The sequence below is a fragment of the Poecilia reticulata genome, chromosome 8 (assembly GCF_904066995.2).
Source record: "Poecilia reticulata chromosome 8, P_reticulata-male-v2, whole genome shotgun sequence".
NCBI classification, from domain to species: domain Eukaryota; kingdom Metazoa; phylum Chordata; class Actinopteri; order Cyprinodontiformes; family Poeciliidae; genus Poecilia; species Poecilia reticulata.
In genome coordinates, this window is record NC_088837.1 from 20,330,202 (window position 1) to 20,570,428 (window position 240,227).

At 40.0% G+C, this 240,227-nt stretch overlaps 12 protein-coding genes and 1 long non-coding RNA gene across 27 annotated transcripts; 9 read left to right on the forward strand and 4 right to left on the reverse strand.

Annotated features, from left to right (window-relative positions):
* Positions 1-3,674: 3,674 nt before the first annotated feature.
* znf385c (zinc finger protein 385C) lies at positions 3,675-143,143 on the forward strand. 4 transcript variants are annotated; one of them, XM_008417065.3, is made up of 11 exons: positions 3,675-4,099; positions 41,657-41,986; positions 57,516-57,605; positions 116,652-116,794; positions 122,473-122,583; positions 126,048-126,303; positions 133,625-134,011; positions 134,166-134,353; positions 135,639-135,737; positions 136,252-136,341; positions 138,381-143,143. In XM_008417065.3, the coding sequence occupies exons 2-11, from the start codon at positions 41,659-41,661 to the stop codon at positions 138,609-138,611; spliced, it is 1,923 nt and encodes a 640-aa protein (XP_008415287.1). In that variant the 5' UTR covers positions 3,675-4,099; positions 41,657-41,658; the 3' UTR covers positions 138,612-143,143. The 4 variants fall into 4 exon arrangements, with proteins under 4 accessions (XP_008415287.1, XP_008415286.1, XP_081466304.1 ...); XM_008417064.3 differs by lacking the exon at positions 3,675-4,099 and adding an exon at positions 4,129-4,150; XM_081610178.1 differs by lacking the exon at positions 3,675-4,099 and adding an exon at positions 28,667-29,044.
* On the reverse strand, positions 102,251-102,858 carry LOC145552598 (uncharacterized). Its single transcript, XR_014088696.1, has 3 exons — positions 102,687-102,858; positions 102,412-102,616; positions 102,251-102,340 (listed from the first exon to the last, which is right to left on the reverse strand). It is a non-coding gene; the product is annotated as an uncharacterized LOC145552598 (long non-coding RNA).
* A 1,122-nt stretch (positions 143,144-144,265) lies between the features above and the next one.
* Positions 144,266-150,684, reverse strand: nkiras2 (NFKB inhibitor interacting Ras-like 2). 4 transcript variants are annotated; one of them, XM_008403556.3, is made up of 5 exons: positions 150,581-150,684; positions 149,992-150,061; positions 149,500-149,622; positions 149,118-149,359; positions 144,266-148,839 (listed from the first exon to the last, which is right to left on the reverse strand). In XM_008403556.3, exons 3-5 carry the CDS (start codon positions 149,591-149,593, stop codon positions 148,597-148,599), a joined length of 579 nt encoding a protein of 192 aa, XP_008401778.1. In that variant the 5' UTR covers positions 149,594-149,622; positions 149,992-150,061; positions 150,581-150,684; the 3' UTR covers positions 144,266-148,596. The 4 variants fall into 4 exon arrangements, with proteins under 4 accessions (XP_008401778.1, XP_081466308.1, XP_008401777.1 ...); XM_081610182.1 differs by having other exon boundaries at positions 149,500-149,626; XM_008403555.3 differs by lacking the exon at positions 149,992-150,061 and having other exon boundaries at positions 150,581-150,669.
* On the forward strand, positions 150,626-157,590 carry dnajc7 (DnaJ (Hsp40) homolog, subfamily C, member 7). The gene is made up of 14 exons (XM_081610180.1): positions 150,626-150,751; positions 152,504-152,592; positions 152,763-152,887; positions 153,136-153,249; positions 153,517-153,591; positions 154,053-154,171; positions 154,337-154,490; positions 154,643-154,807; positions 155,236-155,327; positions 155,462-155,535; positions 155,649-155,795; positions 155,886-156,038; positions 156,159-156,221; positions 156,321-157,590. The coding sequence occupies exons 1-14, from the start codon at positions 150,678-150,680 to the stop codon at positions 156,356-156,358; spliced, it is 1,482 nt and encodes a 493-aa protein (XP_081466306.1). The 5' UTR covers positions 150,626-150,677; the 3' UTR covers positions 156,359-157,590.
* A 154-nt stretch (positions 157,591-157,744) lies between these two features.
* odad4 (outer dynein arm docking complex subunit 4) lies at positions 157,745-161,647 on the forward strand. The gene is made up of 11 exons (XM_008417069.3): positions 157,745-157,933; positions 158,018-158,149; positions 158,257-158,410; positions 158,513-158,574; positions 159,572-159,716; positions 159,899-160,108; positions 160,202-160,409; positions 160,507-160,593; positions 160,677-160,873; positions 161,039-161,139; positions 161,229-161,647. Exons 1-11 carry the CDS (start codon positions 157,805-157,807, stop codon positions 161,367-161,369), a joined length of 1,566 nt encoding a protein of 521 aa, XP_008415291.2. The 5' UTR covers positions 157,745-157,804; the 3' UTR covers positions 161,370-161,647.
* Positions 161,648-163,705: 2,058 nt separating this feature from the next.
* Positions 163,706-168,018, forward strand: cnp (2'',3''-cyclic nucleotide 3'' phosphodiesterase). The gene is made up of 4 exons (XM_008417071.3): positions 163,706-163,860; positions 165,028-166,416; positions 166,509-166,636; positions 166,725-168,018. The coding sequence occupies exons 2-4, from the start codon at positions 165,054-165,056 to the stop codon at positions 167,187-167,189; spliced, it is 1,956 nt and encodes a 651-aa protein (XP_008415293.2). The 5' UTR covers positions 163,706-163,860; positions 165,028-165,053; the 3' UTR covers positions 167,190-168,018.
* A 1,254-nt stretch (positions 168,019-169,272) lies between these two features.
* aclya (ATP citrate lyase a) lies at positions 169,273-187,776 on the forward strand. Of its 2 annotated transcripts, none has more exons than XM_081610176.1 (28): positions 169,273-169,473; positions 172,677-172,856; positions 174,195-174,317; positions 175,325-175,387; positions 175,640-175,830; positions 177,326-177,405; positions 178,082-178,212; positions 179,197-179,315; positions 179,788-179,924; positions 180,009-180,070; positions 180,764-180,881; positions 180,990-181,144; positions 181,833-181,923; positions 182,212-182,353; positions 182,445-182,613; positions 182,694-182,798; positions 182,871-183,067; positions 183,959-184,040; positions 184,281-184,391; positions 184,491-184,618; positions 184,871-184,964; positions 185,067-185,221; positions 185,319-185,469; positions 185,582-185,725; positions 185,837-185,950; positions 186,037-186,119; positions 186,203-186,279; positions 186,877-187,776. In XM_081610176.1, the coding sequence occupies exons 2-28, from the start codon at positions 172,698-172,700 to the stop codon at positions 186,969-186,971; spliced, it is 3,276 nt and encodes a 1,091-aa protein (XP_081466302.1). In that variant the 5' UTR covers positions 169,273-169,473; positions 172,677-172,697; the 3' UTR covers positions 186,972-187,776. The 2 variants fall into 2 exon arrangements, with proteins under 2 accessions (XP_081466302.1, XP_081466303.1); XM_081610177.1 differs by lacking the exon at positions 169,273-169,473 and adding an exon at positions 169,878-171,401.
* Positions 187,777-188,857: 1,081 nt separating this feature from the next.
* On the forward strand, positions 188,858-193,792 carry LOC103469415 (kelch-like protein 11). The gene is made up of 2 exons (XM_008417073.2): positions 188,858-189,430; positions 190,707-193,792. Exons 1-2 carry the CDS (start codon positions 188,871-188,873, stop codon positions 192,289-192,291), a joined length of 2,145 nt encoding a protein of 714 aa, XP_008415295.2. The 5' UTR covers positions 188,858-188,870; the 3' UTR covers positions 192,292-193,792.
* A 1,135-nt stretch (positions 193,793-194,927) lies between these two features.
* On the forward strand, positions 194,928-198,243 carry LOC103469432 (cytosolic 5'-nucleotidase 3). Of its 2 annotated transcripts, none has more exons than XM_081610186.1 (9): positions 194,928-194,974; positions 195,593-195,691; positions 195,780-195,849; positions 196,203-196,249; positions 196,475-196,560; positions 196,644-196,733; positions 196,814-196,976; positions 197,067-197,267; positions 197,346-198,243. In XM_081610186.1, exons 2-9 carry the CDS (start codon positions 195,623-195,625, stop codon positions 197,454-197,456), a joined length of 837 nt encoding a protein of 278 aa, XP_081466312.1. In that variant the 5' UTR covers positions 194,928-194,974; positions 195,593-195,622; the 3' UTR covers positions 197,457-198,243. The 2 variants fall into 2 exon arrangements, with proteins under 2 accessions (XP_081466312.1, XP_008415319.2); XM_008417097.2 differs by lacking the exon at positions 194,928-194,974 and adding an exon at positions 195,127-195,236.
* fkbp10a (FKBP prolyl isomerase 10a) lies at positions 198,242-204,002 on the reverse strand. 2 transcript variants are annotated; one of them, XM_081610185.1, is made up of 10 exons: positions 203,881-204,002; positions 200,939-201,084; positions 200,648-200,837; positions 200,416-200,561; positions 200,081-200,270; positions 199,858-200,003; positions 199,570-199,759; positions 199,214-199,356; positions 198,958-199,121; positions 198,242-198,858 (listed from the first exon to the last, which is right to left on the reverse strand). In XM_081610185.1, exons 2-10 carry the CDS (start codon positions 201,024-201,026, stop codon positions 198,673-198,675), a joined length of 1,443 nt encoding a protein of 480 aa, XP_081466311.1. In that variant the 5' UTR covers positions 201,027-201,084; positions 203,881-204,002; the 3' UTR covers positions 198,242-198,672. The 2 variants fall into 2 exon arrangements, with proteins under 2 accessions (XP_081466311.1, XP_008415296.2); XM_008417074.3 differs by lacking the exon at positions 203,881-204,002 and adding an exon at positions 202,084-202,494.
* p3h4 (prolyl 3-hydroxylase family member 4 (inactive)) lies at positions 203,955-209,712 on the forward strand. The gene is made up of 7 exons (XM_008417075.3): positions 203,955-204,404; positions 206,286-206,435; positions 206,524-206,695; positions 206,774-206,902; positions 206,981-207,126; positions 207,492-207,575; positions 209,133-209,712. The coding sequence occupies exons 1-7, from the start codon at positions 203,955-203,957 to the stop codon at positions 209,280-209,282; spliced, it is 1,281 nt and encodes a 426-aa protein (XP_008415297.1). The 3' UTR covers positions 209,283-209,712.
* A 750-nt stretch (positions 209,713-210,462) lies between these two features.
* Positions 210,463-231,321, reverse strand: LOC103469419 (disintegrin and metalloproteinase domain-containing protein 11-like). 6 transcript variants are annotated; one of them, XM_017306326.2, is made up of 26 exons: positions 230,659-231,321; positions 229,968-230,134; positions 226,034-226,110; positions 225,629-225,695; positions 223,381-223,463; positions 223,209-223,272; positions 222,620-222,680; positions 221,890-222,071; positions 221,430-221,501; positions 221,138-221,304; positions 220,959-221,043; positions 220,551-220,641; positions 219,997-220,048; positions 219,491-219,590; positions 219,277-219,348; positions 219,069-219,161; positions 217,882-217,962; positions 217,749-217,799; positions 217,606-217,669; positions 217,408-217,513; positions 217,194-217,313; positions 216,902-217,070; positions 215,750-215,861; positions 214,883-214,973; positions 213,308-213,325; positions 212,930-213,092 (listed from the first exon to the last, which is right to left on the reverse strand). In XM_017306326.2, the coding sequence occupies exons 1-26, from the start codon at positions 230,858-230,860 to the stop codon at positions 213,077-213,079; spliced, it is 2,463 nt and encodes an 820-aa protein (XP_017161815.2). In that variant the 5' UTR covers positions 230,861-231,321; the 3' UTR covers positions 212,930-213,076. The 6 variants fall into 6 exon arrangements, with proteins under 6 accessions (XP_017161813.2, XP_081466309.1, XP_017161814.2 ...); XM_017306324.2 differs by lacking the exon at positions 214,883-214,973 and having other exon boundaries at positions 210,463-213,092; positions 221,890-222,062; XM_081610183.1 differs by lacking the exon at positions 214,883-214,973 and having other exon boundaries at positions 210,463-213,092.
* Positions 231,322-234,072: 2,751 nt separating this feature from the next.
* On the forward strand, positions 234,073-236,265 carry 42sp43 (P43 5S RNA-binding protein). Its single transcript, XM_008417076.3, has 9 exons — positions 234,073-234,261; positions 234,337-234,437; positions 234,500-234,596; positions 234,704-234,792; positions 234,907-234,980; positions 235,066-235,146; positions 235,422-235,651; positions 235,743-235,796; positions 235,861-236,265. Exons 1-9 carry the CDS (start codon positions 234,142-234,144, stop codon positions 236,119-236,121), a joined length of 1,107 nt encoding a protein of 368 aa, XP_008415298.1. The 5' UTR covers positions 234,073-234,141; the 3' UTR covers positions 236,122-236,265.
* Positions 236,266-240,227: the final 3,962 nt, after the last annotated feature.

Consider the following 240,227-nt stretch of genomic DNA (forward strand, 5'->3'; position numbering starts at 1 on the left):
TTATATTTCATAAAGCCAACAGTCAAGAAAACCACACAGGTTTGTTGTCTGTCCACTGAATGAATTCCTGACACATAGAAAGGCATCTTAGGGTTTTAATATCACACGACCATTATAACATTTGGAAAGCCATATATATATATATGAGCCGATGTAAAATGCATGGTGAACAGACAAAATCCATGTGACTGCCGTAGCACCTGTTGAAATGCGCACATTTTGAAAAGTTTTATGTGCTATTCTGAACCAAATCTATGTGACCGTGTAGCCACAGGAGATTTGATTATATCATCAGATGAAGCAAATAGACTCTGATTATGTCCAACTTCATTTCCTTCAAATTACTCTTGTAGAACCATAAGGGGTGCTGGAATATTATTTTTTCCTCTCGTGCATACTGTTTTTTTGACAGAATAACAATGTCACCATAATGAGAAACTCAGTAAGGCTCTTCACCTTATCTATGAATTTTCTTTCTGATGCATCAGCGGCACTATAATTATGTGAAGGCGCAAGTTCATGATCTTGCCTTTCATATTTAAATATAAAAAGATATGCTGATATGAGTAAGAATTGGACGAGTGTGCTCTGAGTTAAGCCTTTATTAGTTTTATTCATTCCTCGCATAACATTTGAGAATAATTCGCTTTCCAGACTGTCTAAGCAGGTAATCATTTTTATCACATTTGGAGTTTTGTTTGCCTAATCTAGGCCTGAAATATTAATCCAATCTCTCAAGTGCATCATATTTTTGAGCAGCTATAGATTTCATTAAGAAGCACCTCTTTCTGAAAATCAAAAACTCAAGAGAGATAATTAAGATCCAGTAGGCTTAGGAGAGGAAAAACAAGGTTTTTTGATTCATTTATTTGTTTTCTGCACTTCAAATGCAGGGTTTATCTCTGGCTTTATTAAACTGCATTTCATATTTATATGTAATATTTATTATTCACCAACCCTTAGTATCTCAAGCTGTTTTCTTCACAGCAGAATTTGAGCTCCTTCATACTGACAACGGTCCAACTCAGGAGCATGCCACTCCAGTGGAAAAAAAGATGTGCGCACAGATACCGTCTCTACTTATTAATATGTATAGCTTTTCTTCGGTGGGCTCCCTGTGGAATAAGAATCTGATAGAGTGTGTTGGGAAGAGCTGGGAGGCTTTGCTCCTCAGTCGTGGCCGTGCGTCTCTCGTGGGAAAAAAAAAAAAAAACGCTCTGAAAGTCACCGCCACCACCGGAGGTTAATTGCCACATTGTAAATCACTCAAGACAGTTTGGGAGCTGCTGGCATACGACTGCAGTTAAAGGATTCGGCGAACGGCCGCTGTCGACGGCTGAGCTTTTGTCATTCGCCAACACGTTATTAATGTGTCTTCCTTTCGCTCATATTGCAGGTGAGCTGAAATAATTGAAATACAAATATTGAGTCCTTTGAGTCATTTTAATCACAATGAGACCTCATTTTGATAACAAACAGTTCATTGTGTGCCTGCGAATCCAATCAAGGCACATTTTGATCAGGCTTCAGAGATTTAATCAGGGGTTCCCTGTGGCACCTGAGACAAAGGGAGCTTTATGGCAATTTAATTGTAATGCTTGAGAAAATGAAACAAAAATGTTGCTAATACATGTGAGTGGGATATCAACTTGCTGGTAATTCTTAGTAATCGGTGACCTTTCACCTGTCGTCATCGGTACGAGTTTCCTGCAGATACACAAAGACACTGTGACTGTTTCGGCCATATCTTTAATCGTGGCGTTAAATTTGCTATAATGTAATGCTGTATTGAAAAATGTGTGTCTAATAAATATAAATAAAATATAAAACAATGCAATTTATTCTGGCTTGTTGTTTCTGACATCCTCATACCAGGAAATGCTTTGCTCTCTAAATAAGGGGAAAACTCCTCCAGTGGCGCTTCATCATCATATTAACTTGTGGGATCTAACCTTGAGAAATGTACCAGTTCCTCAGGTTAGTGTTACCCTTTCAGCTGTTCTGTATCAGTCAATTAAATCACCAGGTATCAGTCCAGTAATCACACAGGAAATGTTCCTTAGTTTCATTAGGAAACCTAAGGATGATGTCAGATCATCCTGCTGCACAGCGCTGCAGTGGGGTGATTTCCCTCTCTGGCGGTTTCCCCAGTGCCTCTGCCGACCTTATCTTCTGCAATTATTTTTAAGTTCACATATATCAAGTGTGAATTGGATAGGAGTTTTTCTTTTTTGCTCATACATTCAAAATAGGTCGGAGAACTCGTGCGTATGACTGCAAACAGTAACCAAACTTGGCACCAAGCTGTCGCTGATTTAATAGTTCTGGATTCCTTTTAACTGCCGGTATGGATCATATTTATCATATTTCCCAATTGCACATCTTTTTCTATCTCGGGCATGGATTCTGTTTGCTAACCATCAGTCAAATCCAAATCTGTCCTGCTGCTGACATCTTGAAAATTGACAGAGTGAAGATGGACTTCCAAAGTCTGACTGACAGTGTGTTTGAAGTAAACTTTACCCATTTTCTCTTTAAAAGGGTCAGATATTTTGGTTGCAATTAATTTCTTTCTTCCTATATTTCGACATGCTTTTGTCAAATTGAAAACAATTTTAAATCTCTTTCCTGAACATAAAGATATGTAATGTCATGTCAAATTACCACTTAAGATCAGCAAAAGTAATTTAGATTTACAGCCGTTTTACATTCGTTTATTCAGATGGACAGATGGCAGCTCAAACTGTCTCATAATTACACAGAGCTGTAGTGTACTGCAATTACTTTATTTAAGAATAAGATGTCATTTGGATGTATACTTTTTAAGTGCTAGCCAAACAGTTTATATCCTTCAAAGAAATTAATTGAGCAAAGAACACTGTGTATTCTGAACACAAATATTCAGAATAAATATTCTGCTTGTCTCTTTCTCAGAAGCATTTCTCCTTATTCTTTTGTTTTCCCTTTTATACATTTATACTCCGTCTGCATTTTACTGATGTTAATCAACAGCCTGAAGGGTTTTCATTTCTTCTGTTACCCTCATATTGTCTTGCTCGTTGTCCATTACGGCTGGCTTTTTAAGATGGGCTTTAAAGTTCACTTTGGATGAACACATCTTACCACTTTTGTTGCTGGGGAAACCATGGGCAAATTGTTGAGAGCCGCCTGAGTGGGAGTTTGAGAGGCTGCAGAGACATGTCAAGTTTAAAGGACATTATTCTACAGCTACAAAGCATTTCAGTCGTTTATCCACATTTAAAGTAAAAAAAAAAAATACAGTATGCTTGGGAGCAAATACAGAGACAAATATTTAAAAAAAAAGGTCAGATCACAGCCATTACAGAATTAACATTTCTGCCCCTTTTTTTCCACTTTGGTATTGCTGTTCAGGTCATGAAACAGTCAGGCAAGAAGATTCTCACTTCTATATGATGAGAGAAAAATATGAGATAGACACAAAACTAAAACACAAATATATGAAAGGGGAAAATAGATAAATAAATAAACAAATAAACAAATACAATGCAACAATAGCCAAATGTTAATTTTCTGTGGCATCTGGCCACAATTTAAGGGTTTGTATATTATTATTATTATTATTATTATTATTATTATTATTATTATTATTATTATTATTATTATTATTATTATTATATTTTTTGACGAGCCAAATCAAAGTCTGAGAATCTGTAAAGCGTTGTTGCGCTCTGGTCAGTTTGTCAGAGTAAAATGAGTCTTGAAAAGAGCAAGTACATCTAGTTTTCCATTTCAAAATAAAACTCACCATGAATTCTGACCAGATGATGAACTAATGTTTCGATGCACAAAGCTGAGGTGTATTAATCATTTGTTATGTAGAGATGTGGCTGCAATGCCTCACATTTAATCGTTAAAATATCCTGGTTACATGCGGACCCTGGGCTCAGATGGGGATTTTATTGTGAAAAGATTTCTGCCATCGTGCAGTTTTGCACTGTGTTTAACTTAGCAACACCGCTTCCCCGGACAGGTTCGCTCTGTGCGTTGGCTGCCAGTCTTTATCCATCTGTTTCATCCCTGGACGCGCATTGTGGAGCTCGGAAACGGAACGGAGCCGGTGAGCCAAAGAGCCTTTTCTCTGACCGCTGTAGAAACAGACACATGTGTGGTATGTTGTCTGTGCTAAAAGTTTGGATTTGGGCGACATGGTTTTTGGTCCAGAATGTTTTAGGCGCACCTACTGCTGTGCTGACAGTGGAGGGAACGATACCTGTTCTTTGGAAAGTTTTAATTTCATAGATGGAAGACGAAGAGTGCTCATGGTTTGGTTTAACTTTTGGAGCCTGTGCGTAATTGCGCATACATGCATTTTTTTTTTTTTTTTACGCTTGTTGCTGTTAATTAAGTCCACGTTCACACATATCTCGAATAAACTAAGTATTAGGGATAAATGAGGTGTGAAATTAGAATACTGTTATCGTCTTTCATTGAACAGAGATGTTTTAAATTCGCACAAGTTAGACTTAAATGATACAACAGAAATTATATGTAAAAAATAAATATTCTCTAAGTTTGTTTGTGCATGTGTTTGAACTCACAATGCATATTAGTACAAAGTCCTGTTTCTTTGATATTATTTTTTTTAGTTTAGTTTTGTTTTCACAGCCTATTAATTAATTTCATATTATGTTAAGTACAATTACTTTTAATCTCTAGGGACATTATTACTGCAACATAAAGGATTAACACTCAATTTACCCTGTAGGCTTGTATTTTTAGAGTGAAATCATTGTAGTTTGTTCTTTAGCTATTCAGTCATAAGTTTAAAAGTAATATATAGCCTAATCCAACTAAAGCCCATCTTTAGTTTGATCTGGATTGGTTTTGAGATCTCTGCTGCTGTTGTAACAAATAAGAGGTCCAGTAATTCAAGTGAAAACAAACTGCAGCTATTATTTTGAGAAACTGAAATAGTGCTGCAACTTTATGGATGTTTTAAATATGACTGTAACTCCTGTTGAATGACCTTGTGCTGAATGTGTCTGCCTGTCCTGCTGCTGTGACAAAGTGTGCAATATTTTCTTCGACTTATTTGTATCTATTTTTTATTTTATTTAGATTTTTCTCTTTTTTTTTACTGTTGAAAAATAAATGTTGGCACTTTAGCCTTTCTTTCAAGAAAACAAACTACAATATACTACAATCAATTTAGTATATTTTTGGTTTATAGTACAATAATTACATATATGTTGACATGCATAACAATTTCAGCATGGCAATTTCGCTTAAGAAAAGCTTAGTCTTTTGTCGGCACTTACTTAAACCTCATTTCATAGAGCAAACCACATCATCATGGTGAACACAAATTAGAGGGGACTGTCACAATTAAAAAAATAAAGCCTTTATTTCATTTGACTTTTTCTGTTAGATAGTATTTTTGTGGGCATGCCAGGGACGTATCATCTCTGGATCATCAGTTTATGGTGTCTTTATTATCCCAAGAGGCAATTAGGTTTACATCTTAAAATAGGAGATGGTACAAAAACACAGTGACATTTTAAAATTCTATTAGTGGTGGACTTGCTTCTGTGCTTTGGATCGTTGTCCTACATAACAAAAATGTGTTTGAGTTGTAGGTCACAAATTCATGGGCATACATTGTCCTTGAAGATTTTTTTTTTTTGGTAGTAAGCAGAATTCAATTACATCAAGTTGTCAAAGTCCTGAAGCTGCAATGCATCCTAAGATCATTAAACTACTAGCTCATCCCAACTTTACTCGGTCATAAGGGTTTCCAATAGTAATGATTAAGTACCAGTTCAGTTTTTTAGAACCTACTTCACTGGGGATCCAAACATGGGAGCTGAAAATGCCACATCAGAAGACTGTCAGTCACTGATTTCGTCACAAGAGCAATTCCTCTACAATAATCTGACTTGCTATTTGTAAAAACTCACATCACCGACTGAGTGCAACAATGCCCTCCATTGTTGTGTTGTGTTTGTATCGCGTACAGTTTGCATCAAGCTGCTTTTTTCACTCTGGGATTGCCCAGCTACATGACAACCCCAATCACTAGAGATACTAAACAACCTGGACCGTGGAAAGTTGAGCCAAGTCGAGGCCTTCTGCTAAGGAGCTAGTGGAAAAGGGCTGGTTTGTGACTTTTACGTCTGGTGTAACAGGATGCAAAACTTCTTCTTTAGTCTTTTCAGTTCAAAGAATATTTTTCCAAAGGTCCTGGAGATCATAAAGATATTTTCAGGCATGTAGATGGGCTTTTGTGTTCTTTTTGGTCAGCAGAGATGTTTTTGGTTTCCCATGGATGCCATTTTTGTCCTGGCTTGTTCGTTGAATCATTTCCACAGATCTGTACAGCAGAAAGTAAAGTCCACAGTTATTTAGAAATTGTTCTGAGCTCTTTTTTGACCTAAAGTATTTTGTAGACCAGATCAGCATTTCCTGCATATATTTACCACTGTTTCATGTCTTCTTCACATAGTGTCCTGTAAGTGGTCATGTGGCATTAATTTATGTCTTATAAGAAACAGTGCAGATGATGTAAGAATTAAAACAGTTGAATGACATTAGATCAGAAGTTATTGAAAAGATTAGGAGGGAAGTCTGGAATAACGAATGCCCAGTCTTTCGAGCTGGCAGTGGATTGTTTCTAATGCGTCTAACTGCAGTACACTGTTCTTATATCATTTGTAATGGAATTTTTTTCCCCCCATTGCTTCTTAGTTTTTCTTTTGCCCTTTTTCTCAAATACTGATGCTGCTCACTTTGTAATTTAGGTTTCGGATTTTGCACTTTCCTGTCTTCTGGTGTTTTGGATTGACCTTCTTCTTACCCCCTTTTTTGCTGCTATTATCTGCACAATAATAACCTGCTGGGGAAAGCAAACCCCCCTCATCACGCTGAGAAAAGCACGCAGCAAGAGCCAGAAGGCCCAGAAAAATTGAATGTATACACTTTTGGATCGTTTATTGACCTCTCCGATCTCGCCTTTTCTGTATTCCTGCTGCACTTGATTCAGTAGCAGGATGCTGGAACTACAGAGAAAAGCCCAATGACCTTCAGTAAAATTCTCTGAAAAGATCTGTGCTAAGATTGTGACATACTCTCTGGTTGCTGCTGTCTGCCGTGCCAAAACAAATACACAGTTAATTCCCTTTTAGCTGAAGGGGAGCTTGGCATTGGTGGACGCTACCATTCCACCATTGCAAAGCAGAGCATTGCTGTTGTGTTTAACATTCTCTTCACACGCAGATAACTAACAAAGTACTGTAGTTTATTGTGCTCTTCATGCCTCAGACATACCAAGTTAGGTGCAGTTTGCTTTCTTGCTGTATCATTCATCAATGTTACAAATGTTGAAACTTGTTTTACGAAAACGGCAAAATAAATAAATGCTGACATTAATTTACAGTGATATCCCTGTATTATAATATGTATGATAACCCCAAAATTTTGTGTCACATGACTTAAATACTTTTATTTAAAAGAGAAAAGCGCAAATGACTCCACTCCCCAAAGGATATTAAATGTTGTCATAACTCATGTCATCCAAATGTCTTCAGAGTCCCTGTGGATGGTGATGCTGTGGGAAGGAATGATCTCTGGTAACGGTCCATCTTGCAACAAATCTGAAATATAGGAATTTCAAGGGAATACCAAAGGAAAATAGATCAAAACAATTTAAATTTAACCCATCCTTTCAAGTATTGTTGATGAGGTTGGAGGAGCGCTGTAACAATACTTTTTTAAATAACAGTCACTCGTCATATGCTTTTTTTTTCACAAAGTAACTCAGAGAATCTAACAAGTTGATAACTGGCTAATTATCCAGGCTACCTTCTCACACAACACGTAACAGACAGGCAACCGTCTATTAAAGTGCGTCAATGACAGTAGTAGTTGATCCGCCATTAGTTTCAGTGCAGCGACTTTCCAAATATTCAAATCTTTCTTGTGCAAAACAGAACTATGAAGGAGCGAGCAGCTGTGTTCCTAAACAAGTAAGGGAGGATTTTAAGCTGCTGAGATAGTGTGATGAATTATTTTAGAAGGTTGGAAATGTTTTAGAACCTTGGTATGTCTTGATACCAGTAAATGCTCCTTGCCGGTTGCTTCAAGCTGTGTTTCGACCAAGCTGGTATCCTAAACTAGTACAAGATGTGCAGGACTTTGGATGACAGGTGCAATCAAAGTGTGACTTCTATAATAAAAGGCACAAAATGTTGCCCTTCAAGACGGGCGATTCCGTTCCTGCGCCCCTCGGCCGTTGGCTGGCCCGCGGCGGTTGTTGCCCTACGTGAGGCCGGAGGTGGCAGACTTGGCAAGGGGTCAGAGATTTTGACAGCAGTACAGAGCCCATCTCAGGGCAAGCAGGCTTTTCTTTCTCCACGACCCTCCGCGTGGTTGACTGGCAGTACCGACCGGAGGTGATGGAGAAGACTTGGCGGAGGGCCGCCTGCGTCTCAGTCTGGAGAAACAGGGAGACCCGGTTTCATCTCCACATCATCGCCTCCTCTGTAAGCCCGGAGCCTAAACGAGAACAGAGCAGGCAGCGAAAAGTAAAACAAAATTGGGCGAGTCTGTGTTTGCACCTACAATAACATCAGGAGGTAAATTGCATCAGTACATTTCAACCATTATTCAATCTAATTTTAATTTGTTACGAAATGATTTTCCTCATTAACAGAAGGCAGCAGAAGGCAGCCTAACTGCACCATGCGTACACACACTTTCACACGCACTTGTAATGACTCACAGTAGCGCCAGTGTTGCAACGGTACATTCACTAACGCAAACACACGCGTGTACACAACGGTGCATTTATGGCATCAGGCAGCCAGTAAATGACGCTGCTCTGAGGCTGAACACTGGCTGAGTGTTTCCAGCCGTACACCTTCCCAAGCCCGCCACGTAAAAACAACAAAAACTAAATAGACTGCTTGTTTGGATCCAGCGGAACTCCACAGGAAGGGCAGTGGCCGAATTACTTGATCAAAAGCATGCTTTTATAGACAGCTTCCCAGAGTATATATATCTGTTTGTGTTTTGAATTGATATTTTTTTTCATTTAAATGTTTCCTGTGAGCTCTACTCTCACACCTGGTGACTGCCAAAGGCCTCCACTGGACGTTGTGCGGGTTACTCACCTCGCTAAAGTGTGTAACAGCCATCATAGCAACAGACGTGAGAGTGTTACTCACTTACTTGCTGCGTGTCAAAACTGATTAGGTGTGAGATGACTAGTTCTCAGACTGATCCTGTGAACGTGTCAGTCCAGTTCCTGTCGTTTTCCTGGCTTTCCACTGTTAGGATTATAGAAATGATATTCAGATTAGAGTGTCCCCTTAAATTAATAATAAAACTAATAATCTCAGAGGATATTATATCAAATATTTCTCTTTCAGAGCTAGATATGCTCCAACTGCCCTCTTAAAAAGTGCTTAATCCTACATAAGTCATTCAAAAAAAGTGCATTGTTTATAAAAGATTTGCTTGAAATGTTCGAAGTGCTTCTTGTAGAATGCTCCATATATTGCACCAAAACATCTTAACATCGAAAGAGATCCAGGGTCGGTTATGAAGCATTTCTGTTTTGTTTTTCTTAACAAATGCTCTTTATCCAGTCTGAGGGAGCTTTAGCCACTTTGTGAACAACGTGGTCACACTTGTCTGTAGATGTGCAGAGATTGTAGAAAGAGAATCCCCCAAATATATACCTGTAATAGCAGTGAAAGTTTGTTTTAAAATGCTTAGACTGGGAAAGATAAATACAGACACAAGTGTTATGTCCTGAGTTGTTTTTAGTTATTTTTGAGGTTTGGGTTCTCCGTATTCCTTAGTCTCGTTCTTTGATTAGATCAGTCTTGTTTCAGTTTTACTTGAGTTCACCCCTTCTTAGTGTCTATGTTTATTTCTTCTCTCTAGTTAGTACTTGTTACCCTCATTAATTATATTTCCTAGCTCTAATCATTTTTTAGTGTTAGATTCATTTCACAGTCTCTTCTGTACTCTCCCTCGCCCTTTCTTCCATTGTCTTTCTCTCTCTCTCTTCAGCCTCCCTTCTGCTCTTTCCCCTCACACCTGCAACTCGTTAACTCATCAGCCCCGTCTATTTTTTAATTTTTTATTTTTTTTCCCCCCAGCATTCATGCTCACTGTATTTAAACCCCTCTCCTGCTCACACTCCTAGCTGGCTCCTCCCATTATACTCTGTTAGTTCCCCACTCCAGCTCATGTTCTCCTCATATCTTCTTGCTGGTTTTTGTCATAAGAGGATTTATGGTGTGTGTTTTGCCCTGGTTCCCTGTGATTTTTGTAAGTCTTTTTTGTTCATCATTGTTTATCAAATATGCCTAATCTACAAGCTGCCTCTCCCTCTCTGCATTTAAGTCCACCAATAACCAATACACACCATGACAACAAACCACACTTTTCAGATTTTTTTAATTATTTGTAAGCCATGCATAATTTTCCTGCCACTTCACACTTGTGCACCACTTTGCGTTTCCAGTGTATGAAGTGTGCTTCACTAACGAATTCTTAATCTGTTGCTATTGGAAGGAGATGATGGTGGAAAGTTTGATGCAATCCCTGGAAGGCATAAATAGATAACTGTGTGTTTCCACGGCTATTGGTTCCTCATGTTGAACCTGCATGTCAAGTAAAAAGATCGCAGCAGATGTCAGGTATCACCTTTGCTGTAGGACATTTGATTAAGACAGTCGAAAAATGTCTAAAAATTTGAAGGCGAGGCAGCCATTTTATAAAAGGATGATGTGAAACAGAGTTTTTTTTTGTTGTTTTTTTTTTTGGTGGATGGTGTCATATTTTTAGCCAGGACTTTCAGTTATGTTTTCAGACTGACAGTCTATGTGAATGAGACATTTCCATTTCCCTTTTACTCTTCCCCTGCTTCTGAATGCTAAAGATAACTAGCAGCCTCAGATACCTTCTGGTTAGTTCAACGGAGCAAATGGTTGAGTTTGCAACACAACCTGCGCCAAAGGAGGTCGCACCAAAACATTTACAAACATTTACATCTAGTTTAGTGACTTACAAACACACAATGGCTGTCCAGACAGGAAGTTAATGTTGGCTCAGGTCAATGCTGAAGATAGGTTTGTGATGCCATCGCTGACGTAGCTGCTGACTAAGAATTGCTTATGTCAGATGGCTGTACTCTTTTATCCATTTTTGCCGTCTCCTTCCAGCAAACCAGGACTTAGCAAACTGAACTGCGGTGGCCTGGCCTTTGATTAAAAGTCAGATTAGTCCCCTCTTACAATATGTGGGCTAAGCAGCTTTTGGAAAGTGAGATTGTTTATTCTTCCCGCATCAGCTTTCACACTGTTCAGCTTGTGTGCTTTTTCCAGCGTTATCTTCCACGGTCCATTTTCTCATTTAAAGTCGAGGTGTTTTTCATTTTTCTGTTTCGCGAGTGTGTGGGTGATGTGCGTTTGCACGCTGTTTGAGGCCTCTTATCATCGGTGTCAAACTGGTGGGCTGAGAGTGGACGAGGCCAGCTCTGTGCTCTCCAAGATCGCACATTAACTCCACTTCCTCCAGTTTAAAAATCCCTCTTAGCCCTTCAGAATACAGCTGACGCACACATTGACTCACTGATCCAGCGAGTCCGTTCTGCTAACTGCTTTGATTCACCGTGTCTCTCCCCGTTTCTTAGCTGATCGGGGACTTGCAGATTCTCCAGCCCATTCATCGTTTCCTGAGCGGTGTTGAAAGGACTGTCATGTATTTTCTTAAAGACGAAATTGAACTTCGCTGTACGAGAGGGTGAACCCCACTTCGACTGCATTAGTTATCAGCTTGACTTTGTCTCTCCCAGCAGCCCAGTTCAAGTCATCACAGTCTCATGCCAGCCTGACAAGCCCTATAATTGAACCATATATTTTTCCACAATCACAGAAGGGGGACGTTTCTCAGTGCGCCGCTTTAGAAAACATTTCTGTTGACAAGCCATAGGCCACCGGGCTGGGTTAACGTTCACAACAAAGCTGCTGTCATAGAAGGGGTGTGATGAAAAATAGGGAGGACGAAGGAACGGATGGCTCCAGCAGAGACGTCTGAGCTTTTTCCACCAAACGAGGAAGAGGACAGACATTAAGAGCTTTCCTTAAGTGTACTTGACCTGCATGTCATCCCTTTAAACGGTATTTCCAAGACTCTCAGTCTTGAATATTTTTGCCTTTTATCGAGAAAGTTAAGAAAAACATTCATTTTCAAACAAAAAAATATTTGCGTCTTTATCTTTACTATACAAAGGAGCTAACGTGGGTTTTATTATTGTGATTACACAATTTAGTACCTAATCTAATATCTATTAATCAATTTTTCAGCAAATAGAATAGAAATGTCCTTCATTGTCCCTTTGAGGGGAAATTCACAGAGAGGTATTTTTCCTTTATGGGACAAATTCCCGGAGAATTTGTCACAAAAGTTTGTTTTTCTTTAAAATAATTTCATATCAGAAACCCATAAAACAGACTAATGCATCTTAATATGGGCCTTTAACCCAGTATGCATTTTCTTTTTTGTTTTTCTTGTACTTTTATTTTTGTAGCTATAATTTGGCTTCAATTCAAGATGAAAGAGATCAACTTTGTTGGGACTTCTGTTACGTGGGTCATCTCCTAGCTTCGTAGAGTATATAATGAGACTCCTCCATCATGGTGAACTTTTTGAGGTAGGTCCACACCGCTTTTCCTGAGCTTGTGTTCACATCCAGCCCCAGAAGCATTCCTTTGAAATCTGCTTTGAGGTAGACGGATTCCTCACAGATGGCACCTTGTTCTCCTGGTTGCTCAAGGTTGGATACACTGGGGCCTTCAGAAGGAAAGCGGCACAGGGGCTGGATCAGTAGAAGGACACACATTGGAGCTCTGTATTTTAGTATTTACCTTCCTCCTCCCACCTCAGGTGCCTTCCTGTGCTCTGCCATGTTTTCGCTGTCTCTATATGCGAGGCTTTTAAGACACATAATACTAGTGTAGTGCGCTTTCTTCTAATTTCCTTGTCCAAGATTTGATTTTCTACAGCCAGATGTTAATTTAACCAGAGCTCCTGTCTTTCTATCAAAGAGAGAAAAACAAATGTTGTAAAAATGAGAAAGAGCTTTTTTGGAAAAAAAAAAAAAGTTTTTCAATCTGTTGGTACTGCTCAGGGTTTTATCTAAACCTGCTTAGCGCTCGGCTTTCAGTATGGCAAAATAGGTGTTACATAAATGACAGAATATCCTTGACAGCCACTTTGTGCATGCTAAAAGCCTTCTCCTGGGTTAGTGTTGATATTAATGATCCCACTCAGTGTTTTTTGAAGTGCTTGGATGTTGAGCTGCGAATCTAGGAACGAAGGAGTGGCTCTGACCTTGTCCCACTTCATGGATTTGCTCTGGTTTCTGGCTAATAGAGTACGCCCTATTCTTTCTCCCACAACATGCACTCAAAATAACTTTGGCATGCCCCATTAGGCAGTATCGTAATTGTTAACATCGCATACTTTGTCCTTGGCACATATTACCTCCTTCATTTAAATGTCAATCCCAATTAAACAAGGGGGCTGAGAAGATAATTGTTTTAGCTGAGAACAAGTGTGGCGTTTCAGCTTCAATTGACTTTATCAGGGTTTTTGGGAACTTGCTTGCTGACTGAAATGGAACCGAGACCAACTAAACTACTTGGATTTATAGTCAATGTAAAAGATATGTGATGTGTCCATTAGTAGTAATTCCGGATATTTTTAAATAATAGCCTTTCATGCAGATTGAGAGATGGCAGACATTGATACTAGGTCTAAAATTAGACTAGAGTTTCTCACATTTGTTGTACTTCATTAAGGGATATCAGAGTGAAGGGGGTTGGATACAAATGCAATTCTGCACTTTTATGATAAATATTTGAAAAGTATGTTTCTCCTTTCATGTTTGAACTATGGTTTACTCTGTGTTGGTCCAAATCCCAATAAAGTGATCCTGTAGTTATTGCATGCTAAAGTGCACAGCCTTGCTATTATCTCTCCTTAGTTTTCAAACAAGCCTTAGTGGTTGTTTGGCTTCTAAAACTGCTGCTGGTCTTGTTGTTCCTGATGCAGTGACAGAATGTGACAGATGTTTAATTCCTCCTACATTGCACCAGGCCTAACCAAGAGTTTCCAAATTTTTCTCCTCTTTCATCTGTTCTTGGGTTAACAGTCGTTGTTTCTCTCAGTGTATCCCACACCTAGAATCATGTTCAACTGTGAGGGAACCCCATCCCTCTATTGCTCTAGAAAGCAACAGCGCAACCATGAGGTTCTGCACAGAGTGGTGCCAGCCTGGGGGTTTGGCATGTCGTGGCCTACCGCTGCACACAGGGACATGCATATGCTAAATCCATTCCCAGCAGTGCAGTGCAAAGAGGAATGCTTCCAGGTTTAAACCACTTTTCGCAGCTGGATGATAGGACTTCCGGCAGTGGAAGGTCAAGGCAAACGGGGACTGGCATCCATTTCCTCTTTGGTGTTGGAACACTTAAATAAGGTATTTTCAGAGGACGATGTTCACGCTTTGTTGTTTGGGTGGTACATATTATGTGATATTCTAGTCGCTTTCTCGTTGACAATGTGCAAAGCATCAGCGGCCGCATCTAATTGCAGGTGGAGGTGCTCCTATTGGCAAGCAATAGCGGTGTTGTCATGGGGATGATGTGTGGACCTCTTTTCCTGCACTGGAGTGAGTCAGTAGGTAGTGCTTGACTGCCCACCAACCAAAATGTGCAGAAGCTCTCTCTCTTGCTTTCTCGCAGACACACACACACACGCGCACATGCACGCGCGCGCACACACACACACACACACACACACACCCACGCACGCACGCACACATGGCTTCTTATGTAGAACATGGCATTATAGCAGAGAGGATGAATCAGTGCACTCTTGAGCATCTCGACGTGGAGGAGGTGCTGGAAGATAGGGTTGTCTTGGTTGATCTAGTCACTTAGCGCAGGCAAGAATGAATCAGTGTTACCTGCTTTTTAAATTAGCACTCAAAGGCCACAAGTGACTCACATCATTTGCATTGCTGCTTTCTATTTTCATACTAATGTGCTGTGTGCTGAACACCAGCCTGCTCGTGTAGATTTGATAATTTTGTCTAACTTTTTATAGCATCTGTCATTCTCCATCTGTGTTTGTCTTGCTTTTCTTCACCCTTCCATCTCAACCCACCTGTCTCTTATACCACCGATCTTACAGCCTCTACTGCGTTGCTCTCATGTCTCCCATCAGGACAACAGATGAGGTGAGGTACCAATAGAAATATCTCGGGGCCCCTTACCGGCCACCCAGAGAAGCAGCACAGAGGGAAGAGGTGTAGGAGGGAAGGGATTAGATAATAATATGCACATGAAATGCTTACAAAATGGAGAAAGAAGGTACGAAGGTACTGCATTGTGAAGACAAGACTTCATGATCATGCTGAAAGCTTTTTCCAGCACATAAACCTAAGCACTCGCTGCATCACTTCTCCTGCTTTCCATCCTTCTTTTTTGTGGTGCAGTTGTCCCATCATTCAGCCTGCCATGCTTTTTCAGCAGTTCTGAGAGGCCATTCCTTTTCTCTGCCTCCTGCCTGGTCTATAGCTCTTACGATTGTTTTGTAGATTACATAATAAAGTGTTCTGCACTGGTGTTGAAAGCAGTTGGGTGTTTGTATCTGATTCAGTTTAGTTACTTTCTGCATTCACATGTAAAATAATTCTGAGAATGTTGTAGTGGTATCAAGTGTTTTTCTGCCAATGCTGTAATTACAACACAGCTTCCAGACCCTGCTAAAAGTCTGATTTCATTGATAAACAACCTAATGTGCTACCACCAGAAGGTGCACTTTTAACAGTTTTTCAAAATGTTTAAATTCTTGCTCATTAGGGCTTACATGTTTTCTGCAGGATTATGGAAATTAGGAGCATCATTGCTGTGGCACACATGTCCACAACACATATTCTCAGCTATAGTACCCCAAGCTAAAATGGATTTAAACTGGGCATGCACATTCTACTTTCAAACCACTTATATATGTATATATATATATATATATATATATATATATATATATATATATATATATATATATATATATATATATATATATATATATTTTTTTTTTGTCTAAGTAAGACATGTTGTAAAACACAACAAAATAAATCTGATCTTCTGCCACTAAAAGGGTTCTTCATTTGTGTCCTTTTTTTCCCTTTTGGAAGAGAGTGAAGGATTGAGCCACCTAAAGAGTGGCTCAACTCTGCCATGTTGTTATCATGTCTAAAAAATAAGGCCGGGGTTGAGGGAATCTTGTTTCAAGTTTTCTTCAGTCAATAAAGAAACAATGTACTTTTATGCGAAGACATTTGTCCAAGCCCTAGTGTGCCTCGAGCATGACGGTTTGGCTTTAATTACATGGAGTGTCCAATGATTTGAGGAAAGCACAGTGGAATCCTAATGACTGTAACGATTATCTCTGTGGCCAGAGGAGCCATTTGCCCGACTGGACTGTGGTGCCTGTTTTCTGCAGTTCATCCTGAAGGTAGCTGTAGCTTTTATCTAGACTAAAGCTGAAAAGCACAAGGCTTTTACTTTTGTTATTTATGTGAGTCTTCATTTATGGGTTCACACTGAAATATATACAATGGTTTACCTGCTAGATTCAAGGTTCTTCAGCTCCATCACTGTTTTGTAAAATACTACTCCAAAAAATATGTTAAAGGCTTTTCCTTATCTGAATGTAGGGGTAATTCTGTTTTTAGTAACAACACATGTGTATTTTAATTTAGACCTTTAGTTTGTATTTGTATTATGGCTTGTGATGGTTTTGTTCATAAATAAGCTTGATTAAAAAAAATAAAATCTGTTGCTAATGGAAAACAAAAAATATTGTGATATACAGATTTGTGACTGATGTCAAAACTTAAAATTACAATAACATATGTAAATATATCTTTCTTGCCTTCCTGATGAGAGTGGTAATTGTTTGTGTTTGGAATGGAGGTGGACAATCTGAAAGAGCAAATATTCTTCAGTGTTTAATCAAAACGATTAAATGATTTGGAGTTCCAAAATTACCATCCGATCTAAAAGAGTCTACAAGGGACAGGAACCAGTTTCTGGTGTCTGATGGATTAGGTACTTCATCTATTTCTGTGCATGCACATAAAAATAGACTGAAATTCAGCAGTTTATATTGTTTATGAAAAAATGATAAGTGATAGAAATCCCTCCATGTTAAGTAGCCTTTAAAAATCTCTCCTTAGAAATGTGACAGTTTTTTCTTTCCAAATGTTCGTCCTTCTCCGTTCAAGTGCCAGGCAGCATGGATAAATTAGGACCAAGCTTATTAAACAAGTGAGCCTCTAAATTACAACAGACTGGTCTTCCATGCATGGTTGACTGTCAGGGTCCATTCCCCTCCACCCTCAGAGAAAAAACAAACACAACAGGGAGGGGCTGTGCGGCACTTTCAGAAAGTGACCTTAACTAACACCAATATTTTTAGAGCACGATTTAACATGTTGATGAGCTGTAAGGACGTTCTAACATTATGTTGATCCCAACTGGAAACTCAATTTTTGCAACCTTTTACCTATTGTGACCAAACGAGCAAATCAATTAAATTTATGTTGTCAATAGAAAGTTTTTGCAGACATACAGTTGAAATCAAATGTTTACATACGCTGCATAAAAAGGTCCATAACCTTTTCCTCTGTCTGACATTCAGTGAAAATAAGCTAAGCATTTTGTAGATGCCAGAGCAGTTTAAAGGTTTAATAATCACGGAGAATATAAACTTATGAATTGAAAGAAAGTAACAAATTCCTTAAAGTATAATGCCTCTTATTCTGGCATTTACCTAATTGAAGCAAATGTTCAGTTCTTTAGAATTTTGATGCAGCGGGTCGTTTTACCACTTTAGATGCTTAAATCTTCTGTTCTTCTTAGTGTTCTAGCATGGATTTGGTTTATTTCCAGTAGGATGTGACTTCAACTTGCCCCAAGTTTCTTTGCCAGTTTACTTGCACATTTTGCATTGAGGCATTACTAGCTGGTCCTTATTATCCTATCAAAGGTCTGAGGTGAAGAGCATAAAAATGCTAACTTACAAGGTAGCCATCGAAAGATATGCTCAGAACACCAACACGTTCTAACACATGTAGGACTGGTATCCTACATGTGCTAATAAGGCCATTCGAGTGTTTGAATCAGCTGTGTTGGAGCAGAAAAATATCTAAACCATGCAGGACACTATAGTTTAAGGACTGAGTGGGCACACTGGTCTATAACGAGAGAGTGACAAAATGTGACCCTGCTTCCTGTCCTACTCCTCCCATGCTATCTCAAGCTAACTTTTCAATTTAAGTTTTATTTTATAACCTTGTAGCTGTTCAGTGACTGACTCATTGCAATGTGACATCACAATTTTATACTTAAGGGCAAGAAATATCAAACACTCTGCCCACTAACTCACTACATATCTTTTTTTTTCTTTCCATTCCTGAATAAGGCTAAGCATCAGTCACATCAGTTCTCTGGCCTGTGGTGTGCGTGACGCATCAAGCTGCTCTCATCTCTGCTAAGGAAGAAAAAAAAATAATGTGAGACAGCAACAAATATGCTGGCCAGCTATCAACTAAAAAGGCTGTCTGTATGAATCAGATATTTTTTTCCAGGCATGGTCCTTGGCAGCCCGTGTTTAGACTTGTTTGGATTTTACTTTACATTAAGACAGATTGATCAACATTCTGTGTGTGTAAGCTTTAAATTATTTGGGTAGACTACGTCACATCACTTCTGTCCAGGCTGGTAACCGATTGACAAATGTACACATTAATTATGTGTGCTATTTTTTTATATAAACAATGAAGTATACCAAAAAGGTTTTGTGTTTCGACGTATCACATTTGAGAAGCAATTTAGCTTGAACCGTAAGAATAAGAAGCTTCGACCAAGTTCTTGGAGAGTTTGTCTTGTGAGAAAGATTATCCCTACGTCTGCTGGCATGTAAATATAGATTATTTATTTTTACTTGCAAAAATCAAAGAGCTATTTTAAGAAATAGTCTTGTTTATCCAAGTCTATCTGCAGGCTCTCAGAGCCAGACATTATGCCTTAATTTGATCTCATGCAGCCACATACACAGACTGTAATTCCCATGAAAAATAATTTGAGTGACACAATCCTTGCTTAATCCTTTGTGGTTGTGTGTGACTGTGTGCATCTCCTGCATGTGTATAAACTTAAGCTAAACTAATCCTCTAAAATGCTTGAGATTAGGGATTTTTTTTGACAATGTGGAAGAGTTGAGTATCCATGACTCACAGATGACTTCTGGATGAAGGTGGGAAAAGAGTCTGAATTACAGTGACGGCCATACTTATCGGTACCCCAGATTTGTAAAAAGAAAAACAATTAGCGTTTTTTGAGCATCATTTCAAACTGAAAATAATAAAAAAAAACAAAAAAAAACTTTAAGTACATTTATACACTTTGCTAATTCTTTATCTATTTGTGAATAGTCAGCACTTAAAGCATATTGGTACCCTATCAATCCATCCATCCATACTTAAAACTAACAAAACAAAACAAATATTATCTCGTCCTACCATTTCAAAGTTGAACTTGTTGGAATGAAACACTCCCATATTTCTTTGGCATAAATATGCACATGTTTAAACAGGTGGTAAAGGATTTGTTCTGCTGTGGGCCAGTTTTGCTTCCAGCACTTTTGAAATGTCGTTGGCATGTGTAAGATCACAATTTTTGTTTATTTAAAGTAAATGCAAATCGCCTTCACTCTTCAAAAAGACTCAGAATAGGTCTTCATTTGATCTTATATCCAAAAAATATGGCCAGATCAATAGAGAAATGTCTTGCCAGACCCAAAATCTGAACTCTTCTATGACCGTCCCAGACTCCAAATCTAAGAAGTGTCCTGAAGAGACGAGAGAACAAGAGAGGAACCAAGACTCTACATTAAATCTAGAGGGATTGTACCAAAAGAAGAATGGTTAAACATCCCTGGTATGAAGTTGTTCAGTCAGATTTACTAATAATTCTTCCCATGACTAAAAAGATGGGTTTTTGAAGAAACACTCTTTGTAAAATTGTTACTGCAAAGGAGATAAGATTAGGTTTTTTCTCATTCATCTGTACCCGATAAATATGGCAGGCACTGTAAGTGCTCAGTGTTTTTCTCACTCCTGACTGATTATAGATTATTGTGATCTTTGTCACATTTTAATTCTCTAATGCAACATGTCGTTCCACGTAAATGAGGAAGTAAAAACCTCTGGAGCTGAAACGATACATAATCCATACAATCCCTATCAATTATACCTGCATGTCTCAGGTATTTTATCTCTCACACTAAACAACAGGTGCTCTATCTTTTGCCTGATGAGTTAATTAGGACAACTAGTGACAAGAGATGAGGTGGAAAATGGTTTGAATTGCATACAAAGCCTTTATAGGCCTGTAAGCCACTGACCTTTACTTGGAAGGTCACCCACAGTATAAAGTGTGTGCTCTTTATCGTTTGGAAGCCTGCGTCGTTGTGTGTGCCTGACGTTATATCCACCCATTAACAAATCCACAATTACCTTAAATCTCTCGCAAGCAAATATGATATTAGCTTCAAAGTCTCACAGTGAGTTCATCTGTTTACTCAGGATGACGAGACATGTTAGCACTGCAACATAAGCGCAAGAATAGAAAGAACAATATAAGAGGGAGAAGATGGAAACAAGGATGTCCTGAGAGAGTCAAGCTATGTGCAGGCTGTTTTTTTGAGTGATGTCTAATCAGCGCATCTCTGCCCTCTGAGCCAAAGATGTACTGGATGAGAAAAGCAATAGATCAGTATCTTAAGGACATTTTGCCCCCACACTCACCACAGGCTCATCACAGGCTCTGACTTTTAAGTTTTCACCCTTTTCCCGTCGTTCACTTTTCACATCCCTTCTCGGCCCATTTCCTTCACATCTATCCTCTGACCCCTTTCTCCCTTGCCGTCAATGGCGTCCAGGCCAGGTGGTCGAGGTTACATTATCCTCATGATTAACAGATGGTAAATAATCTACCCTGTGAGGACTTGAGGATGAGGGAAAAGGTGAAATATTTGCAGTCTAGCACAGTTTAAAATCTGTGCCTCTACCTCACAATGTGTTTAAATGCATTTTTTCTGCCTCAATAGTTGCCCGCGAAGCACCTCAAGACCTGCTCATCAGCTCAGTACTTTGTACTTGTTAGTTTTTGCACAATATTCACAAAAATGAACTTCAAGTTTAGGAAGAATTTGATTTAAAATTACAAGAATACATGTTGACATGTCTGATATGTGTAGAGATGAGAAATTCTGACCAAAAGGTTTTAAAGGGAATGGGTACCATAGCTGTAAAACATCCTGAAAAAAACAATGGAAAGGTCAAAGATATCACACTTTTAAGGGGAAAATCTTGGAATAAAACTATCATGAAGATTAGAGCATTTCTGATGGACCTACAAACTATTTCTTATCAGCCGGTGTTTTAATTAAGTGGGTGTTGAAATCTTTACTACGAAATGTCTTAGACACAACATAAGTGGGATATAAGTTTGCAAAAACCAAACAAGCTCACTTGAGAAAGAAGCTCTAATATTGACCCTAACTATAACAAGCAACTTTTGTGACTATATTGTTGGCCATAATGCAAAAATTAACAGTGAAATCACCCTTGTTACCTCTTTTTGCTTTTATTTTTTTGTTTGTTTTTTACTCCTGGATACCAAAACTGCTAAAATAGAGAAGATCGCATTCTGACTTGATAAGGTTTCACAAAACTGACCTCTGAACAGATTTATAGTAATGTTTTAATAAAGCTTTCTCTGCCTTTTGCCATCTGTAAACAAGAATCCAAGCTACATACAATTTAAATTATTAAAATTTACTATTGGCATAATGAATTTAGTTTGGTTTTTTAAACAAAGACTTCTACAAACATGTAGAAACATAGAGAAAAAAACCCTCAAATGACCCTACAATCTTCTCATAAGTCAAACGAATAAGCGTAGCCCATGTGACGAGTGGAGCGACTGTCCTTTGCGGAGGAGAGGGGGCGATTCTCTTTCACGCATCATTAGCCCTCCTCATCCTCTTGTGTGCATATGTGTTCGCCATCTGCTGCAGCCAATCAGAGCAGCCTGGACCACTCCAACTCCACTTGCTGTGTGATGGCATCTCATTGCTATCCCATCTCTGAGCATGAACCACACATGTTTTTTTTCACCCATTATGTTCTTCTTCCTTCCTCCATATTTCCTTTTCTTTCTTTGACGGAGCGGTACAATCAAAGTCCCTCGTGTTTCGAAGAGGTGGTCCATTTGGTTTTGGAAAAGTGATTTCATTTCTCCTCTCCCACTCAACAACCTCTGCTCCTGTTATCATTTGTGGCACAAAATAGGTTGTAATGGCCAGGCCATTGCTTTCTCCCAATGGACGATTGTAACTGAATGAGTTTGTGAGTAATGGGGTGATAATGGCGTAATAGGTAGAAGAATTAATGTGTGCTTCCTGTCAATGGACAGATCATTTGTGAGCTGGGTAGTTATGGTGAACAGGCGGAAATCTTTTCACTTTCATTTTGGAAGTAAAGAGAACCTTTTATTTCTCTGCCTTTTTATCTACCGTGACATTTTCAGTGATTACCTTGACAGCGTCAACCATCATAATTATTGTGCTTGTTTTGCATCAGTAATCCAACGTTTCTTTTCTTTCTTTTTTTTTTTCTCTGACCTGGTTGATGTAATGATGGATGTGAATAAATTGTACTTAAAATAGACCTTCCTGTAATGGCTGTGAGTGAGCTCGAGCTGAAAGACTCTCCCAAATTTAGATAAAATGATAATTGCTGTGAGCAGAATGAGCATATGGGCAACATATGTGTAGCTCACACTGCAGAAGAGTGTTAAATGTTAAAAAATATCACACTTTGCTTTTCTCTAATGAAGATTCACAACTAACAAACTGCACTCTGTAAATTCAATATGCAACTAATAAATAGCAGTTACCCAAGTGTTTCAGTGTCATTAAATCAATGACAAGCATTATGGTTTAAGGAGTAACCTGAGGAGTTATGTGAAACTGGGACCTGCTTTAAAAACTTTAGGATTGGCCAATGCTCTTTTGTAAATTATTTTTTGTAAATTTCTTACTTGTGTGCTTTCTGAACAAAACAATGTCAAAATGACAATCGGCAACTATTGTGTAATCACAGCAAAAATGAAGTATATTTTCTATCAGTGCTGTGTTTTTAAACCAGTAATTGATCTTTTGTTTCCATGTGTTACTAAAACTTCAGTTACAATAACAACACGCAGATTCATTAGTACTAAATACAAAACACAAAACTATGTTAAAAACACTGAAAATCACTGATATGCACAAAATATGCTAAACCTTAGAATATGACACAGGGTGTACTTTCTTTTTTATGGATTATTGGCTTTATCTGGTGTACCATAGATGTGGACTTTGTTAATTTAGGTGCAAGAATTAAGGTAGAATATCTTCTAGTAAATAGAAACACACAGTGACTTGGAGCTTAAATCTGATCACTGGTTTGGAAATTATAACACAATATGATACCAGTTACTGAAAAAAGTGATCATATTGTAAACATTTTTTACATTTTTGCCTTGCATTGTTGTTTTACATCATCACTTGGTTTCTCACCAGAATAGCCAATCTAGTGAGAAATTGGTTGGCAGTAAATACCTTTTTTGCTATTGTCCCTATAATAACAAAACAGCTTAATTTTTTCAAAATTAAGCTGTTTTTTATTATTCATTTTCAACTACTTTTACAGCAGGAACAGCACTTCAAAACAACCACAGAATAAATAAACCAACCCCAAGCCAGATTCAGCCAGAAGGTAGTGGCATTTGTATATTTAGGAGTCTCGATGTTCCTGAATGGAACAGATTCAGAAAGGATCACTGGGTGCTGTGGTTCGGCACGTGAGCCGACAACCATAAGCTGCCAGTGCGTACTACTACATAGAAAATATTAGGGAGTATATTTTGATGCTGCCAGTGCCTGCAGCCCTCAAATGTATTATAGAGGAACTTGGTATAACGTTTTCTTCTGTCTGTGATCGTATTCTTTTACCTCACATTTTGGGTAGGGTAGCAATGTTTATTGCTGTTTTTTCAGATATCTGTGATTGCATTTTCTGTTATTATTATGATTAATGTGGCTGCTCTATCCAAACATCTTTCAAAGAAATTTAATGATTTCTTTGAAATCATTAAATAGTTGATTCCTTAATCAGGATTAGCGGCGGGTGGAGGATGTTGTCTCACTCATAATGATTTTTTTAACAGCTGGAGGGCTGAAAGACTCGGGCCAGATTTGATTTTTGACAGCTATTAAAAAGTCAACAAAATGATCAGCCCACACACTGGTTGATAAGATGTCAGATTTCTCTTGACAGGATACTTGTGGGACGGATGAAGTGGGCATTATGACTAACTAATCTCATCCCTAATTAGAGCAAAGATGGACAGCTCCAGACTTATTTGGGTTTTCAATTCTCTCCCTGTACTAAGCATGATCTGAACAATCCTTGGCTTTTCCAAATAATGTGGCCTGAGAAGCATGTCCTTGAGGGTTCATTGAATTTTTTTGGTCTCAGGTAAAGATTGACTTCAGACTCCAAGGATATGTTTAGTAATTTATTTTTCTGTCTCCATTTCCCTATGCAAGAACCCAAAGTTATTTTACTAGGTTATCCAAATATTGATCAAAGTCTCATAAACTGGAAGATCAAGCTCTTTGCAAACAGAGTTTGCAAAGAGTTTTTGCAAACTCTTTGCAAAAACTCTTTAATTATTTTTTAAGGTGATTGAAACTGTAACATCTCAGGAAGGAGCAGTGAGCCGCAGACGTCGTTCAGAGTGACTGTAAAGTAAAGCTTTCTATCCTGTAGTATCTATGTTTAGTACTGTTGCTGCAACCACTGACATTCTCATTTGTCACCACCACTAAGCCATCGCACTATTCTAAGAGCGCAGACTGTACAGAAGCTGATCTGGTCTAACAACTCTGCACTGAAGACTTCAATGGGTCGGTCTCATACTGACCCATTGATGTGTTTAACTGCTTGTTTCCAGCCAGATCGACTATAAATGTTTATTGCATTGAAACCTATTGCTACTTGTTTGTGGTGTTACACTTCCACAGGTAAAACATAAGTTAGTAACATTAGTTCTTAATATAAATGTTTTACACCATAAGAATATTGTGAACATGTCATGGTGTATTTATTATTATGTGTAATTTTAAGTATAAGTCTATATTGATTTTTGGAAGGCATGGTTTGTGGCATGATGTGTGTTTTGATACACTCTAGTCAATCCTCAACTGTGATTAACATCAAATTAAAGTTTTAATTTGACATAAACCGGTTTTATCCAGTGCTAAGTGACAAGTTTTAAATTAAAAAAACAGTTATTTCTTTAAAAAGATTTGCATTGCCATGAACTTTAATGTAATAGCTCATGTCTGACATACAGCATTTATTTAATCACATGCTACAAACCAACCTGGACCTGAATATGAAAAAGTAATTGGTTGCTAAACCTAATATCTTTGTCATGAACAACTGGTAATGGGTTTTTAATGTTGGTGTGGGGAAACTTTGACCCACTCTCCTTTGCATGATTGATTTAATTCAACTACCGCAAACGTTTCATGGTAGTTGAATTATAACCGAAATACACTCACAGATTGATGGTTGGACAGTTTTCCTTATGAATTTTGCTCACCATCAGGAAATCCTAATTTTTTTGTGTTTCCGGTGTGTGGGCCTCATTTTTGAAATCACGATTTGACACAAGTGTCAATTATTGTTTCACATGGGGTCAAGTAAATTAAATCCTCAATTAAAATTTGTTAGATGACATGAAACGTGTAAGTGTGACAAAAACAAGCAAAAATAAAAATAAATCTGTAAGGAGGGAATTACTTTTTCACAGTCCCATAGCTGTCAGCATTTTTATTCCTTCAAGTGATTAATGAACACCAGTCGGCTCTGTTGCTACCTTCAAGGCAGTGATGGAGAGGCCCCTTAATCCCAGGTCTTATCCCAAAATACAGATGGAAACAGATAGGCTATATTACCACAGCGCGGTGTGTCTGTGCAATCATAAAGAACGTGCCAATTCTGTTTATTGCCTCATGATGAATAATTGATATGGTGATATAATTATGTTCCTCAGATGTTTTGGCTGTTTAGAGGATGGCAGCAGAGAATTTTGTCATTAATAGCCCTTTAATTATGTGCGTGAACCTGATTGATTCACTAAACTTCCTGTGAGAGCAATTGACAAGACGTACATATAATTGCACATAACACTCCTTCTGACAATTGTGCCTTCTCTCACATCCGCACACACTTTCCCAGTGCTTAAATCGTCTGCTTCCTAATTAGCCTAGTTTAACTGTGTTAACAGGTTCCTTCGGGTCTTTCAACTGATAGAAATGAGAAAGACAGGAGGGGTAAGAGGTGTGCGTTGCTTCATGTCTGCATGTAGAAAACATCTGGTACTTTTAGCACCACATCATGTCACCACACACATACACACTGCAAAGGTTTTCCTCATGAGTCTATTCGAACCTCAGCCTTAGCAGTCGCCTTTGACCTTCTCATGTCAAATATGAAATTAGCCACATGCTTGAAGGCACACCGTGCAGATCCCAGTATGTCTTGATGGTGCTTGCTGTGCCAAGTAGCACGCTCATGAGGTAGATCTCATTCTGAACGAATGTTTAATGTCTTTTTTTTTTTTTTTTTCCACTGAGTTCATGGGTTAAACTTTAATAATGGCTTTGTCAGTGCGGTTTTCTGTAGGGATCACCATGTGGACTTGAAAAATACGTGTGCATGTGTGTGTTCACGCACCGCTCCTTGTATACTGCTGTAATTGCACTCTATCAATCAAATCGCTACCACAGTGTCTCCCCACCATGTTTCTCTGCTCTAAAAGATTGCGTGTGACCCAGATACCACAGAGAGGTAACAGAGTGATGATTTATGGCCTTGGATGTGTCTGTCCGATTCCATGTTTCGCCATGCATGCTCAGTTGGCCTCATCTGTCGATGTTACACCGATAGGCATCCCATCGCTGAATACGTACACAAGGCATGCTGCAGGTGCCTGAGGGTTAAGAAAGCCATAAGCACATCCTCATCAAAGGCATGGCATGCATATTGTTCACGTTACAGAAGTGTGTCTGTTACCATTCGCCTCCCATCAGCACCCCTCCTGCTGCTCTCACTCTTTGCCTCTGCTTTTGCAGTCTCTGCCGGCACAGGGCGGAAAAGCCTTTCTCAGATTGCTCTGATTTCGTGATAAGAGCAAGAGTGACACAGCATGAGAACAGTCTTGAAAACTTGCTCACATGCTCCTGATTATAATTTCGCTTATACTCATGTGGCATGTGAGCAAGTCCACATTTGCAGCTTCAGACACGTCTGGCACAAATTGTAGTGCTTTTTGAATAAATGTTCATGTACAGTAGTTGAAAAGTTGCACAAAACTTTTTTTTTTTATTGAGCTGTTCCCTTCCATGGAAAGCAAGAAGTTTAATCCTTTCAAACTTTTCGACCAATGCATAATTCACTCCAATCAAGTCCATGATGTGACAACAGCAAGACTTTCATTTATACCTAAGCCATGACATTGTTGAAATAATATTGATGGAGCAAAGACTGCCTAGAGTATTTTTTATGCTGTATTGTTATTTAAAGTGGGCTAAAGAGAACACAACAATGAGAGAACAAGAGTGAGAACAAGAGCTGAGGGAAACCATTTCAAAATGGATGTATCATGTGGAAAACACATCAAACCACCACATTCACAGATGTGGAGATACTGTAGTTGGAAGAATCAGATTTTATATTTTGTATTAAAGATGCAAAAAAAGTTAAAACCATATTTGACAATAAATCATTTAGATCTGAATCACATGCATATGTTATGGAGTTGTGTGGAACTAAATCCTGTCTAGGATTTGTTTAGTTATTGATGAAATACTGAATTATTCAAATCCCCACACATGTCAAGCTATGTATTTAAGATAGTTTGCCTGTTATGTGCATACTAATGATCAGCACCCAGTCAAAAACGGTTTAGTTAGAGGTTAGAAACCAGTGACGTGCGGTCAGGAAAATAATATATAATAATAAAATCATTTATGTTACTATTTTCACTCTATGGTTTGTAATATAAAGTACCTATTTTTTACTTAGCTTAGTCAATTCTGATTATTTTTTTCTTCAAAATCGCTGGATTTTCCCATTCAAATGCTCAGAAGCGAAGCCGGTGAGGCAGCAGCGAGCTGAGCCTCACTTGGGATTGCGCAACCTCTCGCTAACCGCACTGGCTGCCATTATATGACAGCATGTTCATCCTGTATGTACGCCGGCAATAAAATGGCTAAAAAACATTTAATATATGGACTGATTTTCCATAATTTAGTTTATGTCTAAAATGTACAGTGTTTTTTGTCACCAACTGTGTGTGTATCGTGTTTTGTGTGCGGAGGAGCGATAAGAAAGAGAACAGACTCGAGGTGAAGCAGGCAGTTGTCTTGCCTCACCGCTGGGGGCGCTCATGATCCCAGATATTGTGACTCCACAACTGCAGAGTAAGACACAGTGAGCTAGCCATGGAGCTAGCCACACAGTAAATAAGTAAAGTACAGCGATATATTTGTTTTCTTCTCTCTTCCGACGTCAACATAAAAGACTACATTTCTACACTTCAACAGTTTTCTAAAGTGGATTTTCAATTGAAGCAGGAGATAATAACTAAAGGAAGACCAACACCGGAGCTGAACGTTTTACTTGGAGACAGTTTGATGATTCGGAGTAGAAAAGACATGCCGAGGATAGACTTGGCTTTGGATGAACGGATATTTTTGTGCAGAATTAGGGGTGAATGGATTTCATTGATAAGTAAAGGTAAGACAGGAATAAGATGGTTTTATTTAGTTTTTTAATGAAATGAGCGTTTTGTGGGCTACAGTTTGTATGTCTAAATAATTCAGTAAAGTAGAAGCGGTAGCGAATCTACCACAGCAATTATTTATTAATAAAACATTAAGCCTAAAACGTACTACCCGTGTGCAAAATTCTTGAATGTTTTTTGGTGTTAAATCCTAAAACATGAAGCGGCATTGTTGTCAGTTGCTATGGCAACGAGTCTGCGTGTAGCTTGGCTGAAGCGCTTTCTCGCTCTTTCCCTTTGCTGTGGATCATAGCACGAAATTAATACCCACATTTCTAAGTTTCACTGAGTTAACGCGGCTATGGATGACGTGTAAAAGATTAATCTTTTTGCCCCCCAGCGTTGTGTGCCTGAGCGAAATTTCCGTACGTCCAATAACATGCATGGTGCCTTTATAAGTCGTAAATCAGTGCCTCACCAGCAATGAACCTCACCGCACGTCACTGTTAGAAACCCATTAGCAACAACTGGCTTCAGATGGACACAGAATGGATAGTGATTCTAGGGGATGTTATGACTATGGATAAACCTGGTTATGACCCATCATGAGGTGCTGACAGATATACAGTAACATAGCAGTCCAAACATTTCTCAGGGATCACAGTCACACCTCAAACTTGGCATCATCTTCGTCTTCCTCTAGTTAAGGTTTGGCGATGGAAGCTATAATATCTTGCACGTTATTTCTTTATTTAGACATCTTTCTCATCCAAACTGTACCAGTGTAGCAGAAGTGATAATAAGTCCGTGTTTCTGTTTGTTTGTTTTTACCTGATTAAATCACTCTGAAATAGATCTTCTGTCATTTCAATTCTGATAAATCTTAATCTGACAATGATACAGGATTTACTCTATGTGAAGAAATGAATTGGATTTGAAGGTGAGGTTAATTTAGTCAGAATTTTGATGCATTAGTAGTTAAATTTTCATATTGGTTAATATAATGTATTATTTTATGTATTAAAATTCATATAAGGTTCAGTAAACTGAAAAATGTTCCTAAAGTTTCAGCAAATCATCGAGATGTTTTCCTTCTGAGCTCACAAGTTTCACCATTTGTTGCTTTATGTAAATCCCTGACTCAGTAATAATAAGATGGAGGATGTTTTGCAGCAGGATATCTTATAGCAAATTCCTCTTTCTCCAAATTATAGCATTTTATGACTTATTCTCTGTGATTTTGCTTATTACTGTGCTTTAAGGGTTATTTTGCACTCATCAGATTTCTTCCTGTTGGCTTTGTGTGATGGATAAACATCAAAAAGTGCCAGAAACCTTTTGACATTGCTGCTTGTATCAAACCAAATAATCTCCATTCTTTCACTGTGTGTCCCCTTGCGTAGCATGGCAACATAAATAATGAGCACGTTCAGTTCTAGGTAGGTAATCCTTCCTCTAATCGGAGTTGGCACTAGGAGTGCAGCAGGCACTGATAGATGCAGGGGCAGCTTATTGGCAAGGACAGCTTGCATGCCAGCATCAACACCATCACTGATCTGTGGATAATGCAGCTGGATTCTCACTTTTAGATACAACAACATGCATCCAGACACACAACTGAACTAAACCCGCTCTGACACAGCACTTCAGCAATCTCTTCATCTCCCTTTATTGATATTCCTGTTTTTTACTCTGTCTCTAGGGCTCACTCCAAGCACCAGTGTAAAGTGTGTCCATACATTTGCATGAGTGTTTATCTGAAAATACAGAATCTGATTGATGACATAATGCTTCAGATGGTTTAAGTTCTAATCGGACTGTTTGATTTCCTCCGCTTCAACAGCTGTTAGTGGTGTTCTCTGATCCATACTGCTTATTGTTTTTTCTTTTTTTTTTTTAACTTAAGCTATTTAACAATATAAAATATCAAAGGCCGTTTTCCTCTGAACTTCTTTAAAGCAGAGGGAGCTGTCAGTTTCCTCAATGATGTGTGTTGTGAGCGCACCATTATGAGCACCGTTAAATAATTTTATTGTAATGGCTACATACTGAAAGCATTTTCAGCGATAGATTAGTCCAAATTCTGTTCCTATTGCAGGGACTGGGCTTCTTTTTTTTTTTAAATGATCTCAAATCTCAAATTAATTTTCAAACTGGTTGTATTCTCTTAAAGAAAACTTGAAAAAAAAAAGTTTTGAATCTATTAAGATGCATATGTCCCTTTCTTCCCCTAAAAATCTGACAACATTCTTTCTATTAATTTTTATTTCTTAAAATTTCACATTCTTAGCTTGTTGTATATTTGGTATAGGTCATCTTTGGCTATTTACAATGTCAATCAGCCAGATGCTTTATGTGGTTACAGAAGATCAGGAGATAAAACTTAAAAATAAATATTTATCATTCAAAATTCAGGTTTAAGTTATTGTTGTTATTTTTCTCCACTCTTTTATGGTCTAATTGTCAGACATTGGTCACTTTAATTCACTTTTTGGGTTGAGAAAATGAACTCGATGTCTTGAGCCAAATGTATAATCCAAACTTGTGGTACATCAGCCCAGGCCTGGATCGGTCTATATTTGACACAGGGCTGGGAACAATATTTAGGGCAACATGCCCTAAATTTGGTTGGTTTTCACCCCACAGTTTTTAGAGTGTACTCTATTTTCCCCAACATAGTTAGATTAATTGGTGATTTTAACTTTCCGTCTTTCATGTCTCTGCTCTGGTGTTGAAGTAGTGTCCTGTTTCAACTGTACTCTGCTTTTCGTTCCCTCTCAGGGCTGTGCATTTATTAAGCAAATGTAGAAAATGGACAAATGGGTGGATTTTGGAAACATTTCTCTTAAACAAACTATATGTTGACATTTTTAGCACTTTCTTTTAGTGTAAAGAAACAATGTTTCAACCTCTCAAGCCTGCACACTGAGAATGTCCCCTAGAATATCTACAGAAGCATCACGTTGGCAGCAACTGAATCAACAGGGACAGATTCAAAGCGACTTCCAACATGTGTGGTGATGTGTTGCTGAAAAGACCAACATGATTGTTTTAATGTCACGCCAGCGGGGCCCTAACTGTCTCGTTCTTTTGCTGCAATCTGAGGAGTCTGAATCCGTTTAGGTCACCCTTGTCTAACGTGTGTGTCGTCAAAAGAACACGTTTTCTGTGTTTTACATGGTTATGAGAAGCAGTATGAGAGAATGTCTGCTACACTTCCCAAACAGACCAAACAGACCAGGAGCTATTCCTGTACTCCAACGCCTGCTGATTCACCATACTCTTTTTTTCTTTAAAGACTTACAATTATCTTCCCACTTGAAAAAACATCTTAGTGGGATAACGTGTTTACTTGGATTGTGTGTGTTTGTGCATTTGTTTTTATGCACAGGCGCATGAGGTTTCTTTGGAGCCACGTTCAACATTTAATCATCACATCAGAAAATAAGCAAAACATGCACGTTTTTTCTGAATGCTGACCTCTTCATCTGTCCTAAGGTAACCTGTTTCATCTCACATTTAACTACCATGCTGCTTAGCCATGATTTGCCTCTTATTGGTATCTGTGTCATGGATGCTTTGTGTGAAAATCACATTGTTCATTACACGAAGAATGTGACTTTATTTCTAAGTCATATGAGACAATGTTTGCGTTGGTGTTTGGAAAGGCATGCAGGTACCTCATTCTGACCTGGCCTGATTTCTCATCTATACAAGCTGGCAGGATTAAAGTCTCTTATCTCGAGGAGAAAATTTTTAATAACCTCATGGACAAAACCTTTGTCCAGTCAGCTCCGACTGACTTAATCTTGTTCTCCAGAGCACACATCAGCATCAGCAGTTAATGCTATAGCATGGCTGCTTGCATGCTATAAAAATGTCTGTGCTTACTTACTTAAAAAGGAATTTTAAAAATATAGTCAGGGAATATTCTTGGGTTTATTTGGAAGCTTTTTTATGACCTAGCTACAACAAAAGAGCATAAAAAATGAAGCCAAAACTTATCACTACTAATAATTCTGACTGATTTTCTTAGACATGCAGGTTCAAACCAGGGAATGGCAAATGTTTTTTTTTTATTTTTATTTTTTTATTTCTGAATCTGGGTATTGGAAATTTTATGCCCACATCAAACACCACTCACATAGTTCTTTATAATTACACTTTTTCCGTTAAAGTTTAACGCAATGTCAGCAGACTTCTTACAAAATGCCTTGCAAATGTACATGTAGCCATTGAATATGTTCACATTTCACATCTTGCAATGACAAGCTTCAGTGTATTTCACTGAGCTGTTATAAAATCTCAACAAAATGACAGTGAAGTTTGTTTTTTATACGACAAAATATGAAAAAATGTGCTATGAATAATGTAAAGAAACCCTGTTATTAAGAAATGTTTTTAGGGTTATGACACGTTTCATTGGTTCACCCTCCAAACACTGCTGCTTCTTTAACTGTACCTCATAACATTCACTAGACTGTGTTATTTAGCTGTTAGAGATTGTGTTAGGTCTAATGCTCTGGCCAATGCTGGTTGTAAAATAAACACACTTTTGCTGCTGGCTGAGTGCTAGACATCCTTTCATTCAGGAAAATGAAGATCTGTTTCTTCATTTGTGTGTTTTTTATCTGAGCCGCTGTTTGAGCAGCGTGCGGTTGAGCCTTGAGGTTTCTTCGTGTCTAAGTATATCTGGTGTTTTATGGAACATTTCTCAGTGTCTGTGGTTACTCCTATTGGGCAGTTCCCCAGTTGAGCTGTGGTTAAAAATGTGAACAAGGGATATATGGGTCTGTTTTCTTGCTTTGGCTAACTTTAGCTTGGTTGAGGCAGACAGATGTTTGAGTAGTAGAGCAAAACTGGACCGCTCTGTTTTCTTTGTGGTCAGAAGTATGAAGGGCCACACTGGTTGAAGCTGACTTACTCAGTGCACTGGTTTTCTGTCATTTTAAAATTGCATAACCAGTCTCTCCCACTGGATTTGACTGGGTGTGTGACTCTGAGGCCAAATAAAAAAAAATCTGTCAAATTACATTAAATAATAATCAGAGCATACACGAGAGAAAGAGAGGGGTCGGAAAAAGGACCACAAGAGAAAAATTAGCTTTTAGTAAAAAATATTTATTAGTCAGTCTCATAAAAGACACTTCTGTTAAATATATTGTGCTACTTTATGTCTTTTTTGAATTATGAAGAAGTGTGAGGACAATTATTAGCTGCTTGAACAGATGCTTTTATTTCCCTTCAATGATTAATGCACCGCCTAATTATATTTACAGTTGCAAACATATTTCTCCATATTACAAATGACAAATTTGACGTACTTATTAAACTATACAATAAATGTAAGTGCTTCCCCCCGTATGCAGTCTGTTTTGTTGTTGTTTTGTTTTGTTTTACAGCACACACAATTTATGCTTAGAGTAACAGTGCACCTGTTTTAGACTTTGCAGAATTGATCACAGCACCAGAGAGGTTGCAATGTGTTTTGGCCATCAAGTTTCATTTAAGTGTGCAGTTCTTAACTGTGTTGTTGGAAATTCATACAAGAACATGGAAATGCATACATGACATTTTCTCGCCACAGGCCTCCATGCACATGCAGCTCCCACACATTTGCATGCATTTCCATCTCTCACGCAGTTTCAGACTATTCGGCAGACATTAATTGCTGCTCCCTGGGGGCTGCGTGTTGAAGAAGTGGGAACATATTCATCAGAGAACAAAAAAAGGCGAGAGCAAAGAGGAGGAATGCTTTGTGTTCCTGTGCAAAGAGGGCTTTTAAACAGTGAAAGATGCAGAGAGAATGATGGAGCCAGGTGTTGGTCAGTTAACCTCTAATGAAGTGGAGAGTCAAGCTCGTCAAATCAATCCTAATTATTCTCCTGCTTTGTTTCTTAAACTGAATTGAAACCTTTCCTCTTTGTCTCTTTCTGCTTAATGTATTACTGCGAGAGAGGAGAAACAAATCTTCACTTCAGCTTAACAAGAGCGCCTCAGCTGCTTCCTGACAGCAGCACTGGGCATCGTGTCTCCTGGGTCAGTGATTCTGTTCAACCCAGATCGAATTTGGATGGACTGGCTGAGCAAGATCCCCTGGAAACTTAACATACAAATCACCATTGGCTCTTTGTTAATTATGCGGCTTCTCCCATAAAGAACTACTAAATCACTGCAAGCAGTAGTGACTCTGGTATTATACAGTACGTATCAGCGTTTTGCAGGGTCAGAAAAAAAGAATGACTTTATGACGGACACTAACAAGCTGTAATGTTGTTTAAAGATTTTAGACAAAACAGAATTTCAGAATTCAAACCCTTGCAAACTGAAAGTAAGAACCAAGGACTGCTTGCTACTTACTTTCAGATGATACTGTCAGGGTTGTGTGTTCAGAGAGTGGTACAATATTCGTTTTATGACACACTTTGTTTTTATTTTCAACCCAATCACCTTCTTTGACATATTTTCTCTGTCGTCCATATGGCTTGAAAACTTCCTACGGCTTTCATTTAACAATCTTCTTGGCACTGCTTCATCAAAGGCAGATTTATGAACTGTGCAGCTATTAGCTGTTCTGTGTCAAATTCTCTCACTTGTCCGAGATCATTTTATGGATATAATGTCATAAAGATGGCTCCACATTGGGTTGTTGGTTGTTTCTTTGCAGATCCTTCAGAGTCCTCACGGTCTTTATGGCTCCATCTTTGAGCCTTAGTCTTGTCATTTTTAGACAATAAATGCGGCAGAGCTCCAAGAGATGTCCAAAACGTAAGATTATGTTTTACATCCAAACCCTGCTTTGAACTTCTCCTCAACTTTCACAATGACTTATGTAATGGGTTCCTTATTCTTCTTAATGCAGTTTGTTCGCTCTTGTTTGCATCAGTTGGGATACTTTACTGTCTTTACATAGGAATTGTAAAGAACAAGCTAAGAATGTTTCAAAATGTTCTCAAATACTGTAATACTTCACAAATGCCAATTTTTTTTTACTGTTGTCTTGATATAGGTGTTGGATTTGAATTATAGCCCAGTGCCTTTCTGTTGGAGTTTTAATGTTCTCCCACTGGCATGTTTGGGTTCTCTCTGGGTATTCTGATTACATTCTACAGTCTAGAAGCATGACTGTAGAAATAGTTGTTTGTCTCTGTGTTGCCCCGTGAAGGACTGATAAACTGTCCAGGGTGCACCCTGCCTCTTGCTCTGTGATTACTGGAGACAGGCACAAGCCCCCCTGCCGCTCTACAAGGACCAGCAGTTATAGAAGATGGATGGATGAAATTCCCCACAGGGATATGTTTAATGCCTTAATACTGCTTTAAACTGAGTGAACTGTATTATTTTTAAACACTAGCTTAAAATAATACATTCATCATTTTCTTCTTTGCAGGAAACCTCGTACTCAGCTTTTCTAACAATTCAGTTTCAGAATGAGATTGAGTATACCCACTGCAAACACGTTTTAAGCAAGGACACGATGATGATGATGATGATGATGATGATGATGATGATGATGATGATGACAATGAACCAGTGTAAAAGTAAACACTGCGCCAATGGATTTGCTCGCTCTCTTTTTCTCTCTCTCTCACAAAACAGACACCCAAAGATACCTGAGACAAATGGACTCTCTGTGCACTGCCAAAGAAGTACAACAAACAAAGATTAGAGAAAATACATCAATTTATCCGCCTCTGTTCTTTATTTACTCCTAAGCTCAGCCTGGGGTGATGGGGACTGCAAACACTCGCGTCTAACTTGCCAACTATTTCCACTATTGCTGATGCTTCCTTTTCAGTGAACACCCCACCGATTCTTCTATAATTACACTAATTGGAGGATCTTATAGTCTGGACATTTTACAGTCCGCTCGGATGCCCTGGACACAGACACGTAGAGTTTCAAGTCCAAGTTGTAGTTACAGTGATGACAATTCATTTGTGGTGACAGTAATAACACTTTGATGATGCCAATTATGCAACAGCCTTTGTTCGTCCCTCACCAGTCTCTCAATCTGACTCTTTCTGCCTCTCTTCTCTTTTCCAACCTGATTCTCTGGGCTATTGTAGATTTTCAGGATTTTTTGAAATCTTTATCTGTATCAGAAGGAAAGAAAATCCCACCTACAAGGATACTGTTAGACTAATTAGCGTTACTATGAGTCAGTCCATTATCTGCTGTTTTACTGATGCACAAGTATTGGATCTCTAATTGCATTACATTTTAAATACATAGGCTTTAATACGGTGTTCACCCATGATTTGCAACTACCAGCTTTAACTTTGCAAGGAATGGTTAAGAAATTGGGGATAATTAACTATTTGTTCAGAAAAGTCTTTGTGAGATCAGACAGTGATGTTGGACAAGGAAATCAAGCTCGTACTCTCCACTGTTATTCACTCAAAAGATGAACTATTGAGTTCAGGCCCTGTGAAAGCTGTTAAATATCCTCTGTTTCAAACTTATCCATGCCCTAATTGACTTTGTCTTTTTGCAAAGACATGTTAGAACTTCAGTCTTGAAAGTGCACAATGCAGTCAGGTAAATATTGTTCTTCTGGCACACCTAACAATGAGGAAATGTCAAGACTGGACTTCTAAACAAGAGGAATGTGACTTTTACTGTTTCTTTATACTCCTGGGGTAAGTCATGATTTCAGTCCTTGTGCCCTAATCGGTGAATGATACTCAGCCGAGCTTTTAATTGTTCAGTTTTGTTTGTAGTTTTTCACGTTTGCTGAATCGCTTGCTGATTGTTTACAGCGTTGAAGGGCATCCTATGTTTGCGGTTGTACTTGTAATTCATGCGGTTGTGTCCGCTGGCAGCTCATGCTACACGATGCGTGACCTGCATGACTTTCACTCATAGGTGGTCTCATCTCATCAGTTTGATTTCGAAGCTGCTAACATGCCTGCCATGTTAACATTGATACATCTGCAGGCCAGTCTGTGTCCTACTCAGGAGGAACCAACGCCCCCGTGCCCACAGTGGCCACAGTGGATGGGTGGGGGGGTGAACTCACAGGTGGGCCTGTGGTTTGAACTGCTCTGAGCTGCGAAAGTGATACAGTATTTCATGTGCGTGCAACAGACAAAAAAATGATAAATAGAGGTTTTGTTGGTGAGCTGCTATGCTGGGTGGTGCTCTCTGGTCTTTCTTTTGTCTTCTGATTGATGGCTCCCATATATTAAGGGAGGAGGTGTACAGTGTGCGGGTGTATCTGAAAGTGAAAATAGCACCCCCGCCCCTCTTCCCACAGGGTGTCCCTCTGACAATCTCCTGTCCTGTCTCAGCCTACAGAACTCTGTGTGTGAACTCTGCACTGCTTCAGTCTCACACAGTTTCTACATTGAGCAGGAGGTCTGCTTACAGTATCTGTAAGCCGTATAGTGCAAACACATTCACAGATGAAAGATGTAGACTCCTTTTGGTCCTAGTGAGCCTCTGTCAAGTAGGTGGATTCAAAGCTCCATGTACATGAAAGTAGCTTGACCCTGTTTCTCAACTGTCAAAGGATTCTGACCCTAAAGACAGCAGAAGTACAAGGTGTAAGAAAAATACACAGACAACCAGCTCTGCTCCTTGTTAAAAAAAAGTTTCAGCAACATCCCACTTTTCAGCTTCACTAGATAAAGATGTCAAAAATAGTATAAAGATCTCAGCCAAAACGTCTGAGAAAAATTGATCTTGAATAAGAATCTACTCACAATTTTACACCCATTGTAAAAATTAGTTACATTAAATTTGCTTTCTTTTTTTTTGCATTACATAAATAAATGCATTTTTTTAATTCGCAATTGGATTCAAAACTGAATTCCTTTCTGATTTTAGTTCTATTTTAGTGTCATGCTGCATGCATGAAGGTTTGCACGAAAGGACAGATCACTGTAGAGTCCAAGACAAGCTATTTACTATTTTAATCAGATCTATTCAGCTACATGTACATGTCTACCTATGGTGAAACTAAAAAATAATACTCAGGGATCCACGCCATCTTAGCAGGCAAGAGCAGAGCAAAGTGTAGATAAACCATGGCTTTCAGACCAACGAAAAGAAAATATATCGACACTCTTTACCAGTGTACGAGAGAACTATCCATCCATCCATTTTCTTGCACCCTTGTTCCTTAATGGGGTCAGGAGGGTTGCTGGTGCCTATCTCCAGCTAACGTTTCGGGCAAGAGGCGGGATACACCCTGGACAGGTCGCCAGTCTGTCGTAGGGCAACACAGAGACACACAGGACACACAACCATTCACACACACATTCATACCTAGGGGCAATTTGGAGAGGCCAATTAACCTGGACTGTGGGAGGAAACCGGAGTACCTGGAGAAAACCCACGCATGCACAGGGAGAACATGCAAACTCCATGCAGAAAGACCCCAGGCCGGGATTTGAACCCAGAACCTTCTTGCTGCAAGGCAACAGCTCTACCAACTGCGCCACTGTGCAGCCCGAGAGAAATATATATCAATAAAATCGATGCTGTCGGAATCGACTGGTACAAACAGAAAATGAAAACATATCAGAATATGTGTTCAAGCTGCCTCCATCTCTTAACGTAGTCCAATACTCAATGAACAGGAAGAATGCCAGTGTTTAAACGGCTTTGTAAAGGACGTACGAACTCTTCCTTTCAAGGTTCTGGTGACTGGCAGAGTAAGTACATGTAATATACACGTATGCTACCTGTCCGTGTTAGCTTGCAGATAAAAGCTACCTCAGCTAAGCCAAATTTGCTAGCTCGGCAGTACGACAATAAATATTATTTATCTTGATGTGGGTAGGGTACTCAAGAATTGTAATAATAACAATAGTCGTAATGTACTTATGCTGTTTATAAATTAGGTGGGAAGCTCCGCTTGTGGCTTTTTTATTGTTGTCATAGCAACTCCTTAGCAGCCAAGGGCGTAAATCCCATGTCATTATTGGGCGGGACCATAAACAGGAATATTTCTTAAGACCAATTTTGGGGGGGGTCGCCAAAGTTGCAGTGAAATGTAACACAAAATGTGGTTTAAAAAGTTTTTAAACCACTACAACGGCAAGCTGCAGGACCAAAATGACTATATACACATCAAACATGTTTTTCTCAGTAAGCAACCTGCTGAGAAGTAAAACTAAAATTCGGATGTTGCTTAGATATGAGTTTTGTTCAGTCTCACTGATTTAATCTCTGCTACACCTTTACAAAACTTTAAGGTTCTAAATAAAAGAGCTTTAATGAGTAAAATTCCTCATAAACATTGATCAACCTCTTTTTTTTCCATTCAGAAGTTTTCAAGAACTGCTAAGAAATTCCATCAGCTTGTTTTTTAAACATGAATCCCATATCTGTGTAGAAACTTTTCTTGATTATTGCTTGTCTTAGAGAATAGAGAGGCATAATTTGCTGTACATATTACACTGCAAGCTTTCATTTTGGGTTTTGTTTTCACAACCATGCTAATTGGCAGCAACTAGTTGCTTGGCTGGAGTGTAAGGGGATTCCTGGGTGAAGACTGCAGTTTTTTTTTTTTTTTGGTTGTTTTTTTTTAGTGCCAGAGACCAGCATTACTTAAAGCTCTTTAGAAAACATCTGATGGAGTCTCTTGAGTGCTCCCAGATTGGCAACGTGAATTGCAGCTTTCATGGAGCGGCTTGCTCTAATGTATTTTTGAGAACCGTATGCTGTGTGTCTGTGTTTACTTGTGTGTGCGCGTGTGTGTCAAAGTGGGTTTCTTACATGCTTGTCAGCATATATGGGTTAAAGACTTGGCTTCACTTTGTTTTCGTGTGCCTGTGCAGTTGTGGCTGAAAAGGTAAATAATTTGAAGCAAAGGCAGAAAATCAGCCACATAAAAACAGATGGGTGTATTTCGGGGATTTTTTTTTCCAAAGTGATGTCTCAATCCTTTGCAAAGCTACTGTAGGCTCACATTTCCACTTATTTATGTACAGATAGTGGCGTATACAGCAAAAATTTTATCGTGCTTACTTTTTTAAGTGTGTTTACCCCATGGTTTTGTACTTTTACAGCTGTGTGATATAATTCTACTATGTAAATGTTTAGGTTTGAAATACAATCTTTTCACAATTCTGCTGTCCTCATTTGAGAGTTAGGGCAGAGTATTTTTTTTTTTCAAACAGCGCTGAGACATTTTGCTGTTTGCCTATAGTAAATAGAGGTTCATGTTGAAGTTTGGCTTGCAAGAGCAAAAAATAGGCATGAAGTTATCACTTCTAAAAGAGCTTTGAACAGTGGTTTTACTGTTCCTCAGAGAAACGGTGCTGCAGCACTCTGTCTCCCCCATGTGGAGCCTTGTTGGATCCTGTGATTAAGTACAAGTGCTTTTCCTGTCGGTGGTCTAATATGGTCATTGATGTGGAGAGAAGATATGTCAGTGTTTTTGTAGACAAGGATTAATTTACACGAAATCCAAAGATGATAAAAAAAATCACAGTTTCCTATAAGCTTTGCATCTTTCTCTTTTGGAACTATCCCCTCTGGGAAGATGAATTTGTATAAGAGTGACACTAAATTGGATCGAGCTATGTTAAAAAAAAAAGAGGAAATCATTAAGTTTGTGGTGCTTTATGTTGTATTTAATATCTTTTGTCATCTCCCCTCTTATTCTCTTGCAGGCATGAAACGTCCTTTCAGCCCGTCGTCTTTTCCATTTCCTGACCTGGAAAGGAGCGGTGTTGGCAGGGAACAACTTATTCAGATGGATAGCGAATCTTGCTTTGAGATCCAGGATGAAGGCGAAAAACTACATGACACATCACATGGGGGCACTCGGCACTCTCCACCCTGCAGACCCAAAAGAGAGCGGAAGCAGCGGACCTACACTCTGTGTGAGGTCTGCAACATCCAGCTGAACTCAGCTGCCCAGGCCCAGATTCACTACAACGGCAAATCACACCAAAAGAGGCTGAAGCAAATCAGCAGTGGCAAAATGCCAGGAAACACAGGTAGGCCCCCAGGAGCTGCTTGGCTGACCACTTCTTTAGCTGCAGAATGAGGCCTAACTCAATTTTTTAGCTCTGCCCAGCACAATAGAGCCATGCAGATTAACAGAATCCCACACAGTGATCACAGTGCAGAGTCACGAGCCTCCGTGCACGCATACCCATTACTGCATACAACAGAAGTTAAACAAATTGGATCCTGTTTGCAGAAATGTGTTCAGACAGAGCCTTGGGGTGAGGAAACAAACCCACAAACACACTGCAATGCAATTGGAGCAAAGCAAAGTCAGCAACTGAGGAACTAATTAGGAGCTCAATGTGTTGATGTTTCTAGGAGTAGAGCTCCTAGAAATGTCTCACTTTAAGAGTAAAGTGAGACGTGTTATTTTTCATTCTCTGCAGTGTCATTTACAGGTCTGCTGAACATAACAGTTGAATCTATTACCTTATATTTTTGTTTGGAATAATTAACAAATCAAAAGTGTATCAAAACCTGGAAGCACTGATAAACGTTGTTGTTACCAATAACTCTGAGAGAGAGGTGGAAACATCGTGCAATAGAAAAGAGTAAGGAACAAGTTTGCCACCGCACTGTTATATCAATATTTAACAATATATAGAAAGCATAATTTCTAAGTGTTGTTCTAAGTGTTTCATGCAACTTTAACCACAGGTTGACAAAATTTGAAGAAAAAAAAAATTACAGATGTAAAATTGTGGTACTTTTAAACATGTGAATGTTTCACTGTTTGATATGAAACGTGTTGCATTACTTACCTTTGATCATTTGTTTATGATGTCATTTGTTTATCCAAATGTTGAGATTTGCAAGAATGAAGTCAGCTTGCTCAAGTCGAGAGAACAAATTTTCCAGAACTTTGTCAGACACTAAGCCCATGTGTTGCGGTCTAAATTCCCTGTTTTGGTACACTGCTGCAGGGGATGCAGAGTGCATATAAAAAGATGTGTTTTTTTTATGTTGGGGTGTGTATAAGAGGACATGCTGCAGTTGTGGTTCGCAGATTCTCTCTGACACACAGTCACAATCATGCAGCCTTATCTCTGCTCACCTTCTGCTGACTCCCTCAGGCTGCCGGCTCTTCGGTGTCCTCGACTCCACCACATCTCCTGTGCTCTGGATGTGTGCCTGTGTATACGTGTGCATCCTGCACGCCTGCCTCTGATATTTTTAGAATTTCTAAATGCTACAGAGTTAGTAGTTTGTGCTAGGGAAATAGAAATACATGCCTCAGTGCGTCCATGTCTATGTCAGCCTTCATGTCATTTGTAAAGGTGGTTTCTGTGGCTGGTATAGATGCTAACATGGTGAGAGATCACAGGGCTTTAAGAGCAACCAAGAAAATGTAAATTAGTTTATGGTGTATATGTAGCATGCAACGTGTGCGTGCTACTCCCAGCACATTGTTTCATGTCAGCTCATGTTTGCCTTTCTCTCTGCTTCGCTGAGCTGACAGTGGGTCCAGGCTCTTCTCTCTTTCCCTTTTCCCTCTCTCCCTCTGGCATGGATACCAGACATGTGGAGCAGCCATTCCTTCGGAAAGATGAAAGTCTGAATGTCTCGGCGATTAAAAGATTTCATTCAGTCATTACGGAGAATATGCTGGGAAGCTCACTGACAAATCTGATTGGCGATAACTTCGCCAGATGTTAAAATTAGAGTCATGTTTTATGATGAAGAAACATGGCTTTGCTAAATGCTAGATTTCATAGTGAATGCTAAGCTTGTTTGTGGGCTGAAGATGGTTAACATGAAGCAAATCCTAAGACATCACATTTTTGAAAAAGTTTTGTTAAAAGTTCATTCTGTTAATAATGATCTTGTCACATTATTGTGCATCTGCCTTTTGCTTCAGTGGGGAAGGGACACCCGAGAGCAAAGAAAGATAAGTCTGTGCCAACACCTGAGTATGCATTGCACACTGCAGAAAAGACAATTGGATCTCTAGATAATAGGTAGCCAAGGATTTTTGGGATGTGTGCTGCAGAATAAAACAATTGGGACACAATTATTTCAACTATAACCCAATAATAATATAGATCTATCTGATGCTATTCCATGCTCTATGCACCGATGAAGATATATTCAGCTCTGCTGTCAGGTGTTTAAATCTAAAATCAAAACTGACTCTTTGACCTGCTGTGTTTTCTTTTAATCTGGCAAAAAATATCTGATCACTTGGGGAAGTTAATGGAGCACTGACATTTAATTTTATGATGGTCAGTTGATCCTTAAATATGAAAAGAAAACAAGATGGTGAGTGGACCACAAAAATACTGCTCCCTGTCTTGACCCCGTGGCACATGCATTCTTCAAAGACATGACAGAACTTAATGTTCCACAGACTCAATTTTCTCACACTTAGACCCCTGTAGCCAGGGCTTTTCAATATGCCTGCATGCATTGCATGATAGAAAATAGTCTTCTAGAGGCTTAAAAGAAAATCTATTACAAGAAATTCATTAATTCACGAGTGACCTTATTTACAAAATGACATGCGCTACGGGTGCAATGAGTTACAGTATAGAGTTTACAGTTCCTTTATGAGTGCAAGAGTGGCAGAGCTTTGCGATAAAAATTGCTTCCTCATCTTGTTTGTTGGTTCAAATTATGTTCGGAAATAGCAGCACCCGTTTAAATGCTGTTGGTCTTGCTCCTTAGCTTACTGGTGTTTATAGTGTTAATGTACACAATTATATATACTACACATCAATGAGCTGTGAGCTCCAGTCCAGTGATACGCTGTGTTGCTTTCACCACTGCGCAGAATGTCATGTTCAGCGTCCGTGTCGATAGCACAACACAAGAGGAGAGGGACATTGGGCTGACCTGAATTCATAATTCTAACATTCTGACATTTTTTGGTCATGTGTCTTTGCTTCTGTTGTGTTAATCTTCAATAAGTATGAATGTTTTCTTTATGAGTGGAAACAGATTTTGCTTTGATTTTGTTGTGCTCTTTTATTGTTTAATTCTCCTGATTTATTCACATTTATCGTGGTGTGAATAAATGCTAATCTAGGTAGTTTGTCTTTTTTAGTGTTCTGTTCTGTGACTAACTGTGGCTTTTTCTGTTTTACTAAAGCATGAGAAACTGGATTGAAGCCAAGGATTTTGTGCATGAGTGCATTTGAACATCTGCATTTATGTTTGTGTTGCCTTGCGATTTCCCTATTTTTCTGAAATGTTCTGTTTAAATGCCTTTGAACACAGATGTGCTTCCATAGACTTTGTAGTGTATATATTAGAAGTTCAGTGTGAGTATTCCTGGATATTCTATTAATGAAAAGCCTAATCATAAATGTAAATGTGGATGTACCCTGTTTGTAGTTTCACTGGGCTGCCTTTTCCATGTGGATGTCACGATTTCTTGAAATTCGACGTGGCTTTGAAGTCATGTGCTTTTGTTGCCATTTCCTCACCTCCGGTCCCCTCTCCTCACTGTCCTTCCCTCGCTCTTCCTCACTTTGCCCCAGGGTGCAGCCCCGCTTTGTAGCAGCAGCTCAGACTCTGAGAAAAGGTCGCCAGGCAAGCCGGGCCGACACGCAGAGCTCTGTGTAGCAAAAAAAACATGAGGTCTGGCATCTATAAGGCCACCAAGAGGGGGCATATCTCTCAAACGCCATACAATGTTTGTGTTTATGTGGGTTCTTGCAGGTCAGCTTCATGTGTTTGTGGAGAAGGCCATTTGACTCTAACTATCAGCCCTCATCTGTTTTTTCTGATACATAAACCTTTGCTGCCATCGCTCCTGCAGACATATCTGCTAAATGAATTGAACTGTTGGTGAGTTTACTAAATGTCAGAAAATATCAGGCCGTTTATTCAGCATCTTGTCAGCTTGGTCACCATCTTGTTTGGTGACCAAGGGGTCATGCCTGAAAAAGGCATGACCCCTTTTTCAGTCAATTTTAACTGTTTATCTCAAAGTCTGGATATAACGGAACACATTTGTCATTTCCCCGGGTTTGCAGGAAGTGTGTGGATATTTACACCAGCTACAACTCAGTGCATTTGGACATCTATTCACGGTGAAGATGTTTTTATGAAGTTTCCCTTGAGCATCAGGATAGCGGCAAAAGTGATCAAAGTAACTTTGAATGTATTTTGCTGTTGATGACAGATGGGTTCACTTAAATATTTCAGCAACTGCTGATTGGAGTTTTACACACAATCGTCTATTGGGTTTACCAAGAATAATCAAAAAAAGAAAAGAGACAACAGCAAGCGAACTGCAGTATGTTTGCAAACTTACCTTGTAATTAGAGGTCAGAATGAGCAGACTCGTTTAAGATGATAGAAAAGTAATCGTAGCCCAAGCAACTGCTAATTAAGACAAAACATTCTCTGAGTCCACGACACATTAAACCTTAAGTCAGATAAAGGAGACCACACTCAGTTTGTAGACCCTGCCATTTTTGGCCCATTTTGGGTGAATTTTCAACTTGTGACAGTTTTTCGGATGGGGCTAAATGTTGGCTTAATTGTGTGTTGTGCACTGTGGAGTAAACAATGGGTAATGAGAAGCGATTAACACCTTAAAACCAGATCCCAATCAGCAAGCATATGGTCGCTTGAAAATCAAACCTGTTTGAAATTCTGGTCGCCACTCATGAGGGTATAACACTGTTGAAGTATCACCAAGAGGCAAATTTACCTGAATCTCTCACACTGTGGGTGTGCCAACATAAGAGCAGGAGTGAAAAAGGAGCTTTTCTGCACTTTTGTCTACACAGAACAGCAAGGATTGTCAGAGAAGCGTGTTTGTTTTTACTGAACATTGTCTCATTCTAGAGTGACCATCTGCTCACTTCCAGGTTTTTCTTCTTCCTCTTCTTTGTAGTTTCGGATTCAAGAGTCTGACGTGTCGTGTTCCCACATGCAGTGTGAGCAGTCAGGTCGTATCAGAGCATAAGTTGTACTGTGTGAGAACATGATTCGTGGGTTGTGAATGTTTGAGCTTACACGTTAAGCAGGAGCTGAATAAAACTACTGAAAATACTGTACAGTGTATACGTAAAACAGACGTTTGGTTTGACAAAGTTGTACTAAAACAGAAGGGAAAAACATTGCTGCTCTGCTCTTCTAAAATTGAGCTGTAGCATTTAAAAGCTAGGGTGAAAACGACATTAAGACATGGCTCTACCTTGCTTTTTTATCAATAGTTTAGGTTCCTGGCTGGTTTTGACACTGCAGCCGACCTGAGTAGGTATCACATGATCATCCTTCGGTAGTATCCTCAGTCACCAGATCTCATTTGAATAGAACTGAGGGTAAATTCACATATTTACAGCAACAAACCAAGAGCAACTTTGTGATGTTTCATCCATCCATCCATTTTCTTCCGCTTATCCGGGGTCGGGTTGCGGGGGCAGCAGCTTCAGAAGGGAGGCCCAGACTTCCCTCTCCCCAGCCACTTCTTCCAGCTCCTCCGGAGGAATCCCAAGGCGTTCCCAGGCCAGCCGAGAGACATAGTCCCTCCAGCGTGTCCTGGGTCTTCCCCGAGGCCTCCTCCCGGTGGGACGTGCCCGGAACACCTCACCAGGGAGGCGTCCAGGAGGCATCCTGACCAGATGCCCGAGCCACCTCAACTGGCTCCTCTCGACGTGGAGGAGCAGCGGCTCTACTCTGAGTCCCTCCCGGATGACCGAGCTTCTCACCCTATCTCTAAGGGAGAGCCCAGCCACCCTGCGGAGGAAACCCATTTCGGCCGCTTGTACCCGTGATCTCGTTCTTTCGGTCATGACCCAAAGCTCATGACCATAGATGAGGGTGGGAACGTAGATCGGCCGGTAAATCGAGAGCTTCGCTTTTTGGCTCAGCTCTCTCTTCACCACGACGGACCAGTACAACGCCCGCTTCACGGCAGACGCTGCCCCAATCCGCCTGTTGATCTCCCGCTCCCTTCTTCCCTCATTCGTGAACAAGATCCCCAGATACTTAAACTCCTCCACTTGAGGCAGGACGACCCCCCTGACCCGGAGAAGGCACTCTACCCTTTTCCGGCTCAAGACCATGGCCTCGGATTTGGAGGCACTGAGCCTCATCCCGGCCGCTTCACTCTCGGCTGCGAACCGCTCCAGTGAGAGCTGCAGATCACGTTCCGATGGAGCCAACAGGACCACATCATCCGCAAAAAGCAGAGATGCGATCCTAAGGCCACCAAAACGGATCCCCTCAACATCTCGGCTGCGCCTAGAAATTCTGTCCATGAAAGTAATGAACGGAATCGGTGACAAAGGGCAGCCTTGGCGGAGTCCAACTCTCACCAGAAACGAGCCCGACTTACAGCCGGCAATGCGGACCAGACTCTGACACCGGTCATACAGGGACCTGACAGCCCGTATCCAAGGGCCCGGTACCCCATACTCCCGGAGTACCCCCCACAAGGCCTCCCGAGGGACACTGTCGAAGTCCACAAAACACATGTAGACTGGTTGGGCGAACTCCCATGCACCCTCCAGGACCCTGCTGAGGGTGCATGGGTGATGTTATTATGTCAATACATACCAAAATACAAACACAAAGGCACGTTGGGAAAACAAAATGTTGAGCTTTTTACCAAACTGATTAAATAACAAAACGGGATTGCTGAGAGACTAGCAACACTGAAGGAGCTGGAGATATTTCTGGCAAATAATGGTGGTTGTCTACATTTAATAACAATTTCCTATATTTTCTTTCTGGTGTTTGAAGTAGACAGAAATAAACTAGGCATCATCCTAAAAAAAAACAATACCCAGAGTTGAACATGGTGGTGGTGGCACCATGTTCTGCGATTGATGGTGTGAATTTGAACAGAATTGTGAAATATTCCAAATTTAATGATTTATTTCATGTTTCAGGATCACAAGATGTTCAAGCCTATATTCAAATTAATTGAGTGATATCTTCACTAGAATAACACCTGAGTCCTGCAAAATTAGAATATCTGTGTAGGATGATTTGAAGATGTTTTTGCAGTTTTGACAAAGTTGGACAAGTTTTGCAATTATGAGCCAAGGAGACTGAAACTGTAATCATTTTAGATTTTCTTATTGTGATTCTAGTGCAGGGGTGAGCAATCCTGGTCTTCGAGGGCTGGTGTCCTGTAACTCTTAGATGTCTCTCTGGTCCAACACACTTGAATCCAACAGCTGAATCACCTCCTAAGTGCAGTCAGGTTCTCCAATAACAACCTCATTATTTGACTCAGGTGTGTTGAAGCAGAAGAGATCTAAAAGTTGCAGGAGACAGGCCCTTGAAGCCTGGAGTTGCCCACCCCTGTTCTAGTGTGTGTCATACTTTGGTTTTGTGTTATTTGTTTTATTTGGGGATTTGTAATATAAATTTCTTATGGTGGCTCGTGGGTTGGTATATTTTTATGGCTTCCGTTTTCTTGCCTACCAATTTCCCAGTGTATTCTATCAGCCATTTTCTCTAATTTTCTTCTTCTTTTGTGCAAGTTACTGGCAACTGACAAACAACTTCCCATTGTCCTACTTGACATTGAGTTACTTGCCTTCCCTCAGAGTTGCACCCTGTTACTAATCAACCACCTGCTCCTCATTCAGTAATTACCTCCTGTTGCTCAGATCCTCCACCAGCCTGCGGTGGTCATGTCATCCTGTGATTGTTTTGGCTTTTCCCTGGACTCTTTTTTTTTTTTTTACATATAAGCTTCAGATTTTCCTAATTTTTAGTTCAAACTGTTTACCACCTGTCCTCCTGTCTTCTCTTTGCTTTAGGGTGCTCTGACTCAACATCACATGACAGTTAAACTTGGGTAGTGATTGTGTCCACCATGTAAATAGGGTTGGGTTGTTCATCAAATCCTTACACACAAACACTACAATGGCCATTGCAACCTGATTAAAATCCATTCTGCACAAGCACCGCTTGAATTAGGTTAAGAACCACATAATAAAGTAAGCAACAAGTGAAGAAAAATCAAAAGGAAAAGACAGATGGCCACATCTGTCCCAACTTACTTAAGTGTATATTGAAATATCTGACAGCTGTAGGCCCAACACTTCTGTTGTCCTGCACCAATGTAAAACTAATTGCTTCATTTCTGAACTGATGTATTGAAAATGATTCTCAAGCGCGAGATAGCATGACGAATTAAGTTTGTTTAAATAACTACTGCAAATCTTTAAATATCAGACTAACGCTTGAACTGAATGTGATTCAAGGTTTAAAAAGAAAAATTGACATCTTGCCTGATTTGACTGAAGAGAAGAATGAGACTTCAGTGATCTCATAGTGAGTCAGATGGTATAATAAGCTACCTCATTTCTCCTTCCAAAATAGTCCTCGGAAGGTGAATCACAGCAAGTTCAAGAGATGATGCTTTGTACTAGTCAGCTAAGTTCTGGTAAAATCAACCTAATTCTTTTCATATTACAATAATGTATTCAATATTTTATTCTTTTTGGTATTTGAAATATTGATTTTAAAATGTCTTTGACGTAATAAAGTCTACAGCTGATGAGCTTCTCTTTTTTTGCCCTAAAGTCCCTTCCATTTTGCAAAGTTTTATCCATTTCACCCAGCGGCTGCCTCCATAAAACCTCATGAAAGGCTTTCTTTCCAGCCAGAGAAAAGGCCCTGCAACCCCTCTCATCTCACCTCCACCTTAGCCTTTCTCTGATCCCCATCATTACAGGCCTTTGGAAGGTCTAAATTACAGCAGAGTGACTTATTACCAACCGCATCTAAGGGCAGAAATGGAAGTAAGAGAGGGAGAAGAGGTAGAATAGAAGGGAGATAGAGGAGGATAAAGTGGATGGGGAGAGATGCATGAGCAACACAGAGAAGGGCTAAAGATTGGTGAAGGCTCTTAGAGACCAGTCTGAGCAGAGAGAGTGGGTGGTGTCAGATGTTGAGGGGCAGACAGAGACAAACGCTGTCTTTTGCCTTGCATGCTGGTGCAGTCTGATAATACACACATGATGTATGGCGTTAAAAAGGTTTGCCATACCACGTAGTTCCCAAAGTTCACACGTATCCTCCATCCTTTGCATTCTTTTCAACACAAGGGATGAGCTATTGCTGCAGAGAGTCACAGAGTGTCTTTGTGGGCATCAAGAGTAGCATCCTCTCAACGTTTAAACTGATCTCACCAGAGCTATTGTGTAACAGCCAGTGAGCAGAATAGGCTGCAAACAGTTGGAGCGTTTATTGTGTGCAGCTCGGTAGACCTCCAGAGACCCTTGCTGTGTTGTACACGTAACTAAAGTCGACAAGCGTTGGTAAACAGATGTAATCTTGGCTGAATGAGATGAGGATGAGTGTGGTGGTGCACGTGGGGTATGCTAACAAAGCCAGAAGCAGACATCTCACAGGGGTAGGTGACATGTTGGCTTTTGCTTGGCATATATTCGAATGTTCCAGTCTTGTGCTGTGTGGGTGTTACACAGAGACATGTATTAATTGTATTCATTTGTGCTATTTTCTTTTTTTTTTTATCTTATTCTTATATAATGCAGCATAAAATGCAAATGGACAGTGATGTGAAAAAAATATCCACTACTTACAGATTTATTTGAGTTTTGTAATCAATTAATGAGTTTATTAGCAGATCCTGACTTCATGCTGAGGGGCTATTTTGGACACCGGCCCTAGAGCATTGCACTACCATCACCATGCTTTCTTTTGAAATCCTAGTTCTGATGACATCCAAACCGTCCACAAAGTTCTAGGTTTTGCTCGTTTGTACGTAGGGGACTTTACAAAAAGACTTGCAAGTCGTAAAGTTGTTTGAAAAATGTGAGACAATCCTTTGTGTTCTTTTTTTGGTCATCACTTGTTTTTGCCTGAAACTCTTCAGTGGATACCATATTTATATCTCTTATTGTTGAATCATAACTGAGCCAAGTGCTGCCTAGAGTGCTTTTACATTAATGTTGTCTTATTGTGTGACTGTTTGAGACCACAGTGTGCTGCTGGGAAAGTTTTTGGCACATTGGTTGTACCAGTAAAGGCTCATCACTGTTTCACCATGTGATAAACAACTCAAAGTGTTTCAGTGGAGTTCGGAAGCCTTGGAAATGACTTTGTAAGCCTTTCCAGATTAATAGACGTTTGTGACATTTTCACAGCACAGCTGATAAAATTTAGAAATGGAAAACTTTAACTTTGAATTAAATGTTTGTGTTCAAATTAACTAAACTTTATGAGTCTTGAGATTAAATTTTCCATTGTTTAATATGAGAGACTGAATCATTTAAGAATAAATTTTAAAAAACTGTATTCATAACACTTGCACCGTTTGACTTGGGCTAGTTCTATAGATTTTATGCAAATCAGACTATATATAGCACCCTTTGGTTTTTACATTCCTCTGCTTCCTACACACATGCACACACACAATTCCATTTAAAGATTGGGGGAGGAAACTCATGGATGATTTTCATTGTTATTCATGTATTAATTTATTCACTCATAGCTGACGTGAAGCGGGGCTGTAATATGCAGATGTGTGTTCTGTTTCTCAATGGGAATTTTCCGGTCTACTGCCTTTAGCTGCCACTAATAATAAAGACAGGCAAGAGAGGTTGGGGGGAGGAGAAAAGGAGAGGGGGGAAATAATAGTTAGAGAGGGAAGGTTGGAGTTGTCAGGATGCCTCCAGTCATCAGCTAGCTCTCAGATCCTCTGCTGGCTTTTCTGCACACACGGAAACACCCAGACACAGAGAGAGACAGACACAGACCTGGTGAGATCATCCTGTGAATGATGTCGTCCTTGGCACGAAGGTGAGCCTGTAGGGGTGTCCTCCGTGTTGTTGACAGGACTCCTGAGCTGCATTGTCACACTGTTCCATCCAAGATTTTAAACTATCATGCAATAGGATCAAAAATATGAGACCAAACTTTTTTGTAGCCTACTACACAAAAAAAAAAAAAAAAAAAAGCTGCAGCTCAATATTTGCCAACAAGGATACTTAAAACACTCCAGTAAACTACTTCCTTACTTTTCTCTTTACAAGTTTATTTCTCGGCTCGTAAAGTAGCCGATAAAAAGCTAATGTGTTTTATTTGCTGCTTTGTTGGAATTCCTCCTAAGAGTCTCTTCAAGAAAACAAACAGCTGAACAAAGTGACTTTATCACTTCCTGAGACAAAAATAGACATAAAATACCCTTTGGGTAATTGCCTGTAAGACACCTTGTTTTCTCTGCGTGTATTGCTGTAGTGTTGAACCCACGTTGGTTCCTGTGGGAGGGTCACAGGAGCAGAACGTTGACAAGCTGGAGGAGTAATGATGTCAAGGACAAGATGCTAACAGGCAGTGAAGGATTTAGTCTATTTTCTCTCAGCTGCTGCATCTTTAGGAGATATTAACCCCATCCTGTCTGAGTGATGAAACCGTGCAGTGGTCGCTAGAAGCAAGGCTCTGGGAGAATTCATTTAGTCACGTTACTGATACAGTGGCATATACTGTGCCACCCAAAGATATTTGTACACCTTCTTACATTTAGTGGCTTTTACCACTACAAACTTCAGTGCATTTAATTGGTATTTTATGTGGCCCAACATAAAGTGATGCATTCTGAAGCCAAACGGATTATAGTTTTTAGAACATTTTGGGGTTGATGGCACCACATCGCATTGCACCTAGAGCTGCAGTTTATTTTGGATCTTTCCCAAAAAAAAAAAAAAAAAAGGCCTTAGGGGGAAATGCATGCATAAAGCGCTCTGTCAGATCTTCAGAGCCTCAGATCTTGCTTTATGCTTTACCCTTTGAACTTCTACAAAACTGTACAGCTGACCTGTCTAATTTATCTCTCAGGTCTTCATGCTAATCTTTGTTCTCCAACAAACCTTCGAGCATTGGTAGCAAGCAGTAAGTCATGGTCATTATTACCTACGAGTAATTTTAGGCATTTTAATCTTCACAAATCCCTTAAGTTTTAGTTTTAATTGTCCATTTTAGACCACAATAAGCTCTGAATACTAAAATGTGAAGCAGAAGTGTAATATATAGATGTGCTTAATCAAATTAATCTAGAAAATATACTTGTAGATATTTAATAGTTTAGGACAATACTGTAAGGATCACCACTGTGAAGGCTCCTCCGAGAGACCACATGCTGTTTGTAGACATAAGCATGCATCGCTTACTACTTATAATTATAATGAAGTCCAAAAAAAATAAAGACAACACAGAAAATTTGTTTCTTGGCTCAACTACATCTTAGTTGCAACAACAGATACAATAAGTCAATCTGGGCTACGATGGTGGCTGGGGTCTCGGCTGCTCAGTCAGCTCAATTTTATTATTGTAGCACATACGTGTACAGCTAAAACCCTTCATAAGGCCTGACAGAAATATTCTGGGAGCAAATTCTCTTCTTTCCTCCCAGTCAGTCTTAGTGTTATTTCTGGCTTTATCTCTTCCATTAGCTTGTCATGTTGACATCCAGAGCTGTCCTATGCTGAAAGTCTTTCTCTCTCAGCAGTAATGTTTGTCAATTCTTTGTCCATTTCCATATCTGTGGCAACTTTTGTTTTTCATAAAAAATAGGGTCTTTAAAAAGCCTCTCTGATTATTCTGGACATTGTAAACTTAAAAAACTTTGGTAATCCTAACTGACCTATAGGAAAGATTGGGTCAGTTAAGCTGACCTAAATGTAAACCTAAAGACATTCATTGGGAAAAAAAAACTCTCTCTCTCTGTTACTCATCTGTAACATTTGGTGAAAAAAAAAAACAGCTCCACACCTAAATTGGCAACACAGAAAGAGGCCCTGCGCTTACTCGCAAATGTACCTTTCATCTCTCACCTGAATGGATCAAATTTTACCGATATAATAAACATTTGAAAACTGATGTTTATTATATCAGCATCGAATTACGGTTATACACACACTGATTTAGTAAGTTGGTTCATCTTCACATTTATGCTCCATATTGTAAATACTGTAGAAAAAACACACGTATGAGACAAAAATAGTCAGAGGTAAAACAAAAAGAAAAAAAAGACTTTCGTCTGGTATTTGTGTCAAGCAACACAAACACAGAATTTTTTTGTTGCCAGAAAAAAGAAAACATTTAATATTATTGTTTTAATCATAAAAGAAGTTGAACTCAGTTCTGTTCCACTGCTACAAATCCTCAAATCAAGCCTGCCGATGTCTTGTTCTATTCTGACTTTTTAAACACACACGCCTGGGTATCTTCAGCTGAGGCCCACAGGCATGCGCTCAGCAGAGTCTTCACCAGGGGCCAAATCTGCAGCATATAATTAGCTTTTAATCAGCACCCTTATTCAGGCAAGCAGTAAAGATTAGCTCAGCTTGGGCTCTGCCTAAAATAAGCATTCATAAATGTGTGTGAAAGCCTCTGACCCATCGCATCCAATCATTCACAGACAATACCGCGCTTCCTCCCTGCAGTCCTTATCCCCCACCACCCCCTAATTTAGCCTTGAGAACCCAGATTTACTTTCTCCCTTCTCTCTCCCTCTCTCTGCTGGCCTGTTTCTTCCCAGAACATGTTGAAAAATTTCCGAGGATGTTGGGTTAATTCTTGCAGTAAATGCATAGCAACCTCTGCAGTGAAAATCCACTCAGCGTCTTTACCTCTGTTCAAGGGCACAGAGAGACACAAACCTGTACGTTACCATAACAAGCCTGACCTCAATGACACCTTCTTGCGCTGGAGGGTCTGTTTAGATAATCCAATATTGAGAATTTAAAACGAGCGTCTTTATTAAAAAAAACAAAAAACAGCCGGGGTTCAAGAGCGTAACATTTCAGATGAGCTCGTCTCATCTAATCCGTGCCTCTCTCTGGGGTGAGCCGTGGCGTTTATGCCTGTAATGAAGTGCACTGAGATGAAAGCCTTTTTAATGGGATTTAGTTAAACTGGGACACAAACCAGAAAGTCTGGGAAAGGGAAAGGAACGATTCCCCATCATCACCGGAAACGCCACTGTTACTTCGCCACTCCTGGATGGCTCACTTACAGACGTGTAATCACCTAATGATCACATGTGCCACTTACTGACTGGGTCTGGAAAATTTCTATCTCAGAACTGGTTTTAATTCTCTGCTGTATGCTTTTGTTTAATTTTACCAATAAGCTCAGGGATTTTTTTCCTCCTCGCATCATTCTCTGTTTCGTAAAAAAAAAAAAAAAAAAAAATCATAACGGTTGAGTCATCATTGTATCTGTGGGTGTTTAGCTTGTTTGCAGGTGGCACACTGTGGAGCTTGCAGTTATCAATTTACTTTAACAACCATTTTTACAAATTCTGTCCTGGATTATTTATGTTGCACAAACTGCATGTGAGTTACTATAGATGACTTGAAAGTGGGATTCCTACAAACACCAAACCTAAAAAGCAATACATAACCACAGAACCCTCTACAAGATGGCTTATTCACCAGAATTCAAGTGAAGGGAATACTTTAAGATTGGTTGGCTATAACCACAATAAGACTTCAAGACCTATTTGTACGATTTTTTATTTATTTATTTAATAAAAGATGTATTAAATTTGTCAGTCTTACCCAACTCTTCACTTTTATATAAACAAGGACACTATTATTACACATTATAAACTATCTCTAATATTATTAATCATTGTGTTTAGCATTAACCAACAAGTCGTTTTTTTTTGTTGCATACCAGTAAAAAAGAAATCCATGCGTCATTTGACTACAGAGCCCAGCCAGAGAGATGCAGTGTGTGCAACGGTCACCGGGTCCAGCTCACTCTGGCCAGCCAGCGATCCTGCTGCTGCTCTGATGAGTTTGGCTCATGATCTTCTTGGAGCTACAGTGCCATATTGGTCCCCAGTTTATTGTTCTGTCAACATCTGTTGGGCCCGATAACAGGATTAGACAAGCCCCCTATGGTCCTGCTGAAACTAGCCTGGATTAGCCGACAACCTATCTCTTCATACATGTGAATGTCTGCGTGCGTTGGTGTGCGTGTGTGTGTGTGCGTGCGTGTGTGTGTGTGTAGATTTAGCTTAAGTCAGCTCTCTTACAGTGCAAAGAAAGAGTCTGGGAACAAATGCATCTTTCCTATTATTCTATAGAAAAACAAAGAAAAACATCTTCCCAGCATCCAATCAAATGTAGAACTCTCTCCAGGGGGTGGGAGGTCATATTATTGTTACAGTCTGCCATAAAGAACCCTGAAAATGCTGGTAGGAAATATGGCGACAAAGAATAAATCACAAAGTTATCTATAATAGGACATTGATTAAGGTATACATGACATATAAGCATGAATCCAAAATACGTTTATCTGGACTATGCAACCCCTTCTCTGCAACCCACTGCACACATCCCAGTTACTGCTTCCCACGTATTCCCTCACTGAGAAAATATCCGTCAAATCGACCATGCTCTTGTAACATTACTGCAAAGCTTTGCACCAGCTAACACTTTCAGAAACACTTGATGCAGGAATTAAATCTTTTTTTTTTTACCATTCTAAGTGAAAAAAAAACATTTTCATGCCTTTGTGAGAGTAGATTTACTATGTTTTTATTTCCCATGTTTCTGTGTGTTTCAGTGTCAAACAGAAAGACTGGAAAGAAATCTGAACTTTACCTCCTGAAGTCAGAACAGAGTGGTGACAGTGAGAGAGGAGCTCAGCACACAGGTAAATACATTTGTTGACTCACCTGACAGTCTCTTTCTTTGAGTATAGAGTGTGAAATCCAAACTTTAAGAGGCAAAGCAGATCGAATCAGTTTCAGAAAGTAATGCAGCATACACCTTATCACAGCCAATGCTTCTTCCGTGTGCACAATTTTTCCCACCCTAGAGAAAGTAGATTCTGAAGATAAGACACTGTGAAAACACTGTATGCATAGATTTATTTTGGTTTTGCATTTTTGTCACACTTAATATTATAACGTCCCACTTGACATAGAATTTCAGACAAAGATAATCTGAGTTACAGTTTAGCACGGTTCACTGCACTTATTAAGAAAAAAGAAAAAACTGGCTTTACGTGGACATGTAGTATCCCTCTACATGTAATATCTGGTTGTGGCGCCATTAATGGCTACAGCTGCAATTTCTGGAGTAATATTAACATATTCAAGTGACCAGTCAGAGTCTATATCTGAATCTAATTGAGAAACTTTGAAAGGTTATAAGGATTGGGGTTATGTCAAAGAGACCTTCCAATCTAAAAAACTTGGAGCTCATCATCTCAAATGAGCAAAAAGCTGGCCAGCAGGTATAGAAGGCCTTGATTTCTGTGATGTTAAAGATTTCTCTGTTTTTCAAATAAAGAAATGTAAATGTAAATACTAGCGTGTCAGGGTTCTTTCTCACACAAAAATAAATTAAATAATTACTTAAAATCTTTGTTTTTTGTTTATTCTGGTAGTTTTGGTTGGATATTTGTTGGTTTAAATTTGCTTTATGATTTGAGACTTTTTAGTGTGACAAAGAGTACAAACAAAAGACACGCCAAGGAAGCAATACTTTTTCACATAACTTTTTTTTTTCCCCCAGAAAAAAACAGTTCCCCCTCTCCCTATTCAGTCAAGAGCTACCTTTGAAATGGCTGACAGATGTCATGCTGCAAAGTGGCGATTGATCCCCTGAACAATGTGTCAGCTCTAGTCGTTGTGTCAGTCTGCAGTTGGTCTGAAAATCACACGTTCTTCAGAAGAGTCCACAGGTCACTCTGCCTTCATCTCCCACCTTCTACATGAAGCAGAATTGATTCATCAGATTGGGAAGCTGAAACATCTAATGCAGCTTTAACCTCTTCTTGACTCTCACTTTTCATGTACATCACTAATCATTTGCATGTTTTTACACCAAAGACTCAGTGTTTCTATGCCCTGTTAGCATAATATTCACCGTGGTAAAACAGTCCCTAGTTTTAGATGCAAGGTGCATACACACAGAGTTCAAAAGCATTTTGAAGTCATCCCCTAAAAAATAAATAAACAGTTGTCTTGGGATCTTAAGCAAGATTCTATCTGCTTGCACTCCTATCTGAGAAAATATGTGTAATAGAGACTAAAATTGAAGATGAAGAGTTGAGAGACATGTCACGCTGTCAGGTTATTGACTTCCACCTCCTGAATTTCTGGATATGTCCCAGTGGGAGGAGAACCCAGGACAGACCCAGAACTCTCTGGAGCGACAAGACCAGAACAGACAGACTGCCTCAGGGTCCACAGGAATGTACTGAGAGGGGGCTTGGAGAGAATAATATCTGGGTTTCCCTCTTGGACCTATTCTGATCTTAGACATGTGGAAATGGACGGATGGATTTACAGGAGACCCAAAAGTAAAGACACTTTTAAACTTGTTAATGTCACTGCAGATTGGCAAACAGCGTCATATTATGGCAGCATGACTGCTGAGTGGCCACTCTCTCAAACTTAAGGCGTCCCTTTTGAAGAAATACTGCTACACAGCATGAATGGTAACGGGAGTTACTCCTCAGACATAGAAATAAACATAACACATTTCAACTTTCAGCTTTTCAGAGATACCATCAAATTTGTGCAGTTTTTTTTAAAACTATGATCTTTAAAGCAATACATTAATAGTGTATTACCAGCCATTCATCATCTGACTGTAGGTCAAAATCAAAACTTTTCATCAGTGCGTATAATAAATTTAAACGATCATGTGACCAATTGTGCTTGTTGCAGCAGTTGGCTTTGTACTCTAAGCTTGCAAAGCATGTGTAAGTCTTTCAGCTTTTTCCTCTCTCAAGGTGATAAAGTTACTTAATTGAAGGTTTTTAGCAAAGTAAGATAAAAGATCAGAGTCAAAGTAATTTTTTTATTTGATTAAGAAAACGTAAAAGCTGCTTTAATGCCGTCTGCTAAAAATTCAAGGTTTTATATTGCACCTGTAGGTGACGGTGACATCATTGGAGCTGGAGCACATATCAGTGCAATCAGCTGAACCAATTATGATAACGGTGCATAACAAAGATGGCTGTGCCCTCTTAATACAAAATTAGAAATTAAGCAGCTTATCACTCTAGCAGAAACACATGCACACTTCCACCAAAGTAGTCAGAGAGGGTGAAGAGTGCAGCAGCAGCAGCGAGACATAATCCTGTTTATCTCTTAAAAAAAAAAAATCTCATATTTTTTGGACTGGATGTTAATTAATTGCATTTTTTTTTTTAGAAAATCATCTCTTTGTGGCTGCTCTTTTGACTAGGCATATGTTGCATAACATCTTCCGTCAGCCGAACTGCATTTATAGAGCACTTATGCAGTATGTCACAAAGTGCTTTGCAAAGTTCAAAAACCGACTGATCAAAAATAAAAAAGCATGATCAAACAAAGTAAATAAGCAGATGCACTCAAAAAAAGACCAAGTAGATAAATAAATCAAATAAAAGCAGGATGGATTGAGTGGTTGCTCCATGCAGCCAGTGGGTTTTCCCCAGACAGAAATCATTCCCATCTACTCGCATAATAACCTTAAACCAACTTTGTTCTTTAAAAACTATGGTTAAGGGTGAGTATTAAGTGAAATCAGCTTTTTTTAGATTAATTTTATGATATGATGTTATTCCCTCATCAAAAACACACCTATTCCGAGTTGCCTAAATGCATGCTCACACAATTGGCCGCTTATTTCTCCATCTTGCATTTGCATACAGTTCTTAGCTATAATTAGCAAACACCTGATGGAACTGCATTTGCTAAGTTTATCATGCAAACGACATCTCAGTCCATAAGACTTCTCAGTCTCAGCTCATAAGAACAGTTGTGGCGCAATGTGATGTCATGCTGGAGGCAGAATGTTGGAAAGAGTAGAAGCTTCTTAAAGAGACACATGCTCAATTTTTAGGTGTCAAATTGCATAGTCAGAGTTCTTAAGTTATATTTGATATGTGAGCATTTTTATAACAATTGAAGCCAACTTAATTGCTTGATTGTGATATAAAATGTCACTGTGCCTTAAAAATACCTTGCGTCTATTCTCATGATTAGACAAAGCTGATCATATCTACAAATATCTGCCCACCTCACAAAACTCCACCAACACAACATCTACTGCAAACATGTTTAATTCAGTCCTACTAGTAGTTCAACAGCTAATGTGTCAACACTGTGGTTTATAGCTCTAATTCCCTTCCATTAATGAGAAAACACACTTGGAAGTGATTGCCTGAGCTGCTGATTATTCCAGCGATAAAATAAATTATCGTCTTTGAGCAATCAGACCCTAAGGATAAGATATTTTTCTTACAATAATGATGAAATAATTGAATTGAAAACCATGCAATAAGCCCAGATTTTCCACAAATGATTTGCAGTAAGAACTGAAACATCATGTATTGTTCCCATTTCGAATATTGTACAGGCTCTTTTCCACTTTAACTCAGATCATGAAAAGCAATGTTTAATTTAGAGCAGTCAAATATATACATTTTTTTGAATCAGTGACCCAAAAAGGATGTGTTCAAATGTTACTTGAGGCTGACAAATTAATATTTGCGACTGCTTTTGAACTTAAAAATCAAGTCATATACACCCAAAATTGTTTTATATATTGAATGAGAATATATTCAATATATATATTGAATATATGTATATATTGAACAATTTGATACCAATTGTTTTAAATTGGTATCAAAGCGCTGTAGACAATCTAAACTAAACACTTTCTGTCTAAGTTTATGAATGAAAATAATCTTAATATTTTGAACTTACACGAGGCTTAAGCTGTGTTTTTCAGGGCTTGTAAAATGAGTGGCTGTGCAGCATTGGTGTGTAGATTCATGCTTGGGGAATAGAAGGAGAAAAAAAAAATGTCCAGTATAAATATTTTACTGCAAGCTGACATTCAAACATTTCATTACACATGTCCACAGATAGGCGTTTTGATATGCCAGCAGAGTAATACTTTTTCCACACGCGATGCTGCAAAGTTGTCATATTTATAAAAAGCAGAAAAAACGGCAGCATACCCAGAAGAATAATAATGTGTCCCCCTTTTGCGAGCTTTCTTTGGGCATGCGGTCTGGAATATCTTAGCTGTAGATGTCTGCTTTACGTTCACCCAGAATTAAACCTAAATTATGTGTGTTTCCAGTGTGTTGAAAGATAAGAGTTTTGACCCTAGATGATTCAAATGCACATAAGTCAACTGAAATGTGTTGTTTTTTTTCCCTGACACCTGAGATGTTAAACTCAAAGCAGGACAAGATGAGAAGATGGAAAAACTAAAAGAAACTCAAGACAGACACATCGCTGTAATTGTTTTAGTACTTTCTCTTTGACACAACTTATCAATAATGAATCAAAGTATATTCCTCAGTCACTAGAAGAGAGAGTTGGTGGCTTTGTGAACTGAAGAGAGCAGCAGTGTCTTTTTCTTTCCGTTGTAAAAAAAAAACAAAAAAAAACTGGAGAGTTGTTGTAAGGGCAGCAGTTCATGCTCTACGTCTCCCCCTCAACAGAACTCGTCTATCTGTCTATTGTCTCAGAAAGACATTGACTCCCCGTCACCCTCTCAATCTCTTATCCCTTCTGTCTGTCATTCGCCACTGTGCTCCCCTCTCCTCCACAATGTTAGCCTGTTTCTGTCAAACTGTTTCTGCTCTCTGGCCAGCTCTCTGGCTCCATCTCTTCCTTTCATTTTATCGTAACCATATCTGTCTCTGTGGGTGCACGCACCCCAGGCACGCTTCTGTTCCCGGACATTTTTGATGATGACTTCACAAAGAACGCACACGCACATACACACCCACACGCACCCCCCCCACCCCCCCCCCCACACACACACACACCCTGGTCTACGTCAGCATATAGGCATGCTTGCAGCTATTTGAGCACACACAGATGGTTTGCAGGTGTATGTGTAATATAGCCCAGTTTGACTCTTTCAGGCAATACGAAACGGTTCAGGCAAGAGTCCAGAGTCAATGTTCATTCATCCTTGCACTGTTTGGATTCTTTTCCGTCCTGCGTATCAGAATCTGCTCCTGCCAGTGGCCATTATATTCTCTCCGAGGATTATGAGTCACATTTTGGATCTTTTTATCACTGCTTTCTTTTTTATTTCTTTTCTTTTCTTGAAGGTCAGCTGGCCTGCGTCGCTGTACTTTCGCCGGCTTTGAATTGTCTTAAACCTGGAATATGTTTTAAGGTTATGTGTTTTTTTGGGAATAATGATTCAGAAATTCTACAAAATAAATCAGCCACCGTTAAGCCTTCTGATATGACTCATACTTGCACTGTAGTGACACAGTTACGCATGCATACACATTAGATTTGCACAGTGGCGCCCACACACTGTTGCTATGTAGCTTTATGTGTGTCTCTGTGTTTACTTGTGTGTGCGTTTGTAATGTGGAGGAGGGGTGGTGGATGCAGATTGTGCTTGGTCCACTAGACCCCTCCCAGTCAGAATGGAGCTGTCTCAGCTCGTCAGCATTAGACTCGCGCGGCATCCTGATCTATCCCGACAGTCAGCCATGGGAAATGATGGGTCATGGAACCGCCTAGAGCTCCCCATGTGACCTGGCGTACAGGGGTGGAAGGGTGGATTATGAGGATGGGTTGTCTGATGAGACGAAGAAACAAGAAGGCAACGAGACGATGCATGCCCACAACAGCAGAGGTTGAAACCACAGACGTGGTTGCATGCCTGTGCACACACTTCAGGGAAATTTGAAGACTTACTTGGTGGCACTGGGTGCATGCCATGACTTTTGTGATATTTTATCACTGTGAAGAATCTCAGCTTGCCTTGCTTGTCACATAGTTGTCTTTCAGTCCTTTTGTATCAGCTTTTCTGAAAAAAGCAATACAAAAAAAAAAAGAAAATAGCAACAAATGGAGCCTGAAATGTGCACTGATGTAATGGGGCATTTAACCTGTTTAAATCAACAACAAATTTAAAAATTAAGGCACAAATAATTTTAAGCATTTTTTTGGTTTTAACTATTCGCAGACGGCCAAGAGTCCACTATACATGCAAGTCAACAAAAGAAACAGTTCTTGAAACAATTTGACAGTCTAAAACTAAATGCTACACAAATTCTCTGCGGTAACCTAGAGAGATGGGAACTCAAGACTTCCTCATGATCCGGTTATTTGAGATCTTTTGTGAGGTAGTTTGCGAATATTGGCAAGTAAAAATATGTAAGATATATTTTATAGAGTTGGTCTAATTCACCGTGCAGGCTAATTTTTTCCTGCAGTTCTTGTCACGGGGCTGGTGGAGGCACCCGGTTGGGTGGGGCTGCACCTTCAGCTTGATGTAATGGCAACGGGAGATTCACCAACACATACAGGGATTTTCCAAAGCCTCGTAGAATTTCACTTTTATTGTTCCTTTTCACAGATATTTTCCAGGCCTTCCGTCAGGTGCGTCAGGCGCTGTCATATTTTTAGAGAGGAGCAGAAACCCAGTGTTTCCACTATGTCATGCTCACTGGGTAGCGCACATTAGATTATTTTCCTCTACTTATAAAGTCCTCACAGCTCCCTCAGGATGGAACCACATCTCATAGTGCAGCAGTTTCACCGTTTTGATGCTCTTTTTTAAAAAAAAACCTGTTTATATGATGCTCTGATGCCATTGAACTTGTTTCTGTGCTTTTTTTTACTCTTCGAGTTTCACAGTTCATATGTGAAACAGAAGTGGATTCCAGTGCAAAACTAATCATACTCCTGGAGCTTTTTTCATAAATACGACTATGTGTATCATCCTGGTTTTATGTCATTGATCAACAAAGTGGTGGATAATCATGAAGTGGAAAGAAAAGTGGTTTTCAAAATGTTTGAATGCCAATGCACACCGTCCACCGATATACAACATTTTGAAAATCGTAACATTATTTTTGCTTCTAAGTTAACGCATACAATCCCAATAAAACATCTGCATATGACAAAATGTGCAAAAATAATAAAGCAACCATTTACAGACATGCTTCTTCAAAAAGACAAAAAAAAAAGACTTTGTTCTTGTTTTCCCATCATCTGAATACGAAAATATTCAGTGGCTCTGCTGTTCTAGTAAAATCTGACCTACTTCATATTGGTTCTTTGTAACTTTCACTTTAATATGATTTGACCTTTGCTTTGTGTGTGTATTGCCGCTAGCCATATTTTATTACATGAAAACCTTTGCTTTCAAGTCTGAATAGTCTTATCTTTGCAGTACAAAGCAGCATGCTGCCACTGCCAATGACTCTTTATCTGATGCAAAAAGCACACGTGCATTCAGCGACTTTATCTTTGTATTATTTATTGAGCCCAAAGATGCATGTTCTTTCAAGGTGAGTTCCGAGCTTAGCCCAAATATAGCTGCACTTCACACTCTTTTCCTTATTGTATTTGTCCACCCTTAACTCAAGTGTTGTTTCATATTATAAGCATTGCTTGTTTTCCCTTGATTTCAATGCTCTCATCTATATACCTTCTTTATTGCCTCGGGACTGTACTAACTAAAATTTCTCCCAGCATTTGCAGACATTTATGTAAATCCTCTTCCTCTTCAGCACAGTATGTGTGAATATGAGCAATCATGCAAAAACAAGAAGGCAAAAAAAGGCTCTTATGTGCTAATGCATAGCCTTAAGCACCTCAGATGATAATGAGAAACAGACTGATTTATTGCATCTTGCAGTGCTTGTCTGTAGCAGTCAGAAGATAATCTTTTATTTAATGTTTTAATGTCAGTCAGTCAATTAGCAACTATTACACTTTGTGTTTCATTTTAAGCCACTCAGCCTGTACCTTTACTCGCTGAGAAACACACAAAAACACAAAATATTCAGAGACGTGCGCTAAAAACACATTATTCCACAATGCATGTGGAAATAAGTGAAACGGTTTCACTTGGCGATAAAAATTCAACAACTAACCTCTCCATATTAAATAATTTCTTTAATACAGTGGAAATACAAATGAACTTCCATTTAATGGACTTGCTTTAATTGCAGTTCAGTTTGCCAAGGCAGTTATTAAGGAATAAAAGTGACATTCCAATCATATTCATATTGCACAGGGTTAGTCACTAGCCTAAAATAAAGAGCGAGGGAGGGAATAATGGAAAGTTTTAGCTTCATCACAGAGAGCAGGTTATTCAAAATTGATATCATTCAATATATGACTTGAAGCAATAAATGATGTAGCCTATATCCAACAAGGCATTATGATATGGGACAATGAAACGTAGGAATTTTGATGTAGATTTTAAAACCCCACATTGGTATTATGTATTAGAACATATTTATAATTTTGCTCTTGCTCTTCATAAAAGAGCAAGAAAGTCATTAAAGTCCAAGCAGGTTGTTAATTTGACACCATGAGAGTTTTAATATGATTTAATTAAAATCTGCCTGTTACCCTCTTCCAAATAAATCTGAAGTGATGACCCAGACCTTGTTTTCCCCAGATAGATAATTATTGGTCTCTAATAAAAGCATATCTGAATTCTTAATATGGAGGGATCTATGAGAAACTAAGACAGAAACTGACTCAAATTTATTCAAATTATACTTTGAATATATTTTATAAAATGTAAATACATGGATTTCAGCTGGAACATGCAGTTGCTTGATGCAATATAATGTGAACAAATTAGTTTGTGGCTGAAAAAACTGTTCTTAGATATGAATAGTCTTGACAATGTCTTGTAATAATTTATGCATGGTTTGTAATAAATCTATATATTTTTATTTTTTTTGTGGTAGAGGTGTGTATTGTGGTGTGCTTTGTTTTCCAGAAATGTTGTGTCTGGCCCTTTTAGATGAGCAGCCTTTTATTTTCTGAACTTTTTTTTATGGGTCTGACACCTGTTTATTCTCAGAATTGACATTCTGATTGAACTTGACACTTATATTTTTTTTTATATGCTCCTTCCAACTGATGATTCACTTACACAGAATCAGCAGCATGCATGTTATTTCTATTCTTTCCACAAATGACTTGCCATGTTGAAATATAATTTCACATAATGACTGTTATCATTTCCCAAAACAATACTTGATCTGGTCAGTTAATGTTGAACAGCTGCCGTTGTGGCTCATCTGCAAAGAGAAGAGTCACATTTATATATATGTTATTTAGATAGAAACTCTTGTTATACCATAATTATAGAAATAGTCAATATATCCACTTAACAGACGGCAGCAGACTGAAGTAGGCAAACACTTACCATTATTATAAACAGTATAATGGTTTCCATGGGTTTTTCTTTCTTTTCTTTTTTTCTTCCTTATTTTTAAAACCAGAAGTGTCTGGTTATTCTTGGCAGTTGTTGCTCCATCTTGGAAGCAGATGCTCTTGTGTTTTCATTTCTTTACCACTTGAGCCATAAAGCATACATCAGGATTCCCACCTGGCTTTTGTTCACCCCAGCCAGCAGCTCTCCTCTCTTCACAATCTGTTTCATTCTCCTTCACCACTTCCTCCTCCTGTGCTCCTCAATTCATCTTCCACTTGTGAACTCAGCCAAGGTGACGAAACACATTGATGATTTATTTATGTTAGGAAACCCATCTTCTCCTCTTATGACTCTGTCGCTTTCTCTCCCTCTCTCTCGCATACACACACACCTTCAGTCTGTCTCTTTGGGTGTTTGTCTATCTGTAAAACCCCATGTGACAGTGATGCTAAATGGGGTGTCCTCTCCTCTGTTGTGATGAGACCGAATGCACACGCACACACAGACACGCCGCTGAATCCTCCTCTACAGCGTCATGCTGAGACGACGGCGTCTTCCGGCTCTTGGATAATTCATATGATTTGAGTGTTTGACACTATCTGGTGTGTGTGTGTGTGTTTTCTTTTTTCTAAGAGCATCACATTATCAACAAATTTGTTGAGGAGCTTAAAGTAAAAAAGATCATTTGCCCCAAAATAAAACATTTACGTGGTAAACAGATGTTGGCCCTTTAGTTCATGACATTAAACATGAAAAATAAACGATACATTAAAGTCTTCAGTGCTTGTCTGTCTTCATAGCAGCAAATTTAGGGAGAGCTAACTGGAATATTGCACCACATGCTGAAGAGGGGTAACTAGATGTACTTTGGTTAAAGTAAGCTTTGGTATTTTGACAAGAAAAAAACTATTTAGGGATTATCAATAAGTAGTTTTTGTTTGGTTTTGAAATTTGACGGCCTCTGTGATCTATTTTGTTCTCTTTGTTTTTATTGGATGATCAACTCTGACAAGTGATGTCTGCAGTGCTCTAGATGTTGTCCTTTGTTTTACTGTGACCTCCTGGATGAGTCGTTGTTGCTCTTTTGAAGTAATTTCGTCAGGTTGGCCAGTCCTGGGAAGGTTAACCGTTGTTACACGTTTTCTCTATGGATAATGGCTCTAACTGTGGTTTGCAACAGCATCAAACCTTTGAAACGTGGTTTTTACACTTTCCAGAAAGATGACTTTGTTTTCTATCTGTTGTTAAATTTCTTTAGCTCAGCCCATGTTACATTTTAGATGCTTAACCTACTTCCTGTTGTCAGAAAGGTTCAATTAAAGGAAGCCTGGCAGTAGTTCAGTCTTAGAGTGGCTTGCGAAATTTGACCCCCCCAAAAAATCTGTCAATCAGTTAATTCATGATTTAGAGAAAAGAGCTATTATTTTTACTAAACCTCTGTCTGTTTGGGATAGCTTTAGCTTTCCTACTGTAATACTTTAAGACATATTTTCATCTTTTTTTCTGATATGACTGATTGGTCTAGTGACCTGAGAAACTTCATTGCAACAAAACAGGAACATTAGACATTATCTTTAAAATGACAAATACATTTTCATGCCAACATATGTGTCTGTATTAGCAGCTCTGAGTTACTTCTAAATTACCCTTGTATTCTAACCCATGTTAACAGGGCAAAGCAACGACATGGCAGCCAGTTTAGATTGTACCCTGCATCATTCCTGTATCCTCCTGTATACCAGGAGGATACATGTATTCATGATACTGGTATACAGGAGGATACAGGAAGCTTTACCCTAATTTATTGCAATAAAGTTTTAATGTTCTTGTTTTACTGTTGCTGCATTAATGACAAACAGCCTGGTCTCTACTTTTTAATTGATACAGTCAGAGAAGTTCTCCAGAGGTGCTCATGTGGAGCTTAGTGTCTAACATCAGCTCCTGTCTTACCTGTCCACCCCAGCTCCAAATTACAGCAGATCCACACAGTCGACTCACTCATCGCTCCCCACACCTCCTGTCAGTCAGACAGCCGGCCATCCAGTTATAAGGTGTTCCTTTCCAGTGATCTTCCATTCATTTGTTTGTCAGAGTTCCGTTTACAGAAGATAGATTTTAAGTCGAGTGAAAGATGGTGGCGAGAGGAAAGGAAAATTGGCACGAAAAACAGTAGATTGACAGGAGTGGAAATGAGGGAGCCTGTGAGTTGTCAATGTGAAGTTTGGGATCTTAGCGTCCCACTTTGAAAGTAAAGAGAGTGTGTGAGAGAAGTAAAGGAAGAGAGACTCTGAAGAACACGAAGAAGGAAGGGACTGAAGAACTGTTTGTATGCAAAGTGGTGCAGGATGAAATGGCTAACAGAAAAAGAAAATTGTTAGTTTAGAGAAACCATTAGGAAGAAAGATGGATGGCTGTTTGCCTCTTGAGCCGAGCTGCCTGTCATTACCTACCAAGCATGGGCAGCAGGTTGGTAGAGTCGGCCCTAATGAGGAGGCCGGTGGCTCCAAGCTGCATAGACAGAGTGAGCTTTCACTCTTTTCTTGTCCATAAATTAGCCTGTCATTCATTGACTCATGCCTTTCCAGTGATCCAGTGATCTGGTTTTGGAAAAAAAATAAATAAATTCAAACACATTTTCATCATTTGTCAAAAATGTATTTGAGTAGACCTGGGCTAAAATATAAACATATGCATACTGGCCTTATTCCAGAATAACTATTTAAAAAAATACAAGTTATTATTAGCTTTCTGAGGAATCAATAAGCATTTACTACCGCTGCTAAACTGTTACAGATATATTTAGACACATTGAAAAGTATTTTACAAAGCTCAAAGTTAAAATAACTTTCTCTTCCTGTGTTTTATTTAACAAAGATTTCTGGTATTCTCCTAAAATGCACAGTCCACACTTTTAAGGAAAAATACCTCATGTTTTCCTTAGTTTTAAACAAGATGTGTTTTATTTTCAGAGTGCCGGAGATGTCTCTTCTTGATCAAAAAAATAAAACTCTTGACACGAATTAGCAGATTTCCAGCTTGGTTGAACTAGATATGTGGCATGACAGTGAGAAACTGAAAAAAAAACCAAACTGTTTTCTCAGTGAGTGAACATATTTGCTTCGTGCTAAAAGCAGAACTCTTTGGGATAGATGTTATTGCTGAGTGAAGACTCAAAGATAGCTATAATTATTCAGAGGGAAGCACAGATATGTAGGAACTTACTTAACAGGAAACTGCATTTTGAACAAAGGCACAGTGAGGGGTGTGTACGCGTGATTAAGGCTTAGAGAAAGTGAGAGAGAGCGAGGCTTTTAGCAGAATAAAGGAAGGGTGAACATATTGCAGCAAAGGTACAATGTTTTATTCCTTTAAGCTTTCAACGTCTGTCTGACCTGGAAAAAGCTTGATTTATAAATGGTGGCAGCCTTTTTGAAATCTAAGAGTTAAGGTGAAGATCTGTTATGTGGGGAAGATGGACAGATTTTTGGTTACTACAACTAATTTAAAGTGTTGGAGAATTTAAATGGCCAACTCCATTATCATATTGTGTTTTTCATGTAACATGTAACCAGGATAATTTTTCTGTTAGATTCAGTTTATTGTATTTTTCTATTTTGTTAGATCTAATTTTATGTATTTTTATTTAAAGATTTAATTAAAATCCTCCTTTCCATAATTTATTTAACACCAACCAAGCGAGAACACAATTGTTCTCGCGAGGTTTTAACGTCATGTGACAACTGCACGTCAGTGTCCTAAATTGACAGCCACGGCTTATATTGCTGCTGAATCGCACCTTAGATGGGAGACACTGTCGGACTCTGACGTGCAGACGTGTGATCATTTCATCCGAAAGTTGTAGCGATCACGGTTGAGCAAGAGGGAACTGGCCGGGTGTGTTCCGGATCCCACTCCCGCTCGAGGAGTGACTGAAGGATCCAGAACACATCAAGGATTGTCTGGTTTTTTGTGCTGACCGGACTGGCGAGCTAACCACAGCGGATCAGAAATACACCCATCATTTGAGGAAACAATTCCAAACTGGTTGGAAATTCAGCCAACCATTTCACTGCTGGAACTGAATTACTATTTTTTTGTGTTTTTTTTCCTTTCATCATCGACAGAGACTTCCTTGGCCTAAGGAACCTTGCTGGACTTTGAAATTGTTAAATAACTTGTATATATTGTACATATAAATACACCTCACGGATTTTGCACCATCCAGTTGTCTGTGTTTTGCAATTTGCCACCACCTCCAGTAGACGAACCTAGAACCTAGTTTCTCAAGAAATTTATTTTTTTAAATTAATTTCTTTAATAATCCTAAAATGAAACTCGGGTTACAAACAGTAGAACCCTGTTTTACATCAAACCTGCTCAGATGCATCTCTGCTCCTAATATCAGTAAAACAACCACAAAGACGTAGATGTTTTTCTTACATCTGCTGATCTCAGTTCTCAAAGAGAAATGTGAATCACCTGGACATTTGATGTGGCTTCAAAATTATTAAGGCATCGCTGATTTAACATTTCTGTATTTCCCTTTCAAAGAGCATCGAGGGCCACTAGAAAACGCAGCAAGTCAATAATACAATACAGCCTTAGATAGTATCACTACACTTGTTTATCTCTTTCCAGCTTATTGGTTCATACCTCTTTGATCTATTCATTATAGTTAAATTTGATCTTTATCAACCTTAGATTAAATTATTCTACTCACATTTTGTCAGGGATTCATGCCAACTCCCAGAATAGAGTCCATGTGAATAAAACCGTGATTTTATAGTGAACTCAGTTTGTTCTATTTGCTATTTCAGGCTTATTTTTCTGAGTGCAATAAAAACATGTAACGGTCAATGTTGTGGATACATTTAAATACATGCAAAGCACTCAAGTAATAATACATTTAACAAAATCCACATGAAGAGTGGAGTGAAGCCGAGCCTCTCATCTTTTTCCTATGGAAAAAAATGTCAACATCTCTGTGCTTTGTCTTTTATTTTGAATCAATTTTCACCCACGTTTGCAACATTTAAAATGATGTTTTAATTCCATTCATTTCTACTATTTATTGCCTGCAAACTTCACCTTCAACTTTACCTGCACACTATCCCTGGCACAACACTCAATGCACCAGTGATATATAGTAACATAAAAAAAAAACTGCTCCCAAGCAGAAAATCCTGAAAGAGAATTTCTGGCCATGAGTTTGTGACCTTAATTTCAAGTGCACTTGAGTTATACAGCAGTGACCTTAAGCAGGTCCTTCATACTCAAAGACCCTCTGGTGTGTCTAAATTAAAACAGTTCAACAAAGAAAAGGGGGCCAAATGTTTCCATAATTATAGAAAGGACTGAATAACTGTTATTGCTAATGCTTAGTGTGAGCTGCTTCCATCAAAGATGGCGCTCAGTTGTTTTGCTTAGAGGGGAAGTTACTTTTTTATACAAGGCCAGATTGATTTTCATAGTTTATTTTTACCTCAGTAAACAAAATAATCATTTGTATATTATGTTCTGTATATACTCTCGTTGTTTTTGTTTGATAGTAAAGTTTTCTGCTTTATTTGAAACATTTAAAAGGAAAAATAAGCAAAACCAGAAGATTTTGTTTTGTTTCCAGTGATTTTTTTTAAATTTGAAAATATAATTGTTTTTATACATTTATGCATTCCTGCCTCGTATTGTTACACAAAAGGCGGATGTCAGAAGTCTGTTAGATGAGCCTGAGAAGTTTGTGACCTTCTGTGAATGACTAATACTACTTAGTGTGTGCATGTGTGTGTATGTGTGTGTGTGTGTAGATGAGGGGGTGGACATAGAGAACAGATGATAGATGCAAAGATGCCCAAAAGCCACATCTAAGCAGATGTCACATGGTATTAGTGCTGCATGACACAGTCTATCGGCATCATCCTCTCAGGTGACAGCAGAAATCTCCGTTTCATGCTTCATCTTACGTCCCACCTCCATCAAGTCTTAAACTGGCTTTGTCTTGGCTCTCTCCCATTTTTCCTCCGACCTAACAAGTTCTACTCTCTCACAAAGATCTCAGTGCTCTGCAAAAATATTAATATAGTGTGTAGTGTTGATCGGTTTACTAGAGCAATACTAAGGAATACACAGCTGGGAAGTGTAAGAGAAATTATTCCTGATTTTACAAAGAAAAGAATCAAAAACTTGACCATTTTCCTTTTCCACCACCTTTTTTTCCCCAACACTTTTATTCATTCACCATTTCTCTGTCTAAAACTGCATTACAACACACTTAGTTTAATCTTTGTTCTTTTTAAGTATAATTTTGTCCAGTAACAACACGTTAATCTTGGCATGCTTTCACCTGGGTTCAGCATTCCAGAGAAAAGTAGAGAAATGAACCCCACTGTGGACTGATAACACAAATTCATTAAACTTTAGAGTGACAGCCTGACCTTCTCTTCTCTCCAGGGTCCTTCACTCATCACCATAGATACTTGGCTCACAGCAACTCAGACAACTTATTAATGGTCCACCAGTGTCAACTTCATATTCATTGTCCTCCATTTACAAAAGAGAAACTACTGGTTGGGCATTTCCATCTGCACTTAGTTATGGCAGATGGTTTTCTTCTTATTAACTGGTCCCAAGCAAATACAAAATACTCAAGTAAAAACAATGACAGTGCAGCAAAAGATATACAATTTAAACCTTTATTAATGTCCTATGTGTGCACTTAAATGAAATAATTTTCTAAAGCTGCTATGTAGAGAAGTTATTCACTGCATACACCCTTTGAGTCATTCTGTGACATTTAATAAATAAATGTTACATCAATAAAATGAGTCACTAATATGTATTGATTATGCACTCAGCTATTCTTTCTTGCATTTTGTTCAGTTTTTCCCTGACATACAGTTAAGACCAAAATTATTCAGACATGGGTTCCACGTAATATTTTGATTCTACCAACACTGGAAGAAATTCAAATGTTATGTTGCAAACCAGCCAGATGAATTTGATATGTGAAGAAAGAAACAGATTAGGGTGATGGCAAAGAGATATTAGCCTCAACATCTTAGAGCCAACAAAAAAAATAAACTGTTAAAACAAAATGCATGGGAAACATTACAAACGTGGGCTGGAATTACAAGACGCTTGCTGTGCTGAACTGTGAGGGGAAAAAATGTCAAATCATTTGCTTAAAAATGCATGAATATGTTTTAATTAAAATGGAAGCATTTTTATCTATGCCATTTTTATGTTGTGTTATCTTTTAATACAATGTACTTTAATACTCCCATACGAAAATATTTTTTGTATCTAAATCTGGAGGTGGTAGGAAAAATTGAGCTGCTTTCTGCATTTACCAAGTGAATTTGTCCACTTTCAGATTTTTTAAAGTCATTAACCACATCCCCTGAAATTATAATTTGACTCAAGAAGCATATGAATAAAGTCCTAGCATGTATATGGACAGCAGTTCAACAAAAAAGGAAGCAGGGATTGAATCTGACAGCTTTGAGTTTACTCAAATTTGCTTACGTAAAATCTCCGCAGGCCACCTGTGAACGAATTGTTCTGTATCTTACTGCATTGGATGTTGGCTCACCTCCTTATAAGAGCAGGATTTCTATGTCTTCACATGCTCAGCAGTCCATCTATTGAATTACAGCAGAGCAGTGGGACCTAAGCTGTGCCTTTTTCCACAAACTTGTGACAGACGAGAACAACACCTGTAACCATGGTGACCAGACCCAAAAAAGGGTGACTGCTGAAACCTGAAAATGTGTTGGGGACATTCAAATTACAAACTTAAGTGGCTTGACTTGTCAGGGGGGGTTTATTTTATTTTTTTATTTTTTTGGTTGAATGAAAAATAAGGACAGAAAATTAACCATAACAACTGTGAATGGAAACACACTGAGTCAAGAAGTCAATCGAATCATCAGTTTTACAAATTATTATTGGGCTTTTCTGCAGTTTACACTTAAATAGTGTATCCAATGGTGTATTATGCAAAAGAAGATATGTACAAATTCAGACAAAAAAAACCCCAGCTGGTTTAAGTTTTGTAATATTTCACCAAATGTTTCAAAAAGCAAACATCTAAGGAAAAAAAAGATTTAGATAACTTTCGACCTGTAGGCATTGTAACCTGAATGCATCTCGCCTGGTTTTCATATGTTAAACTACATATAAAGTAAATTTGATTCGTTTTACAGAAATGACTGGCTAGTAGCAAAATTTGAAAAAAGATTAAAATTGCAGCTTGTTTTTTGTTTTTTGCATTTTAACCTTTGATTGGAAATTTTGGACATTTAAAGTAATTACAACTTAATGATGCTAGGATATTTTTAATAGTCCAAACAACTATTAAATTACAATATGGTTACTTTTTAGTTATTGTTACAAAATGTTTTTGCATCACACAATAAAAAAATATTCTTTTTGCATCCATCCAATTCTTCAATCCTGTGATTCATTGTCAATGAATCACAGGATTCATTGATTCATTTTATCATATCAAAATTTTACATATAAACAAACTGTCTCTTCCAAGCCAAATACAGGTATGAGACACGAGAGTCTTTGTTTCCGGACCAGCTAACAGGATCCTGTGCTTGGTGTTATAGCTTTTGGTTTGTTTTCAGCCGTCTCTTGCTGTTCTTCCTTCTCTGTCGTTTGCTGCAGTTTTGGAAACACTTTGACTTTAAAAGTCCTGTTCACGGGCTTGGCTGATATGCTCAGACTAGACCGCTGAGATGAAAGTATCCTTACTATCCTCGGTGGGAGTTGTGACACATGTAACAAAGCTGCTTCCAGATTCTGCACAAGCTCATGAGTTTGTTTTACACCACATCAACTGCCTGTGGTGAGATCTTTCTGATCCCTCCATCCTTTAAAACCATTTTTTTTTTTGTAGGGTGACAATTGTCCACAGTTTACTGAGGTTTAACGTTCAGCTGCACACAGAGATCCTGGTGACAGTCGATGTCTTGGAAGTGAATCTATGAAGATATATATTTTTTAGCTAGCAGTTCTGACCTCCTGTCAGGGCTGGATGCTTCTGTGCAGAGTTTAAAGGCTGAACAGTGTTAACCTAATGACACATTACAGCTAACCTCGCATTTGATTATTTTAAATTAACCAAATTACATTTTTAAATCTGATTCAACACTCTTTAAATAACATAACTGACCATTTTTTCTATTGTTGTAAATTAGTTTTACTTTTTATTTTGACCACTCACTTCTATAGTTTTTAAAATGCATTACGATATAAAATCAAGTATCAATAATGTTAACACAACATTGAATAATAGCAGGTTAAAGCTATGAGACTAATCACCTGGATCACTTTTTTAAATGTTTTGTTTTTAATCATTACCTCACTGTCCAGTACCATGGACAGCAGCATGCAAAAAGTCAGAATTCAATTTGATTGGAACACTGTGGATATTCAGTGTGGACAATAAGACGTAGGACAGTTGGTTTTTATGTTTATAAAAAAAAACATCAGGAAAAGCACTGTATTCAAAATAATAAGAAAGTCAGACAACACTGTTTAGTCTTATTCAGTTACTTTTAGATTCCTTGGCCTGGTTGGGAAAAAAAATCAGAAGAGACAAAAATTAAAGAACCTAACCTCAAATAGCAAACTTCAAAAATGTCCCTGATTTATGTTTTTCTTCCACAAAGATTTAGACTCAAATCTTGTTTTGACAATTACATCTTATTAAATTGCAGCATTTCAAATGTCTACTGTAAAAACGTGTCTGGTGTTTATCTTAGAGTGATTAAAATGTTACTTAGAAAGTGTTAAATTGAACTTTAGTGACATTTTATTATGAATACTATCATTAATTTGTTTTAGTGGTACTTAAATATATAATCTAGAGCGATTTGACTTGAATGGTCCCTGGAGTTAAAGTAGATGTCCTGAAAGGAGTCGTGTTCTGTTCTAAGTTATCTCATAAAATCTGGCCAGCGAAGGTATGTCTAAAGCTTTAAGCTTCATCTGATTAAAAGTGCAGCCCCAAACAGTTTCTTCAAAAATGCAGCTTAGTGTATATGATAAGGTACCAAAACAAACCAATTTACTGCAGCTACCCTTATCATACAGAAAGAAACTGACAAAATCAATATTACAGCAGCGCCACCAAGAATAAGATGGATTTAAGCTTTTTTTGTTGGTAACATATATAAACACCTTTGAAAATGAATTTGTAGCAAATCTATAGTTGATGCTTTCAGATTTTAAGTCTTGTTCTTTGAGGACAATTTAGATCGATAACTGTGTTTTTTTTTCTTTCTTTTTTTTTTACATTAATAGTTTTAGAATTTGCGCTGACGTGCAGCTGTGCTCGTCTTCTATCCTTCAAACAAATAGGCTAGAACAAATCATTTTGGCTGAGGCTCGCCGATGTCAGGCCTGGAGTCGTTCCCGTGTTTCTAATTAGCCCTGGCTCCGACATGCCAGCCCGCAGGCCGGCGGTTGGCATGAGGCAGTGGGACAGCCCAGCTGCCCCTGTATCCCTTGCTCTGCCTCGGGGAGAGAGATTTCTGGGACCGCTGCTGCCTCTGTGAGCGGCAACGAACAAGAACCTGGATCGGAGGAGAAAGGCGGCTCACGCCCCACGTAACACGCTGTCAGAGCCAATATTTCACGGCTTAAAAGGAACTCTCCATCAGCAGTCTGATCATTACAACCTGTCCCTGCTGCCATGCTTCACTTTCACACTTTGTAGTGCATCTGCAGACTGAGGTACATGATAACAAACTGGCTAGGAACGAGCATTGTGCATTGATTAGCAGTAGACAAGTGTGAAATTAGACAGAGGCAGGTGAGACACATTGGACACAGATGCAATAGAAAGCCTCCCCCTGCAATGACGGCACGAGCACAAGCAGCTGGCATTTTTTGCCAAACCAGCAAATGTAGGAAAATGGAAAAATGTGGAGTGTTGAGTTTGAGGGGGCACAAATATAGACGGATGTGCAGTTTGAGGAGAGAGTGGTCCGCAGAATGAGAGGGAGTTTGCAAAGGCGGAGAAAAGAGGAAACGAAGGGAATTTTGAGATGAAGAAGGAACAGTTTAATAGTGTAATTAGGTTCCTGATAACACCCTAGATGATTGGTTTTGGCCCGACTCCGAGACAGCGTAGCATAGCGCCAAAGATCCTCACCATCCCTGGTGAAAGTATTCCTTCCTCTTGAAAATGTGTACGTTCTGTCATGCTCCAACCACACACTGGCATTGTGAAATAGAAGGGAAATTATGTATGGCTTTAAACCTTCTTCACAAATGAAAATATGAAAATGTGGCATGTATTTCTACACAGCGTCCAGACACTCCCAAGTCAATACCCAATAGTCATTACTACTCATTATGGCTTTCAACAGTGGTTTTCTTCTTGTCTGTCTTCTCTTAAAGGCAAATTAGTGCTTGACTTGCTTGCCAAGCCTCTTAGCTTTGGTGGAAGGATATGCCATAGAAATTTTTTGCAGTTGTGCCACAATGTTTTCAAGACTATTCTCTGAACTCTGTCAAATGTTCAAATGACGAGTTGTTTTATTTTTATAACTATTAGTTTATTTGCTAATGTTCTCTTAACAGAACAGATGGATTTATACTGGGATTAAATTACAAGCAGGTAAATGCCCTGCAATTCATTTAAGGGTATCAGAGTAGAGGGGACTGAATGCAAATGGAAACCTTACTTTTCAGATTTCCTTTATAAAAATAAAAAAAAATTGACAACGATGCATCTTTTTTCTTCCACTTTACCACTTTACAGCTAGTAAAGAGAATAATTGATGTTTGTGGCTATGGGGGAGAAAATATGATTGGGGTCTGAATACTGCCCCAAGGCATAAGGATTTTAGACAAACACACAAACCTTTTTGGACTTATTTGTTTGGTTCTGGCTCCAAAAAGCCAAAAGCCGAGCCAATTCCAAACCCTGGGATATTTTGTCAGCTTCACCAAAAAGACCCACCAACAAGAGAACACACTAAGGAGTAGCGAGCTGGCAAGAGAGATGGCTGTGAAAAACCATCACTCGCAACCACTCTCACTTACACACTGTCATGCACACAAGGCAGCTGGAGAAGTGCAGACAAATCATCTTTTTTTTAGGAGCACAAATGGAATGTTATCTCAGAAAATAATGTTTTCTCCCTCTTTATATTTAACAATCCTCGGTGATGCTTCTATCACCACTCATCTACCCTCCTCCCCCCAATATCAACTGAAAGAACATAGGGGTATCTCAAACCTTCAGTGTTGCCAAGTCGGTCAGGTTTGAGGAGTGCGAATAAAATAGAAGCCAAGGTAAGGGAGCTTACTGAGATGAAGAAGGGGGAAGAGGTGGGACAGAGAGAAAGGGATGACAAGGAGAGTCAGAGCAAAGGGAGAGCGAGAGAAGGAGCAGGCAAATGCGCTCAGCTTCTCTCCAACAAACCCATTCCTCGCCTCCTTCAGGCAAAGCGGAGCAGCGGCACCAGCGTGCGGATTTTGACTTGAGAGGAACGCGCATCGGTGGGATATTTCGAGTGGATTGGTGACCAGACGTACGGAAAAGGATACATATAGCCAAAAAAAAAAAAAAAACCAAGAGAGGAAAGAAGTCGCCAAGAAGCGACTCTGGCATATTTCGAGCCCCCCGCGCGACTATAGGAAGTCTCCAGGTCGCACCTGCGCGCCGTGCGTGTCCTGTCTCCCAGGGGATAAAAAGTGCGTAAAAATTTTCACACCGACTTTTACGCAAGCTGATACACCGAGCAGGAGGCAGCCGGACACGCTCCTGGAAGCACGATGCTGATCGGTAAGTGTTGAGCACCTTGTGACTGCGCCGAGGCAGAGAATCCCTCCGTCAGATGAGTGGGAAAGAGCCGCGTTTGTCGCCGCTTTCAGCTGCTGCTGTGGCGGCGGCGGCGCCAAGACAAGAGCAAATTACCCCCCCAAAAAAGTGGCTGAATATGAAAAATGAGGATTGTGTATATTGATCTTAGAAGCTGGAGTCATTGAGTGATCAATCATGAGTGATTTAGCTCATCGATCAGAGCAATCGGTCTGAATTTTTTTGCAAGTTTTATGGAGCGTTATATGCATCTTAAATCAAATGTAACTAGTTTTTGACGCCAGAGTAGCATTATTTGCACATATCTATTGTTGAAAGTTATGGTATCAGGGGAAATGACGCTGCACACGACCGCAGTAGGAGATTTTTTTTTTCCTTCTCCCCCCTTTGCTGTTGTTTTAAATCCTTGGAAGAAATCAGACCAGTTCTCAATGAAAAAGCAGTTCGTAAATTTCATGTTGAAGTTAAGTTATTAAGGATCTATAATTTTTAAGAAGTTTATGAGAGGTCCAAACGGTACAAAAAGAAAGTAGATATTGGAAGCTGCAAATGGCACTGAGCAAGGACGCTTGAAGAAAATCCTCAACATCTCCAAAGATGTTTACTTTTTTACATTTTCACTTTGTTCTCTCTATTTTCAGTCATTTCCGTTAACATTTGCATTTATTTTCAGACTTGCTTACATTGCATAACCATCCTACTAGGTTTCAGAATTGTGATAGAATTTTTCAAGGTTAAAAAAAAAGAAGAAAAAAATCCCAGAGCAGTACATTTATATACCAGAACATTTCTTCACTTCATTTGCATGCTTAACTCCATCTTGTCTCAGATTATGTGAGAAAATGAAGGTGTACTTATCGTTTGTGTGGGTTGAGTTAATGGACCTGCTCTGCTGGGCTGATTTATGTCCAACCCTCAATCATATTTATTCCAGTTTCTGCCAAAAAAAAATAACAGAGAAAAAGATAAGAAAAATAATTGCAATTCTTTAATATAAGTGCACTTTCCCTCTTGTATGGCTGAATAAAGCTTTGTACTCTTTCATTCCACTTCATAATCAAAGAACTCAAAGATCTGTGAGAAATCTGAAGGTGAAAAGGCATAAAATGAAAAATATTTCAAGAAATAATGCTGAGAGAGATTTTTATACACACATGCTCACACTCGCCAGATGTCTGAATCTGACGAATCTTGTGTGGAGCTTTAAATTACATTGATCTCATAAAATGGCTTCAATGCATGGGCAACTGTCTCATGCAAATGGATGGCACATTAGCATTTCTTTGATTTTTCTTTCAAACTTTTCGTGGCATTCAGCTTCTGTTGTCTTGAAATGAGATTGTTTCCCTCCCCGGTGAAGGGTGCCTTCTTCGTCAGACTTAACAGGCTTTTTCCTTGTTCCAATTTAACCTCTGCTGTTGTATCACCTCACGAGCAAGTTGGGTCACAGGGGAGCGCTGTTGCTGCTGTGGCATCACTGTTACACAGTTTAGAGACGGTTTGATTCCCGTGTGCGCTTGCTTGTGAAACTATTCAACCATATTTTCAGGCTTGAATTCAATGCTTCCCAGCCCCTTTCCTCTCCCTCACTTCCTCAGCAATCCCTCCAAGCAGACCGCAGGTTACGGGGCTGATTACAGGCTTGCCAATTTGAGAGTGGGTGACATTCTTCCGATTTGAATCCTGTTTTTTTTTTTCTTTTGTAATCTTTTGGATCTGACATTAGGATGGGGGGAGGTCGAACTGGCAAATCCGCACTAAAGAGGGTCCTTGGTCTGATGGGGGTAATTACAAGGAGCTTGGATTGCAGCCTGTGACCTGTCTGTGGGGGCTGAATACGCCCAGAAAGCAGAGCTGGGGAGAGATTAAAAGCAGATAAGCAAAATCGAATTTAAAAGTTGCCTTGTTTGTTTAGTGACGCTGATTCGGGTCCAGTTTTCTGAAATGGTCTTATCTGAAATCTTTAAGTTGGTATTTCCACTGCTGGTGCGTTTGAAGTGGCAAGCGGAGACATACGGAGGAGTTTAATGAAAAGGCAGTTTGATTGGACAGAAAGCTTTGGTCTGCTCAACCCTTATGTCCATACATCAACTCGTTACCCTCCTAAACAGAAGAAATGCTTTTCTTCAGACACTTACATTTGTGTCTGAAGAAAAGCTGTGGATGTGCTGAAGAAAAAAATGTGTGCGTGTAGCAAAGCATGAGAGAATAAGGTGTTAGTGGACCTCAGGAGAAGAAGGAACGAGGGTGACAGCTCTGATCCTGCTTGATTCGCCTCTGTCTTTCTCTCTTCCATTTATAAGGCAAATAATCCCACTATTAGCTCAACAGGGGTCTCCAACTTCAATCTTTGAGAACAACTGTCCTGCATATTTTAAACGTGTCCATGTTCCAACCTGAATCTAATGAATGCTTTATTCCTGGACTTGGTTGAGGATTAAATTAATAGATTCAGGTATGTTATAAAAGGTCCTGGAGTTGGAGCTATTGTCAAACAGTCATTTTTTGGCATTTCTTTCTTTCTTTTTTTCTCTGTTTTTTATTCTAACTTCCTATTCTGATTGCTGATGTCTGAATGAAGCATGTCTTCACTTTAATGCTCCAGCCTGTTTTTGCTTCTAGGCAAAGCTAGCAGTAGGTAAATGTGAAATTACGTTGAAACCATCTTTCTCCAAAAGTGACATCTTTTATTTGTTTTTTGTTTTTCTGTAAGTCAAAATACACCTACAAGTTAATATACCAAGGTTACTTGTAGAGGTTTCTAGTATGTTAGTAATCGTCTCTCTCTCTCTCTCTGGGAGGATTTACCGGGTAATTTTGTGATTTAAAAAAAAAAATAGACTGATTTAGTTATATTTTCTCAACTATATAGTTTTAACAATGCATCACATTTTGTGTATCGGACTGTTTAGCTGCATAAAACCTTATAGTGCTCATATCAGAACTTTTTTTAAAGATAGAATAAGGATAAATATGCAGCATAAGAAAAATAGCCGTGTTAAAAATAGCATGTGTGCACTGATCATTTAAATAAGATGTACAAAATTTGCATGTGTATTTGTGGATAAAAACAGGCTATTTACTAGAAATTTAAAAAAAGGTCAAATAACAGCAGGAATCTAAATGCTTCTTGAGTTTTTTTGTTTAAAGTTTTACTGCAGTAACACAACTTTGTTCACTCAAGATCATGCAATAGCATGCCACTTAAGGATCTCTTCAGTTCTGCAACAGCTTCCTGCATGGGGTGGGAGACATTGTTTAAGAATGATTTTTTTTTGCCAGTCTCCCACCACATGCACTGGATCAAGGGGTCATCCTAGGTCAGAGCTATAATTCCAAATGAGCTTGTTTAATATGCTTTTTCATATGCTTTTAAAGTACATGCTCTTAATGTGTTGATTTGTTAACGCAGTGATGTTCATTCCTAACATTTTATCCATTGGTAAAAATATCAAGCTACTACAAATATCCCTCATAATGAATGGAAATTAATTAATGTGACATTATACACTGAGCATTAAGCCATCTAAGAGCCTTGAAAAGTAAAAATATACATATACATGCTTTGTGGTGAAGAGTTGGCTGTCAGGGCCACACTGTCCATAACTAGCTGTGCTTTGAATCAACAGACTGCAACAGAATGTGTGTCCTTTCACAGCTTTGTTCAGTATAGGGCCATAGCAAAAAAAATAAGCTCATGTCTATTAGCTTTTGAGTAATGATAGTTGCTCAGAAGAAAATAAAATAGGAACGTTAAAACTGTATATTTCAGTCCTTTTACTTTTACTGCAACATCTGTTCTTGAAGCATCGATGCATAATCTGGACATCATCCATTAATAGTGGAAAGTCACTAATGCCTGTGTGGATCCCCTCTTAAATAGTGAACAAAAGTGTTTTGGTGAACATTTAATGTGACCCATTAGTTTCCTGTTATTTTTACAGTTCTTTATGGCCATTAGCCTAAAGAATCAAAATGTTTTATTTCAGGATGCCATGACAGGCAGACAGATGTTTTATGATAGTGTCTCCTCATTACCTTTATTTGCACAACTGGGTTTCATTCAGTCCTTCAAACCAACATCACCTCTGGTACCTACATATTTGTGTATGTGTTGCCTTCACTGTTTATGAAAGGTGTTCTATGAATAATGACTGCTTATTCATCCTTGGAGGAAAAGTTTACAGTCACAACAATACCCACAAACCTAAAGTAAAAGGCATGCACAAAGAAAAGAAACAAACATTTTAAAAGTTCACCGTCAAGATTGTAGTTTAAAGAGTTAAAATATGATTGTTCTTCACAACCTGTAATACTTATTGAATTGTAAAGCAATAATGCTGCTCCATGTTTATTTCTTATTTTGTTACATAGATGAAGGGTGTATAATTTACACTGTGCTACTTTGTAAAGGCAGAGTGCATTTCTTTTGTAAGATTGGTAGTTTCTTTATACATGGTGTGTCACTGGCCCCGGTCAGACAATTAAAAGCTGAATTAATCAGAACAGTTCTGACTCCCCTGCCTGGTCAACCACCAAAGTGTTTTGCATGTGTTAGTGAATCTTCATCAGTACATACAGAGAATTTGCATGCAGAAATAATATAATTCTTGTTCACTGCATGGGTGAGTTGTATGATTGTGCTTCGATATCAGATGCCAAAAAAAAATTGCTGCTGGAAGGTTCTTCACATAAAACTACATATTTTCATAAGCCATAGTAATTTTTCACACTCATCAAGAAACTTTTACATTAACCCAGAAGGTTTTCTGGTCCTCCCTGGATGCTTCACATTGAAGCATCACCTTCTTATGACAATCCAACAAGGCTTATATACAATTGCACCACATTTTAGATTCCGGCTGGACGTGACTCTTTCTGACTTGTCAGGACGCCGCTACATGTTAGAAAAGCTCAACATGCTGTCATGGAACTGCTGCTCAGACCTCACTCACTGCACTTTCTGATGTGTAGTGAGATCCAGACAATATATCCAGAACATATAGAGAGCTATAGAATACTTCTTTACAAATAAGCAGAAAATTGCCATTTTTAAATCTATAAACTAATCATAGCACTACTGAAGCCAAAAAAGGGATGCATTAATTTGACATCGCTTGTACAATTTCTTTATAACACTGAGTGTGAGTTTAAAGTATATCAGATAATTTTATTTTAAACAAGTGAAATAATGTTCTTGGAAACTTCATGTCCCCCAATTTAAAAATAAGAATATCACAGCTTAGCTACTTAGCTTTTATCTTTATGATAAAGTCCATGACTGAAACCAAATCTGAATAGCTCAATTATAAAAGAAGCGAAATGCGTCACCAATCAAAACATCTAAAAACCATCTACCACTTAAAGTTGAAGTGCAAGGACAAGCTCTTTTTTATTTCATTTGACAGCAAATACTTGAGTATATATCAGGGAAAACATGATTTCAATAAAAATGCGATATTAGCTTTCAAGCATTTATTTTCTAGTATTTAGTCAAGCTAGAACTGTGTGATTTTTTTTTTCTTTCCTTCATGTCAAATGATGTTACTGAGGCATGTGACTGACAGATGAATTTTTGCTTCTGAATTCAAAATTTATTGAAAGAAAGCAGACCAAATTAAGAAATGTCGGTGAGGCGTACGGGGTTGAATCTCAAGAAGCGTGTTTTGCAGATATGTATTGCAAATAAGCAACAGTTGAAGTGGACAGAAAAACCATAACCTTCAAAGAAAATGTTTCATTTTTAGATTATGGGTTCATGCTGTTATTACAATACAATGTTTATAACCAAACATTACGTTTTACTCGCTTCCTTTAGCTTGATATAATTCGCTGAAATGCGGAGCTTTGTTTCAAATTCTTCTTCTTCCGTCCATGTTTTCAGTTTAAGAAATACAGGAGCTTTGGCGTTGCTGTTGAAATTGTTTCAGTGGAGGAGACTACAGTTGCACACTGATGGTAACATTGATAAAACCTGCATACACCACTCTGCTGAGGACTTTCACACCATGTCTCATCTTCTTCTGACTTGTAACTCTCCAACATTCCTTTTTCTCTTAGTAAATATACACAAACCGATCTGCTTTTTAGCACAGGAGGGTCTATGACATAAGCTAAGTGTGTCTGCTGTGGCCCATATGTTGTGTTTGAATGCCTTGTTCGAACAGTATGCGCCCCTTTCAGGCCTTGGGCCTCCTGTGGGGAAATTGCCCTTGTGTGTGCGAGTGACAGTTCGAGTCCTTTCATTGCAGTGAGTGTGTGGGTTTCATTGGCCCGCCTGCTGCAGTGATGGCCTCTGGATGCTGAGAGCTGTAGGCATATGTGTGCCCCAGCGGGAGCTCTGACAACATGAGAAAATGTCCCACGCTGCTCCCTGTACCAAAACCTCACCATTTAGCCTCCCGTTTCCCACGTGCCGAGGCTAAAGATGGAGACCTTGAAGGGAAACGGGATCGCTTTACCTCACGGTTGCTTTTGAATGTTTCTGCACAAGTGAATTCTCCAACAGATAAGGAAGCTTTCTGCTAAAATATGGACCAAGTCCGCTTTGATGCCCTGATAAAGACATGAATTAGTGATTCAAGGGGAAACTGTTTTTAATCCAAAGAGGTGAGGAAGTTATAGCAGAGAAGAGAAACTGAGAGATAGCAAACATAAATGAAGCACAAACCCTTCCTTTCTCCCTTGCGGTTCAAAGTTCTGTCTCCACCTCGGATCAGATTGTCTATAAAACTCTGCTAATTCTTTCCAACCATGGGGCTCGGCAGCTGTGAAAGTAAGACAGCCCATTGATTTTACAGTCAGCTCCAGCCTTCAGACTCAGGTGCCCAGACCACCGATCTGCAATACCCCGGGGTCCAAAGCACATAATAGCGTGCAGCTCTTGTATAAAGGCGACTAAGTGTAAACATAAGACGCACCGATTCAACTCTAACCGCTTTCTTTGTTATCCACCGAGCTTCTGATTTACACTCGTACTGCATGCCATGTCGGGAGCCCTTTACAGCCTGCTGCTCTTCAGATTAATTACTCTGACTGGGAATTATTATCCAATTATTCCTCTAGATGCACTTGCACACACCAGCAAAAACATCTTAAACTGTTGTATAGGAGTAAGCGTATGCAAAATACAGAACAGATTCAGTTTAATATACTCTCTCTATCCACACAACTTAAAGAAATTAACAAACATGGTTTTAGACTTTTTTAAACTCGCATAAACCTTGAAGGAATATTTTTTTATTTTAAGAATTTCTTGTCACGAGAGTTCTGCTAACGGCTGCAAAACAGCAAATAATTGCACATTAATCAATTAACAAAATGTAATTGCACAAAAGAAGTGGTTTGCGTTTTCTGTTCATGCTTCCGAGATGCAATCACCAATATTTATGTTGTAAGCATTTTCCTCACACAGAGACACACACCAATTGATATTCGATTAGTCACATAAATCAGAGCAAATACACACAAATATGTGCCAGAAGCAGTGGTGGTTCATGCATAAATGGAACTCTGGGCAGCCCCCTTTCTGCCTTCTGCCTTCCTTGGCTGGGGGCAAAAAGCCACTGCATATTGACTGGTGTGTGGAAGATTGTTTTTTTTTCATTCCCCCAGGAAAAAAAATATATTTTGACCCTATAACTTTAATTGTGTCATTTTTTATACTTGTATTTCTGTGACTTCAACTGCTTTAATAAAGCTATACTTTTCTTCAAAACCTGCTGTGTTGAATTCTGAACTTGACTTATGCCCTCTAGAGGAGGACGTAAATACTACAACTGGCGAAAAGCAGTTTTATTCAAAAGTCTGAGATGACTGCAAGTACCTTCTGAAAAGCAGTTCTCATGAAAAATATATAAATATTTTTTTGGTTTGGTCAAGATGTTTGTATACTTTATGTACAGATATATTTTATGGGTCACAACTTCAATCATTTTCTTCAGTTGATTTCTTGTTTTATTTTTGCTTTAAGAAAAAAATAAAACTGCTTGAATATAATCTAAAACATATTTATTCATTTAGAATTTCAAATGTGCTTATTTTAGTAAAGTAATAACATTGATATCTTGATATTTTTTCCAAAGAATGTGACAAGTTAATTTTTAATACATCATTTCTTATTCCTTTGTATTAGTCTTTAGCTCAGGTGTCTCCAACCGTAGTCTTCAAAATCTGCCGCCCAGCAGCTTTCAGATGCAACCTTGCCACAACACACCTGAATCAAATGAATGGCTCGTTATTGGCCTTTTGCCAAACTTGATGGGATACTGAAACGGTAATTCAATCATTTTAGCTGTGTTGTGCATCGAAAACCTTTAGGATAGTAGATCTTGAGGGTTAAGGTTGGAAGCTGGTGCTTTAGTGGTCTAAAATATGTTTACAAGTGTATATATATATATATATATATATATATATATATATATATATATATCTAAACGATGAAGTGTGTTAATAGAGAAGGCCTGCAGAGGTGCTAACATAACTGTATAGCACAAGCTGATGCTACAAACTGGCTTTGTTTTGCCGTCTTCCACACAGGTTTCTGTGTTGGCTAGTAGTTTTTTTCTAAAAATTGGCCTTCTTTCTTCCTCCAGTCAGCGCTGTGTCATTGTGGCGCGCCTGGCTGCGAATGATCAGCTCTAATGATTTTATGAGAGCTTACATGATTAATGTTGGCACAGCACTCTGTTTGTGAACAAACCCTTCACTCTCCTTCCTCTTCCTCCCCCCATTTCACAGAGACTCGGAGGGAATATCCAGTCTCGGTGCACGCTGATTTCTGTGGCGCTGGCTGTCGTTCGGCACATTAGAGTGTGACAATGGCTCTCTTTGAAGTAGGTTATTCTAGCACGGCTCGCAGCTCGGCGCGGCAGTGAAGATGTGCCAGCTCGCTGTGCCGACTGAGCCAGTGCTGAGCACACAGATCGACAGAAGGTGCAAACCTGCGCATGCACATGCACTGGGGTCAACACAATGCCTTTCACACCCACATCCTCTAGATGCTCTTTGCATAAGCACTTCCCGCGTCACACAAAACCCAAACGCCCGTCTCTTATATGCACACACATCTGGTTCCTAAAACGGCTTTGAAAATGATCCATCGCTTTGTCGCCACGCTGTCATCCATCCACCCGTCCGTCTGTTTGTCCATCCATGTATTCGTCCTCTCTGTCTGTTTTTCTTGTCCTCTGTTCTCTTCGCTGGCCCAGTCCAATCCACAAGCTTAGTTGGGCTTCGTCTCTCTCGGCTTATCTCCAAAAGCTGCCTCTTTCATTTGAGTAAATGCCTTCATTCCCGGCTCCTCTATGAGGAAGCTGATAAGGGATGTCTTTTATCCACAGCAGATAGGCTTTCTATTCCCCCCCTCAGCCCTGTGTGAGTGTTTGTGTGTATTTATACGCCTGCACAGCATATGCAAAATTAGGTGCGAGAGATTATGCCTAAGTCTTGTGTGGATGTTATATATATATATAATATATACATAGATATATATATTTCTGCAGCTCACAAGAACAGTTTCATATTCGAGAACATTTGATTTCTTTTGGAGCAGATATGAATCGCATCCGTTTTTTCTGATGTTGCTTATCATTCAAATGAGACATTTCTATGATTATGCATAATCATATAAGACTGTTGCAACCTTGCAGGTGTCTGTAATAAGACCTGATTAAGTGGGACAGGCTAATCATCACAGTGCCTTGCATGAGTGTGTATGTGTGTGTGCTCACAAAGAAGCTGTCTAACGAATTGATTAGTGCTGCAGAGTGGATTTGTTGCCAGCTATAGAGAGATTAGGTTCGTCTGTGGTTCCTTCAGTTTAAGCGGTTGTTGAGTGCTCCGTGTCTTTGCCCACTCTTACACAACAAATATATTGATTGGCCTTTGACGCTGGAAATGTCACAGCCAGACGGTGCAGTACGTGACCCGGGCAATGTCAAGGCTCGGGATTTTGTTCGCGTGTTTGAGAAAATCATCACTCTTGCTGCAGCCCTGCTGGACACACCAGGGGCATTCTGCCTTTTTCCTCAAGGGACATATGAATAAAAATTGTAAAGCCATTGGAGCCAGTCCAAGAAAAACACTTGTCACTGCTCCCTGCAGAGCTCCAACCTAATTGACTCGGGTTTGTTTGCTCGAGGCCAACAATTGTGCTCCGGCTGATCTTAGTGGAACGCCGAGCACAGACTCGGTGGAGAATGATGCATTAACAGCTCGGCTCCTATTAAAGCTACTCTCTGCGGTTGAAGCCAGACGCCACTTTGCGGGGAATTATCAAGCCGCTTACCAAAGGAGAGGTGATTGAATTCATTTGCTTACTAATGAGTAGGGGGATTGCGAATTGTACGCTTCCCCAGCTATGCTTCCACCTGTTAAGGCCATTTGCTCATTACTGCAATCAGACCCAGTGTTTGCTCTCCATTACAATCATTTCTGTTTTTGTCACCTCATCAGACGCCTTTGTGCCTCCCTTTTCTTTTTGACCCCTGCTGGGTTTTGATGCCTTGTGTCAGTGATGGGAGGAGCTGAACTGAATATGGAATTGCATTGTGTTTTTTTTTTGTTGTTTTTTGCAAATATACTGTGTTTAGGTTTAACAGTAATAAAAAAAAAATAGCATAAAATAACTGAGTTTAAATGGACTGAATGATTATTTTCATAGTCCTAACAGAAACACTCAAGCGTAACAAAGTCCAATCAAATGTTTGCATCTGCTTTAAATTCACCATCTTTGAAGGAATTAAATTTTATGAGGGGTAATTTTTCCCTCTTGGATGTTCATGATTTCTTGATTAGCCCTGCTCTCTGTAGTGCTGTTGTGGAGAATATACTCTCCTGCTGTTAAGGCCAGATTAATGTTTAATCCTCTTTGTCTCACCAGACATCAGACAGAATGAGGTGGGTGAGTTTAAGTCCCCAAAGAGTCAAACGAGGTTAAACAATATAGAAGCCGAAAGACCGATCGGCTTCTGAGGCTGGTCATGTGGAGGATGCTTTTAAGGATTACTTAAAAAAATGTTAGCATGGATGGATGAAAATGTGCTTTTAGCTAATATTCCAGCATGCATTCTACTTTTCTGCCAAGAAGTTAACAAATCACAGGTAATATACAGAAGTTTGTGGTTCAAGTCTAAAATGTTAGGCTGCAATGGCATTTCGAACTTGAATGTGTGATGGTTAAAGGTCACAACTCTAGTATATTGTTATTGACTTTCTTCCTTTATCAGTTTAGAGATCCAATTAGATGAGAAAGTTGTTTTTCATTTATCTGTTCTGGTGTGTTGCTGCTGTTTTTTCTTTCAAACAGTGCCACACAGAATAGCTTTTTTTTTTTTTTTTCACTATTTCTCTGTTTTACCAGCCGGTCAACAGTCGGTCGGTCAAGGGAAAAATGGACTGTTTCATCGCTACTAAAGCAAGCTCCTTTTCAAACTGTTTTAATTGAAGACCCAAAGGATAACCTGATCTGTCAGATTAATTAATTTGTTTCAAAAAAAGAATTGCAGAAGAGTAAAACTCAAATTATGCAACTAAAATAACAAAGATTGTGTCAGATGATTATTTCATGAAACATTGCCTTAGAAAACAAAAAGCATGCTTGCCACTGATACAAAAGCAGAGGAAGGTTTCCAAAGTCTCTCACTGAGCGAGGGTTGTACATAAAGATGATAAAAATCAGTGTTCATTGTAGAATTATCAAAACTAAGATTTAAGCATTAGCTTGTTCAGGATATGTTTATGACTTTTAAAGCAGTTAAAAGTCTTAACTGCTTTACCTATTTAACCAAGAACTCGCTCTCACCATCTGACAACATGAAGTAGTTGACATAATCTCAAAATGTTGGGATTTGTTCTGCAATTGGTAAATTACTTGTTCTGTGATGTCATCGAGGAGTTTTTGAGGGAACCAATAAAAACTTCTTGCTTTGCAGGACAAGGTTGCTGGGATTTGTATGTTTCAGCAAATATGCTGAAACATACTATGGTGGGAACATAAAACAGACGAGAAGCATTACAGTGCAGTGGCATAAGAAAGGCAGTTTATGAAATGATGGAATGCAAACTAAAATGAATAATGTTTCACTTATTATTAATCAAATGCAACTCTAACCAAACAAGATTTTATCCTAGGAACTCCAGGTTTCAACATTTTTGGAGTTTTCTGGGAGTTTGTTCCAGATTAGAGAAGCATAACAACCGAATGCTGCTTCTCCACTTTTGGTTCTGATTCTGGCAATGCAGAGTGGACTTGCAGGTCTTGATGGGACATTTGTCTTTTAATCCTGTAAATGTTCTTAAAGTGATTGAAAGTGATTGAAAATAAACTTTTTTATAGACTTTCTGTACCTGAAAGTTCAGGTCTGAGTAGATTTTTGATCTGTTCATTGGTTTCTAGTTATAAAATAGGGCCATAGAGTCAGCATGCGGCTTCGGTTACGTCCTTTTTAATCCTAAATGTTATAATCTGAGCTAATGAAAGCTCAAAAGTAAAAAGAGCCCTAAGATTGAACCTTGGCGAACCCCACAAGTTCTTTTTTTTTTCAAATTTTGTTCAGGGAAATTAATAAGGGTTAGAGTTAGTTTTAGGAATGTCTTCTTAAAAAAAGTACATTTTTTATTTTTTTTTAGTCCACTGATCCACTGGATTTTTAATAAAATAAAAAAGAGGACGTTTCTAAGGGGGCAAATGAAATATCTAAAATATGTACTGTAGGTCTACATCTTCCTGCCACCTCATCTACAACGGTTATAGATTATTAAAGAGGATCTCATATTGTCAAAATCTTAGTTTATTAGATTATTACTTGTGGAACGTTGCATAACTCTCAACAGGAAAAATAGTTTTAGGTTCACTCCTATATGAGGTGTTGGAGGTTTTTGATTCTTGTAGCTCCAGCACATGCAAGTCAGTAGTAGGAGTTCAGATGATCAGGCCTTCAAATACAATGTGTTTTACTGTACTGCCCCTCTGTGGGTGTCCATCCATCCCGGATAACCGCAGGTCGTCGGTTTGTCTCAGCCGTGCTCTCTCCTGATAAGCAGTAATGCTTTGACACTTGAGGCCACTCCAGCAACTCCAGCAGTTGAGATTAATCTGTCTTTGAGATCTGCCAGGGTCTCTGTGGATGCACAGTTGAGAGAACAAGAGAGGCTGGTTATAGAGACGGGCCATTTGTAGCTGCCGTCTCTGGGATGTGGTTCCCTTCCCCGTTGGCAACCGGAGGGGACAGCTCACTACATCATTCAGTGGTTTGTTATTTTGTTTCGAGCAGGAGTTGACCGACGGAGAGATCAGTTTGTCTGTTTCCACAGTAGCCTGAACGTGAATTTTATTTGTCATTTTGCAGGGAGCCCGTTTGCTTTTGAATCCATTTTTGTAAGTAGGTTTTTTTGTAAATGTTCATATCAGCATGCATACAGAGAAATAGGAAGCCTGTTTCTCTAATACGATGAGTCACGTTTTTCATAGCGAGTGGACCAGAATGGATTCCTGAGATTCAGTTTAATATTTCCATGGTGTTAATCCGAACAATCCAGGACTCTGCTGTTAATTTCTGTCAGACAATATTTGCAATAGTATAAAAAATGAAGCATGATGTATGAACCAGGATTCATATAACCAGGGTTTTTACGTGGTAAAACCCTGGATACATTTCCTACTCTGGATACATTTTTAAAAAATATAGTATGGAAAACATTTTTTTTTTCATACTTCATTCCCCATTTGATTGTAATCCATCCCTCCCTGTAGGAACCTTTTTTTCTCCTATTTTTTGCTAAAGCTTTTCACTACATTACATTTGCTAGCTCAGTCTGATGTTTTTTTTCACATTTTCAGTGCTAAGGATCAGCTGGAAAAAAAAAACAAAAGAAAAAACATCCGAAGTTAAGTCTCGGGTTCAAACCACCAAAACCAGTTTTTATGGGCTCATATGACCACAAGCAATTGGATATCTGTTTGCGTGTCTCAGTGCTCCCCGGTGACTTGCAGTGATCCGTGATTCTGTTGATTCTTTGCCAGTTATTAAAAGCCAAGGGAAAGGTTACAGTAAATGCCACTCAGCTGATGTGCTGAATGTAGAGCTTCCTTAACATATGCTACACACCCATTTCGGCAGTTTGTTTTTCCTCGCTTTATTTTTGCCAACACCTCTCTTTGGATCTTCATGTGGCTGCTTTTTAAGCTTTTATACATTGCCATGGAATTTAAATTAAAAGCATGAAACTCCTTAATCTCTGTGTGCACCTGAGCCTGACAAATTGGCAGTTTCCTTTGCAACTTCTCCCTCCCTCCTTCCTCCTCCTCCTCTCCTTTCTTCCCTTCCCTTGTCACTACTTCCCTCCAACATCCTGGGTGCTCATCACAGAGGTCATGCACCTGTCGCCTGCTGTAAACAGGAAATGAATAATTCAAGAGCTGGTGGAGGTTGAGTGCAACCGTGACGAGCAAAATCGCATCCGTACGGTCTGCGTTCTAATCCTCAGCTGGAATCACACTAATGAGAAACTCTTGCTGGAGAGTCTGAGGACTCACTCAGAAGCAGGCTTGCATGTCCTTGACCTCTGTGGGTGATAAAGTTGGTTTGAGATGGCAATGGTGGCACGACAAGCTTCTTTGGGGCTCCACTGTTTTGCATGGTTAGTTTTGAAGATTATGCGTAAAGCAAGGCTGTATACACTCATTACAAAGACAACAAGTTCTTCCTCTCTATTTTCTCAAAATAGGTAGGAAAAACAGCAAAACATTGTTTTGTTTTTTTTTAAGGTTTTGAACAGACAAAGCGCTGTTCAATCATTAAAATTGAGAAAGCTTTGCCAAACCTATGACTACTTTATCATGCTACAATCCAACAACCATATACATGCAGCCACAGGTATGTTTAAATGGTCTAGATCAAAGTATAGTCATGTGTTAGAATGGTCCAATCAAAGTCTAGACCTAAATCCAATTAAGAACTTGCATCAAGAGTTTTCCCAGATTGTCTCTATCCAATCTGACTAACTTTGAGCTACTGGCAAAGACAAATGCGCATAAATTCTCTAGTAGAGACATACCCAACCTGTAATGTGACTCTTGACTCATCCCACTTTTCTGATTTTTATTCTTAAAAATGTTGGGGAAAAAATATCTTTCCTTCCACTCCACAGTTTCACAATATTTTGTATTCTGTTGGTGAAATCCTCTTGAAATCTGGGGTTGCAACGGGACAAAATCGGCAGTTTATGTCAGAGAGAAATACTCAAGTAGAATGTGAAGATGCAGCCGTCGAGCCTGCTGGGTACCCACACTGATTGGTTTTCACTCCTTATCACCCAACCAGCAGGTGCCTAAGCTGCAGTAAACTGTGGCACTTGCAGGGATTTTGACAGCTATAACATGCTGGCCACAGGCTCACCTGCTAACAACTCATCTACTTCTGCTACCCTTACCCCCAACCCTCCACCCCGCCGTCCTCTTGCTCCCGCTCTGTCAAGTAGTAACTCTGGAATCGTGTTATGTCTTTGCTCCACCAAACACCTGCACCAATTCTGATAAGAATCCTTATCGTCTCAGTCCCATGTTTCCTCTCTGCACCCAGGAAGAGCAGGAGGTCTCTAATGCAGGAGTGGGCGACGAATAACACTATCACCGGCGGCCACATTGTTTTTCAGCCACACTACCCTAACGTGTTGGAAGGTTTTGAAGCACGAGGAAGTGAGTGGCACTGGCAGTGGAGCAGGATGTGAAATTCGTTGTTGGGGTGAAGTTCCCCTATTTAAAATCATGCCAGCTGCCTGTATCTACGCCACCCGCAGCGCGGTTCCTCATAAGAGTCATCCCTTTATGCCATTCTCCAATCTTTGTAATTAAGCTTGGGGAATGAGAGGAGACATCTGCATGCCAGAACTCTGAGGAGAGGAGGAAGAAGACAACAAAGGGCGCAGTAGCTTCTCACAAAGCTTTCCAATTTGCAGCTTGCAGCTGTTTGCGTTCAGAGAGCTTGTTGAATGGCCTGTCCTCTCTCAGCCTAAAATTGGTTCACAATCCAGTAACTGATTTCTCAGCACACGCTGATTTTGGATGGATTATGCCACTTTGTTCCTTTGTGCAACAGAAGTTTGTCGACAGTTCCTGGAGCTCAATCCTCGGTTAACAGGAGACAGGAAGATGTTGGATGTTTTCTCGTGGAGATGACATTTCACCTCCTCCTGATGCGAACAACCTATTGATAACTACATCTACACATTCTCAGTTTTTTTATGCATGAGTTTTTTTGTTTTTTTTCTCCGCCAAAACATTAGAATGCATATTAGTTTTTATACAAGCTCTAAATAGTTTGTACAAAATCTGCACGGTTTTCCCAGCACCATGTCAGATTGGTTTAGCTGCATATGCTGCACAGGATTGAAAACAAAATGAGTCTAATGGATCCACAAGGCATGGCACTGCGACCCGTAAATTAAGTCTCACAGATGTGCTTCTGCAGATTAATCTTCCTGCTCATGAGCAATTATTCTGGCGGTGATGCTGAGGCATGAGGCTAATTTGAAACAATTACAGCCCAGGTTGGGCAAAATTAGCTAGTTTAATTCCCAAGGCCGCTGCAGACTGAGAGAGAGAGGACATTTTAAAAAGCAACCGGGGGTAATTGCTTTTTAACGCTGGATCATCCTTTAGCAAACCAGGGACTTGATTGACACTGTGTGATTTAAATCATTGCCCTTATGTTGACTGCTTTCAGTCAGCAAAGGTATTCATCAGGAAATGTGACAGATTTTGCTTCATTTTGTTTGCCCCAATCGCGTTATAGAAAATGAGCCAATTTGTGCATCACCCTCACAGCTGATGCCACACTGGGTCTCGTTCTGTAACCCTCATGTAATTTTTTTTTGCTTCTTAAATTTTATGACAGCTACCCGTCCACATCCCTACTTTGTGTGAGAATCAAAGTTTTAAAAAAAGTTCCTCCCCTATGGTCCAGACTTAAAAAGAGCAGAAAATCTTTGTCTTTTTAACGCCTGTACACATTTCTTTTAAGAGATTTGATTGGCTGTAGCGGCACTATTGCTACTGTTAAAAGAAGGATGTAATTTGGTGTTTTCAAATGAACCCAAAACCTAAAAATGGTGAGAAAAAAACACTTAATTGCAGTGGACTAAGGTGATAATTTATCTGTTTTGATGGACTGAAAAGGTCTTTCTGAAAAAGATATTCTTTGCATAACAATAAATGTGAAAATTAAAAAGGAAATGTTCTCTCTGTGAGCAGTTTGCTATTGTTGTTAAACTTCTCGCCTGCAGTTCCCATAATTTCCACATAAATTGCATCTCTAAATGGAGTCAATAACTTTGCAGGGTGTTTTTCCTCTGCATGTTAGACGATAGAGTTTAAAGAATTGGCTGTTTACTTAGAACTGTACCTTCCTTTTCTTATGCTGTAACAGCCCAATCATCAGCTTTGTGTCTGCGTCCCTCCATCTGAACAAACGTTTCCATCCTCATCTCAGCAGCTGAGGAGATAAAATTAGAAAGCAACCTCTGTCTCGTGCTTATTTTCTCCTTCGAAGATCCCGTCATCCCAGCTCACCTACCACAGCTAATCAATTTATAATGAGTTGTCATGGTCGCCATGACGGCTGCGTGATGCTTGGCTGACCAGTCTGATATTTATTCATGTAAAAAACGATGTTGTACTTTACGCCGTTTACACAAATTACTCAATTTGCTGTGGAACTAAACCTCATCTGAGTTCCTGTCAATCCTGCTGTACTTTAACTCTTTCTGGATGTATACGGCATTGGACATCGCTGAATTAGAAGTTGTGTTGAATGCTTATGGATTCAAGCCACATTCAAGCCACGGTTACAAGAATCATGAGCAGAAAAGCTTATGCTCTCGGGCAGATGTTTAATGTTGATCGTATTATTTTCTGTTATTGTTTATTTGGTTATTTAACCAACTTAACCAGGCTAATCCCAAAGGTCTCTTTTACAAGGCCAAGTTAGCAGCAGCATAATTAGATTAAAAATAAACAATAGACATTAGGAGCACTTTCTGAAAGTCTTCTGTTTAAATTTATTACAGTTGGAAACTACTGGTCATGTCTAAAAGTAGTGATGGAGTCAAACCTGAACCTTCAAAGACACATAAAGACAATTACCAAGTTGGGCTTCTATCACCTGATTAACGTTTCCAAGATTAAAGGACTAATGTCCCAGGAAGATCAAGGGAACTCATCCATGCATTTAACTTTTCTCGCATTGATTACTGCAATAGTGTCTTCACAGGTCTGACTAAAAATCAATCACAGAGCTGCAGCTGATCCAGAAGGCTGCTGCTCTTGTTCTCACTAAAATCGAGAACATTTAAAGTCCTTATACAGGTTCCCTGAACCTCAGAAAATAGACTTTAAAATACTTCTGTTAGTTTACAAATCATTGAATGGCTTTACACCAAAAATCCATTAAATATCTGCTGTTGTTGTATCATCTTTCCAGACCACTAATGTTCTTCTGGCTCTGGTCTCCTCTGCATTTCCAGAACCACAAAGAAGCATCAGTCAGTTTATATGAACGACTGAAACACTGAGATCCTTTAAATGAAGGCTACCTGTGTAGAGTTGTCTTTGATTAGTAGCAGGTGAATGATTAACACACTTCATGTTCAGCAACACAGTTCTCATTGCTGAAATGTGCTGTACAAGTGAGCTTGACTTGATTTAATTGACCCCAAAGGTCAAGCAGATGTCATAAAGACGGCAAAGTTCTTTTCTGATGTTTATCGGTGCTTCAGAGCAGGGGCTTGTTGTCAGTACCATCTGCATGGATCTATGTGTTCCTGACATCCCCACTCTGCCTTCTTGCTTCTGCTGCTACATCGGGAGTCAGTAGCATCTCTGTATCCTATCTGCGGCCCCGCTGCCTGGTAGGGCTTCCCAGTAGGGAGGCTGAGCAATTTGTTTCTGGATGGCTCCAGGCTTATCGTCTGTCTTTGACAGATGGGCCTCGCCTCTGCTCAGGTTGGGCTTGGTAGCAACACGCTGCTCACCGTTTGCCTGACAGAACTCGTTATAGACTTACCCCGGGAGAAGAAGCATCTCCACAAGATCCTGTTACCTCATCCCACCGCCGAGCCAAAAGGCTGTAAATTCAAACATGCTGCTGAAAAGCCTATCTTTAGTTTGGAAGATTTAACAGTTTGGGGAAATGCTACATCACTTTAGATACTAAATGTGTAAAGGTAACATAAAACAAAATAAATCTTGTAAAGTTTTAAAATAACAACATGCCAATTTCCGAATTTAAATGAATGCGTCCAGGATTTTTTACTATTTCCTTTGATGGTGAAAATATCCTTTCGTCAAAGCAACGTTCATGCTTTGACTGTTCAGTCTGTCCGCCTTTGTCTTGACCGCTGAATTTAGACCACATCAAGCTGTAACAGTTTTGTCTTTTCAGTTCGTTTTATTGTACAAGACAAAAAGCTACGTTAAGAAAAGCCTTAAGCAAAGCATAATGCTGCACCAGTGGAAAAAAACTTAAAGCAAGACTTGGCTTTGTTTAATTTTCCATAAAATCAAGCTACACAAGTTATGCATTGAACGCAAGACACAGTTAAGTCCAAAATTACTCCATTCAACTAGATTTAGATTTTAAATAAATTTTTTTACCCAGAATTTTCTTTTTTATATGCAATAGAAATGTAAGTCGTCTTTACTTATATTGTATTTTATGACATATTGAAAAATATTCACATCCTTCTCGATAATAAAGGAAAACAATTTAACAATCAAACCCTTCTAAGAAGTGCTGACCTGCTTTTTGCTTGTATCCGCTGACGTTTTGATGATTTGTATTTAGTAACCGGCTCCAAGTGTTTGAGCTTGGAAGGCCTCCTTTCCATCATTGAAATCTTAATATCTCTGCACACATTCTCTGATTCACGTCAGAACTCTGGCTGGGCCTCTTAAAAATGGTTTTAACTTCCAGAGAGAAGATACAAGGCAATAAAATTAAACAAATAGACAAATTTGTAGTTTTATGTTGCAGTGTTGCCATTGTATTTTGTGTAGCTGTGCTTGAAAGTGAAGGTTTTTAGGTGGATTTCCCCACATGTGTAGTTTATTTATTTTCTTTTGTTACTTGCTTTACATGTAAATGTCCATTTGAGGCTTAAATCTGTGTGTTTATTTTTTTCTTTCCATTTTCTATCTGGTTACTCCCTCTCCAGTCTAAGCTTAGACCGCAATATTTCAAAATAGCACTTAAATGGTCTTTGAAAGGTCTTGGATGTGGGTGAAAAAAAACCCAGTACATTCCCTGATGTGTGTGGCTGAGTGTGAGAGTCCTCCGACCTTCCCGGGTGTGATTGTGGTTTATCGTCATGGTGACCGCATACTTCGGTCCTGGGTGCTGCGTGGAGGAGACTGGTTGCAGTGGTTGCTCATTACATTTGACCAGCGCAGTTCACTCCTCAGTGTGGACTGATTTGATGGCGAACAGAATGCTTTGGCCTAATGCTGCCGCTGAAGCTCACACCCTGTTGGCAGTGCTCCAAATAATTTATGGTGTTGTTGTATTTACCGGCTGTCCACACATAGTTGCAACCCTCCACTGGCTGGAACAAGAATCTCACAAAGCCACTGGAACAAAATAATCTGCCACGGCAAAACGACAGCGTTCTCACTTGGGACGATGCTCGCTCACCTCCAAATTGTGCTGGTTGCTGTCAGACTGCAGGATGTTGTGATTTTTTTTCAGGCAGAAGTTTAAATTCAAAACTGAATTGTCAAAGAGAAAGAAAAACGCAAGAGAAAATCCTGCTGGTGTGGCAGCTGGGATGATTTGTAACTTGGTGCTTTTCATTTTTTCTGATTATGTCACACCCAAGTTTTTATTATAGGTTGGAAACAACACAATGTTATTTGCTTATTGTTGTGGTGCAAGGAGATAACAGCATCCTTCTCTACATTTTATAGATTCAATACAAGAAAAGAACATGTTTGGAAAATCTTGTAGTTCCCTCTGGGAACTAGGAAAACCCAACTTTTTTTGTTAAAATAGAATTCCCAATTAGGCTAATTAGGCTGCCTTTTTCTCATTTTGTGGCAATCTACTAACCTATAGAGGTTTGACTCCCCCCCAACCCCCAAGCTCTGCATGGCTCCATTTTTGAATTTTTGAATTCAGTAAAGTTGAAGCTCAAGGTCAGACCACCAATTAGTTTACGTTTATTCTAAATTGTGATAAAGTAGCCCAGGGAAATATCATTTAAAGAAAATACATATATATATTTTTTTAAATATAATTTTGGTAGCTTCTAATTGAGTAGAGGTGATGTTTGGATAGGATGAGCTGACTCTAAAGCATTCTTCTGAAGGTGCATATTTTTAAAAAGGAGTCCTGAAGTGTGGTGACTGCTCTACTTTTGGTCATGGGTCAAACTGTGCTTAGCCTTGCATATAATCAGGCCACATGGAGCAGCCTGGCACCTTTGGCGGTTCTGGGAGAAGAGGGAGAAAAGAGGGCAAAGCACATGTGAGAGATTTTTTTTTAGGAGAGAAGAGAGTGCCTCAGATGAGAAGTAGCTGTGCTGAGATTAAACATAATCCTCTCTGAACCTCTTCACAGGTTTATTAGACATCATCTCCAGTTTCTCTGCTTGAAATATCCCTCTGTATGTAGATTTTTAGATCTTTGCCAGCTCCTCTGCCTCACAGACACGCAAACATTCAGTAGAGGAGGTCAAACACATCTGTGCTCTAATAGTGAAATAAAAACCTGACTGCTTGGCAGCAGTGTGTTCTAGTCAAATATTTATTGCACAGATTTTTATACTATATCTCTCTTCTAGGCCCATGTTCAGAAGCATACTGCCCTCTGCAAAACTCAGATAAACAAGATAATTTCCCACTCAGTGCTGTCAGTATGACATGCTGAATCATCAGGAGGATATAGAAAGAATATGTTCATGTAGATATAAAAATTCCCAAAATTTGAAATTGAATGCACAAATATCTCAAAATATTTATCTGGTTAAATTTCCGAATGTGCATCTCACATTTTCATTATTCATTATGATGAGATAATTCTGTTGGGTTAATAAAAGGTTAATAAATATGCAGCCGTGAGATGTGCACTGCATTACATAACACGAGTTTCTAATCTTTTAGATGGATAAGTACAGAGTTAAAGATTTAAAGGCTGTTAAGTCAAGTTTATTTGTATAGCACATTTCAGCAACAAGGTGTCATAATGTGAAGTACCAGGACTCGAAGGCAAGCAACAACTACAGACACCAAACTCAGTTTAACAGATTTATTGTATAATGGGGGGGAAGGATGGAGAGGTGTAGACCAGCGGCAGCAGGGGGGAACCAGGCCAGAGGAGGAACTGAGGAATGGGTGAGTGGTTAGACAGAGAAATAATGACAGGAGTGAAGGCGTGACCTGGTGAAGGCTTACGGTTGGAGGGTTCAGATGAGCGGAGGAGGGTACAGCAGTTGGGGCAGTGAGGGGGTTTCCAGGTGGAGGAGTTCCAGCAGGTAACTCAGGGTGGACAGGCAGCAGGGTGGTGGTTGTGGAGGAATCCAGGAGTTAGGCCGAGCAAAACAGCGAGGATCAGGTGGTCCAGGTGGATCAGACTCTCAGAGAGAGGTCAGAGCTGGTTCTAGGAGGAAGGAAGAGATGGAAGAGGCGTCAGGAACAAGTAAAACACAGCACTAAGAGCTAGAGTGTACCACTGTAGAAGCGGAACCATCTGGCATCTTCTTCTGGGAAGCCACTCCTATTTAAGGCCCTTGCTGATTGGAGATGATGAGCACCAGCTGGATCCCATCAGCCTGCCACCCTGAGAAAGTAGAGAAAACACTCCCCTGCAGAACCCAACAGTACCCCCCCCTCAACGGACGCCTCCTGACGGCCGACCTGAAGAAGACGCAGCGGAATGTTCAAAAGAAGATATAAGGGATCGGTCCAGTATAAAGGACCGTGGGACCCAGGACCGCTCCTCTGGGCCATATCCCTCCCAGTCAACCAGATATTGCCTACCCCGCCCACGAGGACGCACATCCACAATGCGACGGACGGAGTAGGCCGGGTGACCATCAATGACCCGGGCGGGTGGAGGGGGCTTGGAAGGAGGGCACAAAGGACTTGAGAGGTAGGGCTTGATCTGGGACACATGAAACACTGGATGGACACGGAGATGAGAAGGCAACTTAAGACGGACTGCAGATGGGCTAATGATGGATTCAACAATGAATGGACCCAGAAACCTGGGAGATAACTTGCGGGAACATGATTTTAGTGGAAAATTTTTAGATGATAGCCAAACTCTTTGGCCAGGTGAGAAAATGGGGGCAGGAACTCTTTTCCTATCTGCGAGACGCTTATTTTGGGCAGACGTTCTTTGAAGTGCAGACTTAGTCTGGTTCCAAATACGCTGACAGTTCTGTATGTGATGCCTGACTGACGGGATGACCCTGTCTGGGAAGGACTCAGGTAGAAGGGATGGCTGAAACCCTTGCGAGGCCTCAAATGGTGATAAACCAGATGCGGAAGAGATGTGCGCGTTATGGGCGTACTCCACCCATGGTAAATAGACACTCCATGAGGTGGGATTGGAAGCACATAAACAGCGCAGGGTGTTCTCTAGTTCTTGGTTAAGGCGCTCGCACTGTCCATTGGTTTGTGGATGGAACCCTGAAGACAAGCAAGGCCGAGCACCGAGCACAGAACAGAAGTCCCGCCAGACCTGAGAAGTAAATTGGGGCCCCCTATCAGAGACAATCTCTGTGGGAATGCCATGAAGGCGAAAAACATGGCGAAAAAGAAGTTTGGCGGTCTCGGCGGCTGATGGGAGTTTGGTGAGGGCAACCAGATGACAAGCCTTAGAAAAACGATCGATAATAGTGAGGATGACACTCTTCTGTTTGGATGTGGGGAGACCAGTGACAAAATCTAGAGAAATGTGGGACCAGGGACGGCTAGGAATGGACAGTGGTTGTAGGAGACCAGAAGGTGGGCGGTGTGAGGTCTTGTTTCTAGCACAAGTGGAGCAGGCAGACACATATTCAATGACATCTTTATTAAGGGAAGGCCACCAAAAGTATCGACGAAGAAAGCCGATAGTACGGCTTATACCAGGATGGCCAGAGAAACCTGATGAGTGTGCCCACTGGATGGCACGAGCTCGGATGGGGGTCGGGACATACTGGCGGTTAGGGGGACCCTTACCTGGGTCTGGATCACTGGTTAAGGCCTCCTGGATGGCCCTTTCCAAATCCCAGGTGAGAGACCCAATGGTGCAGGTGGCTGGGAGGATGGCTCCAGAGGCCTCGGAAGGGTCATCTGGGGAGTGGAGTCTGGAGAGGGAATCTGGCTTAGTGTTCTTAGAACCAGGGCGGTAGGTGATGTTGAAGTTGAAGCGGGAGAAAAAGAGGGACCAACGATACTGCCGTGGGTTCAGGCGTTTAGCAGACTGCAGATACAACAGATTCTTATGGTCCGTCCAGATGATGACCGGGAGCTCTGTACCCTCAAGCCAGTGTCTCCACTCCTCAAGGGCCAGCTTTATGGCCAGAAGCTCTCGGTCACCAATGTCATACCTGCTCTCTGTGGTGGTAAACTTCTTTGAGAAAAAGGCACACGGATGGAGCTTGCTGTCTCTGGAGGAACGCTGGGACAGGATGGCCCCCACACCAGTCTCAGATGCATCAACTTCAACTGTGAATTGAGCAGAAGGGTCAGGGTGAATAAGGATTGGAGCATCCACAAACCTTCTTTTTAGCTCATCAAAAGCCAGATTAGCCTCCGGGGTCCATCTGAAAAGTTGTTTGGTGGAGGTCAGAGTAGTGAGAGGAGTTGCGATGACACTGAAGTTCCGGATAAAACGGCGGTAAAAGTTAGCAAACCCTAGAAAGCGCTGAAGTTGCTTTCTGGAGTTCGGAACAGGCCACTCCTCTATCGCTTTGATCTTAGCCGGGTCCGTCTTCACCTGTCCACCCTCAAATACATAGCCGAGGAAGGTTATGGATGGAACGTGGAATTGACACTTCTCAGCCTTGATGAAGAGCCGGTTCTCCAACAACCTTTGGAGGACCAACCTGACATGCTTGCGGTGTTCATCCAGGCTGTTGGAAAAGATGAGAATATCATCAAGGTAGACAAAAACAAACACATTGAGAAAGTCCCGAAGAACATCATTAACCAGGTTCTGGAAAGTGGCGGGGGCGTTGCAAAGACCAAAGGGCATGACTAAGTATTCGAAGTGACCAATATGGGTCTTGAATGCAGTTTTCCATTCGTCGCCCTCTCGAATGCGAATGAGGTGGTAGGCATTGCGCAGGTCGAGCTTAGAGAAGATGGAGGCTTGGTGAACTGGTTCAAAAACTGAGGACAAGAGAGGGAGAGAATATTTATTCTTTACAGTGATTTGGTTGAGTCCTCTATAGTCGATACATGGCCGGAGAGTCTTATCTTTTTTAGACACAAAAAAGAATCCTGCACCGAGGGGGGAAGAGGAGTGACGAATGAGACCTGCTTTAAGTGAGTCATTTATGTACTGTTCCATAGTCAGTCTCTCCTGCTTGGAGATATTAAACAAACGGCTGGAAGGAAGTGGGGCTCCAGGAAGAAGGTCTATACAGCAGTCATAGGGGCGATGAGGCGGTAGAGATTGGGCGAGATCTTTACTGAATACCCGGTGGAGGTCATGGTATTCTTTAGGGACCTGAGTTAGATCAGGTTTACACATAGGCTGGGGTAGTTCTGAAGGTGGAGATGGCTTAGCAGACTGCAGGCAATGGTTGAGACAAAAAGGACTCCATGAGTCAATGCGAGCATCGGCCCAGTTAATGTGGGGGTTGTGTTTGCAGAGCCAGGGAAACCCAAGGACCAAAGGAGTACCCTTAGTGGGAAACACAAAGCATTGAATGAGCTCTTGGTGATTGCCAGAGACAAGGAGAGAAACTGGGTCGGTTTGGTGGGTAATATTGGCCATAGGACTACCATCCAAGGCAGCCACCTGGAGAGGAGAGGGTAATGCATGGACAGGAATCTGATATTGGGCAACTAGATCAGGGTGTATGAGATTTTGCTCAGATCCTGAGTCAACCAAGGCTTGGAATGGGTAGGAATCATGCTGGGTAGTGAGAACAGCAGGAAGACTTAGCCGGAGGTAATCATTCTCTTTAAATCTGCCCGCCAGGACCCCCAGACCTACTGGCGGGCCAGGGCTTTTGGGCGAACCGGACAGGAGGAGATGAAATGTTGAGGGGGGCCGCAGTAAAGACAACAACCTGAGGATAAACGGCGCTGCCGTTCCTCTGAACTTAGCCGGGCTCGGCCTAACTGCATGGGTTCTGGTGAGTTCTGGATTGGAGGACTGGGCGAGTCAGGACTGGGAGAACCCCTCCTAATAGGCGGCAGAGATGGCCGGGTATTTGAGGACCGGGATCTATCTCTAATTCTGTTATCAATCTTGATGGCCAGGTTAATTAGCTCGTCAAGAGAGTCAGGTTCATCTCGGCATGCCAGCTCATCCTTCAATTTGTCATTCAGGGCATGTTGGAAAGCTCCTTTAAGAGCTGGTTCATTCCAACCTGATTCAGCTCCAAGAGTGCGAAAATCAATGGCAAAATCAGCCACTGATCTATTTCCTTGTCTTAAATTCCATATTCTTTTTGAGGCAGCTTCCTCACCAAGCTTGGGACAAAATGTTTGTTTGAAGAGCTCGATAAATTCCTCATAGGAATAATATACGAGGTTCTCTTCATCTACTACTGTCTCGGCCCATCTAAGTGCTCGATCTCTTAGTAACCCAACAATAAAAGAAATCTTGCTGGCGTCATCGGGAAATGAGCGTGGGACCGGCGAAAAGCTAATGCACATTGAAGCAGAAAACCCTTGCTTTTCTCTAGCTCACCTGAGTAGTGTTCAGGAGTGGGCGTGTTGACTTCACGGCACAGGGGTGGTGCAGAAGCAGCTGACGTAGTGGATGGAGTGGGGACTGGAACGGGAGCCGGAGCAGGAGCTGGAGCGGGGGTGGCTGAAGGAGACCTGTTCTGTAAAGTCTGGATCTGATTAGCCATTTGATGAAGATACTGAAGTATGGAGTTCTGCTGATGCATCACAACATTAATTGTAGCATCGTGCCTGCCCAAAAGGACCCCCTGTTCGGAAAGTGCGGTCCGTAGTTGTGCTGCAGAGTCCGAATGGCCAGATGGTTCTGTCATAATGTGAAGTACCAGGACTCGAAGGCAAGCAACAACTACAGACACCAAACTCAGTTTAACAGATTTATTGTATAATGGGGGGGAAGGATGGAGAGGTGTAGACCAGCGGCAGCAGGGGGGAACCAGGCCAGAGGAGGAACTGAGGAATGGGTGAGTGGTTAGACAGAGAAATAATGACAGGAGTGAAGGCGTGACCTGGTGAAGGCTTACGGTTGGAGGGTTCAGATGAGCGGAGGAGGGTACAGCAGTTGGGGCAGTGAGGGGGTTTCCAGGTGGAGGAGTTCCAGCAGGTAACTCAGGGTGGACAGGCAGCAGGGTGGTGGTTGTGGAGGAATCCAGGAGTTAGGCCGAGCAAAACAGCGAGGATCAGGTGGTCCAGGTGGATCAGACTCTCAGAGAGAGGTCAGAGCTGGTTCTAGGAGGAAGGAAGAGATGGAAGAGGCGTCAGGAACAAGTAAAACACTTGAGACACAGCACTAAGAGCTAGAGTGTACCACTGTAGAAGCGGAACCATCTGGCATCTTCTTCTGGGAAGCCACTCCTATTTAAGGCCCTTGCTGATTGGAGATGATGAGCACCAGCTGGATCCCATCAGCCTGCCACCCTGAGAAAGTAGAGAAAACACTCCCCTGCAGAACCCAACACAAGGCAGTTCAAACTGCTGTACACCATAAAAACTGTAAAAAAAATAAATAAATAAAAAGCACTGTTCAGGTCTTGGCTGCTTTCAGAGTGTAAATTACACACATTGATTTATTATGATGAATCAGTCTACCCATTTATTGGACATATTAAACATTAATCTTTGTAGTCAGATGTCATCTAATAACTCTTCAAGAACCGAAGAGCCAGAAAATCAGACTTCAAATGCACAACACGAAGCACAACAATGACAAAGAGGGATGTGTAATCCAACAACATTTACACTTGGCTGCCTGGCAGCCTCACTTCTGTCGGTTTGCTCCAGGGCAGCTGTGGTTTCAGTATAACTTATCACATTCAGTGGGTGAATGTGTGTATGAGTGGGTGAATTACTGATCATACAAGTACCGGCCATGTACCGTTTACATACTTCAAAAATTGTGTCAGTTAGTTTGTTGAGAAAAGTTAAATTGAGTTTATGTCTACTACGTCTATGGAGATTCTATGTTTCCTTCCTGGTGTGAGTTAGTAGGGATCACGATCGCTGACTGTACCTCTAACAGCAGAATTTATCTGAGACTCAGTGAAATTCACATTAGTTAATTATTACCAAATGTAGAATTTTTAGGACAAGAAACATTCACAATAGTGTGGGCCTGATCTTAAAAATGTATCAATTTTTCAAAAGCAATTATTAATTTATTGACTGCTGTGTTCTGGTCTTTGTAATTGAGTAAATTTTGTTCATCAGATATTCTCTTTAAAGGATCTCCAAAACATTAGTTCACAAATGTTTTAGTTGGAAGAAACAACAATGAAATTACATTGAGACACACAATTAGCCGATCAAAGATTTTTGATAAAACATGATTTGTTTAACTCAGCCTAGAAGTTTGATTCAAATAGAAAATGAGGAGGGCATTCCTCAAAAGAAAAATAAAACAATGATTGGAAGGCATTTTAGCAATCCTCCAAATCTTTAAACATTTATCAGATTCAACCCAGGACTCTGACTGAGCCGCCTCTGTCAGAAGACATCTGTTCATAAAATGAAAAGTTAACATCAAGCCCCAAATTAGTACAGAAAATTAAAATCAAAAACATTTGAATTAGTTCTCCTTATAGCACTTTGTGACCAATATCTTGAATGTTTCTGGATAAATAAGTTTGTTTATTTTCCAGCTGTCAAATCATAGCCAACAAATAGAAAGCCCACTTCAGCCAATAAGAATAACAGAGCCTGCCTTGTTGGAAATATATACAGTACACATTTGTTATAGCTATTGATTTCTCATTTGTATCTCTTTTTTTGTGTCCTCAGTCTCTCTAAACTCTGGTGACTTTTTTCCCTTGTTCTAAGGTTTCTTCCCATTCTTTTAAAAACATAAATGGTTAATTTGGAATCTGAAGTTAAACCAACATTGAGTTATGTGCCTGTTTCCTGGCTCTGTAATAGGCTGGTGACTGTCCAGTTAGTACCCTACCACCAATGAAAAATGACCGAATTAATCTCGTTATTGTTCTCCGTCTTATGCTGCAATTCCTCTCACAGCTTCTTTCACACCACCTGCTGATCATTTTGTAAGCTAATTGGCTGTTAGGAATCACTTTTCTCTCTGTTAGTGGAGTGCATTCGGACATCCCACAGCAGCTCAATGTCATTGTGAGCCCTCGAATGGCCACAAACCTCCAATCCACCATGAGCCCAATTTGCAGTTTCCAGCCACAGGACATCTGAAGCAGCTATTTATATGCACAACACATCATGGTTTATTTCCTACCTCACTCCAAAGGATGCTCTGTTGGTTTGGTTCATTGTAACTAAAAAGCCCCAGCTCTTCATGCACGATGCTGTATTTGCAGTCTCTTCCGGTGCTGTCAGATCCAGTCCTATCAGCTCATGGTTCGAGGAAGGGCAGGAGCCACTGGGATGTTTGCAGGGCAGCTGGATGGGGGGAGGATGAAACATCAACACTGCAGATGCACAGTGGCCGGGACTTTATATGTGCATAACAGGACTTAACTTTGCATTCTCACTGACAGGCAAATAAGGACTGTGCTAAACATCATTATAAGTGAGTTTAATATATGCAGCTGGCAAATGACAGGAATCATCTACACTGCGCATGGTAATTATGTTCGGGTTTTGCATGCACTTAGTGCTCTTCACTTCACCGGTCAGCAATTTCCCTTGCAAATTCCTGCTCAACACTTTTAAGTTGCGATGTTGATGCATTTATTATCACAGCTGGATAATCAGATCAGAAGCCTGATGATGAAGGTCTAACTGACAGTCCAACTGTTTCTCAGCTGGTGGGTGCAGCTGAGAATCAGAGAGCCGATGCCTGACACTCAAAATCCAACAGCAGGCATAGGAAATGGATCATTCTGAGAGATAAATAATTACTTACAGGTTCAGGGTCTTTCATCTGTGACACCAAAGGGGGAATGGTGATAGATGGGTTGTTTTGTGTTTTGTCTGCACGGGGATCTATTAATTTGTCAGATGAATTTTTATATAATTATTACAATTCTGTTTAAATTCCAGATCCTGGTGTAGATTGAAACAATTTAACTGGCTGCCCAAATGAGCACAAAAGATAAAGTACGAGCAAAATCATGCGAGAACAACGGCATAATTTATTTGGAAAAAAATAGAACACGTTAGTAAAATTATCTCGTTTGAAAGTTTTTGTCCAATTTAATTATTTGACATCATAAAATGTAATTAGGATGATGCCAAAATCCATCTTTTTTCTATTTTGTCAAAAAAGCCACTAGAAAATGATAATCCATCCCTTTTAGCATTATAAAGTATTAATTGGCATAAATTGCTGAACATAATGTGAAGACTAGTTCAGCCAGTGACATTTTATTTTCTAAATAAAATGTGTAATTTATTTTCAGGTAGTCAACACAACAGAAACGGTATGTTATTTACAGTATGTTAAAAATAAACATGAAATTAAATTGTGTTTCTTTTGTCTAGAAGTAGTACGATGTGGAAGATCAAGTGACACTTAGCAGGAGAACAATAACTGTAGCAGTTCTTGAGGCCAGTGGCAGTTTTTTTATGTGGGCAAGATGGCTTTCTGCCCAGGGTGGCAAAGCTTAGGGGCATGATGAAGCACCTGTCCGTCCAATCATATTCAGTCCTCTTTCCAACCAATAACTGTAAGGTCTGTTTAGTTTTTATTACTTCAGTTATTGCTTTGAGGTTTAACTTATATATGAACAACAACGGAAAATAGATATTTCTGCAGACTAACTAGAAGTAATTTAGCTACCAGCAAAACTAAAGCAGCTGATGCCAGAGAAGTTATTTTTAAGGAAAAAGCAGTGGTTGAATTGCTTCCTGTTGGTCAGTGTGACCAAAGGTTCTGGTGCTCAGCAGTCCAACTACACCACATTGACCCGGTACCACCCACCGGCCTCCACCGCAGTGGGCTACACAGCCTCTGCTCCGCAACAAGCCGTCTGTTATTTTGCATACTTTAATAAATGGTATCTTAATTTTAATTGGAAAGGCATGGAGTCAAACATCAGCTTGGTTTTCATAGCGCAAAAGGTCATTGCAGATGTGCAAACTGCCAAAATAGTTTTTTCTTTCTTTTTTTTTTTTTGGTTTGTGGTTGTTAAACACAAAGATTAATTTGCATATATCTCTTGACAGTTTCTCATGTCTGTTCATGAAGTTTGTGATTTATTGCGTTTCTGGTGGCTCAGCAGGACATAATGTTGGATAGCATCTTGAGTAATCGTGTGAATCCCACATCTTCCACAATAACACTTTTAACTAGAAACTTCCCAATGCTCTTGTTTTAGGTTTGGCCTTTTCTGGTGGTTTTCCACTGAAAAACTATTTAAAAGCTTCTGGGATTTAAGTTTTGTTTTGTTGTTTTCCTTTTGCTGACTGTTTAAACTAGCCAATAAAATAAACCAAGCATTTCTGTGGAGGAGGTAACAAACTGGACATGAAGCCATAACTTAGTCTCTTATGTACTGTAGATTCTTAATCCTGTTTCTTCCAACATATATAAGCACAACAGGGAAAATGCAAAGCCATATTTGCTCTGCTATGCAACAGGTAGCCATAGGAACTATTTATTTACGTTAGGTACGGAAGCTCAAATGAGACATCTGAGATATCATTCATTAAACTGAAGCCGTTTGCTGCAGCTGTCTAACTGAGGGCCTTGTGGCAAGCCTTTTTTTTTCTTTTTTTTTTTACTGTTGTTCAGCTTTTGGACAATCTTGCCTCTTTGTTGATTCTTTTTATTTTTTACTTTTTTTTGCACTTTTTCAGTTATACTCTAAAATGTCATGAAGGTCCTCAGTCGCACTGCAGCCTTTTCTCTTGTGGATGTTATAGACAACGGGTTGAGACCAATTGAGTTTTACCTGGCTGGGATGTGAAACAAGGAAGGCTGAATTCATCTCATTAGCTTAAAGAAGATGTTTGTTTTGGACGTTTGCTTTGGTTAAAATCATCTTGAGTTAAACCTTTGCAGACACAGCCTTTCGTACCAAAAAGAAACAAACGTGGTTGTACGTCTGCCCCTCTTTTTCTATTTTGCTTGCTGTGCCATTTGCCAGCATGAATATGTTGAATAGAAATATGATGCGGGGCTTTTAGAAGTGAGAAAATCATTTTCATGAGAAAACCACTGAAAAACAAGACTAATTGCACAGGAATAACCGTTGACGTTGACTGTTGGGTTTACTCCAGCCTGTGTTGCTGGTTTATGCTGGAAACTCTATATTTTCTCAGGTGCACACGCAAAAAAAAAAAAATAATTGAAAAATCTATGTTTGAACTCCATGGCTCAGATGCGCCACACAAACACACTCACACCCGAGTCGATGCAATGTGACGGCTGTTGTTGTGTAACCAAGCCCAGTGACTCATGAAAGGAAGGAATGCAGCGCTGTGATGGGTTGAGGAGGAGGAAGAAGAGGAGGCCTGCCTGGGGAAGGTCTTGTAGAGACAGTCAGCTATGTTCCCAAAGTCATCTGGGGGAGAGATGTAGAGGAATAGAAAGATGCTGAACATTTGGTTTTGGGTCATGCCTCAACTGCGAGCGCTTGTCTGTCTGGACAGTGAACCGCAAGTGAAGCGTAAATACATCTAAGCTTTGATGCAGCCATGACCGTGGTCAGACAAACCATATGGTAGCCTAACCACATACAAATGTGAACCCATGAGAGTCAGTTACTCAGTGGAACAGGATGCAGATTTATAGGAAAAGCCTACTGAAATAAAAAAAATGAACTCCTCATAAAGAACTGTGCCTCAGCTTGCTTTCAACTGTACTCCTTAAGAATCATTCACAATATGTGCCAAGTACAAAATTATACCTTGTTTGATTTCGTCTGCCTGTATTTATATATATATATATATATATTTGTATGTGTGTGTATGTGTGTTTTGTGGATTTGTTTATATTGACTTTCCTCTTGGCCCAGGAGCCATTTGTTTTTCAGCAATGCGTAGGCAGTTTTGCTGGGATGGAAGTGCATGATATTCGCCTAGTACACATGCGCGCACACTTCCACATTTGCAGTTGTACATGCATAGATTCAGGCTGTGCCTCCGTGCCAGTGTTATCATCCAAAGAGGCAAACAGCCAGCCCCTGATTTAATAAGCTGCCTGGGGAGTAACAGAGAGGTGGGAAAGTACTATCAGCTGATAACTGTCCTCCCTGCAAGCCCATCTTTTTCCTCTTATAGCCTTGCCAAGAGAAAGCTTGGCTTTTCCTTGTGTTTTGTGTGAATGCGCATGCCGTGTGTGGGAGCGATCCCCTGCTGCCGGCTTCAGCCCACGTGTCTGTGGGCTGCAGCCGTGCTGGGCTGCCTCGTTCTGGGTGTCAGACAGACAGCAGAGGAGAGCCCGCATATGGCGAAGGCAGGCCTGATCTCCAAGCTAAGGAGCATATGCACAGTCCCACACCCACTAATCGTGCACACAAAACGCGCGTCTTGCGTCATAGATGGCACTTCTGTTAAGCAGGAGGAATCCACGGCCCAGAGTACTGACAGAATCCCCGTCCCCGTTGTCCTCTCTCTTCTGCACTTCACATGGCCCACATAACACAACGATCACTGTTCACAAACTTGACAGCAACTCCAAAAGAGGCATCTCCAAAGTGCCGCAACAAACGGGAACAAAAGTATGCCACAAAATTTAACAGAGCAACTGCTGCGCTGTATTTTGACATTGTATTGCTTGCAATGGTTTTGAAAGAATGGGCATGCAGGCTCTGTCAAATCTTTGTATGTCAAACAGGCGACTGGTTCTAAATTGTTTGAATTTTAACGAATTCAACTATGAGTTTGATGGTTGCCGTCACCACGGTGACATTTGAACATTTTGCTTCCTGTTGAAAGTTTAGAATACTTTATTGAGAAGATAAACTGAACACAAAACACCTCCAGAAAAGATAAACACTGAAAAAGACAATTATCGGATTCCAACTTGGCTTATTTTGAGTCCAATTCACATAGTATCAGAGTTTTATTATAACAATAACCTGATAGCATTTCCTATGATGTGTTCACTGATCCCAAAAAAAGATCTGATTTTTAAAGTCTCTGACCATCTGTTCTGCTGTCAGAAGTTGTGATCAGTTCTAGTCGAGGTGAAAAGCAGCTAATGTCTCAGTGCGCCTCTCATATTTAATGCATGACGTTCATGAGTCAATATCTGATTGTTCCTCTGAATCTGCGTTTTACTCTCAGGAACAAGAAGAAAGTTGCTTATTATTGATGACTTTCATGAAGTGTTAAAGTCTCACCTAATTTAGTTGTATTTATTCAACATTATAATAGTTTGGTATTGAACAGGTTTCATATTACTCATGCATGGATTCTAAAATTTCAATGTAATTCTCACTTTAAAAAAAAAATATTAAAAACTTGTTTTTCCAAGTTGATATTTCCAACTAATTTTCATTCTTTTAGAAGAAAATGGATGCCACGATTTGGTGTGAACAGCAGGAAAGCTTTCAGGAAAGAGCCTCTCAGATGAGGGGAAGCTGTTGCACCAATGCTTTAGAAAAGAAACATTTCTTGCATCCCGACCCCTGACTGTGCCAAAATTTCCTTCATGAGCCAATAAAAGTTCAGCTTTAGTGTACCAGTAAATTTGTTTTTTAGATGGGAGTTAAAGGACAAAATAAAAGCAAGTGTTTCCTGGACGCTTTTAGACAATCACACTTAGTGGCAGGCAAACTACTCAAATGCAAAAATGCAGAAAATAAGATATAACCTATCCTAAAAGTACTCCAGAATGTATCAGAACAGGGATGATTTATGTTTTTACTAGAGTTTTTTGAGGAATCTAAATAGATTTCAGAAGATCAAAGTGAGTAAGACAGCAGCGTTCTGCAAGAAGCAAGAGCAAAACCGGTTCTAAACAACTTTAACTTGCAGTTCGTCAGGTCAGCATCAGCCGACCTGACAATGTACCAGCAATTACAAAAATAATTTTACTATAATTCCAAGCTCAGAAGGGCCCGTTTTCATCCCATATTAAAGCTATTCTCTCTTTTTCAGTTACAGTTCAGAAGCCGGTAATTATGTGAAATCTGTGTTTTTTTCTTTGCTTTTGTTTGCTATTAGGGCAACAGTGCAGCCTTGGCTCTTGTGTTCCACAGGAGCTGAATAACAGGCATGCTTTGGGGTGGCCACAGTGACCCGCAGCTGACACCAATGATTGATCCCAGTGCAGGAATAAGTGCCTGCGAGCAGCTGAGCGCACCAGTCCACTGAAACGCAGCCAGGCGGAAAATTAGAAATCTCTTCATCCCCGGTCCATTTGAAATCCGATATCTCTCGTCTTCCTCTCACGCAGTCACCTTTCCTCGGCCAATAAATCTGTAGTTAAATGATGTGTTTATGTGCACGTGCCGTGTTTATGTTTTGTCTTTGAGGGTTAAGAATGTGCATATGCCCCGTAGAACTTCCCATTCCTCCAAACACCTCATAGTCTACATTTAAAATGAAATGCATTTCTACATGCCGACTTACAGTAGAGTGAGGTGCTTGCTGTATAGGATGCAAGTTGAATTTGGTGCATTTGGTTTCCTCTGAATGCTGCAAGGCTAAGACAAATAGCATTTCCCCAAAAAAGTTTGCTTGTTTTTAAATTTTTCCCACAATTTCATATTTAAGGTCAATAGGCACATTTTATTATCGGATAAAGATCACCAAGGTACATTTTTAAAAAATTACATTTTCAATTCTTTTTAGTTGGAGAAACTCCTCATAACCTTACAACTAATTACTTCATGCTGCTTTGCAGAGTCATTTTAATTTGGGCACATTTGGATATTTTTTCAATTCAGAACAATATCCCAAAAGTTTTAAAAGGTGTTTTTTTTTTTTTTTTCCTGGTAGATGTAGCGTTTGTGTTCTTGTTGATCAGCAGTGGTTTGCTTCTTAAACTCTCCCATAGATTAACGTTTCATTTTCCGTTTCATTTTGTCCAAGATGGTGGCTCTCCAGGTCTGGCAGTGATCAGAAAATCAAAGTAAAAAAAATATGGTTAATAGCTGTTCAAAGGAAGCAGATTACTTTTTCACATATACTCAGGTTTTTCCCTTTACAAGTGAAATCACAATTTGCTTGCTTATCTTTCTGATATTAAAATTTGTTTCAATTATCTAAAACATTTACTAAATGTGCCACAAAAAAAAAACTAAGCAAGAATATTTTTGAAGGAGGGCAAATATTTCAGTAAAATACATAACTTGCAAATAGATATTTCCTCTCTAATGTATCACAGCTCCTGAACGTTCACTGTTGATCTGTTTGTATTTCTCCAGGTACGTCTGCCCAGGGCAACCCCCTCCTGGCCTCTCTCCCAGTCCCGGGGCGGCCTCTGCAGCCTCAGCTCGACCTCAAACACCTCTTACCCTTCAGACTCAATGGATCCTCACCCCTTAGCCTCTTTCCCAACTTTAATACGGTGAGTCTCATGTCACAAAAACTGCAGCTGTGAGCTTAGAATAGAAAAATAAGTTAACAAATTCAGCCAAATTAGATCTCCTCAGCTGAGCTTAAGAGTGAATGAACGCAGCACTTAATTGTGTCCATCATATTGTGATCTGTTTATTTTGTAAGCGGGCCTTTTGTTTAGGATATGATCTTTATTCAAGCGCATCTGCTGTGAACACTGCTGTTGTCATGACGCCGTCTTCATCCACAGATGGGACCCTTACCACCTGAACCGTCGGCAGCAAACCTCTTGGTTTTCATGCACCTCAGCGTGACGCTTACCTTGCCTCTGTGACTGGAATTAAAAGCTTGTGTCTTTGATCCCTTCTCTGCGCTCTATGCCCATTGTCATTTTGTGTGTGCATGCATGCAGGCACTCCAGAAGTCTTTTGATCCTACTTTAACACCCTTGTTGTGTATTGGGTTCACTGCTTTCATTGCACTTGAGAAAAAAGAAAATTCAGCTCTGTGGTCTATAAATGGAGGATAAACTGCAGCTTTTACACTCCAGTATGTCTCTTTTTGGAGACAGGGAGGATGCAGACATATGGCTCATTCTTTACAGCGGAGGACGTGTGGGAGGGGGGTGGATGAGACAGACGTTTGCCGCATGACGTTCGTGTATGGGGGGGGGGTCACCAACCTGCTTGTGAAAAGTCCAGTCAATTTGTTTGCTCCGTCGCCCACTAACCCCGCCTTGTAGAAAGCGACTATGCGAGTTGCAGAGGCAGCGTGGTAAACACTTATTCCTCTAACACCCTCATGTATTTATATTAGCAGTGCAAGCTGTGGGCTCAAGTCTCCTGTCAGTGTTTTGTCTGTGTTTCACTTTGGGGAAAATTGCTGGTTCTATTTCCAGTCCGTTGCACGTGCCCTGTGGTTCTTTTCAAAATAATTTGTTACAGTCACACTTTGCTGCTTTTGCATTTACTTTTGCTCATTCTGCTAGACAAATAACAGTAATTGTTATGGCAACAGCTACTTTAGGAGAAAAATGCAATTTGAAGTGAAGGAAGTACATTGCCTTGGAGCAATATTCACACCACTTGAATTTTTTTTCACCTCTTATCCACTCATAGTAACAGTTTTTGTGGGGGATTTTAGGTGATTGACAAGCATGAAGTGGTGCATGATTGCAAAATGTTTTTAAATTTTTTATGAAAAATTGAACAGTGTGGTATGTATTTCAGACACTTTTTTTTACTTTAATACCCTAAATATGGAGTAACCAAATGATTTCACATCTTACAAAGACATGGCTGTCGACCTATCCTCACAAGTAGGGAAAGAAGAGCATAACTCAGAAAAATAGTCATAGTGACTTTGGAGGAGCAGCAGACAATTACGGCTTAGCTTTAGAATCTTTTGACAACACAGTAATTAGTTTTTCACTCCTTTACGGCAGAGTTGCACTAAGAAGACCATTCGTTGAAAGAGTTTGGTGAAAGAAAAGGCATAAAAAGGCCTTCCCTTCTATCAAATATGGTGGTGGTAGTGTCATACTGTGGGCTTCTTTTGTTTAGCAGGAATAAGGTTGCTACACTGAGTTATCCTGAAAGGAAACAGTTTGAAGAGGCAAAACTGGAAACTGGAGGCTGAATACGGAACGGCCCATTTTTCTGTTTTTTAATGAAGACATGCGTTGTCTTCCTTACGTCTCACAATTATTAGCTACTTTTTTTATTATCAATCTTTCTTGTAAAATCAAAATAAAAGTCATACAAGTTTTTCGTTATACTTTCAAATCACACAAATGCAAGCGATTGCTGTGAAAGTAGATATTCCACGAGAAAACCACAGCGACAAATTAGAGGTGGTATGAAGGAAGTAGGTCAGAGAACGTATGGAAGTCTATTGACGGTGTAACAATATAACATCATATCACCGTTACTTCAGTGCCAGAACAAGATGATTACCCCCGTTATGCAGTGCAGCTGCAGCATTAATGACAGCATCCATTCAGCTCGGAGTCCCAAGTTCTTTTAGTCCTGATAAGGCATTCGCTGCAGCCTGCATTTCCAGAGGGGAAGATGAATGCACCTGTCTTCAAACCCAAACAGTCTCCAGTTACCCTGGTGTCCCTTCTTATACAGTCCCTTCACATCTCTGTCTGCTTCTTTCTCTCAACCTTTACCGAAACCTCAGCACGGACTGAGCCGGCTGGCGCAGGACAAGTCCTGTCTGCGCCTGAATGGCAGGGGAGAGCGAAGCACTGGGACAAAAGAGGCATTTATAGCCATCGGTTCAGGATGGCTGCAGACAGACAATGGACACATTCTTCAGTTCCTAAAACAAATATCTGTGAGTGCAGCCTGCCCTGAAGAGCTGGACAGAGGGCAGCAGGACTGGGAGAGCTACATTTCAGTGGCTGTGCTGTAGCTGGCGAGGAGAAAAGCAAAAGTTTACTCCCAGAGGTAGCTTTGAGTCATACAACACAGACCAAAATAGAGCAGCTAAATAGTCTGCCCTGGGGGAGACACACACCACCAGCATGGAGGTATCTTTGTCAGGTGTGTTGATAGTGCCTCTCACACCTGGCCCTGAGGAATCCACGGTAAACCGACTCCATTCTTTACGAGGTAGCAGCTGCTCCAAACACAACGCAGCTTTGGAAGGATCTGAGGCAGCATCCGAGTCAATGCTGTCAATATAGCAACACTCCTTGATCTCTGGGCAGCTGGGGTTGACAGCGGTGTCACCACGTCGGGTTCAGAGGGCGCGTCGGTGCAACTAAAAGTGAGAACAACCCACTCCTCGGCTATCCTCGCATGCAAGCCAAGGAACGGACGGGGTCAGGCCCTGTGCCAGCTGAGGATAAGATCCAGGATGATTGTGATATTTTATACCCGTCTGAAGGGTGTCGTGATGGAATCAGCTGTCATTGTGGACTGTAGAGCCTCTAATGAAGCCTTTTGCTTTCTTTGCTGTTCATAATATACCACGAGGGACTTTGTGCTGTCTTTTCACAGGCTGTTAAATCTATATTAGTCTGTTTAAGGCATTTACAACAATACTTTACAATGATTGATAATGACGTAAATAGACATATTTTTGAGATTGGGTAAATTCTTCTATGAATTACTTTTGTCTTTTTGCAGATAAGGAGCAGTTTCACAAATTTGGCTCGATTAACATTCAGCATTTGATCCCTTAAATGAAAAAATGTGAGATGACACAACTCCTTGTTTTGTCTCACGTGAAAGAAAGTCATGCAGCTACCGACAGCTTTCGTGTAAACACAATGATACAATAATAACCTGGAAGGTCACAAATGTGTTGCTTTGAGAAATTATTATTTTGAGGAAAATGCTTCATTATGACTGAACTGAAGGTTTATTAAGGCTAAATCACAATATCTAGTTAACCAGATAAAATGGTAATGTTACAAAAATACTCCAAAATTACTGATTAAAATTTATTGCATAATCCACAATGTTTCAGGTGTGAAGAAATATTATCTAATCAGTGCCACTAATTGTTTTGCCAATAAATTTTGAGTTTCTAGATCAATAAATATACATCGATTAAAGCCTGGATGTAGAACTTTTGAAACAGATAGCTTGTTTTCATGACGTTTTTTAATATGGAGCAATTTTAAACAAACCTTAAATTGAAAGCTATTGTTGCCGTGGAAAGAGACATAACATTGCATTGTACTAAAAATATCCAGGTAAAATAAAACACATTTCCTTCTAAGGATTTGTAATCAAAATTCAGCCTCCGCTAACAATGCTTTTTGTTGTGTGTGTGGCTGAAAAATGCGTTTAATAACAAGAAAAGCCCATCATACACAGTCACTGCAGAGATACTGAGGTATTCAGCTCATATCAAATAGCGGCAGCATGCTGATTAACAAAGAAAAGTTGTTATTTGTTCCAGATTTATGCCTTAAAACCTACTCAGCTGTCACCAAGGGAACATCTCGGCATGATCCCTATTCTTTGTTTCATCCCTATTTTTTCATGATGATGGGACGTGATGTGAGCATCTTTTTCTCTTCATGCACTTTGGCTGCATGCAGGGTAACCCCAAGGGAGAGATATTTTTTGATCCGAACGTTACTTTATGGCTGACGTTCAGCTCATTCCAGGAGTTACACTGTGTTAGCTTTCTGCAATCTGAAAGCATATTTTGAAAGAATATGAACCTGTCAGATGAATTTGATTCGCTCATTAGTTAAAAATTGGTACGTCAGAAGTTTTAAGACCGAGACAAACTTGTTCAGCACAAACCTACAAAATCAGAGTTTCAGACGACTGAAGCAAAAAGCCAAAACTGGTCAGTGCAGACACTTCATACAGAGGGAGTTTTAAACTTTCTTAATCAGCTGGAAGCAACTGAGAAAGTGGAAAGTGAGGAATTTTCATTTCTGCTCTGCTAAGCATGCATACATTTAAAATGAAACATAACCAATCTATCCAGACTTGAACAAAGGACCAGCAGTCTTTGCTTAGATTTTTTGGTCTCCGTTACCAAAAATAATCTCATTAGACGTCAGACCACAAAAACTTTCTGTGAATGGAGTTGTTTTGCCATTAAGATCTGAGATAGCTGCAACAATAAATGAAGTGCGTAACTCCCAGTCATTAGGAGGCACGTATGACGCAATCCCAGATGTCTGCGTTATGTGAAGGCACAAGCAGCAGAAGGGGGAAGTGTTTTCACCTGTTCAACAGCAGCAACAATTTTATATATAACTCCCAGTTGAGTCTTGTAAAGCTACATCTTTCAGAAAGTGATAATTGCACCAGAGATTATCATCCAGCAAATTTAGATGAACAGTTTTACATGTGCAGCCCTTTAACACACAGTGCAAATCTGCATACTCCGAATGTTAATTATATTCATCCATAAAAGAAATAAGAAGGCCAACTTGTTGATTAAAAGTGTCGACTGCAGTGACGTTCTAAAGTTGTAATTAATTGAGTAATAATGCATCGCACTTTAATCCAGACTCTTTAAGACAAATGTCAAACTATGTCCAAAGTTGGGCTTGAGATCTGACCATAACTGAAATGGGGCCAATGTTCCCATCAGGACCAGCAAACCTGACTGCACCCATCTATTGGTATTGGCATTTATTGGTACATCAATTGATGTCGACAAAAGATTTACAATGATTCACAACACTCTTGTAAAAGACATTTTTAATCTCAAGGAGTTTTTTTTAATTTTTTATCCTGGTTAGATGAATGTTGAATATTCAGACTTTTTTGTTCACTTTTATGAAATATTGAATGTTTAGTTTTTCTTTTTATTAGGAAAAAGGGAGAATAAAATCACTGTTAGTAGTGTTAAGTGCAGACTATTATAATGCAGTGTTTCATTGTGCCATTGTCCAATAACTTCACTGATTTCACATCATGACAAAAAGCCTCTAGAAAAAAGAACTATTGTAAAATGAATTAACTTTATGGTCATTTTTACTGAAGTGCTAGTAAAATTATTTAGTCCTCCTTAGAGCAAAATTAATAAATACTTTATGCATTCTATTTACTGCATGCATATTTAATGAGTATTTGCAATATTTGCTTTTGCAGAGATTGATTTTGCATCGTCTGCTGCTGTGTTTTAGACTCTGTAAAAGTGCAGCCTCTTGGCTTGACAGGAACATGCTGCTTGTGTTGATTTTTGCTGTCTGTGTCTCAGATGGACCCTGTCCAGAAGGCAGTGATTAACCACACGTTTGGGGTCCCTCAGCCCCTCAAGAAGAAACAGATCATCTCCTGCAACATCTGCCACCTGCGCTTCAACTCAACGGTAAGAAAGGATTTGTTGTTGTTTTTTTCTGTATGAGGAAGATGGGGGAAGTGTAGCAATAAAAGGAAGAAAGAGACATTATGCCTTTTTGACTGCATAATGTGCACTGACTGCATCACCTTTAGTGAATAATGGGTCTACCTCAAGAGAAAATTGCACTTTGGAATTGTAGTATTTTTCTTCAATGTTTGTTTTCACTGGAAAAAGAATGTTTCTATGATATGCCAAGGAATCGTGGAAAACACTGAGAACATCTAAGGAGTCATTGCTGCAATGTAAACATTGCTGTTTTGTGTTGTTGTTTTTCTAATGAAACTTTGCAAAGGTGCAAAAACAGTTGCGGTGCCATATTTTTTTTATAAAAGAAGCTTTCTCCTCCAACATTTGCAAAAATGCTTTGCTCCTTTAAGACTGTAATTGTCCAATAATAATCCTTCAACCTAACCCTAAATTCTGTGAGCACTGAACTGCCTGACATTCAGCTGAATTTTGTTGGATGTCCACTCCTTGGAAGTCGGGGAACTACATCGTATATGGTAGGATTTTACTATTTGGAATAATCTTTCTCACTGTAAAATAATGAAATTCAGCTAAACTGGACATTTAGATCTCCAACGTCGTTGCTGACGTTTTCTCTTTTCCATTATAGAACAATGTAACCCGGAACTCCAGGCTAACAAAATTCTTTCTTTGACAGACGTGTTCAAATCTGTCAAGTACATTTTATTCGCGTCATCTGGCTGCTACTTTCCATTCTTAATTTCAAGCATTTTCTGAGTAAATCAGACATTGTTTTTTGTTTTGAACTGAATTGTGGTTTGCTGGAGCCTTGATTAGGTCAAAAGGACCTTATATAAATAGCGTGGGGTTTTTGGTTTTGTTCTTGTGTGTACATTTTTGTTCAGTTTTCATTTCAGTGAAATTTGATGTGTGTTGGTGAACAGTTGTGTTTGGTGAGAAGGCTTAGATTGCAGCTTAGATTCCATTTATCAGCAAAGTGCAACAAAACAATCAGCAGCCACAGCAGGACGCGGGTTTCTCAGCTGCTCTATCCATTCTTTGTGTAGCACATGTATTGTATTTATGGAAACAGTCAAATTAAAAAGCAGTAAACAGTTTAGAAGGATGTCTTCAGTCCGGATGGAGTTAAAATGCGAAAACAGCAACACAGTTTCATTTGGACTTTAGTCTTCAAAAAGCTCTGAAGAAACAGAGGTAAGAAAGGAGAATAAGATGAAGGCATTCTCTCTTTTTTTCCACACTTAAAGAAAAAAGTCAAGTTGACTGTAACTTTATTAGTAGCTTGAAGAATTTGAGCATTTTCAAACCTCCATAAACCTCTCCAGAGTTTTAATGAAGATGCAATTTAAGCTTTCCCTGATGCGCAATGTTCTAAGAGGAAAAACTGCCTGGGTGACACAGCTTCTAAGTGTTAGTCTGATTTAACGAGCCGTTTGTAGCAGCAGTTTGTGACATTTAAAGTTATCTTTTTAGAAAACATACAAAACTAAGTTTTATCAGCATAAATCCAATTGAAAATCATAACTACTGTTATCTCTGACCTGTCTGGTGAGCTCCTCAGTTGTGGTGACATGTTTGACAGTGTCCTCTAGCAAATCCCCATGACCTTCGGACGACGGTTTTGTTTTCACAGAGTTTAAACAACATACCGTTATACAGTGAATATGTGACTTTTGAAAGCAATCGTTCAATCAGTTGAACTGGGTTTTTATTTTGTTCATTTAGATGAGATGAACACATATGGGGTGAAAAATTCCACTTAATACCTTTAATTTTGTGATTGTTGTGTCAAAATGTGAAAAACGTGGCGATGGATACGTTTGCAGTGCAAGTTTATTTACATCAGTGCTCATTGCTTTGCTTTCTTTTTTTTTTTTTTTTTAAACCTTTTCTTGAGGATATATTTCTCTAATGACCACTTCCTTTCTCTTGTGCTTTTTGGGTGTCTAATATCCATGTGGGACCTGATTGAAATATGGGTTCAAGATACTGAGGATCTTGCTCTCTCTATGTATCTATATCTATATCTTTTATTCTTTTATATAAAATCTGGCATCTCGCTGATTAACCAAAGCAGCTGGCAGTACAGTTTCACTTCTGTGTCTGTCTATTTTCCACTAGAGCCTGGACTCAGAGGCTCTTTAAGCGAGTGGAATGAAGCTAGCTTTACACCCACTCAGCGTGTATATATGTCCACGCGATGTGTACAGCCCCCCGTTTCCTTTCATCCCAGGGATTTCTTGATCACTGGACGATCTGGAATCCTTTTGATGAGCAGCACATCCTCTTGTAGTTTCTCTTGACTGAGCCGCAGCTCATTTCACGCCTTGTCCTTCTGCCTCCTTTGAGACCCAATTGGATGGCTGCCGGTGAGGAGGCTGAACTATTCACAACAGGCTGTGGAGTCGGATGGCATGCTTATGTATTTTTTTTGTATGAGTTGGTTTCTCTGAGCTAATGCTACCTGAGCAGCAATCAGTCGTGTTGGTGACTCTCAGGTGATCAGATTTACTGGCGTTTTGCTCCGAGTAGCAAAGTCTTGATGAATTTGCCTGTCTGTTATGTTTTTCCTGGATGTTTTCATTTGATCACAGAATGTCTCCTCTTTCTTTTTTAGTTGCTGCTGAAATGGTAAACCGCTGCCAATATGATACTACCCAGAGCTCAAAATATGCAAAACAGAACTCTAAATCCACTTTCCTTCCTACATTCCTCACTCTGAATACTTAGCAGTGGGGAAAATGCTCACCTTATTTGGTTTTTGTGTTGTTTGTGGTGATTTTAGAGATTTACTCCCAAGCGTGTAGCTCTTTAAGTCCAAAATGATGTTCTGTTCACACCGGCGGCTGATGAGCGCTGATCCCCAGAGGTTGTGTTAGCCTTTAATGAGTGATCTGTGCATTGATTTATTTGCTATTTTTATGTGCCGTTGCTTTGTGTAACAACGTGGCTTTTGTTCTCCGACTGAACGGGGTCACAGGAGTGATGAAAATGGAAACGTAAATTGCCATCGACTCGAAAGGAAATTTGCGTGCTTTTATTGCTGCAGTGTAGTCGGTCAGGATGTGTTTTGAGTCTGATTTGTGTTTGTGTGCTTATATGTGTGTAACATTAGTATGTATTGCCAAGTGCGTCTGGGTTCTGCAGAGGCTGACTCTCACAGTGCACATTAATAGGGTAGTTGTAGAGATGGAATCCTCTCTCTTGTTGCATATTACACATGCAATTATACCTCTGGCCTCCCAGTGTGCCAGCTCTGTTATCAGGTGGAAACAGACTTTCCTCATTGCAGCCTCCGGATGCCTGTGAGAGAGAATTTCTTGGGCAAGTGGATTTGAACATTTCTTGCACACAGGCTCTGGTCTTTGCAGCAGATGTGGCACTAGGTCCTCTATGCTTCGTCCCTCTAACATGTCTTTTTCTTCTTTTCCATTTGCCCACAGAACCAAGCAGAGGCCCACTATAAAGGCCACAAACACGCCCGGAAGCTCAAAGCCATGGAGGCCCAGAAGAACAGGCAGCGACGAGGTGGAGAGACCTCGACTACAGGGAAGGAGCGGGAGCGGGAGCGGGAGCGGGAGCGGGAGCGGGAGCGGGAGCGGGAGCGGGAGCGGGAGCGGGAGCGAGACCGAAACAAGACGACCCCTTCTGATGCAGCTCTTCCAGCACCTATGGATACAAGCTTAGTAAAAGAAACAAGTAGGTGCACATACAGAAAGTGAGAAAGTCAACCCTGAGACTGGAATTCATTTCTCTGCCTTCTTCACATTATGAATGAACTCTAACACATTTTCTTCCCTTATTTTATTTTAAACCCACCTGGCAGCCCTCAAATTAGAGACAGACTTTTAAAATACATATTTTGTACTTTATCTTTTATCATTCCTTCTTCAAAGCACTTTTTCAAAGCTTATGATGTCTGGGCTGCTCTTTAATTTGTAATTGGTAGGACACCGAAAATGAGAAGCAACTGCGAAAGCACAACTCCTTCTGTTTTTCTGTATCAATCGAAACTAAAATGAAATTATTTTATAGCTTTAGTATACCTGCTGAAATATATGGATATAAAAACAGAATGCTAAGTCAAAAATGAGTCTGCAACTACAAACTTTTCTAGGTTTTCTCTAATTGTTTATAATGCCTCACTCGAAGTTCCAAAGCATTAGAAAAATCTTTCTGGCCGTTTCTGGACTGAAAGTTGTCAACAATTTAATTTTCTCATCCATTCTTGATGTTATTGTTTTGTTATTGTCTAGATCGGGGTCTGGTGTATTTCTCTTTGGTGCAATTCAAAGAGAAATACACCAGACATATTGCCAGACAGGTTCCATTTGAGTGATCTCTTGACTCTACAGGTCTTTCGATGATCCAGCCCTGCTGTGTCTAATGAAACTGAATGCAAACACTGTGGTTCAGTTTCTGATGATCTAATTAAGAGAGCAATTACTCTGGTTTATTGTCTAATATTAAAAATAGTTACAGCTATACTAGTGATGACTGGTGCCATACAATCAGCTGTCAGTCTACAAATTATACATTATAGCAAGCTGAAGGGCTTCATCACTTAAACTTGTAAAAAATGTTAACAGGTAAAGTGACAGTAGCAGAATTTTTTTGGCTAAAAGCTGCTATGAAACTACTGTGACTCTAAGTAAACTACACAAAAGATTTTGGCATGGAGTTACCAAAAATCAGCAAGACCTTAGATTTAGATATTATGGGACTGGTACCTATTTTCCAGTTTCCTAATAGTTAGTTGCCCTGGTTATCCTTTCAAAGTCTCTCGTCAGAAGTTTGGCTGCAACCGTTATTTAAATGATGGCGTTAGGTGCAGACATCAAACTTTGGATTTGACTGCATTTTTTTTTTGTTTTTTTATTCTGTTTGAAGATTTGTATGAAAAGCATTGAAGGCCATGCTTAATTCAGTTCAAGTGGATGAGGATGGGATATGTAGAAGTAAATGAATAAACTTTCATTCTAAGTAAAACACTTGAGTTCACTGCTCTCAGCCTTGTGTCTAATGTTAGGTTCCAAAGTTTTCAGACTGCAAGAACGGTCCGAGATGTTGCGTAAACAACCAGGCTTGCTGAGATCGATCAGACTCTCTCTGTTTTGTGTTACCCCGTTTTTTTCTTGATTTCAATTCCTTGACTCCCCATTACTCTCTTCTGCTCCCACCCTATTGAAGTTGGAATGAGAGGATGGTGACAGGACCCGAATTGGTGTGTTTGAGCACAATAACGGCACAAAGTGCTGAATGAGCCATGACGGAGCAGAGCGGTGCAGAGGGGTTTCGTTTTTAATGGGCTGTCAAAAAAAAAAAACTAAAGCTGAACAATATCAAAGACACTCATCTACTTCTACAAAGAAAAAGTTCAGCTGTTCGTACTTTAGTGGTGCCAATATAGATATCTGGTGCTTTACAAAAGGAAATGTGGTTCTTTTTTGTTTTCAACAAGAAAAATAAATGTGAACTTTTCCACTGCAGACAGCTGCACCTTGACTTCTAAGAACCTGAATTGTTTCTTTGGCATTTTGACTGCTAAGTAAACCCCATTAGCTTCTCATATTGCACTTGTCCGGATCCAGACTTTTCATTTATCATTCTGAAGCAAGGGGACTGTGCCAGTGCTATAGCAGTTTTTTTTTTCTCCTTCTTATTTCCTCTACCGTTTTAAGTTCCCTGCCTCAGAGAAGATCTCTAGCTATGCAGAGTTTTTAAATGCAGGCAGAATATCTGAAAAAAAGAGAGAGATGAAGGTACTCTTGGATAGGAGTGACACTGTTTATCCTCCAGACAGGGTAGTTTATAAATGGACACACACATACACACATTTTCCCCTTGAGTGCCAAGAGTCTCCTTCAGAAAGGAGAAATCAGACAAAAGACCCAGAGCCTGATAACACTCTCATCAAATATAATTTTAATATTCTGCTGTTCCAAAGGCCCTGAAAGAGGAAAGCACGGCAGAGGCGAAACGAGACGAGATGAGTGGGAAATGTAAGATAAGATGAAATGACTGAGAGCGAGCGAGGGAGAGAGAAATGTATAAGAAAGGGAAAGCACGAAAGAAGTAGATAAGTCATAGCTAATTTTTATGCCGTGAATAATTTTGCAGTTCCAAGGCAATTTTGTGCCAAAGAACACTCTTTAATAAACCCAATTGTGCGACTGGCCTGATGTGAAATTGAAATGCACCAGAGTGAGCCAGTGCTGGCATCCCGCACAATGCCAAACTGGGATGGAAGAGCGTTCCAAATTAATACTTGATGAAATGAATTACATCTGCCATGAAAATAAAAGCTGCTAATGTCCAGAGCATTTGTTCTCAGGAACCAATAAGATCCCCGTCGGTGGTTCACTGAAGTATGCGCAGTGTCTGACTCAGAACAAAACAAAATATTCCTCTGGACCCACAAGGTCAGCCTCTTGGGTGCGATGGAAATGCCTGCTGAATAATATGAACACGACGGGCAGCTTCTTTTCATAAATGACTGTTTTATTGAAAGGGAATAAATGGGATTAAATATTTTATTTCTCCTGCACATGACCGAAATAGTAAAATAACAGCGGCTCTTCATTTAACATCCCTTTGTTACTTTTTTAAAAACACTTTGGTAACACTTTATTTGAAGGGGTGTGCATAAGACTGACATGGCACTGTCATAAACATGACATAACACCTGTCATGAACATGAAGGAGTCTTTATGAATGTTTATGACAGTTGTCATAAAGTGTCATTCAGTAAATAATGACACTTTTAATGCAAAGTTGCTCTAAAAGTTGCATTAAAAGTGCCAACTTTGCATTATTTTGTAACTTATGATAATTTAATGCAAAGCTGGTACGTTTAATGGACTTTCAATGCACTTTTTAGAGCAACTTTGCATTAAAGGGGTCATTATTTACCGAATGACGCTTTATGACAACTGTCATAAACATTCATAAAGACTCCTTCATGTTCATGACAGGTGTTATGTCATGTTTATGACAGTGTCATGTCAGTCTTATGCACACCCCTTCAAATAAAGTGTTGCCAACACTTTATATCAAAACTCACAGCCTTTTGATGGACTTTTGTAGGAGAGTTTTCCTGCTGTTCCAAACTTCATCTTGGGATAAAAACTGCAGTGAATATTTGTACAGAAAATTACTTAAATGTACTATTTCTTATCGTTTTCGCTGTCAATTGTTGACAGTTGGTTTTAAAGATGAATATTATGCTAAATAAAAAAAACTAAAAACTATGGCATTCACAATTACAACCCTCTTTTTTTGTACTTATCCTATAACATTTTACAAGTATGAAGTATGCAGATACATGGAAATTTTACTAATTTTCCTTGCACACTCTTTCCAGATCATCCAAAGTCCAGGATCCGCCTTGTTCTCTCTTCTCTTCAACTCAGCACCCAGTTTTAGCATACGTTTTAAGTCTGTCAACTGCAACGACCTCCAAGTTCATTTTTTTAGTCTATTAAACCATTTCACTGATGGTTTAATTATATTTTCTGGATCATTACTCATTCATTTTAGCTTCCTGGCAGTGACTACAGCATTTTAATGTAAAATGTCCTGGTGTCTAAAAAAGTTTGAATCACTATATATTCCTATATGTTTTCCAGCTCCCTAGAAAGAGCAACACTGATCCTCCACAGAGCAAAGGAATATGAAAAGCGTTGCTGCATTACCCCATTTGTTTAAAAATTATTATGCAATTTGTACCAATTTTTAGCTTCTAGCAATAAGTCATTTAACATATGCTAACATGCGTAGTCTCTCAAATACTTCCCAATCACATTTGAGTTTGATCGGTATTTTATCATATCGAGCGCAACAAGTCACCCATCTGGGAAGGAGAACGAGAGGATAAACAGAGATGAACTTTCTAGTCACACAAAGAGACAGATCGATTCTTATATAGCGTGCCTCAGACTAACAAAGGACAGCCGTCTACCAAGTGTAAGAGTGCCAAGCTGGCGCCAGGAGACTGAGAGCCACCATCAATCATGACGAGTATCAATCACCCCCGGCTTTGATTGACTCCGCCGCTGAAGTCATATTTTGCAGGGACTCTGTCTGTCACCGCAGTAATGATGATCTAAAGCAAGGGTTTTTTTCCCCTGGGAATTTGTTTATGTTCGGAGGCTGCCTCGGATCAGCGCTCGCCTACTAAATCAAGCGCTCAGCGTCTTGAGCGTAGAGGCAAGCGTGTGTATAATGAGTCCAATTTTCGTTAGCTGTCTGTCTGTGCTTTAAGTTCTTAGCCGATCACTCCGCCGACTGGTAATCTCTCGAGATGTTTACACCCATAGAAACATATTCAGATGGACTGCTGGAAACATAAATCAAATTATTCTCATGTTGAAGTTACTCATGACTGCTTGTACAACATCGATCCAGATGCTCTGTAATCGATGGTGTCTACTTCCATTCCTCAGAGGGACAGCTGCCGACGGACTGGTCTTGGCCTGACAGTTTTGACAGTTCTCTCGTTTGTCTTCACAATTATATCAATACTTAGAGGACATATAGTACACCTGAAAAATAGAAATTATTCAAGACTACCAGGGTCATGCAATTGATAAAGTAGGTAAAAAACATAAGAATTTTGTACTATGTACTTGCTAGCAATGCACTAATACAATAACCCTGTAAGAGCTCCCTTATGCGGGGCTTTTATTCCTAGCTATTTGAAATAAAACGTTGTGGTTAAAGAGAATAAAGTAAAATTCTGCATTTTTGTTCTCCTTAAATACGATTAATCGAAAGTGAAAATGTTCAGCTCCCAGCAGGAAATGAAGATCTTTGCATCAGCCTCCCTCTGATCTCTAACCATGAATTTTTAGAGTCCTTTGATTCCCACCAACCTCTACATCTTCCTCTATGAGGGTCCCACTAAACCCACTGATCAGTATCATTTCCCACCACAGACCTCTCAGGTGGCCCTGCATTTCACAGATCATTCCTACCTCCAGGCCTCTCCCCCCCCACCTCTGGAAAAGCAGTCCAATCCCTCAAGGGTCACACTCATTACAGCGAGGGGAATGTCTAATCTTGCTCATATAGTTTCTTTTACCTGGAAAGGAATGAAAAAGGAAGACCCTTATCTCCAATGATGAATTTACTCTAAGACATAAAAGGGAAAATCAATGGAGCACGGTCGCTCTCAGGTCGGCTGTATGCATGTGTGTGTGTGTGTGTTAAGCTCACTAAATGAAATGGAGATATTCAGTGAGCGTAGCACTCAGTGCTCTGGGGTGAAGTGTGTTTGATTCCCATGGGAAGACAACAGAGGTGAAGGGGGAGTGGTAATGGAACTGCAGTGACTTATCGGCGGGACCCAGCAGCCGATGGGTTTGTTTATATTGACTGAAACTCAAGATCCACTTGATATTTGAAGAGTAAACGTGAAGAGCAAAGGTGCAAAAGAAGAATCAAAAAAGAAAATGGCTTGTGGCAAATAGTTTAATAAACCAAAAAAAATGTTAATGAATTATTAATGTGGCATAAAATAGTACTAATGGGGATCCTAACCCCAACGCATTAAGATGCTTCGTTCCCCGTATTGATGAGTCTTCAGCCGAAAGAGCGTCTCAGTCTGATACCTGATTCAATTGTTGTAGTTTCCCTAAAATCAGTTACTTTCATGTGGTAGAAAGCTCAGCAGCATTGCAATGCAGCTAAATGCATCCAGTGCTATATGGGACTGTCGGATCGCTGTTCTGTCCAGGGCATCCTGGGAGCTCCTTTTGATTAATAAAATTTAAAATGAATGATGAAAATATTACTTTCGTCATTTAATATTTAAACTGCCTGTTCCCGTGTGTGGAATACAGCGGCTGTTCTTTCTGCCCGTCCATTCATCATGTCTGTTTTGATATGAATTGTTGATAATTCGGCTAGTAGTTTTCAGTGCAGGTCGACTTAATTGAACAGAAAAACCAAAACAAAAGTTGTTGTTTTGCTTAAACTTAGAACTGTGCTTTGAATTTAGTTAAATTTAATGACTCCACATCATCACTGTCTAACAGTTTTGGAGTTAGCAACAATATTCTAGATATTGTGCATATAAGTTTGGTGGAAAATGGTGTTTGTGTTGTATAGGAATCAAAATATTCAGAGAACTGTAGAGGTTTGTGAGTATTTCCTTTAACATATTAGAAAACTACAAAGACAATCGCGAACTATATGTGATGAATGTATTAGGAGTAAGGCCAAGAAGGTTATTAATGATCACGCTTCACAATGACATTTTGATATGACCTGCAGGGAGACTGCATAGAGAATACCAATACCAACCAGAAATATTTATTCTAATTCCTTTGTGTCGAATGCAATTAAAAAGTAAACAGAAAAAGGTTTACCCGCTGAGAAATTATTTTCTGCATGAGTATGTAATAATGATTACCTTGAAATATATGTTTAGAAACTGTAAATCATTTAAGACGTAATGTATTTACGCGTGGCTCACATATTTTTTTGTTTCATACCAGGGCATATTTGATTATAGGTTGTTCTTTTTTTGTATTTCTGAAGTAATCTGTGAATCTGCAAATGTATTCTTTGGTCCTATAAATTCCTATATGTGTGGACAATAAAGTCCACACATACACAAATATGACATGTACATATTTGCATGTGTTTTTTTTTTATCCAACAGACAATACTGGCCTGAAAATAAAGCTAATAAAGTGGCCAAAGTGTGAAAGAAAAGCTCTGGAAGTCCTTCAAAATCTGTTAAGAAATATTGCTCAGGATCACTTTTTAAATCTCGCTCATGGTTTGTTTATCTCAGCTTTTTTTTTTTTTCCTTCTGCTCACAAACCAATTGCAACAGAAATAAAATAACAGATTGCATTTCTACACCTTTGATCTGGCCTCACGGCCTTAATTTAAAATAAAGCACCTGCTTCTTCACAAACCCGAAGCGAAGAGTGCCAGTACTTACAAATTTAGTCCTGTTCTGAGCATCCAGTTTGCCGATATTCACCTTTTCTTTTCTACTTCTGTACAGGTCTTCAGTTTGATCTGGAACCAAGCATCCTGGAGGGAAAACTGGAGGAGAGTCCCAGGAGCTCGGTCATGCTGACACCGGTGTCTGAGGTTTCCTCTGTGGAGCTGGTCACGCTTTCCCCTCCTCAGGTTTCGCCTTCCTCTCAGCTCTCTGAGACGGCGTCAGACACCAGCACTCCGGAGGGCGCAGAGGCCGCAGAGCCCACAGAGGCCACTGAGGCTATGTGTCTGACCGGCGAGTCAGGTAACGCTGCAGACCCATCTATCACGCCAGGGGAGCCATGCATGGATGACAACAAAGACCCCAAGAAGAGCAAAGCTCACCTCCACTGTCCTGTCTGTAAAGTCACGGTCAACTCCACCTCCCAACTGGAAGCACATAACAGCGGTACGATCGACTTGTGACCCTGATTTGTACACATTTCTTCATGTTTTGAAAAGCCACTTACATTTGCCATTGAAATTTCTTGTAGCGAAAGGCTTTGGATAACAAAGAGCCTGTCAAATTTCTCTTTTTTGTTGTTGTTTTTTTTGTCCATCAGGTACTAAGCACAAATTGATGCTGGAAGGCCACAGTGTTCTGCCGCGCCGCAGGGGGAAAGTAGTGGCAGCTCGAGCTGGCTGCAAGAGCAAGCGGCTGGGGAGCAAAGGCAGCGTCGGGGTGCCTAGCAAGAACTTCCAGTGTGAAGTGTGTGAAATATTTGTGAACTCTGAAACCCAACTTAGCCAGGTAAAGATTAAATTGCAATTCATATGTGTTTAAACCTTTGATATATATATTTTCTTTAAATTGGAGAGTGTTTTGCATATGGGGCCACATCCACTGACCAGCCTGGGTTTCCTTTCAGCTTGGTAATGCAGTCTGCCAAAAGTAAAAGTGGTTTGTCAAATGGTTGACGAGCACAATACTGTTGGGAGTCTACTGGACTCCGGCTTGCTTTGGCAACAAAACCGACCAAAACACCATTAGGAAGATAGTCTGAGCATGAGTAATACTCTGGACTTTCAAGCTTTTTTATTCTTTTGAAATGTAAAATGAAGGTGTATGAGGGGATTGGGAGAAGTCCTCCAGATTTGTTGAGACATACCAAGCGAGAGTGCTGCCAACCTGATATGAGTTTGTAAAAAAAAAAAAAGGCCATAGAAGTGATGTTGACTCTGCTGGGAAACGCACTAAAGTCCCAAATCACCTGGCAGCGGAGAAAACGTTGCTCACTATTTCCCCAAACGCTCTCCACGGAGAAACGATGTGGCTGCAGGATTAATCAGAAAACCGAAGCGCTTTCAGATCTTTATCCACCACAATGAACACTTGGAGCTTAAAATTGCATGTTTAGCTTGACTTTACATTCACCTCTACTGCATTAAATGTGGTTAGATTGGTGATAAACACGAAGGGTGGAATTTTAAAGACTGTGTTTAATCCAAAAAGCTAATTTTAACACTTTGATGCAAGTAATCTGTGGCGCTTTCTTTAATCGCTCAGGCACATGAATAAATCTATTAAGACTACATTTAAGCTGCTATTTTTACCATCTATTAGTTTAACAAAATGCCCAGTGAGCAGGCGTTTATTTGCCACTTATTGCAAGCTACTGTGCTTTATGTGTTTCTCCTGGATGTATTACCATCAAACCACGGTCGGGAAGTAATTTCTCTCCTTTTGATGTTCACTTAATGCTATTTCTGTGAGTCATGAGACTGTCTACACTGGACTGGAATGTGGAAAAATAACAGAGAATGTGCTGGCATGTGTATGAGCGCCCAGTCTGCTTTAGCCCTAACTGCATTCCACCAGTCTTATATAAACATCCTCGCTCCCAGGGGGACAAAAGCCTGTAAGGTACCGCAGCCGGCAGGGCAGCTTTAATAAAATAATGCAATGTAATTTCTGTGCACCTCACTCATACCCATGCGTGTATTTATTATTCAACGGACAACATTTGAGGTTGTTCTGCTGTGGTGCGACAGATGCCTGTGAAGCCGGCTAATGGTATTTCTACTGGTCTCGGCAGCACATGAACAGCAGAAGGCACAAGGATCGGCTGGCCGGAAAACCGCCCAAACCCAAATTTACCCCCCACAGCAAGAGCCAGCCGAGCTCCAGCTTCACGGTGAGTCTCAGCCCTTAAAGATGCGCACGAGTATGCATGAAGACGAAACGAGACGCAGTTCTGTGTTGTTGTTTTTTGTTTTTTTTACAGCAGATATGCTTCGACACGGTGTATATATTTGCCCAGAACTGGATCGTTTCAGTTCCACTCTCAGAGCTAATGGTGTTTTTATCGCAACTGCTCATAACATTCAGGACATAAAGAAAAAAAAAAAACCACACAGAATCCCATGGCTTTTAAAGGTCTCTACAGTGTATCATGTTGTGACAGCATGCCTGTGTCTCTGTAATGTCAGAGAGGTTAAACACACTCTTACAGTCGGTGAGTCCCCGACCCCAGAGACAAGTCTAAATTAGTCCTGCTCTCCCCGCTGTCCAGCTCTGGCAACAGCAGCCTGATTCAGCACTCCAGATTAATCACTTTTCTACTCCTGTCATATACACACTCCCCCAACCTCTCTCCCTTCTCCTCCTCCTCCTCTTCCTCCTCCTCCTCCTCCTCTTTCATCCTACAGAACGTGAGATGGAGTGGCTATGCAGGTGTGGCTGTGTCTGCCATGAAGAAAGCATTCACCCAGTGCAACCTCGCCTCTCTCTCCTCGCAGGTCAGTAGCAGGCGAGGCTGAGAATTGGAAGGAGAGACTTGTGCTGGCTGAAGTTTAGGCCTGACTGTGGCCAGGGGGGCAAGCAAAGAAAATAAGGAAGCCACATTTACATTAAAGGACATTAAAGGGGTTCTGGTCTTTTTTCCACATTGTAGCTATTAATATTTTGGTCTGTAGACCACAAAGTTAAAGATTACAAATGAAGTTTACCTTCATTACCAGCATAGTGGGATCTTTGTATATAAGGTGAATTTTTAGCAAAAAAGAAGGGGAAAAAAACACTTTGGGACCTCAAGCTTCTTCTATAATTTAGCAAAAGACGGTTTGCATCTCAGATGCACAGCACATTATAAAACTATTCATGCCCCTTAAAACTTTTGTCAATTTTTTTCCACATTGCAGCCACAAACCTCAACAGATTTTAGGTAATAGACCAACTATTGGTTTGGAAATGATACATGGTTTTCAAAGTTGTTGCAAATAAAACTTGAAAAGTGTAGAGTGCATTTGTATTCAGCCTTCTTTACTTTGATGTCTCTAACCCTGAGCATTCAGCAGCATTCAGCAGCCATTAACAAAGCTGTGGAGAAGTTTAAAGCTCGCTTTGGTTGTTCTTATTCAACAAGCCGTATCGGGAGCTCAAAAAAGGAAAATAGGTCTACAGTCAAAGAGACCAAAATGAAACTTTTTGGTTGCATGAGGGAAAACAAACTGCGCGCTAAATGCTGAAAATATTTTTGTGGCAGCAACCTGCTCTGTTGCTCAACATCTATTAGCAAAAGCATAACACAAAAGACTAGTGTTTCCACAATTATTCATTCAGGTGGGCTGAATGTAAATGCATGTGTACATTTTTATTTATGAAGTCCATGTGTTTGCTACACTTTTCAGATTTATATTTGTGAAATGTGTTTAAAAGCATGTGTCATTTTTCTTCCACACAATTTTTTTGAAACTCAGTGTTGGTCTGAAGGCCTGTTGAAATCCGTTCAGTGGTTATTATGTGGCAAAAAGTGGAAAAAAAAAAAAGTCAAAGGGGTGCGAGTACGCTTTCTGTATCTAAAGGCTTTTCTTTGTGATGAGTTTTTTTAAGAGTAGCATTTATGCTCCCTAAAATTATGAAAAAGGAACGAAGATGAAATCATTTTTGTCTGTTTAGTTTTGCACTAGAACCTCTCTGCCCCTTTCATGTGCGTATGCAGAGAGCCAGGGGCAGGAGGAGCAGCAGCAAACACCCCCAGAGTACGGAACAGAGCAGACGTCCATTACAACAAACGTGACGCTGATTAGGTCAGACATAATATGAAGAGCAGGAATGGATAGGCAGGAAGCACTGTGGCTTCCAGAGGAGGCTTCAAAGCAAGCAGTTTAAATACGCAGCTCTCGATTACATTTACCAGTTGGATCAGGGGAGCTGTCTGCTGACACGAGCCTAAACTAATACTAATACATCTCGATTTTATCATCACGATTTTTATCGAGATGATAAAAATCATCTCGAGGTTTTTATACTGATAGAAATGTACCCAGGAATTTGGAGGCTGTTTATTGAGCAGTTTGTGGCTTTTGTTATTGTGGTAACTCCCTTTTATTTAATATATAAAGCAAACCTTTAAGCTTTGAACAGCAGTGTACATGAGCTGGGTAATCAGGTTAACTTCATTGACTAATCTTAAAACTAAAATAATCTTCATTAAAGATCAGAATAACCCTTTTAATAACTACGAGCTTCAGGGATACATATTTTCTTCAACTTAGTGATGAAAATGATTGTGTCCATGTCATACTTCCTAGATTGTCTATCTTGTTTATGCAAGTTTGGACACCTGTGGGTAAATTCATATTTCATCTATTCGTCATGTGAAAAGAAGTAAATATAATTTGCTCAGAGGTGTTTTGCATATTCCTTCGCTGCAGCTGAGTGTCTGAACGAAGGGCCGATGTTTTGGAGAAACATGTTCGCCCGATCGCTGTTGTGTTCTGCCCTCGTTGTGTTCTTCTCTTGCTTCTTACCGGTCCCCCATTCCTGTCTTCTCCAGACCAAACTGGCCTTGCAGAAGCAGCTGACCAAGAGTTTGACAACTGGCTTCCTGCCCAGCCCCCTCACCCCACCAACTCTGTGCACAGTGGCGACTAACCCGCTGGCTCTGCGCCACCCGGTGGGCGCCACCACCTTCATCCAGACCCCATTCCTGGGCCCTGCACTGTTCCGGCCCGCTCCGGGGCCGCTGCGGGCCACGCACACACCCATCATCTTCTCCCCTTATTAAGGACTTAACCGATCTCCCAGTTAAGCTCCGGCCCTGTCCCTTTACCAAATCCAAGGCCCTCGTTTTAGTGTGACCGCGCAACAAAGGTCACATCCAAACTATGCAGCCCGCCTGACTTAAAATGGGAAGAGTGCACAAATTCCAATTTATCACCAGGCCCGACGGCCTGAGAGCGCTTCTCATCACAAAGGCCAATATCCCCTTTCATGCCTTCTTTCTGCTCCTTTGATGGCGACCTCAGGAGCAGCACAGGCCTCCAGACAGTGACTGGCACAAGGAGGCCGCATTTATAGCCATTTCATGGGTCAAACATGGTTTAAATTATAAATATTATTGTGTAATTTATTAGAAAACATATATAGAAAAAAAAATCTAGATGTACGTTTAGTGTGGTTGCCGCAAAATAAGGTCCCTTTACTTGATGCTCTTATAAAACCTTTTTTATCTCCTATGTTTGGAGGCTTGATGAAAAGTTGTTGTCGTCGGTCCGTAAAGCAGCTGAAGCAAAGCCATACGTGTATGGCTGCAGAGGCCAGCCTCACCCATCAGTGTTTTCAGCTGGCAAGCTTAAGCAACGTGGTTGCCTGGTATTGTGAATATGGTTTAAAAAAAACAAACCATAAGACGTCTTAGTTTAAGTTTAAGGGTAGAGTTCTGAATTTTTATTGTGAGGTTTTGTTAAAAGGTTACAAGGTGTTGGTGTCTTACCTACAGTAGATGGCACGCCTAAGCTGCCATCACAGATTCTACCTGGCCAGGTATGCTGGCATATTTAAAAAGGCATTACATAAAATAATTAAGGCACATTGAGTCGTATAATGCTTTTGAAGTACATGTTTAGCTTTTGATGCCGTCTCAGTTTGAACAGTGCATGTGTCTTGGGATCAGTGATGTGTAATTTTGGGTTCTGCTACATCAGAATGATGTATTTGTTCTTATTTCATACAAAGACTTGTATGATCTAGGAATGAAACTTCACTGCTCTACTCGTACCAAGTGGTCAGATAATTATCTGCCAAATTAGTCAAAGAGAAGGTTATTTATTCAGTTTAAATCCTAATACAAAGCTTGTTTCTTATATATAATTGGGTAATTCCTGTAATATTTTAGTCGTAGTTGTGCAATATGCTGTAGCAGTGGCACGTTGCTACATGAGTGAGAGAGGTTTTACATTCCAACATGTCCTAAAAATCTGTGGCAGTCTGGTGTAGCAGACCATCAGATTATGCATGCTACCATCTCAAATATGTAGGAAGACAATGCTGGAGCTCAATTCTCCTAAGGCAAAATCTTTCTATGCTATGGAAATGCAAGGTACATATGTAATATTGCAGGAGTATTGGTAGAACCTTCATTTGTAGATCCAGATTAGTTGGTCCCAAGCTAACATTAGCATACAGTCTAAATGGAGCCAATGTGGACCTCTGCAAAAGAACTGCAACTTCAGAAATGTGACAGTAATTTACGTAAATCATTTTTTATCAATACTAATCTGGTATCATGTTAACATTGGTTAGTTATTGACACACATGTTGAGCATGAAAAGCATTTCTTCTCAGACTAACCGAATTAATTAAAACCAAAGCAGTGTGAAAATCAGAAACTTTTCGGAGGTCAATGTGAATGGTAATTTATGTATTTTTTTTAGACTTTCTCACATTTCTATCGATCTGTTGCGCTGACCGGAAACGTTGAGCTCCAGGGTCATGATCCAGGGTCAGCCTCGATTTCCCTCGTAAATATTCATTGGCTTTTGTGTAAACAACTGCCTGATGTGAACAAGACGACGGTTTCAAGGTGTGTTTTTTTGAGATAGGAGTTGTTTCCAGCACTGAGGCACAGTTGCTGGCAATGCTGCCTTGCCTTGGTTGTTTGTCTTGTTTGACTGTGAAGCGTGATGTGAAACACCTGCACTCCCATGACCCTGGTGGACAAGTCGACACAGACAGGGGATGGACAGACAGACAGACAGACAGACAGACAGACAAACAGACAGACTAGTGGAGGTGTTTTATGAAGGTATGAAACCTGTTCACTTTAATCTCTGAAACCAAGTAATCTGGATTTAAGATAAACAAGGAAGTCAATAAATATATTACCGAAGGTAAGAAATTATTCGCCTTTTAATCTTTTTAGCAGAAGCTCGCTTCGAAAATTCAAAGTAATCACTTTAAAGGCTCTCAAGGACAAAAGCGACACGTCACTGTAGGTCTATAACTATGTATTCTTTGTGTTAAAACTCAAAAAGAAAAACTGCATTACTGATGTTTGTTTCTTTCTTTTCAAGTAAGAGTAACAGCCCCTGCATCCAAGTTTTTTATTTATTTATTTTTTTAAATACACCCAGGATTAAACAGTCAGTAAGATCCAAAAAAAGGTCAGCTTGTCAATGAAACTATCTTTCAGTTTGCAAATCTGCTCTTTGGAATCTAAAATTCTTGCTTCAGAGTATTACTCATGCATGCAACCTGGGATTATGCTTTTTCCTAAGGTAGCGGCATGAAAATATTTTTCCGCAGCTACACGCGTCTTATCCTGCCAAATTCCCCCTTTTGTTTCGCTCCCATCCTCACTTCCTTTTTAACCCCATTCTCCTTTCACCTCACCGCCATCACCTTGACGTTGTCCCTGATTTTCTTCTGCTGTGATCTCAGTTTAAGCCGATGAGGAGCAAGGAAATGACGCACACAATCAAAGCACATAATGAGAACACAATGGATAACTTGATGACTTGATAGGATTTCAGTGTTTGATGAAAAAAATTTGACAGCGGGTGGGAAGGCTGCTCAGCCACATTCTGATTGACGTCCCGGTGCTGTGTCTGAGCGCAGCGTGTGGAAAGGGGTGTGAGGGGGGCGGGGGGATACAAAGCACAGTGCCATGGCAACCACATTAAAAAGCACCTTAAAATGGATTTACTTACAAAAGCAATGATTATTATGTCGATGTTCTCTTTCTTTTATTATTATTATTATTATTTGTAGGTGTATGTTTTATAAAATTCTGCTTTGGAAAAAAAAAAAACAATCAAGTGAGAATGATCCTGTTATAGTTTATCTGTAATGATGACAAGCCTCACATTTAAAGCAATACATTCAAGTATGTTTATGTTCATGTCTGGTGTGTCAATGACTTTTTAACTCTTCTCTGCTGTAAACTCCTCATACAGTGTATTGTGTGCCCCTCCATAACCAAGGCCAAGTCTGGTTTGTCAGTGAAAAGTCATCTGAAATAAAAAATAAAAATAAAAAATAAAAAGTTGTGCAGCTGCTGCCCTTGATGCTTGATGCTCATGGCCAGTCTCGACATGAGAAAGTGGCGGCTGGTGGGGGCGGGGAGAGAGAGGAGGGCTGCCTTAAGCGCCATATGACACTGCCGCTTCACTTTTCAGCGGAGCAGTAGGACCTCTGTATGACTTCCACTGAGCAAAAAAAAAAAGAAAAAAAACATTGTTACGTCAGCGACGAGTGATGTGGAAGTGACACATATGCAGCATCGACTTGTCTTTGTGCTGTTTGTGCTCGTGCGCCGACTCCCACGCAGGATATCTGCTGACATTCTCCCCTTTCCTTATGCCGAAAACAAACTCTTGGCAAGGTCTCAGCACAGGACTCGGAGCGCGTGTGTCATCCTCTCTTCAGCAGTCGGACCCAATCATGTTCTCTTCAATTACAGGAACCTATGCATTTGTGCAACGTGTGTACATGTGTTTGACGCAGCAGTGCCACCTGTCGTAAATAACCTGTAACTGCCATTCAGTGCTTGTGCTTTAAGAAAACCCCTCTTCATCCGACGTGCATTTGTGTTCTAAGGACTCCCAGGCCGTTCTAGGTTAGCAAAGCCCGCCAGGTCTCCTCCTCGCCGTAATGATGTGATGGTTCTCCCCGGTCCCACTTCTCAGTGAACCAGCCAGCCTTTAATCTTCACTGTTTGTTTCTTTCTGTTGCTCAGTGGGAACTCTGACCCGGGCGACCCATTTTTTTTTTTTCTTGAATTAAATAACCAAGAAGAGTCGGATTATATGTAGAAATAGAGCAATTCTAGAGATTCTACCAGAGTCATTATTGTTATCTGTATTATAAATATTATAGAAGAGAGTTTAGATGAGGTTATTGTTGAATGCCTGTTTGAAAACAGGGTTGGGGGGGGGAACTTTTATTATTTTTCTTCTTTATTTACATGGTTTTATCGACATGTTTTATAACGTACAACAGAAAATATTTCAAACGAAAAGATTTGAGTGAGCTTTTATTTTCCACCATGCTGGCAGTTGCTGAAATAATATTGTAATTTAAGGCCTTTTACAGACAATATCATGACGTTGCATTAACTAGGCCTTCTCAGGGGTGACAGGTTGAGCAAATGTTAACATGACCATCCATTCAGGGTATCCCTCCATAGCTCCAGAGGGCAGGAAACACTGTACACATGGATGGGATGATGAGAGATATAAAGAGCAAATACATTTCTGTACATTATGAGTAAAGTGGGTTGGATTTGGGGGAAATAAAGCTTTTTCAAACTTGTGAAAATGTCTTTAATTATTCGGAAATGAACTTTTGTGTGTGTGAATCTGTGTTTTTTTTTTGTTTTTTTTTTTTCATGGGTAAAACGTTTAGCAGGAAACACAAACAAAAAATATACTAAAGGATTTTTGGGCAATGACGTACTGCGTGTGAAGAAGGAAAACAGGCCCATTGGGGTCCTGTTCAGCTCCAAAGTCTGCGACGTGATTATGGAATCAACTGGAATGGGAAATGCATCTTCAGGTTCTTGGAGTGACCTTCTCGAGTGCATCAACATCACACTGCTTGTTCTCTAAGATTTTCCAACTGTTCGGAGCTCGCCGCAAAACTGTTGATCTTGCGGCGGTTCGTTATTGTGTTGGAGAATGTCAGCAGGCGTCTTTTACCAGGCTGGTGGTGCTCCAAATAAATTATAAAAATGCTTTTGGCAGTGTAGCTGCAATCTGTATCAAGTCTTACCCCTACTTTGGTTGAAGCTCTACAAAATCTTGCAGAGAAACTGTTACCATGAATCAATGGTCTTCAGATCTTACATGAAGATTAGTATGTTTTATGCAAACTCTTCCAGAGTGCAAGCAGGAAGGTTGCAGGAAAAAAAAAGGGAGGTTGTGAGTTTTTCAGGCTTGAGTGCAAATAATAAATGTGTTTCCAATAGACACTTTAGCAGTGCTTTATGTAGTCAAAACACAGCTTAGAATAGTCAGCATATGGTTTTAAAGACCGATCAGCAGATAATTTACAAATATGCCGGGTTTTAATTGCTGTGACTTCTGGGAGGAATACGATCTGCAACTTTTCAGGCTGCGTACACGGTGGAGGTCTTGAAAACTGTATTTATAGGAAAATTATGCTAGTTCGGTGAGGAAACGTCATTGTTCAGATGTTGGGATATGATCATCCGAAAAGCAGCAACGAAACATCTGCAGCATGGCCCAATTAAAGTAAAAGTGCAAAAGAGGTTTTTCATAACGTGAATCAGTCCAGTGGTTTTTCTTAATCTTGACTTGAAACGGGCAAAATTTGGCAAAAGATTTTACAACACATTTTAAATTTCTTAAAGATATCATATAGAGCAGGGATGTCAAAGTCAAATACACAGAGGGCCAAAAAAACAAATTTGCTACAAGCCGAGGGCCGGACTGGTTTAATGTTTATTAAAACATATTGAAATGATTGCACATAGCCTATTGAACCAAGACCTAACACAGTGTATATTATTTAACGATTAAATGAATAAAGCAATATTTTGTTATGGCTCTGTCAGTAACTTCAAGGGAAAACATTTTTCAAGAGGCAAACAGCAACAAATTTAATTGTTTTTAAAAACAAAATATGTTTCTTAATATCAAGATAAATGCATAAATCAAAGTGCATGCATTATAAACTGAAAATGCATTACTGTGCTGCTCTATGATCCTACCGATCACTGCTTTCAAATAGTAAAGTAAAAATATAAATCAAATCAGTTGTATTCTTTCTCATGGCTCTTATCTGCAATTCTACCTGAATCCATTCAACTGAAAAATAAATACAATAAAATAAAATAAAATACAAAAATATATGGCACACAGACAAAACAATACTTCATTCAAAGAAAAATCACATCTTGTAGAAACAAATGTAAAAATTTAACTGAAACTTATAAACTGAAAATACGTTACTGCTCTGTGATGCTCACTTGTCTGAGGCTGAGCCTGATACTTGGAGGTGTCTCATCTTTTGTACAAGTTCATCAATGTTCGGGGTGAGGCTCTGAGCTGATGAATAATGAAGCCGTTTGGGCGCGCTGTAGTCACTTCGCGGGCTACCGTTGCATTATGGGAAATGTAGTGTTTGCGGGCAAAACACGAGCGGGCGGCTCTGGCTTGCGGGCCGGTTCTCATAGTAATTAAATATCATTCAGGGGGCCATAGATAATTGATTTGCGGGCCGGATGTGGCCCGCGGGCCTTGACTTTGACATATGTGATATAGAGAGAAATGGTAGCTTTTAACTACTACACAGTCAATCTGGCTAAAAAATAAAAGAACTTAAATTATTGATGAAGTTATCTGAGTTTATTCATACGCATCTGCTTGTGTCATACCACCTACAGCTTTTAATATCCAGGCAGTTGGTGATACGAGTGACAGCTGCAGACATCCAATACAAATGGGAACATGTATTATTTTGAATGATTGGGAGAATGATACATGAGAGGGTGATTTTCTTTTTTTTCCTGTAAATCTGTAACATCTAACCTTATTGCACTCCACATGGTTGTTATAGTGCATTGTTATATTGCAGAAAGATTTGAGAGTGATCATTAGATCATTGAAAAAGCTCAGTGAGCTCACCTTTGTTTTTAGCTGGTCTTGATAAATTAATCATTTATTTCCAAAATGTGAGAGCTTGTTTGAAACAGAGTGCTTGAAATGTAACGGTGACGATGCGTTTTCAGGGCAAATCATTTATCTCAAATCCTCAGGATTAGGTTGACAAATGTTGCCGAAATCATGGCTTCAAAGAGCAGACTATGAAGGCGGTGTTGGCATTTAGGCTGAATGTGTTCAGTGTTGTGTGGAATTGCCTCTGCGACGGTGAAAGTTGGGCCAGTGCAGAGGCTTTGAGGGTTAAAGTCAGCTTTTTTTCCCCCCCAACACACAAAAAGTGTGGCTCCTCAGCCTTTTATCCAGAGACATGCTGCTGCTGCTGCTGAGTATTTTAGATTGCGACACAAGTGCGCTGCCTTTTTGAACCGTGAATGTGACTAGCAACTAGAAATTTGTCTTTTGTGTTTGTGCTGTCAAACAGAGGAAGAAGACTCATAAATCATGCAGACGAATGACAAATCTATCCTTTTCACAGTGTATTTTTTAACAAATGGTGTGGATATTTTTTTTTTCCATCCTTTATCCTAGTCAGTAGGGCCTTTGCTCTGAGAAAAGAAATGACCAGGAAAACAAGACAACTTGTGAGCCTCTCTTTGTACTATTATTATACTCTGCAATGATTCATTCACTGAATCATTTTAAGTGAAGGAACATAGGTGCAGAGGCTTGCTTCTTGTCATTAAAAAGAACATGAGCGAAACAAGTGCTGGCACCCTCTAGGGAAACTAAAGTGAGTGTGCATAATGTAATTTCAGAAATGTTCCACTCGAGGTTTTCTCATTATCGTGCATTAATCTCTCAACATGCCCCATGTGGATCTATCAGATCATTTCCTCTGATGAAATGTCTATAATTTTGTCTGGCATTTTTTCTAAGCTAATTTATCGGATGGGTTTACTCATGGGGCCAGACTAACACAACTAAGTGCATGTTGCGGCGTTGTGCTGAAACTGCACATTAGCGAGCTCAGACTGCAGCATTTCCAGTTGTCACTGATTCACTAAAACAGTAGGAGAATCATTTTTCTGATGTTATTGAAAAGTTTTTCCTTCGTGCATGTTGCAGATTTGCATTTTTTTAGTGTCGCATCAAATGCTTGAATAAAGGACGCATATGGTTTTAAATGAATATGCGTTAAAGTAATTAATTGCAATTATAAAAAAGCAAATGAAATACAGAATTAATTTGTTCCTATAGCACTAAGCCTCAAAAACTTCTATTTGTCTGAACTATTTCACATCACAGGTAAGTGGGATCCATCACTACAGAGTCCATACATGGGATGTGATTTACTGCTGTGCCACCACAAATGAAAAAAGAAATTAACAGAATTTTTAGTTCTTTAATTTCTTATTTTCAAAGAAATTGCTAGAAACGGGTCATTCCTACCTGTTTCTATAACAGGTAGGAATTAGATTGAAGACTTATTGTTTTTACTATCATGAAGAACAATAATTGTTACATCAGCATGTAATAGAAGTCCATGTCTTACAGAGCTGTCATTAGAATAATCCATAAATATTAGCTTTAACGTGATGGCAGTTTTCCAAATGTTTTGACTAAAAAAAAAACATTTCAGGAAGTGATGTCAAAGGAAAGTCAATTCCTTGAAGACGCCACAAGAGGGCACTATATACCAAGGATTTGATTCTCCTCTTTTTGGTGTTTACATGAGAGTAACTAACTTTTCTGTAAAACTCATACATTAATTAAAATTATTTTTAAAATAATAAATAAAAATTAAATGTGCCATATTCCCTAAGGAGTGACCGAACAGAGATCTCTAATGTTGGGCAATTACAAATTACAATAACCGTTTTGGTTATTTATTTAGAAAGAACTAAAAGGGAAAAAATGAGCTAGTAGCCAAGTGGCAAGAATTTCACTGATGGTCAACAGGTTCCACTAAAATGATTGAATTAAAAGGATTGTTTTGTAAAATGACACAAGACATTGGTTTTGCTTTGGCTGTGTATAAATAAACTGAATTGAATTGAATGGATGGATGGAAACACACGGTTTGAGTAATTTCCTCTCTGAATGTTATTTTTGATGAAGCTTGTGCTTAATGAGACAATGTGAACAAAACCAGCCCAACCACAGCGGCGTCAACATTCCAGTCAGACACTGAGAGGACTTTAATTTGCTTACAAAACATGCAAACAAACACAAACTGTCCATATTTGAAAAGTGTGACCATACAAAAGCTTAAATATGTTGAATGTGGAATAGTGTGTCAACAGACATGGCACAAACACGCATGTATGTTCAACACGTCTCCGCCGTTTTGATAAAGCAAACATCGAAAGCACATCAGATTTGCCATAATGATATAGTGTTAATAAATGATTCACACCTCAGGAATAATAAATCATACACAACAGTGACTTACATGGTCAAAGTGCTGATAATTCACTTCATTGTGTGCCATCTGTTTTTACATGGAGCCACCAGCAAAAAGTAACACCTGAGCCTTTCCTCCACAAAGACTTCGCACGGAATGTCAATCATTGGACAACAAACAAGCAAAACGTAACAAAGATCCATGTTGACAAACCGCCATGGATTGTTCAGAATGTGTCGATGCAATCCTTGCAGTCATTATTCGTTTCAGAAAAAAAAAGTGAAATTCAGCGTGTTTGTAAAGCAGTCGTAAGCTTTACATGGTTTGCATTTCTGATTCGGTTTGTGTGCTCGTTTAGTGTATATAAAATCAAAGCCTGTGCAGTAATGTGCAACTTGTTTTTTTTTTTGTGGATAAAAATGCTGATTGCAAGCAGTTTAAGACACATAGGCCCAAAGCACACAGTCTGCGGTCCGAACATGATTTGATTCAGTAACATTGACATAATATCAACACGATGATCCTTTTCCTTGGTGGCTTGAGATAAATATTTGCAACGTCATGATTAAAGTAGCATTTCAGCAGAACAGCACCAGCTGGACAGAAATATCTGTACAATCATTGCGCCTTTGCTCTTGTGATAGCCTCTCCACATTTTTTTAAAAAACTTTTACTAAAACAGCGTTCCCTTTACCATTCCCTTTTGAACTCCTCGTTTAAGCCAGGCGAGCCGAGCAGCTGGCTTAGCTGTCCGTCGAGCCACTGCCCTTGTTCTTATTGCGACTGAGGGGAAAGGTGGGCTTGCTCTGCGGCTGGGTCATCTTGCTGGCCAGGTGGACAAAGGGATCGATGAGCGTGCGCCGGTCCACCACCGACACCTCCCACAGACGCACCTTCTCGTTTTTCGCCCAGTTCTGCGCATAGTTAGCATCAATTCTCCTCTCGTCCTGCTTGTCCAGCTTGTTGCCCAGCACGATGATGGTGACCTGTGGGTCAGGATTAATGGATTAGCAATCACAGACCACTGTGCGCTTCACTAAGTGACGGCTGATGTGAATTGAATAATAATGGAGGTGAATGCTTTGAAAAGTAATCATTAACAAACCCCGTCTCAGAAAAATCTAAGTCTGTGGATAGGACGTTGTGCATTATTATGGCTAACGCACTCTACTGAGAATATTTTATTAATTATTAAGCTGCTAGAAAAACGTGATTGGACACGATTTGACAAAAGCATTCCTGAATAAATCCCTTCAGTTGTTACCTCTTTCTTGTCTCGGTGGCGATCAATATCTTTCTTGAGCGCCTCCATTCGCTTAAAGGACTCTTTGCTGTCGATGCTGTAGACGAGCACAAACCCATCGGCAAAAGTGTAGTAATGGCGAGGGAGTTCCATTCCATCACGGAGTCCACGCGTGTCATAGAAGCGCACCTGCTCGCGTGTGCCACGGTCAGTCTCGATGGAACCAATGTAAATATCTTCGAGGGTTTCCATGGGGTCTGAACCTAAAAATTGAGGCAGTTAACGCCATATTTTTGCATTACGTTGGTTAAAATGAGGCGTGGTTTTAACGGTAAGTCTCCAAATGGTGACAGAGATGGATCACAGAAACGAGTCCTCAAATCACAGAAGGCTGACGACGTACCTGCAACATGATTGGCGTACAGTAGTTGCTCCAACACGGCTGTTTTACCAACTCCAGCCTGGCCACACACAACTACTTTGCAGCTTTTTCCCATGATGACGTCTCAGTTTTCAGTCACAAAATCTGTCTACGAAAAAGACAAATGAATTTTGGCAGAGTCAATAAAGACAGTGGATCTCATGTGTTAATGTACTGAATCACAAAATAACAGAGGAACATATTATTTCTATTTATTTATTTTTACAAAATTTTTTAACTGGATGTAAAGACTGAAAAAACTTTGAAAAGTTAATTTACTCACATGCTATTTGTCATGATATGTTATTACTTAAGCAAATGTCAGGTCACAGAGATAAATTATTTAAAAAAGAATAAGTTTGGCTCAACATACACACTTGAGATTTCATAACCCAGTAGGACAAACAATTTAAATTTCTGCTTTCTAGTACTATCAATGGTAACTGAGGCATTTAATTATTTCCTAGGGATTACCTTAAAGGTGGTTTTTTTTCTGTCAACATTTGGACATTTAACTTGACAGTTTAGTTGCTGAGTCGTGTGGCTGGTAAAATAAGGGAGGGAAATTATTTAGCTAAATGGAGAGCAATGTTTGTGCTGTTTGAGGCGTTTCAACCTAAAGAATCAAGTATTTCTGATCAGCAATAAATTTATATTCAATGTTTTCAATTTTTGCTTAATAAATAACTTATCTCATGTGGAAACAGCAGTCTGATAGCCAAAGTTACTGCATAAACAGTTTTTTTTTATCTCATTAGTTTTGTAAAGTAATTTTTGTGAAGTAGCTTAATAAATTAGCAAGTAATAGAAATGCGATATCAATCCCATTTCGATGACAGTAACAAGAGTTAACGCAAAAAAATATGTTGGCTAGGGTTGAATTCAGAAATAGCTTAGCATTAGCTTGAATACAACATATATACGGAACCACAACAAGAAGAAGAACGAAGCTGATGTAAGTATGACCTGACTTGTGCAACAAACATATGCTATCAAAAACACATGCGCTCTTATCGATTCGTGCCTATCGATATCTATTGGTGTCTTATTGATTTGAACTTACTGAGACCGTTTTCCTAAGCTAACGGGTCACTTCCTGTTTACAGTGTACGTAACGACGACCGCAGTCTAAGACCCCGCCCACCCTCATTGACGGCAAAATGGCGACGGAGAATTGTGATGCTGTGAACATGGACCCTGACATCGAACTGCTTAGTGACGAGGAGATAGAAAGGTGGGAGAAATACATGATTTGTTGTCAGTGGCAGAAATAGAAACACAACTAAGTCTTTTACAGTTACGCGCCATCAACTTATCTTGTCATTTGTGTTTTAGTGAGGTGTTTTGATGGCTAACTAGCGCTCTGCCGCTAACTGCTACATTATGGTAGCTTGTTTGGTCCTCCTCCACGCCAACTCTCCTGGCTGCTTTGCATTATCTGTGGAGCGGTCTGTACTCGTGCAGAGCAAAAGCTAATGTTACTGTGAGCTCTGTTTCTCCCGTCATTGTCATGTTTCTTTTCTAGAATAGTCCGTTCAGTGGCACCATTCATTTTCTGCGTGGCCGTGATTTAAAGCATGAAAGGCTTCCAAATAAAGTAATGGCAGTTGTACAGAGCATGGTGTCATATGTTCCTGGCTCTGCTCTCTCCTGCCCGCTATACAAAATAGCAACCTCCTCTCCAGGAATAGACATTTCTGCTCTGCTATCTGGGCGCTTCGTGTGTTTAGCTAACTCAGGCCAGAAGTTCTCTATTGTATTTACATTGTCATGTCAGCCACATATTTTAGGATCCTGATTTGGAGAAGTAAATGTTGCTCAGTCAGACTGGATGGAGGACATCTATTTTTAAAGTTTTGCCACAAATTTCTCAAATAGACTAAGGTCTAGACATTAATGAGTATGTTCTAATCTAAACTAATACATTCCATTATAGCTCTAACTGTAGCTGCGCTTTGGGACTGACAATAATAATAAACGATAGACTTAGACGTGCCCCAGCCCTAAAACTGCTGAAACTTCTGCATTACTTCCTTGTACATAATCTTTCAGCAGTGGCCTGGTACTGGAGAGTTTATGTGATCTAAGACGTTCTTTTGTAGCTGTGTTTCCAATTCGGTATGCTGTACTGGAAGGTGAACCTTCACCCCAGCCTCATTCCTTTTTCAGTCTGTGATTGATTTCTTCCAGGATTGTCCAGTATTTAACTCCCATGTATTTTCCCAAACCATTTTGCTGCTCAAAAAGCATCCTCACAGCACAGCTATTTTCACCATGTTGATGGTGTGCTCAGGTGGTTTTAGTTGTCCTTGTATAGCATTTTGAATGTAGGCCAAAACATTATATTTTGGTCTCATCTGGACATAACACCTTCTTCCGCCACATGTTTGCTGTCCCCCAGATTGGTTGTGGGAAAGTTCAAAAGAGATTCTTGTGGGTTTTATTTAACAGTGGTATTGTCGTCGATCTTACATAAGCTAAAGGACAAATTTATGGAGAGAGCACAACTAACTGTTATCTTATCACTTGGTCCTTTCTTCCTGAGATGTGGATCTCTGCAGCTCCTCCAGAGCCACAGTGCTTCTCTGATTAACTCTCTCCTTGTGTGGCCCGTAGATGACTAAGTCTTCTTTGATGTGGAGTTGGAATTTTACTTCTTTCAAGCTTGTGGCATAAACCTTTTCACAACTTCAACTCTAGCCTTGTCTGTTGTGTTCTTCAGGTTTTACTATGGGGTTTATTCATTAATATCTTTGAACAGACCTTTGGACACTACTAGACTGACTACATCTTTCCTGAGACTAAATCCTGAGACATATGTAGAGGTCAAAATAGAATAAGGCTGATTGAGATGGCATATAATGTTATTGTCACATTTATGGAGTCATTTTGGCTTAGTGCAAGTTGAATGTAAATAAATGTTAAGACATCCCCTACATTTTCTAATTTCTCTTTTCTTTTTTTCTTTTACCAATTCTACCCACAGGGATGCAGAGGCCTTCAAGGAGCAAGGCAATGCTTTTTACATCAAGAAGGACTACACAGAGGCATTCAATTATTACACCAAGGCTATTGGTAAATTCATAACAGTTTTAGACTTTGTTTCATCCAGTCATCAGTGGTGTGTTTTTATATATATATATATATATATATATATATATATATATATATATATATATATATATATATATATATATATATATATATATATATATAAATGAGAAACTTGTTGATTGATTTTTCAGATATGTGTCCAAAAAATGCAAGCTACTACGGAAACCGGGCGGCCACGCTGATGATGCTGTGCCGGTACAGGGAGGCTTTGGAGGACTCCCAGCAAGCAGTGCGACTAGACAACAGCTTTATGAAAGTAAGCTGGACGAAATGAGACTACTGTGAAATTACTTCAGTTGCATATAACCTTAAAAAATAGTATTTTGTTGTAAACGTGAACTCTGAACATTTCCTTTTGTACTAGTATTGCAATGCATCTAACCACTTAAATAATAAGTTCCTGCATTAGCATGCATCAACGAATTTAACACAGAATGCCTTTCATAGAATTTTCGGAGACGTTAATGTTTTTTAGACAGTTAGCTTTGCCTCTCCTGTTTGCAGGGACATCTGCGAGAGGGCAAGTGCCACCTCTCACTTGGAAATTCTATGGCAGCCAGCCGCTGTTTCCAGAAAGTTCTGGAACTGGAGCCAGATAACAGCCAAGCCCAGCAGGAGGTGAGCACGTCCTTGGCTTTAGAGTTTCACCTGACAACTTTTACATGATTATCCACCAGTAAAACATTCTGATCAGACCAGATGCAAAGAGTGGAGCTGGTTCTCACTTAGCAGTCATTGAGTTAAAGTCGAGTTATTTCCTGAAGTAGCCCTGCTCATGTCAAACTGGTTTTAAAAACAGATGGCGCAGAAAGTGACTGGTTATTGTTTTGTTGCTAATGCGAGTCTTCCACGTTGTTACTTAAGGCTAAGAATCATATTTTGCAGCTAAAGAATGCAGAGTCCATCCTTGAATATGAGAGAATGGCAGAGATTGGATTTGAAAAGAGAGACTTCAGAATGGTAAGCTTCTTCCTGGATTATTTTTAGTCCTCTATGAAACGTTTTCCAAAAGATTCATTACACACACAGTGATATATTTCTAGCAACATCTTCTGTTTATGTTGATTATCACATTTAACAGCAAATGAAAACCTTTTTTTTTTTTTTTCTTATACTGCATAAGGCCAATAAAAAATCAATTTCGAAAGTAAAGCACAGTGATGTCACGACCATTAAAGCAGGTATTAGTAGGGTGACAAGTCCTGCTGGGCAGATCAACATATCCTTAAAGCTTGTCAGCAGAAGAAAAGCAGGAAGTTCTCTAAAAGTTTCTGGGAGACGACTATTCTGACTTTTGACGTGCACAAAGACTAATGTATCATTTTGTGTGTAATTAATGTAGCTAATGAATTTGAGATGCATGTTTACAAGAAGCTGTCAGGAAAAACCAAAGAAGGTAAATGCTGTGTGTTTTCTTTTAGGTTGTGTTTTGCATGGACCGTGCCTTGGAGTGTGCGTCAGCTTGTCACAAGTTCAAGATTTTGAAGGCAGAATGTTTAGCCTTACTGGGACGATACCCAGAGGCTCAGTCTGTCGCCAGGTGAGAGATAAGAAAAAAATTCAATTTTTGTGATTTTTTTTGTTTTGTTTGTTTGTTTGGGTTTTTTTTTTAGGGAGTTACTGCAACAACGTGGAAAATCTAGATTTTTTTCTTGTAACTTTTTTTTTTGTTTGTTTTGCTATATTTCCTTCTGTTTCTTCACAGTGACATACTCCGAATGGACTCCACCAACGCTGACGCTCTTTACGTGCGCGGTCTCTGTCTGTATTATGAGGACTGCATTGATAAGGCTGTTCAGTTCTTCGTCCAGGCCCTGCGTATGGCTCCTGACCACGACAAGGCCAGACTCGCATGTAGAGTGAGTAACTAAGCAGAAGATTTCTGTCAGTATTCATTATCTGTTTTAATGAAGACATTTAGCTATACAAGTGAAATTTCTTTAACCTATTTAGAGTTCAATTTTACCATCACTGTGTCTTTTATGGCTAATTTGTGGTCTTGACTTTCCAGAATGCCAAAGCGTTAAAAGCCAAGAAAGAAGAAGGGAACAAGGCCTTCAAAGACGGCAACTTTGAGGCAGCTTATGATTTGTACTCAGAGGCCCTAACAATAGACCCAAACAACATCAAGACTAATGCCAAGCTGTTCTGCAACAGAGCCACAGTTGGATCCAAGGTCAGCAACACCTGGACAATCATCAAAAAATACAGCACCTTTAAAAATGTTTATACTCCCTAAATGTTTTCACTTGTTCTATCGCTACGGCCACAAACATTAAATCTTTTGTCTCATAATTGTAAAATGAAATCTGACGTTACAAAAAGTTTTATACAGCCTCAGCTATAGTATAATGTTTAATAATCAGATTCAGACACATTTTCAGATTTGTATTTGTAAAATAAAATAAAACCTTGCATCCTGTATCCTGTAACGTGATAAAATGTGAAAAGCTTATGGATGTTTCTGTAAGTCTATGATCCTAATTCACACTCAGGTTCTGCTTCTGTTTAGTATTCATGCCATGTTCTATCAATTTGCACATTAACTAGACTTGAGTCATGGGCTTATTATCAGGCTCTTCTTTCTTTCTCTTTCTTCTGCAGCTGAAGAAACTAGAACAATCCATTGAAGACTGCACAAAGGCCATTAAGCTGGATGAGACCTACATCAAGGCCTATTTAAGGAGAGCTCAGTGGTATGTCCTCAACTTTTAACTCGGTCGTGATCAGAAGCACATGAAATATATTGCGTTTCAAATTTCTGACCTCATTACAAACTGAGTGGCAGCTTATTGCTTTATGCGGGTAAACAAGTAAGATTTTGTTTCAGCTACATGGACACAGAGCAGTATGAAGAGGGAGTGAGGGATTATGAGAAGGTCTACCAGACAGAAAAGACAAAAGGTAAGATTCTAAATGTATAACATCTAAAAAGCACAGATTGTTTGCTTATTTTATCATATGGTTAAATAAGTATGTTTGTTTTTTTTTTTATTATTATTATTATTATTTTGTAGAACATAAACATCTCCTCAAAACGGCTCAACTGGAGTTAAAGAAAAGCAAGCGGAAAGATTACTACAAGATACTCGGAGTGGATAAGAACGCCACAGAGGAGGAGATCAAAAAAGGGTACCGCAAACGTGCACTTTTACATCACCCAGGTACTGAAAGCTAAAAAAAAAGAAAAAAATCTTTCAGGTGCAGACTACACCTTATAAGACGATGACGTCTCTTTTTTTTGTTTGTTTCAGACCGTCATAGCAGTGCTAGTACTGAGGTGCAGAAAGAAGAGGAGAAAAAGTTTAAGGAAGTGGGTGAGGCTTTCAGCGTGCTTTCAGACTCAAAGAAAAAGGCTCGCTACGACAGCGGCCAGGACCTGGAGGATGACGGCATGAACATGGGAGGTTAGTACCGGGGGGGGAGTTAACAGCGGTGAGGCCTTATAGGTGAACAGATTGAAATGAGAAGACTTAAAGCGAAGCTGTTGTTTATTGCTTTTTGTCTTCTTTTTTTTTTTCTTCCAGACTTTGATGCCAACAACATTTTCAAGGCATTCTTTGGAGGACCAGGGGGTTTTAGCTTCGAAGGTAATTGAAGAAAATCTGTTCTCCTGGCGTAAAATGTGTTTTTTGCACATCAAAATGATTTTTATGCTAAGTGCAAACTTGTTTCTGGTTGCTTATCAGCATCTGGACCAGGAAACTTCTTCTTCCAGTTTGGTTAATTTGAGGTGGTGTCTGCATAAACAGCAACAACATCAGGACTTTTCTACAATGTCAACCCCACTACCCACCATCTGTATTTAATGACTGACTACAAGTCAGATTATTCCTGTCTATGCCATTGACTGAATGAATGCAACCCAATGACCACACGCCGTGAATGATTTGCAGCACCAAGGACACCAAGGTGACTCCGATTGATTATACCTACTGGTTTTTGTTGTTGTTTTTTCTTCCAGAATAAAACAAACTCAAAAATCAGTAACGGCTACCAACAACGGTCCAGATAATCTGCGGAGCTTTGACGGAGAAATCGTGCGGTAATTGTGTCAGAGCTTGAAATGTCATCCTGGGAGAAAATGTTGAGATGCAACATTACGTCACAGCAAGCGGTTATTTTTGCCCATTTTTCTGCTGAGGGAGTATTCTCTATGAAACTTGGTAACTTGATCAATGTTTTCTGAGGAAAATCACTGAGCAAGCCCCATCTCCCTCTCGTTCCAAAGAACATGACAGCAGGCTGCTACAAATTCACATTAAAACCCCACTTCCTCGTCACTTTGTAGGCTACGAGGCGGCAGATGATCTTTTTTTTTTTTTTTTTTTGAAGCAGAAAACAGCTGGAGCTCTTGACCTACACAAATGGCATGGCCAAAGCACACTAGAGAGATGACGGCGAGGACAGCAGTGGCAGCTTTGTTGCTGGCTGAGTCACCCCTCCCTTTGTCGTCACGGGTTTTATTTTTGGTGTTGCCATTCTGAGCTTGCTGCATTGTACATTTTACTGGAATGTAAAGTGTTAATTTGTGATGTTAAAGTTTTTCAGTTTTCTTTTTTATTTTCATATCTATATTTATTGTAAATTTGCTGTCAAACTGTCAGTATGAGATGAAGACACTTCTGTTTGAAAAAAGGAAACATGGAGCCTTTCTGCAAGAAGATAATTGATTTGCTAGGTTTGCATGAAGTCTGCTTAAACGGCTCATTCTGCCTTTGTTATTGGAGTTTGATCCAAGCCATCTAGTTTTGCTCAAAGCAAGATGTAATATTAAATTGCAAATGTTTTATTGTTGACTTGGACAGTCGGACTCTGAGAAATATTTGAAACCTGGCAAATTTTTGTTTCTTCCTGATTTGAAAAAAGAAGTCTCTCCTCATCTTTGCCCTCTGGAAACCAGCCTTTCTTTACCTTTGGAAAGGCATCAGCTGTATCAATAAAGTTTACCTTCTCCTAGTTTCCCCGATATTGTTTTCTTCTTTATTTTCCCATAATGATAGTTAAATGATCAAGTCAGCGAACGCTATAATCATTAAGGTTGGTGTAGCAATAAATAGGGAAAAAGGCCACCAGGGGGCGCCTTTTTCCTCACACTTGTTTGTGGTTGCTAGGATACATTTTCTTTTCACTTTCCGTTTATTGACGCCTTTACTGACTTAAAGGCGTCAAAATGGCAACCAAAAAAAAGCACTACACCGAAGAGGAAATTTTACAGAGTAAAACTTCAGCCTTAAGGGCTGACGGTGAGTGGAAGTATCGCAAAAGAAATTATAAACAAGCTCTCAACAGCTTTACTGCGGTAAGGGAAATATTGAGTCTGCTAATGCTAACTCCTCTCCTCAAGAAGTGTTTGAAAAATAACCCAGTTTTTGTGTTTGTTTAGGCCGTTGAGTTGACTCCTAAGGAGAAGAGATGCTATGTGTCTCGGTCAAAGTGTTACATTCAGTTGGGCCAGTTTAGAAATGCTCTCATGGATGCTGAAGCGTCACTCGCAGAGGACCCACTTTTTCCTGAGGTAAACTTTTGCTATAATAATCAAACATGACGTGCGTTTTCTGTATTTTTGTTCAACTTTGAAGCCTTCTTTAACCGGGTGATGTTTCTCCGCTCTCTCTTTTTCAGGGAGTGTACCAAAAAGCAGAAGCTTTATATTACTTAGGTGAATTTGAATTTGCCCTGGTTTTTTACCGCAGAGGACTAAAGCTTCGTCCACAAATGGTAGGATGGAGGCTTGGGATCAATAAGGCAGAGGAGGCAATAATCGGCTCTGTTGGCAGTGAGTGGTGACTGTTTACTTTAGTTTCTCTGGAATAATTTTAGTAAAAATATTAATTTGACTAAAATTATAAACTTCTTGAATATCTCTACTTTTCTACAGGTAGTTCCTATATCAAACCGGAAGTTATGGGAGACCTGTCATATCTTGAAGAAGAGATTAGCGTAAGGGTTTTTATTATCTCGCATTTTGTCCTGATCCTAACATATTGTGTCAACTGACCTTATTTGGTATCACTTTAGCCTCATCAGTAAAATCTTATTAATGTATGTGTAATCAGTTCATCATAGTAGGATGTGCACAATACATCTGGCCTTAACTGCATCTTTGGTATGTAACACATTTTCATCCCTTGTCATTTCCAAATGATTCCTGAAGACCTTCTGCATTGTGCAACATGAAATGATCAGTTCAGTGTTGTTTTGAGAATATGCATAAATGGAAAAATCTACCCTGTTATTTGTTACTAATATCTTAATATTTAGGGTTCCAAGCCCGCGGGAACGGATGGCCAATGTAAAGCATGGCCGTTCACCTGCACCCAGCGGAGCAACACAAGAAACAATGTGCAAAAGTTGTTTGTCTGGAATATTTTTCACCGGAGAGCCATAAAAATTGCATTAGCCAAAACCAGTCTCGCCCCCTATGATTAACTCTGAGCCAAATAAAATCTAGCACAATGCTCGTATTAAATTGCCCGTAATTTTGAAGCCATAAAAAAATGCCACAATTTCCTTTGTGCCACCAACTACAAACGCAATATTGACAATGTTTAGCTATTTTTTCAACAACTAGCTAGACATTGACTAGCTAGTTTTTTTCAACATCCACCTCCAGGATATATCAACTTGCAAATCTCTAATCACTAATATCTATCTTCCAAAATCCTTTGACAATCTAGAATTGCCCGACCTGGCTAGGGACCTTGCAGTCGGGCAAGGAACCCATAACTGATTGCAGTTCTAGTTTTCGGTTGTTTCTGTTGCAAACACATGACTCTCAACATTATTTTCTTATTTTCTAGTGTCTAATTTGTCCAACAGCCTTCCCTATACTAATAGAAGTCAGTTCTTTTAGATGGGAATGGTGTGAGACTTTTGTGTTATCTGTGCTTAAACTAATTTTCCTACCTTTTTGTTTTTCAATAAATGGCTGGTAAAGAGGAAGAAGCCGATTGCTGTTGTTAAAAATCTGACAAAAAAAGATAGGCCTCCAGTGGCCATGAAGTATGAGAGGACCACCAGACATCTACTGGGAGGGTTTTACGAACACAAGGGATTTCTAGAGAAGCTTCTGAAAGATGAAGGTGCAAATCTGCCTACCTACTATCATTTGCATTTGTCTACTTGTTATTTTATGGAGAAGTCAGTCCTTTGTTGGCCCACATGTAGCACTTTCATCCACTTTTATATTTTCTTCACATTGAATTTCATTTATGTTTCACCTTTTAACGACATTCTTTTAAAGCTTTTGTACAATCCTACTCAGATTTGACTAAGGGAGTGACGAAGAATGGAGAACGAATGGGAGACCTCCTTAAGAACTGCATCACGTCTCTCAATCACTGTGCTGACTTCTGGAGCCAAGAGAAACCGATTTCCCCCAAAGAGACGAGCCGTCAGCCCAAACCGCCCAAACCGAGCTTAAACACTCGGAAGGCTCGGTATCTCATAAAGAGCTTTGACGAGATCACTCGTTGTACGATATACTTCTTGTTCAACCGGTAGCTCACCATCATGTTTCTTTTTTGTATGTGTGTAAAATTATTTTGGTTTTCATCTGTCATTCCAGCTCTGGCTGCAGGGAATATAAAAGCCAGTCTTTCCAAGACAGAAGACGTAATCAAGACGGTTCAAGGATTGACAGATAAAGACTGCCCTATTAAAGATGAGATAATGTGCTTTCTGCATAGTTGCATGGGAAATGCTTTTTTTGACTTGGGAGACCTTGATAAAGCAATGGAGTATCACGAGAACGACCTGAATTTGTCTAGACTGTGGTGAGAAGCTGAAGAACCAAACAATTTGAGTTAACACAGCTTTTTTTTCTTTTTTTTTGAAAGACTCCAATTGTGTATTCATCTTTCTTATACACAGCGATGTTCCAGATGCAACATCCAGGGCTCTGGCCAACATAGGTTGCATCTATGCCGAAATTAAACAGTTTGCAAAAGCCATAGAGTTGTAAGTATAGAACACATTGCACACTGTGCTTCTAAAAACATCTAAATTCAGTTTCTTCTGCATTTCTTTTTGTCATGATTCAGCTGGGAAGAGAGGATTCCTTATATTCACGAAGGTTTGGAGAATACCTGGATGCTGCATGAGATCGGCTGTTGTTATCTAGAGCTCAATAATCCAGAAAAAGCCAAAGGCTACGGTCTACGTTCCATTGCTGTGGCTGAGGAAATGTTTGACGACATGTGGCAGTTAAGAGCCACCGTTTTGGTCGGACAGTCTGAATGTAATTCCGGTTTTTTGTTTAATATTTTGAAAATTTCGAGTAATTTCCAGATTCGAGGACTTTTTTTTTTAAACTAATAAAAGCGCTAATGCTGTCGATTTAATCCTTGCGTGATGGTTTAAAGCGATGTCACATTGTGTTCTTTCTTTTTTTCTGCTGTTTTAGTGAAACTGGGAAACTTAGAATCATCTGTATCTTTCTTTGAGAAAGCTTTGAACTTTGCTGAACTTGAGAATGATGTCATGGCACTGAATGCGATCCAAAAGGTTTCTTTTGTCAACTTATGTTTTCTGTCTTAATTTTATTTAAAAGCATTTTTTTTTTATCTCTGACTAGACAACTGTTTTCCTTTTAGGCACTTGATGACACAAAGGAACAGCTACAAAAACAGCAACATCCCTCACAAAATGAGGAAAATGAAGAGGAGAGTGAAGAGGAGGAGGAGGAGCAGGAGGAGGTGGAGGATGCCAGTGAGAAACCAGAGACCCTAGAATGAGGAAAGTGTGGTGATTATTGAACTGTTCTGGTCATGTTGGGAATATAGGGCTCACAATCCTGTCATCAATAATAAAGCTTCGTCAAGCACTGTATTCGTTGAGGATATCAGACTGGACACTGAGCATCGTTCCTGATTGAGAAGTGCTCAAAAGGTTAATTTGACCCCCAGCTCATTGGGATTTATAGGGAAGTTCTCCTTATATTAATTTCTTTTTGTGTAACATCTCTGTAAAGTATTGGAGATTATTGTCTAAATAGAAATGTCTGGGAGACTGATGCTATTCTTTTCATCATTTGTATTTTAAGTGACTTGGTTTGTTCTAGGTTTCCTTTTTGCTCCATGAACATTAGGAAAAGATAAAAATAGTTTATAAGAAGTATATTTTTCCCTTTTTTTCCCATATTTTTGGTCTTGAGTAGATAGAGCCAGGCTGAATGGTTCACTGCTTGTGCCAGCTTTCCCCTCTGCTTTGAGATACGAATGGTGTAATTTACATAAATTAGACTAGAAATGCTTCTTATTGCCTCTCACTAGGGGAATTCAGCTGTACTGGCATCAAAGTGACAGGGAAATGGAAGCATTGAGATACATATGTCAAATTAATAACACGGTAGCCTGATTCTATGATATGTACAAACTCATTAAAGAACTTTACAAACTACATTTGTGCAACAATGACAGACTACTAAACAAGAATATGGAAAAGTGTGCAAATAATTGTAGGAATGTTTGTAGAATCTCTACAGCTGCTGGGAGAAAGGATCTGTGATAAAACTTATTTTAATAAAATAAAAGTTTCTGAGTTTATTGACTCATGTAACATAGGCATAAAAAACAAAGATAATACACAACAAATAAAAATAAACTTATAAAAAAAAAAACTTGCACAACATGTTTCCACAAAAGCAACTGGTAGCACAGTGCACTGACAAAAGAATAGAAATTACACACTAAGTTGAAATACTTCACTTTTTTGTTAACATTGTGTTATACAACCAAACCTAAATACAGAGCTCAATACAGAAACGGCCTTGTATGTATCCAGAATAACTGTCCTTTGTGTCAGCGAGATAGACTTATAAGAAGAGCTGTATTTTACATCTTTAGCTTTGCATATGAGATAACAGCATTTATATTACTGACAACTGCTGTATAAACTGCTGTATAAATGACAGAGAGTACTACAGACTAGCAGAAACAGTGTATAAGATGCACAAGAACGCACAAATTTTAAAATGTATCAAAATAAAACTCATTTGTGATTAGTTGTATTCTGCTGGATTTCTTTTTAAACACGTTTTAAGAGAAGTTACGGTAAGCTAAAAACCAAATACTCAACTAAAAGAGAACTACGATGGAAAGTATTTTGTTCTGATTGACCTAGTTCTAAAGAGCTACTTTATTCAGTAATTCAGTCCAAAAGAGGAAACTCATGCAGGTTCAGGTTTTTTTGTTTTTCTTCTTGGAATTTGAATTCTACATACAGAAATGTTGACCCACTGAAAGGCATTTCCATGTACTGTACAGTCTGTGCAGTCTTGGTTAGAGCTTGTTTTGCATGAATTACTGCATCGATGTGGTTGAAGTTACATCAGCCTCTCCACAAAAAGGACACATTTACCATTTCCTGGTACATGGTTGCCCAAAGAGAAAACTTTGAAAAACACAGTGGACCAAAACCAGCAAATTATATGATTCCCAAATCACCAATGAATGTGGAAACTTCCGACAGGACCTCAAGCCATGTGTGCCTCACCACTCTTTTTCCAGGGTTAGGGACTCAAAATAAAATGCAAAATTAACTTTCATCTGAAAAGACAACTTTGGATCTCTCAGCAACAGCCCTTCCCTTTTCAGATGCTTCTTACAGGTAACAGCTGTAGACCGTCCTGGATACCTCTGAGTAATGGCTCTTAAATCAGACTGCAACCACCATCTCTTTCATATTCTTGAGCTGGCTTTGTTTTTTTCTGCCACTTTGTTTTCTTCCTCTCAACATACTAATAATATTCTGAGACTCTGTCAAGTCCTTTGGTTGGCTACCTTTGGCATGGACAACCCAACCAGCAATTTTCCCTGTGATTATGCAAAGTGTACCGTTTCTGTATTAAAACTCTTTTTTTTTAATGGTTAATTTTGTCAATTATATTTTATTACCTCAAAAAAAATGTGTGTGGTGAAGTTATATTTTTCTCATATTACCGAAATGCACAACATGTTCTTTAAATTATAATTAAGACTGCGGATTAAACTAACCCCAGTAAAATGATCATGGATGGATAAAATTCACTGTTCTTCCGGTCCAGAGGGGCGTGGCCAAGGACACGCCCATTTGCGCGTTCCCGGGAGTTTCCGTTTCTTTCTCTTTTTTTCCCCCCCTTGAAGAGACGAGCGTGTTCGTGTCAGGGTCCAACGCTGCCGTGTCATTGTGCTCAGAAGGGGGAAACGCGTGGTCAGCACTACAGTTGGCTTCACTGCAGCGTTTCTGGTAAGCTGGCATGTTAGCTAAAATATCCGCAGTTTATGTTTTTAAAAAGAAAAGGAAAAAAAAGCCACTTCTTTTTTTTTTTTTTTTGTAGAAATGTTTAGATACAACAGTTTGACTTATCGTCGGTTTACTGTTAAAATATGGTGCTGGTGATGTTCCAGGCAGATTAATGAAGAGGTGGGGTGGGGGGGTTAAACTGTTTTTGTCTGGCGTGCTAATGTGAGGGTGCACGCCACTCCCCGTCTGCCTGACCAAAACGTGTTCCTTAAAGCTTTTTAAGTCTACAACCTACCAGTTTTGACTGTTTAAATAAGCATTTAACTTCATTTTGATGCCGTCTCCGACATTTAATATTAAAAACGACAATGCTTTATGCTCAAAACAGATGTGTGGTTTGGTTTACAGTTTAAACAAAAGGGTAACTTTAGCCATTTCTGCTACTCTACCGAAAAAAAAAATGCATCGTTCTGTATTTGTCTTCAATTTAGTTTGTTCGTTTTGGGGGAAAACCTGGGGATTGACGTTAGGCAATTGCTTTGTTGTTGCATTCACTTCAGTTTAACTCTTCCTCTTTCTGGTTGCCTCAATACAGTTTACCATATACTTTCCATTGGCGTCGTAAAGCTAAACTCGGCTGAAGCTGTCCAGTTTGTTTTAATTAATGCCACGTTTCTTTAATTAGCCATTGTCTGTTCGCTGGTAAGGTTTCAGGCAGCCTACGTTTCTGTGCAAACTCGGTAGGCATTCTTTCTTTCTCTGAACCGTTCAACTAAGGACTTACTGACTTGCATAAATGTAAATATAAATTTGAATAACTAATTTGGTGCTTTCAGTTCTCCCGCATGCGAAACTGAACCGAAAAAGGCCACAATAAAGCAAAACTTGGCTTTGAGGTTGTATTGAAGTGTGTATGAAATATTATTCTACATAATTGCACGGCCTCTCAAGGTTTGAATTATAAAAGCTATTTATCTGTATTACTTCACTAAAACTCTGATACTGAGTAACTTCCTGTTTTACCAATGAATTTACTTGCAGAACTAACATTATAACCATATTCAGTTACTTTGTCATTTAGGTCGTTTCCTTGATTATCCCTACATGAATGAATTTCATTTCCAAATGTTGTGTAAACCTAAATGCTTTGATTTTATTTATGTCTTTAAGGTACCTGGTTGTTTGCAAAACCAATCATGGATACAGACAAAAGAGAGGTTTTAGATGTGCCAGCAACTCAAAATCAAGAGGAGATGGTAATGGAACAAGAAGCAATGGTGCAACCCACAGAGCCTGAGAATCCACCAGCTGCTGTGGAGGTAGTTGACCAGCTGGTGGTGAAAAGCCAAGAATCAGAAAAGCCAGTTGTGGTAGAAAATGTGACGCAGGAAAATAAAGAAGGCAACATGGAAAAGCCAGAAGAGGAGTCGGTGCCCCGTGCAGCGGCACCAGTAGAATCAGCTGAGTCATCGGTAAAGGTCTCTGACCCAGCTGCAGTTTTAGAACAGCAACCTGTGCAAGAGAATATTGCAGAGCCTGTGCAAGTCCATCTGGCAGAGACCACCCCTGGACCAGAGCCAGAGAAACCAGCAGAATCTCTACCACAACAGAAAACTGTACCCGAACCAGCTGTGGAGAAGCCAATTGAAACCCAGACACCCAGCAAAGAGACGGAACCAGAACAAGCAAAGACTGAGGATGAAATGCCCACCGCAGTGGAGACAAAGATGGAAAAAGAAGCAATTGCCGAAACGGTTGTGGTGACTGAAGCTTCACCTGAGAAGTTGGCAGAGGCAGCAGCAATGGAGAAAGTGCAATTGGGCGAAAGTGGGGAACCTGCCCCAACCCAGAAGGAATCTGGCAAGTCTGAATCTGCTATTCCTGAGGAACTGATGGTAGAAGCTGAAGCTGTTAAATCTGTGCAGAAAGAACCAGAGCCTCAAAAGGAAGAAGATCCTGTTCCTGCTCCCAACTCGCTTTCTTTTGCCCTCCTGGAACACGAGGAAACGAAAGATGCCCTACGAATTTCTCGCACGCTTATTGTCCTCAGGGGCCTTCCTGGAAGCGGCAAAAGCTTTTTGGCACGCGCCATAGCAGACGTCTACAAAGACCAGTGTTCCGTGTTCTGTGCTGATGACCACAACATAAAGCCTGAAAATCCCTCTGCTGAAGGGTACAAAGCTCTGGATGATGCTGTAGTGGCTCGCTGCTGTGACGGGGCGGCGTCCTCTGTGCTGATCGTGGTGGATGATACCAACCACACCCACGATCGGCTCGCCCGCCTGGGAGAGATTGCAGAAGAACACAATCTTGTCGCCATCTTCTTGGAGCCGCAAACCGAATGGAGCAGAGACTTGAGTCAGCTGAAAAAGAAGACTGGCCGTGGACTAGAGGAGGCCCACCTGGATGCAATGAAGGGTCCACTCAATGAAACATCCCTTCCTCTTTATTTCGGCTGGTTTCTTTTCTCCTCAGTACAGGACAAGGTCGGGTGCACAGCAATGGACTTCTTGAAAACATTGGACACCCTGGAAGGCTTCAAAAACCACATTGCTGACTGTGAGTGTCAGGAAAACTGGCTTTAAGATGATTATTTTTGGTGTTTTTATTTTTTTTAATTTTAAATAAAATTGTTTTTTTCTGAATTTCAGTCACAGAACAACCTGAGAAGGAGGTGGATCTGGAGCAGTACTTTGAGACCAAGGGGATCCTCCACTGCACTACAAAGTTCTGCGACTATGGGAAAGCAGACGGTGCGAGCGAGTATGCAAAGAATCCAGTAAGAAACAACTTTTAACTCCATATAACTGCGAGAAATATTTGTGTTTGGCGTTAATCTTGTGCTACTTTCCTTGCGAATGCTCCAGGTGGTTAAGAAGTGCTACGGCTCTGTGTTCGAGCTGTCGCTGACGGCTCTCTTCGTCACCCCTCGCACCGTTGGTGCCAGAGTGTGCCTCACCGATGAGCAGCTCAAGCTTTGGCCAGCGGATACAGAAAAGGAGTCGGAGGCAGATGTTCCCGGATCCGCGGCACTCCCTGTCGGAAGCCGTGCCCACATTACGCTGGGTTGTGCGAAGGATGTGGAGCCGGTTCAAACGGGCTTAGATCTGCTCCAAATCCTAACCCTGCCTACAGGCGAGGTGGTCGAAGAGATGGAGCTCGGCTCGCTGCGATACTACGGTGAAGGAAGGTGGATGCTCGACCTCAGAGAGCCAATTTGTGCTGCGGCTTGCTTCTCCAGCTTCTACGGACGCAAGGAGCAGGAGGAGCAGCAGCAGTCGCCTAAAAGAGAACCAGAAAAGAAAAAGGCGAAGAAGTGTGCTATTCTGTAGATGGAAACGGTTGTCAGGGGGTGTGGCTTGTGAATTAAAACTTAGGCTTACTTTGTGAAAGATTGGTGTTTGTTTTTGTGCAGCATTTAGGGCTTCAGTTGTAGCCACCCTAAATCCACAAACGATGTGCCTTTATAATGTTGATTTGCACCCACAACCCAAGATGCCTTAGACGGAGTTAGGCATGTTATTGGTTCAGTATTTTTTTTTTTTCATCACACTGTCCTGTTAGCTGCAGTTTCTCCTAGGATAGCCTCCTTCCACAGCCCCACAGTGTATTTAAAAACCTAGGCTTTCTTCTACATAGGCCAATGTTCACACTAGATACTGATTGCATGCATCGCTGGTTTGTTTTCCATAAATTACTGGATTAATGTGCTAAACATAGCTCTGTTTCCTTTGCTGTAGTTTCATAATTCTACAGTATGTGTGTTTGTGCAGCTTAGGAAGTAATGGTGATTAGCTTCTGGACCAAAGTTGCATATTAAGTGTTGGATTCAATGTCAGTTGTAGAGAGTCTTCCTTGTAAATCTCTGGCCTGTGCTAGCCTTCAGAGGGAGAATGCTGATAAAGTTGGCTTTTTTTTTTTTTTTTTTTTTTTTTTCAGCAGCTTGCATTTGTTGCTTATGAAATGCTGTGAATCTAAGCCAATGTTTTGCAATCTTTTCTACTGCGCAATCCTCTTTTGAAGAGTACTTCCATGTCCTGCTCTTTGGTTTGTAGGCTGTAACTGTAATTTTCCTAAAGTCCTACTTTGTGTAGCTCTTATGAATCACTATTTTTGCACTTGTTTTGTACACTCAATAAAGAGAAACATGCTTTGCTGTAACAGTCTGAGTGCAGTTAATGGATTTTTATGCCTCACAGACTGGACACTTTTACCAGCAGATGAAAATGTACTTTATGCACCTGCAGTTGGAAGAATAAGCCAGCAGATGGCACTAATAAATCATGGGAAAGAAGCTGGAAGGATTTCTGTTCGAGAAGCTTATACAATATGAAAATATTTTGGGTGCGAGATGTTTTACGTATATTTCCAACTTGCTGCTTCAGAGTTTTTTTTTATTTTTGTATGAGTCCTTCAGTTTTACCTGTGATGCTACAAGCGCTTAGGTCAATTCTAGGCCAAGGATGTGTCCTACAATACGCTATTGACTTCAGACTGCAATTGCGAAAATTGTAAACGCTTATGAACGGAGGTACTGAACAGCAATTTGAAATTTTGGAAATTGTAAAAATACTGATTAAAATTTAGGCGTTTACAGTAACTTTAATGAAGAAACCAAAAGCAAAGTCAAACTTGAATTACTTCAAAATGGAAAAAAAATTAAATTAATTTGTAAAAAATAAAATTCCAATGCAATACATTGAGTATAATTATTTAGCCTAGAAATAAATTTGGAGAGAAATGTGTATGTAAAATATGTATTCCCATCTAAAAAAAAATCTCAATTTTACATCAGAAAGCTTAAAAATAACTCGTTATGGCATCCAGGTGGTTTTGATGCAGACAGCTAATGAATCCTAAATTTCCATTTCTCTGAAAATTAAGCCCCATAAAGCCATTTAAAATATAATATTGCCATGGCCTGTTCAGCATACCTTTATCAGCCTCAATAAAGACAAGCAAATTCTGAAAAATGTGCATAGGGAAAGAATCTCAGCTGCTTGAGGTTCAGTGTAGCTTCCACAGGGATTACATGAGGAGCTGTCCGGATATTTTTAGTTTGTATTAAATACGAGCCAAAATGAGTCTGAATTTAAATGCTTGAAATGCATCTCTTTGTGTAAGGAATCTATTTCCAATAAGCTTCACATTTTGAACCGAATTACTGAAATTAAAGAAGTTTTCGATAATATTCCAGTTTATTGAAAGACACAAGTTATCAGTTGCGCAATCAAACAATACAAATGTATCGAATCCTAAGATTAAAAATGAAACAAGTGCTTTTATACCTCTTGGTTTTCACGTCATCGACGTTTATTTCATGTAAAAGCTCCAACTAAAATATTTGCCTTGCTATAAAATTTCCTACAGTATTTGAATGCAACAACACAGGCTGGTGGGATGAGCCAATCAGAAGCCAGGAAACATCAGCCTAGACTATGAGGAGAGAGGTAGAGGGAGAAAACGACAACAAGCTTCATTCTCAGACCAGGCAGGTTCCACTGGCGGAGAGTGGAGCAGCGCTGCCGAGGAACTCCACACATCCACCCACAGCTCACATCCACCCACAGCTCACGTCTACAACAGTGAAAGAAAGAAAGAAAGAAAGAAAGCAAGGTAAAACTTTGAACAGTGAAATTTAAATCTCCATTTGTTGTGTATTTCAGTGTCCCTCCGGGTTTTTTTTATTAAGAAAATACATTAAACCAGATTTAAAGCGAATCTACTTTATCCAGCATGTAGTTTAAGCAAAATAATTTTTTTGTTTGTTTGTTTTTGCAAACTAATGAAACAAGTTGATTAAATCAGTTGAAACGGTGCCTGACTTTCCCCCACCACCACCACACATCTTTCCCTGTACAAGTTTGTTGGGGCATTTCTTCTCTTGAGCATTGTTTCTTTTTGTGCATCTTCTCCAGCCATCCACCATCCCCTGTTTTGAGAGACACTGTTACTCTCTGCCATTTGTACCAGTGTTATTTTGGATGTGTAGTAGTGATATTTTTTTTTTCCTCTGACAGCCCAGGTACAGAGAATAAATTGCAAGATGAATGAAAACCCAGTTTTGGATTAAACATCATCCTGGCCTGGAACCCGTTCTGTGGTGACTCTGGAACAACAGCGATCAATAACGAGAGCGGTCCTCGGCTGTCATATTAATCCATTTAAGAAATGCCTGCCAGAGCTGCAGAGGAGAGGGAACAGTTGAGGGTAGACATCAGGGCTTTCAGCCTAATGAAATGCATAGAAAGAGATGGCTGCCAGCCTTTGGAGCTGCTAATTAGTGCAGCCCACAGAAGTAAGTAAAACATATCTATCGTGATAACATATCTAATGGCCTTGGGAACCTAGTAGGTCAGATTAATCAGAGATTTATGGTGAGTAAAAAGGTAAAAAAATTCCCAGCAGTTTTATCAAACATTGACAGCGACTCTAAAATCTGATTATTACAATAGACTTAACATAATTGTGAAAGTTTAACAGCTGATTTATAACATATGTAACACTGGTTTAGTGACAAATAGTAGCATAGGAATTTAGATTTTGTGAACTCAAGCTATATACATAACATATGTATTCTTTTTGGTTTATTTCATAAATCACATTTAGCAGGAAAACAGTGCTGCAGGTTCCCAGATGTTTTCAATCCAACAGAAAATGAAAGTATATGATATTCTTAATATATATGTATATCAATGCAAAGGCACCTCATTTTTATTGAATCGGTTAAAGAACTTAAATTGCATATGTCATCAAAGATTGTATCTGGTTGTTGAATGTTCAAGGAATACTTCTTTTTAGTATTTTTATGCATTTAATGAATAATTTTAAAAAAACTATTCGTTTTTTTAGCTTTCAGGTCACATCCAATAAAAGGAAAGCTTGAAGAATAACTAATGTATCCATATTAATTATCAAATTATATAATTGTGTTAAATTTAATATAAAGGCAAAGCTGACCCAACCTTGAAGCTATAAGAGTATTTCCAGTGTAATACCCACATATTTTTATGCTGTAAAGTAAACTGGTCGGCGTTTAGGATTCCTAAAAGTGTAACTCATGTTGTGTCTGACCTTCACCTTGTTGGGAGACTTAAAATTCTTAATGTTCGACTTCACTGCGTGTTCAGCTTTTATGAAATTGAAACTGCAGTGCTGTTATGACGCACAAAGGTCGGAAACTTTATGCCAGTGGTCGAAACGTATGCGCAGAGTGCAAAGGTCACATCTTCACCCGTTCGGCTGTAAAATTTATAGATGCTCTTACTGGTTATTGATTGTATGCTTCATTTTACTGACGTCACAAGCTGAAATAAACTGAGTGCCAAAAGCAACTAATTGTAAGTTGTCTGACCTGCATGATTTCACTGTTATGGTGTTAAAATGGTTGACGTCAGATCGGCCTGAGCTCTTACAGGGTGGAGATGTGTAGCTGCTGAAGCCTCAGCAGGATGTGACTGTTTAACAGGCAAATATCCACCCGTCGCCTCAGCAGCACCAAAAGACCAAACAAAGGTCGGCTGATCACGTTAGATTCCACTTTAGTAAGTCCATTGTCTGGTTGTTGCAAGATTCATGATGACACAAAGGAAAATATGTAAAAAATTTTTTTTTTTTAGCTATGTCTATTACTGCTTTGCGTGTAACAATGTGGTACTGTTACATTTAGATTTCAGATATCTTAATTTTACATGCCAGGGACAACACCTGCACAGCACATGCAGCTGAATAACGATGCAGCAACTGGACGTTCAGCTGGGTTGTTTCGTTTACTAGGAATGTGCGAATGTATGTCTTGGTAAAGGCAAATAGACCAACATTTTTTAACTTTGAACTTTTCAGTATTTTTTTTAACTGTGACATTATAAAAGCAAACAGGTTTTTTTTTTCAGGAACTAAAATATGATATTGCCAGCCTCTATAGGAGGAGCGCACAGACACAACATTTCATGGGTTCTGCTTTAGCAACATAGTGCTTTTTATGACAGTTGTGGAATAATTGTTGATATTAGATTAAGTGTGTTATTTTTTTTGTTTGCTCCCTATGCACTGTAAACATTGTTGTAGTACTCCCAGCTGTTTCGTCCATGGTAATGATTTTGTCCCATTTAAATCCACTTGTATCTCAGCAGACTGTCATCCGTTGCTCTTGTCGGTTTGTGGTTTGGTGCAACACTGTTGGTCTAACATCATTTGCTGTTTGTTTGTTTATTGCTGCTGTTTGTTTTCCCACTGCCATGGCTGCTTGACCAGTATGACAAGTGTGTAACAGCAATACAAAAACCTCTAAAACATTTCTCACATTTTCTGTCTTTTTACAACAACAAAACCTGATGTGTTTCATCTGCATGTTATGGTCAGGATCACCAACACAATGCAGCTCATATTTTCAAAGTGGAAAGAAGACTATCCATAGTTGCCAATGTAGTTTACAAATAAAGTCATTTTCTGTGATGAGTGGCAACATCTCTGCAACATTGCATGATTAGGGAATTTGTATCAGCCTGCATCAGATGTGGCTTTTTCCACAAACATTGTGGGCTTCCCAGTGTTTCTGATTCTACATTTTATTTCACTTTTCTCTCTATTTTTGAGGATTTTATTCCAGACAGAACACTTTTTTTTTAGCTATATTCCAGCAATTTTGCTATTAAAAATGTCTGGTAATTCGGACAGAAAAAAGACCTTGCATACATTTTCTGTTAATGTAGTATAAAAAAATCCTATCCACAAAGTCTCTGTGCACCTCTGTCTTTGTTTATCTCATTATTTATCTGTTTATCTTCCCGTCCACCCCTCCCCGCGCCGCCCTCCGCCAGACAAGTCCGTCTTGAGCAGTCATGTCGGCCAAAGCCATCTCGGAGCAGACGGGGAAGGAGTATCTCTACAAGTACATCTGCACGTCGGCGCCAGTCCAGAACAGGTTCCGCTACGCCAACGTGACAACCGAGACGGACTTTCAGCGGCTGACGCAGGAACACCCATGGCTGCTCACAGAGGTGAGACAGCAGGAGCTCGTTTGAACTAAAATACACGTAGACGACGGTTTTTCTTTAGACGATTAAACGTCTGGAGCATAAATGTGGGGAAAAGCTGGAGAGCGATCTCCGCTTTATGGAGACAGTTACTCAGGCTGACAGCAGAGTGGTCACTTGGTGCTCATTAGCTGAAATCACAGAGAAGAGAGTGATGCCTCAGCTCTGTTAGTGGAACTGGAGAGAAATCCCCACTTTACCTCCATAGCTGAGTATGAATGATTTCTCCTCCTCTCCTTGGCCGATCCTCTCGGCAAAGCTGTCACTAGCTCTTTATACAAGCTAATTGAATTACTTGGCTACTTATCTAGAGTAAAAAGGTCATCCTTCCTGTACCTCCCTCACGACTGAAGGATTTTATCAGGAAGGTAGACGGAGGATGCAGAGGGCAGATCCACGGAGATGCCAGCTCTGCTAGAATTGATTAAGAAATCACATTAACTTTCACCCTCAACCGTCTCTTCCTCTGCTCAGTGCCAAGCACCCAGATAGTAATGACTCCACTGTCAGACGTCATGTATTTAACTTAGAAGAGAAGGTAGGTGGGCTAGATTGTTGTGGATATATAGTCTAAGTTTGTATTTGCGTCATGTGCAGTTTAGGTTTAAATTTGAACTTTGGAAGAAAATGTTTCTTGATAATTGAGTGATTTTTGTGAGTTGCGTGAGTTAATACGTTTCTGTGCTCTTATTCTAAAACACACTCACAATAATTGAGTCTTAGGTCTATTTTAGTTTAATAATTAACAAAACTTTTATCTCAGTTACTTACTTACTTACTCTGATGCCTCTAAATAAAATCAACAGCAACCAAAAGTCACCTAATTAGCATGTCCACATGTGTGCAACTTAATCTTGTTGCTCTGTTAAGGCCTCTGAGGTTTGCTGGAGAACATTAGTAAACAAATAGCATCGTGAAGACAAAGAAACAGCTGAAAGGTCACAAAAGAAGTTTTGGAGATGGTTAAAGCAAGTTTGAGATGTTTAGATGCTAAAAGTATGGAGGGAACATTGTAATATTGGGGCGAAAAAAAGAAAAACAGAGTCAGTTGGATCTCTGTGGAAATTGGACTTTACTGCTTTATTTAGACCAGAGAATAATAAAGAAAATATCTTGTTCGATTTTAAACGTGTTCGTATGACAACTACGTTTGAATCCTTGGGTATTTTAAGATTTCTTCTATTAAATTTGCCTCTACAGTGAGTTTTTTTAATAGTTCCGACTATTTAGCGTTTATGATGTAACATCATCAGTGCTGATGCTTGCTCCCTGCATCCACATTGTTTTGTTTTCCTCCTGCAGAGGCTCGTTGTGAAGCCAGACCAGCTGATTAAGAGGAGAGGGAAGCTCGGTCTGGTCGGCGTCAATCTGGACCTGAACGGGGTCAAAGAGTGGCTCAAGCCACGCCTTATGAAAGAGACGATGGTACGACACGCACCCGTACTGATCACCTCCATTTAAACATAGCTGAACTCTCACCCATCAGTTTTTCTACTATGCCTTTCTTCTTCTTCTTTCCTTTGTCTACCATCCCTGTGTTACACCAGGGATGTAGTCTCCATGCTATCGGTTAGATTCATATTTGAACAGCTGTGTGTTTGTGCGCAGGTATTAAATCAGTCCAGTCAGCTGAGGCGAGCTCTGCCGCTGAAGCAGTAGTCGGTCCGTCAGTGTAGCTCTGAGATGCTGCTCTGCCTCATAAACCAAGACGGGTCTATTTAGAGAATAGGCTGTTTCACAGATAAATAAAGGAGAGTGGTTTTATCCAGCCGCCGTCAGACTGTAGAGTCTCTTCACAGATCCGATGAAACTGTCAGTGGCAGTAAATAAGGATAAATGCTGTTGTGGTGTGAAGAGCATGTTGGGTTTTATCATGTTTACCATACATCCCTAGATTTCTACAATACTCTATATTTGCCCCAGCTGGGCTTTAATATTGAATTTTCGGTATTTTTCAATAAAGTTGGCAAATTATGGCTCTTGTTTACAGTTGACATTCATTTATGATCATTTGCATTTCACTCTGAAGCACCTCATTTATCTGTCTGGGCTTCAGGTCCCATGTGAGGTTTTCAATCTTCTATCCTTTTTTTTTTGATCATCCACTTCCTCTTTCGCCGTATTATTTGAAATGGCATTTCTTTCTCTCTTTTCTTCTCTCATTCAGTCCCTTATTAGGCTTTTTTGCCTGTTGGCCTTTAACAGGAGCCTTGACGGCTTCCACCAAATGAAATGTGCCTGTGGCTTTTTTTTTCTTTATAATGTCAGTTTCCTTCAGTCAAGTGTTAGGTTTTGGTTACTTTACTCCAGTCTGAAAACAAATAAAGGGATCAAACATCTATTATGTAAAGTGTGTAAAAACACCTTAGTTATTTTATAATCACATAGAGTTTGTGTCAGTGCATTAATTTTGTTCTGTTGCTGGTTTACAGGTGGGAAAAGCAAAATGCATTCTCAAAAACTTCCTTATAGAGCCATTTGTTCCTCATAAGCAGGTAAGTCAGCCGTCTTGGACTCGTGACTCTTTTTGACTGCCTACTTCAGGAATCCTACACAATTTTCATGTCAAAATTCAACAAAATTCTTCCAACCCTTCATCCATCAGAATTTTTATTCTTTATTTAGTTTTTTATTTGATCTATTTGCTGTTATTGCCTGTTACTTTTCTGCTGTTCCACAGAAATGTCTTTGTTGTCAGACAACGAAGGGTATTTGTATTTTTATTTGCAGTCTATTCTGTCCTTCAGACAGAGGAGTTCTACGTGTGCATTTATGCTGCCCGAGAGGGAGACTACGTCCTCTTCCACCACGAGGGAGGGGTGGATGTCGGAGACGTGGACGCCAAGGCACAAAAGCTGCTAATTGGGGTGGATGAAAAGATCAGTGAAGATCAGGTGAAGAGAGAACTGCTGACTAAAGCTCCCAATGACAAGAAAGCGTAAGTATGAAAAAATACCTATAAATATAACAATCTGGATTTAATAAATAATTCCATCACTCTACTCTAAAACTATACAACTACTGTGTACAAGGGTAAAAAAAAATGGATGGACGACCAACACTCTCACATTAGGAGTAAATGCCAGGGAGGAGGAACAAATGGGTGTGTGGTTCCATTAAACAAATGACATTTTCCTCCTCAGCTCTGCCTTTCTTCGATCAGCCTCCACCCACAGCCTTTCTTTGTGTCCCAGCAGCATTCAAAGCACGTTCATTTTTTATTTTTTTTATAGAAAGGATACAGTTTCACATCCCCCCATCCCTGACCCCCAACGATCCATCTCCTCAGCGGCGCTCTCGTGACAGCAGATTCTGGCCGGACTCGCTGTCTTGGCTGACATTGAAGAAGCAACCCCTGAAAGCACTCTGCCGGCCCTATCTCGCCTCCCCTGCCCAAACACTCACTTCAGACTGAAAAAAGGATTCCTGTTTTGCTGCCCTTCCCATCAGAGGCTGACGTGGTTGAGGCAGAGTCGCTCAGGGTTTTTGTTCCGGTTTTCACCCGGGGCCTTTTGTGGTTACAAATCTCTGAGCTGCCTGCTGAACTGACAGGCAGGAGAGGGCAGCAAAATGCCCCCCATCCAACCCGTAACTCCTCCTCCTCCTCCTCCTCCTCCTCCTCCTCCTCCTCCTCCTCCTCCTCCTCCTCCTCCTCCTCCTCCTTACCCTCCTTTTCCTCCATCTCCCTGTTTTGAGATGTGATGGTGGAGGAAAATCAAATGTGCCTGCATCTAATTTACAGGTGGACTGTTTCTCATTCTGCTGATCCTCGGCAAACCCTAAGTGATGTGCGCTACAGTGTGTCTTTGATTTACGAGGAGATTCTAACTATTAAACAGGGTGTGTTGGATTGCATATCCTGGAGATGTGACTCAGTGAACATGCTCTGTTTTGTACATTAGTTTTTTTACTTGTGGATGAGTCATGACATATAGAAATAAAGAATGTACGTATGTGAACAGAGAATTTTAAGCCCTAATATGTGTAAAGATTCAAAGTTTAAAAACAGACACAGCCTTTAAAACACATCACATATTTGTGACTTTGTTTTGTATGTTAAATATTTATGAACCAGCATGCAAAAATAGCTTTTTGGGTGTGCAAATACTTTCTACACAAGCCTTTTAGATGCAAAACAAAAATATGCAGTTTGGCACAAACTTTGATTTAGTGTAAAATCTTACACACTGTATACAGTTATAGCCGCTGAAGTTCTGTTTTGTACGATGTTTTAATTTCAGGCAAGTTTTCAAGGCCAGCTGAACGTCTTTTTTTTTTTCTTTTATAGAACTTATAGCCAATTAGAAATACTCACACATTACTTTATGTTCCAAAAGAATAATTAACGGCTTAGAAAATTAAAGATAAATCTTTGCATTGATTATTGAAATCCTGTACAAGAAGAAATCTGCTTTATCGTCTTGCTTTTGCAGGATTCTTGCCAGCTTCATCGTCGGACTCTTCAACCTGTATGAGGATCTCTTCTTCACATACCTGGAGATCAACCCTCTGGGTAGGTTTTCATCGATCCAGTTCTGCAAAAACATGTAGATCTGGTTAACTCTGTTGGCCGCTTTTGTAGAGATGTGTGTGTTTTTTTCTTCATGGAAATAATGTACTCAAACTTAAAATAGAATTCTCAATTTTTTTTTTCAGTTTGAGAACATCTTGCTACAGTAAAAGTTCAATTAATTTAAAGACTTTCACTGATTCTTACCCAGGGTGCAACAAATGTGTCCATGTCTGCATGGCCTATCTGTAAAAGTTTTCATAAATGCTTCCTTTGCTTTATTCCCACGCCGCTTCATCAATATGCTATTGCATTTTAAAATTAAAAAGAGGACATCAAAGTGGAACTGCAGATGAAAACAGTATTTCTTATTAAAACGGAAGATTCTGCCAATTCTTAACATCCAGGAAAGAAAACGTTAAATAATTCAGACGCGTCCTGTTTGATGAAGGCAGCTTGTGTTTCTAATGAAGTAATTGGGCATCAGTACATGCCCTGTGGCAGCTGTTCATGTTGACGTGGCTGCGCTGCTGCTTTGATAACTAGCCGCTTCCACCTCCTCTTCACTCCTTCCATGCCTCCTGCTGGGGCAACAGGAAGGCTCCTTCTGTCGACTCAGACAGTCTCCACAGCTGTAAATGGTCAAATCATAGAACATGGTGTTTCTTTCTCGTGACAGTGGTGACAAAAGATGGAGTGTATGTGCTGGACATGGCGGCGAAGATTGACGCAACTGCTGACTACATTTGCAAATCCAAGTGGGGTGACGTGGAGTTCCCGCCCCCCTTCGGCAGGGAGGCCTACCCCGAGGTGAGGAGGGGCAACATCAGTAGAGGATGTCGAGCGGGAGGCGCGACGACGACATCAGTAGTCTGAACAGCGTCACAGTTCCACGTCTCGTCATTTCAAATTAGATTTACTCAAAATGTTGAGTAGGCCATCTGTCAGTAACCTTTAATAAAGTTATAGCTATTCTGATCCATTTATCTCTAATGAAAGCAACGAGCTACAGCTGAGGTGAAATTTTTCCATTGCTTATAACTCAGCTTTTCTCCTGATGTTTGTTACTCAAAATGTTTATTTGTTTGTTTACCGCATACTGATCGTTTTGCTTCCTTCCTATTTTGGTCATTTCTTACCCGATTATTTTGTGCACAAAACTGAACTGTTTGCTATTTTGACCATTTGTCAATTTTTATTCCCTTGGGTACGTTTTGTACCTGCTTTGATGATTCGAAGTAATTCTACTCAATCTAATTAATCTAATGTAATTATATTTGCTTATATATTTCCAGACATCCATACCAACTGGGAGGAAGTTTCTCATAGATGTTTTGTTTTGGTGAAGGGTCAAAAGTTGATGTTTTTGTCTCCCTCTCACCAAGTTGTACCGATGCAGTTTTGGTGGTTTCATACCTTATTATGTTTTTCAATTCAGTTTTCCTAACAAACGTAGTAAATATGGTTAATGTAGTGGTGTTTTTTTCTTTTATTTGGCTGATGCATGTTGAAGGCACGTCTTGTCTGTGAAGCAGAAGGTCTGGACTAATTGGGCTGCTGTGAGGTGAGAGCAGAAACCAGGCTCAGTGGGTGTCTTTGATTAGGAGCTAGTTTTTTTTTTTACCCAGAAGCACCAGCTGTGACCCAGACTGTCACAAACAACTGGAGATGTGCACCGCATCGACTGTCATCAGTGCTTGTGTGTGTCGGCCACTACCTAACTAGAGATAAATCTAACTACCTGCTTCAAGTAGAAATAACTTTAGGTATTGCTAATTTCTTTGTGCGTTTCAGGAAGCCTACATCGCTGATCTCGATGCAAAGAGCGGTGCCAGTCTCAAACTGACTCTGTTGAATCCCCGAGGCAGAATCTGGACCATGGTGGCTGGAGGAGGCGCCTCAGTCGTGTACAGGTACCTACACACAACATCATTTAAAATCCCTGAAAAGATAAGACTGCAGAATCTACATGCTTTTCATAAATCATTTAACGTTTCTCCTGGTTGGTTTTATTGCTCCCAAACTCTGTCCTCAGTGAATTAAATTACACATACTCATATAAAAGATTAAGGACAGCATGGCAGCTCATGGTTCAGCCACTCAGACTGCCCATTCAGCTGTCTGCTAAATGAGATTTCTAAATGTTGCTGTTTTAGAAAGACTCAGGCGGAATCGTTGGTTTTCCGTCTGCTGAGGAGGATCTAAAGCGTAACATGCTGACATATCAGCCGCAACTAATTACTCCCTGAGTGCACTGTCTTATGTGTTTACAGTGCAGTGTGGGATCCAAACAGACGGAAACTGTTTCAATGCACATATTATTTTCTTAAATTGAGCTAAGAAAAGTCGCTTTTGTTTTTTGTGGTAAAAAAAACAAACTCCCAGTGATACAATTTGTGACCTGGGTGGAGTCGACGAGCTGGCCAATTATGGCGAGTATTCAGGAGCGCCAAGCGAACAGCAGACCTACGACTACGCAAAGACCATCCTGTCTCTGATGACGAGAGAGAAGCATCCCGATGGTAAGGGAATGTCAGGTTCCTCTATAATACATGAATTGTAACATTCCTCTTTATTGTGGTCTAAATATATTTATTAAATTCCAGGAAAGGTTTTGATTATCGGTGGAAGCATTGCAAACTTCACAAATGTAGCAGCAACATTTAAGGTACAGTATTGCTGAGCCCCTTTAATGGGTTGTTCTCCTGTCTTTCCCTTTCTGAAGAGTGGAAATAGGTCCATGTGTCACATAGAATATGCACCCAAAGAAACAAGAAGTCATGGTGATTCATGAATAATGAAATGACTGTGGTCAACTTAATATAGCCACTTTATTTGCATTTACTTTTGGAAGTGATCCAATAAATTTACCAGATGAATAAATGTACATAAATTAAATACTAATATTAAAATTCAATGGTAGGGAGATAATTTTGTTTAAAGATTGTTTTTAAACATGTCAACCATAAAATTTAACTCAGTAATTGTATTTCAATCAAATTGATTAAAAAAGAATTTTATGTTAAAATCTTATTTCCTTCAATATTTAGTTACCTTAGTCTAAAAATCTAGTGTCATCGTGATGCACAACTGAAAATAATGCAGAATGTGTTATTATATATCATTAATATATAATAGCTTTTGCATATTTATTAAACTTTTTAATGATTTTAATTTTAATTATTGACTCATTTCAGTATTTATTTGACAGTTTATTTGTTTATTCATTTATTCCGTGAATTTTGATTGTTTTGCACCTCCATAGATTTGTTGTGCAATAAGAAACATGTTCTTCTGTATGTAAGTTTTTATTACCTGCCTGTCTCAAATTAGTCACCGCAAGTATATATGTCTTATTCAGGGAATTGTTCGAGCTATTAGAGACTATCAGGGGCCACTTAAGGAGCATGAAGTCACTATATTTGTCCGCCGCGGCGGCCCCAACTATCAAGAGGGCCTCAGAGTGATGGGAGAAGTTGGTATGTTTTTTTTTCTCTGCTGTTTATGGTTTTTTTGTTGTTGTTTTTTTTAACAAAAACTTTCTGCAAACACCAGCTGATTGTCTTTTGATGCTAATTCCCACACAGGAAAAACCACCGGAATCCCGATTCATGTCTTTGGCACAGAAACACACATGACTGCCATTGTTGGCATGGCTCTGGGTCACCGGCCAATTCCCAATCAGCCTCCCGTTGCTGCCCACACTGCCAACTTTCTCCTCAACTCCAGCAGCAGCACATCGGTACGACATGCACTCAGCCATGTTGGCCCACAGTGTGCAGTGTTTAAATAATCAGCTCTTCCAGTTGTGATGTATAGTTTGGTGAAAGGAGGACTGGCACAGCAGCCTCTGTTTTAGCTCCTGCTGTCTTGTACTTTTAGTGAATCAGATTACCTGAAGCCCAGTAGCTCTGTTGTGTAAGTATAGTGCAGAGGATTGTGCACCGCTCTTACTCTAGTCAGCAGAGCCGTGCAGTTTTCCCCCTGAGGCTTCCATTAAAAATGTGCACGGTGACGGATTCTAGCAAAATGAGTGTGCAAGTGTCTACATGTGTGTGTGTGTGTGTGTGTGTGTGTGTGTGTGCGTGTGTGTGTGTGTGTGTGTGTACAGTGCTTAGTTTGCCTGAAATGTACATTGAAAAAAAAAATCATGAAATATGCACTTGAAAGAGTAAAAATATTTTAAAAAGTTGTTTCTAAGGATGATTTAGGCCTAAACTAAATTGAACTCAAAGGTTGCTCTGAAATTTGCAAGTCATCCTTTAGAAAGCCGATGGCAGACATGTGAAGAATAGCAGAGCTTGGAATGGATGTTCAGTGTAGGTGGTGTTTTATCGAATAACCTGAAGGCCTGATGTATCTCTGCCCCATTATTACGTTTGCAGTGAATAAAGGACAAGAGCTTCCACTCCCCATTTTGTTGTTTGCAGACTCCAACATCCAGAAGAAAAGACCCTTCAGAAAACAAAGCTAAAATTGAGGGCTCACCAGCTAAGAAGGTGAAAACTGGAGCTTCTGTTAGTGAGTATACTTGCACCCCATTGCACACTAAAAAACATTTGCATCCTAAATTTTTCAGCTATAACATCTCATCACAAAGTACCACCACTCTTAAGCTAAAGTGTTGGGGCTCCCTCTTGTGACAGCAAGAGAAAACTACAATACAAACATTGAAACAATAATGCTCATTCTGAAAATTTAATTACAGGAAAGTTTATTTTTTTAAAAACAAACAGTTTCCTTATAAAAATTTATTTACAACATTTTAAGTGGCCAGTTTCTATCTCTGAGTGATTTCTGTCCTTTCAGCTAAGGCCTCTACCCTCTTCACCAAACACACCAAAGCTCTGGTGTGGGGTATGCAGACTAGAGCAGTGCAGGGCATGCTGGACTTTGACTATGTCTGTTCCAGAGAAGAGCCATCTGTTTCTGCCCTGATCTACCCTTTCACGTAAGGATACTCCTTCTTGCACATTTAATTCTTGAAGAACCTTCTGTAACTGGGTGTGTCATGAATATTTTTGCTCTTGGACGCCCTCCAGTGGCGACCACAAACAGAAATTTTATTGGGGCCATAAAGAGATCCTCATCCCAGTGTATAAAAACATGAGCGATGCCATGAGGAAGCACCCCGACGTGGACGTGCTCATCAGTTTTGCTTCTTTGCGCTCAGCCTTTGAAAGCACCTTGGAGACCATGCAGTACCCTCAGGTAAATACGTCTCCTGCAGCAGGATAAGAGAGTTGTCTCATTTAAAGCGGCTGAGCAAAGCTCTTCTCTTTAATTCTCAGATTCGAACCATTGCCATTATTGCTGAGGGAATCCCCGAAGCACACACAAGAAAGATCATTAAAGCTGCAGATGAGAAGGGTGTCACCCTCATTGGCCCTGCTACAGTTAGTCTTTCACTCTTGGATAACTTAGAATATATCAATGAAAGGAAACTACAGGTCATCTTTCTGTTTCAGGTTGGAGGGATAAAGCCTGGTTGCTTCAAGATTGGTAACACTGGAGGCATGCTGGACAATATCCTCGCCTCCAAGCTGTACCGTCCGGGCAGCGTGGCCTACGTGTCCCGCTCAGGCGGCATGTCCAATGAACTCAACAACATAATCTCCCGCACTACCGATGGTGTTTTTGAGGGTGTGGCCATCGGAGGGGACAGGTGTGTAACTTTTGATGTACTGTCACCAGCCACTTTATTGGATTGGACCTTTCTTTGCCTTTGTGTCTTAATTCTTGGTGGCATTGGAAAACAGTCACTGTCCAATTCAAGAAACCACTTTGAGTTGATTTGAGTTTTGTGACATGGTGCATTCTCCTGTCGGAAGTGAGCACCATAGGTACACTGTCAATATACTGATAGGCTGTGGTGTTTAAAAGACGTTCCATTCATACTAAAAGACCCAAAGTTTCCCAAGAAAATATCAATGACACTACAACTTGCCCGAACCATTAAACATTGCAGTTGTAATTGAGAGTCATCAGATCAGGCAAAAGTTTCTCATCTGTTATCGTCTGACTTTAGTGAGCCTGTGTAAACTGTAGCCTCAGTGTCCCTTTCTTAGCTGAAAGGTGAAGGACCTGGTGTGGTTCTCTGCAGCTGTAGTCCATCTGCATCAAGTTTTTATGTATTCTGCATTTAGAGTTAGTTTTCTGCATGCCTAAGTTGTAAGAAGTAGTTACTTAAGGTACTGCTGCTTTCAACAAGAGATTCTTCCCAACATCACTGCTGCTCTTTAGATATTGTGTCATTTTCTGGTCCACTTTTTTTTGTAAAACTGACAGATAGTTGTGTAATAAAATCCCGGTAGATTAAACATTTTCTGAAATACTCTTGCACTAACAACTTAGGCCATATTTAAGGTTACTTAAATCCCCTTTCTTCCACATTCTGCTGTTAGGTTTGAAGTTCAACAATCTGTCTTCACCACATGTAGATGTTGCTGCCATGTAATTTGATAACTGTGTTATCAATCAGTTGAACAGGTATACCTAATAAAGTGGCCAGTCAGTATATATGAAATGTTTAAGCTTCTGCTGGACTTTCCCACAGATATCCAGGCTCCGTGTTTACTGACCACGTTCTGCGCTACCAAGACACTCCGGGAGTGAAAATGATTGTCGTACTTGGAGAGGTGAGAAACAGCTTCCCTCTTTGCTGGGAACTGAGGGAACAGTGTTCTAGCAGCCAGCTGACAAGCTGTGTGCAGCAAGGGGGTGGGGAGAGGTAATATTGTGTTGCTTCATGCTACATAAAGTCAGAGAAAACTGGCTTTTTTTTCAAATCAGTTTTAAATGTGTAGCTCTTTTAACCCTTGGTATGCCTTAATACTTGTAACCAACCCAGACCTAGCTTTGTATCTACTTTCTTTTAGATTGGCGGGACAGAAGAATACAAGATTGGCCAGGCTATTAAACAGGGCAGAATTACCAAGCCAGTAGTGAGCTGGTGCATTGGTACCTGTGCCACCATGTTCTCCTCAGAGGTAAAAGGTTGACTTCAGGCTCCAATTCATTTCAGTCAAATAAGAAATAAAATTAAAGGTATCTTTAACTTTGTTTTCTGGCACTTTTTTATACATCAGGTACAGTTTGGCCATGCAGGAGCCTGTGCCAACCAGGCCTCTGAAACAGCTGTAGCCAAGAACAAGGCTCTGAAAGAGGCTGGAGCGTACGTTCCCAAGAGCTTTGATGAGCTGGGACAGATCATCAAGTGAGTGCACAGCTATGGGACATACTGCACATCCAGAAAATATTTGCAGTGCTCCACTTTCCACATATTTGTTTTTTTTTATGTCACAGCCCTATTAGTTTTAAGGGGAAAATGCATTTATTCTGTTACAAAATGTAGCATAGCAAAATATAGAAAAACTGAAACACCCTGTTTAATTCCCGGATGCACGGTGCTCCTACTGGTAAACTAGTATACTCTTTATTTGATTGTTTTATGTTATTCTTTGTACAGATCTGTGTATGATGGTCTTGTTTCCAAAGGAGTAATCCAGCCAGCTGAAGAGGTGCCTCCTCCCACTGTACCAATGGATTACTCCTGGGCACGAGTGAGTAAGGCGGCATGAACTATGTTTTCAATTCTTTTTGGAAACACAGTAAATTAGTACATGACTGATGGTACTACCTGTGTTTTTCTGGCTGTTGTGCAGGAGCTGGGCCTAATACGTAAACCAGCTTCCTTCATGACCAGCATTTGTGACGAGAGAGGCCAGGAGCTCCTCTATGCTGGCATGCCCATCACTGAGGTCTTCAAGTCTGAAATTGGCCTAGGAGGAACTCTGGGGCTTCTGTGGTTCCAGCGGAGGTCAGACCTATCCACCAGTGCTTAGAAAAACGTCCGCCTGGGGGTTTACAGGCCTACATACAGATTTATTTTTATAATTTCACCTCTTCCTGCGCAGGCTCCCGAAGTACGCCTGCCAGTTTATTGAGATGTGCCTGATGGTAACTGCAGATCATGGCCCTGCTGTTTCGGGTGCACACAACACTATTGTCTGTGCCCGGGCTGGCAAAGACTTAATCTCCAGTCTCACTTCTGGCCTCCTCACCATTGTGAGACATTTTGATGTTTTTTTTTGTTTTTGTTTTTTTTAATATTACATATCTGCCCAGATCTACCAAAAGGCACAATAAAACCTTGACTTTCCTTTGTTGTTTCTTCAAGGGAGACAGATTTGGAGGAGCTCTGGATGCTGCTGCAAAGCAGTTCAGCCATGCTTTTGATAGCGGCATGTTGCCTATGGAGTTTGTCAACAAGATGAAGAAGGATGGAAAGCTGATCATGGGCATCGGACACAGAGTTAAGTCGGTGAGTTGTATTTATGGCTCAAAGGTAGACAAAGTTAGAGTTCTAAAATAAGATGAAGTCTTCGGATAATTTTCCAGTTTTCAACTGAATATTTTTTCTCTGCTTCTTCAGATAAATAATCCTGACATGAGAGTCCAGATCTTAAAGGACTTTGTGAAGCAGAACTTTCCTTCCTCACAACTTCTGGACTATGCTTTAGAAGTAGAGAAGATCACCACTTCTAAAGTAAGGATTTAAAGTGTTTGCTTTCCTGCATTGGCAACACTCATCTTTTTCACTACATGAACCTTCGCTGTGCCTGTGTTACCTAGAAGCCCAACCTGATCTTGAATGTGGACGGCTTCATTGGTGTGGCCTTTGTGGACTTGCTCAGAACCTGTGGAGGATTTACAAGGTCAGAAAAGAAATACACAATATTGCATATTACATTACATATTGCATAATATAAAGTAACCATTTTCCTGACATATCCTACAGAGATGAGGCAGATGAGTTTGTTGAAATCGGTGCTCTTAATGGCATCTTTGTCCTGGGACGCAGCATGGGATTTATTGGTGAGTGGTTTCTGTTGCTTTGGTCAGATCTTCACAACAGCAAACATTTCTCCCCCTTCATATCAAACTAACCGTTTACAATAATGTTAAAAGATCATCCAAAACCATGCATCCAAGGCCTTTCGTGGTCTTGGAGAGGTGTTTCTGGGGTGCATCAAAAACACATGTGTGTGTATGTGTAAAACTACGTAAGATTCTCCTGATTATTTAGGCATGCAAACCCATGGGGGAATTCTGATCGTTCATATTTGAGACTAAAGTGTGCCATGACAAAGCCTGGTAAGAGCAGCGGTAACTTATCGTTGAGGTGTGGCTCACTAGCAAGGATTGTGTATCAGAAAATCTGGGCTGGCTACATGGGCCTCATTCCAAGGTTGCATAATGTTCACAGAACTCCAACAAGAAGTTGAAATGAACAATGCACATAAAAAAAAGCCCACCACACTTAGGTCATTTGCATTCAGAGATCAAGTTAAAGTTTTAAGGCTGCAGTTATAATGAAAAATGTGCCTGGTACAAGTGGTGGAAGCATTGTGGTAGAATGGAGACTTAAGCAGCAGAAAACAAACAACTCCACTGTTTTCATCTTTCCTACAGGTCATTACCTGGACCAGAAGAGGCTGAAGCAGGGTCTGTATCGCCACCCCTGGGATGATATCTCCTATGTGCTGCCGGAGCACATGTCTATGTAATCAAAGAGGCGAAACCACACCTCATCCATTAGATCCACACTGTGATCTGCCACTTCAGAAACTAGTGGCAGTAAACTAAAGGTACATGTTACAAATATTATAGCCGTCAATGTGAGAAACCGAGAAGATGCTTCAGGGTATATTTATAGTTGTAAAAGCCAGTCATTGCAGCAGTTTTGTGAGTACTGCTAAAACCTGCCTAAATGTGATGCTTGAAGGTCTGTCAATGTGCTGCAGAGATGCAATAGGTTCAGATATACATGTGAATATTTAGCCGCTGACCACAACTACCAGTCACGACGAGTGAAGTGCTGTAATTTATCCATAAATATTACATTAACATGTTTACAAAGTCTGTATGTCCTATTCTTGTGTAACACCTACTATTGTTATTGTGCCATTTGGAAATGGCAAAGTTCAGTGCAATAATACAGATCAAAGCTGAAGTCCTTCATATCCGTGTCGATGTAATGTTCCTAAAGCAGTGGTTTGCTTTTGTGTGCCAAACTGAGATGTTACATGTTTATTATTTGAGGCTCCATGTCTTATTTTACCTTTTAAATGCTGGTTTTAAACATCATTTCACATTCTTCATCTGTAACTGTCATACACAGTATATTAAATGATCAAATCATGCTTGTTAGTTTCTTAAGTGTGAGACAGAATGTTTCATCTACCTTGTGCTTTTGTGTCTATTTTTAACCTTCTCAGTGTGGACTAATTGTGCTTATTTGTGCTTACATGCTGTATGTTCACAATTGCACTTGTGAGATAAAAGAAATAAAGTGAACATGATGTAATCATACTTTGTAATTTCCATTATCTTTTGCCTCCAATGTCAGAATGTTCAAAGAGTCTGAAATGGGAAAACTTTCTCCCTGGTTTTGTAAAGCAGAACCAAATACCATTATTTTATCAGTCCTTATGTAGTCCTGATAAAAGAAGAAGAAATGTACAGTATATGTTAACTCCTTGTTTGCTTAGCCCACAGATTCCACCATGTCATTATTTATCAAATATATAGCTACAGCACAAAAGCATTTCAAAAATAAAATGTACCCTACAAATCCTAGATTTGTAAAAAATACAAAAAAGCCTGAATTTCAAAGGGTGTGTGCCTTCTTTTTTCTTAACTGAGTCACATATAAAAATATGGATTCTATACAAAAAATAATTGCCAGAAATTGCACAATTAAGAGTGGGCAACATAAATGTACTGGCCTCTTCACTGGCACCATTGAACAGTTTCAATTACTTGCAATACTTATTTATTTCTATTTATGCCACTTTTGTGCTTTTGTATTTATTTGCCTGAGAATTTTAATGAATGTCTGAATGAACTCATTCAGTTATAGCTTTTTTAGTTTGCTCCTGTATGTAGATGCATGTAGTCTTTACACGTGAGAATTACTAAAAGTTATTTCTCCTGTAAGAACAACATGAAATATGTAAAATGTTGAGTGTAAATTTAAAAAATAGAAATCTGAATGACAACTCTACATTTCAACTGGGGTATCTGGAATATATATGAACTACAGCCATTAAATGATATAATGGCCACTCAAGCCTTTAGGTTTTTTTTTATTATAAATAAATTCTATGTTAGAGTAATTTTTATCAATAGGAGTATATTAAAGCTTTTAAAGTTCATCGTACTTTTTTTGTGTGCAAAATTATACATTGGATTACATCCATAACTCTTGGTAAAACTTAGTTGGTCTAACATCGCATAAAAGATAAACCATATTTTTTTATCATCTGTTTTGGTGTAGTAAAATGATAGAATAATTACAAAAACACAGAAGGATTTGTTTTTCTTTAGACTGAGGATCCCCTTTCGAATTACGGAAATGACGCAACGACTACGTTTCACTGTCTGACCCCGCCTGGACTCCATGTATGTGCGGCTGCGTATGTCGCCTTGTTTCCCTCTCTAGTTTACTCCATCTACCACCTCTGCTCACCTCCAGAGCTGGTAGCAGAATGGCAGCGGCGGCTCCCAACCCGGAGGACTCCGCCAGGAGTGGCAGCGGCGGCGGTGGCGGAACCAGCAGCAGCACTCCCAGTGCACTAGCCGGAGACGGTGACGCGGAAGAGGCCGAGGACTTCACATCCACCTCCCATTGCTCGGAGCTCTCTCGGCGGCAGAACGAGCAGAGAAAGCAGGGCTTGTTTTGCGACGTGACGTTGGCCTTCAGCAGCGGGGCGGCTACCGGGAGCGTCCAGAGCTGCGAGTTTTCGGCCCACAGGTCTGTACTGGCTGCTGCCACCGACTATTTCACTCCGCTGCTGGGCGGGCAGTTCTCCGAGTCTCTCTCCGGACGGGTGGAGATGAAGGAGTGGAGCTCAGAGCTGGGGCCAGACCCGGAGACAGTGGAGAGTGTCATCCAGTACATGTACACCGGAGAAATACGCGTCAGCACCTGCAATGTACATGAGGTCCTGGAGCTGGCAGACAGGTATCAATCTGTTTGTAATTTTATGAAATGCACATAGCACCCGTAAACGGATCTAAGCCTCCCGAGATTTGTTCATATTTTGTCACTTTTATGTGTTTTTATTTGGGATTTTATGTGATAGACAAACAAAGCAATGCATAGTTGTAAAGTGGAAATACAACGACAGATGGGTTTTTTAATTGGTATACACCCGAGGCAATGCTTTGTAAAACCATCTTTGCAGCAATTCCTTTGAGGCATGTCTTAATCAGCTAAGCACTTCCAGAGAATACAATGCTGCCTCCAATGGCACTGGCAAAAAAATCAGATGGGATGAAGAACATCTATAAACATCAATTTTCATTTGGATTCATTTGGCTTCAGCTCTGTACATTGACTTGACCATACCAACACACTAATCCATTCCTTTATAGCGCTGATTGTGTGGTAGTTTAATTATCTGGTCAGGTGAGGTGGAGTATAGCTGTTTATTGATACTGCCTTACTGTAGGGGTGATGTTTTAATGGTGATGCGCGCAATCCCTGTTTTTTGCAACAAGATTATATTTGGTTCTAACTGTCCAAGGCAACCTTCTAACACATGCTTTGTTTGATACATGGCTTGTGGCAAACTGTAACTACTTTTGACTTTTTTTTCCAGTGGCATTCCATAAATATCAGCACAATGCATGAATGTTGCTCAAGAGTTACCATGGGGCTCTTGGCTGCTTTTCTAATTAAAACTCTGCTTGTGTAGTCTGTCAGTTTAGATAGATAGCCATGTTGTAGATTTGTAATAGTGACTTACTCTCTCTATTTTGAAATAATGAACTGAAGTTTTCACTGAATTCAACTTTAAACTCAGCATCTTCATCTCTGCCTTGACTGCTGTTTCTTGGTCTTCATGATGCTCTTTGTTCATCATAGTTCTCCAACAATCCTTTGAGACCTTTGCAGAACAGCTATATTTATAGTATACAGATGTTACATTAGACACAGGTGAACTGTATTTAACAATTGGGCGACTTCTGATGGCTATTGATTGTACAAAATTGTATTTAGGGATATCAGACTCTTATTTGCAAGATAAATTTGAAACACCTGTGCACTTTCCTTTCAACTCAACATAATATGCTATTTGCATTGCTAGTCTTGCCTATAAAATCCCAATTAAATATGCTACATGTCCTAACATTGCACTTTTGGTTGTATGATAGTTGCAAGCTCTTTTTCTTGAAACCCCTCAATTCCCTCTGATGTTTTTCATTGTGTTTTTTCTCTGCTACTTTATTTGAAGGTTCTTGCTGCTGCAGCTCAAAGATTTCTGTGGTGAGTTCCTCAAGAAGAAGCTGAGTTTGACCAACTGTGTGGCAGTGCACAGTCTAGCTCACATGTATACCTTGGACCAGCTGGCTTTGCGAGCCGCAGACATGATTCGCCGCAATTTCCACAAGGTTATCCAGGATGAGGAGTTTTACACGCTGCCCTTTCACCTGGTCCGTGACTGGCTGTCGGATGCGGAGATCACTGTGGATTCAGAGGAGGTGCTGTTTGAGGCCGTGGTGAAGTGGGTGCAGAAGAACCCAGAAGAGCGAAGTCGCTACTTCGAGGAGCTGTTTCGTCTCCTAAGGCTTCCCCAGATAAAACCCACCTACTTGGCCAGGGTGGTGAAAAATGAACGACTCGTGGCCTCCAATGAAGCCTGCATGCGACTGGTGTCAGAGGCTGTAGAGGGCCACGCAATTCGCTTTGAGAACCTCAAGTCAGCAGATATGGAGTTCTGGTCTTCGCACATGGCCTCGTTTCAACCTCGGTTCGGCCAGAACATGGACGTTATCATGGTGGTGGGTGGGGTGTCAGAGGGCGGGGACTATCTGAGTGAGTGTGTGGGGTACTTCATCTATGAGGATCGATGGGTGAACCTCCCTCACATCCACAACCACTTGGATGGCCACGCCATCGCCACCACAGAGTCCCATGTCTATGTAGCTGGATCGATGGAGCCAGGATTTGCAAAGACAGTGGAACGTTACAATCCCAATCGCAACACTTGGGAGCAGGTCAGCAACTTAACCACGCGCAAGCACTCTTTTGGGCTAACGTGCATCAAGGATATCTTGTACAGCATTGGTGGGCACGGAAACTTCAGTCCGGGCTTCAAGGATGTGAGTGTGTATGAGCCTGAGCAGGACAAGTGGCACAATCTGGAATCGGCTCCTAAAATTCTGCGAGATGTGAAAGCGGTTAGCGTGGAGGATCGCTATGTGTATGTGACGGCACGCACACCTGTGGACACAGATAATGATGATGGACTGAAGACGGTGACCACCCGATATGACACCGAAAGCCGCCAATGGCAGGATGTCGACTCCTTGCCACTCATTGACAACTATTGCATCTTCCAGATGGCTGTGGCTTCGACTAACTTCTACCACACAGCTTCCTGCTGCCCTAAGAGTTACGCAGTGCGGGACGAAGTCGCCAGGCAGAAGATTAGTGCCCGCATCTCTGATGAGATCCTGGAGAGCCTGCCGCCAGAAGTGACCAGCATAGAGGGTGCCGCCATCTGCCATTTTGATGAGGACGTCTTCATCATTGGAGGCTGGAAGAACAGCGACGACGTTGACAAGCAGTATCGCAAAGAGGCCTACCGCTACTGTGCGGAGAGGAAGCGTTGGATGCTGCTGCCGCCCATGCCGCAGCCCCGCTGTCGGGCGACCGCCTGCCACGTCAGAATCCCGTACCGCTTCCTGTACGGCTGCCAGCGGTATCCCATGCCCCAGAACCTGGCTCGCCAGCGAGATCGTATGCAGCAGATGCAGCAGCTCCACAGGCGCACCCTAACCCTGCGTCGACAGCTCCAGTCACAGATAGAGTGCTGAACTGGGCCGGCGGCGTCTGAAGATTTCCACCACTCATACGTAACCCGCTGCTGTGAATGATGTGTTGTTCTCGTTGGTTGTCGCTCATCTAAGCTGCGTGGCATTAGCTCCCATGTTGTTGTATTAATCGCTGACTTAAAGCCATGAAATATGTATGCAGGTCATTCAGGCGGTATGTTGCAGATGTACACATGTTTATAAGAGTGTTTTTCAGCAGCCAAAAAAACTAAGTATGCTTTAGTAATTAATGTTGATAAAGATGCTGTTTATCTATTTGTATAGTATAAAGCTGTATATGTCTAAATTGATACTTGACATTCCTTTATTGTATAAGCCTCTACTGGCAGGAATATGTGACATCAGTAATAACATTAGTATTGCATTCCTACTTTCTTAAGAGTCCCATCATTCCTTCCTTCCTAACACTGTGACAATCCCTTCATGAAAAGTAGAACTTACTAAAAAAGGACTTTGCTTGTTACTTCAAACATTCAACATTGACTGTGAATATAACAGATAGGTTACCTGGTCTTTTCTTTCTGGATAGTCCAGAAAGACTTTTCATCACAAAAGCTTCTAGAATGCTCTCCCTTTGTCCTCAACAATTGTAGTGTATTTCGGTCATTTATGTACATGTAATGCTTTAACAGTTCTCGGAGGGGCAGTATGACGTCCAGGCTCTAGTAATGTGTAAGTTGCAACAACATTTCACTTATTTATGCAGTACATTTCTTTTTTTCCTGCCTCTTTATTAAGCACCAAAATCAATGGCTCAATCATTCCTTTCTTTTGCACTTTTAAAAATGTTCCACTTATCCTCTTAATTCAAACAGAAAATGTAAAAAAATTTTATTCGTATGTATGTCTGGATTGTGTCTGCACAGGGTTCGGTTATTGTTTTGCTAAGAATGGTTAAGGTTGTCTCGTAGAACTGCACTTTTTCAATCTCTTATTAGTTGTAAAGTCTTAAAGTTGTTGCTGCACCTTGATTTAGCAGTTTTTTCAGTTTTGTCATATCAGACAAGGTGATTGTATTTTGGAAATACCATTTTTTAAAACCGGATTCCAGCAAGCAAGTTTTGAACTCTAAGCAAAGATGTTGCCATCAGTATGGATGGAATTGTTTCAAACATTAAATATCTCATAAAAAAATTTATTTCTGTTAACTCCATTTTGACTTGGGTGTACATTGGAGCTGTCTCCTGTTGCCCACCAAAGAGACGTAAAGATGTAATGAAAAGGAATCAAACCTAAAGACAAAGAAGGGATTGCTATGAATTTGTTGTGACTGACATTCAGGAGCTGTGCAGTACCAAGGTTAAAGAGCGTAGAAATGATATTCATTTCCACTTTATGACCAATATAAATAGCACTGCAGATCTTAACTGAAATAAGCTATGTATTTGCTTTGCATGTGATAGTCTGACATTGTGTCCTTATATTTCGATGTAAGAAGTACTAATGGCATCACTTGCAATTAAAGCTGTTTTTGTAAGATAAATATGTGTATTGTTACTTTGACTCTTGACTCTGTTCAATGCCTACTCATACTCTTTAACTGGCTTTAGACGCAGCATAGTTTTGGTGCCAGCAGTAGGTTGCCAATTGAATAAAGAATAAGTAGCATTCAGGCCTTTCACTCAAATAGTAAATAAGTTTGCATGAGTGTTCGATTACTTTTCTGTATTAAGCTGTACCAATCAATTTACAGGTTCATCTGAATAAATTAGATGGTTATTGAAGTGCTTTATTGCATACATAGTGATATATTTCAAACTTATTTAAAAAACAAAAAACTAATATTCACCATCTCTGATTATGACATAAACTAACTAAAAAAATAAATAGCAGAAATGTTATTCTGCTGACTTTTAGAGTTGACCAGAAGAAAATCATTGAGTCTGACAACAGAGTAAGTTGTTCACTGTACAAAAAAGGTTTCGTAGTGAAAGGCCCACACGAAGAGTTGAGAAGATTGTAAAGTTAAAGAGTTATGGTGAGATTATTTTGGTGGGAACTGTAGTTGAACTCTGTGCTTTAAAAGTTACCATACAGACTTTCTTAACTCACTAAGCTTACAAGCTGATTGCCTCCTTTCGACAACACACTGATGCAGTAATTAGACCATGTTTGTTCATGAGAACTGGTTCTCATGAACATGCAGTTAAAAAAATAAAGTGCAAAAATGAGTATGGTGTGCATATTTTGCACAGTACATGGAGATGATTTTCAGCAAACTGACATTTCTGTTATTATTATTATTATTATTATTATTATTATTATTATTATTATTATTATTATATTATTATTATTACTATAACTTTTAATTAATCAGTACTTTAATAATTTAAAATATATATTTTTTAAATGAATTATTTACTTTTTGATAAACCGATTTATTTATTTATGACAGCTTTTATTTATTTACTTATTTATTTTTGCTGTTTTCATTTGCTAGAAGCCTCGATCATAAAGATTGACAGAAAAATATTACTCTATGTGTAATGATTCTATATAACGTTTACATTTTCGGTGATATTCAAATGTATTGATATGTATTTGTGTATGGGACTGGTGGGAACCTGGAATGGGTGGATTTGCTTCAGGGGGACAGTTGCACATGGACGGTTAGGTAAGAATAGTGCTGCCTTCACGGGTCACTCGTTGGCTCGTATTTAAAACGGTAACGGGAAAACTCCAAAAATATATCAAAATTTAAGATTACATTGAGTACATAGAAATAAGAATTATTTAAAAATTGACCTAATTGTAATAAAATAGGGATTTTAACCTAATCAGTGTATTAGTAAACACGCTTGTAAAAAAAATTCTGACACACACGGTAGTATGAATGCAGCAGTGTCCTTTTAGCCGGTACACATAGTTCTCTTGCTCTGCAGACTTTGCCCGAAAAAGCCGCAACGCACAATTTGTTTTTAAAAATGGTAATGCTACTCTGTAAACATTCAGAATAACCTAAAAACATGTAAATCTTTACTTCACGCAAGTAATATTTGCATTGGGGTAGCTAAATTGTATTTAACTTTATGCTAAGCTACCACGATGGTGAAGCTAATAACTTTGTAACTCACATAAAAAGAAAGAACGACTTAAATACTAATTTGACTTTATAAGTCACGTTTTAGTAATGGGCGATGACAAGACTATACAACTAATACATTTTTAAAATCATGTGTTAGTCCAGTTTGCTTTGGTTTCGGTTTTAAAAACTAGTTTTTTATCGTGGTATGTAATAGCTGTTAACGAATTGCTGTTACAATTTTCAAACGTGTCTGAACAGATTCCAGAGCTGTCAAATGGATCCGTGTTGATGAAGGATCCTCAGAGGGTACAAGATATCCTGAAGTCCCTGTTAGACGCTGGACCCAACACGCTGCAGGTATCTACACTGAAACTCCTCAGAAATACTGGAAAGCCTTCAGGAACACTAGGTGGAAAATCAAACGTCATATTCTTGTTATTTTCAGGTGATCTCTGATTTTGACATGACCCTGTCGAGATTCCAATACAATGGGAAGCGATGTCCTACGTGTCACAGTAAGTACACAGTTAGTGTCGCTATGCATTTAGTTGGGGTTTTTTTTAGCTGTTGACTAAAATATATAAAGTTTGATAATAAATTAATGGAACTGTTAAGTGTTTCTCTAAAGGTAACATTAACATCAGTCCCTTTTAAAGCATTTGTTCTAATTTTATTTTTCTTCAAACGGCATAAAACTGTAAAAATCATCCTTTAGTTTTGCTTGAATAAAATATGTGCTGCTAGAAGACTCCCTTGTGAAGGACACATCAATGAGAGTTTAGAAATAAAAAAAAATATTTTAATAATTGCAACCATATGGAAAAAAGACATTTTCCAACATAAGTTGTTGAATTGTTTGTTTTGGCAGATATTCTTGACAACAGCAAAGCCATCTCTGAAGAGTGCCGCCAAAAGGTAGGACAGATTATTCTGAAATATTTTTTGCGCTGGTTGATCTGTAAAGAAATCTCATTATAGTTGATAATGTCTTTGTTGCCACACTGTTTTTATTTCGCTCCTGTTTTTTGGATCACGTTTTAAGTTTTTAAACATGGATTATTCCTGGTATATAAAGGGTATCTGTGCTTACCTAACCTATTTCTGTAGTTAGATCTCAGAATCCTGTCCTGTCCTCCACAGCTGAATCATCTTCTGCAGACTTATTATCCCATAGAGATTGACACCTCACGTTCAGTTGAAGAGAAGCTGCCTTTAATGGTGGAGTGGTGAGTATTTCTCACTGATATGCTCCAGTTTCTAGGCTTTTTTTTGGGGGGATAGTGTTTGAAAAGGTGAGACTTTCCCATAGGTGGACCAAAGCTCATGACCTTCTTGTGGAGCAGAAAATTAAAAAAGAGGAGCTGGCTGTGGCAGTGCGTGAGTCTGATGCAATGCTGAGGTAAGGATATCTAAAGACTTGGAAGTTGTGGTTGATACATAAGGGGAAAGTTGAAATAAAATGTGGCGATGCTACAACAGGGAGGGTTACGAGCTGTTCTTCGACCGCCTGAACCAGCACGCCATCCCTCTGCTCATTTTCTCCGCTGGAATCGGAGACATCCTGGAAGAGGTGATACGGCAAGCCAACGTCTTCCACCCTAACGTCAAAGTCATCTCCAACTACATGGACTTTGACGAATTTGTGAGTTGTTCAGCACTTTAAAAAAAAAAAAAATCATTTTATTCCAAAAATACAGATTTCTATGATATTAAGACGTCTCTGATTAACCAGGGGATATTGAGGGCTTTCAAGGGAGAGCTGATTCACGTCTACAATAAAAGAGAAGGTGCGCTGCTAAACACGGGCCATTTCGAGGAGCTGCGGTCGAGACCAAATGTCCTGCTGATGGGAGACTCTCTGGGGGACCTGAACATGGCTGATGGAGTTCAGAATATGAAGCACATCCTCAAGATTGGGTTCCTGAATGACAAGGTAAGCAAAAACCTGATATATTTCAGCTAATCCCAAGGGTTTCCAGCCATGACCTTTTGCCTTTTTCTTTCTTTTTAGGTTGAGGAGAGCAAACAGTCCTATTTGGACTCGTATGACATTGTGTTGGTGAAAGATGAATCCTTGGAAATTCCTAATGCTGTCCTAAAACTTCTTACGCGTAACAACTGAACTGTTTTTCATCCCTGGCTGTGAAACACACCAGGACCATCGGCTGAGCAGCGACCTGCTCTCCCAGTGTTACCGGGATTCTTGTCAAAGACTCAATGAGAATAAATAGCACAGTGCTTTGCAAAAGCATTGACACCACTTGAACTTCTTCACATTTTGTAATGTTGTAGCCACAACATTAAAAAGTTCAAAAGGTATTAATTCTTTTTGCAAGGCATTGTATATGATTGTATTTTACTGTACAAAAAAAAACATAAAAAAAACTAAGAATACCTGAGTGAGTCTGTGTCAGACCTCAAGTTGTTCTACATTCTGTTGAAAACCTCGCTGTTGTTTTGAACCACTCCGGATCTGTTTGTGGCAGCCAAATATATGTGTATGAGGTTATTGGTGTTTTTTTTTTGTTCAGTTTATTGTTTTAATGTTAGATTTAATATTTAAAAATAAAACGCACAATAAAAATGTGGCACCTTATTTTCCACATTTGGTTCAACAAGATTTGTAACCATTTTATGCGCCATAAGTCACCTCTCCATAAACTTTCAACCTGACACCCAACATTTAATTTCATCCTAAAACATCAGTTTGTGTTTCGTGATACATTTTGAATTGCAGTGTAAGATTCCTACAAGGTTTTCTTTGGTTTTATTCAGTCTTTGTGAGCAATCTTTTCTGTTTGGACCTTTTAAGAAATGTTTTTTTTTTTACTTTCCTGAACATTAAACATGTTTTCATTTCAATAAACTCGTTTCTCTGAAAAGAAAAGAACCCGTCACTATGTGCAGTACATGTGAAAGAAACTGAACTTCATTTTATTACAAAAGTTCATTTTTTGCTTACATGGTTATAATCCAATAGGCCAGTAGTTCTTAATTATTCTATCAAAACAAAAGAAAATTCATGCTGTGCTTGAACTTATGTAAAGTTCAAGCACAGCATGAAGTTTACATAAATAAACCTTTTCAACCATTAACTTCAACACAGATTTTCATGGGACTTTATGACTTTTTAAAAGTGAATACAGGTTTCAATTTTAAACGTATCAAAAAAATACATATATAAATAAAACAATTTACCATTTAGTTGCACATGAGTAACGTTAAGTGACATGGTTTCCAATGACTTCTTCATTCACCTCTAATGTTTTTGAAAAGTTCTTGCCGGATCGTTGTGAAGCGGATATTTCCAGTTCCCGCGCGCTCACCTTCGCTGCTGCTCATAGCTCATCTCGCCTCACTTGTTCAGACTTATCATCCCTAATTTTCAGTTCATCTTCTACAATTTTTCCATCTTTATTCTGGTCCTGATTATCAAACATATCTTTAACAACGCCTTCGATGTCGACGCCTGGCCGAAGTCGACCTTTGCCCTCTTTGACTTGCAGTTTGATGAACTCTGAAAACTGTGGGAGGGAAAAGAGGAGAGCATCTTACTGCTTGTTGTCAGATTATTCTAAAAAAAAAAAGAAAGAAAAAAAAACTGACCAAACTTTCCTGCTTACCTCCTGTAGAGGGACCTCTTTGTCCCCATTGAGGTCTAGAGCATTGAAGAGAGGGTTGGGGATTTCTCCTAGCCAGACAAACATGAAGCCTTCTGGCACGCCTTTCTGCAGCTGCACCAGCTCCAGTTCAAAAAGGAGCACTGCACTTCCTGGAACTCCTACAGCTACAAAAAAAAAAAAAATTCACATTATATATGTGAATATAATGTGAAATTGAATTTTTTTTATTTTTATCTAAGCATATCCAGAAACTCACCTCCTTCCTCTCCATGACCCCAGTGCGGAGGGACCACCACCTCTCTCCTCTCGCCCACACACATGCCTTTTAAACCTTCCTCCAGGCCCATGATCACCTTACCGGCTCCTAGAGTCGTGACAGAAGGCGAGTCGAACTGGTCCCTGAAAAGCCAGAGATAATCCGCTTTAGCTTTTAACAGAAGATTTTTAAAAATCCCAGCTCAGTAAAACATGCAGCCGTATACGCCTGTCGGATGCATGAACGGTTACGTCTACTCCAAAACTCTGAAATCTGTCAGACGAGGAGCCAGCGATGTTTACATGCACGAGCGTGGAGGGTGTGGTGTTGCAGAGTGAACAGCAGGGGTCGCTCACGAGGAGTACAGAAGCGTGCCGTCCATCAAGGAGCAGTTGTAGCGATAGTGAATTAAATCGTCGGCTTCGCTGGTCATGTTACATTCCTGAGGCTTGTGGGTGACTCTGATCTCGACCGAATCTTTGGGGTTGTGGAAGTCAATAACGTGGACGTCAAAGATCAGCACAGCGGAGCCAGGAATGAGGTTTCCTGCGACCGCGGAGGGAAAAGAAAAAGGCAGAACTTATGGTTTTATCACGCCCTCTCAGTTTGTTTTAAAAGCTCCTAAATGCAGGCGTCAAACTCACCAGCGCCTTTTTCTCCATAAGCCATGTGAGGAGGAATTGTAATTCTCCTTTTCTCTCCAATGCACAGGCCCTGCAGAGCTTTATCCATGCCGTGGATCACATATCCCATTCCGATGTATGTGTTGTAGGTTCTGTTTCGTTGGTAGCTGTTAGAGGAAGAACAGTGGGGGGGGCTTAGCGTTAAGATACTTTATTGACTTTAAGAAGAACTGCTGGAGTTCACCTTGAGTCGAAGAAAGTGCCGTCCTGGAAGGTGCCGTTGTAGTGGTAGCGGATGTAATCCCCAGTGACTGTCCTGCGTGTGCAGCTTTTAGGCATCTCTCTCACCTCTGCAGTCACATCATCCTTAGGATTAAACACGTCAACCAACAGCACCTCAAACACAAGTGTCGCCTGTGGGGGGATCTTGGTACCTTAAGGGAGGAGAACAATGGTTGCAGTAACAACTTACTTCAAATATTATGCACATCAAGTTAACAAAAAAAAAACATGGTTGGCAAAAGCAAATAGTTTTAGGCCAGAATTGTGATTTCATTTTTATTTTTTTAAATCTTTTACCATGGCCGGCCTCGCCATACGCCAAGAATGGTGGGACAATGACGATCCGTCTCTCCCCAACACACATGCCTTGAAGACCCTCATCCATGCCTTCGATGATGTCGCCCTGCCCCAAGTAGGTGTCATAAGTTGTGTTTCTTGAGTGACTGCAAAAAAAAAAAAAAAAAGTTAGAACTTTTTTTGAGACACGGATCAAACATTTTCATCCAAAGGACAGTGAAGTCTGACTCGCCTGGAATCAAACGCTTCACCAGTCAGCAGCGTGCCGTTGTAGTGGTAACGGATGAAATCTGACACTGCGGTAGTGCGCCTGCAGATCCCAGGTTTGCTGACCGTGCGGATCTGGACCTTGTCCTCAGGGTTCCATATGTCCAGCAGGAGGATATCGTACACCAGAGTGGCGTCGGGTGGGATCAGTCCACCTGTGGGCCCACCAACACACATTGGCATAAACCACATACAGACGATGGAAAAACAAGAACAATAAACAAAAGTTGTCCCGTGTGGTGGTGCTGAGCCGCACCTGTGCCAACACTTCCGTACGCCAGGTGTGGCGGGACGGTGATCCTTCTGCGCTCGTTGACACACATGCCCTGCAGACCTCGGTCCATCCCTGTGATGAGCTTGCCAAGTCCCACCTGACTGACGAAGGCTTTACCTCGCTCATGGCTGCAGAGGCAGGGGGGGGGGACTGTTAATGCTCAACGCCTTCTGGAGAACGTTTTGTGGTACTGAGACAAAAAATAGACTGAAGTATGTTTGAAGAAGTTTGTGTTTTGCTTTCAACCCTACAACACTGCGAACGATCAAAACACACAGGTGGTAGTGGTGTCATGCTGTTTTGCTGATAGTAATAGTGCTACATTGCAAAAGTCAATGTGATATAAGTCATAAAGTTAACTCTCAATTCTTCAACTTCAAATCAACATCTGGTGGCTGAAATGTGGAACAAATTATGGGTGTTGGATAAAATTATTTCTACCACATATCAAAATTGGTTTTGGAGTGGATGAAATAAGTTAACGTTACCTTTTGGAATTGACTGAGAAAATAGCTTCTTTTTTTTATGAGAAGCAACAAAGATTGTACCATTTGTCCACAGTCAGAGTGGGATCATTAAAGTGTTTAGCATCAAATCACAGAAATTTGAAAAGAAAGGGTTCGTTCCAACAGATGATCTATGTCACGCATCAAAACTGAGATTGGAATAATTAAAAAAAAAGGCAACATTGAGCTTTTGCGCATTTCCCTCTGACCCAATATTTGTGCAAGCCCCAATAATAAAGGGGGCGTGTACGATTTTATGCCTGCGTGTGTAGTTTTGGACCTACGCAAATTAAATCCATGCGTTTGCAATTCCTGTTACAAGTGAATTAAGAATGAATAATCACCGATGGAAAAGAAAATCTACTCAAATATGCAATAATGAATGCAAATCTACTCTGTGTAGATAACGGGACGGTTCTCGTTGTGATTATTGCAAAGTTGACACGTCTACAAGCTGCCAAAGATCATTCTGAGACCTCGTCCAGAGTTGAACTCTGTTATTAACTTCGCATGTTTTGACTTTTTTTTTTTTTTGTTGTTGCATTTTTCTTTTACAGACATCTAAATCTGGCTCTATTTATCGCCTTAAAGTAAACGTGATTACGTTCCCTTTACGTTCACCTGGAGTCAAACCTTTTCCCGTCCTCATAGAAGGTCCCGTTGAAGTGATATCGGATAAAATCTTCCGTTTGAACTTCTCTGGCACAAACTTTCGGTAATTCGTAGCGATCCACAGCAATGTCCGCCAACGGGCCGGGGTTGCAGTCCACAACGGAAACAAAAAGCAGAAGTCCGAAGCATTTCGTTATATCCATTTGGAACCTCGGGGGGAACAACAGCAGAGGAGAGCACAGATCTCCTGGAGCCGATAGCGGGATGATGCGACTCATAAAGCGGGGTGGAGTAAGGAGAAAGAGCCGCAGAACGTTTGGGGCAGTTTGAATGTAAAGGTTGCGGGAAGAAGCAAATCAGCTTCCGGTCAGGGTTTTCAAAATAACAATAATAAGTTTAGTTTACATCAGGATTTACATTTCTTTATCCTCAGCCCACTTTAGCTAATCTCCCCCGACAGCAAGGCATTATTATTATGACTGTTGCTTACTGGATTTCTTTTTCAGTTCTTTTTTTAGACAATGTTCTGCCTTTTGTTCTAAAAGACGGTAAAAACAAACACACCAAAATAAATAAAAAACTAGATCCTCAGTGTCTGAAATACAAACCAGCATGTCTGTCATTGGCAACCAAGATTTCTAAATATTATGTGGCTTTTTTTTGTTGTTGTTAAAATGGATGGCAAGTGAATAACTTACACAGTTTCCACAAATCAGCAAAGCACAACACTGAAGAGCCACAATTAAAAAGATCAACTTTTTTTCTTTCTTTGAAATACAGTTTTGTAAAAATCACACCAATTTTACCTCATGCAAGGCTACTGAAAATAGTTTTTACCTTGTGCTTTTACTTAGATGGAAATGAGTCGTCATTTCCGGCTCTGTTGCATCTCTTTTTGTCTAACTTACCGCACCCTTAAGTTTCTGCGCTGCAAAGAACCGCAGAGGGAGAAGGAGGAGATCCTCCTACTTTCTAATGGAATTCTGCAAACGTGTAAAGGCTGGCTTACGATGCCGACCGTCCCCATGTTTTTAATGCTGGAAACGCCAAATCCCGAGTAGAACAGTGGGATTAAACCCGTAGTCTTTAGAAAGTCTATCAAAATTTATTTCATTGGGTAACTAAGTGTGCATTCAATGTTATTCTCCAAAAGAAGAGTATTCTTGTGTAGACTGAAAAGTACCCATTGTTAAAACGCAGAATGGTTTTCAAACTCATAATGTTCAATCTTGCAAGTTTACTGAGACTTTAAGTAGGGGCTGTATGGCCAAATACTTTCAAAACTTTTCAAATAAATCTGCCGATAAGTATTTGTATAGGTTGCGAATGGAACACGTAAAATTACATTGTTGAAAAATACAACAGGATGTTTAATATTGTAATAATCAGGGGTTGTTAGACGCCTGCTGAGTGACAAAACTGAGTATTTAGAGCCTTTCCTCCTTGAGGTCCAGACTTTTGCTTGCTGTCAAGCAAGAAAAAATTATCATCATTTACACGGGTAGCAGGAAGTTGTACCTTCAGAATAATTTCCAAGAGTTGAAATTGGAATTTCTAAACGAGAAATGATCAGTTTTCTTGAATTAAAGATGATGCATAACTTTTGCTTGAAAATGTGTCTTGTTTAAAACATTTAGATCCAAAAAAGAGCACAAGGTTGGTATTCAAAAAACTAAACTTTTTTTTTCAAAGATTTACAATGTTTGAAAAGCTTTTATTTTGAAAATATTGCCCAAGGATTCAAGTTTTTAGTGTCTTATTCCTACAGGGATTTTACTGGCTACGTGCAGGCAGACATGAGCAAACCTTGTTAAGAGGCGAAAAAGGGAAGTCTCCTGGATCCATTCAAAGCCGGAGAGGACTCCCGCTCTTGCCGGGGAATGGGGATGATGCTCCCGAGAAACTTGTGCCTGGCCCTTCTTGTGCCCTTCCTGGTGGAGGCTCAGTATGAGAAGTACAGCTTCAAAAGTTTCCCCCAGAAGGACATGATGCCGCTGGAGTCCGCGTACAACTACGCGCTGGAGCAGTACGCAGCGCAGAGCTGGGCGGAGAGCGTCAAGTACCTGGAGCTCAGCCTGCGGCTCCACCGGCTGCTGCGGGACAGCGAGGCGTTCTGCGGCCGAAACTGCAGCTCCGCGAGCCGGGACAGCGACTCCCCGCTCCCCGACAGCAGCCTCCGCGTTGTGCGCCACATCCTGCTGAGGGCTGCCTGCCTGAAAAAGTGCAAGGCAGATTTCCCAGTTTTTAAATTCTCCTATCCACGGAGGGATTTGCTGGAAACGTTTGAGAAAAGGATACCGTATCGGTACATTCAGTATGCTTATTATCAGGTGAGACCTGGGAGCTTTGATTTGGGTCTAGATGTCGCCTGGATGCTGACGTTTTGCGTTGTTTTTCATTGAGAGTGTGAGTCAGGGTTGCTTTCCTTCTGGAATCTTGGCGTATGATTGTAGCTTTGCTAAAATATGAATAGCAGACTCCCTATAGCGAATACACCCAACTGGACTCAGTGAGAGGAAACTTGTAGTCAGAGGTGAGGAGGGCAGTTTCTCTGCTGCCTTGTTGCGCCCTCCTGCAGACTGAATTGAGCATGTGCCACGTCTCTTCCAGTGTCCCCCTGAAAACAATCCCCCCATTCTCCTCTCTGTCAGTCAGACTTGTGGGGGATTTAATAGTCCTGCCTTAGCCATGCTAGACCACTTAATGAAATGTGCCTCTCACTTTTTAATGTTTTGTTGTAACCTCTTAAACTTTGTGCAATATTTATTCAGACTTTCTGAAGAGTCTTTGAGAAAGTCTTTACACATTTCAACATTACATTTTTAAAAGTTTTTTTTTTCTTTTTCTGCCAGGTCCGATATATGTGGTGAAGTTAAGTGACATGAGATTATGTTGATGTTTACAAGTCAGTGATGGCTTTTCAAAACCTGAAGAATGAACTTTGTCTTTCCAGGAAGCGACCTTTATCAAAACATTATAATTTTAGATCAGTTATTCTGAAATTGATCTAAAATAGCTCAGGATTAATGCTAATCCCCAATAAAATCTCTGATCGGATGTATCTTTGATCAGCCAGCATGCTTCTAATTGAGTAAAACAGCTTAATGGCACAAAAAGAAACAACAACAGCTTCAATACATACTATTGGCAAGAATGTGAAGATTAAAAATGAATACGATTATTCTGTTAAACAGAATCTACAGCTTGACTGGTCTAGTTGGAGGTGAATGAATTAATCACTCATATTTTGTAATCAACCTGTGGCCGATTGACATCAACTCCCTTTTTATGTACGTTTCTGTCAGTAGCTCCTCAAATATCTGCAGTCTACCACTTTAAATACAAATAAATAACACGGCTAGTATTTCTATGTTCAATCAAAGCTTGAAAGAATCAGCATTTACAATCACTTATGAGTTATTTCTTAAGTTTATTTATTTTTATTTTAAAACTCCTATTAACTTTGTTTTTGTCGTCTAGCATTCAGATCTTAACTTTAAAGACCAACACACAATGCACCAGAACAGAGAAATGTGTTTGTTTGGGAGTTATTGCAACCTGTTCTAGACATGGATTAATCATCTGGACAGAATTATTTTTTTTCTTTAAATAAATAAATAAAAAGAAAAGAAGCTTCCAAAGAGTTCAAGTATGAAATGGGCTGTTCAGAAAGAACATTGTTTTTTCCACCTCAAGTAGAAAAAAAGATTTTCTACAAGCCTTTTCTAAAAAAGAAAAGGTAGGTAAAGAGAGATGATATTCCTAAGTCTCAAAAACTCGAAATAAAAAACAAAACAAAACATCACAATAAGGATTTTGGTCAACAGTACCAATTTTTGATTTTCTTTGAGAGCTGATCAACTGATTCCAGTTTCTCTACTAAGGTACAACACCCATACAATTTGTGAAAACTTGTATTAATTTCACCAATTAACTATAATTGATGAAATAACATTGATCATAGAAGAATAAAAAAACAACAACAACCGCAGGCTCCTTGAAAAAGGTGGCAGGTTTAAATCAAATGGATAATGAGTGGATTACAAGAATATCTTCACTTGAGCACTGCTTGTCTTTCACTGCCAGCACCACATTTGCACTACAAACGTAGGAAATAGGACTTTCTTCCTGTTGCACCATTCACCGGTAAGGATGAGGTCCTTCGTGTGTGTTTTGGGGAGATTGTGATCATGTCTTGTGTTCCTCCTCAGCTTAACAACGTGGAGAAGGCTGTGTCTGCAACCCACACCTTCCTCAAGAAGAACCCGGACGAGCCCTATTTGACCAAAAACATGAACTACTACAAAAGCCTGTTTGATGTGGATGAATATCTCATCGACCACGAGGAGCAGCCGTATGAAGTCAGTAGCAAAGCCTTAAACACAAAAACACACAGATCGACGTATGAGCCTCCCGAAAACAATAACCACTGTGTCTCTCTGCTGGCAGAGTGTTTTCCTAAAGAGCGTGGTGCTCTACAACAGTGGAGACTTCAGCAGCAGCGCCAGGAACATGGAGCAGGCCATCACGCAGTTCTTCGAGGTGTACAACCTCTGCTCAGCAGGCTGCGAAGGCTCGTATGAAATCTTGGAGTTTAAAGACTTCTACCCGTCCCTAGCAGGTACCGGGGCGAACGGCAGCAGCTTCATGTCAGCGCGCTGGAGATGCGTGACGATATGTTCGTCTCCTCTGCCCTCAGATCTCTTCCTTGATGTGCTGAAATGCAAAGTGAAGTGCGAGGAGCAGCTGACGCCCAGCGTCGGAGGGTTCTTTGTGGAAAAGTTTGTCGCCACCATGTACCACTACCTTCAGTTTTCATACTATAAATGTAGGAGCGAAACCGAGATTCAGGTGTCTGTCTTTTGACTTTTACAAATCTGCCATGAGCTCTTGTCGTCTTTACCAGTGAACGACGTGAAGAACGCGGCTCCCTGTGCAGCCAGTTACATGCTGTTCGACCCCAGCGACCAGGTGATGCAGCAGAACGTCGCCTATTATCGTTTCTACCGGGAGCAGTGGGGGCTCAAGGAGGAGGACTTCCAGCCGCGGCCTGTGAGTGAAGCAAACCGCCGCCGCCGTTGCTGTATCCATCTGCTGTATCCATCTGCTGTTGGTCAAAACAAACCCAGCAAAGCAGGGCAGCGACGTTGTAAAAAGCAGCGCTGGCGTAATCGTTAACACAATCACAGGGCTGTAATTAGAAACTCACGTAATCGCGACAAACTTGTATTTTCTGCATTTTTACGTGGTGTAAATTTGGCAGGAGCTTCAGAGTACCAGCTGTAAAACTGTAAATGTGGCACTTTTGTAGCAGGAGAGGGGGAAAAAAAACCTGACCACAGACCAAATTTGGGTTATAAAACACTTTTGTTGTTTACTAAGCTAACTCAAGTGCTGATCTGTCTTTCACGTTTCAGGAGGCCCTGAGGTTTTACAACCAGACAATCAAACAGAAAGAAATGCTCGAGTTTGCACTGAACTACCTCCACACAGACGATGAGGTACGTTTCCTCTGGGATTTCTGTTTCATAATAGCAAAAAATGATAAAGTAATGCTAAGTTAGCCTCATAATAATTCTAAACTTTGCTGTTAATCATACTATATTGAAATAAACATATAAATATTGCATTTGTGTACCAAAGATTTGATCCAGGATTGTTCAGATGTGATATTGACTGCACGTTGTGCTTCACGTTTCTATATTGCAAGTAATCCAAAAATTGATTAATCTCTTGAGGGACTCAAGAGATTCGGGTGTTTCCCGAACTGGAATATTAGAAACTATAGCCCCTTTAGGTGACCAAGTCTCCATGATGTCCATCAGACCAGGAAAAAATAACCGTTTTCTTGTCCTACCATCACACGTCTGAGCATGTAGACATTGTATTTTTGGTAACAAACAATCCCGGTAGTTTGGTATGCAAAAAAATGACAAATATGTGAGAAGGACCTTCTGTTAAGTCTGGTGGACAATCTGAGATGCGACGGGTCTGGCAAACTTCTTATAGGCGAAGTAAGCAGAGCATCACTTGTCCATAGTACTGTTGCAATAAGCAATAAATCAGTTAACCGCATAAAAAAATAAAAATAAAACAAGCTAAATAATTTCTGTTTACATGAGTTATCGTTTTTCTCTTTCTACCAAAAACTGGATGACAAATGGTCTCAATTAGCCTTTTTTTTTTTTTTTTTTTGGAAGGACAATATTTACAGAGACTTCATAATTAATTTTATTTGTTGTTTCTGTTTTATTTTTTATTTTGGATATTGTCTCTTCCAGTTCCAGTGTTAAATGTTCATTAGAATGTAAAGTTTATTGATCTTTGAGGATGTGTTACATTAAAATGGTCTCAAAATAACAATATTATCATTTATCGCAATACCTTTTGGGACAATTTATCGTCGAGCAAATTTTATTGTAATTACGGGCCTTTTTGTCCATTTCCATCTTTATTTATTTACAAAAACTCATCAAATATATCAGACGACACGAGGACAAGTTTGTAGGGGCTCTAAGACAACCTCATGAGGATTTTCCATGCCAGAGATTCTGTCTTGCAGCACAATCAAAATTCCCACAAAGCCACAATGAGTTGGCTTGGCGGCAGTTTCCTGAGCCAGAGATGATTATGTCTCAGCAGATGAGACCTGAACTGTCTGCATGACCAGACACGGTGGGAATGACACTTCTAACACAGCAATACAAGTTGTCGGATAAATGCAAGCTGTGGTTGAGAATGCTAAAAGACATGGGGTAAAGTGAGAATGAAAGGGAGGAGTGTTGTGTTTTCCACCAGCAGCGTGCGGTGTGTGGCTTGGAGGTGTCGACCACTCACACTGCGCCACGTCCAATTTAACTCGGGTCAGCTCCTCCTAGTCCTGCAAACCTCCTGGACCCGAGAGGGGGGGAGGAGGACAGGGCTGAATTACAGGGAGCACGTGTGAAAGATTTATGGGAACCAAGAAGGAAAATGTTTTATTTTTGTCTACAAAGAATGAGGCTAAAGAAGTAATCGTGTTGCCTTATGTGAACTTGCCTTGTTCTTCTATTATCCAGGAAGTGGTGAGTCCAGAAGAAGCGGCCACTTCTCACTCTGAGCACCCTGACGCTGAATTTGAAGGAATGGGTGACTATGAGGAGTCCTTCCTGGCAGAGTGGTGGCAGGAACCGAAATCTAAGTGGGACGCTGGTGAGGAAGCCGACTGATGTCCGTTTTTATCCGTGTGCAGAGGGGCCAACTCCTCCAACTCCATCCCACCCCCCAGGGCTAAAAACCAAAAAGACTTTTCAACTGACAGACATTTACATTTCTTACAGTGTTAAGAAGAAACAGCAAAACTGATTTTCTCCTGTTTTTTTTCCCACCCAGTCATATTGATCAACATGAGACTGATTTCAACCTTATTTAAACCGTTATTTTCTTGCCGTTCATCGGCCTGTGCGCTGCCAAGTGTTCACGACATTTCTGCAATTTTTGTCCTCGTTTCTTTTTTTTATTTAAAGAAAGTTGAATGTCCGTGTGCCGTTTTTATAAGCAAGGTGACTCGTAACATTTCTCATGCCGAATGATTACCACCAGCAACAGTTTGGTTTTCAAGAGATGTTTCTTGCAATTAAAATATTATTTTAATAATTACGATTTCGGTTTTTGTCTCTCTAGAAGGCCAAAAATGTGAACCCTTATTCTCAATTTTTAAAAATTTTCACATATTTTGTTTAATACAATAGTGTAACGGAGATGTTTTCCTGGTGTAGGTCAGGACTCTCGAGCAGCATATTGAATGACATGCATCTGATTTTAAAATTATTTATATTTTTAATTTGATTTATTTTTTTTTAGGGACAGACATACCCTCAGATTATTACAATAATCTAAACTACTTAAAATTAGAAGCACACATCAGTATTTGATGTCCTGTCTAAACACATGAACATTTATACATTTTTAATGTGATAATTATTTCATTTATTAATGGAACATTTTGTTTTTAACCTTGAAGTTTGAGTCCAAGGATTATCTGTGACCTCAGACTGATTGGGTCTAGTGAAAGGCCGATTTCTCAACTTGCCTTCTTTGGGCAAAAACGTTGACTTTGGTCTTTTTTTTTTTAGATTGAGATAGAGGACATCATAAGTAATGATGAATATTTTGGTTCAGTAACAGCAGTGGACTAAGGTTATGTGTCAGCAGCATAGATATTGTGAAAGATGTTGTGTGGCACCCCATAATCTGATCTAGAAGAATCATGTACGCTTTGAATAGAAGTAGCATGAGATTGGATTTTGCATGTCAAGTGTACACGCACTTCAAAAATCATAGTAATACTTTGTATTTTTATGGGTATAAAGCTAAAGACAGGCAGAATAATGTAAGAGAAGAGGTGACTTCATGTTTCAGTATTTTATTTTTGTTCATTTCAGTCCATCTACAACATCAGTTGATGTTTTTTTTTCCCCCCCATTGTCTCAGTCCAAAAAGATAGTGTCTAAAAATATGGTGAAAGATGCCTCTTTTCTTTTTTTTTAACCCCCTCTTGATCATATCTGATGCTCCCTCTGTACATATTGTAATAACAATAGTGCATCTGGCAAAGTGCAAACCTCATTCAAACCAAACTGACCTCATTTACACTGACAGCATCAGACAAACAGCCTCTTGGACCCCAAACCAAAACTTTAATCTCATGTACAGCAAAGGGTCCTCAGAGTTTTTTTTTTTTTTTTTAGTGGTAGGTGGGTTTGGGGTGGGTGGCTTTTTCTCAGAGGCTTGGTGGCTATCAACAAACATACAAAAGATTTTGTGAAAGACAGGGCTGTTAAGCCACATTTAGAGATACATGAAAAGGGGGGTCGTGTTTAGAGGGCTTTGCAAATGCAGGCTGTGACGAGAGATCAGAGGCTATTCATTAGTAGAAACAAAACTAAATGTTTCAACACAGCTTTCAGTAAAGCTCCATCGGTTGCATTTAACATTCAGTAAAATTTGCACATATTTACAAATGGGTGTGCGTACAGTGGGCAGGTGCTTGTTTCCTGTCAATGTAAGACTTAAAAATTGGCAATAACGCGCCGCCTGGCTGCGGCCGCCAGCGGGTCGTAGAAAGAGACGAGAGGTAAAACCTGCCTACCTAAGAGGAGTGTACACGTGTGCGTGGACGCGACTGCCCCCTACATTAAATGTAAACACAAATACTGTACATTCTGGCTTCCTTTAAAAATATCTTTCACTCACACAATCACAGACATACAGAGTAAACCTTCTACACACTTTGGAAGAGGTGAGGGCACACGGACAGGTAGAGTGGAATGTACGTTGGTCGTTCTGACATTTAAAACACTAAGTTACGGTCTCTGCTGCTTCGTAGTTCAGTGGTTTCTTTTTAAAAAATGATCCCAAAACCATAACAACGTAGCTTCTCGTTTTACCTGAAAACTCATATGGAGGAAGTTAGTGGAGCATAAGATGCTCATAAGCTGAGAATTATTGACACAGTGCCTTGCAAAAGTATTAATACCTTTAGGTAAAAACATGGAGAGTTGCCTCTTGTTAAACTTATTACATGTGGAAATCTTATGGGTCACCTCTTTACTAGCTTTGCACATCTAGAGAACATGATGTCCTATTATTATTCTTTACAAAATTGCAGTCAAATTTCATACATAATGTTTTTGAAAAGAAAGTTAAGTCTTACCACAGTTTTAGATTTAGGTAAGGTTGTCGTCCTGCTGAAGGTGACCCTTCACCCCAATTTGAAAAGTTTTTCAGTCTCAACAGATTTTATTCCAGATTTGCTCCATCAATCTTTCTCTTTTACTCTGACCAGCTTCCTTGTCGAAAAAGCATGCCACAAATCATGATACTACCATCTTTCAGGTTCATATCCAGTGTTGGTTTACTGACGCGCATACCATTTTAAATTCATCTGTGCCTTATGGCCTGTTACAAACTATAAAACTGACTAATGTATTTTTTTTTGCTCAAAGCTGACTTTCTTCTTGCTTCTTCGTTCATAAAAGCAAGATTTGTAAAATTCACAATTAATAGCTGTGGCGTCAACAGCTTCTCTATTTACTAATTAGATCATTTCTAAAGGCGACCAGTACTTAAGGGTATCTTAATAAAAGGGGAGTGGATACAAATGAAAACCAAACTTCAGATTTGTTTTAAAAAAAAGTGAAAAGCTATTCAGCTTCACTTAATCTGCAAACTTTTCGTTACATGACAAGAGGTTGTCAGGGGTATGAATACTTTTGCAAGGCACTGCGAACGACTTATTTTGGCAATTAGTCTTTCCTTAGCCTCTCTTTGGAAAACATGCAAACAGACAATTGTAGGATTTCTTTTGCAGTCATTTCCTCATCTCCAAATGTTGAACTGATAGTTAAAGGTGCACCAACTCACGGCCAGTTATGGAGGTACTGAACCTCAGGTCCATATTTTTGGAAGGAAAAAAAAAAACAGCCAACGTTTCATCTTCTGTCACATTAGTTCGGTCTGTGCACTCGTCCAGCTTTGAATCTTGGACTGAAATAGTGGCAGGTTTGAGTCTCTTATCAAATTGGTCCACCATCGACGTGTACTTTGTTCCCCCAGAATGTCTGAGCTGTGAGAAGAAGACACCAAAGCACATTCACAGGGCCTCTAGACTGGATAAGGACCCCTGGCGTCTCCCACAGAGACGGCCACATCCTTGCTTTAGGTGAAGCCTGGACACAATCCTCAGCTGGCAGCAGCCACATGAGTGTGATCTGGCTGGTATGGCGAGAGGAGCCCCACGGGCCCCAGGGCGGTGGGGATCCCAAAGAAGGACAAATGGAAGGAGCAGACGGGAGTTTGGAGGAAGTGATCATCTACGTAGATTTGGAGAGATCCCGGGGCTGAAATGGAAGACTTGTGTGTTCTTTTTTTTTCATTCCCCTCTTCTTTATCGTGGAAACGACACGGTGCGAGGAGGAAGACGAGCATGGATAGGACACATACAGAGAGACAGACAGTGATCTTATCCTCCTCCAGATCTGAAACACAAGGACAGAAGGAAAAAAAAAAACAGCTGCAGGAAGATTAACACAGACGGGCAGAAAATGTACAAATTTAGCTTTAAAGTCAAAGCAGAGGTTGCATCGAGATGCATCGCTGTCAAGCAGGAGTGAAATAATCCTAAAAAAACAACATCCAAATAATTTTAACGAATTAAGTTACAGGTTGACTACTATATTTTCTAAGATTGTACCTTCCTCTTCGAATGTTCCTGCGTCACAGAAGCAAGCCAAGAAAGGAGACAAAAAGTCAGAACATGTTCAATCAGCAAGAACGGGAAAGTACAAACAATTACTACAACAGTGTTTTTTTTTGTTGTCGTTTTTTTTTAGATTGTTAGAACATTGCGTAAAATGGGACAAAATGAAGAAGCATGAACACTAGCTGCACAAAACGGACGAAATATTAATTAGAATTGAATTAAAACTTCAAATTGTTTCTATTGAATTAGCTCTGCTGAATGGCACTGTTAGATTCAACTACAAGACATAAATCCAACGATGATAATTCAGTATGATATCCCTGAAATGATCTTCCGTCAGAATAAAGTGGCGAGATCACATTCAGCAGAAACTGTTAATAAGTCTAACTAGTAGGAAGAAACTTGCTCATGCACACAGTGCCAGCCACATTTGAGTACATCTATTCAGAGAGGAAACAAAACCAACGTAAAGAACTAATAGTTTTTAAGAAAGCCTCCTGTGGGCTCCGAAATAATATTTTAAAATAACTGTACTCTTTTGTACATTTGTACATTTGCATTTGTTAAATTTTGGCAAGAGAAAAAGGTTGAGATTTTTGGCAACAATCACTCTAGATTGGTCTGCAATTTGTGAGAACCCCTCATCCTTACTGCTAAGCATAGAGGAAAAACTGTGCTGCATAAGAAGTTGTACATCCAAAGAAAATGATACACGACTTGAGCATTTTTATATGCATCCTTACCAGGAATCCTAATAAATGTGGCCAGCACTGTCCCACTGACCCTAAAAGGAACGACAGCATGCATAACCTTTCACTGGCAATCTAATTCATTAGCCAGTAGGAGCCGTCCTTTTAGGTCAGGTCTTACAGAGGGAACCAAAGCGAGCATGCAGAGGCGGTTTGTTGCAGTAGACTGAGGGGACTCGGGGTTAGGATGAGGCCTACTGAGGAAAAATGAATAACGGAGGCTTGAACAATGTAATAAAAGTAGAAATAGAATACAGTTTGCTTAGGTTAAGCCGACATGGATAATACTGTGGAAAAGTCTTGAGTCATCCCTCATTTCTTTTTTTTATTTTCCTTGCAAGGTGTTGAACTTTCTTCAAGTGAACCATTAACAGAGACCACTTTTGAAGGTTAACAGAAAGTCTTCTGAATAAATTCGGGATTCTTCAGAACTTTTGAAAGGTAACGCAAGTCCAGAAAGGCAAACAAAAGTAACGGGGAACTTCCAGACGTGGCACCAGTGGTGTAGATCAGATTGATTCTAACGGATCCTGGCAGAGAAATATCTCCCTCCCGCTCAGCCGTCGCTGCAAGAGGCCGAGCGGGAAAACACATTTACGTAGACAGAAACGTGAGCAAAAACAACCGGTGAGGATTTGATCTCAAAGCCTATAAAGCGTTCAAGCGTGAGAGCGTCTCAGAGTTCACTCCCCCAGCTCCCCTCCCAGCTACTGGGCAATGAGTTGCAGCTATTTCAGACTGGTGATAGTGGGAGGAGTGGATGGGGGTTCTTGAGGTAGAAGCAGACAGGTACACAAAGGCATGCCAGAACTCTTACTTAAATCCCCATCCTGTTCCCCCTAGGACTATAGCTGCCAGGAGAATAGCACCTGCGATGGACCCTATTATGATATTGGTGCCACTGGGACCTGCGCAGAGGGGGGGGAGGGGAGGAGGAAGGGTGCGGAGGAAGAGGAGGGGCAGAAACAAAAACAACACCACTAAAAAACACACGTCAGAAGACCGCATCAACACAGTACAACATCAACTAGAGAGAAAGAGAAAGAGAGAGAGAGAGAGAGAGAGAGAGGCAGATGGTGAGAAACCTGCAGACAGAGACAGACAGAGAGATGAAGGGGAGGGGGAGACCATCACGTTGGGTGGCAGGTGAGCGAGGGAGGTTCAGTGGGACGGGGTCAAGAGGGGGGACAACAGTTACACGAAGAAAAAAAAAGGAGAGAGAGATGTTTTACTTTGTTCTCATTCCCCCTCTCCTGCTCTCTCAGCTGGACACCCTCCTGCTCAGGATGGCAGTTTTGGGCCTAAAAGAGCAGCTGCTTAATTTCTCTGTCTCATTGGCAGACTGCAAGAAAGTAAGAGACACTTAAAAAAAAAAATGCAGTGCCTGAAAAAAAACAACAAAAAGCCCCCCCCCGAAAGAAACACCTCTAAGCACCGCACACATATTCACATTTCAGCACAATACGCTCAACACACACCAGCAAGACTCAGCAGGAAGGAAAACACACGGCTCAACATCCTCATGACAGTCAGGTGAGTTATCCCACTTTGTGGTTTCAGCACAGAGAGAAGGTGGTGAGAAGAGACCATGAGCGGGGGATTATATGATGAGAGAGGAAGAGAGAGAGAGAGAGAGAGAGAGAGGAAGAGAGAGAGATGGGAAAGCTTGAGTTCTGCCGCTGACCTTTTTTCTCCGGGCCTGTCGGGACGGTGGGCTCAGGGATGGGATCGAAAACGCTGCAGTCCTTTCCTGTGTAGTCGCGGTCACAGATGCACTTCACCTCGTTGCTGCAGGTCTGCAGGAAAGAAGCAGTTGTTGTTGTTGTTGTGGGGCGGTTGGGGGGAACAGTAAGCAAACACGGGAAAAATCAGCAAAAAATGTTCCAGAAAGATTTTTTTTCCCCCTTTATAAATAAAAACATTTCAAAACTCTATTGATTTTGTATTTACTCAGGCTATTTTAGTCTGATATTATTAAATGTGTTTGATGATATGAAATATTAAAAACGGAGGGACTCCTCTGTAAGTGAACAAATACTTTTTCACAGAACCATATTTGATCTTCTAGTCAGTTTTCAAAACAAGATGCCATAATTTAGCTTTTAATGTCTCAATAAGATGGAATAAATATGGAAAGTAATACAAATTAAAGTCAACTATATAAAAAAAAACAGTCTGGTATTAAATCCATATAAAATGTAAATGGTATATTTAAATGTATAGATTTGTTATAGAACAAAAGAGACATATTCAATTACTTCACTGCTGAAATAATCTACTTTGTAAAATGAGTTGTTTTTGAAATATAAAAATATGGAGTGAAATCCTTAGCTTATTTATTCTCGTTTCTTTGTGCTGATTCTTTCACAAATAAGGTATTTTGGTTAAAAAATATTGAAAAAAGACAACAACAAAAAACTCTGGGATTGTAAAACCACCAATATATGTCTATTTTTTTTATTTGATTTATCTTGTTATTTTTACATAAATTTTAATAACAAATATCAGAATTTTTATATACATTTTAAACATCAACTCTATTCCTGAATGCCTGTCTACGCAAAAATAAAAATCAATAGAATGTGGAAAATAAAACTAAATTAAATTAAAAGCACCAGACTTTCAACAACCTATATTACCTCAATGAGTATTTTATAAATATTGTTTACAACATGAATCCATAGACGTAGGTTTGGATTTTATTAGGATTTTTAAAAAAATATTTGAAATATCGAGCCTCTGTTTTAAAATAATCCTGGTGAAAAATAACCAGTTTAATAAATAAACACCCACATTTTTCCCTCTAAAAATCAAATCATGTTCAGAATGTCTTTACCCCGTGGTCAGAGCAAATGTGTCCAAGTTTAGATCCTGTACAGGTGCTGAGGTTAAACGCCGCGACGGGGAGGCAGCGTCTCTCCAGACACATCATGTTGGGACCGCAGGGTGTGCCGTCCTCCACGTAGCCCATGTCGGAGCCGTCCTCCAGCAGGGCGTGGCCGCCTCTGGGTGAAGCGTCCACAAGCGTCACATAAGTGGAAGAAGACAAATGGAATTACAATATTAAAAGTGAACTTTTTTCTTTTTTTTGCACTGTTAAATGCTGCAGATGTGCTGCAGCAGCTTACCTGCAATCCAGGTACTTGTTCTGATGGTAGAGGGTAAAGCTGGTCACCTCACCCTGCAGATCGCCAAATTTTGGCTTTGTTGTGACGTTTGCACAGAAAAGGAAGCCACATAATACATCCCTGAGGTGAGAGAAATAAATGCTTTAGTTATAAACAGCAGGTTGTGCTTTTTGGGGGGGATCCAGCTCAGAACTCTGCAGCTTGTTTGACTCACGGCTTGTTGCACTGCAGCCAGCCTTTCCCTTCAGCCCCCCGACCGCAGTTCCCCTTCTCTGTCCCTTCAGCGTTCAGCTTCTCATAACAGAACCTGTCTGCTGAATCTGATCAAGGATTAAAAAGCGGAGCGGTCAATGTAATGCACATGTTCATGTCACAGGATGAGGTAATTGTTTTTGTCTCTTTGTATACACACTATAGCCCCAGAGTCCTTTGCACTGTCCATCACGAGTCCTGCAGCGTCCACCATAGCAGCGTCCCTATGAAGGTGAAACAGTGCAGGTAAAGCATAAAAAGCCCCGGCAGTAGAGTTGGAAGATATAATGATCCAGATCTTACCTGGCTGTTGTCGCAGATGTAACCATCCAGCTTGTGGACGTTATGAGGGCACTGCCAAAGAACAAAAGCCCGTAAATAAATGTTCACGCAACATGCATCAGTTTAATCCAGCGTTCTCCACGGGAAGTTTCACCTGGCTGGAGTCTCCTGTGCAGGTTTCGGGAATGTCACAGTCGTTCACGGCCTCTCGACACGCAACACCTCTCAGCTCATACTGGGAGGCAGAGTGAGAGAGACTTAAAGTTGTTGAAAACGTCATATAGGTGTCATACTGGCGGTTTAAAGTTTAAAGGTTGACGTAAAAGGATCAAATCTATTTATATAGCATCAAATGGATGAAAAAATATAAAGACAGGATTATTTGCTTGTTCAAATTTCACTATGCTTAGGTTTAGCAACAATCTTCATTTGATTTTATGTATGTGGCTGATCAAATTTCCACCAATGTTTTGACTGCATTTTAATTTGGGTAAAAATTAAACTGGAAGCCACAAGAGTTTCTCTTTTCTCACATCTACCACTAGGTGGCATAGTAGAGTTTCTTTTGATAAAGAATTAACCCTTTCTTCAGCATTGTGGAAGGAAAAGCGATAAGTGGCATGGCTTTCTACCTTTATTTCAACTTAAGCGCATAATTATGGATTGGAGAGAGATGAAAATGAATATTTATGTGTTTGCAATGTATGTGGTACGTGCATACCAGGTCATGCATAAATAGATGTGGATTCATGTGTTGCTACACTCAACGTGTATAAAACAAGACTTGGAAAAAGAAGCATTTCCAAAAACGTGTACTTCGTTTTGCATCAAACAGCCTTACAGTGTTCTATTGTTGCAAAAAAGCTTAATATTAGCTTCATTTGACCAACAAGCATGGATTAAGTTTAAGTCCAAATAGAGTTGAACAAATTCAACATGATCATCAGATTTTTGTAGTAAATTTATCAGAAAAATGTGGCAAAAGGCTCCTCGTCTATGGAACTCTCTCCCGAACTATTTGAGAGCCCTGCAATTATTGTCCGATTTTTAAAACTGGCTTGAAAACTTTTTTTAGACAAGCCTACTCCACTTTTAAATGACTGTCTTTTTTTTTTTATTGTTTTTGATTGTTGATTTTATCTGTTTTTAGCTGCACCATGTAGCACTTTGAGATCTTTATTAATGAAAAGTGCGCTAAAAATTACATTGATTATTATTATTATTATTATTATTATAGTCAGGTAAAATAACTTCTTGTTTTTGCTTGTGCCTAATGTATAAATTAATCATACCCGTCTTCATAATTTATAGATCTGCAACTTTGATTCTTGTTCTACTTACTTTACAGCCACTGCAGCAGAGTCCATTGCTGCACATGGCATCATGGGTAAGAGTACACTTTTTACAGCAGGCTCCTCCGCTGCGGACACACTCCTACAGCCACAGACAGGAAGAAATAAATAAATAGAAAAATAATCTGTTCCACTAAACTTTACATCATCTCAGGTCGAAATATAAAGCTTAATGTGAAGGAAAGCTGGCTACTCACCACCTGGGATCCACAGTCACACTCTTCTCCTGGCTCCACAAAGCCGTTTCCACACTCTGGAGGGTCCAACAGCTAAAATAATAAATATATATATATATTTGTAAGATAATACTGTGTAGAAATATAGAGATAAATGAGGCAAGGTGTACAAATGAATAAAATCTATAAGATGAATCTATTCAGAGATGGACATCACACTCCTCATCATCCTCACCTTATTCGGCTTGTTGAAGAGGCAGCTCCCACCGCCCTGGAGCAAGAACTGGATGTACTCGTCAACACTACAGCGAGAAAACTTTCTGGGCAGATAAAATCTGTGATCACACACATAAGCACACGCACACACACGCAGGCGCATGAAGACCAAGACATACACTAAAACACAAACAGTACAATGCTTTTTTGGCCAGTCAGGAATGCCAGATCAACCGTGGGTGTGTGTGTGTGTGCCATCACTTTGCAATCTGACACAAATGTTCCCATCTGCAGTAAGATATATCTCAAATAATTCACATCTTTATTGTCCCATCTGTCCGGGGGAGCCCAGTCCAATTCACTCATGTAGTAAATACTTTTAGTTCACTTTGTAATACTTTACACAGCAATCTGGCGTCTCCTGTTAAGGCAAAAATGTATTTAGGCTTCAAATAAGAAACTTTAAATCTCATGAAGGTGTTAACTTGTTTAAGCAAATAGGGTAGAAACAGCCATTTTTTTTACCCGGTGTCTTCCATTATGCAGCCCACCCAGGCATCTGGGCATCTGCAGTCACCTGAAGAAGAAGAAGAAAAATAAACACAACATAAAATACAAAGAATAACTTCTATTTTTAAACACCACAGAAAATGAAAGGAAAATATTACAAAACAAAAACTTTTTAGAAACTGTCAAAAAAAAAAAAAAGAAAAAGCCTGGCCGGCTATTTTGGGTTCCTGCACATTATTTAGGTCACAATTCCATCTGTTTTCAGAGTTCTCAGTAATTTGGATTCAGATGGAAGAATGGGAAAATAAAGTCACGCGAAAGAACCGATGTTTCAGTATGATCAGTTCTTTGCAGATTCCTGGATGTTATCTCCATAATTTATCAAAAATACTTGACGGACAACATAAAAAAACTCATAAGTAATGGTAAAATTGAGACGTATGAAATTGTTTGTGGATATAAATGCGAGTGCAACAGCTTGGGATGAAATAGTGACGAGTATGAACTGGAGATATGAAACGGTAAAGGGGTGAAATCATGTGGAACCTCTGTGTGTTAAGTTGTCTTACCTGCCGAGGCTCTTACGTTGTTCCATCTCATCCCGATGTTCTGGCCAAGACTCTGACACAGAGTGATGGCCATCGCCCCGACACTCCCATACTGAAAGGTAGAAACAGACTTACTAAAAGGTAATAATTATTTGAAACAAAATGGCAAAGAAATAGAAAAACTGACCATGACGCGTTGTTCCACAGATAACAACCATCACAGTTTGAACAATTTTAAAGGAAATTTTGACCCGTAGCTTTAATTATAAATCAGAACAACACACAAAATACATATAAAAACTGCAACAGAGAAGCTAAGATCGTTCATCCTGATTTCAAATTATACTCTTAACTTCCAGATTCAAAACAAATACGACTGCAGTGTTATAATCGCCGTTTTCTAAATTATGAGCATAATGCCAAATGCACCTCATTAATTCCTCCTCCTTTTGTTGGAGAACACACCCCTCCTGTGTAGGCCGTCCCACTGCGGCTACTGTGAAATGTACGCCCTCTGAAAAGCACAGAAAACCCATCGTTTAAAATCAACCCTCCATTGGGATCTAGAGTCGAGATTCTCAGCACAAACTCTGTCGTCGTCCTCGTACGAGAAAAGATGGACAACGTCGCTCTGCTCCCTGACGCTGTCCTTCCTGTACTTCATGAAGTTCTGCAGCGTGAGTAGCGGGTCCTCCACGACCGGCATCAGGTTTTCCGAGGTCCAGGTCTCCATGGCCACCAAGACAATCCTGGTGTTCAGCTGCTCCTGAAAGATCTGACGACAGAGATCGACTTTTGTTACCGCCACTGCGGAGACGTGGACCTTTCCCAAATGAGAACATACATCCCGACAGGTGGTGTTTGTGGCGTTAGGGTGTAGGAGGATTTACAGTTTCTCACCGTGTCTGCTGTGTTGACTACAGCTTTGGCAAAGTTTTTGGTTTGGCTGCTCGAGCGACGCAGCTGCACAAACTGAGGAGAGAGAAAAGGTCCACAGATGGCTTAGGAAATGGATCTCTCATGCACTCCAGCACACAATGGTACAGATCTTTACTGACATAAAAAGTAAATCCAAGTTCATTTCTATAAAATTCAGGCAGTCTTGATTTACCGTTTTTATTTTTTCTTCGATTTTTACAATCCTAGTCTCTTAGGACTTTTTTAAATTACAAATGGATTGGCATGCATTACATTCATCAAACAAACAACGGCAAACTGCTTGATTTGGGTACAGCTGCATCAATAACCAAACACCCTTAAATGTGCCTTGTCCTGCTATCAGAGGAGAAAGACAACAAACGGGGAAAAAAATTAAAAACAAAATGCGATGCGGAGCGCTAGAATTACACCCTTAACTCACCAGATCGTAGTCATTTACCACCATGAGCTCAACGTATTTGGTCTCAGTCTGGACAGAGGGCCTGCGGACAAACCTCTTGGATCTTCTCAGCCCCCCGGTCACCTGCCGGTCCTGCGTTTGCTCTGGTCTACCGTCGTCTTCAACACTTTCACTGCTGTCCTGCTCACTGTCCTCTGTACACTCTGAAAGCACATATTCAGAGCTGCAGGTATGAACATTTATCATTGGGGGCGACATGGACACACTTTTCCTCCTTTGGGTTTTCGTTTCTTTTGTGTTTGTATCTTATGTGAATTATTGCTCAAATGGTGTTGCCGTATATAAGCACATTTATTTGTGTTGAGTAACTCAGTTAATTCTTACGTTCGGTTTCTTTTGCATTTGAATTTATTTTTCTCAGATTATTGTCAGGCTTTTTGCTTTTAGTTTGAAAATCCTTCGCATTTTTGTTCAGTTAATTGTGAAGAACATGAGCAATGATGTAGAGATTATTTTTCTTTGTACGCTCAAACATTGTGAAATAAGCAAAGTTAGTGCTGTCCTATTGGCAAAGGGGATTTATAAAAAAAAAAAAGTAGTAACAACAAATAATTTGGATTAATGTGTTCAACTTAAAGGTTTGAGTCTTTTTACACATCTTTGCCAGAGCTGCCAATATTTGTGTATCTAAACCACATTTATTCAGTCTTGACCTGCTTTACGTGAAAGGTCTGTTTTTGAGACTGCTCACCTGGGCAGTGCTGGGAAAGTCTGATATCAGGCATCCTGCGAATTAAGTGAGCTCCTTCTTCCTAAAGTAGAAAACAGACAACAGGAGTCTTTATCCCTCAATAATTGTTCAGTGTTAAATGTCTTTAGAAAAAATACATTTCTCTGAAAAACGTCAGGTATTCAACCAAACTCCACCAAACAGGAGGGTCTGCTCCGGATCAAGTTAAATTTTACCTGAATTGTTGGTAAAACCCAAAATTCATCACATATTTTAGCATAGGCTCTCTAACAAAATGGTTCCCAAAGCTCACCCTTGCTAACCAGGAAGGATGAGGTATTAGGAACCAAAAACAACAACAACAACAACAAAAAATCAAATAATAAAATAACTTGGAAAAATAAAATTGTGCTATAAATGCTAAAGCGGGTTAAAAAGAAATCTGACCAATAGATAAAAACAATACGTTGCTATATTGAAAAATTCAATTTCTTTTTAGTAAAACAACTCTTTTCCACTGTTATTTTGTGGGGAAACTGAGAACTTTTGGATGTTTTCCTAATTAAACCCTTTTCAGTTTTCCCTACTGTGCATTTAAGTTAAAGTTTACCTTCTGGCTCGCATTGTGAACAGGCTCAATTCCATAAGAGTAGAAACCGTCAGAGAACATCCCACTGCAAAGCAACAGAAAGATAAATTAGTGGATGCAGGACAGAAAATAAAAACATGAGCAAGAAAAGAAGCAGGATTTGGAAAAAGGAAATAATGGTTTGGTTTCTCACCAGAGGCCATGACAAGTGGAGACAGCTGCCCAGGACTCTGGTAAACCTCTTAGTCTTCCTTGGTAGTAGCAGTGCTCTCCTCCCTGTAAGGTAAACAAAAAATATATACTTCATAGAAGACCCCAGGCTTTATATAGCTGCTTTTCTACTTCATTAGATGCCACCACTCTTCCTCTTCCCTCACCATCAGTTACAGCATAGTTGGTGACCTACTTGAGTTTACTCCACTCTCCTGTTCTTCATTCACAATAAGGCTGGAGGTGGAGGTAAAGCACGCTCAAGGATCTCTCCAATAAACCAACACTCATGTTGCCAGCACTGTTTTGATTTGAGAATGAAGTGTGGACGAAGCAGGCTAAAATTCAAGGACACTACTATCTGCGCACGCTTCCTTGCGAGGCTGCAGCCGCGGGGGGGACGTGCCACTAGTTACGGGAGAGAAATGTGGCTTCACCTGAGTCAAACCGAGCTCAGCGGGGCGGGTCCCGGGCCGAAACGATGGCACAGATCGGTGCCAAAGCACGGCATGCCCTGAAAGCAGCACGCCTGGCACGTCCAGCCGCAGCAGCGCCGACACGTGAGGCCTACATCCAGCTGAGTGACAATCTGGTCAGACTGCAGGTTTCCACTGCCAGCCTCCCTCTCCCTCCCGCCTGCCTACAAACACACGTACATGGCCGTAATGCCAAAGCACATCATGCCTTTGTTTTAACTGGCATTTCACTCCTTATTCCTTTCTCCTCCTCCTCTTGCTACAGCTCTGCTCATCCCTCCCTCCTGGTCTTCTTTCATTCTCTTGGCTGCCAAGAACTTAATGATGCTGCTGAGCTAACCGGTTGCTGTGGAAACAAGCCCGTGATTGGTCAGGGGGACTGAAGGAGAGTTTGGAGCGACTGTGGGTGGGGACACGTAGTGCTGGCTGGGTAGATGGGTAGGTGGGCGCTTGAGGGGCAGTAAGTGGTACATTTGTAGAAAAAAAATAAAAGTATAAAAATCACAACCATCCCACATGGTGATCAGACTACTTAAAATGCTTAAGTCTATCCCAGGGCCAATGGTATGGTAAAGTTTGTTATTCGGTCACACGCTGCTATCTTGGTGAGTCTGTGTGGGTTTGTGACACAACCTTTTTTTTTGTTTTTTTTTTGCATTGAGTGTTTTAGAAAGGTCTCGGCCGACTGCCAGGTAAGCTCTCATATGTGCACACCAGTAACACTCCTGATCAGTGTCTGCACGGCAGCCTACTTTAGAGCAGAAAGCACATAATGCACTTTCTATAAATAGACAAACCACCAGGATGAGATCAAACTGCCAAACCATGAATCTAAAAATTGGCCTTAAAAGAGGAATGCAAACAAAAAGCATCTCTGCTTCTAAATTTAGTAAAATTACACAAATATGCATCTATCCCCCCCCCCACACACACACACAGCAACAAGCAATGAGACCAGAAAATTCAACTTGAGCATGTTAGTGTGAACAAATATTCATGTTAATCAAATTAATAAATCATCTTTTTTAAAAACACAACCTGGCCCGATGTGAAACACTGGTTTGAACTTAAATCTAATAACTGGTTGTGACGCCTTTGGTAGCAACAGTTTTATCAGCAACTGTTTATGGTGACTGGCAATGAGTGGAGATACTTTCATCAGTGTCACCTGACTATGCTGTACCTTTAATTTAACTAACCTGGGTATGACTTTTTATACACACAGTATAAATCCTGGGTTTTATTCTACTATTCTAAAAAGCCAATTAAAACTTTTGTGTGGCTTATGTTTTTATTTTTATTATTTCTTACAGCTTTTAGCCTAATAACATCTTCTATGATTTTAGTGATGTGTGAGCCTGGATGACACACCCACATTTCTCCATTGCATGACAATAAAGAATTTCAGATTCCACTTTATATTAAATAAACTTAATCAATACAACTCCACTTTGAAACTGGACACTAATTTGTGTTGGACTGCCACTTAAAATCGCAATAAAAACAAAAGTTAATCGTTTTAAAATGTGAACGGACCAGTATGTTAAATGGTCTGCTCTGAACAAGTTGTGCTTCTTCAAACTTTGATATCCAGGAAGAACGACTATAAAGACAGGCCGAAATGCTGCACTGCAACTCTGGTCACCTCTTCAAACCACTAAATAAAACAAGTCCCCCATCAACACTGGCATCAGCAAATATTGCCCCCTGTAGATGTAAAGAAAAAAAAAGAAAGAGAGAGAGAGAAACTCTTACCACAGACTGAAGTGGTTTGCCGTTGTAGTTAAAGTGCCTCTCCACATAATCTGAAGACAGCAGGTGACTGAAAGAAGAGGAGAGATAACCATCAATATCTGTGCCAAGATCAGAGAAAATGTATTCTGGGATATCTCACACCAAAGGTTCTCCCCTCAGATGTATTCCACACAGAATTACCAGACCTATTAACATGCTTTGCTATTAAAACGTGTGTGTGCCTGTGAGAGTGCAGCGTCGGTATTCCCCATCTTGTCGTGTAGCATAATAGAGGCGCTAAGTGCATTTGCGTATGAGCGGGGAAAATGCTAATGAGATCAGCTGCAGAAGATTAGGTGTGCTCATTGATACAAGAAAGGATGGGAAAACACACACACACACACACACAGATCTGATGGTACTAACTGGTTTAGTTCCAGGTCAAGAGTGAAGGTGCGTCCGAAGGCTTCGACTTGAAAGCAGCTCAGAGCCAGGTGGACGGGCTGCAGACGGAATCAAATATTACTCAGACACACATTAACTTCTGCAGGAAAACAGTTATTACATTTGCCACTTAGCTGGAACTAAGCTGATTCCCCATAAACTCTTGAATAATTCAGCAAGGATCAATACACCTGGAAAACATTACGTTGACTGATAAAGGCCCTTTTGATTGACAGAGCTGTGCCTGTTTGATGTGTGACAGAGCATTGTGAGAGGAATGATAGAGGGGGACTTGACAGTCACAGAAGGGAAGTAGGTGGAGGAGGACGGAACTAGACGTTGATTGTCTATAATCAGTCAAGCTGTGCCGATGTCCCCAGTGGACAGCTGCCAGCATCGCGGAGGTGAGGAGACAGTAGGGCCGGAAAGAGACGGAGAGGGATCTACTACACACTAGGCAGCTCCGACTGTGCCAACCTGGCTTTGATTTCTGTCTGGAGGAACAGGGTCCCAGTGAATCATTGGGCTTTTCAATAAAATGCCTCACTGTCCACAAATTATTCCCTCCAGCGAGCACAGACAACATATTTCTCACCACTGTCTTGGACAGGCTGAAGTAACTGCACACGCTCTGTCATTGCTACAGTACAGTAATATTGTGGCAGTGCTGAAGCTGTCTAACAGGACAGTTTCATCACTCAGGCCATTTTTGGAAACCGTCCCGGAGCTTTTATTGATGAAACATAAACTTTACAAGCAGATAAAGATGTAGATGTTTAAAAAGTGTGTTTTCCTGCCAGATCGCTGCAGCGTCACATCATTCGTGGTTTTGAAACGAATGATCACTCTCAAGTGATTATTTTGTCAGCATTGGATTGTGTCAAAACGCTCGCACGCCGCTGGCAACCATCTCATCTACTCTCAGATGTTTGCACAGCCGAGTTAAAATGCTTGCTTTGTTTCCAAAAAACGAAAACGCGATACACTTGAAAGCCTTTCCACTTTTAATGTGGACACATATCCTGTACATTTCAGCTGAAAATAAAGATAATGGGGGATACATGTACATTTTAAAAAGTCTGTTGTGACTCAATTTTAGCATTACGTGTATTTGCCAGCTGAACCCTGCAGAAGGTCTCAAAATCTCAAAGAGAGTGATGACACGACTCAACAGTTTTGCGTCAAATTTAGCTCTTGGCTCTGGTTTGGCGTTTGCAGAACTTTAAATTTCAGCTCAGAAAGTCATGTTTATGTGGAATTGGGCTATTTGATGCTCAGCGATACTAAAAACATAAAATCTCTCTTCATCTCTTGTTTCTAGAAGGCAACAAAGGAGTCAATTGAAGAGTTTAAGACAACTGCAGTTTGACAAACAAAGCGAAATGAGGACTTAAGTTAGGAAACGTTTAGGCCGCTCTGAAGGTTGAAAATTATTAGTTTTGTGTCTCAACTGGGATCTTCTGATAAAAGTGCTACAATTGAATAAATAAATAATTAAAAAAAATTTGATGGGGGAAAAAAGTTTGCATTTTTGAACTTCTGAATTAGTGACTTTCCTTTCACCTCCCTATGAAGTTGGCTTCCCTGTCACTCATTGCCTTGTGCACTATAAGAGTAGTGCATTTAGCTTAAAAGAAGATTTCATGCAATTCATCGGCTGTCTTATCCAGATAACTTATGTTGAATTTGGCACTTTCCACTGAGAGATCACTTTTTTTTTAATAAAAACTGTAATTTTATCATTTTTTTTGCAAAGTTCCATTTGAATTTATAAAAAAAAAAGTAAAATCAAACAATTTTACCAAGGGAAGGAAATAAACATAGGTTTACTAAATATGTTCCATCAATAAATATTAATATTATTCAATATATAAACTTGGTCTTACACAGATGCAGCTCAGTCAAGCAGAAAATCATTAATAAGTTCATTTAAGTTTGACATTTTTTTGCAAATTGGAAACTCACTGAAAGAAGATCATGAAAACCCAAATATTCTCCTGGTTACCACAATCAGACTATTAAAGTAAATTTAAAAGTATGTCAAAGTACTGTTGCGTATATGAACTCAATATAGTGAAGGCTTTCTTTTCCATGAATTAAGGCATCAATGCAAAGTGGCATGCAGGAAATCAGCCTGTAGCCTCTTTCTCCAAACATTTTCTTCATAAACTTCCAAAAGCGAGCCGCCTCTGAACTCCCTCTGCTCATTCAGAAATCCCAAGTGGCGACGGTGATATCCCACACAGCTGTGTTTACAAAGCTAATGGATCCTGCAGTGTGGGACGACAGAAGGTGCCGTGTGGCATTGATGTCAGCACTATGAGAAGTTTCCCCCATCGGCTGCATTTAAAAAAAACAAACAATACTGGCGATTCTGTTGTTGGCCGAGAAAACGTTTGACTTTAAATAATAAATTGTATTTTCTCCCTCTTCACAATGGAAGCTTTTTCTGAGTCTTGTTTATGTTTTGCCAAAAAAAAATAAATGAAAATGAAGGGAAATAAAAGATTGAAATATGTTACTGTGTCTATTAAATCAACATACTGCTTTTAACTTTTGGAAACGACTTGCTGAAATAAATCACCTTATCAGTTACATTCTGATTCACTGAGATGCACCTGTGTTTGGCCACCGGAACAACTTTACTCAATCTTAGCATTGATTTTATGTTTCACTGAATTGTTTTCTGTTTTGGATAAAATGCGATAGCCAAACTACTGCATCATTGTTCGGTTTATTTTCTGGATGCCCGTCTGGCAAGTGGATAGTGTCGGTAAACGGAGTGATCAATTCATCTATTTTGAGCAAAACGTGACGTTGCCGAGAAGAGAAATGGGTTTAGATCATCATCAAGCCCAGCTGTTTCTAAATTTATCTGCTCCTTATTTAAAGCATCTTCAATATTTCAAAAAGAAAAGGGCAGCATGTGGTGAAAAACGTAGAAATTCGGCTTTTTACACCATTGCGACTGGCATCTCTTTTGTGAGCCACGTGTTGTTAATTGTGCAGCAGCACTGTCGTGTGATGCTGACATTCTTGGTAATTCTTTGTCAAATAGAGAGACTCGGAGAGATGACTCAAATAAATGACGGGGAGTGTTCGAACCATCCTGCACCATGCAGCACTTCTCGCACAGACATGTTTCATATTTAATGGGACATACTTCAACACACTAATGAATAATAAAAAAGCCTGGGAGGGGCTCAGTATGGTAACGAACATGACGTCCGAATATCTGATGAAGAGTCATGTGGTGATGACAGAAGAAATGTCAAAATGCTGAAAAAAAAAAAAAAAAACCTTATCAAAGCAGGCTGTTTGGGATAGTTTACGCAGAAGTTAGCATTTAAATGAGTCACAACCATTTTACTGATATCAATGCACATTGATAAGTCATGTTTTTTTTAAAGGAAACTGAATGTTGTGCAGCAGGTTTCCTAGTAGACACACAAGTATAACACTAACAGGACATGAACAAGTTATGACATTATCACAGATTATGCATGAAAGCATGCTTTTATGCACTTCAAAGAGCATGCACTCGGTTCATGTGTTTATCAACAAAAAACAGCGGGTTTTCTGAGTTTTAGCAAATGCCATGAATAAGAAAGAAAAGTTTGATTTGTCATTATTTCATCTGTCGATTGCTGAGCAATGACAAAAATCCCATCTCTTGCACATGTTTAAATGACACCCATGAATATCATCCTGCCTAATAGTTTTTGCATTACATAGCAACAGGGTAAAAACTGGAGAAGAAAAATCCAGTATATTCAGGGATGTTTTTGTTTTTAATGAGATCCAGTTGTCATTCTTGGGTTTCCCTGGGTTGCCAGATTAATCCTGCTGGACTGAGAACTTGCCGAGCAAGTAAAGGTGTCGGGAAACAGACGAGTGGATTTGAGAGGTGACTTACCGAGCTGTCCCCACTGCTGTTCTTCACCCTGGTATCCAAGAAGTCATGAGCCATTTCCTCCTCCGACTTGATCTGCTGCACCAGTCGCTTTGGAAAGGTGATCTCAGTTTCCCCATTATCCAGCTGCCCTGAGGGGGCAAACCAGTCCCACAGTCCTCCATCTGCACCTGGACAGGAACATCAAATTCCAACAGAATGCCTTGATATTTTTAATGAGCATGTAGTATAAATAATAGAAATGTATGTGGAAGATCACTTGGTGACCTAATTTAGCACTCTGTAGTTGATAGTGTTTGATCAGCTGCTATTTTAAGACCTTTATTGGATATAAGACGGTGTGTTATGATGGAAATGAATGGAGTTATGTCAGAGTCTGACTCTCATAAAGGCATATAATGGGTCCTTTTATAAGTAAATATTGGTTTGAAGGTAATTTGTTAAACATTGTGGGTTTAAGTGTTAAGGAGACGTTTATTGAAGCAGGTGGAAAGCCCTGCGGTGGAAACATGTTGATGTAGCAGATCTACAGGGTGATCAGTGAGCTATTCTGGCACCGAGATCTTGCATCAATAAAATCCCGGGCAAGAAAAGTGCCGCTCAAGTGGGGGGAAAAAATGCTAAGGAAACGAAAAGGGTGCTCCCGCTCTCGATCCGAACAGCCCCCCTTCTCTTCCGCCTCCCCCTCGCTTACCTGACACCGCAAGCCTCTCGCCCACTGCACCAAAGACCATGAAGCACCACACCGCCAGCATGATCTTTACATATTCCCTCCGATTACCGCATGGAGAACCCCCGCCAAATGTCAAGAAGCCCGGCAGGTGGAGAGGAGGAAAAAGATCAAAAAACGCACAGCAGAGATGATGGCGAGGATCCAAAGTTAATCTGCTAAACATCTGATGATGCGCGTCCTCTCATCTCTCCCCCCTCTCTACCTCTCGCCCTCTCAGCTCCGGTCAGCACTGCCACGGAGAGTCCGGATTTGCATATCAGAAAGATGAAAAATGAATCGATCCGGGCCTACAGACTGATCGGCGATGGGATCGGCGAGGAACGAGAGAGCGCGCATCGCGGATGCATCGCTCCGCAGCGCTGCGCGGATGCGTAGTAGGCGCTGGGTGTATGACTGGAGTTGTATATGTGTGTGTGCGGTATGCGGAAACGGAGGGATGGGAAACCGAGCAGAACTGCGAAGGGTCTGCGGCGAGGAGGACACGTGGGGCCGCGGTACCCTCCCTTATCCCGCGCAGCCTCCTCCTCCCGTTGCCATGCAGCGCTGCGCAGGGAGAGGATGCGGCAGTCCGACGGCTGGAGAGCACGGCCTAAGAAGAGCCAGAAAGGAGATCGGCGAACAACAAGTTCATTCGGGTTGTTAATGTGCGGATGTGAACGGCGGAGACACACATTTCAGGCTGCCATCTCGACAAGGCTGCAGGTCTGCAGGGGATTAAGGTGTGTCCCGACTATCAGGCGAAAACAACCCTGACTCATCGCTGCCTTAATGCTTCAAGTTTGTTTCTGTGGTAACAAGCTCAGACAGTTCAGATTCAGGTAGACTTTTCCAATAAAATTTGAATCAAAATTCTTTAATGTGCGATCTACTTTTTTTCCTGAAACTGAAGTGTAAAAAAATAAATAAATAAATAAAAATATCACAAAGCCTTGTCAGGCGTTAAATGGATTTACAGCGTCAGGTAAGTAAAAACTGAAATCGTTTTCTCATTTGTTGATGCACAGGAGGAACATATATCTGCGAAAGGAAACAAAAATCTTTCAAACTTCTCTCTAATTAGATTATTGCATAAAACATTCAATTGGATAACGTATAGATACATATTGTATTATTATCATCATGACATGTTTTATGCAGTTAAGAGGGAGACATCTGACTTGACAGTTGTCCAGCAGTAGCAGTCACTGCTCGACAAGAGCAGAGTAAGCCACAAAAGGTCGTTGCTAAGGAAAATGGCTGTGCACAGAGTGATGCACCCAAGCATACCATATTGAAGGAAAGTTTAGTGCAAGGAAAAAGTGTGGCAGTAAAAGCAGTAAGGGTGACAGAAACCTTCAGAAAATGCGTGAAGCAAAGTCCATTTGAAAGTTTGGGGGAGGTGCACTGTGGATGGAGTCACTTTCTCCAAGATTCACCAGATTCATGTAGTGGCTAAGGGGACATGTCGTTTGCTGACAAAGTTTATGGAGCTACTGATTTTTTTTTTTCTCATCAGCAGAACTTGGCAGGTTGTCACACTTCAAAAAGTACAAATACCAACTTTAAAGTCCAAGATATCAATGTCCTTGATTGGCCAGCAAAATATCTTGGGTTATCCAAGGTCTCAGCGTAACTACAGGTTGATCACTTCCATGCCACACTGCATGGATGCAGTAACTCATACAAGGAAGCATGTATTGACTAAATACTTAACATTTTTCATATTCATATAAAGGACATGTGGGATGTCTTCTGTGAAATCTTATTTTATATTTTAAAGCAAGGTATTTTGGCATACTCTTTTAAAAAAATAGTCAGAACAAAGTCAAATACAGCAGTTTTTACATTCATTCCCGGTTAAAATAACATGGTTAGAGTAATAAACGACATCCTATTTCTGATTTCAGTATGGCTGCTGCAAAGCTGAGATGAGAAGGGTAAAAGTAATACCAATCTGAATGTGCCACTACATAAACATTATGCAGTGGACAGAAAATTCTACACGTCTCTCAGGATTTCCTACTTAAGCCAGCACTTCATTGATTGATCTTAATCAATGAACTTTAATAATCTGCACTGTGCTGATGTCTCAGTCTTGTTTTCTCCAGGCTCTAGTCCCCTGCTGAGGCAAATTCTTCTAGTACTCAGCCTTAATACTTCCCACTAATGGAGGAACATGTGCACTCTGAATATTTAATTCAACCTCTTGAGACGTCATTGGGGAGAGAAGACATGCAGGAAGATGGTGGCAAGGCAAATTCATCAGTAAGAAATATTTTTTTCTTTTTATATACAGAATCCTCCCAGAAAATAAAATCAACTGCTGGAATACGATGACACTGTGCCAGAGGTGATTAACAGTCAGCATTTCTTTCCTTTTTTTTCTTTTTACCAAATCGGACTGAGCTGCAGTGCAGAGCAAACTCCAGTCCTCAAAGGCCGGTCTTCTGCAACTTTAGTTGTGGTCCTTGGTTTAACACGCCTGTATCAAATTGGAGAATTCCCTCCTCAATATGCAGTCAAGTTCTCCAGAGTCCTGCAAAAGATTTGCATCACGCGTTTTGCAGAGACAACTCTGGAAGTTGCAGGTCGCCTGTGGCTTAAAGCATTGCTTCTTAAGTTTGGTTCTCAGGGACCCAAGCGCTGAATATTTTAGATGTTTCCCTGCTGCCAAACAGCTGATTGAGTGGGTGACTAACAGGCTTCTGCAGCACCTGATACCATGCAGGAGCAGAGATGCATGTAAACATGAAGGACACTGACCCCTGAAGACCAGGTTTAGAAACACTGGTGTAAAGGCTCAGGAAGCATTTGCAGGTATTTTAAGGCATTCTATTTTTTATGAGGAAGTTAATTTCCATAGCTGTAAGCAAAAAAATAAAAAAATAAAAAATCATAATCGGTAGAAATAAACGCATCACGGATGTCACTCCAATGTGTGATGAGTCAACGTAGCTATTTCACTTTTCTATGTATTTTTGATTTACTGAGCTACGCTTGTGATCAGGAAAGTGACACACTGCCCTCTGTCGTTTACAAAGCTACATTACACTTACATTTAAAAAATAAAGAGCATAGGCAGATTTTGAACTTTTCTTCAAATGGAACGTCGTCTGGAAATCGAATTAACTTAAAACAGTTGGCTGAAATAAAAATCATTCTTTACTTGTTTAGTAATGCAAGAAAGAGTTGTTTTTTTCGGGTTATGAGCATCTAAACCATGTCAACACCTTGTGGCGTTTAACTCATGAGTCCCATGTGGGAGGCATGATAAGCAGCTGGTGTCTGATGTCTGTGTTCCCCGTTCGTTTAATTAGGTTAATTTGTTTCAGCTTTTGTTTTGAAGTTTAAAAAAAAAACCTCACTCACCGGCTGCTCACTAATTAGAGTTAATTGTGATCGAGATAATATAAGAGAAGCTGTGAAAACGCGTCGGCCTCCCAGCGCCAAGACTTTGGATATTGGATGACGATGAATGGTGTTCTAAAGAGGTCACGAATGTTCGCCTGTACCCACGCCGACTGTGGAGCGACTTTCCCAAGGGAGTGGAAGCTGAAAGAACACGAGACCGTGCACACCGGAGCAGTAAGGCAAATGCTTTAAATGACTCTCGCGTCGCTTGTTTTCAAAGCTGGCGCATGTTAACGTGCGTCTCCACAGCGCCCGTGTCTGTGCGCCATCCCTGGATGCGGTCGTAGCTTCAAGAGGAAATGCCACCTGAGACGCCACTTACTTCAGCACGAAGGGAAGAGGCAGTTCCAGTAAGTACACCAAACTTAATCTGCACTTCAACAAGCGTCTCGTTCTTATTTCTGGTGTTCAGGTGCAACATTGAAGGTTGCGCAAAAGCTTTCTTCCTCGCACACAAGCTGAAGAGGCATCTGCGCGTCGCTCATGGAGATGAAGAAAACCTTTTCGAGGTTTGTGTCGGCTACGTTTGCCCACTAGATGGCGACAAAGTAGCGTTCAGTGTGAGTCCATTGAGTAACTTCAATAAATAAAAAAAAAAAACTTTCCTTTTTTGTAGTGCAGCCAACCGAACTGCACCCTCAGCTTCAAGAAGCGCAGAATGTTGAAGTTTCACTTGCAGGAGCATAATGTGCCAGCAGTGTTCAAGTATGTACTAATTTAGCTTTTATTTTAAAGTAAATGCTGTTTACTACACTTTAACTGCTGATTTTTGTAACATTTTTCTAATGTTTAGTGTTTGTTCACTGTCTGGATGTACAGATGTACTAAAGGTGGATGTACTGCAACATTCAACTCCCACATTGCCCGTAAAGCCCATGAGAAGAAGCATGCAGGTTTGATTCCTACTGGCCGACTGCTGGCATTTCTTAATCTGTGAAGAGACGTTTTAAAATGTCAGGTTTTTATCTGTATTGTCAGGTTATCGCTGCCATTATGATGGCTGCCAGGTGCTTGAACACACCTGGGGAAAACTTCTGAAACACATGGCCAAACACCCAGGTAAAAAAAACAACTTGCCATGTCTAAAAATGCAGCTGGAACGAGAGCTGGCTCAGACTGTGATGAGCAAAGATTAATTTGAGATTTGCAGTTTTGCATGAAATCTTATTCCAGAACGTGACTGGTGCAGTATCAAACTCTGAATCACTTAAATGCGATTCAGAAAGTCAAAGGCAAATATGTGACTCACCCTGAATAAGCTTTTCTCTTAGGTCAAGTCTGGCTAAAAATCATGTCTTGGATGCAGCGTCTGATTGATCACTTCTGCTTCACAGCTACTTTTACCTGCTCTGTCTGCAAGAAGGTCTTTAAGAAAGCCGGTTCTCTGCGCAGACACAAACGAAGCCATGCTTCCCACAAGCCTGTGCTCGTGTGTCCAAGAGACGACTGCCAGGCCTACTTCTCCACGACCTTTAACCTGGAGCACCACATTCGCAAGGTGCACCTTCAGCTGCTGAAGTTCAAGTGTTCCTTCCCCGACTGCCTTCGGATGTTCGCCATGAGGGTTGGTATCCAAAAAACGTCACCTTCATAATAAACGTGACTGAATTTGATTAGAATCAAAATAAATATCTTTTTTTTTTTTAATCGCACAGGAGAGTTTGCAAAGGCACCTTCTTCGTCACGATCCCACTGCCACCATAATGATGGTAACGCTTCAAAATGTAACATTTTGTTGAGAATTCTCTCATTTTAACTATCTTATCCCAACAGAAACGGAAGAGGCCAAAGAAAACCTGGCAGAAGCGCCTGAATGGAAACAGTCAGCCATTCGTCGAGGAGAACCTGGGTCGCCTCTTTGCGCTTCGGATGCGGATTTCCAGACGTGCCAAAGTGGAAGCGGACCTCTCTGGTCTGTTCAACGAACGCAAGATCCCTCACTATGTGGACCCAGAAGTCAACCTACGGGACTTGTTTGGGATCAAGCAGTCCTGTCCTTTTGAGGTCCTGGAGGCTGCACCAGTGAGAAGTTAATGCACACAATGACTGCATTTTGTTTTGCTGGATTAATTGGGGCCCTTTTATTTAAACTAATTTTATGACTTGAGGACATGGAGAAAACTAAGTTTCTGAATTTCTTGTACGCTGACCCAATAAAATAAGTTTGTTTAACCTAAAGCTGTTACTGACTTGGTATTCTGTTGCAGGGTTTGTCCATCTACAACAAGTGATCCGCTATTCATTGACCTTTAATTGCCAAGCTAAGCATCTTGTTTGCCCACTCAAACAGCTGCTGTCCTCCTGCAGCCCTTGTGCGTCTGCTTGGGCTGCAGATTTTGGTTGGCGCTCAATAGAAATGAACAAAACTGCACATGACTAAAGGCTGAATCACAGTAACTTTGGGGGTGGATTGGAACAAAGTCTGCATATTTGGCCAGATGAAGGCTTGAACATGTTTGAGAAAATGGCTCGACACTTTAAAAATTAGACTTGATAGTTGTGACTTAAGTAAAAGGTTATTTTGGCTTTCCTGGTCAGTGACGTGGACGTTCTCTGTAGATAAAATCTTCCAGTCAAAATGACATTATCAAAAGCTGTAAAGTTCAGATTTGGGTTCAAAAATATTTTCTGATTTAATTTTGGAACTGGTTTAAATTTGGCATTTAAGAGTGAACATTTTTCTTGAAGCTTTAAAATTGTATCTGTAATGACCTTTAGCAGGTGAAAATACTACTTAATCATTGTAGTCATTGTAAGTTTAAGATTCCTGCTTCAGTGAAGCAGTGAGCTTAATTTCAAAAATCTGTCACAGGCTGGCAGATAAAGTTTGAATGCCGTTTCTCGCCCCTCTTCTGAAGGTCAATTTCTCCGCTTTTCAGCCTCCGGCTATCTGCTCGGCCGCTTCATGCCCCAAAACATTGAGTTACAACAGCAGAGTTGCATGCTCAGTCGAGCTCACAGTTTCCATTTGCAGTTATTCACAGCTAGCTTTAGCTGTTCTCTGAATCATCTAATTGTCTTGGGTGTACTAGCTGTAAAGCTTATTTACAAAATGAAGATAAAAGCCTCTAAATGACTGCCTCTTCAAGTTAAAATTGCTTTGGATGTGCAGTGTGGCTTTCAGTCAAATGCTAAGGAAAGCTGGATGTTTCAGAAAGGTGAACATTGTTTTTCTCTTTAGCTTCAGCTGAAAAAATTTCTGCTGTTATGGCGTTTAGATGTTACAGACTTTCATCAGAGGCACAGAAACTGCATTTCCTGCTGCCATTAAATAACCTGATTAGCAAATCTATGAATTGGAACTGTAAACCTCAGCTTTAGGACTTTGCTTTCAGGAAATGCCATGTCCATTACCCACAAAGCATAACCTTTAACTTTTTGAGGTAGACTTTGCATCTCGGCACAAAGGCTGGAGGGGAATAAATTAAACTGAATCTTTCACCATGACGAGTTTCAAATGAGATTTCTTTGACTTTAGGCAAGACATAACTTCAGATAATTAAACTTTTGATATTTTCACAAAGTACATTAATTCTAAAAATTATTTTGACATTTATTGAAGAAAAACCACTTCAAACTACTCTTAGGATAACATTTCTGTCAGTTTCAAAATGTAAGCAAGTTTGATTAAAATTTGTGGAAGCTTATAGTTCTGTGAAGTTTTGAGGCATGAATTTAATATACTTTGGGTTTTAATAATTCATTTGAACCAGTCTCCCTTTTGGGAGTGGCTTAAAATGATGTAAGATCTAACATTGAAAATAAGAGCTGTATGAACACATTTGAGCATAATGGGGAATTTCTCTGGTCCATCAAACTGGTTGGTTTAGTTCTTCAATAGGGCTGAGGTGTTTATTTGGTAGTTCATCTGTATTATTCCATCTGCACAGTGGTGCAGTTGGTAGAGCTGCTGCCTTGCAGCAAGAAGGTTCTGGGTTTGATTCCCGAAATAATTCTCAAAAATACACAATTCAAAATTAAGTATGTTATATTATCAAGCCACCCTGAAAAAAATGGTTCAAAGACATAATTAAATGCCACAAATGAGTGTAAAGTCCATGCTCATGATGAACGTATTTAAACTTTTGCTCTACTTCAAAGCCCAAACGCTGCAACCCCATCATATCTTGTTACTTTGCAAAATTCATTATTCAGCTGAGGCATTTTTAATTTAAATAGTAACCCACTTTTTTCCCCCAGCCTTATTCGCAGAAAATCCGAAATGAAAAAAAAAAAACTGCGCTCTTGCTGTGCAAAGAAAACGAAACAAGGAGATAAATCAAAGTAGGTTAACTACAGTCGTCATGTCCTGATTTAGCCTGCATGTTCCAGAATAGATGACCCAAAACCTTTAACCACTCCAGTTTCTTCTTTTCCCATGGCCTTGTTTTAAGGCTTTTCAGAGCAGAAACGCACATGCACGCCAAACCGACAGGAGAAAGTGGATTAAGAGGAGACGCCTTGTGCACAGGTGCAAACAAAATCAGCTCTTCTGCCTTCTTCTATTATTATTCCTTACTGTCCTTGGCCTGTTTTACTTTTCTTTCTCTACGTTTGTGACCCTGGTTGAGGTTAAGTGAGTTATTGGCTGTAACCTTAGTAGCAGATCGATAGGCTTCTTTAAATTATATTGATATACAGAACACAAACCAGTCGTTTCAGGTTTTTGTTACATAAAAAATGAGATCGTAATGTGATATAGCTCAATTCAACTGTAAAACAAATCTGTTAGAATAAAAAAAATAATAATCTGGTTACAATAGTGAGAAACCCTTAAACTAAAACTTTAATGAATCCATTTTTATTTTAATATTCTGTCTTGTTGAGTACACACCCAGCTTAAGTCATAGTGAATCTGCTAACCAGGAACAAACTGCAACAAACTGAATCCTTTTCACATTTTTCTCTTTTGTCTTAAATCACAATTTGCAATATGAGCTTGTGATATGTTATACAATTTAAAAGAGACTTGTATTGGAAATGTTTCAGTCATGAAGATGTAAAAACACCACGGATGGTATACCATGGTGCACTGAAGACAGTCAAAGCAGAGATGCCAACCGGCTGACGGCAACGCTGAAGGAGCTCCAGGATTTCCTGCCAAGCTCTGGTTGTGTTCTACATGTGATAAAAATCTTCTCTTTTTTTCCCGCTTTTCTACATGTCTGGACAAATTAGTAGGAATGCAAAACAGAAACCTTTTCTTTCAAGGAAAACATTTAATCTTGGCTAAAATTGGCCTGACGAAACCAAACTCAACTTTGAGTCGCTATTTCAAAAGATATGTTTAATGCAAAAAAACCACTCAACAACCCTCAGAGAAAATCATAGTGGTGGCAGCATCATAAACTGGGATTACTTTTCTTTTTATGGAACTGTTATTTTTTTTCCAAACAAAACAATAGAGAGATATATAGACACCCTTCTGTCAAATTTTAATCCGAGTTTGATGGATTAAACGTTATCAAAGCCCGCCCCCTTTAATTACCCCCTCCCCCCTCCCCTCCCCCCAGAGGACGTTTATGACCTCCTGACCTTCCCCTATGGAAAGTTTGTGACCTCGTGACCTTCCCCTATGTAAACTTTGTAACCTCCCCCCATAGGACGTTTGTGACCCTGTGACCTCCGATACCCTTCAGTCAAATTTTAATTGGAGTTTGAAGTATTAATTGATATTAAACCCCTCCCCCCTTCCTGTGACCGGATATCTCCCCCCCTCCCCTCCCCCCACGAACAAAGACTTTAATCATACGGAAACTTTGTAACCTCCTGACCTCCCTCTGTGACCATCTGCTCAGCGTTAACTCCTCCCGAACTCTTTGAATTAACCAATAGGAATCATATACTTGTAAGTGAATAAATAAATATACTATATTCTAAACCATGTTGAATTAGATTAGGAATAATGTAACTATCTCCGGTTTAACTCAATCCAGCTACGGCAACACACAGAGGCAACGCGCAGAGGCAACGCGCAGAGGCAACGAGCAGAGGCAACGCGCAGAGGCAACGCGCAGAGGCAACGAGCAGAGGCAACGCGCAGAAGCAACGCGCAGAGGCAACGCGCAGAGGCAACGCGCAGAGGCAACGTGCAGAGGCAACAAGCAGAGGTAACGCGCAGAGGCAACGCGCAGAGGCAA

Excerpts from the sequence above, each read along its gene's own strand:
- fkbp10a (XM_008417074.3), bottom strand. The coding sequence starts at position 202,352 with ATGAGTCGCATCATCCCGCTATCGGCTCCAGGAGATCTGTGCTCTCCT. Across the intron at positions 199,760-199,857 it reads TTATGGAGAAAAAGGCGCTG|GAAACCTCATTCCTGGCTCC; the intron begins GTGAGTTTGACG and ends CCGCGGTCGCAG. Across the intron at positions 199,122-199,213 it reads GGGTCATGGAGAGGAAGGAG|CTGTAGGAGTTCCAGGAAGT; the intron begins GTGAGTTTCTGG and ends TTTTTTTTGTAG.
- dnajc7 (XM_081610180.1), top strand. The coding sequence starts at position 150,678 with ATGGCGACGGAGAATTGTGATGCTGTGAACATGGACCCTGACATCGAA. Across the intron at positions 153,592-154,052 it reads AAAAGAGAGACTTCAGAATG|GTTGTGTTTTGCATGGACCG; the intron begins GTAAGCTTCTTC and ends GTTTTCTTTTAG. Across the intron at positions 154,172-154,336 it reads GAGGCTCAGTCTGTCGCCAG|TGACATACTCCGAATGGACT; the intron begins GTGAGAGATAAG and ends GTTTCTTCACAG.
- LOC103469419 (XM_081610183.1), bottom strand. The coding sequence starts at position 230,860 with ATGTTTAGCAGATTAACTTTGGATCCTCGCCATCATCTCTGCTGTGCG. Across the intron at positions 221,044-221,137 it reads GACGTTGTCCATCTTTTCTC|AGGGCGTACATTTCACAGTA; the intron begins GTACGAGGACGA and ends TGTGCTTTTCAG. Across the intron at positions 219,591-219,996 it reads TGCATAATGGAAGACACCGG|ATTTTATCTGCCCAGAAAGT; the intron begins GTAAAAAAAATG and ends GTGTGATCACAG.
- LOC103469415 (XM_008417073.2), top strand. The coding sequence starts at position 188,871 with ATGTGCGGCTGCGTATGTCGCCTTGTTTCCCTCTCTAGTTTACTCCAT. Across the intron at positions 189,431-190,706 it reads GTCCTGGAGCTGGCAGACAG|GTTCTTGCTGCTGCAGCTCA; the intron begins GTATCAATCTGT and ends CTTTATTTGAAG.
- p3h4 (XM_008417075.3), top strand. The coding sequence starts at position 203,955 with ATGGGGATGATGCTCCCGAGAAACTTGTGCCTGGCCCTTCTTGTGCCC. Across the intron at positions 206,903-206,980 it reads TCAGTTTTCATACTATAAAT|TGAACGACGTGAAGAACGCG; the intron begins GTAGGAGCGAAA and ends CGTCTTTACCAG. Across the intron at positions 207,127-207,491 it reads AGGACTTCCAGCCGCGGCCT|GAGGCCCTGAGGTTTTACAA; the intron begins GTGAGTGAAGCA and ends TTCACGTTTCAG.
- cnp (XM_008417071.3), top strand. The coding sequence starts at position 165,054 with ATGGATACAGACAAAAGAGAGGTTTTAGATGTGCCAGCAACTCAAAAT. Across the intron at positions 166,417-166,508 it reads CAAAAACCACATTGCTGACT|TCACAGAACAACCTGAGAAG; the intron begins GTGAGTGTCAGG and ends TCTGAATTTCAG. Across the intron at positions 166,637-166,724 it reads GCGAGTATGCAAAGAATCCA|GTGGTTAAGAAGTGCTACGG; the intron begins GTAAGAAACAAC and ends CGAATGCTCCAG.
- znf385c (XM_081610178.1), top strand. The coding sequence starts at position 28,942 with ATGATTCGGAGTAGAAAAGACATGCCGAGGATAGACTTGGCTTTGGAT. Across the intron at positions 41,987-57,515 it reads CAAAATGCCAGGAAACACAG|TGTCAAACAGAAAGACTGGA; the intron begins GTAGGCCCCCAG and ends TGTGTGTTTCAG. Across the intron at positions 134,354-135,638 it reads CTGAAACCCAACTTAGCCAG|CACATGAACAGCAGAAGGCA; the intron begins GTAAAGATTAAA and ends TGGTCTCGGCAG.
- nkiras2 (XM_008403556.3), bottom strand. The coding sequence starts at position 149,593 with ATGGGAAAAAGCTGCAAAGTAGTTGTGTGTGGCCAGGCTGGAGTTGGT. Across the intron at positions 149,360-149,499 it reads GTACGCCAATCATGTTGCAG|GTTCAGACCCCATGGAAACC; the intron begins GTACGTCGTCAG and ends CTCAATTTTTAG. Across the intron at positions 148,840-149,117 it reads GCCACCGAGACAAGAAAGAG|GTCACCATCATCGTGCTGGG; the intron begins GTAACAACTGAA and ends CCTGACCCACAG.
- LOC103469432 (XM_008417097.2), top strand. Across the intron at positions 195,692-195,779 it reads CTGGACCCAACACGCTGCAG|GTGATCTCTGATTTTGACAT; the intron begins GTATCTACACTG and ends TGTTATTTTCAG. Across the intron at positions 196,977-197,066 it reads ACATGGACTTTGACGAATTT|GGGATATTGAGGGCTTTCAA; the intron begins GTGAGTTGTTCA and ends CTGATTAACCAG.
- 42sp43 (XM_008417076.3), top strand. The coding sequence starts at position 234,142 with ATGACGATGAATGGTGTTCTAAAGAGGTCACGAATGTTCGCCTGTACC. Across the intron at positions 234,597-234,703 it reads ATGAAGAAAACCTTTTCGAG|TGCAGCCAACCGAACTGCAC; the intron begins GTTTGTGTCGGC and ends CCTTTTTTGTAG. Across the intron at positions 235,147-235,421 it reads ACACATGGCCAAACACCCAG|CTACTTTTACCTGCTCTGTC; the intron begins GTAAAAAAAACA and ends TCTGCTTCACAG.
- odad4 (XM_008417069.3), top strand. The coding sequence starts at position 157,805 with ATGGCAACCAAAAAAAAGCACTACACCGAAGAGGAAATTTTACAGAGT. Across the intron at positions 159,717-159,898 it reads GAAGCTTCTGAAAGATGAAG|ATTTGACTAAGGGAGTGACG; the intron begins GTGCAAATCTGC and ends AATCCTACTCAG. Across the intron at positions 160,594-160,676 it reads TTTGCAAAAGCCATAGAGTT|CTGGGAAGAGAGGATTCCTT; the intron begins GTAAGTATAGAA and ends GTCATGATTCAG.
- aclya (XM_081610176.1), top strand. The coding sequence starts at position 172,698 with ATGTCGGCCAAAGCCATCTCGGAGCAGACGGGGAAGGAGTATCTCTAC. Across the intron at positions 179,316-179,787 it reads GGCGCCTCAGTCGTGTACAG|TGATACAATTTGTGACCTGG; the intron begins GTACCTACACAC and ends ACAAACTCCCAG. Across the intron at positions 185,951-186,036 it reads AGAAGATCACCACTTCTAAA|AAGCCCAACCTGATCTTGAA; the intron begins GTAAGGATTTAA and ends TGTGTTACCTAG.